This window comes from Tauraco erythrolophus, chromosome 5, assembly GCF_009769465.1.
Source record: "Tauraco erythrolophus isolate bTauEry1 chromosome 5, bTauEry1.pri, whole genome shotgun sequence".
Lineage (NCBI taxonomy): Eukaryota > Metazoa > Chordata > Aves > Musophagiformes > Musophagidae > Tauraco > Tauraco erythrolophus.
This window is the reverse complement of record NC_141469.1, coordinates 23,633,351-23,917,865: the sequence shown is the minus strand read 5'-3', so window position 1 is coordinate 23,917,865 and position 284,515 is coordinate 23,633,351. Positions and strand designations below refer to the sequence as shown.

At 49.3% G+C, this 284,515-nt stretch overlaps 4 protein-coding genes across 7 annotated transcripts; 2 read left to right on the top strand and 2 right to left on the bottom strand.

Moving 5' to 3' along the window:
• Nucleotides 1-75,866: 75,866 nt before the first annotated feature.
• On the top strand, nucleotides 75,867-105,911 carry RNF24 (ring finger protein 24). Of its 3 annotated transcripts, none has more exons than XM_086611900.1 (7): nucleotides 75,868-75,886; nucleotides 83,011-83,092; nucleotides 93,761-93,910; nucleotides 100,209-100,251; nucleotides 101,906-101,947; nucleotides 104,721-104,800; nucleotides 105,773-105,911. In XM_086611900.1, exons 3-7 carry the CDS (start codon nucleotides 93,768-93,770, stop codon nucleotides 105,909-105,911), a joined length of 447 nt encoding a protein of 148 aa, XP_086468026.1. In that variant the 5' UTR covers nucleotides 75,868-75,886; nucleotides 83,011-83,092; nucleotides 93,761-93,767. The 3 variants fall into 3 exon arrangements, with proteins under 3 accessions (XP_086468024.1, XP_086468026.1, XP_086468025.1); XM_086611899.1 differs by lacking the exon at nucleotides 75,868-75,886 and adding an exon at nucleotides 80,540-80,659; XM_086611898.1 differs by lacking the exon at nucleotides 83,011-83,092 and having other exon boundaries at nucleotides 75,867-75,886.
• Nucleotides 105,912-108,394: 2,483 nt separating this feature from the next.
• PANK2 (pantothenate kinase 2) lies at nucleotides 108,395-127,740 on the bottom strand. Its single transcript, XM_086611847.1, has 7 exons — nucleotides 127,551-127,740; nucleotides 117,658-118,010; nucleotides 116,074-116,327; nucleotides 114,901-115,077; nucleotides 114,628-114,751; nucleotides 112,042-112,167; nucleotides 108,395-111,602 (listed from the first exon to the last, which is right to left on the bottom strand). The coding sequence occupies exons 1-7, from the start codon at nucleotides 127,738-127,740 to the stop codon at nucleotides 111,552-111,554; spliced, it is 1,275 nt and encodes a 424-aa protein (XP_086467973.1). The 3' UTR covers nucleotides 108,395-111,551.
• Nucleotides 127,741-131,297: 3,557 nt separating this feature from the next.
• Nucleotides 131,298-138,733, bottom strand: MAVS (mitochondrial antiviral signaling protein). 2 transcript variants are annotated; one of them, XM_086612575.1, is made up of 7 exons: nucleotides 138,692-138,733; nucleotides 137,360-137,492; nucleotides 137,065-137,239; nucleotides 136,435-136,667; nucleotides 135,440-136,028; nucleotides 134,664-134,818; nucleotides 131,298-134,169 (listed from the first exon to the last, which is right to left on the bottom strand). In XM_086612575.1, exons 2-7 carry the CDS (start codon nucleotides 137,474-137,476, stop codon nucleotides 133,483-133,485), a joined length of 1,956 nt encoding a protein of 651 aa, XP_086468701.1. In that variant the 5' UTR covers nucleotides 137,477-137,492; nucleotides 138,692-138,733; the 3' UTR covers nucleotides 131,298-133,482. The 2 variants fall into 2 exon arrangements, with proteins under 2 accessions (XP_086468701.1, XP_086468700.1); XM_086612574.1 differs by having other exon boundaries at nucleotides 137,360-137,489; nucleotides 138,692-138,715.
• Nucleotides 138,734-139,349: 616 nt separating this feature from the next.
• On the top strand, nucleotides 139,350-280,620 carry PTPRA (protein tyrosine phosphatase receptor type A). The gene is made up of 24 exons (XM_086612573.1): nucleotides 139,350-139,388; nucleotides 169,492-169,628; nucleotides 204,197-204,268; nucleotides 250,705-250,783; nucleotides 251,216-251,578; nucleotides 254,365-254,382; nucleotides 261,049-261,133; nucleotides 262,471-262,544; nucleotides 265,488-265,624; nucleotides 267,315-267,405; nucleotides 267,830-267,906; nucleotides 269,039-269,075; nucleotides 270,343-270,440; nucleotides 270,586-270,705; nucleotides 271,827-271,993; nucleotides 273,183-273,318; nucleotides 274,085-274,234; nucleotides 274,354-274,447; nucleotides 275,861-275,937; nucleotides 277,477-277,611; nucleotides 278,288-278,413; nucleotides 278,904-279,055; nucleotides 279,367-279,502; nucleotides 280,196-280,620. The coding sequence occupies exons 2-24, from the start codon at nucleotides 169,611-169,613 to the stop codon at nucleotides 280,268-280,270; spliced, it is 2,517 nt and encodes an 838-aa protein (XP_086468699.1). The 5' UTR covers nucleotides 139,350-139,388; nucleotides 169,492-169,610; the 3' UTR covers nucleotides 280,271-280,620.
• Nucleotides 280,621-284,515: the final 3,895 nt, after the last annotated feature.

The following is a 284,515-nucleotide window of genomic DNA, read 5'->3' as shown; positions in this document are numbered from 1 at the left end:
TTCCAGGCCAGGTTGGATGAGGCTTTGGGCAACCTGGTTTGGTGGAGGGTTTCCCTGCCCATGGCAGGGGGGTTGGAACTAGATGATCTTGAAGGTCCCTTCCAACCTAAACCATTCTATGATTCCATGATTCTAAAATAATCAAAATTGGGGAGAATGGAGAAATACGGCTTTGCAAAGTTCAGCTCAAAGGCTGTAATATTGAAGCAGCCTTTAAGTGCTGTTCCCAGGAACAGAGTGCGTAGGAAACAGGTAAGGCCTGCATCTGGCCCCATGGAATGTGCGATATCCCTGAGATGGGGAGTAGAGTGGTGCGGAGGTACCACGGCTCGTCCCGATTATCAGAGATAAAGAGTCATAGCTGCTGGCAAGAAAGATGGATTGCAACTGCTGCCTCAGCAATAGTGGTAAAATCTTGTCCTTTAGTTGAACTTTACTCCTTATAAAGTCATTATCATACCAAAACACACCTCCACCTCAAAAGCTACCTGCCTCCGGGCTGCGAGCACCCCTCACTGAGCATGCACCCTGAATTTCTTCTAGCCTGTACCTTTAAATCGAAGCGAGGAAAATTTACATCAATCCTAACAAAGGTATGTTTGACTAGAGTCATTCAAGCTCCACCTGAAAGTAAAGAAATAATATAAAATGGCTAAAGAGAAGGGGGGGTGTTGAGGGAAGCCCTCCATCAAAACATCTGGGATCAGTCGACGGGCTGGACCTCTCTTGCCCCCCGCACAGGGATGCCTATTGGGTAAGAGCTCTGTGTTATGCGCATTTACTTACTAACATCTCGCCAGCTATTATCACTGAACAGTAATAGTTTTATATAATTCTAAATCAAATCTGCTTTCGCACTCAGTCCCTATCACCGGCTATCTTCGAATCTGTATCCTGTCACGAGTATATGTAATAAAACTTGTTATATATAAATTAAGTTTCTGGAAACTTCAATAATTGACACAGAGGATATAAGGGATTTGTGCCGGTGCCACTGCCTGTGCTTCCTTGGGAAAGGGTCAGACTGGTCAAATTGGGAAAGGCTCGAGGTAGCTCCTGTTCTGTCCTCTATTGACACAATATCGTGTCTTAACATGACAGCAAGTCACCAAAATCTCACTCAAAGTGCTAGGCTGGCTCCCCAGTGGTGTTGGGACACGTTGAGAGCATAAAAACAGCCACAGTGCTCTGGCCCAGGGTCTATCCGACTTGGGAAGTGGCTTTGATGAGTACAGATAAAGGTGGGAAGGGACTTGGAAAAGAAAATGGAAGACAAACCTGAGCATCCTCATAAGGTGCTCTCTGGTAGCATTCAGGGCATCTCAAAACCTGAAATTACCTACATCGGGACCTGTGGAGAACACATTCCTGCTGCATGTGACCAAGGATGCTGTTCCCAGCTCTGATCACACACCACGAGGTGCTGCAGCTTTGGTGGCTAAGCTCGTTTTGCTTCCTGCTGTTTCAAGTGAACAAGATGAAAAAAATAGATAAAACCAGTGGCCATGAGCAGGCACACGAGGGTGGGTTGAACACAGACGATACTTCTCCCTGAAACTCTCCCTGCCTCCTTTATATTCAGCTCAAGGGATCCCTTGAGCGTGATGGGATTTGTCTGCTTAGCAAATCCCAGCAGATCTCTCTTCCACTTGCCCATTCACCTCTTGAACCTTCTTGTATCCACAATATCCTTCAGCAAGAAGTTTAGAGCTTAGCTACCCATTGCATGAAGACCCATCTCCATGGGTTGGCTTGGAGCCCACATCCCACTAACTTAATTTGCTGGCCACTAGTTCTTGTACTGGCCGAGACCCTGGCAGCTGTTCCCTCGCCACCCTGTCCCTGGCACACAGGATTTTCCAGACCTTCTTCATGTGCTCCTTCGATATTGAGGGCCATGTTCTGCTTTCACTTATCTCCTCTGAGCCAATGTTCAAGCAGTTTTTAAGTGAGCAGGTGATAATTTGGCCTTGGGATAGTTTCTGTTCCTCCTCGCACAATTTGCTTTTTTGTTAAAATGAAAATAAAAAAAAAAAAACAACCACTTTTTCTTTCATTTTCTTCTTGCTCAGTTGCTTTAGGATTCAGAATAAAAGAAAAAAAAAAAAAAGATAATGAAATACAAGTTTTGCGTGCCAAAGTTTCCAGGTGCCCAATGTCCTGTTACCGGGACACTGAACAAACAGCCTGCAAACATGATTCTGTGCCTTTGTTCTGCCAGCTGGAAACTGCGGGTCACTCTGCACCCGGACACCACCACGGACCAGATCCTCAGAAGGAGGTGATATCTGACTGAGCAAAATGCTCCTTTCATCAGACAAAGGATACCGAAAAGGAACCTGGAATTTTTTACTGAATTAGTGGGTTTTTTTCTTTCACCAGGGAACATTTTCTGTGGAAAGGTCTCTGTCCATGCAAGTGACTCAGCTCAACAAACAGCATTGGTGATTCATTGCAGCGGCTGGTGACCTGTGTGGTGCTGAGTCTCTTCCTCACCAGGAAACAGCCTTAAATTACTCCAGCAGCGTGATTCAGTCGGTAGGACCACGGGCTGCAAGTCTGTCACTCGAGAGCTCACTCCAGATTTCCCTTCCCCAGCCAGTTTTTTCTGTCCTGTTTCCTTCAGCTTTTAGCTCCACATGTAAGGACTGGCTCTTGCTGCTCATCTAAATGGTGCCCAGCACGATGGAAACTCTACACTGGGCATGCAAACACCAAAGTGACTGTACGGTGAATTCACTCAGAGTCACGACAAAATTTGAACCATTTCCCTGAACTTTCCATGAACATAAGAGAAAAAAAGAAAAAGTTACCAAAAGGAAATGAAACAGGCCAAACATTGAAGGTAGAAGATGATCCTTCATGGAATTTGCTTGCTCAGATACACATCCCCGGTCATACGTCCCAGTCCAGCTCCAACTGGAAACTTCTTATCAGGTCATTAAAACAAGTCCAAATAGGAGATGAGGTAGATTTCTAATGAGGTCTGAGAAACGTTGAGAGTGCATTAAAAAAGTCACTCCTCTTTTCTACATGCAAGCCAAATACCCAAATAACCAGCAGTTCCTCAAGTCCTGATGTTTCAGGTTTCTCTGAACGTTGCAGATAATTTCCGCACAAATGCAGAAAAGTTGTCCCAGATAAAATAACTGCGATCCTACGCAACTTAAACAAGTCTTCAAAAAGAAGAACACCTCTGTGATGGAACAAGCACAGTAAGCCCAGTTGTCTTCCTAAACATGACGTGTCTTTTTCACCTTCTGCGATTGCCACTGTCCTTCAAGGCTGCTGTGACATTCTTGCTCCCCAGGCGTTGTACAAACCACAGAACAGACCCAATGTGGAAAAGCGCTTAATTCATGCGCAATTTTTTCCTATTCCTGTCCAGATAATGAAATTAATCCCATTAGAGTCCATCTCACGATGAAAGACCAGCCTGTGAACCAGAAGACCACAGCCTACTACAATCCTACCCAAACACCATTAGGTTTTCTTATCTCCCAGCATCCGTTTTCCCCCCTCTGCTGCTCAGTCATATCAGTGTTTATGCAGTTGCACAAGGCAATGTGATATACAGAAGAAAAAACGCTATATAAACGCAAAAATAGGCGTCACTTTAAACTTTTTTTCAGCTTGAAGACCCCTGAAAGCTACTGGAGGATCAGCCCCGTCTTGTACATAGTTCAGCCTACAGACCACGATCCTACTTGTCTTAGTTACCTTCTGCTGAAACTTGCAGGTCGTGTTGGTGGATCGAAGCGGGTCCCTTTAAATCCTTTGTTGTGCTTGCACAAGTGGAAAACAGCTCCTATTTTAAAAAAAAAAAAAAAAGAATCCCCTCTGTTTGCCAAGCCGTGTGTAGCGATTATGAATCACTAAATGGCAGCCACGTGTCAGCAAAAGCAGCAGGAAGTGTCTTACGTTTGCCCTTTATTTATAGCAGCAAGAGCGCTTCGCAGTGTATGGTTACAACGATCGGGTTATCCTTGCTCACCAAGAAATGCCGGATCAATCGCCTGCATAATATGGTTTTTCCATTAAAAAAAAAAAAAAAAAAAAGAGTAATAGCTAGCCAATAGTTATGGGTCTGGAGGAAGTCTGAGAAAGCTCTTTCCGTCTGTTGCCTGTGTGCTTTTGGAAGCCGGAGGACTTCTCTGGAGGTTTTCCTCTGGGATCCTAATGGAATGGGGGACCCGAAACCAACACCACTTGACCGGCCTGCTGCTCGGCACACCTCTCTCGTTCGATACACGCCCTCGTTGCACAGAATCGAGCGGTGAGGTGTGAAGCAACAACGTGCCGAACCCTTTCTGCGCTGTGCGCAGGTGATTTGAAACAGATGCTTGTTTTTGAGCACACCCCACACATCAGAGAGCGTTACGGCATCAAGACAAAGCACCTCTGGGCTGCTGTCCAGCGGGGAGCCTGGAGATGTGTTTGAATCATGCAAGGGGGTTAGTGGCACGCCTGGTTCTCCCTCATATGCAAGAGAGCATTTTGGTACCTTTTCAGATTAAGGGCCAAGTCTAGAAGATGTGGTGAGTTAAATTAATGGCTCCTTGCCATTAGAAGGGGGTTCTTTATTACCCTCTGTCCTCTTGGCCCCTGGACAGTGGGATAGAGTTCTGCCAGACTAGGGAGTTAAATCTGCTCTCAGAAGGGTCTGCTGCAGTGGGGGGAGGAGACCTGCATGGCCATGGGTAAGGGTGAAGGTGAGAAACAAGGTTGAGATGAACCCGAGCAATGGCCATTTTTTATAGCATGGGCATCTGAGAGCCCCGCACTGGGTCACACCATGAGGTAGGTGAGAGGTGCGTGTTGGGACACATTAGGAGCATCCCAGCATGTCCAGCCATGTGACAGAAAAGGGATCTGTTGCCTAGAAGAGATCCTATGAGCATAAATCCCTGCTAATAATCCCAGTACCACTGCCTCATTCCCACTTTGGGTCGAGCAATCAAGGCAACCTCCTGTGTCTGGCATACGGGAAGAGAGCAGGAAGGCAACCAGGGTGATGTATGGGAAAAGAATGTGAGATGAGGGCCTGAAGCATAAAGATTAGTCCCTTGCGCTTCCCAGGCTCCTGCCCTGACGAGGAAGGGCAGTGATCACTCTCGTACCACTAGCTTGAGCCAACACAGAGCCAAGACTGAGCCGGGCTTTGTCCTGTATGACCAGCTGAGCCCTGCAACTAGGTGTCCACAGGTCCCAGCTAGCAGCACTTAGAAGAACCAAAACCATGCCAACCGGCCGTTGTAAGCTCTGTCAGCCACGGCAATACAACACACTACCTTTCTGCAGACCTGTCACTGGGGAATCTCAAGGAGATCATAGCGGATGGTCTAAGCACACTGTCAATCATCACCATGTGCTGATTTCCCCATGCTCACCACGCTCCACACCTGGAAGTTCAAGCCTGCTAGGAGAAGAGAGCACTGGTCTCTGCTGCTCCATGGTGTCTCTCTGCCCTCCCCACTGGGATCCTCTCCATTAGCTCCAAGATGAGATGAGTCAGCATCCCTCATCTGTTCAGAGCCCAGAGGCCATCCTGTGGCAAGTACTGCTGTAACCCTACTAACCAGCTCAGTGACATCATCCTGGATAACCCTACTTCTCCATCAACTTTTTTTAATTAAAGCTCTTCTAGTCAAATTGAGGTCTCCATTCTGCTTTGGACATGGGTCAGGGATGCAAGAGCAACCTTCCCTCCACCGGTCTCTCTGTCCGGTCAAACCAACTCGGCAAGAAACTGCATGCTTGGTGGTCAAATGCCACTGAAACCTGGGTTAGTTGGTGGCCACTCCCAGAGATGGCATATATCAGCAGGATCCGGCCTTTAGTCATACTGTCCTTCACAGATTCCCATTGTCCCCTTTAAATACCTCTGTGACTTGTTCCTACACTTCTCCTCCCCCTGCTTTGTCTGGTTTAAAATTGTGCTGATCCCCATGTTTCATTCTCCAGGACAAGGCTGGGCCATTGCAGAGATCCAGTCCCTACCCAGCACGCTCTACTCTTCTCTGGAAATCCTTTCCCCATGCCCACAGCCATGCGTCACAGGGATTCACCTCGATGAGTGTCTCCAAACAGCCCGAGCACCATCTGGATCTCACCCAGCTTGTCCGAGGGCTCCAGCTCTGACTCCGTGTCAGGTCTGCATCACAACCACATTCTTGGAAAGGGTGCATGCACCCTGACATTGGGCTGCTGCAGCAACCACGCTTGACATCATCACCTTTCCCCACATCCACCGCTGTCATGCAAGAGGTTGTGAAAACCTCTTTGGCGCTGTCAGGCAGCTGCGTATTTTGGTGCTGGGGAGGAGACTTCTGTTGACAAACAGGAGCATGAGGAGCAGATGTGTCGTGTCTCCAGAAGAGCAGGCTCAGAGGGCAGTACGATCTGCCCAGCAAAGGAAAACAAGCAAGCAAGCAAAAGCACAGTCCCATGGGGCCGGAGTCTCCTGCCTCCAGCAGCAACAAGGAGCAGGTGCAGAGCTGGCTTGGCAGCACCAGGACGTTCTCCAAAGAGATCTGTCTGCACAGGGGCTTGCTACTCGGTCACAAAATCCCTCTCTCCTGCAGGACTTCAGAGACACAGCTGGGAGCAGAGCCACCGTTCAGCCAACGTACTGTCATCAGCGTGGAGCTGCTGTATGGACTCCATTCCCAAATGACTTTGGCATCTTTGTGGCAGATGAGTCCTGGAGCTTGTTCCAGACCTCCTACGCAGGTGGCTCGTAGTTCTGGTGGTAATGGTGGCCATTTTACAACCAGGGCAGAGTCTGGATGCCAGAATTCAAAGGTTTTTATCAGATGCCAGAAAACGTGTCATTTCTGTGTTGATGCCTTTTATCCACCTGAGATGCTTCTATGACAAGGGACAATGCCAGCTCACACCTTGTCATCAGGAGTGTCCTGATCTTTGGCATTCTTCCTAAAGCCCATCCTTGCAGTTGGTCAATTAGAGAAACCCAGGCTTTATGATGTCACATACACACCAGAATCCCTTGAATCTTCCAGCCTCCAGTTTGATGCTTTATGCAGAAGAGGTAGATAAGCCTAAAACTTCAGTTAAATGCCATGTTTGTGGGGAAAAGACAGAGGAAAGACTGACTTATAACTTTCCAACATGTGAGCTGGTTGCTCCTGGAGCCTCCCTGCAATCCCTTGAGGAATGGTGTATGTTTCAGCAGGAATGTTTATTGTTTCCACAGCGTGGACTTCTGGCTAGCTAAGCCAGGAGTGCTTCATTAACATGAAACATTAATATCTCCTCCTATTGTAAAGCAGCAGAATCTCAGAGGGTTTTGGAGGCCAACGCAGGATCTGGAGGGCAGATTCATGGGCATATTCATGGTCAATTATCACCAGGCCTCTGTGCTGCTCTGCTGAGCAACATCCTTTGGGGAAAGAGAAGGGACCCAGCCTGACTTCCAGTCATGGAGAGCTACTATGAACCCTACACAGGAGGCAAAGAGAGACAACTCTGCAGCTTCCTTCTTCCAGCCACGGATGAAGACTATGGACCTTTCCTAGCCCCTTCAGATTCACCCTGCAGGGACAGAAAGAGAAGGGGCGCAGGAACAAGTCGTTCAGTGTGCAACAGAGCTAATAATGCCCAATGACTCCACATGGATTTGTGCCTTGTGGTCCCCCTCTGGTGCAAGTTGACTGCAAACTTGTAAAAGCTTTGTACGTATGAGTCTTCTGCCATGAAATCTGGTTGCAGTTGATCAAACGTTTCAAGAGAAGTTGAAGTAGAGAAGGGCACAGATGAAGCCAGTCTTTTCTTCCATACATATTTAAAGTGTGCTCACAGAAGTTATGTTCCCTTAGATAAAGCTATCTCCATGGAGATCCATGGAAACAAGGTCAATAGAGACAGGGGAGCTGGGAGTAGGGACAGAAAGCCAGAGCCTTTAGCCAAGAGTGACAGGTTATTCAGGTCTGGAATGAGGTTACACCCAAGAGACAGGATGGACAGCATGACGCAGTCACGTTTCTCAACACCACCCCACTCCCAGGCCTGCTTCACACCATGCAGACCCAGTCAAGCTGCTTGGGAATTTTCTAGCCAGACATTTTTTTCCCATCAGAACAAGCAGATCTGTGGAACACTGAATATTTCATGGAAAACACATTGCGTTCGGTGAACCTCTGATGGAACAGACATAGGGAGGTGTTTCCACTGGACAAAAAAATTTCCATTGGGAACCTGATTGCCAGTTCATGTGACGGTGTGAGGAACTCCTTACAAACCAACTCGTCTGTACTTCTAGGGACCCAGACGTGTAGATTTGCAATTAGGATCCCAGGTTATCCAGGCAGAGGACTTGATGAGCTCAAGGCTTCTACAGAAGTCTCTCTGATAGCTCCTAGTGAAATATTGAGATAAGCTTGGCACGTCCTGGCTCTGGGGCAGCTCAAGACAGGTGGAATCCCAATTTTCATTATCTCCAGGCTGTTGGACTGTTCTTTGAGGAGCTTCACTGCCCCATAGGCCAGGCAGACACAAGGAACCATCCAACCTAATGGCCTGGGTAGACATAAATCTGGTTGGACTGCCTGAGGTCATTTCTCTCTCTTTTACCCCTGGAAATCCCTACAGCCCCTGTCTGAAACCAGCACAGTCCTTGTCAGCTTGGAATAGCAGCTTTAAAACTGGCAAGAATCACACCAGGTCCAGTCCTCAGTGCTGGGTCCCAGTGTCTATGTTTGAGTCTGGAAGCACTCAGATTTGGCACAGCCTCAGACAAAAATGTTATGAAATTTCCATTTGAAAGGAAAAATACATATTTCTATAGCCAGCAAGGACATAAATGAAATTTATGCTTCTAAGAAGTTTCTAGTGCTGACTACACTTACGCCATGACAGCCCAGAACCCTTCAAACTCATCTGCTAGCCATGCCTTTCTATGAGATATATGGTCCTACCAAGCTACATTTCTAACACGGTAGGAGACATCCACTTTTTCCTGGTCTCAGACCCAAGGATTAGCAAGTCCAGCCAGCAATTTCATGGATACAGATGAAGCAGAGGTGAGAGGACAGTGACCCACAACCATCAACGGAGCCTGGGAAGTAACACATTCAAGGTGGTCCATGCACAGAGCCTTTCTCTCCTGTAGAACTCTTGCACCATTAATAAATGGCCTTCATAGCCCGAATGTGCAGAATGGAAACAATTTAATTTAAATCCTCACCTCATTTGTTGCCGGTGTTGGCAGATATAGTGACCAAGGCAGAAAAAGATATTAGAAGTCTTGAATGACGTTATCAGTGATATAATAACAGTGACATTCCTGAAAAGTCTGCAGTCTCAGCTTGCCATTTTTCTTATGCTTATCATTTCCTTTGCACTGGGGAAAGTGTTCAACAGCACTGTCCTGCAGCGTTTTGACTGCAGATCCCACAAGGAAACTGAGTCAGGCGTGTCAAGAAAACGAACAGAACAATTATGGATGGACACCTCAGTCATGTCTGATAACCCCATGAACCATCCCACAGCTGGAGCCAGGCTCTGGCAAAGGAGTGGGGCAGGAGGCCAGGAAAGCCAGGCTTGCTCCTCCTGCTGCTGCTTCTGGAGAGGACAGAGGAGCTGAGGGAGATGGTGGTCCCTTCTCCTCCCACCCCACCTCCAAATCCCTTGGCCATGATGCCAGATAAGAACTCATGCTTGAATAGGCTGGTGACCCAATTAAAGGGGCCCAGGAGGGACATGACAACATTTCAGAATTTAGGTTAGTCAGAACAAGAGAATAATGAAAAACTATAAAGGAGCATTAAGGGAGCAGTGGGACAAGGAGTGAAATTCACTCTTCGTTTTAGGATGCTATGCCAGAAGCTGTGACTACAGTGAGTTACTCACTCATACTCTGCATTTGCTAATGGATCAGGGAACAATCCGCAGTGGTGGTGTTATGGATAACTCCAGGAGGCATCTCACATCACACAGTAATCTCTTCTGAGGTGTGATTCTACACATACTGTCTATATACACATATTTTCACATGTCTTAGAATCATTGAACCTTTTAGGTTGGAAGGTACCTCTGGAGGTCTCTGGTCCAACCTTCTGCTCAAAGTAGGGCTAATTAGCTCAGGTTGTTCAGGGTCTTCTCCAGTTGAGTTTTGAATAGCTCCAAGGGCAGAGATTCCCCCACCTCTTGGTGCTCTTGTTCCATGTTTGACCATCTTCATGGGGAAGAATTTTGTCCTTGTATGTGATTGGAATTTTCCATGTCAGAGATTCTGCCCACTGCATGTTGCCCTCCCACTGTCCACCTCCAAGACAAATCTTCTCTATCTTCTCTACACCCTCCCGTTAGGTAGCTCTACACAGCAATAAGTTACCATCTTGCCCAACCTTTCTGCTGGCTGAACAAGCCCTGCTCTCTCAGCCTCTCCTTGTGTCTCATGCACACCAGCCCCCTGAGACCATTTCAATAGCTTCCACTGGTCTTGCTCCAGTACATCAATATCTGTCTTTCGCCAGGGAAACCAAAACAGGACACAGTAGCTGGACGTGTCTCACAAGTGTTGAACAGAAGGAAATAATCACTTCCCTCAACCTGCACTCTTCCTATTACAGTGTTATTTGTGGCTCATCACTGCAAGAGCACGCTGCTGGCTGATGTCCGACTTGCTGTCCACCAATATCTCCAGGACATTTTGTGCAAGGCTTGATGTTTTGTTTTGGGTTTTGTTTTTTTTTTTATCCAGGAGACTCATAGCCAGCTGTACATTTATAGCCACATATACTGTCTATATTCACCTCTAAATAAAAAAAAACAAAACAATGTGAGTGTGGCTGCTCTCTGGAGAGGGTGTCAGGGACCCTTCCCATTCTCCTGCTGGGAAATGCCCTTCCCACTGTCACTGCTCCCACTTCTCCCATTGCAAGACAACACACAGAAACCCCCTAATGAAGAAAGGCCAGGCCAGCCAATTACCCTGTTTGTTTGTTTTTTTTTTTTTCAGTTCAAAGACCTTGAGAGGGCTGTGTTGCAACCCACCAGAGTGGTGTCCAGGGTATGTGTTGAGTGACCTTGGACAAAACCGTGGGCATATGGGTATGGCAGATGGTGCAAAACATACTGAGATAGTGCTGGAGACCATGTAGGTTGGCAAGCGCCAATATACAACTTGAGTGTTTTAAGCCGTGGTGCCCTAATGAAGCAGCAAAGTATATGAAATGAAGCCACAGGCTGTGTGCAGCCCCCAACCACAGGTTCCTCAGCCCCAGCATGAGCCCAGCACTGACAAACATGGGCCAGGACAGCACTTCCCCATGATCAGGTTATTCTGTCAGTGCCCATTACAAGCTGCAGCTCACAGTTGGTGCTATGTTCAGTGGGTTGCTGATCTTACTCCAGGGACCAGTTTCCTACTCCCAGGACAACGTCAGTAGCTACATTTACTGTTGAGAGATCAACCCTGATCTCTCAACAGCAGCCTGTCTGTCCTAGAGGTCCTGGCAATGCACACATGGGGCACATACATGCTCTGCAAGGCACCTATATGCCATTACTTGTCCTGTCATCATGTGGAGTGGAGATACACCTGGTCTTCTAGGCAGTTGGCCATCTGCTTGTCACCTCTTCTGCAAGCCAAGCTGTTCCTTCCCACAAATGCCTCCAAACATGGCATTTACCTTTCTCGTGAAGTTGGCAAGCCCATGTTACTCACGTTCAGGCTATTTAAACACCAGCTGCAGTGTTTGTCTTGGGTTTTTTTTTGTCAAGGAGACAGTTTCAGCATGTACAGCACTTTCTCTTCTGAGACGTTTGAGGACTGAGACCATGACCTTTGGCTGCTGTTTGGGTTCAGCAGCACAGACAGCAATCCCAGGGGTGGGTGAGTTGAAAGAGAAAAGCCCTCTTCCCCCCACTCCATCTCTTTATGGACAAACTCAGACCAAAGCAAGGAGCCAGCTGTGGGTGAAACACGTAGCTTGGACACCGCAAGGAAGACCTTCTCCATGAAGTCCATGGCTCAAGCAGTAAAGTGGCCCGGCATTGGCTCAAGCTCAAGGGTGAAGCCTCAGCCCATCCTCTGAGCCTGGGCAACATTTACATTCCATATCTGACTTTTGGATGGCTAAAAGTAAGGGAAATTAATCCCAATGGAAAGTCTTTGCATGTAAATATGAAATAGTACCTACCACAAAGTACCATTTCTACCAAAGATTTTACGTGTATTCATCTGTTGCTGAAGTCTTTCTGCTGCCTTCTATAGTAGGCATTATTCAGCTTCATATCAGAGCAGCATAAGCCCAAAGGTTAAGGAAAAGGCTGGAAAGATCAGGAGGGAAAGTCCTATGTTTGGACTGGCTTTGGCTAGCTGGATCAGTAGCTGGGGAGGCTGAACGCTCCCAAAGACCTTCTGGATGAGCAGAAGGAGCAGGATACACAGCCTGACAGAGTCATCCCCTTCCTGCAGCAGAGTCCACCATGGGCAAGAGAGCAGTCACATAACGTAGGACTGTCTCCAGCAGGCTTTTCCTGGCAAGTATCAGAATATGAAGCAAGGTTATGTCCTTTTGCCCAAAGACGTTTGTAAAGCTGCTGACGAAAATGGAAGTGACTGCAGAAGGCCAAATAGCACCAGCTGCCTTGGCAGAAGAGCCTAGCAGGACTTGAGCTGGTACAGTCTGGCTTCTGGCTAAAATGTGAGAGTAAATCCTCCTCTGATCTTTTGAAAGAAAACAAGAGGAAACGACCATCTTGAGAGGCATGACTATCCTTCAACTCCACCTCAGTTCAACCAAATTTGGGAGGACTCAGCATTTTGCGACCCTGGCCAGACGTACATGTACACACACACAATCACACACAGCTGCCTACATGTCCAAAGAGTTCAGATCTCACTTAGGCACCAAAGCAGAGCACAGATTTTGAGCACAGTATGTAGTAAAGGTGAGAACTGCAAATCGTGACAGCCTTTGGACCGCAGCTTCAGAGCATATCAGCATCCTTCCCGCCCTCCATAGACCTCTCTTGTCAATCTGGCTACTTATTTTGATACCTAACAAGAAAATGTGGCCCCAGCAGGGGAAGTGGAATTTTTTCAAACATTCAGGCCAAGATGTCCTGCCTGAGCATTGACCAAGCAGCACATCTAAAATGAAGTGAACTCAAGGGATGGTTTAACTCATTATAAGCAAACCCATTAAAACAGCTTCAGGTGCCTCCTTAGTACAACTTGACAGCATGTGTTATATATACTCAAGAGAAGAGAAATCAAGAAACTTGGACTTGGGAGTCCAGGATCTAGCACTCTGGTCATAACTTGGCTTCTGGACTCCCAAGTCCACTGTTCACGGTGTCCCTCTCCTGTGAAAGCAGAAAAACCTCCATTGTAAGAGTATTTTAAGCTACTTGGTGAAACTCTCACTTGGGCACATAGAAGTGTTCAAGGCCAGGTTGGATGAGGCTTTGAGCAGCCTGATCTAGGGGAAAGTGTTCCTGCCCATGGCAGGGGGGTTAGAACTAGATGATCTTTATGGTCCCTTCCAACCCAAACCATTTTACGATTTTATGAAATCCACAGCTCTGCCCACTGGGTCAGCCCTCCTCCTATCAAGGCTCCTGGTATCTCAACTTTAAAATACATTACATGCAGCCCTGTTTGTTGTAGTCTGCAGCTATTCCAAATTTCCATCTGTTATTAGACAGCTCAGTATGTGGCCTGTGAACTTCACGCCTCCGAATCCCAGTAATGTCCTTGAGCTCGTAACAGGCTAATAGATGTCGCATTCGCAGCGAGCAGCTCCTTCACTAGCCCTGCCTCAAAGGTTAATGGGTTGGAAACTTGCAGGGATTTCTGATCTGAGCAGTGGAAGAGAGATCTTAAGAGTTTTGGGTAGAAATGTTTCCTTTTAGCTGATGGGAAGGTAACCACTGAATCAAAGTGTTTCATTGTCAGCCCAAGGGACAGGAGGTCTCCACTGGTCTGCAGCATACCCTCCAGCTGCAAATCCACAAGAGCTATAACAAGGACAACTAACCAGCCTCATGTCTTACCTTGTGGACAAAGTCACCTCTCACTTTTGGCTCTCAATGGGGCAGCTGTCAGCCAGGTGCACGCCTCAGCTTGTCCCGGGCTACCTCTGGCACAAAATGTCCTCCTTGGCCCTGCAGAGGGAAGCCGGACGGGGAAGCTGATGTTAATTTGCAGCTGCAGCAAAGCAGAGACTCTTCGCCGTCCGTCAAAACAGAGAGTGACAGCATCGTGACTTCCCTCTCCCCTTGTGATCTGTGGGAAATGGGAAGAGAGCCAGGCTTTGCATGGGGAGACTCGACAGCCTGGAGCTTCCTACGCACAGGCACCTCTTTCTTTGCCTTGATAGGTCACCCATCCACTGTAGCCAAAGGGAATGTGCTAAGCCTTTGAAGGTCACCAGGTTGAACTGGGCTAGCATGGAACAGAGACAGCACAGTTCATGGCCCAGCTTGCTTTAGTCACGTCCTGAAATTAGGGGACAATTTCCATCCCTGCTGATTCCCCTGTGTTCCTCCCTGGGAAGCCAGTTTTACAAGGAAATGAAACCCTACCTCAAGCCTCCATTCTTCTTGACCGAAGCACAATGCCTATTAAAGATACTTGACACCAGACATCACAACAACTTGCCATAAAAACCCGCATGTTTGCTAACGATGTTGTGCCAGCGCCAATGTGCGTTGAGTCTGTGGCTTCACAGTGTCAAGTCTTTTCAGAAAAATCTGCTGAAGGTGTTGCTGCCTGCTCCATCCTTTGCCACCCATCATTGCGCACTGCAACAGCCTTGTCCTCTCAGTTGCAACCAGCACAGCTTTCAAAACAACCACATTTGCTGTTGTTGTTGTTGTCTGCCTATTTTTCAGGTGGATCAGCTCCCATAACTGCAGAGAGGAGGTCATGTGGACACAACTGGGGATGGGCACCGGGAAGAGGGTGCATATTTATGTTTTACTAGTACTGTGGCACTCAGGCTAAGCAGACACAAGGGCAGCCAAGTGCCTACAGGCCCAAAGGTGCTGCATGATCTGCCTGATACTTCTGGTCCACACAAGGCTGGGGAAGAAGGCAACAAAAGCTTCTCTTATGTGCTTCAGCTATAAAACAAGTACTTGCTCGAAACTGCAAATAGTTCTCTATCCTTGCTCTTGTGGATTAGGATCAGGAAAACAATGAAATGTTCATCACAACTAGCTTTGTTGCAGGTGACCAAACTCTAATACAGATACAGTTAGACTTGTCCACACTGTAATGGTTTCCATTGAATCCAGAGAGTCTCACTGTAAAGGATCCCCAGCAGAGCCTCAGATGCAGGCTAAAGAAGCACTTTGAATTGGTATTAGAAGTTTTGGAGAGCATGGTGAGCATGGAATGTTAAACACACAGGGATGACACAAACAGTTGCTAAGCCATTTTATGTATGGTCTCTGTGGAGGTGACCTACCCCCTACCTGCACAAAGCTTCTGGCTAGTAATTAATCTTAGCGTCATATCCACCAGAAGAGAGGAGAAGCTGCTACAGCCTGCCACCAAAACTCCTGCAGCATCCTCACAAGTCCTGAGACCTAAAAAGTAACAGGGGCCCTCACCTACCATCAGGTATTCAGGTAGAGCAATGTGGGACCATCAGAACAGCCATCAAGGTCCGTTCATCCTGGTGACTTGTCTTTGGCCACTACCAAGAGTGGATGTCTAGAGAAGAGTGTCAGAATACAGCAAATAGTTTGAGATACTTCCTCAAAATATCCAGTCAGCTTCCAACAATTTGTGGCTTCCTGTGTCATAGAGAGTGTTTTCATATTTAATTACCCGTAGTGAATTTTTCTTCCATGAATTTCTCTAGCTGCTTCATGAGCCTTCATTGATTTCCAACATCCGCAACATCCTGTTGCAAGGAGTTCCACAGCTTAATTACACACTAGGAGAAGAACCACCTCCTCTTGTTTGTTTTGCACTTAAAATTTCTGGTTTCATCTAATGTCCTGCAATTCTTGTACAGATAGAGATGGTGAACATACTGTCCTCCCTTCCCGTACCACTCTGTGATTTATAGTCCTCTGTCGTAGCCTTTCTTGTACGTCTCCCATCCAGATTGATGAGTCCTCATCTACCCAGTGATATGGCAGCCACCGCAGGGTTTTGAGCACCTTGGTGTCCTGAGTCTTTTCCAACTTCACTTTGCATTCACTTGCCTTTTGAGGACAGGGAATCATCTTTCAGATGCTCCCTAAAAGCATCTCTTTCTGATGCTCCCTAAAAGAGGGCTGGAGTACCTCTCTTATGAAGACAGGCTGAGAGAGTTGGGGCTGTTCAGCCTGGAGAAGAGAAGGCTCTGGGGAGACCTTCTAGCAGGTCTTAAAAGGTACTTAAAAGGGGCCTGCAAAAAAGCTGGAGAGGGACTTTTTACAAGGGCATATAGTGACAGGACAAGGGTCAATGGCTTTAAACTGAAAGAGGGGAGATTTAGATTAGACATAAGGAAGAAATTTTTCACTCTGAGGGTGGTGAGGCACTGGCACAGGTTGCCCAGAGAATCTGTAGATGCCCCATCCCTGAAAGTGTTCAAGACCAGGTTGGATGAGGCTTTGGGCAACCTGGTGTAGTGGAGGGTGTCCCTGCCCATGGCAGGGGGGTTGGAACTAGATGATCTTTGAGGTCCCTTCCAACCCAAACCCTTCTGTGATTCTATGATTCTAAAAGAGACCAAGAGTTGCTGAGGCCCCTTCCCGTGAGGGTGTGTGTATCTCATATGGGCTCAAAACAAAGGGGCTGCCAAACACCTGAACACAGAAGCCCATCAGGCCAAAGCAGTTCTAACAACTTGAGTAACTCATTCGTTCTTGCTTCACCGGGGAGACAGGGGTCAGCACGCAGCGTTTGCAAATGGTCTCGGAGAGCTGCGTTTTTCAAAAGGGGAGAAAGATGCCAATATTTTTATATTAGATTCTTAGAATACTGGAGGGGAGAAAAATAGCAGAGGAGATTTGAGTTTCTCCAGGTGACTTCCCTGAATGAAAGCCCAGAGGGTGCCTGACGTGACAGTGCAGAGGTATCTGACCAGCAGCATTCTCCATGAACCTCTCCCTATTCCCTTTCTACCTGTGTCCGCTCAGGTGCTGGGTGAACCATCTCCAGCACCCCTGTTGCTGAGGAAGCAATGTCTTCACTGCTAGGAGCAGGGCAGAGCAGATCTCACACGTGGTCTGCTGGGCATTCATGTCTGCCTGATGTTTGCAAAGTCAGCAGAGGCAGGAACCAGCCTGAGAGCCAGGTTCATTTTACAAACACTGACACAAGAGGAACCTCCTACAGCCAAGGCAGGAGGGCCCTGGGAAGCTCTGATGAGCACATTGATCCCAATCCATAGCCTGGAAAGGTAGGAAGTGTAAGAGGATTTGTCAAGCATTTTCTGCCCCTGATCACAGAAATCACAAACTTGCAGAGCTGGTGTGAGACCTTTTCACCCCTCTCCCTGCTGCTTTGTTACTATCAAAGCATCTAAAGAGGCTACCAGAGCACAAGACTGCAACGTGTTGAGGGGTGTACAAACACGGGCAGCCCTTCCTGTGAACACAGCTAAGCCTTTAAGAGGCTCAAAGTGAACTACAGACTCACCAACAGATCCTGTTTGAGACCAGCTGGTGTTGGCTGGCAATAACAGCCTGCCTGCCACGCAAACATCCATCTGTTTCCCCAGCACCTACATGTCCTTTCTAGGCAGCGTCCTACAGCTTTGCCTGTCTGGGACATCCCCGGGAACCAGACTCAACGTCTGTTGATGTCATAACTCCAGTAAAAGGAATGCTTCAATTAGAGACCTTTCATAATTCCACTTTCATTCAAATTCCTGTCCATTCAAAACCTGTAAGCCCAAGACTCAAGTACATATGGTCAGAGACCATCAGTAGACACCAACACAAACAAAAGTGAGTACAAAGAAGAAAAAAAGACAATACAGGGTCTTCCCAAACCTTCCATTTTGTAGCCATCACAGCACTGTGGTGTTTGAAGAAGATACTTGAAGGAGAACAAGGATGTTTAAAAGACATTCTCCCCACCTGTGCCTGAAGGGGCAGTGCAGGGGAGAGCACTAAGGCACATGTCTGAAAACGGAGTAAGAAGGCTGCAGACACCATGGGCTGAACAGAAGCAAGAGTCGACCATTCAGTACAGAAAGGCAGTTGTCAGCAAGAGAGCATCTATGTAGTGATGAGGGTACCAGATGGCAAGGGCCATGGATGAGACTCGCAGCCGTGCAGAGCGGTAGGAAGGACACAGCACAGAAAGCATCGGCAGGATTTTGACACAGCACAATTTTCAGGGGCTGGGCTGAGATGTGTGTAACCAGGAGGGGACAAATTCACTGTGTCAGCAGAAACAGTGGTGTCCTCAGGCTTCAAGAAAAGACATCGAGACAGCACAGGAGGAATGAATTAGCTATGCTGGGCACAACCCAACATCCATGAGGTCTTGTCAGACACAGGCCAAGGTTTTAGTGAAGACATGAGCTGGGTCTTGGCATAGCGTGCGCACAGAAGTGGCAATCAGATTGAGCTGGAGAGGAAATCAGAGCTGAGGGAGAGTTATTTCAGATGGGAAAGATTAAAACATGTTTGGGCTGTGAGAAGGAGAACCAGAAGCCAGTGCAAGGGTAAGCAAAGAGAGAGCCAAAGCAGAAGGGAGCATCAGGTGACGGAGTGAGGAGAACAGCGGGGACAGGTCAGGGGCAGGAAAGGGGCTGCTAAAGGGAAAGGAAGAAATCTGCTCATTTGCCAAAGTCTCCTTGGAAGAGAACAGAGAGCTCCTGTGCAGAGCCAAAATGGGGGGGAGGATGAACAAGGAAATCAACTTTATCACGAGTTATCCTCAGCAGGAGAGCAGAGGAGGGGAAGTGGATGCTGGAAGGAGGCCAAGGCTAGTGGGATGGCCTGGGGGACCTGCGGTGAGCTGCAGAGAGCTAAGCACTGAGCAGAGAACTTAGTTTGCCCCTTTTCAGCAACAGTCCATACCATGCCTTAGCCTAGGGCCACTTCCAGCCAAGGAACTCTGTCCTTCAGGTTATGCAATGTATTCGCAGGTAGCAGTACACGTCCTGCCACCGGTACCTGCGATAACGTGAGGGGTGGAGGACTCATTATGTTCTCTGACAGCATCGTGGCTTTCAAGCAATAACCCAGAAAGCAGTGTTTGCGTTGGCTTGGATGTGAAGTCAGGTCATGAAGCAAGCAGATAACAACAGGAGCTCAGAAAACTGGCACTGCAGTTCTGAGCGATGGAAATGTTGCATTGGTACCTCCAACTTGAGAGGATCAGGAAACTCATGGCAAGTGGCCATGACATTACTCATTGCCTTGCCTAGACAACTACTCAACTCTCACACTTTTCCTTTTTTCCTTCCTAGATGTCCAAACACCTCTACTTCTTCTCAGACACATCACATGAAAACTACTTGCCTGTCCATCAGCCATCAGAGCTTATAAAACCTCATTCAGATCAGAAATGTTGTACCTGGGTAGGTCACACACCCAAAGCCAGAAGTCAGTTTACCCTGATGAGATTCCTGACACAGAGAGCTATCCCAGGAAGGCATTGTCCCCAGGGCCAGCACCAGCTGTGACATGGCCACCCTCTAGTGGCCACCACTCCTCTCTCAGAGACTTCCCATCTTCCACATGAACATCCATTGCTTGCTCCTCCTCAGCAAGAGGTTAACTCAGGCACACAAAGAAATCACTGAGGAAGATCTTGCCTCCCCCCTCCCCCCCCAACCGTCTGCACCGTGTAGGCTGACTGTGCACGAGTTCACTGACTGTGCATTAAAAATGTAGAAGAAACCATCACATCAGTTCCTCCTGATTGCCATCCAGCAGAATATTGACCCTGGTCAGCCCATACAGCACCAGCACGAAAAAGAGACCAGGTAAATTAAAAATGCTATTAGGAAGGTGTCGTGGTTTTTGGACTGAGGGTCGAGACAAGAACCGAGAGGGAGCACCCACCAACCATGGTCCCGGGCAAAACATGACTCAGGCTTTCTTCTTAAAACAAAACAATTTATTAACAGTTACTTAACAGGAGACAAAGGAACGAAACCGGTTACTTGAGAGGAGAAAAGAGAAAACAAGGCCAGATCTTAAAACAACACCTCCCCACCCCCTATTTCCTTTCGTTCCTGGCTCTGCCTTCCCCCCAGCGGCGCAGGGGGACAGGGAATGGGGGAGTGCAGGTCAGTTCATCCATGTTGTTAACTGCCGCTCCTTCCTTAAAGGAGGAGGAGTCTTTACACCATTTTTCCCTTGCTTCGGTGGATCCCCTACTCACGAGCAAAAAGTCCCCAAACTTTTCCAACGTGAGTCCTGCCCGCAGGATTGCAATCCTTCCCCATGGATTGCACCAGTTCGGGCTTTACCAGTCTCGGCCCCTTAGGGAGCTGCTGCCACTCGCGTCGGCGTGGGTCGTCCCACGGACTCCAGATGCCTCCACGACCTCGTCGTGCATCCCATGCCCCATTATTAACAGTACCTGATCGCGCATCCCCTGCTCCACGACCTCTCCTGGGCTCAGGCATCTCTTCCCCAACGTGGGTTTCTCCACAGGCCGTGAGTGGGTCTCTGCTCTGCCGAGTACACCCTGGCTGCAGGGGGGGCCGCCTGCCATCTTCACACCGATTGCAAGGGAAACCTCAGCTCCAGTACACCTCCTCCTGCTCCATCTTGGCTGACCCGGTCGTTGTGGTTGTTTTCTCTTAGATCTTAATCCTCTCTAGGGGAGCTCGGCCCGGCGGGCACCCCGGGAGCGAGGCGCTTCCCGAGTCCCCCATGCGGCTCCCCCGGCGCCATCTTGAGCACATGGCGCCGGCCCGGGCCCGGGCCAAGCGGCCGCCCGGCCGGGAGCCGGGAGCGAGGGCAGCACCCTCCTGCTCTCTCCTCGCTCCTGAGCAAAACGACCCTTTCCCGCCCCTTTGTCCCAACTTAAATAGGGCAATTCGCAGAGGTGCCAATTTGGCTCAACCCCCCCCCCGGGGGGATGGGACTCAGATCTGGTGGCACAGGGAGCAAATCCCCTCCCCTGCCACCAGAACACCCCCACACACATCAAACTATCACAGAAGGAAAAAAAATAAAAGTTTTGTTTGAGAGTACTTTCTTTCTGTTTGTTTGAATTTTTTAAACCAGAATATTCCTATCCTGCAACCTTTTTTTTCTGTTCTCCCAGAGAACTCCCCATATCTATCTATCTATCTATATAACCCATCTATATCTATACAGGTAGGCATAAACGTCCAGGGGAGAGTTTGCTGGGGTGGAAGACACAATGCAGCTACTCAGGGACAAGATCTCATGTCCTTCACTTCCACAGGATAATGACCAGAAGAAATATTACCCTTCTGAGAACAACATTTCTCCCCTGGGGTCTGTGAGGGCATCTTGGGCAGCCCATGAAACCATAGCTCCTATGCCCACTTAAAAGCTTCCCCCCACGATGCATGTTGGTCCCCAGGACACTGTGAAGGTTGCCCAGTGGGGTGCAGTTTGGGACCAAAACTAAAGCTGTATCAGGTCAAACAGGAGAAGAAGTGTAAATGTTTTTAAACAAAATACCCTGCGGCGATGCTAAAAAACAAACACGTGCTGCTTCTGTGCGAGCAGGCAAAGGAGAACTGGAACCAAACCGGAACACAGAAAGGAAGTCAGCAACCCAACGGGTGACAAGTAACTCAGATTTCTCGCATCACGCAGGATCCAGTCCTGTTGCAAAACCCTGTGGGGTTTGATCCTTCCCTCACCAACAGTCTTATCAGCTGTGAGTCACGGCAGAGGGCGAGGAGAGCCTCTGGACTCACTGAGCCCTTCTCCGAACCCATACTGGGGGATGTGACTGAGGAGGAATGGCTGATGGCAGTGTGTGCAATGACAATGGAGTCCTCTGCAGCCATCCTTGAGGACAGCATTAAAGCTACATTTGCCACTTCCACTCCAGGTGGGTGTTGTAGGAGATGCCTGTCAACCGCCTGACTCTGATAGCTAACAAGTAATTGAAACACAACCAAAGCAAGCAAGGTGAAGAAATCATCTCTGGGATTTCCTGAGATTGAAACCATTTGTCCTACCAGCTTCATTTGGTGACCTCTAGCTCTTGAGCTGTATGAGTCAGAGACTAGCTAGTCTTTGTCCATGCTCTCCAGAACACCCCTGAGTTTCTAGACCTCTCTTGTGTCCTCCCACAGTCACCTCCTTTCCAAGTCAAGAAGTGCCTTAAAACACCTACCTGGCTATTCCTCACGTGAGTATCACTCCATGCTTCTGCCCACCTCACTGCTCTCCTCTGGACCATTCCCAGCTCTAGCTGCTCTGGTTACAGGGACACCGTAATCACGGTGCAGCACAGAACTCTGTGTTCTTAATTCCTGCATGAGAGTTCCTGGCACCTTACCTGCGCTGGAGACAGCTTCACCCAAGAGCAGGAAAGGCATGGAGAAGGGGACTCGGCAGCTGGGAATATGCCTCTGATAAGGGTGGGGATGGAGAGGCTTGAACCATCCTCCCTCCTGCCTCCAAAACCTGCATGGGAAGGAGTCAATGAGCACAGTTACATCTCTGTTGCAATGAGACAGGCCTAAAGCAAGATCTCAAGGACACAAGTCAGGAGCTTAGAGAGCTACTGGCAGTGCTGGGGAGGGCAGGAAAGTGCTTGGGTTTACACAGACGTGCTCGGGGACACCTATATGACCCCCCCTGGTGCTCTCCCCACTACATGAGCTGTGGTGAGCATCCAGAGTGAGCTTACAGCAATGGGCAGAGGTGGCTTACTTATCCAAGAGGAAGAGAAAAGCAAGAGAGGTCAATTCCTATGTTATTCTTCCTCAGGAAAACCCCTAGGGATATCAGCTAGCTCTGCGCTGACGTTGTGCCCCTGGCTTTTGCAGTCTGTCTGTCTCTCTCCCCTGGCCAACACCACATCCATGGAGGCTCACAGGCCAGAGATGATAACAGCAGAGCTCAAGCCAGAGAGGGGAACAGGGGCTGGCACTGCCCATGGCAGAGGATTGCTTGGTACTGGTCAGTGTGGAGGCCACCCTGCACTTCTCCATGATGCTGTACTGTACCAGTCCTTGGCTCTGCTCTTGCTCCCTCAATGGGGGCACAGGGATGGGCTTGTCCCCAGCGTGACTGGGGCTGTTTCTGTCCTCCATCCCCTTACCAGGTGTTTTCTGCTGATCTTCACTGCTCAGATCCCCAGGGCTGAGCTGATGAAGCTGATTTGGGATCACGTGTTGCTTAGCAACATTTATTATCCCTGACAACATCCCAGTTTACTCCAGCTGCCACAGGGAACCAGAATGAAACAAGCCTCCCTCACCTCTGGCATTGAGAGCTTCTAACTAAATTTGCATTTATGGCCACCCTCTCTGCCTGCACACGTTACAAGGGCACCCTCCATCGCTGTCCAAAGCCCTTTTGTGGGAGCATGTGTCTACCAGGGCGAGTCCTAAGTCTCTATTCTGGTTCAGCAAAGCTAACAGAGATGTAACCAACACCAGGCTCACCCCATGGGTGAAAAGAAGCCTTGGGCCAGAGAGCAGCATCTCTCTTCTGGGCTGTTTCCGTCTTACACGTGACTTTGGAATGTTTACAGCCACTGATTCCAGCAACACATCATACACAAGCCCATCCCACAGGGAGGATGCTACCTGACACACCTTCTGTTGCCAGTTGTCGCACCACAGCAAGCCGAAATTGCATTCAGGTATTGGCATCTCCTGGGACGACAGAGGTTACCAAAGGGATGCAGCTTGTGAATGAGCTGGAAGATCATCTAAAGGCAATGACAGTATGGATGTGTCACCCACACCACGACAGGGCCTCTCTTTAAGGGCTTGGAATGGTCAATGTCCTTTTGAGTCAGCAGGAAGAGGGTCCAGTTCACAGATCAAAACCCCACCAGCATTAGGGGTCTACCTGGAATCTAGGGACAGGACTCACCTACCTAGCTGTAGGCATACGTTTCCACTGGGGACATCCTTGGGTATCCCACCTACCTCTCTGGACATGCATGGGTGTCCTGTGCATCCTGTGCCACACCTGCCAACCCTTGCAGTTGTCCTGGGCATAGTACGGCATCTCTCAGAAGGCTTGAAGCGTCTGCATTGAGGCAACAGAATTTAGCCAGAGGTGTCCAAGGACCTGTTACTGTTCACAGAGATTTAAACAAGGGACCTAGAGAGCTATTCACCTCTTCAGAAAAAGCCTGCATGTGGTCAGATGAGTTATCCTCCAGACTTTATTGCCTGTACCAGCAAGAGACTCGATGTGATTGCCAAAACATAGACATCTAGTGTCATCTGTGTTATCTGAGACCTGCTGTGGTGTCTGGGACATCCTCCTGGGGATGTGGTGCAGGGTCTCCAAGGGTGGAGATATGGCCACTGAACCAGCGGGTGAAGGGAGAGATGTGCCAGTCTCCTAAGTATCTAAAACAGCACTGGAAACCTGTATTTAGGCAACTGAATCATTGCCCAAGTGTCTCTGTGAGTCCAGAGGTGCGTCCATCCCATAGAGAGCACGAAATAAGTGGACGATGAGAAGCCTGGGCTGTGCTAGCTCTGGACCGAGAGAGTGTTGGCATCCAGGATGCCAATTCAGCAGGTTTCTGAAAATGCCAGCTTCCCTTTCGAAATAACAAGCTTCACCCACGAAGGAAAGGAACGATGATAGCTCTGTTCTCCGGCAGCTGCAACAAACAAAAGCTGTGTCAGAGCCCGTTCCAGCAAGGAGGCACTGAGTAACAAATTGCCCAAGAAAATGCAAGGAATTTCCTGGCATCGCCAGCCCTCCTGGCATGGTCTGTGCTCACGAGCTAGAAATTCGAATCCCTGCATTGTTAGCTAAGACGGGATTTTAAATCACATAGAAGTGAGACTGGTGCCAATTAGCCATCGTAAGAAGCAGTGCTCTAAGGTGGTGATGTCTGGAAGAGGCAGCAGATCAAAGAGAAATGTATTCAGAGGGCAAGAGGGGTTTTCTGAAGGGAATTTCCTTGGGACGAGCCAGGGCGATGGAGAAGGGAAGATACTAAAGTGGTGACTGTGGGCTACAAGGAGCTTGCTTTGTAGTAGGGAACAGAGCAAAAGCCACAGTGCTGGAGAAACGCTGCTTTGGATGATGGCATTTCTGTGTGTAAACACACCTCTGAGACCATCACAGGCTTTCAGGAAGGTGGAATGATTGCTGTAACCTCCACTCCGTAACAGAAGGGAAAGCACAGAGACTTCAGGGACAAGCGAGAGGAGGAGCGCAGATTACGACCTGATGCTTTCTCCTTGACCTAGCCATGAGGACAAGCTGTTTCTCTTGCTGATGTTCTTTGGGCTAAAAATCAAAGCATTCAAGGAGGATTTCTTGGAGGTGCATCCAGGACTTCCTGATGGTGACTGCAAAACATGGAGAAGGGCCAAAATCTTATGAGCAGAAAAGAAAACGCAGGCAATGCGTAAAACCCCTTTCCTTTGTCTCTTGTGGCCTCAGATGATCCAGGGGACATCATTCCATGGCTTTGTCCCTGCAGGGGACCTGGACAGCACAGACTCCCCAGGGCATGGAGGTGAGCTGAAAACCTTATGTGGTTTTGGAGCACACCAGCACAGGGCTGGTGAGCCTTCGCCATCCTTCCAGCCTCTTGGAGCTGCTGTGTCCTGCATCCGAGCTACACCAGCTAACATCTGCCTCCTGGTCCTAATGGCTTGCTGACCTGATTTTACTGTTGGTTGCAGTCTGGCACAGATAAGCAGCCTGGGGTGGGTTTGCTGGATGCACTTAAGGAAGGGCTGGTTGCACAGGGTCTCCTGGGTGCACTGAGCTCCTCAGCACTCAGCACTTCTCAGGAGCAATATTTGGATCAGGGCATCAGCTGCATCATGGAGACGGAAAGGACCTAATTTTAGGATTTCATTCACTGGATCTGTTCATGAAATATGCAGCACCCCAGTGAGGCAGCAATAGGGTTGAAAGGAAACTGAGGCACAGCTAAGCAATGCACCGCAAAGTGAGGATCCCAGCTCCATGCCTTCCTCCAAAGCAGCCATGGCAAAGACAGCACATATAGCGGTGGGCAGTTTCCAAAGCAACGGCTGGGCTCTGCAGCCACTTTGGCCCATGCCCGACGGCTCAGATGAAAAGTGTCTGTGCTGCCCCTGCCCTTGCTGGAACTGCATGAGGATGACCACCTTGGCTTCGACTTGCAAACTGAGCCAAAGCCCTAATAGAAATTCCAGGAGGAAGCTGAGCAGACTCCAGGATGTCCTCTCATCCATTTCTCCTCATCTGCTGCAGGAAAAAAAAAAAAAAAAAAGAAGGAATGAGAGGGTTGAGACGTGCCCTGATTACTCTGCTCTGGGAAACCCTTTGCTCCGCCGCTGTCGTTTCCTGCCCACCTACAACCAGTGGCTTTAGTATTTGAGCTCTTGGCACAGCCCGATGAACCCGGGAGCTAAGAAAACATCCAGAGGGCTTGAATGAGTAGCAGCCCTGTGTTGGGGCTGAATAGCAAAAGGAGCTTGTGTGGGTTTCCCTTTCAAAGGCATCTGAGAAAAGGTTTTGTTGCGACTCTCTGTCAGGCCAGAAGCGCCGGGGAGTCTTCAATTCTGATCTCTGTGCTTGTTTGTGCCTTTTTAATTTCATTATTTACTCTTTAACTGCTAGAAGGGCTGAAGCAGCTCAGAGCTCTTGCAGAGAAAACTCCCATTGGTCCCAGCCAGGAGAGGTTGGGGTCTGTCGTTTGGCTTGGAGACCCAAGGAGCGCCCTCCGAGACCCAAACACCTTCCCACGCAGGACATCATTGCTATGGGAATGAGCCTGTGACGCAGCCTCTGTCCTGGCCCAGACCCTCCACTTGGCAGGGTGCTGAGAGGGTCCTCTTGCACTCAAGGTTTTTTTTCCAGCCAAACACAGCAAGAGAAAAAGAGGCAGAGACAAGAGTGGATGGAGCTGTAGCCACTGGAGATCTTCCCCTTGTCCAAGACCTCTGTCCTCAGACCACTGCGTCATCCTACAGCTTCTGTGTCCTCTTCAGTTCCCCCAAGCATCCCAGCAGCCGTGATGGGAAAGATATGCTCCCTCCCAGCTAGCCCTGACCTTAATCTGGCACCTCATCATCTCATCCTTGGACCTGGCTGCAGTTTCCCACAGATCAGATCTCCAGGCTCAATAGTTGTAACTCGCTCTGCCTTGGAAGGAAGACACAGCACATTGCCTGGAAACACTCTCATACCATCAAAATTCATCTCCTCAGGAGACCAGCACCATCAGCACCATGGCAAGCCATGGTTGCAGCAGCCTGGTGCTGGCTCTGCCAGATGTCCCTTGGTGCCTTCTGGGTGCAGGTCAGTGGCCACCACTCAATGGCATGAGGCACACATGAAAGTGGGACTACCCTCAACCATGCATGGTCTTCTACAACCCTAAGGTATCAACCATAAGCAGAACCTGCAAAGTGGCCATCCTGGCTTGGAAACTGCAGTAGTCATGGTCCCCATGGAAAGCACATGATTTTAGCCGAGCCACCTCTGAGCCCGTTCTTGGTACTCATGCTCCAAACTACACGTTCCTCCCCGCTTCCAGAAACCAACTGTAAGAGCATCTTGATTTCTACTAAAGCATATCAGATGCTTTGAAATATAGACATTGACTTATTCCAGGTAAGCTGCAAAGCAGGGAGCTCCACAAAGGTTCTGGGTAATGCTGATGGGATGGCCTCGAGTTACTGAAGAAGGAACAGCATAAAGGAAGGGGAGAGTGGAATGGAAGAGGATAAGGATAAATATTACTTAATGAGTATTAGTATTCAGTAAACAGAACCTGTCCTTGGTTAGTCTGTGAATTTAGATATGAAGCTCCTGGAAAGGCTTGGAGAGATTTTTGTGCTTCATATTCTCCTCGGTGCCAATTAATTAGACAAACCAGCCTGAGATGCAAGACACTTGAGATGAAGCGGGATAACCAAAACAATTCTGTATGAAAAAAAAGATTATTTATGAATAATTCAGAATGAACACAGAAGTCCCAATCAAGGCCAAAGCTCACAGAGGGAAATGTGGATCTAAGAAATTTTTTTTGACTGAATTTGGAGTTTAAGTTCAACTGTTGGAGTTGCTAGGCGTCCTTCCTCGCTGCCTTGTGCCTGTCGCATGTGCTGCGTCCAAGTGCTGTGTTTTATAGACAGAGAAGCATTGATCCAGCAAACCATCCGTCCATCGGCCGCCGTCACTGCACACACAGTGCATCAGATGATGTCTCTGGGGACCTTATTCTTCCTGCCCCTGGACATCCGACCTCGGCCAGGCAAGGCTCCAGCCGAGGGAACATCCTGGTCCTCGCTCCGCGATCACCCGGGTTGACATCAGGATAACCCCGATCGTGTCCAGGGAGCGTCTCCTGCTTTGCACGTGCATAACCAGAAGGGAGATGACCCCGCCGTGCTCTTGGCCCTGGAAGTCTCCTTGGAGAAGGCTCGGTGTCTCGCAGCACTGCGCTGACGATGTGCTCCCTGTGATGCCTCACGTCGGCTCGTCTTGCTGAGCCGTGTCCCCCTCCACCACCCGAAAGACGTGGAGGAAGATGTTCCTTCCATGGCAGCAAGAAGGGGCCTTTTCTGCACGTAGACCACTTAACACTTTGCATTCCGTCATCTACTGAGCCCCATTCAACACAGCACTTCAGCCAACACCTTTAAGCCCAGATGTCCCACCAAGTCGTTTCTCTGCAGCATAAAAAGCTCCCTCCTTCACTGTCTCTTGCAGACCACTCAGGAGTTCTCCAGCTGGAGGATGTCTCACCCATCAAGAGAGATCTTCTCCCACTCTCAAGCCAAGGTCTGGTGTTACCCCAAGGGATGTCTCTGACTGGGCTTGGGCTCTCCCAGCTCTCTTTGGAGCTCACATACCCCCTTCAATGAAGCACAGGTGCTTCAGACAACATGGATGAAAGGATGGGGACCACCAGGCTCATTGCAGGAAGCCCCATTTCCCAGCCCACCCCTCCCCTTGCAGTGCAGTACACCTCTCCTCAGGATGCTGAGCATCCTCCTTTCCAGGGAAAGGGGAACTTGGCATTGCCGGGGAAGGCTTAGCGACCTGGATGAAACCCAGAGTGGGGAATTTTTCACAGTGCCTCGGAGAGGTCCCTCTTCCATCCACCCTATAATCGCAATCTGCAACGATAACCAGTGTCAAGTACCAATTGAAGGCCAAGGGCTTCAAAAAGAGCCATCGCTACAGCAAGGGGAGGATGCCCCTGCCTCCCTCTCCCCTCCACCAAGCCCTCATCAGGAAAAATCTCCAGCTTCCTGGAGCCTTCTACTCGCTGCCTTAAGAAACAAGGAGAAGGGGGAAGGGAAGCAAATCTCAACCCCAGGCTCATGCATTTTCACCCATCAGAAAGCAATTTTACATGATTACAGAGCTTTCTATTCTGGTCTGCAATTGCAAGTTTATTAGTTAAGAGCACACCAGTAACTTTGAATTGTGACTGCATTAGGAGAAGCACTCAAGCCTCATCATCTTCTGGATAAGACACTTAAGGAAACATCCACAGCAGTTATAACCTTTGATGAATCTCTGCCTGTGGCATGACTTAATGTGCTCATGGTGGGAATAAGGAGAGGGGGAAGCTTCCAGCACACAAAGCCACAGTGTAGCAGCAAATCACGCCCATCTTTACGGAGGAGGTTCATGAGATATTGATCTGGTTTCGCTGTTTAAAGCCCAAAAAGGGAATCGAGTTTAAGCAAATGAAAAGCCCTCTCTGAAATTGCGAAGAAATTGTGAAGGAAGATGTGCAGGAAATACAGGACGGGCAGGAGCTGCCTGAGATTTCCATAAGCCTTCACAGCAAAGCAAAATCCATCCTGGGAATATCTTTGCCAAACCACACATCTCCTCTCCTAGGAGATGGGGCAGCTGGGGTACATAGAATCACAGAATGGTTTGGGTTGGGAAGGACCTTCAAGATCATCCAGTTCCAACCCCCCTGACATGGGCAGGGACACCTTCCACTACACCAGGTTGCCCAAAGCCTCATCCAACCTGGCCTTGAACACTTCCAGGGATGGGGCAGACACAACTTCTCTGGGCAACCTGTTCCAGTGCCTCAACACCCTCATTGTAAAAAATTTCTTCCTTATATCCAATCTAAATCTCCCCTCTTTCAGTTTAAAGCCATTGACTCTTGTCCTGTCACTACACACTCTTGTCAAAAGTCCCTCTCCAGCTTTCTTGTAGGCCCTTTAGGTACTGGAAGGCTGCTAGAAGGTCTCCCCAGAGCCTTCTCTTCTCCAGCCTGAACAGCCCCAACTCTCTCAGCCTGTCTCCATAGCAGAGGGGCTCCAGCCCTCGGATCATCTTTGTGGCCTTCCTCTGGACCTGCTCCAACAGCTCCATGTCCTTCTTGTGTTGGGGTCCCCAGAGCTGAACGTGGCACTGCAGGGGGGGGGTCTCAGGAGAGCAGAGCAGAGGGGCAGAATCCCCTCCCTCGACCTGCTGCCCATGCTGCTTTGGATGCAGCCCAGGACACGGTTGGCTTTCTGGGCTGCCAGCGCACATTGGTCAGGGTATCATGGGATGAGGGCATAACAGCCACATCAGGGGATGATGACCAAGGGGGCGCCCTTCACACATGGTCTTGCTGCCTAAGAGGGAGCTCCAGTGACCCCTGAGCATCTCCAGCAGACATAGACAAATCCTCCCAAGAGCCCACTGGGAGATGGAGTAATCCTCATTTCACAGCAACAGGGAATTACTACAAGCAAAGGCAAAGCAAGGACAGATGTAGACCCAAATCGTAAAGTACCTGAAGTCCCTTGACCCAATGTCTATTCGTTCACAAGGGTGTAAACTTTAATAGATTATTAATAATTGATGTGTTAAAAATTTATCAAGATCCCTCAGATTTACAGCAGAATCAGGGAACTGAATTTTCTGTATTTGCTGAGCCACAAACATCTGCCTAAACTGTGGAGCAATCCTTCCACTCTGTAATTTAAAATAAGTGATTAAAAAAAACCCAAAACAAGCAGAATAAAAATAAAATCAAACCAAATTTCAACGATGTGAAATTAAGATTATCACCAACATCTGCTTTCTGAAAAGGAGAGAGAGAATCTTGAAAAGATTTCGTTTGCAAAAGAGAGAGGCATCTTTAGCTTGAATGCTTTTGCAAATGAAGTAGGAGAATGGCCAGTCCAGAGAAGCTTAAACAACCTTGTCCTTCAGCAGAAACAAAATGCCACTTTCTGGGAAACCCAGCACATTTGGACTCGTGTTCCCAGAGGATTCCCTCTCTGCAGGATCGCACCTCTTCCAGGGGAATCCGAAATGTTACTTCACCCAGAACTGCGAAGCTAAATCAGACAGAAATAAAGTCACCTGCCATGCCAGACGTGCCTTTACCTCCAACAGACCCCGTGAGATGTAGCCCTAATGCTGGCAGCGTAGCTCCAAGGTTGCCCCTCAGTGGTTCCGAAGTGGGATGGGGTTTATTTACCAAGTACAGGCTGTGCTGATGGACTTCTTGTACTCGTAGAGAAGATCTCATTTGTCCTTCAGGCAGCTCCCGGGTCAGACTCTGCAATCCCACTGCTGCCTCCGGGATTTATTTGCAAGGACAGAAGGTCATTTTCACGGTGAAAATTGCAAGGACCCAGCCTCATGACAGTGGCAGGGTGCAATATTTCCAGGCCAACTCTTGCTCAGCCGCTGACGTGCTGCTCAGTGAAACAAGAACACCTTTTAAGCCATAATTTTCCACCATTCACTGGCCAACCAGCTCCCTCTGCTGCTGCTTCTTCCAACTTGACCCAAACCACATTTTCAGAGATGAGAAGCCACCAGAAGCAGCTGATGAATTTAGCACAGCGGTTGGGTGGTAGAGCACAATCTTTGGGTCTGAGGGGTCATCTGGCTCCCTGCAAGATGCCTGGTGACGTACAAAATGCTGTATGATACCTTAAACATGTGCACGTGTCCCAGACCCTGTGGGAGACCCACTGCAGCTGGAGGCCAGCAAATCCCAGGGCATCTCCAACAGCCTATGGCTGCTGAACTGGACTGAGCCCCACTATCCATGTGAACAGACTTCACACTGACTTCAAGGATCTTGGTTTATTTTCCACTCTTAGTTGTTGGGTTTTTCTTTCATAAAAAAGGCCAGGGTTGTACCAAGACCAAACAAATGCCTTCACTGTGTCACCAAGTGCAGGACGATCATCTGGCGTCTCCCTCACTGATGCTCCCTTGCTATCTCTATGTTCACATCCCTCAGTGGGACCATACCCAGATCTGATGAGCAAAAATTCTGGACCGGGGGTATCACAGCAGCCTTTTCCTGGTACATTGTGAAGATGTTGCTCTAACCACCGCAGGCTGTGCCTTCAATCTCAGTTGGAGTGTAAATCTCAATGACCTCTCTTGAACCAAGATGTTCTATAAGCCCAACATTTGCATCGTTGGCCCTTGGAGATGTGGGCATGCCAGACACCTTCTGAGCTGGCAAAGATGGGAATTGGAAGCAAAAAGGTAAGAAAAACAATCTGCTGGCTTGCTGAACAACATCACCTGTGCCCATTGCAGGAGGAGCTGCCATCTGCCAGAGTGATGACGATTTGACAGCCACCACTTGTTCCCAGGAGACCTGAGCCCCCCAGAGATGCTCAGCAGTGTGTGTGACATAGCAAGAGACAGTCCATCTTGGGTAGATGTGAAACGGCGTCCACCTCCAATTCACAGTTGGAGGGGTGGGAGGGTGACTGGGTTTAGTACATATTTAGAAGTGAGAGAGGTGATGCCAGGAGGTTCCAGCTGCAGCAGAGACATCCTGGAGGGAAGGCACAGGAGTCATGGAAGCTGCTACCAAGTCAGCCCTTAATTCTTCCGCAGGGACTGGCAGCACTGACACCAACTTGGCGGTGGTCCTGTCAATAGGGTAGAGATGCAAGAGGGGTGTCCATCCACCAGGCACGTCAAGGAACTACTAATCCACTTCACCCCACCCACCCAACAGCTGCCAGACGTGACCACATTCAGCTCCTCTCCCACCCTGTGGACCTGGTAACCTCAAGCTGTTTGAAGTGGTGACCTAGGGTGAACAGCAGCAAGGTTTATCTGGGAGGGTTTATTTTGACAAGGCTGTCCACCCTGAAAGGAAAATAGCCAGCATCCTGTTTTAGAGCTGTATGGTGCCACCACAGTCCCTGGTGGGACTGGAACAGCAAAGCCTTTGCTAACAGGCAGTGGAGAAGTGTTGTACTCAACACAACCAGGAATCCATTACCCCAAGCCTCTGCATGGGCCTCAACATCTTGCTTCAGCATCCTCTCCTACCTGCAGCTTGTGACTACTAAGGAGCAGGGAGCAGGTAGGACCCCCCAGAAAAGGAGGAATGGTTGATCTGGAAGCACAGGGGCTGCTCTGGTTGAAGATGCCGGCTCAGGGCAAAGCCACAGCTCGTTTGCTGTGGGCTGATAAGGATACGGCACGTTCAAAGGGAGCAGGATGAAGCCAGGAGACTGGGCTGTGGGAAGGAGGGTGCAGTGGTGGAGGAATGTAAACCCTCCTTACATACGGGCTGCAGAGGTGGGAGAAGGATGTGTGCCCACAGCTGCAGAGGTGGCTTTGGCCCATGACGTGTTCCATCAGTGCAGGACTCCAATGGAGCACCTCAGGAGGTGGCACCACCCACAGCCATCTCCAGGACCTGTCTGGTCTGTCTCCTCCAGACAAAGTTTTCCCATTCTGCTCTGAGGGCAAAGGCTACATTTTGGGCTATATTTGAAGACACTTCTGTTTGGGTGAGAGAAGAGTGAGGGGAGATGGGTAAAGCCACAAGGCGGCAGCGGCTCTGCAACTGCCCTGAATGAGGAGTGAAGAACTGCGGGACAGCAGCCTGGAGAAGGAAGGAGGTTGCTCCTCCTTCACAGAGCAATGTCCTCCTGCTTGCTTTTCCTCTTGACAAGCCCAGCAAACACGCAGTGATGATGGGGCCGTATTCCTCTGCTGGCACCCCAAACAGCTGAACATTTGCTCTGCAGCTCACAGAGCAATGAGAACCTCAGACCCTGCCTGTCTAGGTCTGTCAGACCTGGCCCCCACCCATCTAATGACCAGAAGGAGGATTCATATGGCAAATGCAGGTGACTCCACCAGCTGCATGCTGCAGGCACTGCAAACATTTTGCTTTGTATGGATGAGCTTCCAGCTCAACCATGACTTCTTCCCACCAGGACACAGAAGGGAGGAGATCTGCAGAAGGGAGAGGAGAAGGAGAGCCAGAAGAGAGGGAAATGAGATGCAATGACCAGATGGATATTTCCAAGGACTCATCCAGCCCTGGTCCTGCCAGGGACCTTCTGCAGCCCCCATCTTCTCATCCTCTCTGGAGAGCCATGAAGATCAATGACAGTGGCACAGAGACTTGCTTCAGAGGGTACTCAAGCTCCAGGAGGAGCAGAGGACACCAAATGGGAAAGGAAGAATGCTTGGAGCAAGAGCAAAACCACCAGAGACCTGCCTATATGATAGCTTCATGGTCCTGGATGAGGCAGAAGACCCAGAGGAGCATGGATATTAAGGATGATGAAAGAAAAGCAATGGCAGTTCCTCACTCATCCACAGTTGCAGCTGGGAAAATTCATGCCAGGACTCAGATCACAGCGTTTCCTTGGAAGGCTTGCAATGCCTAACGTGAATTAAGATGAATCGTGCAAAAATTTAGCCTAGCACAGGTCTATCAGCCATCCCATCGAGTTGCATTTTACGGGATATTGAAACAGCGTTGCCACCAGCTGGGAGCGCAAACCCTCCTAGGGCGTGCCAAGAGCTGCTAAGGAGAGTCCATCTGTGCCTCGGGCAAGGAGATCTGCTCTGCACAGCAACTACAGAGGCCCCTTTCCAGGGATGCAAGGAGGAGCCAATTTGAGGATGCTCCCCTTCTCACTCATAGCCAGAGGGCTGTCAGCAGCTGGATGCAGCTAATCTTACTGGCAGCATGTAGCTCCTGGCTCCTTGTCTTTACCTTTGCTTCCACTGGAAACCACTGATGGAGCTTCATGAATGTGAAGCACAAGTTCATGCTCCAACACCAGAGCTTGGATCGTTCACCGCAGGAAGAGGAAGGCACGGGTGAGGAAACTCAACCTCTGCATTTCACGCCGCTGACGTTTCAGCAAATCCTGCCTGGAACAGTAGGAACAAGTCAGGATTGCTTATCTGCTGGCTCTGCCTGCTCTTAAGTGAAGCAATTTGGTGATGTCAGTCCAATAACTCTGGCAATAGCTTAAAAGGAGGCATAAATCATTGACAATAAGTTAATCACTTGAGCTAATGGCTAAGACAAGGAATACATTGTTCCGAAACGAAGCAAAATTTGCCAGTGACAAAAAACCTATATTCCTCCTCGTTGCTTTCTGCTGTTGCTGTTGACAGGAGAGCGATCCTAAAAGAGATTTGCTATGAAATCATCTTTTCCCTCCCAGTTGGGCAGGAGGAAGACGAAAGCAGCTTTTAATGCAATTCCAAATTTAAGATCTTACATCACCAGGTCATTCAGGAGGAAGACTTTGCACAAGAAAAGAAAAAAGGTCCTCCTCCTTTGTTACATCACTTGGCAGCCTTGCGTCAACTTTCACCCAAGGATGTGAAAACGTCGTAAATGCAGAAGGATGATGAACCTCCTGCTGCCCCTTCTCTCCTGGAGGAGAGTGGAGTTACCCTTCTTTCGAAGGAACACAATAGGATGCTTCTTTTCCAAGTACATAGTCGTACCAAAAAAAAAATCGTTGGATTAGCCGTTCCTTCCTCCTTCCACTTTGAAGCTTGACTGGGCTGATAAAGAGTTTACTGCCTGGAAATGTTTTTGAGGGGTGTTTTTGGAAATCACCAGATTGCATGATGGAAAGCTGAACCAGAGGATTGCTTTGCTATTGCACCAGCACATGTAATCCTCTCCAGCATTGCAAAATGCAGTCACAGCTCTGATGTAGGTGCTCAAGAAGACCCCAAAACTTTGGCCAGAAATGCCTCCGAGAAATCGCTGCTCAATGAACAAGTTATTCCCTCCCACCCCTCCATGTCACACTGGATTTGATGGACCTGCTGTGTTCCCCCTCTTCTTTCCCAAGCTAAGAACTCCTGGCCTGCCTAACCACTCCTCTCACAGAAGTCCTGCCAGACCTTTGCCATCTTCACAGGGCCATGGGGATGTGAGATGTCTGAATGAGAACCTTCAAGAGACCCATATCCTTCTGGGCCAGCAACCAGAAGACAGAGAGGATATGCCAGGTGACATCAAACAGCACTTGGAACTTATGCTTTGGCAGCTGAAATGAGCTGGGTGGGATGGGGATCATCAAGAGAAACCAGAGGGCCGAGGGAGGAGGGGAGCATTGGTGGGGCATCCAGTTGTCTTACAGATGATGTGACTTTTCTCCATAGGAGCACAGAGATTATTTCCTTATGGATTTGTTCCAAAATCTAGATTTATTCCTCACCATAGTTTGCATCCTCTCCTGCAAATAACCATTTTTTTTCCAAGCAAAATAAAATCAAAGACCACCACCTAACTTGGTATATCAGGACAACTTTACCTCTCTGAAGCCAGCAAGCTTGTAAATAGGATATCAGAAGGAAGGAAGACAGACCAAGAGGACCCTCTCTCTCTCACATGACTCCATAGCTGTTTGGACAATGACCAAACACCAGGTTGCATAAAGCCAAAGAAACTCCATCACCAGGAGGGGTGAGAGGACGTTTCTCCTCACCCTGAGCTGTTTGTGAGTTTTTTCCATGTTTTTTCACTGTGGAGCCATAATTAACGACAGACGCACGGACCTTCCGGGCTAAGCGTGACTGAAGTCAATACAGGAGAGGGACCAGAATTCCCTGTTCCCAGCCCTCGTCCGGAACCACGGTCAAGGAGGCCAGTCTAAAATAAAAGGTTTCACGGTGTGAACTTTCCAGAGGAAGCAAGTTTTCTCCTGGAAAGAACAGAAAGTGTATGTAGCAAGAGCAAGCAGTTCCTTGGGGGCTGCCTGAGCAGGAAGGAAGATGTTTTGATTTATTCTAGGTGTGAAACTTGGCCAGGGAAGCTTGCCAGGTGTTTGTGTTGGCTCCCCTTCGTAACCAGGCTGTGCTTCCAGCAGGAACTTTGCTGCTCAAAGCTAGCTTCTTAATACCCATAATCAGGAGAAGAGGAGGGGACAACAAGCAACAAGGTCTGGCTTACTCAGGGGCAGGGTTGGTGGAATCATAGACTCACAGAATGGTTTGGGTTGGAAGGGACCTTCAAGATCATCTAGTTCCAACCCGCCTGCCATGGGCAGGGGCACCTGCCACTACACCAGGTTGCCCAAAGCCTCATCCAACCTGGCCTTGAACACTTCCAGGGATGGGGCAGACACAACTTCTCTGGGCAACCTGCTCCAGTGTTTCACCACCCTCATTGTAAAAAATTTATTCCGTAGATCTCATCTAAATCTCCCTTCTTTCAGTTTAAAGCCATTGCCCCTTGTCCTATCACTACATGCCCTTGTCAAAAGCCCCTCTCCAGCTTTCTTGTAGGCTCTTTAAGTACTGGAAGGCTGCTGGAAGGTCTCCCAAGAGCCTTCTCTTCTCCAGGCTGAACAATCCCAACTCTCTCAGCCTGTCTTCATAGGAGGTGCTCCAGCCCTCAGATTCTCAGGTTAGACTGAACTCAGCCTCCACCAGCATCTGGCAGGGATCACAGATGCACATGGGCTTCCCCCAGGGTCAACTTCACCACCATCTCCATCCCTGTCACCTCCTTGGTGCTGCAGAGAAAACCAAAACCCATCTTACCATGTGTGCCCTGGGGCAATTTTCCCAGCGAAGCAGATCAAAGCACAAACCAAGGCGTGAGAAGCCAGATCTGCGGCAGCTCGAGGCATCGGGGTGGCCGGCCTTTGGTCAGCCACAATGCAACAACTTCCTGAAGACGGGGCCAATGTCAGATCAAGCCTTTGTGCTTCTGGACGCCATGACACTGGGCCAGGGGACAGCTGACAGCCCTCCCAGTCTGCAGGAACTGGGAGGTCCTGAGATAGCCTGGCAGCAGGCTTAAAGCAAACAAAAGGAAGCGCTATTTCACAGCACTCGCAGAGGTGGTGCAACTCATTGCCAACAAATCCAGTCACGTTACATCCACTGTAGGTGATGGGAATCCAAGCAGATTGTGTTCTGGCCCCCATTCTGGCTCAATGCTCTTTCTTCCCTGAGTGCAAGGAGTTTCCTTCCCCTCCCAGGGTGCCAAGGCACAACTTCTGCTCTTTTAACTCTTGCCTTTCCTGTATCTTTTTGCACAGGTCTCACAGAGGTGGGTGAACCACTAGCATCACCTCCTCCCTCCACTGGTGTTTTCTCCTCATGTCTTCTCCTATGTGGGATAAAGGAAAGGGTAGAGAGAGTTGCTCCTCCTCTGCTTTCCTCTAACCCCTCTAATCTTCTTGGCACCCCATTTCTTTCCTTTTGACTCTTTCTCCCCTCCAATTTTTTCCCCTTCCTAGTGCTCATATCTATTCTGCTGAAGGCAACCACGCTGGAGAGTGAGAATTGACCCCAAGTCCCTGTAGTGCAGAGGGGTTCATGTCTTCACGGTTAGACCACACTGGTGCACATCCCCACTGCGTCTCCCGTGGCTTTCCTGAGGCTACAGTCCTTTCTTATGTTTCTGTCCTATTCCCAGAGCCTGGAGTCACGTCCCTGTGGTGTCACAGCCAAGGAAGGTGTTTGCAGCACTGTAGCATGTTGCAAAGGGACATGTGTCTGGGTGGGGAATCTAAGTGTGCAACCTGGGATTTGGAGGGCTAGAGGACTGCTTAGGTGCAAAGGGCCAGGTCTAGACCAGTTTCATTCATGCAACCTAAAATGGATGAGAGCGCAGTGGGTGTTCTAGTATAAATTATGCCCAGAATCATGCTCAGGTTCCTCTCAGAGGGGACGTTAATTTACTCCAAAAGCAATACAAGCTTCTGCATGTCCCCAGCTGCTTGTCCTCCTGTCACTCTAGCATCTCCTTCACCAGGGATTCCCTTCACCATGAAGGTAGGGACCAAGAACAACCCCCCACTAGACCCACTTCTATCCATTCAAGGTGTTCAAGCTCTCCTTCTTGCCTCCCTTGTCACTATAGGCACAGTCACCCTCTGGATATAGCTTAGCTTTCATATCTCTTCACAGCTACAAGAGGTGACCCAAGTACACGGAGCAAACAGCTCTTGACTTTGCTCCAGACCAATTACGCCCCTTTCCTCGGGATGGGAATGAGTGTGCTGAGAGTACATAAAACATCCTGCATTTCCCTGACACCTGCATCTAACGAGGCCCTCGAGAGGCATTTTAAGGACAGTCTTTAGCTATGAATGTTCTCGGTTTCATCGCTCAAAGACAGACCTTTGTTGTCATGAAAAGGATATTGGGGTGAGCGCTGTCACTTCCACTCACTGTTGGGAAAGGGACCTTGCCGTGAACTAGCTCTCACATTCCCTGCAGTATTAACCCAAGTATTGCTTTTAGGACATTTATGAACAGTCTTGCCTCTACGTCACTACTTAACGGAGCACTAGGAAGACAGATCTGCTTGTAAGAGACCTGAGCCACCAAATTCACCTGCTTGCATCCTGATGCCTCCTTCCAAGGCATATGCAAAAAATTGCATGAGCAAAATAAACTCCATGGCTGAGATCCACGTGCAGCTGAGCTAATGTAGCTACAGAGGGGAAGAGTATCAGATATTCGTCCTTCCCTCTTTCTCCCCAGCTCCATGCTCCTACCCTTTCCCAGCACCACTCAGGCCCTGACACAGCACCGAGCACAAAGACAAGCTGGTTCTCATCTGTGCTGGTACAGATCCCACCTCTCAAGGATATGGGAGGATGCTTTATAAGGGCATGTGATACTATGGCTTATGGCAGAAAGTCTTTCCCTTCACAGGGAGCTCATGTGCTGAAGCATTTGGCCGCGTTGCCACAGACCCCAGCACAATTCCCTCGTGTGCTTGTGTAACACCTGCCAAATGCCAGGATTGCTGCTTCTTCTCAGAGGACACGATCCCAGGTTTCATCCTGTTGAACATCCTTCTTGTGCAAACAGGCTGCTTTGCATTTCTGCAGAGCTTTTCTTGGTTTTCTAATTCTAGAAAAAAAATATTTCTAATTTCTAACCCAATTCCTGGACCCTCCTGAGTTCATGGTGGCTTCAGCATTCTTGAATGAGACCTACCTACAGCCTGAGTCCAGGCATTGCTCACTGCTGTATGCCAGGGGACTCCCAGCAGTGCAGGGCAAACCGCGCAGGAGAAGAGCTGCTGAAGAACCCATCCCAAAGGGCTCGTCATCGGGACAGGCAGCGACAAAGCCCCAGCTCAACAGGAAAGCACCTGGCAGCCCTTTCCCTGGATAGTGGGGAGATGAAAGCACCCAGGTGCATAAGCAGGCAGCTGCAAGGGGCCCTGGATCCCATCCTCACACACTGTGCCATGTTCCCAGAGGCGGGTCAAGGTGATGTGACCCACTCCGAAAGCACCCAGGTAATTGCACACCTGCTTGGCTCATCGGTTATGTCATCTCTTAGATGTCTGCTGGACTCCTGTGAATCCTCACCACTCTGATCTGTAGAAATGAGTATCTACACCAAGAAAGGGAGAGAGGTTTTGGAAAGTCCTCAGGTGGTACCTCCTCCCTTCAAATCGAGAGGCTATGTTTTCCTGAGGAGCTCTCATCACTATGATTTTGCAATGTGGTGTTCCCTAGCAGATGTCCTTATGGGGGCCCCATTGGTGAAGGATGGACCTGCCCCATCCACCTCATCGCCAGCGCTGCTCCATCGCCACTGGGTACATCTCCAGGTCAGGAGCTGTCTGTCCACCCAGCTCCGCGTCCCACCTCATCCCCAAACCCGAGCTCATGACCGAGTGCTTGAGCATCGCTTCCAATGGGACCTGCCCGAGCACGCGTTAGATGTGGCTCGGGGTGATGGCTGGTGTTTTGTAGGAATTAGTCTCAAACGCAAGCACAACTTTCAAAAGAAAATAAAGTGAAATATTAAATATCAAAGATAAACCTGTTAAAACAGAACCCTGAAGTCTCAAAGCAGCTTACACATGTCAAGATCCTGGTGGTTTTTTGACCAACCTTAGCTCAGTCCTGCCCAGCTTTCCTCCTAGACACAGTGTTTCCAAACACACACATTGCTTCCTCACTGTGAAAGCCTTGCTCCCACCCTGCTAATCCTTTGCTTTCCCACTGCACCCCGCCAGATCTACCAAACATGCTTTTTCCCCAAAGAACACCTTCCCCAACAGCCCCCCTCTAACTACATCCCCATGGTGTATCTCCACCATCTTCCCTGTTGCTGGTCCCAAATGGTCTGAACCCCTCAGGATCTCCCCTGTCTGAAAGATCCATCCCACCCTAGATCCAGTGGACTTCCCCTTCAGCTGCCCAAAGCCCTGGGACCATCACCAGCTCACCTAAGCATCTCCAGGAACACCAGCCCCAAGGGGTCCAAAAATAATCACTCCTTATCCAGCCCATGCACAAATCTAGACAAAAATGAGACACCTCTGTTCATTTCTCCAGCTCACCACACATAGTGTGTCTTGTGGTTTTAGGGCAGAGCTTCCCATAAGGTCTCCAGGACCCTCCTTCTCTACACACAGCTCCTCCGCCCTGATGTGGGCTGGGTGAGCCTTGCTCTCCCCTCGGGCTCTGGACTCTGCATTTCCCATCTTGCAATCTCCTTATCAGAGGTAGGATTCAGATGGCAGATTAAGACATCCAAACATGAGCATGAATGGGAGGCAATGGAGGTGTCTCAAATGCCACCAGGTGCCTCTTTCCAGGCCACCAAAGCAAGCCTGGGTGCCAACTTTTGGAGGAGCATCTCCATTCACACCTAGCAGTTTCTCCACCAGATCTGCTGCTCCAATACAGGTCTTGTGCCAGTGCTGTGTACAAGCCACATTTTCTGTTTACCCAAACTGTCTGGATAACCACTGATTCAAGATAAACAGTCCCTGTAAACAGATCCTGCACCAGGTGCAGGAACATCTCCTGTCCCATCCAGGTGACTTCCCCATGTTGGCTTTGCAGAGGAAGCAAAGACCCCGTGTTTAAAATGCAGTTTACAGACTGATGAGGGTTGGACAATGAATCTCCAGTGCAGGACAGGTCTCAGATGTCATACACAGATCTTGCAGATCATGCCAGGGTTCAGACAGTCAATGGAGAGACCACCACGTGGAAGCCATTCCTGTCTCTACTCCCTTTAGACTTTACCATGGCATGATCCATATTTCCTCTGCAAAGAGGAGTTCCTATCCCAAACACATCTGTCAAGGGAGAATAGGGGCTGTTTACCCTACAAGATGGGTTTTTTTCAAACTGATGTGCACTACCTTACCCAAACAGCCCGTTTCAGTCCCCTGCTACAATGCTGCCATGGGTACCTGAGAAAACAGCCACATCCCTTGGAAAAGGGGTCAAAAATTATTTCAACTGGAAAAACAGAGGACAGGGAACATGCACAGAAGAGCACAGATTGAGGACACTGAGCTTTTCTTCCTGGGATCCCTCGCTCAGGACACACAGGGACAGATCCAGACCCAACACTCAGTACCAAAATCTGCTGTGACCTGTAATGATTTTACAGCCCCTCTCCATCATGGCTCAGAAGAAACCCATAGCCAGGAGAGAAAAGTTAAAACTACCAAATGCCTCCACTTGCCTAAAAAAGGAGTCAGGTAAAGATAGAAGAGATGTTGGTGTAGCATCCTCTGGCTTTCTACCCCACTTCCAGTGTAGGTGAGGAGCCCATCCAGCAGTGAAATCCAAGTCTGTATCCCTGAGAAAGGTGATTTTTGCAGTGTCTGCTCAGGCCAGAAGGATGCTCTGGAATTAAAGCCCCACATGCAGGTGTGGGCACCGTTCATCACAGACTTGCTCCATACCCAGTACAGAACATCTGTGCGAGTGCTGCCAGCACACCTCGTCCAGAGGAAGTTATTTGGGATTAAGCAGACACATTTGTAGCTCTGATAGTTTGATGTGGGGGGGTGTTCTGGTGGCAGGGGAGGGGATTTGCTCCCTGTGCCACCAGATCTGAGTCCCATCCCCCCCGGGGGAGGTTGAGCCAAATTGGCGCCTCTGCGAATTGCCCTATTTAAGTTGGGACAAAGGGGCGGGAAAGGGCTTTTTGCTCAGGAGCGAGGAGAGGGGAGGAGGGCGCTGCCCTCGCTCCTGGCTCCCGGCCGGGCGGCCGCTCGGGCCCGGGCCGGCGCCACGTGCTCAAGATGGCGCCGGGAGAGCTGCATGGGGGACTCGGGAAGCGCCCCACTCCCGGGGTGCCCACCGGGCCGAGCTTCCCCAGAGAGGATTAAGATCTAAGAGAAAACAACCACAACGACCGGGTCAGCCAAGATGGAGCAGGAGGAGGTGTACTGGAGCTGAGGTTTCCCTTACAATCGGTGTGAGATGGCAGGCGGCCCCCCTGCAGCCAGGGTGTACTCGGCAGAGCAGAGACCCACTCGTGGCCTGTGGAGAAACCCACGTCGGGGAAGAGATGCCTGAGCCCAGGAGAGGTCGTGGAGCAGGGGATGCGCAACCAGGTACTGTTAATAATGGGGCATGGAATGCACGACGAGGTCGTGGAGGCATCTGGAGTCCGTGGGACGACCCACGCCGACGCCAGTGGCAGCAGCTCCCTAAGGGGCCGAGACTGGTAAAGCCCGAACTGGTGCAATCCATGGGGAAGGATTGCAATCCTGCGGGCAGGACTCACGTTGGAAAAGTTTGGGGACTTTTTTCTTCATGAGTAGGGGATCCACCGAAGCAAGGGAAAAATGGTGTAAAGACTCCTCCTCCTTTGAGAAAGGAGCGGTAGTTAACAACATGGATGAACTGACCTGCACTCCCCATTCCTCGTCCCCTTGCGCCGCCGGGGGGGAGGTTGTGCCAGGAACGAAAGGAAATAGGGGGTGGGGAGGTGTTGTTTTAAGATCTGGCCTTGTTTTCTCTTTTCTCCTCTCAAGTAACCGGTTTCGTTCCTTGTGTCTCTTGTTCAGTAACTGTTAATAAATTGTTTTGTTTTATGAAGAAAGCCTGAGTCATGTTTTGCCCGGGACCATGGTTGGTGGGTGCTCCCTCTCGGTTCTTGTCTCGACCCTCAGTCCAAATCCCACGACAGTAGCAGAGAGACACGATCAAGCAAGCACAGGAAAAGCCACCGCCAGCAAGGAGAGCCCTGCAGACTCCTCCAGCCTCGGAATGAAATACAAAGTTCACACGAAGGGAATCAATAAGTGTGTGTGTGTGTGTGGAATCTATTGTATTTTAGGAGCCCTAAAGTAAAAATCCCAGCAGGAGAATTTGTAAGTCACATTCCAAAATCTGACATTGCTTTTGGTGGCCCGTGGGAGCAAAGAGCCAGTTTCTCTACCACGGGGTACCAGCACGGCTCTGCCGGAAACAGAAGAGCTGCCGTGAGAAAGACGGTGGCCCCTGACTTCCACCTGGTGACTTTCTTTTTACAGTACAGGGAATTTCCAGAGATTAAAAGATCTCTATGCTTTGTTTGCTAATTATCCTCTGCTAGCAACTTCCCTTCATCTCTGGTTTTATTTTGACAAGCTCATTGTGCTCTTTTGATCTCCACCTTCACAACGACACCGCGGATAATAATTTCCAACAACAGATTAAATATTTTGATGTCTCCACAAGCAGCATCTGCTGTCACTCTGGCTTGGAGGCAGCTGCAGCACCTCACAGCCCTTATGCTTCGGGGCAGAGAAAGCTGATCACTGGCTGAGATCATGAAGACATTTCCTCCTGCAGCAAATGGCACATGCAGCTATGCAACGAGAATTTAGATCCTGTCCTTTGAAGCTCCTGGACCCTTCAAATCCTCATCATGGCACTCTCCCTGCTCCTCGCAAGCTGAACATGTGCGCGATGGGTTTTTCCCTCCGGACACCCAGCCTGCAAGACCAGGATGAATCTCCTTCACCTCATGTGGTCCATGAGGAAGGGGAGGAAAGGACAGCGTGCCACCAAGCAAAGCCCCAGAGGGATGCTGGCAGCATCACCTTTGTGGCTACAGTGAGCAAGATAACAGCAACACAGTGAAGGACAGCAGTTGTTAGGAGAAAGTGAAAGAAAAGATGCTGAGGATGAGCTGGGCTGGAGGACACTTCTCCCTTCATCCCACCGGGAACAGTTTGAAGTTACAGCTGGAAGCAGTCTTAGCTGTCTGGAACATCATTGCTCAGACATCTAGCACCCTTGGAGATGCTTTAGGCCTACCTCCCCACTTTGCTGGTCGAGAAGAGAGAAGGTCTACCTTGTCCCAGCCAGCACCATGGGGCAGCTTGGGATATTCTCAGGCATCTCAAACAGCAACACCTACCTTGGGACATTCAAACTCAGCATGCTGATACCTCTACCCATAGGCATCTCAGTCCATGAGCCAAATCCCACATTTGGTTTCTGGTTCCTGCACACATACGCTCAGAGATACACTAGCACAGAGCTAGCTATAGCCCCTAAACAAGGACCAGGAGATACCACAGGCTCTTATGATTCAGTCAAGGCTTACATACATTCAAGAGACATGAAAACTGAGTCTTGGCATAGCTAACAAGAAACTGATAGCCAAGCTACAGACCACCACTCTTTCAAAAGACCTCAAACAGGGACTGAATACTCCAGGTTGAGCTTAAATAGATTTCCAGGGCCTGTGGCTGGGGGTGGAGGCCACAGGTGAGTCTGGTCATGGCCATTAAGGCTTATTAGTGCCCTCAGAGCCCTGACATCAAGGGCATCACTGATGGCAGAAGACACCTGTGCATGGACAGCTGAATGGAGTCTCATTTCTGGGGGATTACAACTATCCAAGCAGCTGCGCTTCACCTCAGAAAGGCTCAAATATCTTGTTTTCACATATTGTAAACACCTTCCTTCATTCCTCCTGATGACCTCACTTATTTTAGGGATGGTTCACTTCAGCATTGCTTCTTTCCAACTCCAGGACTTGCATAGTGTCCGCTCAGTGAAGCATTCAAGACCCTTGAGCAAGTGGTATCGCGTTAGCCCAGAAGACATCTGCAGACCACAAGCCTGTGATATCTTTCTATCACCCTTTGAAGTGTGGAAATCATCTAATTAGTGGGTAATGCAACTGGAGGTTAAGGAGCTTAGAAATCCTGACATTTTATGTTCAAAAATACCTGTTTTTATTGCAGCCCAACAGGGAAACTATTCTGCTCTGATGCCAACCAATGGCTTTGGGGATATTATCTCTTGTGAACATTAATACCCATCAGCAAACAAAAGCACGCGGCTGAAGGGGAAGGAGTCCCACCCAAGGAAGGAAGACAGTCTTCTTTTATGCATTTACACTAAAAATTGATTCTAAATTCAGCTTTAGGAAAGGTCAGTTCCCATGCAAGCATCAACGTGAAGCATCTGCGTCTGCAGGAAGGTTCATGGGTTGTGACATTGCTGCCAAGGGGTAGGTCAATCCTTCAGAAGACCTTGGCCGTACAAGACAGTGATGGAGACCTTACAGTGAGCAAAAATTTTGCGGATTCACAGAGCAAATGCTATGGCAGTGTGAGCTGTCCCAGAAGTCTTTGAGGCATCAGGATGAGTTGTGACTTCACACTCCAAGGACACAAGCACCAGGAAGGGGCAGAACCTAGCCCCAGCTCCCTGTCACCTAACCCAAGCCCTCTTTTGACTCATAAGATGGCAAACAAATATCTTACAGACCCCATGAGGCTTTGAAAACCAGTGAAAGACTTTGCAAGGAAAAAAGCAGCGTGTGAACTCACCTCTGGCCAGGATGACTTCTACACTTCACTGATAAGATGAGGTCATTTAAGAATCACCATGATACAAGCAGTAGGCTACTCTCCTTGCATGGAGCAACTCCTCATCCTTGTAGACCTGCATAAAGTCATTGCTAGATGTGCAGACCTGGTCTGAAACCCACTGGAGCACATCGTGCCTCTGGTTTCCATGGACAATGGATGGGATATAGAGGGAAGGAGGAACCAAATCCCTTTTGAAGATCTTGGTGGACAAGATGGTACTCCAAGTCTTGTCTACCAGCACGTGAGGAGGGTGGGAGTGGTGCCCAACCTAGACATAAACAGCCCACCTGAGCCAGCCTGTAGGCATCTCCCACTATCCTGCAGACTGCACCCATCCACCTGGCAGTGACACAAACGAACCCTCCCTTCCCCTTGGCTGTAGCTAACAGTAACCTGAACAGAGAATCCCTCTCCTTTCAGTTCTCCTGCACACCATTGCAAGCCCTGCGTGAAGCAGGCTCATTGCAGGTTGCAGAGTGTCTGCCAGTAGCCAAAGCAAACAGAAACACCAGCCCCAAGGACCCCAGCAGTCGGAGTTACCCTTGGCAAGGGCAGGCTCCCCATATTAGGCTGTAGCTGTAAGCCCTGGCTCATGCAGGACCTGCTGAAGAAGAGCAGGCAGGTGGAGCTGCAGGGCACTCCTCCTTTAGGGCTTTACTTGTGGTGTGGGTGTGGGACTGACCTGGCTGTCCATCACTCTCCAAAACCCCAAATCTCTGCTTTGCCCAAGCCAAAGATTCGCAACACCCAAAAGATAGCGAGAAATCCTCTGCCCCAGGATCCCCCTTTCTCCATGAGGTTCTCCAGACCTAGGGACTGCCTCCTACTCCTCCAAACTAGTGAAGCCTAAATAGAATCACTGATGTGGTAGACATTGCCAGACCTCACAGACGCTGGCAAAGAGGATGCATGTCCACTCTTACCCAACTCCAGCTAGCTCTCTCAATACGATGTGTTAAACCAACTTCATCATCAACTTAGGGGATGTCACTGGGCTTTGCTCTCAAGTGGATGAGAAGCAGGAACTTGTCTTCTCCATACCCCTTGAGTAAGAGGCAGCTATGGAGAGGCAATGACTGCTGGGAGTGGGATTCATCTTAAATGGCCTCAGCAAGACTCAACAATACATGGAGGTACCTTCTGGATGGGGATGGTCTGGAGATGATGTACACAGGGCTCTTCAAGGGAACTTGTGTATACCCATCAGCACCCATACTGTACCTCAGCACTGGTCTGGCCTGCAAGAAGCAAACACTTGTGTGGCCCCCGTGCTTTAGGAAGACAAAGGAATGAGTTCAAATTATAGTGATCATAGAATCATAGAATGGCATAGGCTGGAAGGGACCTCAGAGATCATCTAATCCAACCTCCCTGTCATGGGCAGGGAGGCCTCTCAACTAGATCAGGTTACTCAAGGCTCTGTCCAACCTGGCCTTGAACACCTCCAGAGAGGGGGCATCCACCACTTCTCTGGGCAATTTATTCCAAAGTCTTACCACCCTCGTACTGAAGAATTTCTTCCTAAGATCTAATCTAAATCTGTTCTCCTTCAACTTAAACCCATTTCCCCTTGTCCTATCAGTGGGCACTCTTGTAAAAAGTCCCTCCCCAGCCTTCCTGTAAGTTCCCTTCAGGTATTGGAAGGCAGCTATTAGGTCCCCCCGAAGTCTTCTCTTTTCAAGGCTGAACAATCCCAGCTCCCACAACCTGTCCTCGTAGCAGAGGTGCTCCAGCCCCTGGATCATCTTTGTGGCCCTCCTCTGAACACGCTCCAACACATCTATGTCTCTCTTATGGTGGGGACACCAGAACTGGACACAGTATTCGAGGTGGGGTCTCACAAGAGCAGAGTAGAGGGGGAGAATCACCTCTCTTGACCTGCTGACCACGTTTCTCTTGATACATCCCAGGATGCAGTTGGTCTTCTGGGCCGCATGAGCGCACTGCCGGCTCATTTTGAGCTTCTCATCTATAAACACGCCCAAATCCTGATGTCTGGGCTCAGCCCTGCCCATCTGCTGGGGATAAATGAACTCAGCTCTCAGGTGCTGAAAGGAAGAAGACAAGCAAAACTGAAGTAAATCAGGTCATGTTGGGCACCTTGCAGTATGAACTGCTCCTGGTCCTGCTAATGATTGCATCTTGGCCAGCAGCAATGTCTTGGCTTTTCTGTCTCCACAGCAGACAGACTCTGGACTTGGTCTCCTGCTGACAGGAGACTCCATAGACTCCTCTTCTCTTCTTGCTTGAGTTGCAAAGCAGGGTGAAAGCCACTGCCTCAGATTAGAGTCACCACCCCACTGAGACCTACATATTTGGCCCAGACTTTTGCATTTTATCACAGTCACAAGCTTCCTTCCACCTGCCTCCCCTTTTTCACAGGTGTCATTTTGAGCTGAGACCATTCACCCCGCTCTCCAGGTGCAGCCACCAGTGATGTGGGCCTTGGCACATACGGGAATGGTGCAAGATGCTCGCCCATCAAATACATAAGGAATTTGGCCATGAGGAGATAACTACCCAAAGTGGACTGCACCCAGTAACACCTCTCTGGTTTTCAGAAGGACACATTGATGATGGCAAGACACCAGATTTTACCTGAAGCAGCTCAGGACATGGTTGTAGCTGGTGTTTCCCTGGGAGATTTTCACCCTGAGAGGGGCAGAAGACCCACCAGGATACAAACTTCTGCCGGCAATGCAGGAGTGGGAAGATCGCGTTTATCTATAGCTACATGCAGCTGGGTCACCCTATGCAGTTATCCCCAGCCTCTCTGCACACCCTCCTTCAGAGACCTCCTGGTCAACTCAGCCTGAACCTCCAAAAATTTGGCTGCTGTTTCTTCCCCACAGCTCCTGAGCCCAGCTCAAGTTTCTTGGCTGGCCATCTGGGAGACAATGGGTGGTTGCTGGGTCCTGGATGCCTTTTTAGTGCCAGTGGCTCCAGCTGGTCTGTCTGTGCTGGGAAGAGTTGGTAGGGGAGGGAGTAGGAAAATAACGTAGGAAAAAGATGTGACCATGACTCTGTTTTGTAATCCAAGGGCGCTCTGGTTTTAATCTAGCTTGGGAAAACCCTGAGGGATGTCTCTGCAAGGAAAATAAAGAGAGCACTGAGTTGTCAGGGTCAACCAGCTCCTTGTGTTTCAAGAAAGGGCAGGATTTGCGGCAGAGCTGAGCCACAGACAAGGCTCTGCCCGAGCTGCAAGGCAAAAGCAAGCCCAAGACGGACTCCTGCGGACCAAAAGCACAACCCACACTATTTCCATCGTGCTGTGGGTGAACTGAGGCCAGGACAGCCTCTATGGACAGGCCACATCGGTCATGCACCTCGGCTTCAACCTCTGTCCTATAGCCTGGTTAAGCAAGAGCTTGGACACCATTAATGCACCGAAGTCTGGAGGAGACAGCGCTTGGCTGAAGTTTGGCCCACCAGCACAATTACATGCCAGCAATGGGGAAGATGGCAGAGCATGGGCTTGAGCAAGACCCTCTTTAACTATCGGCATAGGGAGGCTGAGAGTTGCATCAATTTAGCACTATGGTTCTCCTCATGAAGATGTCGCTGCCCGGGAAGAAATGTGCACCCCAGTGCAGCACATCCCTACCCAGGCAGGACACATCACCATGCTTATAGCAACATGATCCTCCCACAGGGAGAAGTCACGTGAGAAGCAGGTTGGAGGGCAGTAAATCCTTTGAAACTCAATCTCCGTAGAGAAATTGAGGGATCTCAGAGTCCACTCAAGGTCTCAGCCTCCCCTCTCCACATCCAGGCAAGATCCTGGCTTGCATCAGCTCCTTCCCCACCATGCTGTTCTTGCTGGGCCAGTAAATCCCTACGGGGCTTAAAACCAACCAGCCTCCACTCGGTCTTTGTGTCATTTCCTGACCCAAATAGAGTTTTCGGGCCACTCAGGAGCTTTCATCCTGCTTGTTTTTGTCCTTTCCCCACCCCAGTCTACTCACAAGCCAAGGGCACAACTGGGAAGCCGTGCGCACGTACCCACGCCTCTGCAGCCCTTCCCAGCACAGGGCTCTGCCCACTGCCTCCAGTCTTCAGCCAGCCAGGAACATTTGGATAGACTTGTCTTCCTTCCCCAAAAACTTACAGAATGTATAAATACGTACCTCAGCAGGAGACACCCAATTTCATTGCCTTTCCCAGTGCAGGGATGTTGGGGATGGTTTGACGTTCTGCAAACATCCCGTTTTGTGTCCTCCTAAAACGCAACATAGTGTGGGGGAGGATGTTTGTAGGTTCAGTTTTTCCAGTTTATTTCAGATTTAAATGACTCTTGTTGCATTTGCAGTAGTCATCATACCAACACTTTGGAGTGTTTTACCTCCCTGGGAGAAGGATTGAAAGCTCAACTTTTCCTTTAGGACACACAGACTGTTTCCTTCCCAGATCAGGGGTGTCTGCAGGGCCCCTTGTTCCCACCATTCCTGTATCCCCATATAAATGCTTGGCAATGGGTAGGCAGATAGAGACTCCTCTGTCCCATAAGCATCCACCTCCTCTCCAGCAACAGCAGAGGCTGGAGGCAGCTCATCACATGGCAGAGATGCTCTCCATAGCATCCTACCCTCTCAGAAATCATGTCCCAAGCCATTTTTTTTCACCTGTGCCAAGCTCCAAGTGTTTTTTCTCCCACCTCATGAGTTCAAATGAAGATGGAGAGGAAGGCAAAGTGTTAGAAAGGTGAAGCAGGAGACCTCTAGGACCTCCCACCTGCAGCCTGGAAGGAGGAAGAATGAGAGGGCTGAAATCAGACACTGGATCTTTCCATAATGACATGGCTCAACGCTGCCAAGAGGTTTTTTTTTTCCACTCTACAGCTACTGTAGGGTTGATGGCAGGAAAGCTACTTATATCAACATCCTGTTTACGCAGCAGTGTGGAACAGGAGCCCAGATATATTTGGGCTGTGAGGGCATGCTCTGATCCGGTTGCATAAAAGAAAAATCTCGGCCATGTGTCTGGGTCATTTTCTTCAGCAGGTGAAATGCTACCTGCTCCCACTGCCCCAAACCTTTGTTGGTTTGCCCAAATAGAGATCCTGGAAAGCAAATCATGTAACATCTGCCTTGTGCAGTTGGAAAACACGGAGTTTATTTAAATCCCTGTGGGTTCCTGCTAAGCCCTGCAGCAAGCCCCAGCCCAAAGCCTGGGAGAGACCTTTCCCTGGGAACACCCTGGTCGAGGAATATGTTACAGAAGAAGCAAAAACTCAACAAAAAACATCCAGCAAGTCAGGGTTCCTTGCCTCAGTTTCCCTCTCTGTCAGAGCTATGTCCAACAGACCGGTGCCTTTTTCCTATCCCTTCCTTGCCCCACACCTTACATTTTGGCTGGCAGGCAGCTCAGTGTGCTGGCAGGGTCCTCTCCAGGTGTGGTTTTGGTTTCAGACTTCTCTTTCCACCAGACTGCTTCATATCAACCACGGCCCCTCTGCTCATCTGCTGCTGTCCTACCCTTTTTTGATGTTTCCCATCACTTCACTTTTCCTGTTAATTCTGAAACATCATGGGACATCCCAGGGACAGCAGGGCTGGAGGAAGGAGGAGGCCGCAGCCTTCTCCATCTCCCTCCACTCCCTGGCATGTTGTCACCATACCCTGCACCTAAAGACCTTGAGCTTGTTACAGGTTATGGGTTATGGAGACCACTGACTGGCAGCAGAGCGAGTGCCATTCTGTTGGCTTTTGCCCCTTCAACATCAGCGCTTCAGAGCACCTGTTAAATGCAAACCCAGAGAACTCAAATAATTTGTATGAGCCTGCAGAAACCATCCAGGACTAGAAAGTGTCCGTTTATTCTGTCTCTTCTGCTGGCTCATAAAACAGCTGGAGAAAGCATCTCCTACCCTTTCCTGGGCAACAGAGCCAGTGGTGTAACATGGTGTAGAGAAGGAGCTGAAAGGTACAAATTTCAGAGGTAGGGCTAGAGCTGTCAGCAGGCAGGGGATTTAGCACCTGAATGTGGTCCAAGGAAAGTGCTCAGACCTGCCTCCAGATGTCATAAGCTGCCAGCATGTTTCTACCTGAGTATCAGAAATTAATAGAACAGAATATTTCTGTTGGAAGGGACCTACAATGATCATCTAGCCCAACTGCCATATTGTATTGATGAAGCAAAGAGAGAAAAAGATGGAGATCCACATCTGGATCTGAATTTACACAAAGGTCCAGAGGGCTCAGAAGAGTCTGGGGTTGGGCTCATCCTGATGAGAGCCCATAGGATGAGCAATGGTCTTTGTAGCTACCCTTTAATGCCTTAAGCCTTACCTTACAGTTGATGTGCTCTGGACCCTGATCATCTTGGAGTAGCAAAATGAAGTTGCTAGACTGCTGGAGGTCCTGCCTTCCACGACAGATCAAGCCAAGGTCCCATCACCTCTTTGTTATTAATGATCCTCCAGCATTTTGGTGAGGGCCATGTTATTAACCATGAGCCCCTGGAACCTTTCCAAAGTACAGTTACCTCCAGTCTCTTTCAGATTCTGCTACAATTTCCAAGGGTTGTGCCTTTCAGCTGCCAGGGTGCAATAATCACTTTTGCATTGACATCTAGATATTCTGAAGCTTAATGATTCAGGTCTCACAAAGTGCTCTGAAAAGAGACGGCGAAGAAGGACAGATGGGCAAAGAACGAGGAGAACCTAAAGGACCAGCATCAGAAATAATGTGGCCAGCAGGACTAGGGAACTGGTTGTCTCCCTGTACTAGGCACTGCTGAGGCCACACCTTGAATACTGTCCTAGTTTTGGCTAGGGTAGAGTTAATTTTCTTCATAGTAGCTGGTACAAGGCTACGTTTTGGGTTTGTGCTGGAAACAGTGTTGGTAACACAGGGATGTTTTTGTTACTGCTGAGCAGTGCTCGCACAGAGTCAAGGCCTTTTCTGCTTCTCACCCCACCCCACCAGCAAGCAGGCTGGGGGTGCACTAGGAGCTGGGGGAGGACACAGCTGGGAGAGCTGACCCCAACTGACGAAAGGGATATTCCAGACCATACGGTGTCATGCTCAGCATATAAAGCTGGGGAACAAGCTGCCAATCATATCCTGGGCTGTGCCAACCATATCCTGGGCTGCAGCCAAAGCAGTGTGGGCAGCAGGTCAAGGGAGGGGATTCTGCCCCTCTGCTCTGCTCTCGTGAGACCCCATCTGCAGTGCTGTGTTCAGTTCTGGGGATCCCAATATCCGAAGGACATGGAGCTGCTGGAGAGGGTCCAGAGGAGGACCATGAAGATGATCCGGGGGCTGGAGCACCTCTGCTATGGAGACAGGCTGAGAGAGTTGGGGTTGCTCAGCCTGGAGAAGAGAAGGCTCTGGGGAGACCTTCCAGCAGCCTTCCAGTACCTAAAGAGCCTACAAGAAAGCTGGAGAGGGGCTTTTGACAAGGGCGTGCAGTGACAGGACACAGGGCAATGGCTTTAAACTGAAAGAGGGGAAATTTAGAGTAGATCCAAGGAAGAAATTTTTTACAATGAGGGTGTTGAGGCACTGGAACAGGTTGCCCAGAGAAGTTATGGCTGCCTCATCCCTGGATGTGTTCAAGGCCAGGTTGGATGAGGCTTTGGGCAACCTGGTATAGTGTCAGGTGTCCCCGCCTGTGGCAGGGGGGTTGGAACTAGATGGTCTTTACGGTCCCTTCCAATCCAAACCATTCTATGATTCTATGATGATTCTATGAAGAAGGAAGCGGGGAACATTCAGGGTGATGGCGCTTGTCTTCCCAAGTCACCATTATGTGTGATGGAGCCTTGATTTCCTGGAGATGGCTGAACACCTGTCTGCCAATGGAAAGCAGTGGATGAATTCCTTGCTTTGCTTTGCTTGCATGCATGGCTTTTGCTTTACCTATTAAACTGTCTTTATCTGAACCCATTATTTTTCTCACTTTTACTCTTCTGATTCTCTCTCCCATCCCACTGAGCAGGAGTGAGCGAGCGGCTGGGTAGGGCTTAGTTGTCGGCTGAGGTTAAACCACGACAGACCCTCGCTACAAGAAAGACACAAAGGTGCTGGAGTGTGTCCAACCAAGGACAACGAAGCTGGTGAAGGGTCTGGAGCACAACTCTTATGAGGAGCAGCTGAGGGAACTGGGGTTGTTTAGCCTGGAGAAAAGGAGGCTGAGGAGAGACCTTATCGCTCTGTTCAACTACCTGAAAGGAGGTTGTAGGGTCGGTCTCTTCTCCCAAGTAACAAGTGATAGGACAAGAGGAAACGTCCTCAAGTTGCTCCAGGGGAGGTTTAGATTGAATATGAGGAAAAATCTCTACACCAAAAGGTTGTCAAGCATTGAAACAGGCTGCCCAGGGAAGCAGTGGAGTCACCATCCCTGGAGGTATTTAAAAGATGTGTAGATGTGGCACTGAGGGACATGGTTTAGTGGTGGACTTGGCAGTGCTGGGTTTACAGTTGGACTTGATGATCATAAAGGTCCTTTCTAATCTAAATGATTCCATGATACTATGACCCTCACAATCATTCATTTAAATAAAAAAAACAAGACCCAAGATGCACATCTCAGCCAAGTCTGAGTTAAGTCCGTTTTAAGGATTTTGTTCCTCTTGACAAAGAAAGACCCAGTCCTAATTAATGTTAGGACAAATGCCATGATCAAGACTTCATAAGACCACTCTTGTTGCCAAATCCTCTTCCTTCCTTCCTTCATGTCAGGTGCAAAATTGAAATGACTCTGTTTTTTTCCAGACCTTGTTAGAAACTAGCGAAACTACCCAAGTGTATTTATCATCCTGCAACACTGGATGTTTTACAGAGATGTCACTGTAAAACACCATGGCCCACTATTTCAACCTTCTCTCGAGTCCTCTTTCATCAAGTCATCTGGAGAGAAGGGGGAGGTGGCTCCTCAGGCCCTGTGACGTGTCATCTCATGGCGAACCAAAATAAGTTGAATCAAGAATATAAATTGCAAAGCCTGGCAGTCCCAGCAGGCTTTGAGGTGGGATGCAGCTGCCCACCGGGGACACCTGGGCCATGCAGAAGCCCAGGTCACCATCTGAAAAGGGCTGGCTGATATGACAGAGGACCAAAGGGACATGCACATCCTTCCAGAGCAGCATCTGGAGGCCAAGAGTTAAGATAGAGCTAGGAGTCTGTGCCTGCACCAGTGTCCTACATGAGCCACTGAATGCAAGGTAATGGGGTTTAGCTCAGACTGCCTTTTCCACCGAAAAGTGTGGATTTAAGTGGCAAGAAGAACTCATAAATTTGGCAAATTGCTCTGGCCAGATGAAAAGAACAAAAGAAAATACACAAAAGTGGGGGGATGTTCAGAAAAGTCAACATCTGCCACAGCTCATTCACACCAGCAGTACTAAAGCAAAACAGAGTTAGGGCCAGAAACAAAACCAAAACAACTCTTTTGTTTTGGATCTGATTTCCCTTTCTTTTTTCCAATCTCTGTTTTCAGTGGAGGGGGGGGGTTCTGTTTATTTGCTTCGTTTGACTCAGCCTCAAAAGTCCCTTTGATTTTTCAGTGCAAGCTGAAGGTGAAACTCGTTTATTTGCACAGCTGCCTGCACGCCCCACTGCAAAGCACGAGCCCCTTGTGTTGGAGGGTGTAGGGATGGTTACTTAGGGTCAATCTGAAAGTGCTCCATGAAAGATCCTGTGCCAGAGAGCAGGAAGGACGCCACAGCATGTCCCAGCCTTTCCCTTGTCCTCCCGCATACCCGTGCAATCCGCAGTGCCATGCAAAGACAGGAGTGTGGTGAATTCATAGAATCATAGAATCACGGCACGGATTGGGTTGGAAGGGACCTTTAAAGGTCATCTAGTCCAATCCCCCTGCGATGATCAGGGACATCTTCAACTACGTAGGTTGCTCAAGGCCACGTCCAATCTGACCTTGAATGTTTCCAGGAATGGGGCATCTATCACCTCTCTGGGCAACCTTTTCCAATGTTCTGTACACCGTCTCCTATGCACCACAAAAGCCACCAGAAACAGCTGTTCAGCTAAAACGAAAGGTGAAGCTCATGTCTGCAGAAATAAAAAATCAAGCAAAATTAATTAAAAGTTTTGTGAGCAATGTAGTAGTAGGATCCTGGTTCCCTCTGGCCGAGGTCTGGGAAGGAACAAGCCCCATCTAGACACATGCGTAAAGAATTAGCATGGACAGCCCCAAACCTCACATCCGAGAGTGGAGAGGCTGGAACAAGTGCAGCTTTTCCTCTTCCAACTCTCCATATAAATGCGGTCCCATCCTGTGGGAGAGAGCATGGTAAGGAAGAGCCATCCTCCTATGGCAAAGCAATGTCAAAGTCAAGTTTAACACAGACCCACTGTCTTTAGGATTCCCACTTGTGTCTCAATTCAGGGCAAAGGAAGAGAAGGGGATGGTTTCTCCATGCCATCACTGGTTTGCAGCCTCTGTCCCATCTCCATGAAGGCAGTGGCAGGGGATTTTGAGGGTTCGTGTTTTGGGGGTCAGTTCCAGCAAAGGAAGATCATGCATCGTTAATATTTTAAAATGTGCTGGATGAGTTGATGCATCTCTTGGGAAAAGCGAGCTAGGCAATCACATCGAGACTTTCCATATGTACCAGAGGTGTAAGCACATAGCTGAGCTGTCCCACCATAAGAAGCAAAATACTTTTATATGATAAAAGAGGAGATAAAATGAAGAACCTGATTCTCTAGTGAGGCTCACAGGCTCTGCACTCAACCTGGCACAGCATGACAGTCCCATCTTACCACTACAGGAGACGGATGAGGACTCCAGGACCTGGTTGAATTGTGTAGGGGTCTGATTGTGCAGGATTGGGATATCCCATCTGCCTCCAGCTGCTGTTCCAGAAGAGCCCCAGTCTCTTGAAGGTGCTCTGCTAAATCTACTAGCCCCATGGGGATGCCCCAGGTGCCCCAGGGCATTGCTCCAGAGAGCAACGTGGCCTCTACTGGATTGAACTTTAGAGAGGAAAGGAGCCCTAGGTCCACAGAATGCACATATTACAAACTCTGGGACTGAAAAGGAATTTCAGAAAGATGGAAAGAGCTTCAGGGCAGCTGCATATAACCCTTTCTCCCTTTTCCCTGATGGAGAACTGCAGAAAGGAGCAGCCTTGCTATTCCAGGAGGAGGTTGCAACAGGCACGCAGCCAAAGGAGGCGAGTCTGCTGCCAGCCAAGGACGAGATCTGCTCAAGGACAGAACCCCATCCTTGGCAAGAACTGCTGGTACAGTGAATGCAAGGACCTTCCCCCTCTCCGACTTTCAGGGTCCCCTCTGATGCACGAGGAATGACATGGCTGCAGAAACCAGCTGGAAGCTTCCAGCTTCCAGCTTTCCACCCAACGGAGGCAACATATTTTTTTTTTTCCTCCTAATCTCAGTCTTGCAAAATGTTGAGCTATTTTAGCTGAAACTTTCCAAAAACATTTCAGCCTTGCGGCAGCCAGCCAGCCTGGAGAAAAAGTAGAGTCTGGCAGAGTTATCAGTAATTAAAGGCAAGTTTTGTAATAGGAAACAAGCAGCATGCTAATGATAGATACCAGCTCTCCCTTTAGACAGGCAGCACCTCACCAGCCACTGAAACTCCCTGGGGCACCAGAAAGGAGTGAGGGAGGGAGGGAGGAAGGGAGGGATGGATGGATGGATGGATGGATGGATGGATGGATGGATGGATGGATGGATGGAGTAAAGTGGTGAAAAAACAGAGAAGCCCATTCCCTGTTCAGGACAAAGGGCAGGGTACTCTTCACGTCCTCTAGATAAAGCCCTATGAGCACAACCACAGTCGGAGGAGGTCCTCTCAGCCCCTTCTCCGCAGGCATCAGGCGCACTTCCAAGCTGCTCTTCACAGCTGCTCCGTGGCCTGTGGTACTGGTGTCATCGGTTGTCACCTCACTGGGAGAAGGGGTAGAGATGTAAGCTAATCCATTTCAGAGTTTTCCACCAATATCTGCAGGAGCCCTCGGTCTTCTCCAGACCATGAGTAGCTCCTGGAGCACCAGTCTTCCCAGAGGTGATGCTTTCTCTGAGCTGCACATAGAATCACAGGGAAATCATGCATAGCCTTTCAACGCTTGGACCATGGAAGATGGCATGTTCAGCAGAAGACAAACCTCTTCCTGAGAGGAGAGAGATGCTTTGGGACCTAGCAAGGAGAGAGGACTGCAAAATTAATTCAGCGCTGCACAAAGCTCTGCATGGGTAACTTGCACCAAAGGCACAAAGCAGTCCTCTTTGCCCTGGGAAAAGCAAGCTCATGACCCACAAGCCCCCAATATGTGTTGAGATCAGCCAAAGCCTCACCAGGATGCAGCCCCAAATTGCACAGACCAACCCGGGGTTTCCAGCCAGCTCAGACATTGAACACATGTAAAAACATCATTGCAGAGCTCTGGGCTTGCTCACACCAGAGCTGGTGCTCCAGTGAGAAACGCAGCTACAGACTGTAATCCAGCAACAGACAGCTGGAGGGTAGCAGATATCCATCGAAACCACAAAATATCAGAATTGCAGCTACAGCGAAAGCTGTGAACAATCTGAAAATCTACTTTGGCCAAGAACATTTGCATCTCATTTGGAATCAGGAGGACGGACAGACTGACACGTTCAAACCTCAAGGACATTGACTCAGGAATTCTTGGATTGTTAAAGTATCTCATTTGGGCTTTTTTTGGTCTGTCTTCTTGAACAATTTAGGTCCTATCTTTTCAGCCTCCTCTGTACAGCTGAACAGACCAGACAATTTTCTTGCATGAAGACCTATTCACGCAATATTCCTGTGAACACTCACACAAGTCAGAAGAAAAAGCACCGGAGATCCCAGTCAGCAGCCAACATCATCTGTATCCTTGGTGCATTTTTCTTAACTAATTTCTATAATAATTCTTCTATTAATTGACGTTATTGCTTTGGTTCCTAAGCTATCCTTTCACAGACCAGGATCTCTTTGTGCAAGATGCAATGCAACAACAACAACAACTGCAACAACAACAACAGCAACAACAACAAAAAGTTTGTGGTGCGAAGAGAGAGGATTTCCACTACACTTTCAAGCTGCATTTTAAGTCTGCATCAAACTTCAAGAATCATGTGAGTTTTCAAACCTTTGTACTCTTGGGCAGGGGTTGGTAGAGAAGTAGGATCAGCATCCCAAAAGGCACACCTGAAGCATATCCAGCAATATGCATGTCCCACCAAGGAGCCAGAAGTTGCAGCAACAGCACTGGGCAGCAGCATCACCTGCAGGATGACATGGTCAATCCCCAGTCCCTTCTTCCCTTGATTCCCGTATCCTTCTCCATCGGTGCCCAAGCGGACGGGAGCTCTGTTGTAGCTGGAACAGCTGCGTCCATCATTGCCGGAAATCCTGCGGCGAGAAGGGACCGCATGTGGGAGAGGAAAGAAGGCAGGGGAAATGGGGCCGTCAGCATTCCAAGCAGATATCCTGTGCCAGCCACGTTGTGGGCCCTGTGACGCTCGTGTCCCTGCCAGGGTTTGATGAGATTTGGCTTGGGGCCGAGCCCCATTTTGGGACCTTTTTAAAAAAAAAATTAAAAAAAAGATTTGTTTGCTTTAAAGCTCCCTTCAGCGGAAATCTCTCTTCCGTCCCCTCGCTCTTGCCCCCCTCTCTCCCATCACTGCACTGAGTTGCCCAGTCTCCTGTGCAGAGCACGGCTCTGACTGCTGAATGCCAACAGACACCGGCTCCGCTCCCCCCAGATGTGGCCCTCCAGAGATGCCTCCCATCGCGTGCACCCTCTGTGTCACAGCAGTGCCTCCGGCCTGGCACAAGGCATGGGAAGGGGGCAAGACCCAGTGCTTTGATGGATCTGGGAGATATGGTAAAACCTTGGCTTTGCCAAAGAAACAAAGCTGGACTTCATTTTGCAATGGTCCATCAATCCCGCTGTCTCTGGGGTTTCCCCAGCTTGGCCATCATCTGTTTCTGCAGCAGAAGGGGACTCAGGAATGTGGTCCTTCCAGAGCCAGACGCTGGCTTTGCAGCCCTCCAACTGGTTTTTCAGGGTACCTGGTCAACAGAGGCAGTGGAGTATCCTTCCACCATCCCTGAAGGTGCAACAAGAGGCCCCTTAAGCATGACAGATGGAATGACAAAGGGATGCTGAAGTCACCCTTTTACCTCCTTATCTCCCCTTCCTCCATCTCCCTCTGCCTTGGTCAGATGCTGACTTTGCCCACTGCTCAGACAGCATCATGGGTACATCCCTCCTGCAGTGACCTTGTCTCCTGGTCCACAGGATCTCCAGCCTGCAACCTCCTCTCTGGTCCTATACCCCTCACTAAGCAACTCCTTGTCCCTGGAGCAGCTCCCAACACACTTTCTCCCACTGAGAAGGAGGAAACGAAGGTGTTTTCTGTCCTCCCCAACACTACACAACCTGCACACTGTTATAGGTCCAAGTAGTAGGTTCAAGTCAAGGACACTTTGAAGATGGGGCTGAAGTAAGGGGAGGAAGCACCAAGACCACAATGTAGAAATGGCAAAAATTTCCCAAAGACAGTGATCTCACGTTCATATCTAGCACAGATCCTCATTGCAGATAGTCCACAGGAATTTATCTGGATGAATAGAGTTAGTAGCTGGCCCCCAAATCCATCCTTCCTTGGAAAGCCAGACCCAAGACATGTAGCCCATGCAGCAGCTCGCTGTCAGCTGCAGACATCAATCTGGACATGAGGACTTGTACATGGACCAGCCCGCAGTGAAGCCTGAGTTTGAGTCTCCCTCTAGAGTCTGCACAGATGATGATGGAGTAAACATACTAAAAAACTCAGCAGGGCAGTGCTGTTGTCTCCACACTTAGCAGGTAATGCAACAACCCCGTTTGTCCTATTGGCACAGACCAGGGCGAAGCGCTGGTCTCTGAGTAAAGCATCGCTGGCAAAGTAGATTTAGGTTTCCAAAGCCTAATGGCAATGCCATGGACATCGAGCCATTTGCTGGCAAGAAAAGCTGCCCCCGACCTTCGCTGCCGATGGAGGAAGGGGAAAGGGGAGCATTCTTGATGGTCCTCCCAACCTTACACACCCACCTTCCTGGAAAAGAGCCCACATGTCCTGCCTGGCATTTGTGGCTCCGGCGGCGTCTCCGCCGCACCAGCACTGCTGTGCTACTGGATATAGCCACTAGAGGATGACAATGTCTTAGGCCACCAGCCGTACGCTGGAAATCACCCAGACCCAGCTTTGGAAATCGGCTGCACGGGGGATCCCATCAACACTCAGGCCACCAAAAACACCCATCCCACGTCACTCAAGTCCAAATCACAACGTGAAAATCCCCAGCCCTCAGCTCCGCTTCACATCCCAAGCAAAGGCAGCCCCTTCGGAGATCGGTAATTCAGATTTTACAGGGTATCAGCCCACACCTGCTCCCTGGTCCCCTCGGGACACAGCTGGGTGGGTGTTTTGCTGAGTTACCTGTTGCATTTCCAGATGTTATTGTCATCCCCCCGCTATTTTCTGTGACCACAGGATGGTCAAAGCCCCACCATCAGAGAGTTCCTGCCACCTCCATGCAGGTTTTCTTGCATCCACCATCAGATGGTTTGACCAGAGCAGACAATGTCCCTCCCGGCTCTTTGTGACTTCCAGCAGAAAGTAGGGAGCCTGGTGAGTCAAGGACGTGGAGGCAGCCCATCCTCCCAGCATGTTTTGCAGGGACTTTCAAGGCAAATAAATGTCTAGGAATGATGAATGCCAAAGTAAAAGCACACTTCTGCCAAAAATGTCCTGTCTTAGCCACAGCTCTAAGAAATAGTCCTCCTCACGAGGAAGCATAAAAGCCAAGCTGAGGTGCAGAATTAGATGAGCTGTATCACCTTTGGACAAGGACTCATTGGGGAATAACACATCATCAGTTCTTTCAAAATGAGATCGTGGTTATGAGTGTGACCAGACTTGAGGCTGTACGTGCCTTATTTATGGGTGTGCATCGCTCTGCTGCGGCCATGGAGCAGGTGATCCGGAACGATGCACCAGGAACAAACCTCTCTTCTCCCCTGGGGTTGAATTGTGTCCAGCCTTGCAGGTGTTTTTCTCCAAGCAGAGAAGAAAATGTTCCGTTCCTGATGGCTCTGAGCAAAGCAACCAGGATAGCCCTCTTAAGACATTGGGAAGAATTCATTATCTCAATATGCAAATAGATCTCAGTATGCAAATAGATAGAATTTGCTCATGCCTGCCTTAAAGTGAACATTGGCAGCGATGATGACCTCTTCTCCCAGTTGAGGTTTGCTGTGGCTTTCCCCTTCCCTCCCACCGAGAAGATAGACCCAGCTATGCTGAGCCCATCCCAGCCAGCGTGGTGGATCTGCTGGGCTGGCCCCAGTACACCAAGGTCTGTCTTGGACTGGGGAGCCCAAAATGGGACATGGTCTCCAGACATGGTCTTGCGGTGGTGCCAGGTCCTGCTCTGCAGGTGTCCAGCCTGTCCTGCGATGTGATGTTTGTCTTTGCTGAATTTCATGAGGGTCTTGTTGGCCTCATTCTCCAACCTGCTGAATGGCAGCCTCGCTCCTCAACTTGGTGTTGCCTGAGAAATGCAAAAACCTACCGTTGGCTCTCAGAATCCCCAAGACAAACCTGAGAAGGCCACTAAAAAAAAAAACAAACCCAAACAGGAATAAAGCTCCTCGAGTCCCTGAGGGCACCCCACACATGTCAGGGACACGTTGCTTTGGCCATTTGCACCATCCGTTGGGTGCTTTCGGGGCCAGAGGGGCACAGCGATACCTCACCCTTCCCAGGCTATATCCCAGCCCTGGGGAGGGGGACCTGCTGGCACAGCATCCACCTGCAGTGTCCCCAAAACACCTTCCTGCTGCTAATTAAAGCCTCTGATGTCGGCATTTTGATGCCAAGCAGTTGCATAACACCTGGGGGTGTCCAGGGCTCCATGTTGCGTCAAGGGCAGAGATGGAAATAGATCCCCCTAATCCTAGCATCCCGCTCTCCTCCTCCCTCCTCATGGCCGTGCCAGTGGCCTCCAGCCTGGCACAGGAGAGACAGAGGGAGCTGCTGGCCCTGAGGAAGAGGTTGTTCCCCTCCAAAACAAGAGGCAGGTGGTAGCAGAACCACTGGTGGTATCCCACCTTGTGGTGCCTTCAGAGGGGGACCTCAGCTCAGCGTCCCCTGCCAGCCTCATACTGACCATTTAATGGAGCATCTGGACCCCTTTGCTCTCCAGTGGGGATTTTCACGTGGTGTCTCAGCTTTCTCCACCCAAACAGAGTTATAAAAAGATACAGTGAGACCTGAGGTTCATCCAGCAAATTCCTTCCAGCAAGAAGAGTAGCTATTTGAAAGGGTCAGGGCTGAAGTTTCACAGCCGGAGCCAAGTCCAGCTGAGTCAAAGGTCCCTACCAGCTTGCCAGCTGGACGTGATGCACCTCAGTTTTACGGGAAAGGCAGCCAGCCAAGAGGTGTATGAAGCTTTGCCCAGATCAAGTACTCCTTACCCACACACAAAACAGCATCGGCCACATGAATGGAGGCAGGTGCCTCCTCCATGGGACCAGCGTTCTCCATCGACTGTAAATAATCCCAAAGATGCTCAGTTTAAGAACTGCTACCCCACGGGAAGGCTGGAAGAGCGCTATGAGCTCTCCTGGCTCTCCCTGGGGCTGATGGGACAGCTGGTGAAAAGCATCTTCTGGAGCCTCCCATGGTGGCTCTTCTGTAGCCGCCAGGTTCAGGATGGACGTTGGCCAAATGCTGAGCGAGGGTACCCAACATGACTGCCCACTGCCGGCCTCCAAAATCTGAAGACACATCCCAAATTTTCCAGGTCAACCCAGTGAGACTGGCCTCTCACAAGGCTTTGGGACAACTTTGCATTGAGCTGCAGGTCTCCCAGCCCTGCTCTGCAGAGGTAATATTGCTCTCCAGTTCAAGCCAAAGCTTTTACCTTGAGTTCTTCAATTTCTGGGGAGCTGCAATATGTTTCCCAGGGCCTCCTGCTCCTTCCTTTCCATGTGATGGTGTCCCACACAATTCCCATGGGAGCTGCTGATCTTTTCCTCCTCTATTCCCAAAAGCAATGTGAAAGACCATCACCGGGTGCCCTGAGAAGGACAACATTACGAAGCCGGATGTCTCTGGAGAGAACAGCTCACACCAGTGGGCCGTGCCTCAGTTTCCCTGGCTATCAAAAGAGGATTAATTCATTTCCAGGATGTCATGAAGCTCAGAAATAAACACCACTGGGGCAAGACTGAGCATCACACAAGTGGCAGCTTATCTGGGCTGCTCCCAGTACCGCCCAGGAAGACGAGATCCGGTGAAGCCTTGCCTCCCCAATTAGCCTGGTGACGGGCAGGGACATCATGGGGGTGGACATGTGGTGAGCTGGGTTTCCTTACGCCCAGAAATGACTCCAATTTCTAAGCTGTGGTTCCGCTAGTCTCCTCATTTATCTGGAGGGTAAGTGCAGAGAGGGTTTATGGGGAGAGTTTCAGTGTCACACCTGCCCTACGAGACTGGCCACCCGCACGTTGGAGTGGGTGAAGCCCTCTCCTGGCACGACTGCCACTTTGCAAAGGTGCTTCTGGGCTGGGATTTCTCCTGCTGGAGAGGTGTTTCCAGGAGAATTTCACAGCAGAGCGAAGAAAACCACCTTGTGCATTCCTCCAGCACTCTGTCTGTGAAGCCCCAAGCCCACCCAAGAGCAAGGAAATTCCCCTCAAGGGGTTTCACCCACATTTTACACCTGGGGAAACTGAGGCACAGGGCTCCCAGCTGACATTTCTCTGCGAGTGTTGGAGGAAGCTGAGAGAGTTGGGGTTGTTCAGCCTGGAGAAAAGAAGGCTCTGGGGAGACCTTCCAGCAGCCTTCCAGTACCTAAAGGGGCTACAAGAAAGCTGGAGAGGGGCTTTTGACAAGGGCGTGCAGTGATAGGACAATGAGCAATGGCTTTAAACTGAAAGAGAGGAGATTTAGATTAGATATAAGGAAGAAATTTTTTACGCTGAGGGTGGTGAGGCACTGGAACAGGTTGCCCAGAGAAGTTATGGCTGCCTCATCCCTGGAAGTGTTCAAGGCCAGGTTGGATGAGGCTTTGAGCAACCTGATCTAGTGGCAGGTGTCCCTGCCCATGGCAGGGGAATTGGAACTGGATGGTCTTGAAGGTCCCTTCCAACCCAAACCATTCTATGATTCTATGATTTCAGGGTGCAGTTGGGCTCTTGCATTTTTTCCCATTTTCTTGGACCAGCTGGTGCAGAGCAAAGGATGTCAACCTCCCTGTCTACTGCCTCCTTGCACAACTGTCTTAATTAGAGCTTTGGCGGAGGATCCCACCTCTCCCTTCTCACCCACTGCTGTTTCTAGCTGGGTCATTGCACGTTGGTTTACTGCCGCGTGAGCAGCTTTAATCCCTGGCGAGGAGATAACCTTCTCCCGTTACAGGGCCTCGGGGGAGATCGCTTGGGATCATTTCCCATGGCACGGGGTAATGAGACGTCTGGGTTTCTCTCACCAGGCTCACGTTGCAAACCCAGCTCTGTCGCTTCCCACCGGCATCCCTCACTTGATCCTTAAAAATTTCCAAATCCCTATGTGACACTGATGCCAACCTCCTCCAGAAAAAAACCCAGTTCCCCCCACGGCTGGCCAGGGCCAAGGAGGCTTTGCAGGAGCATCATAGCTGTTGTGCATAGGTGGCATAGGAAGACCCTTGTGACCCTGTTTTGGTGCAAGGGCGTGATGATGGCTCTGGGAGCTGCAAAATCCCATGAGAGTGTAAAGGCAGACCCAGAAGCTCAGCTCGTATGGTCGAGGTGACCATCTCATCAAGCTGCTGCCAGCACACTGTGTTTGCAGGGTGCTTCGGTGCCAAGGTCCAACGAGGAGGTGCAGGAAGAGAAAAACTGGTTGGAAATGACCCATGGGCAGGAATCACTGAACCAGCAAGTCCTCAGCTCCCTCCTTGCATGTCAGGTAGGGGAGCAGCCGGAAGTGGAAGATGCTCAGGGCAGGGACTGCACCTTCCTACAAACAGGGGCCATATTTCCTATAACCACAAGGCAAGCAGTCCCTGAGAAAGGGCAAGACCCACAATCCCCAAAAAACCCCTTTGGAAGGGCAAGCGTTGGAGGAAGGACTAGAGGAGAGCCGTTTCGGGTGGCTTTTGATGATGATGGGTTTAGCGTTTCTTTCTCCGTGCTCTCTCAACCAGGCTCGGCCGGCTTCACGGGAAGGCTTTGCCGGTTCCGTGTTTACTGACGGGCGATGCTATCAGGAGTCACAGCTCTGCCCATACTTGCAGGAGGTAAATCAACATTCGCTATGAAGGGTGGGGACTTTCCTTGCTCCCGACTTAAAGGCAACTTCAGAGGAGCACCATCTGCCTCTCATCAGCACACAACAAGAGCAGGCGTTTGATGACCACTTCCCCAGATTTTTGCAGAAGTGGCAAAGGCAAGTGAATTGGCCCCTCCAGCTTGGGGCCAGTGGTAGCCATGAGAACAGTGCTGGAGATGTCATTTCGTGCAGAGGCTCCAGGGAATTTATTTTCCTTTTTTAAAAAAAAAAAAATAATTCAGGATAGAAATTATTTGCTCTGCACACACGTTTGCTACCTAAAGCTTGCTCTGTGCAGGACCCGCTTTTCACATGGGGGGGCAGGAGGGTCACCAAAAGAGCGTGCTGGTTCCCAAATACTGTGTTCTCAGCTACAAAACCATCAAGCAATCAGAAGAGCTCTGGTCATTCCATCTGCTAGACGTTGCAGTGGTGGCCCTGCACTCTCAGAGATCATTGACGTTGTCCATCGCACAAGCTCCCCTCTGATTCCTCCCAAACGCTGTCATCCCTCGTGCATGACATCATCCTCATCTTCTATTGACCTGCCATGGGGCAGGGGACATCCCGCGCCCCTGCCCACCTGCGTCCTGACTTATTTCCAAATGCTACAAGCCAGGTAGCACCCCATCACCTCCACGCACAAGTGGATCTTCTCCAATTTCCACCCGCTGGGAAATTTTCCCCCACGCAAAGTTGTCCCTGGATTTACTTGCTGCTGCAAGGCTTTTCCCAGCCTAATTTTAAGCCAATCCTGGCTGATGAAGTGTGGTCCCAAATTGAAGCATCACTGCAAGGATCTGAGGAAGGAATGCTATTTAACAAAAACACTCTGGGCTCTCTGAGGCTGCTCCGGGTAAGCTGGGAATTACCTTCTCTTTCCAACAAAGCTGCTTGGAGGGGGGTAACATCCCTGAAAACACCGAGTCTCAGGGAGATGCTGGTGAGACAGAGCAGGTGGCAGATCACAGGAGTTGCAAACTCCAGTTCTCGCATAGACTCATGACTGAGCACGTCCCAAAAACCTGCCTGGGATGGATCCCTTCTGCAAAACCCAAACACTCCTGGATGAGATGCACCTAACCGCAAAATCCCGACCGAAGCCCCGGCAGAGCTTCGGGGTGTGACTGCGTGTGTGTGTGCGTGTGGGACCGTCTGGGTCTGCGAAGGGCAGTTTGGACCCCTTCCTAGTTTCGAGCATTCCTGTCTCTTTACGGCTGATGTTCTCCAGATGTTTTATATTGCAGCCTCATGTGGAAACCCACCGGCCCTGGGGCTGAATCCAGCTCAGCCCTCCACGTTACACCCGGCAAAGAGGAGGAGGAGGAGGAGGGTAATTACATCACTGTACATGCGGTATTTATTATATTTAAAGCAACCCTGGGCCTGAACCATGGCTGCACAAAACTGTCTGCTCCAGTGCTCGCTCTTACTTTTCAACTCTCTTTCCCAAGAAAATACTGTGCATGCGATCACCCCCCCTCCACGAGTCCATCAAGTGCTGTTAAACAGAAAGATATGGATACAACCTCTGGCTCGGGAAGTCCCGAAGCAGCAAATTGCCGGAAACCGAGAGAATATAATGTGGAAAGCATTACCCTGGCTTGGCCCTTGCCTTGCATTCCTCCCGAGCAGCTCCTCTTGGTCTGGGCCAGCAGACGGATACTAGCAGAGACGGACCGTGGCTTGGAGCCAGGAGGAGCTCTTGTCCTGCCTTGCGTGCGTGTCCCTTGCCCATATTGTCCAGTTTCGGTGGATTTTGTTTTATGAGCAGAGGTTGCAACCAAAGACCCGGCCAGTTTCACTCTCTGCCTGTGCTTGGGTGCATTCCTATGAGATAAGGGGAAATTTGGTTCCCCTCCTTCAGCTCCCAGCTCTGGTGCCCCATCCCCAACAGGGACGTGGCAGATCACCAGCCATGGGACAAGGCTGTGGTGGCCCCAGCAGCACCTACGCAGTGCAGCCGGGCATCACATTCTCTGTGCATTACTCACCATGCAGCTGATGCACGCGCTGTCTTGGACAAACCAGTTCGACCTCCATTTAGGGAACTTCCTCATTTACTATTTATAGTTTCTTTTTTTTTCTTTCCAAAGACATCTCTCACTTCATCATTCCCCCTCCTCATCCCTCTGCGGTCCGTACATCACCGAGGGTGAGGAGCAGTCCTGTCCTCTCTCCTCTGCAGATCTGCCCGTCACTGGGGCCGCATCCACCTGCCCTGAGCCCACTTCTCCATTTGCCATGCATCCTCTGCTCCTCCCTGCCTGTCCATCTTGTGCCGGTGCCGGATCCTGCACAGGACAAGGGCACTCAGACTCCATGAGGGTCTGTTTACCGGAGCAAGAGGAAACCGCCTGCATCCACCAACAAACAGTCCCTGCTCCAGAAGACAGCACTTGAAAAGTTATCCTGAACTCAGTGGTAGGAAAACACCCGTGGCAATCGTCTCTCCATCCTGACTGGGCTGGAACAAGCTCCGGGCCGAGCCAGACACCCTAAAATGCCAGGGGCTGGGCACTCCCAGTAGGATCAGTCCCTGCCTGTAGCTCTGAGCCCTACAGCCATATCTCCCCCAGCTAAAGCTTTCAGCATTGCCCAGCAATATCCAGGTTGTTTATTTTTCCCTGGCACATTCTCGGCATGGTTTGGGGCAGAGCAGGAGGATGAGGATGCAGATACAGGCTGTGCCGTGCCACCTCCAAGCACCTGAAAACAGGCACCAACCCATTTTCTTCCCAGCATGGATGCGAGCAGTGATTACTTGAATTCCCCTTTGCTATTTGGACTGGTAGGATCCTGCTCCACAGCTGAGCCCCGCGGCACGTCGACAGAGAGGAAGGGCCGCGGGGTTTGGGTTGCCACCCAGGAGCAATACCTGCTCCGCTCGTTCAGCTGGACGTGATGCTCAGAGCACGATCGCCCTGGGTGGGTGCGAGGAGCGAGGAGGTGGGTCACCCTTGGGCAAGCCCTGCAAAAGCAGCGTTGCTCCTTGACTCACAAAGTCATTCATGAGTCAAAGCTCCCGGATAATCACACCCTACTACAAAGAAGAGGAAGAGTCTGCCCTGCTCCACCTCACTCCACAGCAGCCTGGCAAAGGGCAAAATCAAAGTCCTGCTGACGCCATGGAAGAGGTAAAGAGGTCTGAGAAAGCAATCCTGCACCCCAAGCGTGGAGCAACGCCTGTGCTACTGGCTGGACAATGCTGCTGCAGCAGGGGTGGAGGGAGGTTCTCCACATCCCACTTCGGAGGCAGAGATGGGATGGGCACACTCTGCACATGCCTGATTTTCACCAACAAGTGTCCTCTGCTGGCCACGGTCCCTCTCAGATCGGCCAGCAAGGCCACCCCATAGACCTCGAGCGAAAGGAGAGAGAAGGGGAAGCAAGGCATGGGGAGAACAGTCATGATGGATGAAGAAGGAAAAAAGGGGCAGAAAGAGGGAGACTGTTTCCAGAAAAGGCGCTGGACTTGGACTGAGAAGGTGTCCAGCTGTCCTGACAGCAATATGCCATGGGTGCTGGGACTGGTGAAGGGGATGGTCTGCAGGAGCCCATCTCTTCCTCTGCCCAGCAGGTCTCCCATCCACAACACCTGTATGATTGGCTTGGCCAGACTGGTGAGGATGAAAGTCTCCTTGACCAGGCAGAGACAAGAGATGGGGATAGATGGTCCAGGTAGGCTGTTTTTATGTCCTCTCTACCACTGACACATGCTAAGATAACTGAAGTTAATTTCTGCTGTCAGAGTTGAGCCCCCACCACATCTTCTGCTGCTGGCAGATGGGCTGAGGGCTGAGATTTTGGCAGCATAGACCTCACCCAGTAACATGGCTCAGGGAAAAGCCTGAGGGAAACAGCCAGAGGGTCAACCTCAGTGACGAGAAGGGAAGGTCCAGCAGGAGTCCTGCTGTGAGACCCACTCACACCTTCTTCTGCCTTGTTTCGTCGGGGGCCTCAGCCAAGGATCAGCCCTTGAAATCCCTGTGAAACCCCTGCTGCGGCCGGGGAGGGCTCTGCGGGGGCACGTGTCACCAGGCAGCAGTAACACTACGCGTCTACACCTCCCACCGTCTCCTCCGTGTTGGCAATGAGAGGACATCTCTCTCCACAGCCATCTCATCAGTTTTCATCCCAATCGGGAAAATTACACCCAAGCCCTGCTGAGGTCGGTGTTACCCTGCCTGCTGGACAAATTTGGGGTTTTCCGCTCTAATGAAGAGCTTTGGGCCATGACAAGGTGGGTATCAGCATTTGCTTTCAGAGAGCTTCAGAGCACCAAAAGTGCAGGTACCTCATGGGGTTCACCCAGCTCACTTCTTTGTTGAGACCACACTGGGTCCACCATGCCCGTGGAGCAGGCCATGGCTTTCCTTGAGCTGCATGGATGGATGTAGGTCTAACTCACCATGGGGAATCCAAAACTCTGCCATTACCCTCAAGCAAGGCTGAAATGCCACCAGAAAAGAGCTTGTCCCTGTCCCAAAGCCCAGTCATGATCCACCCAAGGCAACCTCAGAGGAGCAGGAGGTCCTCACAGGCTGCAGAAGGTGGCAAGTCGGGGAGGCTCCCCGGCTGTTGCCATCACTTCAGCCTCCACTCGCTTCACTAGGACACACAGGTCACATCCCTGGCCATGTCACACCATTTGTCTTGGGATGACAACAGATCTGAGGTGGCATTTGTGGTCCAGCACCACCTGAACTCAGGATTGGGCTAGGAGGAGAGCTTTGCAGCTGGCTTGGTTTATGTGTCAAGAGAAGAGCTTCTCAAAGATGAGCTGCTACTTTAGTAAGTTCTTAACCTCCCCTGCTTCCTCCCCAAAATCAGAATAAAGACTTTGAGGTATCTCTACAGGCTGGACCAGCGCAGAGGAGCATCACGTGCATTATGTGAGGAGCAGGAGATCCCTTGCACAGAAGAGCCTCTGTTCCATCTGCTCTATGCATTTTGCCAGGGGGGTCTATGCTTATGCAGCACAGAAGAAGCTTTGCAATGGGATGGAAGGAAGCGATGGAGATCAACCTTGCCTGCAAGTCCTCCTACGACTAAGGATAGGTGATTACCACGAAGCAAAAACATCTTGGAGAGGAATGAGAGGAGAAAGGAGACATCTTCCACCTTCCCAACGACACAGACCCACCCTCCCTTATCACCCCATCTCCCTGCCGTAAGGTCTGGGCATGCAGCCGTGCTGGATCTCAGCTGCCTTCACTCATCGAGTAGGAAAAACTGGATCTTCTCATACATGGAGCAGGGTGTTATTAGCAGGATCACATGGAGCAGGGGAAAGTGAACAGTGTGGTTTCCTCCACAGTCAGGGCACTGAATCAGAGCTCAGAGATGCGTCCCCGCTCCCCCAACCAAGCCGGTTTTGGATGCCTCCGTCCCGCAAGCCTCACATCACCAAGCCGCAGGCAGGACACCACTCATCCCATACTTCCTCTCCCACCAAAGAGACTTTCTCGGCCACAGCCCCACAGAGGCAGCAGCATTTCCCAAAGGGGAAACTGAGGCAGGGAGGACAGTACATCACAGGGAGCCGTTTGCTACGAATGGCAGCAGAGCCTGCGTGTAGGGCTGTGACCAGGAGCCCTGTGCTGGCCCTGGGAGTCCCAACGGCTACCCCACCATCCTGGCCATCCTCCCTCGCAGAGAGCTGATGCCCAGAGGCAGAAGGACCCTGCCTGCAGGGCCAGCTTGTTGTTTGGGTTTTTTTTGTCTTCCAGGCAATTTCTCCCTCTGGTGAAATGTCACAGCCCCATTCCCACCTGCACCCTGAACTCCTTTATCCCTGTCTTTGTCACCTCTCGGGGGTGGATGTCATCTCCTCTCAGGTCCCAGCAGCTCAGGAGAGCCAGAAGTGGTGTTTAAGGAGCCACGCACCGAGCATGCCAGTTCTCAGCTCCCTCTGGTCCCTGACGGTCGGTCAAACTGAGCCGAAGTCCTACTCTCTCACACGTAGACCCCCTCTCCAGCGCAGCCCAATCCCTCAGCCATCAATCCCTGCAGAGCTCCCAGAGGAGCCACCTGCAGGGACACCCTGACCTGTGTGTCCCTGGACTGCAGTGACAGTGAGCAGGGCTGTGCCATGAGACCGGTCCGGATCCGTGGAAAGCCTGTGCTCACGCACCATCCAGCTGGCAGCATCCTCTGCCCAAACCATGCCAGCAAATTTGGGCTGGACCATTTTTCCGTCTCCAGCCTGGCAAGGCTCTGGAGCCAGTATACAGCCCCGCAGCTCTGTGCTGGCTCCACTGACCAGCTCAAGAATAACGATTTATTCTTCAGGGCCAAACTCGCTCTTCCTTGAATACGGATCGCAGAGGAGGCGGTGTGATGAGAGGCCGCGCATCGCTCGCCTTCATGCATCACCGCAGCCTGCCGTGTCCTAACTCCACCCCAGCCACCGCCCGGGCTAGGAAACAGAGACGTTTCCATCCATTTCTGTGCCCTACAAGAAAGATGAGTTTCTTTCCAGGATGTGCCAAGGACGAAGGCTGCGTGTGGGGCCAGCAGCTCTCCTCTCCACCGGCTGCGGCTCCAGGCTTCGCCCTGGTGTGCCGAGGGCTGGTTGCATGGGAAGAGCGAAAAACCTGATCTCCTAGTGCGTTTGCTTCCCAAATTCATCCTGTCAGCTGCTGACTGTGGGTCCCCGCAGGGCCCTGGCTCCGCAGTCTCTCTGTCGACACCAGGAGTCCCAGCTAAAGTCAGCTCCAGCATGTTCAGGCAAATCCCTCCCATGCAGAGCGGGGATTCCCACAGCGGGAATAAGGCTTCGCTCGGTGAAAACATCCAGCGAACTGGCTGCCTGTCTCATTGCTCAGGCATGCCAAGGTCAGGGCCAGTGTCGTGTTCAAGGATGCTGCAAGTCCTCCCACAACACCCGTCATCGGGGCATCCTGCTGCCTTTCCCCGCTGACAGGGGGCCGAGGTGGCAGCTGGGGTTAGTCCATGCTCTCCCAGTGCCTGGGGGTCCCCCACTCCTCAGCTCTCTGCAGACCCGGGAGAGAGGGGCGGCAGGAAAGCAGCGTCAGTCCCCAGCTGTAGGAGGAATTTCCCACCGTCACGTCACTGGGAGGCCATCAGATTTCACTGGGACGCAGCTGCTGCCACGGCACAACCCGGTGCGTGGGGCTGAGAGATGGAAACACCACAGATGAACTGTATTCATGGGTTTCTCGTTACAGGCTCGCAGCTAATTACAGCCCTGCTGCCTCTCCTCGGCTTGCCCACTGTCGGATCTGGCCTTGCCTTCCCTTCTCCTGGGAAAGGAGAATCACAGAATCATAGAATGGTTTGGGTTGGAAGGGACTTTGAAGATCATCTAGTTCCAACCCCCCTGCCATGGGCCGGGACACCCTCCACTACACCAGATTGCTCAAATCCAACCTGACCTTGAACATTTCCAGGGATGGGGCAGCCACAACTTCTCTGCGCAACCTGTGCCAGTGCCTCACCACCCTCGCAATGAAGAATTTCTTCCTTAGATCCAATCTAAATCTCCCCTCTTTCAGTTTAAAGCCATTGCCCCTTGTCCTGTCACTACCTGCCCTTGTCAAAAGCCCCTCTCCAGCTTTCTTGTAGCCCCTTCAGGTACTGGAAGGTCTCCCCGGAGCCTTCTCTTCTCCAGCCTGAACAGCCCCAACTCTCTCAGCCTGTCTCCATAGCAGAGGTGCTCCAGTGCTCGGATAAGAAGGAAGATAAGACTTTCCTTGCATGTTAGTATCACCCTCCAGACGAGCTCGAGTGCCTCAAGCCTTGTGAGGAGCTCTGACAAGGTTGAGATGAATAACTGATGTACCCGAGATTCTGAGCTCCGCCACCGTAGCAGCAGACGTCCCTCAGCTCCCGCTGCACGGGGGGCAGAGCCCCCGCTGCGCAGGTATGAGCCAGTGTCTCTCCTCCAGCCTGCCCAGATCGTCTTCCAAGGGTGGGAAGAGACAATGTGCTGTCCTCAGGATAACGACAGCTCGTCCCAATGAAGTGACGTCAGCCAGCTGGCATCCCGGCACTGGGGAGTGATGTCATTTCTCTCGCAAGTGACGTCGAGTCCCTGGGGATGGGGACAGGGATGGGGACAGGAAATGGTCCGTCTCCCCCGCGCAGCCGGCCGGGTGTGGCTGCTGGCGAAGGTGACCCGAGCAGGAGGGTGCCCGCGCACACACCTCCCCGGTGCCACCTCCTGTCCCGTCTGCGCCACCTCTCGTGGCCACATTGCCACCACCCCCCGGACCATCTTCCTCCCCACCACCACCCGCTCCCCACCACCACCTCACGTCTGCGATGTCACCTCATGTCCCCACTGCACCTCTCCCTGTCACCTCTCCGCTGCCACCCCTTCCCCGTGTCCCCCCGGTCCCCAGTCCCCCCTCGTCCCGGTGCCCTCTCCCGTCCCCGTGTCCCCCGCCGTCCCCACATCCCCCCCCGTCCGCAGACGCCCCCACAGCTCGCCCCCCCGCCGTGGCGTCACCCCGCCGCCCCGCCCCGGGGCGCGGCGTGGCGCAGGCGCAGTGCGGCCGGTGAAGCGGCGGGGCGGGGCCCGCCGCCGGGCGAGGGCGGGGCGGGGCGGGGCGGGGCCGCCTCCATCCGGGTCCGTCCCCGCCGCCGGGCAGTGCGGGCGGCGCGAGCCTCGGCGGGACAGCGGCGGGTGAGTGCGGGGTGGCGGCGGGGCGGGAGGACCGGGTACCCCCTCTCCGTGCACCGCTGTGTGGGGCAGGGTCCCTCCTTCAGGTCTCGCCTGGGGCGGGGACACCCCCTCCTCAGCACCTCAGGCCGCTGTGGGGCCGCAGGGAAAGGGGGGTCTCCTCAGGGTGACCGGGCCGTGCCTTTGGGGCGGCCGGCAGCCCCATGGAGGTGTCATAAGGTCTCCACTTGAGACCCATGAGGTGAGGCAGAGGGGATGGCCCAGAGGAGGGGGCGGCGGCGGATGGACCGTGGCCTGGGGCTGCATCGCCCGAAAGTGACAGAGGAGAGGGGTGGGGTGGCGCGAAGGGACGGGGGACGTGTCCCCGCCCAGCGCCTGTCCCACCTGGACCCCCTTTAGGAGGGGGAGCTCCTGGGGGGGTCCCACCCCGGGGACACCCTGTTCCCAGGAGCTGCCGGTTTGGGTGCAGGCACGTCCCCTCTGGCTGTCCTGGAGCCAAGACGGGACGTTGTGGATTTCTTCAGCTTAAAAAAACCCACCCAGAGGTGGGAGAAGCTGCTTCTCGGAGCTGTGCAGGGCCGCTGTTCCTGCCGTGCGGGCACGTACGGAGCCCTCCCAGCAGCTGCCGCTTCGCCCGCGTTGGCAGGGGACGTACGTGGGTCCCATGGGACTGAAAACCGACGGGTAAAAATGCACCTCCTGGGGTTTTTGGTTTTTTGTGGTTTTTTTTTTTTTGTTTGTTTAGTTTAGCCTGTCTTTGTTTTAGCCTGGACGTGCGGAGGAGAGCATCTCTGTGGGTCTGGTCACCCTGTGCGCCAACGAGGGGTGCTGGATCCTTTGGATGTGCCAGTGTGTGTGTCTGGGGGTTATTTCCCTCCTCCCTTGCGCACCTTTGGCAGGAGGTTTGGATGACATCTTGCTCTGGCACGCTCCTCTCCTTTGATCTCGAGTTTCCTGCCATGTATAACGTGTTCGGCAACACGCGAACCCGGCTCCGTGGCTGCTGGGAAGGGCGATGCGGGTGCCTCCTCGCCCCGCTTTTCCCTGGCTGGCTCCTGCCGACAGCTCCTGGCTTTCCTTTGTCTCGGCTGCTGCCAGGACAGGCTCTCGAAGCCTGAGGATGCTCTGAACGGAGCAAAGCAAGCACAAAACCCACCCCTGTCCCTTTGTTTCCAGCCGTTCGCGGGCTCAGCTGATTTTGTGCGGCATTTCATGTGCCCAGGCAGATAAACCGACTACTCACATTTCGTGGTTTTTTTTTTCCCACTTTTTCTGGGTTACTTTGGGTGATGTGGTTTGCAGAGAACATATCCCAGCTGCAGGCTGTGCCGGAGGGATGCGACAGCTTCCTAGAAACAGGGTGAATTAGCCAGAAGCATAACTGGAGCATCTCGTGGTTGTCCTCTTGTGTCCTCCTCGCGTCTCCTCCGGTGAGCAGGGCCATCAGCTCTCAGCAGCACCTGCTAAAATCCGGGTTCACCATCCCTCCTCCTTGCTTGTAGGAGAAGTTCGACCCCGGTTTGCATGACCTGGTGTTGACAGTGGCCTTGGGGCCAGTGAGGACAGAGGAAGGTGAACAAAACCCAGGTCCAGGCTCAGACCTGACTGTCTTGATGGCTGAAATAAACCTTTTTTATTGATGTTTGACTTCTGAGAAAGTAAATTACGAGTTCTAATATTGTTATTATTTTTAGATGCCTATTGTTGTTTCAGTTCCCATGAGTGTTTGGTTTGATAGCGAGACCGTAGCCTGAATTCATATTAATGCTTCTTTTTTATGACAAGTGTAAACAGACCTACCTCGAGCATGTCAAACAGCCCCTGAGTAAATCAGGTTATTTGCTCTATTACTTTATTCATACAGGTTAGATGCTCCAGCCGATGCGTCTAGAGTGCTTTGCCATCTGGAGCAAAAATTAAATACAAATTTGGCCCTTGGCCTGGAAAAATAACAAGCCTTTGCTTTCAATAACTGACGGCAGAATATGGCCCCTGACAGAAGAAATACTCGGGGGCAGTCTGAGAGGAACCCAAAAATGCACTACTTGAGGTATTTAAAAATGAGGGGGAAAAAAAAAAAAAAAAAGGAGGAGAAATCCTTCTAGCCCTGATGCTGAAAACAGCCAGGAAGGATGGAGGTCCTGGTCCTGAGCAGGTTGGTGGAGCTGCTGCTGGAGATGAGGGTAAGGATGACCTTCTGGGTCTCCTGATCTTGTTGTTGAACGAAATCCCCTCCACAGCCTCCCAAAGCTCCATCTGATGACATCTGACCACCAGCTCAGCTCAGGTTTTCTTATTTTGTCCTCTGCTCAGCCTGGTAAACGTTTGTGCCAAGCCTTGCCTGCTGGCCAGGACTTTCCTTCTCATCTCTAGCTGGGTTTGGATGCTCTAGATCTGCTCATTGGGTCACTGGTGATGTTGTTTAGTCCGAGGCCGTCTCAGATCTGGGGGACAAGCCATGGACGTGGGTAAGCCCTGGTAGCACTTCTTGCTTGTACAGCCTGGTCTCTGGTCTGCTTGCCTCCAAATTTAACTGGAGATACCTGTTGTGATGGGCCAGCTGTGAAGGACACCTTGGTCAACCTGCTGTGGGTGTTGTGGGATCTGTTTGACCTTCAAATAAGCAAGAGCGTATGTGCAAGTGGGAAATGATCGCTAGTTGCTAATGTTGTTGGCCGGAAGATGGTCCTGGCTATGTCCTGAGGGAGGAGTAGGTGATAAGAAGGTTGAGGGTTATGTGGTGAGGAAGCTGCAGAGCTGCTTGTGGGCTGTCTCCAGATAGCAAGATTGACCTGAGTCTGGAGGTTTTACCCAAGAAGGACTGATGTTTCCAGCTGATCTCCTGGACTAAATGATATGTTGGATGATATGAGGACACCTGGCTTTTTCTGGGAGGGCTTTCGTGCTCACGGACCGCCTCTCCACATGTTCCCTCTTAGGTCATCCCTCCCAACAGCCTGGCCGTTGCCTCCACGTTGGCCATATGGCAGAAGATATGTTGCAAGTGATTCGCTCGTAGCAGTGAAACAGCACCTGGATGTTGAACAGGTGGAGAGAGGCACGGCTGGGCACGCTCAACAAATCCTCCTCCCACCACTGTGACCTGAAACACTTCGGCAATGGCTGAGACAAGGTCCTCTCCCCCTGGGATAAACTCTTGTTCTTTCACCCAGCTGCACAGAAAACTCAAGCAACCCCATCCCTCAGGCAGGGGTGGGAGGCACAGATGCTTCTGGTGGTCTTCAACCACCTTGGAACCATCGACGTCAAAGCCTAGAGGGTGATTTTGGGGGTTTGAAGCTTCTCGTGGTCTTCCGGTGTCTCAGTCTCGGCTGTGGTTGGTGTTGCTGAGCTGCGATTCTGTTTATTTTTGTTTCCTGAGATCATTCATCATAAAGCTGAGTGCTGTTGACATAAGATAACATCTACTTTGTGTAGACTTCCCTCCCTCTGTCCCTTCATAGCATTGTTTCCCCAAAGCCGCTCAGACGTTGTGTCGGGAGTGTTGCGTTGGGAGTGGCCGTCCTGCCCGCGTCCCCAGCCTGACTCACTGACAGCACTTCAAAATTACATCACCGATGATGCGATACGGGGCTTATCTGGGGCTTATCTGCGAGAGAGCTCAGCCGTGTCTGACCCCAGTGCGTGCCTCTTGCTTGGTTGAGAAATTGCAGGTGACTCCATCGAAAACATGCTCAAGGAGAGGATGCAAAACCCAGGTCATTTTGTGATAGAGATGGACAGAGATAAACTGCATCGTTTACAGATGTTTTTCCCTCCCCGAGCGATGACACAGGCCATCCAATGTTTCATTTTTTTACCTGTCTGGCACATTTAATCTCCATCAAAGAAAAAAAAGTAAACTGAAACAGTTCCAACCATGAGTCAAGGGCTCCTGTGTCCTGTTAATGAGCTGATTGCTGATTACGATGCCAGAGGAGAAGAAAGAGGAGCCATCCAAGGCACCTCGAAAGGATGCCAGCAATAGCATTGGCGGTGAGGATGGAGCGGCTGCGAAGCCTCCAAGGTAGGGATGGGCAGTGGCAGGAGAGGAGAAGACACACTTGGGGAGGATGGACAACCTCGCTGCTCTGAGAGAAGCAAAAAGTCTTAATGCTGATGCGTGGATGGGTGGCAGGAGCCGGATGCCATAGCCCACGGACCAAATTAGCTGTGAGCAGCTGCCTTGGCGTAGCCGAAGGCTGTGAGGTCTCGGGTTGCTCCGACGCTGGAGCTAAAACTGGATCGGCCTTCGGAAAAAGCGGTTGAGACGCTGAGAAGCAGGAGGAGGAGCGAGGGCTGGGCTGCGGGAAGCCCAGGCAGGGAAGTCCTTCAGCCAGTCGCTTTTTCAGCTCCAGGACTGTGACTGTAGGAAGCAAGCAGGAGTAACTTCTCCTGGTTTATTTATTTTTTTATCCCCGTGGAGGATTAATCGTGCTGCTAATACAGCTTTTGCCTCGCAAAGTGCCTTAGAGGAAACCACGCCAGGAGTACGTTTGCAATAGAGAAACTGAAAGTGCCGAGCGTGGAGAGCAGCCGCCCTCCTGATTTGAGCCATCAGCCGCCTCTGGGCTCTTATCGCTCTCCCTGCCTGGAAGTAGTGGGGGCGGGGTGGGGTGGGAATTTCCCAGCTTCTTGACTTGGAGGAGTATTTAGAGGAAAACATAAGAGCTCCAGAGCCGTGCAGATTCCTGTCCTGCGAATCCGCAAGCGTGGAAGCAGGAGGTTTTGGCTCTTCAGTCGGTCCGTTTGAAGCCAGGAGGAGCAGCCCAGCAGGTAAGAAAATGGTTGAAGTCAAATTGCCCATCAAAACGGGGTGGGAGGGAGCACAGTCTCCCACCCGATGGCTTCCGACTAAACCAAATCCATCCGTCGTGCCTGCCCCCCGCCCAGGCTCTTTGTGCTTTGCAGCCTGCATGGAATTAAACTGCCGGCGTACCGTCAGGATTGAATTAAACTTCTCTCCACGCAGAGCTTTGTCGCGAGCAGGCAGATATTTCCACGGTGCTTTAAAGATTCATTTTTCTATTGTTCTGCGTAACAACCCGTTGCCAGGCTGGGCTTCCCCTGGGGCGATTTCCTGGCTCGTTGGTTATTAACGCAGCTTCGAGGTTGTTTTTTTTGTTTTGTTTTGTTTTCTTTCGCTTTTTAGCTGAGAAGTGCTGGATTAAGACCCAGCATCTCACTCTCTTGGCATCTGAAATAAAAGATGAGGCTTTTGGAGACCACATGACGGCCGTGGCCATCCAAGGCGGGTCGGGATTGTGCAGCGTTGGGTGGTTTTGTGGCTGAATAAATTGTGATAATCTTGCCCGAGAGTTGGCTGGAGCCTGTCCACTGGTGCTGGTCGGCTGTCTGTCAGCTGAGCCCTCCACCCCAGCCTCGCTTCGCATCCGCACCGGAAAAAACCCACAACATCCCCACATCGTGCGCTGAGCATCTTTTGGGGGCGGTGCTTCTGGAGTAAAAGCAGAAAAAATGGATCGTTTCCTCAGCTGTGGCTTTGCCTGGGAGAGTTGTCATGTGTTCCCGACCACCCTCGAGGCTTTCCCCTTCCGTCTTCCCCCCTCGCAGCTCCTGCAGCGCCTTCCCACCCTACATCTACCGTGGATGCGGCAGGAGGAGTGGGTCAGAGTGGTGATGGCAAACGGGTGGGATGCGTTGGAGCCGGGTGAGAGGGATGGGATTGGAGCCTGACGTTGGGTGGTTTACTCCAGTCTGGAGGAGCCTTGGGTGCTAAAGCTGGGAGCAGGAGCATTGCAGGGAGTTGGGAGTTGAGCTGCGCGGGGATGGCGAGTGTTTTCCTAAAGCCGAGAGAATGTTTTTCTCTGCCTAAGGAGGAAAAAAAAAGTATCGTACCCCATTAAAATGGGCTGGAGAAAAGGGATTCTGCTGCTCTCCCATCAACCATTTCTGAAAGGAGTGTTTTTAAGACAAGCACCGATGAGTTTGAGTCCTGGTTTAAACTGAGGTTGAAACTTAAATCTCTTTTGGTTTCTTTTTTGGACAGAATTTAAACGAGGGAAGAAGCAAGCACCAACAAAAGTTTACTTTCTTTGTTAGAAAACTTTTCTTTTTCTAGCAAGAGTGTCTTTTCCTCACTAAAAGATCACCTGAATCCTTTTGGCCCGAAGCCTCCTTTAGGTTTTGATTTATTTCAGCTATTAATGTTTCTTGTAAGAGCCAGAACATCAAACTTAGAAGCGACCTGTGGTTGGTATCAAAACCCAGGTTGCACGTTGCCTGCTTCATCTTCTAAATCAACTAATTTCTTCTTTAATATTAGAAATTATTCGTTGCCAGCATAGCAGCAGGTGCCACACGAGAATTATTTTTCCACCTTCACAACGCAAAGCTGTGCAGACGAAGGTTGCTGCGAGGCCGCGCAAAACTCGGCTTTCCTGTGAATTACCCGATTGGCTGCTTAGAAATTTGCCCTTTTTTTTCCTCACTATTAAAATAATGTTTTCCTCAGCCAATGCAGAACAAGTCGGAGGTTTTGGGATGGTATTTTTTTTTTTAGCTGGTGCATCATTCCCATAAGAGTGGGACCCCAAAAATGAGTTGTGATGCTCCAGTGGGATGCTTGTCCGGGATGGGATCCCACCTTTCGGCTGCAGCTGGACAAGCTGACTGGGCTCGCCTTGGACACTGACATTGCTCCAGATGATCCTTCACAGCACTGGGATAGAAATTCCCCCTTTTCCACCCCAAAACCAGCCCTGATGAGGATTTCTCGTCAAGGACTCGCTGTGTGGCAGCTGCCTCTGCAGGCTGCGCTCCGCTTTTGTTTACATCTGGTCGAAAACTTCTTAAATTTACTGGTGAGGGAGTAATTCTAATCCTTTTCGATGAGATCAACGGATTAGTGTCTCAGATGCTTATAAAATTGCAAGGATTAGCTGAGCCTGGTTTTTTTTCTTCCCCCCTCTCTTTTAAACTCTCTAGGCTGCATAACGTCATCGCTGTGTTTTAAAAGGGGATCTCTGTGCTATTCCTAAGACCTGAACCGATACATAGGAGTCTTTGCAAATCAAAGCATTTAAAAACAATATCTTTATCCTCTCCCTCGCTCTCTGTCTGACTCTTTGTGCAATATTAGGGTGTATTTTTTTTCTTTTTTCCAGCATCTCTGGCAGCAAACCACAGTAACCGTTCGGCAGATACGTTGGGTTTGCGTGGCTTGGCTGCGTTGCGGCACCCGTGCGGGTAAGTAGGGAGCTGACCCGAAAGCTTTCCTTGATGGAGACTTGCAAAATCACACACCGAGATGAGCAGATCCTGAAAACGATGTTATTTCACAAGGTCGCCCCTTGTTGCAAAGGATTCGGGCTTTCATGGTCCATCCCCAGAGGGGAACGGTGCTTTCGGGTCGATGGGATGCTCTCGCCTTGGCTGTTGGGAGTGGGATGAAACTCCACGCATCCCACATTCCTGCATCCTCTCAATTATAACCTGTGCTTTCATTAGGCCAGCTCATGAGGAAAACCACGCACAGAGCTAACGTGGAGGAAGGTTTAGTTCAGACCCCGTTACTCTGCCTCCTCTTGCAACGCAGCCTTGTGCCTTTCGCTGCAGGGTTTTTTTTTAAATGCTTTTCCTCCCGGGTCGATGGCTGCGCAGTCAGTTGGTTGACCTGTGTGAGCCAGGCAATCCCAAACTGCCGAGCAGTAGGAGCTCCAAGCCAGGAATTTCTGGCCCTGACCCAATATACTTTCAGAGGCAAGCTTTTAGATATATACAAAGAGAAGCTCATAATTTCCACTATACTAATGAGGCCGTGGCGTTTTCATTGAACTGTGCCAATAGCCGCCGCGGTGGTATTTTAGCAGCCTTGTACTGTGAATCCAAATGTGATTTAACATGGCAGCCCCCGCGGAGCAGAGGAAAACCGACTTCTGCTGAATTTCAACGATACTTCTCAGCGGCGCTACCTGAAAATCCCCCACGGCAGCAGGAGCTTTCCTGGCGTTTCCTCTCGGTGCAGGTTTTCCCCTGGAATGCCACCGTTTCGGTGAAGATGGGGAAGGGTAGGAGTGGGTTGAAAGAAGGATCATGATATTTGAGAGGGAGGGAAGTCTTGGGTTTAAAACAAAAGATGCACAAAGGCTACCCGGTGCCAGGCGGTGATTTAATAACCAGACTTGCTGGAAGTATCTTTAACTCATAGTAAAAATTCGGATGCGAAGGCTCCCAGGCATCATGTGCCACCTTGACCTTTAAAGAGACATTCAAGGCAGCCTGCCTGCTTGTTGCTAAGCCAACTCGTTAGTGCCACTCATATATTTTGCCTTCTAGTGAGCAGTTCAGCACCCGGGAATTCGTAAAGATCCGACGGCAAACTACTACATGACTGAAAGTTGCGCTCATGTGTTTTAGCTTCGCTGCCCGCAGAGGCTGCAGTAGCCTTGAAGCGGTCGGAAAATATTTAGCAGATTTTGTGCGGTCGGCTGCAAAAAACCTACAAACTCTAAGTAACTCTCTCAAAAGTCTCTTTTTTGTTTGTTTTTTTTTTTTTTTTTTTAAGTGAGTCCTGCATCAGCAGCACACCCGTAACTTGGCTTTTTACTTATTTAGGGCTCTATTTGTGAGAAACCCGTGGAAGAAGAAACATCCTTGGGCAAAGGCGGGGTATGTGTAGGTAATGCTGAAAATTCACGCAAAATATCCATCACCTCCTGGTTACAGACACCCAGGCTGCGGGGAGCGCTGAATTTTAAGGTCCCTTGGCTTTTTCAATCCCACTAAGGTCAGGCCACGACGCCAGGGAGAAGGACGGTATCACCTGTCATTGCCTTTGACATGGAGACTCTGTGCGACAGAGGAGGAGATATGTATGTTGGGTTTATGCATGTTTATCTCCATCAGTCACCTCGCTTGGCTATGCGAGTCCAGGAGTGGAAAAGTTCAATTTTCCATTTCCAGCTAAATTTTCAGGGTTTTGCAATCCTCGCAGCCATCTTTGCTTGTGCTGATCCCGTGGGAGTGAAGCGATTTGTGTCCCGTGTTTGTGTGTCTCCAGGGAGGGTATTTTTTGCTGGACTTTAAAGCATTGCAAAATCCCTCCCGGTCTCTGTTAGCAGAGCAGGGGATAATGAAAAAAAAAAAAATACTCCCCCAAAAATCAGTACTTTTGTTAAAACCAGCTGAAGGGCAGGCTGACGTTCTTCTGTAAGTATTAGGGAAAAATAGCAAACAGCAGTGACGTGGTGTTAGTGTAAATTCCCAGCAGGCTGAGGTTTGAGTTTGTTTGGGTTTTCCTGAAGGCTTTTTAATGCCGTCAGCATCTTAAAATACAAACCTTGCAGAATCAACGTGGGTTTTGGGGGCCGGCTCCTCTGTAGGATTTGTTTTAGTGACTTTTTTCCGGTATCCAGACACCAGCTTTTTCACTCTTCTGCATCCAGCTACCTCTTCTCCTTAATTTTTATCACAAATATAAATGGTGCAATTAAAAAGGTCTGCAGGGAGCATTCCTGAGGACTGAAATCCAGGATCTGGGAGCAGACGGCAACAGCATAAAGAGGAATTCTTCCCTCTCTGGCCTCATGCTGCTTTTCCACCACGAGGCTTTACAGCCATCTGGATCCCCTTTCAGATTATGTCCACCCCCCGCCCCCCCCCCCCCCAAAAAAAAAAAAAATTCATAACCTAGCAACCTTATTTAGTGTAAACGAGAGCATTATGCCTTCCTGCATCCCAAATTGTGCTTGGCTCCTCTTACTTCTTTTATAGAATGGCTGCTGGCAGCTGTGATTCCCATTGCCGGCACAGGGCGCCTACCTCCAGGAGGATTTTGTAGGTATTATTGATCCCTGGATGTTGCCCTGATTTTTTTTCTTTTTTTTCTTTTTTTCTTTTTTTTTGTCCCCATTAAAGGAGCTTAGGAAACAGAGGGGAAAAAGGTTTCAGGAGGTCATTTAGTCCATCTGCTTCTCAGTATAAAAGAGTGGAGAAGGCTGATGGCTCTTCTGCTCTGCAGAAAGCAATCTGCTTTTGTTCAGCCTGAAGATGACTTGATCAAACCAAGATTTTCTCCCAAATGTGATATTTTGGGAGCCCCCATTGCTTCCCTCAGCGTCATCACCCAGGAATTTGCAAATTCCCTGGAGCATTTAACACCAACTTCTCTTGTTCTGTCCCTTCAGCGGTGCAGGCTGAGTGTTTCTCACGGGGTTTCTGATCCCCTTTCCCCCAAGGAACCCATTAATTGGGGAAAACTCCACATATGACTGGAGTTCACTGCTGTGGGTGTGAACGGGGCCGGGGGCAGGAGGAGGCAGCGGCACATCCTTTCCCATTGCGCTCTCGGGAGGAAGAGTGAGCTCAGCAGGTTGTGACGTTGGATCTGGGATGGAGCTGCCTGCCAGGAAAAAGCAGGGGGAAAATGTAGAAAAAAATCCCCAGGGCAAATGGGAAAAAATTCCTCAAGTGTTATTTCATTGCTGAGAAACAAATTGAACTGTACTTGGGCAGCTCGTGTCCGCCTTTCAAGCCGGCTCCGCTTCAAACCTCCTTGATACGTGATTTCCATTTCTCGTTTCTGCGATCCGATGGGAGAGGAGAAACTCTGAGAGAAACTCTGCTCCAAGCAGAGCTCTCCTCCGAACTCTGCTTCCCCGTTCCTGCAGGCCGGATTAAAAAGCACTATTGATTTTAATTTTTTTTTTCTGTTTATTTTTGCTTTTTTCCCTGGAACTTGCAAAATCAGCCCTGAGCAAACCTCTGGTTTGCTTTCCCGACAGCAATGGGCGAAAGCCCTTGACTTTAAACTCGGTGATGGGAGCTGCAGCTGACCTATTTTCTGCACGTTTCTCCGCCAACGGTAGCAAAAACATTTTCACATTTAAAAGGTGCTCTTCGATATTGAGGTCTTGGGATCATTCGTCTGTTAAACCATCCGGAATCAAAAGCACTGGCTGAAAATCGCCGTGGTGCTGATTTAGTTCGTTATAAAGACTCTTCTGTTTGTTTTCCAGAGGCCAATTGCTTCATCGCGTTGTCACATCGCTCCGTCCGCGTCTCGCTGCCCGAAGGCGGTGGAGAGGGTTAAGGTTTTGTGCTCAGTGTCAGCCAGCCAGGGAACGCAGCCAGGAAATTTCCTGATTCCAGTTCAAAAAAAACGTTGGATTCGCTCTCAGGGAGAAGAGATCAAAGGTTGGAAGCGGTGCTCGGTTGGAGGTCAGTTTGGTTTTTTGGTTGTCTGGGCACACGATAAAAATCCACTGCTGTTCCTTAAACCTCCACACACCTGAAATGGGTAAAACAAACTGGTTTTGTTCTGTCTGACACCCAGGAGTTGTGGTGCAGCATTGCCCTGGAACAGCTTTGCTGGATCTCGGTTTGACTCTGCCCCGTAGTGTCACAGATCATGAGGGACCTTCTGGGATGCCACACGTGAAACCATCCCGGGCTCTCCTTTCCTGCCGCGCTCTGCCGCACAGTCGTTAATCCCGCTAATCAATACCAGCACAGAGCCGCGCACTGTCGCTCACGCTCCTCCTCTGCTCGCTGCTGCCTTTCTGCGGGGAAGGAGGTGGGTCCGCTTGGATGCTCAGAGCCGGCGCTGGATGCGGCCTGACACCGTCCCCGTAGCGGCATCGTAGCTCTACTAAAATCACAGCATGCCGAGATTTTTATTTCCCCCCCCACTCTCAATCCTGTTGTCCCCTGGTTTTGGACAGCAAAGGACATCGCTCCTGGCCAGAGCAGCGTTGAGATTTTTCCCCAGCTCCTTCCCAGGCGAAGGTGACGTGGCCGCGTGGCATCTCGGCATCTCTTGGGAGACAGTAGAGCTGGTGTCCGGGGCTGGCTCTGCAGTTGCTTGTGATTTTTCCCACCGTCGCACTGCGGATCCTCGGGCTGGACCAGCTCCAGAGGTGGAGCTGAAGGGAATTCCTTCCAGCTGCTGGAGGTCAGGGCTTCGCTTTTCGTTTGGGGTTCACGAGGGGAGATTTTTTTTTGCCTACGAGTTAAAAGCGGGCATCTTCTGCTGCTGCTTTTAGTACACCTGGAAAAACCTTTTTTTTAAAAAAAAATATTATCCGATTAGGCATACCTGTTAAATAACCTCAATGTTATGGATTTATTGCGTGGAAGAGTACCCCGCTTCGCAATACATCTTGAGGTGTTTTGGAAAGGTCTTGTCAGCTGCTCACAGTTTAACTTTCGACCGAGTTAATAACCATTTTGGTTAAACCTGGATAAAACTCTTTGGGGGTTTGCGTAACACCTTTGAAACTCGAGACGCCGTTCGTGCCTGCTTGAAATCTTTCCCATCGCTAAAATATTCCACCAGCTTGGAGTTTCGCCATGGCTTAGCATTTTCTTTTCCCTGAGATTCGTGGTTTCGATGGGGCGATGGGACCTGAGTGTGTCTGGCTTTGTTGAGCTTTTAAAGCTCAGTATTTCCTGGACATGGATTGGCTTCACCGGCTTGGCCAGTGGGATGCTGTGGGTGCTCAGACCACTGGCTCCATCCAGTTTCCCCAGTTAATGGTTCGGGAAATTCGCACCAGTCTGCGTTTACTTTGAATCCCCATGGAGGAAGTTGTTCGGCTCGAAAACGTAAGGTAAATAAATCCCTCTGAAAATGGGTTTTATTTGTGACAGAAGAGGCAGAAACTACCCCTCTGCCCAGTGTACGGTATGGTATGGTATATTTAGGTGTGACACACAGCGCTCCCATGGCCCCTTCATATGCTGGGGTTATATGTAAATGATAATAATAATAATAATAAAATAAATAACAAAGCACAAGCAGCTCCTTGTAACAAGCAAAGCCCAGAGACGGAGCGCAGAGTTGGAATCCATGCGGCAAAGCAGGAAGAAGGAAAAAATTTGCAGCTTTCAGCCTGTGACCGATGCTTGTGGCATCACCCGCGGTGGCCAGTGGCATCCCCGGTGTCACCCCCCGGCCTCAGGGACCGCAGCTCTCCCGTCTCGCTCCCCACCTCCTTGCCTCAGTTTCTCTGCCTGTGAGAAGATAATCGCCTCCTTTATTAATCCCTTTGAAATCTCCTGAGGAAAGCTCTGGGTAAGAGGTTGGCCCCGCTTATTAAGAGCATTAATTAAGTGCTTGCTCTGATGATAATAGGGATTAACTTGGCTCGGTGGCTTATTTAGGTTTGCCTTTAACAGCCCAACGGGTAATCAGAGCGCTGCGAAGCTGGCGAGTTAACGCTGACCCGACTTCTCGATACGCCGTTAACCGTAACTTGGCTGTTAATTAAAGCTCGTTTCCGTAGTCGCCGGAGAAACCGGGACGCTCTCAGTCTGGCACGACTCCTTCGCTGGAGGGTGTAACGAGGGAGCAGGCGCGGAGCTCGGGTTGTTCTCCGGCTGGAGTTGCCGGCCCCGGCGCTCTCTGTGTCTGGCCCTGTTGCGAGGACACCGCCGGGCCGTTTCGTTTTTGCAAGTTGTTGTGCCGTTAAATAAATACCCTCTGGTTCCCCCTGTGCTGCAGCCTGGGAAAATCAGATTTTCTCTCCTTTGCTTTAGTCGACAGTGTTTGCAAGAGAGAGAGAGAGAGAGAGTGCGCGTGTGTATGTGTATTTTTTTATATATATGTATATATAAAAATATAGGCCCCCTTTAAGGGGACCTACAGGAAAGCTGGAGAGGGACTTTTTCCAAGGGAGTGTAGTGACAGGACAAGGGGCAATGGCTTTAAACTAAAAGAGGAGAGATTTCTGTTAGATCTAAGGAAGAAATTCTTCCCTCTGAGGGTGGTGAGGCACTGGAGCAGGTTGCCCAGAGAAGCTGTGGCTGCCCCATCCCTGGAAGTGTTCAAGGCCAGGTTCGATGAGGCTTTGAGCAACCTGGTGTAGTGGAAGGTGTCCCGGCCCATGGCAGGGATGTTGCAACTAGATGATCTTTGAGGTCCCTTCCAACCCAAACCATTCTATATATGTATGTATGCATACATATATATTCTATATATGTATGTATGCAAATACATGTATGCATATGTATATATTGCAATATATTGTTTGCAATGTAATGTCTTCTATATATTGCAAGATATATGTGTATATATATATATTGCAAAGAAATACGCATGCCTATATATATATTTACTGGTTTTTTCATGTGTACTTCACAGATTTTCCTCTGGCTAGCCTTTGGGACTCCCATAGGGCTTCCCTGGTTCAGGGCTTTTTCTTCCCACTCTTTCCCCAGGTTTATCTTTTCTCAGCAAACTTATTTCTTCAGTCCTGAGCAGTGCTGGCTGGCAGGCCCCCTTCCCAGCCCTCGGTGTTTCACGGTCCCCTCCCTGTGATTCACGCTCTGCGAGGATGCGCAGACCCGATGGACCCAGTCGCAGTTGGAGACCTCAGGGAAATGGGGCATCGGGCAGGCGCCTCCCCAAATTCCCCACTGCTTCATCTCTGCTGTCACAGTGGGTTCGTTTTTTTTAGACGAAGAGCAAGTCGGCATCTTCCCCCCACCGCTAACCTCACACCACAGAGAGGGTCTCATCCAGCCCTGGGGAAATCCTTCCCTCTGTAAGGTTTCTGCCATACTGATCCGCTTTCCTCCAGGCAGCTCGTGGACCCCCATCCCGGGGGCTGCGGGAACCTGCTAGGGGTGGTGGGTGCCTCAGGAGAGGCATGTCCTTCACTGAAACATCTCGGTCAAAGAGAGAACAACAGGGAGGCTTTTGTTCTGCACCAGAAACTTTTCATCCTTCTTTATGGCTCTTTTTTTATTTCTTTTGGCTGCACTCTCACAAATCTGAAGCAGATTAAAATACAGTTCCTCCCCCCCCCCCCCCCGCCAAAAAAAAAAAAAACAACCCCAAAGCTTGGCTGCTTAAAATCATCAGATTTCAGTGAAGTCTTTTAAAGTTAACAGTTTCCTGGATCCTGTGCAGGCTAGCTTAGTTTTTCCCCTCTAACCTCTGTGTTTCTTGCCATAACGTTCCTCAGCTGTTACAGCAGGAAGGAGGGAGGCCCAGGGTAGCTCCAAGGTGGAGAAGGTTATTTTGTGCTGGGGTTGGATGAGTCTAGTGCAGGACTCGCTAGACTTACACTGTAGGGGACCAAAGCCCCTGCGGTATGGTCGGCAGGTAGGTCACAGCTGCGTCGGTGACGTCCTTTTGGGCCAAAGTATTAGGGAAATGGTACCATTGGAAGAAGAGAGTAGGGTGCTGTGGGTGGGATGGGGCTCCGTTTCTACTGACTGTTTGTTTGCCGGGGGCTGTGATGGTTTGTAGCTGCGGCCGTGGTCACAAGGACAGGTGGAAGAGCTGCGCGGCTTGGCTGGACACAACTATAAGGAGTTTTTCTGGCTCAGTGAGATTTGCCACCCTAAATCCCGTCCGGATCTTCCTTATCTGCTGTCTCTGCTCTCGTGCTCAGTCCACTGTGACACCTCCTGGTGGGAGAGCTGAACCGAAGCCCCTGGCTCTGGGAAGAGGAGCATCACAAGTTAAAGGAGTCATAAAGTAAAGGAAAATTATAGTCCGGTGCTGGCTGGTTTCATTGCCTCTTCCCCAAGAGTGGTCTCTCCTTCCTTGGAAAAAATCACCTGAAGCTTTCCCGGATGGAGGACAATTGACTTTCTCTTGGGTGGTTGAGGAGCTGGAGCCAGCCAGCCTTGGCCATCACCAGTGATTATCAACACAAGCCCGAGGGGGAGCAGGGACAGCCGGAGCCTCGTCCTCCAGCTGAAACATCTACGTCACATGAGTGTGACCTATGGGAGAGCCCCTGAACCATCTAAAATTCCTTTGACCCAGCAAACAGCATAGAGACAAAAACCAAACCCAACCCGACGCGGCGACGCTGAGCTATGCGCTAACTCTGCTGGAGCCAGGAGCGAAGGTTTAGGGGCTGCTTTGGGCTAATTTTTAATTTATTTGCAAAGCAAAACAGCTCGGCTGAGCGGAACAAGCGTTGGTGGAGGAGCGTGAGCTGCCGGGTGGTTGCTGTGCTATAAAATCCCATCCCCACCAGTGCTCGCAGCGGGGTGTGCCAGGTCCCCCAGCTCTCCGTAGTGTTTCCACGTTGTCCGGGAGAGTTTCTGAACATGCGTGTTGGTCTCTGGAGACTTTAATCAAATCCAGGCTTTACCAGAAATCGCCTCGAAACTTCCAGCGAGCCGAGGAAACCAAAAGCGGCCGGAGCGAGGAGGCTCTCGGGCGAGAGTTCGGCACCAGCGGAGATGCTGCCTTTGGCGAGGAGTGCGAGGAGGGTGTGGGCGAGGGGCTAATGCCGGTGGCGAAAGAGCCGGGATGAAAGGTGGGTCTGCTCCTTGCATAGCAGCTGGGGAGCATGCGACGTATATGTGAGGAATGTGCATATGATGGGAGCATGGAGGAAAGCCCGGCGTGAGAGCAGAGGGTTCGGCAAAAAAGGGCTCTCATGGGGGGAAGGAGATGCAGGAGCAAGGATGCTGCTTGGAGAAGGAGCAGGACATTCAGAAGATGCTTTGATTTTTGGAGCATCGCTCCCCGGCACGTTTGGGTTTGGATCCGACCGTTTCCCTGCGGTCCTCTCATCCCGTGAGCTGTGCAATTAATGCGCCGTTGAAAACTCCCTGCTCCGGGGGAGGGTTTTTTTATCCCTTGGTAGTTTTATTTGGGAAACAGGGTTCAGACTTCAGGTACTTTCCCTGCTTGTTGTGAAATTTAATTGCACGTCCAGCCCTCTGCCGTGGGCAGAAAGGAAAACAAGGCATATTTTTTAACTTCCTTTTTTAAGCTGGGGGTGGGTGAACTTTATGCCTGGCCAGAGACGGTTGTGATCATTCCAGGGTGGATGGCTCAGAGAATGACTGCGATAGAAAGGAAGAATAAGAATAAATAGCAAATATGTGCTTTGCATTTAGGGGTTTTGAGTATTAACGTGACGTTATGGCAGTAAGGGGCTTTTTATGGCGATACAAAGACGGGCTGGTTTTTGCCTGACTCCTGAAAAATGCACCATGAGGGTTATTGGAAAATATCAGCGTCCCGTGCAATAAAACTCCAGTCACGGGAGAGATCGTACGCTGAAGTCGTTATCCCAGGCGGCTGCTCGTGGTTTAATTGGGTCTCTCTGAGGGGAGGGAGGTTTTGGTCATGCGTCCGAGACGTGGTTGCATCGACAGCCAGAGTGGTTGCATCTTCCTCTTGGCCGCCGCTCGCGGGTCCTTTGGGGTTTTGCTGGGGGGAAGCAGTGGAGTTATACCGAGGAATAAAACTGAAACCTGCAAAAATGCCCTTAAACCGCCCGAGCCAGATTTCATGTGGGAAAAAAAACAAATGAAGATTTTTATAGCGTCTATAATTTCTCAGTGGCGCTGCTGAATGGCCTGGGAATGTTCTTGTCCTCCCTGCCAGGATGTGCTGGGAGTGTCTTGAACCCGCGCTGGCTCACGTGCATGCACAATGGTTTTGGAGGAGGATTTCTGAGGAATGAAGAATCGGTCTCTGAAACTGCAAGAGAGGAAGGGAAGGAAAACCTGCCTTGCTAGAAGGCTTTCTGGCTGCTTTCAGTATTTTAGCCAAATTAATGAGGGTTTTGGGGGACACTGGCTTCAGCCAGGGCTGCTCAGATGCAAATCCCTGCCGTCCATCTGATGCAGAGTTTAACTTAAAGGATGACATGTGTAAGGAAGAGGGGAAAATAGCTGGAGGAGGAGCTCACAGCGGGAGAAGAAAAATGCCAGCCCGGGCTGATCCAGCCTCACTTTGTTTTCAGGGTTACGGAGCTGGGGGCTCGGTTTCAGACAAGGATGCCTTCACCCCGGGGGGGCGAGGAGCGAGAAGGCTGCTGGCTGCCCTCTCCTTCCCCCCTGCTTGCCTTTGCATGGACCATTGGTCTCTTCCGAAGGGCATCCCATGCTGCCAAAGGAGCCTCACGTCCGTGTGTTCTCTCCCTGTCTCCGCAGCCTACCCATGAGCTCGGACTTCCAGCATTACAGTTTCAGGATGCCGAACATTGGGTTCCAGAACCTGCCTCTCAACATATACATCGTGGTTTTCGGCACAGCCATCTTCGTCTTCATCCTCAGTTTGCTCTTCTGTTGCTACTTGATCAGGTAAGGGAATTTGCTTTCAAGAGCTGCCCCGGTTCAGACTGAGCCCGTCACCAATCCCTCCATCCCAAACAAGGATGGCGTCACTTTGTCTTTCCGCGATGCATCTCGTGCCAACCTGAGGTGACCCTTGAAGTGGTTTAACTTTCCCGCCTCGTCAAAGAATTTGCACAGCCCAGTGTTCACCCCTAATAGAGCCGTTAGACCCAGTGAGTACGCAGGGAATACCGAGTGCCGCCTGCCCAACATGTCTTGGAGCTGCCAGCCCCGCAAGGCAATTACGTTATCCACCTTAAAACCAGGGGATACGTTTACATGTATGCTCAAACAGGCATGAAAACATGGTTGGCCTCTCAAAAAGACTAGAAATGGATGTTTTATGGTTCCTGCTTTCTGCTTAATGCTTCAACACGTTTTCCTCTTTAATGAGTAACTTGTGCACTGTGTGCTTAAGAAATGTTTAATACCCGCTCCGTTCGTTATTGTACACAAATTGCTCATTCAACAGCGCAGTTTAGAGATTAATGATGCAGAGTTGATTTGTTAATCTGAACAATGGGGAGCAGGGCAGGAGGGTTAAAGGTTGTTCCAGTTTGGAGCTTGTTTTAATTATTTTATGGGCCATTGGGGAGGTAGTTGGTCCACTGATTGAGAGGAGAAACTCTTCATGCCGGAAGAAAAGTGAAAGTCAGGCAGGGAAGAACACGGTGCTTGGGAATTGAGGTGGCAATGGGGGCAAGTTGTGCTGATAACCCGGGAGAGGCACAGCCAGCTCAGCATCCCCGTGGCTGGGAGCAGAGGGCATCACTCTGCCAGCAGCTGCTGAAATCCTGCATATCCAGAGCTCTCCTGCCAAATTGCAGAAGAGCTCTTACATCCCCTTTCTCTCCCTTCTGGCTTTTTGGATGGCCCTAGCTCCCTGCTAGCGGTACATCCATGACATGCTCTCCCTCCATCCCTGTAAGACATGCTCCTGGTCTCTTCTTGCAGCACAGAGGCTGCGTCTGGCTGGTTCACAGCAGCCAGTCCCGCTGGGCTTTCTATCCAGAGGAGGCCAAAAATGTTTTATCCTGCTTTTGTAGACCAGGGAAGCAAAATTTCAGTGCTATCTTCTAAAGATTTGATAATTTCCACCTATTTTTCGACTCTGTATGAAGCAAAGCCTAGTTAAACTTGCAGGTGAGCCCAAACCTAGGCTTACCCAGGAGTGATTTGCACTTCCTGGGCATCAGATCTTCAATTTTGCGTGCAATTATGCACAAGGAAAAGTTGTTTGAAGTTGCAACTCATCTGTCCAGCCCAGCAGACACGGTAGAAACAGATCAAGGGGTCGTCCCCAACCAGGCGATTTGTATCTGGGTGCTCAATGTTAACAGGGTCTGTGCTGGGATATTGCGTCTGCGTCCAGTGTTCGCATTTTAACTGGGACGCCAGTGGGAGGGGATGCAAAAAAAAAAAAATAGACAAATGGTGTTCAGAAGGCTCAAGGACGTGTTTTGCTCGGATTGAGCTTGAATCTACATGGCTCGCTTGCAAAATGAAGAGGTGTTTGGGCTTTCAGAGTATTTTCCTGGGCACCGTGTCTTGCTGGGTGTGTTCTGCCCCAAAGAAGAAATAACAAGTAGTAATGTCTGGAGGATCCAGCCAGAAAATCTGTAAATTTAGAAGTTGGAGGCGTGTTGTAAGAGAGAGGGTGAGTAACTGGCGAAACAAGGCAGCAAGGGAAGTGGCAAGTCCTCCATCTCTTCAGGTCTCTAAATCAAGACAGAGGGCCTTTCTGGTGACATGTTTTGGCTCTCATTCTCAGGAGTAACAAAGTGCTATTTAACGACTTATGATAGATGGGAGGTTGGATTAGATCATGTAATGATCCCTTTATAGCTCTAAACTCTATAGAGACTCCATGAATCGTTCTTCAAACTGTCGCCCTCGGCTCTATTATTGGCAAAACAGAGCCAAACAAGAATCCTCCAGCCCCCGTTTTGGAAGGTTTCGCTGTGCCGTGGGTTTTGCCTGTGCCAACGTGCCCCAGGAGCATCCACCTCCTTTTTATCTGTTGTGTAATCTCATCTTGCGTGGGATTTAAAAGCTTGAGCATCAGCGTGGTGTGGAAAGCCTTGTAGATGGCCAGTGGGACCAGGACGACGTGCCTGCAAGCACAGAGCATCCCAAAGGATTGTTGCGGGAAGGATTTACCAGGTCGCTCCCCTTCAGTGCCGTTTAACAGCGAAGCATTGCCGGTGCTTGGCTACGTAGCCCTGCGGCAGGAGGATTTGATATACAAAGTAAGATATTGAATTTAAATTGAGTTTTTCCCCCCTCCTGAACCAGCTGCTAAAGCCTCCTGGATTACCCCACGCATTCCTGACCCCTTCTGCAATGAGGTGCATAGCTCTACTACAGAATTACATCCGGAGGCTGTGGAAAAGAGAAGTGTTAATTTAACAAGCAGATGCCCCGTGGATCGCACTGTGTCGTCACGGAGAAACCGACCCAGGGCAGAGGGGAGCGGGCAAGGGTGGTCCCAGTGGGAGCTCCAGGGCTCCGCTTGTACGTGCAGGTAACAGCAGCTCGTGGCTTTCCCCAGGCCCTGCTTAGGTGCAGAGGCAGCGCAGCCCATCCTCTCCCTCCCCTCTCGTGACTCGCACATCTGCAAATATTTGGCAAATAAGGAGCAGAGCTCCGGACACCGTCCTCTGGGCCCTAGTTCTTATTGCTTGCTCCGGATCAGAGCATCCCATGCAGCCCTCCTCCACATCCCCGGTGGGGGAGGCATCCAGAGAGTGGAAGAGTCAATATCTGGTGTATTTACTCCTAATCGCGGAGCCGACGGCATTAAATAAAGGATGTGCCGTGGGAGGAGGGCACATGGGCTGTGCTTCACAACTGCGTCAATACAGAGCACGCTGCCTGCTCCGACGGGAGGAAGACGTGACATTTTTGATCGGGTTGGCTCAAACTGGAGTCCGATAGGAATTTCAGCCAAAAGCAAAGTAAAGATCATCGCTGTCTGCGCGTGGTCCAGGCGAATCTCGAGCTCTTCTGCTGCTGCAAACCGCTCCAGTACAAAACACGGGTCCCACCCTCACAAAAAAAAAAAAGAAAGGAAGAAAAAGGAAATGAAATTTTGCAGGCAGCTGTTTGTGTCTGATCTCTGCTGAATTAATGACAGGAATAACCTTGTGTTGCCTTGGATCCTGTAAAACCCGATTCAGAAGGATGCTGAGCGAATGATCCTGTGCTTTCCAAGCATTTGAATGGCCTGGGCGCTCCCTCTGGGTAAACACTGCACCATCCTCTCTCTGGCTTAAAGTCTTCGGGAGGCGCAGGGTACGTAGCCCTTAAAAAGCCCTTTTTTGTAGGGCTGTTTCCTTCTGCATTCACACCTGCCTGGATCAGCGCAGCGATTGGGTCTGGAGAGCCCAAGGAGCCCGGCCAGGTTGGGGAGAGCGGTGCAGTGGTGGGGCAAAGAGCTGGCGCTGGGCACCTTTCCGCTCTTTAAAGTATCAAATGAGCACGTCTTGGAGGTAAACCTGCAAAAAGTTGTTTCCTCTGCTTTTTATTCCCGTAGTCGTTCGCTTGCTGCAGGTGATTCAGAGTCACCTGAGGAAACGGGGGTGCTCCCTTTCCTTTGGGAGGCACGGGAAGCTTGGGAAGAGATCACAAAATCCTTGGGAGACGATTATTAAACTCAGAGATGGGTGACGGCATGTGCGCGCGCATGGGCTCCAGCCACGCGCTGGCTTTCAAGACGCTGTGTGGTCCCTTATCTAAATCAACCATCTGCCAGAAATTCCTCCGGAGTCGAAGCTCTTGACACGAGATGGGTCTCGTTAACGACAGCAGCTGCATGAGGTCCAACTGGAATCTGTCTGGCCCAGGATCCTGGCTTTGAAAGGAGAGCGTGGAGGAGCGGGCTGAGCTCGCACACTTCGGGACCAGATGTGCTCGTGCCGTTCCCCATAACCTTCAGGGAGGGTTGCGGGTTTATTTTGGCAAACTCTCCCATATAGCTCAGCACCAACCCATGCTGTTGAGCATCCGTGCTCCTCCAGCAGCATGGAGCTGCAGGGATCTGTGGCCAAGTGGTCACTTCTTTCCCCCATTGGTGGTCCAGATGCCACCACCGCGTCCGCAGATGCTTGGGCTTCTACGTGGCACCTTCCCTTTGGCTCTTTGGGGCAGATACCTCGGCGGCCGCTCGGTGCTCTGGAAGGCAGATGCTTTCTCCCCTTGTATGCGGACTCCAGCCGCGCATCTTGCTTTGCCCCATCTGTGTTTCATAACTGGTTTCTCAGCCACCAAGATCCCTGCGGATCGGGCCGGTTTCAGCCTGTTTTCTCTATTGTTCCTGCGTCTTCTGCTCGTGTTGCTGCTCGGGGTCATTGGCGGAGGGATGCGACCCCGGCCGCCTTCCTGCCTGCTGGCAGGTTCCCTGCCGGGCAGCATCGTTAGAGGAGGGATGGCTCCCTGCTAAACTCGGGGCTCGTGAGCTGCCTTCCTGCAACTCCAAGCTCTCTCTGCAGCATTGAATTGCATTTTTACCCATTCCTCCACTTCTAGAGGCCCACAACATTTCGCAGGGAGGTTGTTTTCAAGCAAAAAGAACAGGGATATACTTTTACGTCTTGTTTTTATAACTCACCCACTGCAGCCTTGTGGGACCAGAAAGCTTCCGAGAGCTCGGGGTGAAACAGCCAGAGTTTGAGACAGCCCCTAGAATATTTTTGGAGAAGTTACAGGCCAAGGGGGTTCCCCATCTCGAGACTGGCTGGGGAAAATATTCCTACGGCTGCCCAAGTCCTGCAGACACACACTGACATCTGATTAAAAGTCCTCGGCCAGCTCTTTAGATTTGATGACTTCCCTCTGGAGTTTTCAGAGCACTTCACTAAATGCTGCCTCTTGTAATGAGAGGCAATATTGGCTTGTTTTTTTTTTTTTTAAAAAAAAAAGTATTTATTTTAGGAGTATAACCTGCTTCTCTAGCCAGATGTTGCCCAGGTGTGGCAAACGGGCTGCTGATTGCTCTGCCATGGAAAGATGTTTTGTTAATAATAGTATGAACTGCAAACGATGGAGGGATATGATGTTTCCTTGTGTTTGCTGTTTCGCTCGCTCCCCAGAAACAGGGACAAACGCTCACACCCATAGCTCCTGGAGAGAGAGGGGACAGGCCCAATTCTTTGCTTGTGGTCTCAAATTTCTGCTGCCACCGGCTGGACTTCCCACAGTGGCAGGTTTTTTTTGAATAGATTCATCCTCTCCATCTCCATCCTTTCATTTGCTCCAGGAATGGAGGCTATTGGGGGAAAAAAAAATGCACCCAAAAACCAATAATTGTGCTTTGAAAGGTAAGTGGTGGAGAAACAGCTTGTAATCCTGATTTTGCTCCACCAGCACATCAGCTATGGCCCTGGCTCCTTCCCTGGGGCAGGGAGCGCCCTGGGTCGTCGCGTGGCCTTGTCACCCCGTGCTTGAACATGGCACACCCCCACCTCCACTCCTGAGAAAAAAAAAACCTAAATCCCAAGATACAGGTTCATTCTCTTGTGTTTTTTGGCAGCTCATATCTCTGGTTATTAAATTGCCCCCTGTGATAGGAGGCAAGAGATGGAAGACTTTCCATTGCTTCTCTTCCAAAGCTTTCTGCTCTGGTGTTGTCTTTGGATAAACAGCCATCCTCTGCTTGCTCAACCAGATGGATGACCTCTTGTTGAATGCTTTTTCTTGAGAGTTTGGGAGGCAGAAGCAGCACGATTGATACTGTAACGGCAGGTAAAGCCGTGTTTGAGGAACCCAGCATTGCCCAAGCCATGGGGGCGTTGGTGGGAAACCTCTTGAGCAGGGAGGTCTCCTTCCGCCGTCCTTGCTTGAGCGGGAGCGGAGCTTTCCCTGGGTCTGAATGCCCATTGCTTGGAAAAAGGTGCTGCGTCCAGTCTAGAAATTGTTGGCTGCAGAAGCGGTTGGAAACTGGGGGTGTTGATGGCAGCTCCTGATTTACTCAACAGCTTTTGCTGGTCTGAACAGCGCAGGTGACGCCTGCGTGAAAAATTAGGGAGGTCAGAAGAGGAAAGCGGGAGGAGGTTGTGTGCTGCTGGATGGAGATGTTACCTCCCCAGATACAGGGGAAGCTGCCTGTTGCTTAAATGCTTTGTTTTGCGTGGCTGTTTTGTTTCTGAAATTAAAAATTAAAAAAATATATGTGTTAATCTGGAAAGGAGGGAAATTAAATGATTGACTGTTACAGTAATGCTGATTTTTTTGCCTATCTTCATGTTTTTCCCTGTTTTGATTGCAGGCTCAGGCATCAAGCACACAAAGAGCTTTACGCCTACAAACAGGTGAGATAATACACAGTAAGTTGTCTTCTTCCGTTCTGCTTAGCGCCAAATCCGTGTTGGAGTAGCCACTCCTGCAGGTTTCCTTGTGCTGTTCTTCTCCTTGGGAGGCTTTTGGTCTTCAAAGAGACGTCGTAATGCCCAGCTGGGCATCCCAGGAGCATCTCTCATCCGTTAGTCTGCAGGTCTCTGCATTTTCAGACAAGGTCCCTGAGCGGTGGGGACATCACCACCCCTGGAACACCTCAACTGGGCAACCTCTCTAAACCCTCACCTCATTTCCTGCTGATGAGCAGGAATGCCATCGCTTCCCCAGCAATCAAACAATGTTTCATGGGATCTGAATCAGCTCCCTGGGTTGGACCCGGCTGTGCTGGACCACCTGCAGCCATGGGCTCTAGTAGGGACCTCTTGTAGGGAACGTGAGGAAGCTCAGCATGAGCCGGCAATGTGCGCTGGCAGCCCAGAAAGCCAACCGTGTCCTGGCTGCATCCAAAGCAGCGTGGGCAGCAGGTTGAGGGAGGGGATTCTGCCCCTCTGCTCTGCTTTCCTGAGACCCTCCCCTGCAGTGCTGCGTTCAGCTCTGGGGTCCCCAGCACAAGAAGGACATGGAGCTGTTGGAGTGGGTCTAGAGGAAGGCCACGAAGATGATCCCAGGGCTGGAGCCCCTCTGCTATGGAGACAGGCTGAGAGAGTTGGGGCTGTTCAGCCTGGAGAAGAGAAGGCTCTGGGGAGACCTTCCAGCAGCCTTCCAGTACCTAAAGGGCCTACAAGAAAGCTGGAGAGGGGCTTTGGAGAAGGGTGTGTAGTGACAGGACAAGGGGCAATGGCTTTAGACTGAAAGAGGGGAGATTTTGGTTAGATCTAAGGAAGAAATTCTTCCTTCTGAGGGTGGTGAGGCACTGGAGCAGGCTGCCCAGAGAAGTTGTGGCTGCCCCATCCCTGGAAGTGTTCAAGGCCAGGTTGGATGAGGCTTTGAGCAACCTGGTGTAGTGGAGGGTGTCCCTGCCCATGGCAGGGGGATTGGAACTGGATGATCTTGAAGGTCCCTTCCAACCCAAACCATTCTGTGATTCCATGAACTCCGCTATGTTACCTTGGCAAACCCGGCTGTTTTCTGTGTGTGCTCACGTGTGCCAGCGCCCTTGTTAAGATAAACACTGCCAAGAGACAAGTGTCAGGTTGCTGCTACAACGTCCTGTTTTCTCCAGGGCTTGTGTAAATTTTCTGCCTTGGATCTGCCGTTCGAGCAGGAGGCTGGGTGGAGTTGGGCTGAAATGATATGACAAGACACAGAACGCACGGACGTCCTGGCTTTGTAGCCCTCTCCAGGTGTTCAGCCTGGATGGAGTAAAAACAAAGTGGCAGATGTCCACGCACGAGCTTGTTGCAGAATGTAGGAGCGCAGGAGGTTTAAATTTGGGAGGAGACTGCCTGGATTTGGTCCTTGTGTTAGTGGTTATAGCTGTGCCTGTGCTGCCTTCCACCTCTTCCCACTGAAATCCTGATGTGTTCCCTGTCTGTGGCGGGTTTACTGGGAGTTCCCAGTTCATTTAGTGTTCCCAGACACTAAATGGGGTCTCTCTCTTTACGGAGATTTTTTTTTTCAACACTTATGGCAGAAGCTGTGCCCTGACCCTGGTGCTCTGTTTTACAGGTGATCCTCAAGGAAAAGGTGAAGGAGCTGAACCTACACGAGGTGAGTACATCTCTGGGGCCGTAACGTAGCAGCAAAAACCTCCCTCACCCACCGCTTCCTTGTGCTGGGGAGAGGATGGGGACAGGCAAAGGCTGGCCCAGGTAGGAAGGTGCAAAAACTAAAATGTAACTCTTTCAAGAGCAAAACGCACAGGTAGGATGCTGGAATCAGTGCCAGCTTGCTGCCAGCAGCCGGGATTGCTCTGCAGCCTCTTACCCCGTTACAGGGAACGCGGTGGGGGCAGCTTAACGGCTGCACCAGCAGCTCCATCGCTCCCGCCGCTGCTTTTCTCTTTCAGAAAGTCTAATTTCTTGTCAACGCAGCTGGTAGAAGCACATCTGCAAAGGGGGTTGGGATTAAACCGGCTTCGTCCTCCTCCTGAGTCCGCCTGAGCTTTTCCTGCCTTGTGGTTATTGATCGCCTTGTGGTTATTATTATTTTTATTATTTACTGCACTATTATTATCACTACGCTAAAAAGCTGTGGCTAAAAGAGGAGGCAGATGCAGGCACGGCTGTGCATAACCAGTGTCCCTGGACACTTCCGCCCCTCCAGCCCCGCTCAGCCTCGCCGCCGTCGGAGCGTGCCGATATCCAGCCCATCTCTGCCGGCCGCGTTGCTCGGGCAGAGTAAACTCTGCTGGGATGTGATTGAAATCAAAGATAAACGCGCTCCCCGGCTTTCTGCCCCTCGCGCTCCTCATTTGCAGCTTTGCAGGGAAGAGCCGGCTGGAAGAGGCAGGCAAAGGGGTGTCTGCTTGGATGTGTTAAGGATTAAACCCGTTTTTTCCAGCCCCAAAAAGATGTGGGGGGATTCTTCTCAGACTGGGGAGGAGGGCAGAGCCCGTGGCAGCCGTAAAGCACTAATCCACTCCTACCTACCTGCTCCTTGAGGTTTAAAACCCATTAGTTCTCCGCAGGTTTCCAGGCTGTTACTGGGGCTGAGTGTCCCTATTTACAGACCATTTTTTCCTGCTGAAGTTCAGCGGGAATCCGCTTGGACCCTGCTTCAAACACGGGCTGGGTTTATTTCCCCCAATGACAACAAAAGTGCCCACCCGCTTCCCGGACCTGAGTCCGCTTGTCTGTTCAATACCAGCTCCCTTTGTTCATAAGCTGCTTTTTTTTTTTTTTTTTTTTTCCCTTTTGAATTCCCCAAGCAGAGCAACAAGAGCCTGTCCCACGTTTCATCCTCACGCCTAAATCCCAAGAGCAGGAGGGTGGCAGAGGGACAGAGCGGTCCCTGCTTGAGGCCCCTATTTCTGATCCACTCGCATTGAATTGACCTGGGACTGTTTTTTGGGTTTTTTTGCTGGCACACGGACTTAAAAGCACTTCCCAGGGTGAGAAGCTCATCGCAGGAGGGATTTCGGAGCGTGCTGAAGCCAGGAACGGCAGTGATAACCCTTCGTCCTCCTCCTCTATCACCTCTGTTCTCAGCTCTCCCAGCCCAGATGCTTTCAGGGAAGACCAGGAGTCCATGGGGAAGGGGCTGGAGCAGCTTGAGCTCTTCCCTGGGATTTGGGAAAGGCTGGAAGGGTTTTGTTCCAGCTCTCTCCAAAATATCCCTTTTTGGGCATTTTGATTTTTGGTATTTACAGTAAGCAGTTCTGGAAAGTGGAGCAGGAGGGATTTTGTAACATCGTGGGGTGGCTGCCAGGGCTCACCCGGAGCCTTGTGGAGGGGAAAGTCCCCGCTGAGCTCTTCAGCTCCATATTTATGGGTTTATTTTCCCCCTTTTTTCCATCACGCTGCCCCTCCCTGGCTTTCACGGGTCTCCAGATGTGTCTGTTCCTCAGGGACCGACCCAAGCAGCTCTGCCAGCCTTTGCTCGCTCAATAAAATAAAGTCTCCAATGAACTTTCGGGTGGCTGGAAACTATCAACAGGGGCCGTGTTCCCGGGAAAGCCAGGAGCTTCCCGCAGCGCTTGCCAGCCGCCTGCCTCATCCCAAGGGCTTTTGGCAGCAGGGCTGGCCCTTTTTTCAGACTGCTGGAGTCTCCTAGGCCGGAGGGGAACAGGGAAAAACAGCCGGGAATATCCAGAATCCCTGGGAATATCCAAAAATATCCAGATGGGTTGGGGAAAAGCCAGTGGTGTGGGGGAAGATTTCGGCCGAGTCTCTTGCCTGCCAGGAAAACAGCCACCAACCTTCCCAGCCCTGGGATAGAGATACACCCTTTGCCTTTTCTCCTTCCCAGAGTTATCCTTGTGGATGCAGCTCATTTCCAGGGACCAAGCAGCAGCGTGGATCCAGCCCCCCGCACCCTAAAGCCTCCTGGCATGTCAAAACACATCCCAGCCTTATGGCTGCTGCTTCAGGGAGGAATCCAGGGTCCCCTCCACCAGGAAAGGGAGACCCAAGGCTCAGCCTTGCAGCCCCAAAGCCCAGGCAGCAAAGTCTGGAAAGGCTTTAGGGGGAATTCAACCCTTCTGGGATGCAGCAGCTCTTCTGCAGCACAGGGGGGGAAAAAAAAAAAAAAAAAAAAAAAAGCAGCTGCTTGGTCAAAACGGTCGGATTACAGCAAAAGAGGAGTTTGCTTTCCCTGTGGTACAGGGACGTATTTCTCTCCCCACTCCCAGCGTATCCTCACTGGCATTAGAAGCCAAATTCCCTTTTTTGCCCCAACCAAAGGCAGGGGCAAGGCGAGCGCTGGGGAGGAGATGGAAACCAGCTGAGGGCATCGCGTAGGGGGAAGTTTCTGGAATTTGGGGGGTTTTCTTTTGCTTCCCAGCAGCTGACTGCTTTCTCTGTGTGCCTCTCGTGTCTTCCAGATCTGCGCCGTTTGCTTGGAGGAGTTCAAGCCCAAGGACGAGCTGGGGATCTGTCCCTGTAAACATGCCTTCCACAGAAAGTAAGCGTGGGCAGCGGGAGCCCGGAGCCGGGCTGCCTGGAATCAGGCTCAGCAGCCCTGGGGGGAGGGCTCTGGGCACAAGGTCTGCTGGTGCCGCTGCTCCTGGCCCGGGGTTTCTTCCCACCTCAGTTCCAGGGAAAGGAGGAGAATAGCAGTGAAAGCTCCTTATCACCGAAATAGTCCAAAATGCCAATGTTATTTGTGTGTGTGTGTATATTTACATCCATATTATTTCTATATATTTATAAAAGCCATATGCAGAACCACTGGACCAAGCTCCCCAGGGAAGCAGTCACAGCCGCAAGGCTGTGGCCGTTGGACAATGCTCTTGGAGACGGGGTTTGACTTGTAGGTTGCCCTGTGGCGAGTCAGGAGTTGGCCTCGGTGGTCCTCATGGGTCCCTTCCAGCTCAGTCTGTGATGCTATAGAAAACGTGTATATATATATACATTTTTATTTATATATATATATATTTTAAATCTGTAAAGCACTGTGAATTTTATGTGCATTATAGATACACGTCATACCTATATAATGTATATATGATATAGACACATTTTATAGATTTCATAGATTTTATAGATTTATATATTTATAAAATGCATGTATTCATATATATACCTTTTGGTATATATATGTATTTACTGTATTTCAGGGTATGTGTATACGTTTTACTACCTACTTTATAAAAATATATATAATATATACAATATATGGACACAAAAATCCTTGTATATATACACACCCCCCCAAAAAATGTCCTAATAAGATGGAAAGGCACCTAAACGGTGGCTCCAGGGCAGGTGACAACGGATCAGACCTGGCAAGTAGCCCCCGGACCATGGCCCGTCACCCACTGTGGAGGGACAGGGGTGGCTGCCACCCCAGAGGGGTGCCCGAGCCACGCAGTTTGGGGGGTCAGGGGGTTTGCCGCACCCTCCTAATGACCCCCCCGTGTCTGTGACCCCCCAGGTGCCTCATCAAGTGGCTGGAGGTGCGGAAGGTGTGCCCGCTCTGCAACATGCCCGTGCTGCAGCTGGCCCAGCTCCACAGCAAGCAGGACCCTGGCCCCCCGCAGGGCCCCCTGCCCGGCGCCGAGAACATCGTATAGCTCGGCCACCCCAGAGACTGCCCCGCTGCCGGCCCCGGGGACTCGGTGACAACCAAAGCACTACGGCACCAACGTGGAGGGACAGGAGAGGTTGTGGGCGGCCAGGCGCGGAGCCCGGAGCACTTTAGGGGAGGGCACATCCCCACAGGCTGAAGCGGAAGAGCCCCGCACCCCAAAAACCTGCCTCCGCCCCGTGGTGTCGGGATGCGGCGCCCCGCCCTCGAGCCCGGGCTCGGTTCCTCTCCTGGGGTGAGGAGGGGGCTCGGGGACCTGCGTGCCATCCTTCTTCCAGCACATCCCTTCTCCAGCACGACGTCCACCGGGAAGCAGCGTGGGGCACGACGGAGCAGCGCCGAGCCACCCAATGGCACCTCCCGCGACGGCCCAGTACGCTTCCCAGCCCTGTTGCCCCCCAGCCCTCCGCTGCCACTGAAAATGATGCCCAAAATGCCAAGGGCAGGCCTTGGAGCATCAAGGCTGGTTCCTGCCCTCTTCTCGTTGCTGTTATTTTAATGGGGTTATCTTTGCCTTTGCGATCCCTACCTGGAAAACGGGGTCTTGGCACCCCGGGTGCAGCGATGCCGGGGTTCGTGCCATGGTCAGGGGCCTCCTTGGCACCGCTGCTCCTCCGAAAGGGCTAACCGGGGCAGGGAAGCCACCGTTGCCCTCAGGAGAGGGCAGGGGGTGGCTGCGGGGGGGTCTCATGGGCTTTGGTGACCCCCACCGCCACACTCCCCGGGGGTGGCTGCCCCCCTCCTTGGCACGATGGGCTACCTCAGCCAGGCCCTTGGCCCCTCCGACAGGCACGATCCTGGTGTAAACTGGCAGCGGTGAGAGCTGGCAGCTGCCACCACCTTGAAACCATGGCACAGCCTTGCTGGGGCTGGCAGGGGGCAGGCAAAAATCCTGTCCTTTGGGTTCATCCCATCACCCGGAGGGTTTCAGGGTGAGGGACACGTGAGCCGGCCGCATTTTCCTGTGCCAAAACCCCCCAAACCCAACCACTGTGGAGAGCAAAAGCTGCTGGTGGGGGGCGGCTGTGCCACCCCCTCCCCTCTCTGACCACCTCACCGGGCGAATTCGGGCACCGTAGCAAACGCCCCGCTCTCCATCTCTGCAACTCTTACTCCCTTTTTTTTTTCGGGGTGGGTTGGAGGGGTGTCAGTATTACATGGTGGTGGCTTTCCCGACCCCTCCCCAGGTGTGGGATGGGGCATGGGGGCGGGAGGGCTCCAGGTGTCGTTCCCTCCCTCCTGTAAATACTGGGCAATTCCCCAGACTGTTTATGGAGCGTGGAGCCTCATAGACGTGTTTGTACACTACGAATTCTGCAGCAGAATATTTTTTACGACATTTTGCTCTTTGGTTTGGTTTTTTTTTTTCAGTTTTTTTTTTTTGTAAGCTATATTTTTGTATATTTAATTGCTATTTTAAAAATCTAATAACGCGTCTTTTTTGCTAATCACACTATTCTTAAGGAAAAACGAGGAAAGGAAAAAAAAAAACCCCAACGGTTTGCATGTGATTTGACTTGAAATGTAAATAAAAACAGGTTTTGGAAGCTGGGGGTGTGTTTGCAGGGGGTGGTTTGCAGCTGGGAGCCGCTGGCCATGGGGAAGAGAGGAGCGTCGTGGCACCCTGGGGACACTCCCAGTGCCGCTCTGGCCCCAGCCCTTTCTTGAGGATGGGGGGAGCCCGGAAAATGGGCTGGTTTGGGGCCGGGGATGCTGTTGTCCGTGTCTGCCTGCAGTAGCAGCATCCCCTGGCCCCAAGCGGGAGCTTTGCTCCTGGATGGTGCTGGATCAGGGAACTCACCCTGGCAGGAAATCCCCTGGAAAGCCCTGGCCGAGGGCCGCCACCTTCTTGCTGCGCTCCTCATCATCTTCAGGAAGCTCCAACATGATCATGGAGAGCTCGCTGGGTGAAGACTCCCGCTGGTGGGACAAAGCCAGAACCTCCCCGTCGCTGGATGTGCCAGTGCCGGGCGCCTGCTGCTGCTGACGAAGCCCCGCGACAGCCCTCAGAAAGCCCCCGGGCTCTGAAGTCACCCTGCAAGAACATGCCCAGACCCACCCCCAGCCGCGCACAAACCCACCTTCTGGGCAGCACGGACCCGTGCCAGCGCTCGGGTTCTCCTCAAACCTGGTTTAGAAACCTGGTTTTAAGGCACCTGGTTGAACACATGACAAGCCCGGGCAGACCGAGCATCCAGAAGGGATCCTCGCTACCAGCAACAAGACAAATACTGGGATTTAATTATTTTTTTTCCCTCCGTTAACATGCTCTGAAATGCAGCCGATTTCCAGAGAACAGAACCCATGCAGGGATTGCCGAGTTATTTTTAATAAGCTTCTAAAATAACGGGAAGGACTTGTTTACACCTATTTCACCAGCATGTTCTTGATGTCTGTTCAGATCAACCTTCATCCCTTCGCTCTGGAGCAAGGAGACAAGAAGCAAATACGAGAAGGGTTCCAAGTATATAAAAAGAACTGTAACATTTTATTACAAGAAGAAAAACAAAAAAAAACAGAGTTACAAAAAAAATACACAGGCTACATCAGGGACTTTGGCATTGGACATCAGACCACCCAGGATCTACTCAAAATCCAGAGAAAAAGGAGTTACACACATAAGCAGAACACCGGAAAGCTGGCAGGATGCTGCTGCCCGGGACACCAGCCTGGCACCGACTCCAGCGTCTCAGGACAGGGACTCCTTGGAGACCAGGCTGCGGGGCTGCTCCTCAGCTCTCCAGCACTTCCCTCTGTGCACCAACACCATTTCAAGGCAGCTTCTGCCTTCCATCAAGCCTTGGCTCCCAGAGGCTACTGCTTCTGTGTAGCACAAGGACTCGGGAAGCACAAGGACTCAGGAAGTCTGTATGTGGTCTGTGCAAACCCCCCCGCAACTAGTGACATCTGATAAGCCCACAGCAGCCCAGCCCAGCACTGCAGTATTGCACCCAGGAGCTAAGCAGGACCTGGGCACACGGACCTTCCAAAAAGCCAAAATATTTTTCTGTTTCATTTCCACGAGTCAAACCAGGCCCTGAGTTTTGGCTGTGAGGGTGGGTGACCTGGCTGAAACGGCAGCTGGTTCTGAGTCACGTACTACATTTTATATGGCAGGGAAGGGGTTAAGTCAAGTCTAGAAAACCTACGATCAGCAATTCGAACGTGGAGTTGTTGCTAATACACCTACTTGGGGTATCTTTTGTGTGATTTCACAAGAAACGAAGAACAAATGAGGTCTCGGATGCAACAGATGCCAAACGGGTTGCCCAGAGAGGTGGTAGACGCCCCATCCCTGGAAACAGCCAAGGTCAGGTGGGATGGGGCTCTGAGCAACCTGGTCTAATTGAAGACGCCCCTGCCCATGGCAGGGGGTTGGACTAGGTGATGTTTGAAGGTCCCCTCCAACCCACACCACGCTATTATTCCGTATTATCCTGCTCAAACCCCTTAACCTCTATAAAAGTACCGTGTTATACTGAATGCAGAGTGGGATACAGCTGAAACCTGCACTACGCTGCAGGAAAAGCACCAAAATTTTCTTCCGCAGACAGCACGCAGCAAAGATTACCTTTCAGGTGAACACTGCTCTCTTTTTCCACCCCATTTTATTGTTCTTGTCAAATTACTGGATGTATTCAGGAAGCTCCAGGCCCACAGTCAACTGAGGTTTAGAAAACATCCTGCTTTACACCGTGTCGGCTGTCTGGAACGCCTGGCAGCCGAGCTGACAGGACAGGCTGTAGGAGAAACATCACACAGGATCTCATCTAGCAAAGAGCACGTCTTCTGAATTCGTCGATTCTTCCCTTTTCAGGCCCAAAAGAGAGGCAGGTACCACGCAGCGACCTCGCGAGCGCCTGGCTCTCGGGCTGCAGCAATGGGTAGAGTCAGATGCAGTTTGCTGTGCTGCTGCTGCAGCCAACCGGCAGGACACCGACCGGCACGGGCTGTCTGGCGCTGCCATTGGTCACCAAAACATGCACCAGGACCAGGGAGTGGAAAAATCAACTTATCCGAAAGGAAACCATGACTTTAAGAGACGCATTCGAGCCAAGATGAGAGTCATTCCCACGTTCTGGGATAAACCCCAACACGTATGGACTGAAGTGATCCACACCTGCATTTTACAGGAGATTGCTTCACCCCGCTCACGGAAGCACGGCTTCTACGCAGAGCTGAGCTGCTCAGCTGCGAAGCCAGAACACCCTAGCATCTCCATTGAGCTTACATCATCAAGGAAGGTGCAGATGGCTCTTTGGAAAAGCAGCTCTTCCACGTTCCCTGGCTTGGGCGCAGTTACACTGAAATACTTGATGCTGGTGGCACAGCAAAGAGAACACCAACACCCTCCTCCTCGCTACAGATCCAAGTGTGGGAAGAGTTTCTGCGAAGGGCAGGGCAAGGTGGAGACCCGAGGGAGGAAGGACGGATCACAACCTCTACGCATGCTGCCTTGCTTTTGGAACAGCTGTCCATTATCAGCATCTCTTTTGTTTTGAGGGATCATTTATTCAGGGAGCACTAAGCCATTCCTAAATCCACGTCCTGAGATCTTCAGGGGTCCCAAAGTGCAGCCACCCAGTGTGCGGGCCGTATGCAGAATGGCACGCAGAGAGAAACCAGGAAAGAGTACAGCATGTGTATGGGACGGACAGGTTCCCCCCGGAAACTCCATTAGTTTAGCAATTAATAAACATAAAATGGAACATTACAAAGAAGATCCCAAGACTGAAAGAAAAAAGTCATCTCTTTGGTATCATTATATGCAGCCAAGTTTTACAACAGGGAAAAAAACCCAACCACAACCAACCAAACAAGAAACCAAAGCTATTTTGGCTCCGAATTCACTTTTAGCAGATCTCAAGGTCGGAGGCTGACAGACACTCCCAACACCGCGCCAGCCCCATGGCACACACCAAAAGCTGCTGTGGTCCGCGCGGAGGCGTTACAGGCTGCAGCCACAACCAGCCCGCGCCGACTCAGGCTACCTGAGACGCAGGATTTGGGCATCACCTTCCGTCTCTAACGAGCTGTACACACGGATAAGGAACTGCAGTGACAAACAGAGCCTTGCTGAGAGCACAGCGGTGCTGGAGAGGCCACTGCGCAGGTCGGGGAGGCGGAAGCGGTCCGCACGGTTTTACACGCCAGGGCTGCGCGGATGTGGCTCCCCCCTTCCCGACGATTTACAGCACACTGCCAACGCGACACCTTTCATTGGTGGAACATAAAACGCTGTGGCTGAACTCTGTCACAAACTGTGAACTGGGCAGACATTCAGCTCTCCCAGGAATCCTGACGGAGGGAAGAGAGCGCGCGTCTTCCATTACATCACTACCATTGAACGCGCAGACAGCTACACACAAAGGGCTGTTTGATGTCAGCGACTAACACCCTCCAAACGTTCCAGATACCACCGCCACCTTCAGCCAGTATCTAGCTGCACATACGCTTCTTCTGAACGAACCTGCATTGCAGCTGAAGGCTGGTTTCAGGAATGCAAAAGTCCTCTCCCACAGTCAGTTTGGCAGTTGGCGAAGGGATGCTCTGAAGCGAAACGCGGACGTAGCGACACAGGAAGTGCCCTGACTTCGTAGGTCCAACGCACAGAACCTGCATGGAGTCAGGCGGAATCCAGGAGTTCCAGAAGAGCACCAACTGCTCCAAAATAACCCTGAAGAGCAGACAGGAATATCCAATAAAAATTCAAGCACAGTCCCACAAGTGGTGCAAGAACAAGAAGGTCACACATATGGTGTAATTCTAACAACCTATAAAAGATGGCAGGAAGAAATAACTATAGGTTGGTACGTTACAAAATAGATTCCAACACGGGAATAATTGCTACACGGGAATGCAGAGTGCACAGAATCCCCTACACTATCAACAGCCTGAAAAGAAAGCTCACAAGCAAGATGAGTAAACAATTCTTTCATTAGTTACTGGAACAACATCCATGTTTTTTGTGACCCTGGACACTGCAGTAACCGTGGCTGTAGTAACACAGTGGGAACCTGCTGCTCAGTGTGTATCAGCAGCAGCTACAGACCCCACACAGCTCTTTCAAAAAGGATTTGAATTTGACACGAGACAAAACAAATGTAAAATTTCACCTCATGTTCCAAGAAAAGTGCTTTTAACTGTCCCTTCGACCAGTAGTCCAAAGCATATGCCAGAAGCCTCATCGAAATTGTATTGATCCGAAGGAAATTGCCAACAAACACCACTCGATTGATGTTCTGCAAGTAGGAAGGAAAAAAAAACCAAGGGAACGTTAAGGCTGAATTCCATTTTCCATTTGCAATAACGAATACCCCACCTTAGAGTAAGAAGAAAAAAGTTACACTTATAATGCCTCTTCAAAACACATACGCAGCTTTCCAAATACATTTTCCCGTGAGACCTGATGAAAAACAACCAGCTGAAAGCAGAGGGAAATCACCAGTTGACACTAAAGCAACCGGATCCAGAGAAACTGCATCGCCCCGAAGAGCTGTTCCTGGCAGCTAAGGAGCGTAACTGCCTCGGTGAGCAGGGATGGGAGCTGCAGAGAGGAGTTACGACACATTTGCAGCTTTCTGAACTGAAGAGTTTTGAAACTGGAGCCAAAGAGCCGATCTGCAAGGGAGAGACGACACCGAGTCGGCTTGGGGTTTGGCAGCTGCAAAAGATGGTTCCAAAGAGCGAGGTGAGATGAAAAGGGGTGCGCTGAGATAGATGGTCAGGAACCGCACCAGGAGGGGCCAGAGACTACACCGAAAGACAAAAAAAAAAAAAGAGCTGTATTCAGCACTGGTGAGGCTGCACCTCAGATACTGTGTTCAGTTTTGGGCCCCCCTGGACAAGAAAGACATGGAGGTGCTGGAGCGTGTCCAGAGAAGGGCAGCAAAGCCAGTGAAGGGTCTGGAGAACAAGTGTTACAGGGAGCGGCTGAGGGAACTGGGGTTGTTCAGCCTGGAGAAAAGGAGGCTGAGGGGAGGCCTTCTCGCTCTCTACAACTACCTGGAAGGAGGTTGTAGTGAGGTGGGGGTCAGTCTCTTCTCCCAAGTAACAGACGAAAAGACAAGAGGAAACAACCTCCAGTTGTGCCAGGGAGGTTTAGATTGGATATGAGGAAAAATGTCTTCACTGAAAGGGTTGTGAAGCATTGAAACAGGCTGTCCAGGGAAGTGGTGGAGTCACTATCCCTGGGGGTATTTAAAAGTCATGCAGATGTGGTGCTGAGGGACGTGGTTTAGTGGTGGACTTGGCAGTGCTGGGTTAATGGCTGGACTCAATCTTAGTGGTCTCCTCCTACCTAAACGATTCAATGATTCCATTAATTAAGTGACTGCTGATAGTGTCAAGCAGGATCTGCAGAATGTTATAAACATCCATCATTCTTTCAGAAAGCAGCACCAGACAGGTCATATGAAGACAAGTTCTTTTTCAGACTCTTCCACACTACCTGGATATCCACCGGTGTAACCACAGCCTTTCTAGCTTAGGAATTTGAATAGAATGGTTGATTTTTGGCTACGAGATCCTTATACTGGCTAGAGACACTGATCGTCAAGTGCCATCTCCTCTCTCTCCCCCCAACTCTGGCCTTTGACTCATCATTAAAAAGCTGAATGGCTCTCTACTGTTCATCTGGGGAGGAAAAAAAAAAAATTTGGAAACTTTTAACTAACACAATTCTGAAAGAAAGGAAAAGACAAACCAAGTAGTGCTATTTTGGATTTAAATCAGACTTCCAGTCAAACTTTTCAATGCCAAAATAGTTCTCCTGAGCCAAGTGATGAACTCTGAAGCTTTCTTGTTCTCCAAAAAGAAGATAAAAAATTTTCAGTTCCTCTTCTTACCGAGGAATCAGGATCAAGTCATGTCTGCTCCTTCACTCACACCCTTCTATGGATTTTCCTTCCATCTCCACCTTCATTAACGTTTTCCTCTAACTGTTCAGCATCCTCTTTGCACTCAGCTGTGTGCTCCACTGTGAGGACTCAGCAGATGTATCATGGGCAAGACCGTTTATCATGTCTTGCCTAGTTTCAGCAGTAAATGAAGGTAAATCGTGAGCACCCGCCAACAGCAACAGGAGTCAGGAGTATGCCTCACCCCGTTAGCTCATCCCATAGGAACAGGCGCAGGACGGAGCGGAGAGCACGTCTCTGTTCTTTCATAGCCCTGTACAATGCTGCTTGACATGAATGCAACAAGGCAGCACTGTAAAGAAGCTGAAAGCCCAAAGATACAGGAACGGTCGTGGAAGTGGTAGGGCCTGACCCAAGAAATTGAAAGCAACTTGTAAAAACAACATAGGAAAGGCATCCAGCCTCTACATCCCTCTACTCCGCCTTTCCTTCTCTCTCAGAGGTCCCAAGAGTTGTAGTTTATCGCACACCAACAGTTCCCAAACTGCTGCAGAGGAGCTGTTTAACTCCTGACCTCAGGAGACCAAGAGCCAGCCCCCAATTCATTCACAGCTCTTCACTTCACAACGATCTGGCTCCAACTATGCAGACGAGCAAGGATAAAATTCACCCAAGAATCCAAGATGAGCAGATTACAACTTACTGAACATCCCAAAAAGACAAGTATGAACACGCATCTTCAGATGCGTGAAGATGCTCTCTTCTCTCTCCCTGAAGAGAGACTCAGTAGCACACAAGTGATGCTTCAGACAGGAAGCAGTGAAACGGATTTCCCCTTCATACCTCATTAAGCGCGCACATCCGTGCTATGGAGCCAATGTTATTAGTGATGGTGATTAAAGTGGCCTTTGCGAGGTCCTCTTTGCTGACAGATTCCCGCTTCTCCTTGCTCATCATGTTTCCAAAGCTGTAAAGACAGTTTTCGGTAATTTAGTTCTGTTAAAACAAAACAGCAGAGGGAATGGTCGCTCTCCTAAGACACATAAATCCAGTTTTTCATCCTTGCAGAACCTCCAGTAAAAATAAAACAAAAATAAAAGTCAGTCAAGTCATTACCTGGATGCTACAGCCCAGCCTGGCAATCCGAATCGCTCGTAGTCTCCTCCGTAAATGTCCCGCACTAGTTTGTCCACTTTGGTGCTGTCTCCACGGGATGCCATCTCTAGGGCTTCTTCAAAGGTGGAGCAACCAGTAAGAAGGCAGCAGAGACCAAAAAAGGTTCCCCCTCCAAGGCTGCAACATCAAGCAAAATGAAAGTCACTTTGCTTCCAAAGAGTCAGAGAAGGAAAAGGGCTCCTTCCACTCAGGAAGTTAGCTCAGACTGCCTCATTCCTTCCACTTCCTCCCTTTTCAGTGACAGCAATCTTGGAAGAGCAGCATTCTTCTTTAAATCTGTTACTTTCAAATAACTTAGAGCCCGTAAGGAATGCCACAGCCTTCTGCAGAGGGCATGTTTCTAAACGAGAAATTAATTTTCTTATTTTACAATATCCACCTTCTTCCCAGCACTCAGAGAAGTCAATTTTTAAATATTAGTCCTGAGGGATAACTGGAGTATTAGGGCACAGCTCCTCAAAACTTAGGGGAAAAAAACATGTCCTGTTCACTTTACTATGCACATATGCCAATAATGATGTATAATAAGAGTAAGATCTGTAGTGTGGGATGATGATGATGATTATTATTATTACTATTACTGCTAACTTTCAGGAAAGCTTAAAGCCCCAGAGTTCTTCGGCTTTGCCTGGCAACAAGAGCCACATCTTCAAGGATAGCTGCAGCAGTCCAGCAACTGTCTGGGGAATTACTGCCGTGCCAGCATCCCTTCCACCAAAATAAGGTAACTATCGGAAGTCAGGATGCAAATCTCTACTGTTAGAATCAAAGCTAACAGCTGTTACCATGATCGTTATATTTGGGATAATCCCAAACTATGGGATCTCTCTGATGGCAAACAAAACAGTTCAGAAGCTGTTTTTTCTGTTGCCCTGCTGTAGGAATTACAGAGACCAGTTGCAGTGAGGAAAGCAAAACACGAAATTCAGATTCTCTCTTCCAGGAGGGATCTTTGTCTGCAGAAAGTAGGGACTGCAGTAAAAGCAGGAGCTCAGCCATTCAACTCCCCACCTTTAATGCAGCTTGTCCCTGAAAATGTCATCTACAATGCAGAAATGCATTCCAGACTCTACAAGAAAACTCAAAATAAACTGACCCCCTCATGGCACTCACCTGGTGCCCGTTACCCGTTTATAGTTTTCTTTTGAGTACACAGCCAAAATGCTGACCCCTGAGCCAATGTTCACCAAAAGGAGAGGATACGGATTCTCCAAGTTGAATGGGAGCTTCTGACATCTTTCAGCATCCGTCGGGTTTTCAAAATAGTAGCACTCTGAATGTCCATTGAATCCAACCGAATCAATGTACAAAACTCCTTTAATAAGGCAATCGAGTTCATCAAGCTTACAAAGCTGAAGGTCACCCATCTGGCAGGGAAAAAGAGAAAAAACAAAAAAAGAATATTCAAGAAGTAGCTAGGGGTCTGAAGTGTTTATGCTCAGGGCTAGAAAAATGCATTCACTTCCAGCTAAATTCAGTGATCTCCATTACTCCCTGTGGTGGCTGAGAGAGAAGTACTGATCACAGGAAAGTTCCGTCTTTCTCCCTGCACACGGACTGCTAACTATCCTGGCCCTGAAGTGTGCAGACATGAAAGAGGGGGGAATGAACAACTGCATCCACAGATGGATGCCAAGAGAATCCCATCAATTTCCATGGGCCTGATTTAGGCCCTGACTCTGAGACACTGGCATGAAAAACAAAGAAAAACAAGAAGGGACTCATCTGTTGTTGGACCAAAGAAAAACCACCCAGAAAACCACCCAGAAAACAGAGGAAGTTGTGAAATTGTTTTCCCTTCATGTCACTGCCTCAACTGCACAACTGTATTTGGTGCGCTTTTCCAAGCCCTGGTTAAACAAAGTATTTATCACACATGTTTTTCACCTATGAACAAGAATCAAACTTACAATGAAGCTGCATGATGATGTCAAATTCCAGCTACTAACCTCCCTACCAGTTAATTCACCAGCAAATTTGACTGAACCTCAACCAGCTCACTCACACTTGTTTTAGAATCATAGAATGGTTTGGGTCAGAAGGGACCTCAAAGATCATCCAGTTCCAACCCCCCTGCTATGGCCAGGGACACCCTCCACTACACCAGGTTGCCCAAAGCCTCATCCAACCTGGCCTTGAACACTTCCAGGGATGGGGCAGCCACAACTTCTCTGGGCAACCTGTTCCAGTGCCTCACCACCCTCAGAGTGAAGAATTTCTTCCTTAGATCCAATCTAAATCTCCCCTCTTTCAGTTTAAATCCATTGGCCCTTGTCCTATCACTACACGCCCTTGTATGTAAGAAATGAAACCACATGAGCAAAGGAACAATAAAACAAATATCAAGCATGTGAAAGACAGCAATGAGAAAAAAAACCCACAAGACTGAGATCAGCATAATGAGAGATTAATAATACAGAGACAGTCTTGTAAGAGCACATGCCATGGAAGTTAGTTAAAAATTTTAGAGTTACAGGAACGTTACATGCACTTTCAGGAAAGAAAGTATCCTAATTTGGAGATGCGAACTTGACTCCACATGCTGTTTCCTGAACCAAGTTTAACTGGAGTTAAGCACGCTCTTCCAAATCTAAGATTTAGAGAAGTTTTTGAGTCTGCAGAGAAAGTTTTCTAGTTTAAAGCTTTAAAAAAACTTGGCTACCAGATCTGAATCGTATAGAAGCCAAAAATGCATACTGTGCGAAAGTCCTGCTCAAATTTGTACGCTCCACCTCCCGTGGCACATAAGGTAGTATGGAGGCTTGAGAAGTGTTTTTCGCTTCCCATTTGGATAAAAGCAGGCATGTCATGAGTAGGAAAGCGTATAAAGTGCAGATTGCCTTTACGTCCACACAGGGTAAGGTCCTTTAGTTCAAGGTGCACATCCCGAATGCCTGTAGATCCATAGGCTACATTTGATGTCAGGTATTTGCGGATACTTTTGAGGTTTTCCACTTCTTCCTCCTCCTCTTCAGCGGTGATGTCCTTTGGTTCAAAATAAACAAGTTTGACCAAGGTCCCTCCGATATCCAAGCCAAACCAAGGGAAGACTAAAGCCAGGAGAAAAAAAAAAAAGAAGAAAAAGAAACAGGTTGTGATACTGTCATCCCATCAGCAAAACAGTTATAAACTGAATTAATCCCTGCAATTCTCTAGAGACTCCGCAACGTAGGCCTGTTTGATCTCCTCATTTCCGAAGTGGAGAACAAAGGAAAAACATTAGCAGACTGGTCTGCCTTTGACAAACGTGGCTGAGACTCCTCTGACCACGTCCTCCGCTCCTGTTTTGAGACACCACGTGTTCAGGAGCTTCCAACATCTGATAGGCAACACTCAAAATACTTACACCACCACCACCACGCAGCACTGGAGACGCACCCAGCACAGGCCTGACAGTCCTGCACAGCCACTAGATACTGCTGCAATTTTAATCCCCAGCTATTTCTTTTATAAAAGTTCTGATCCAGAGCCAGAGCCAAGGATAATACCGGTGCTTTTACATCAAAGGGATGCACAAACGTTAACTAATTAGAACACATAACTGAGGTAGACGAGTAATCTAAGATGCCCCAGGGAGACAAAAACAAATGTCTAATTGGATTATTTTATTAGTCAAATTCCCCCATGGTACAAAATATGCATTAGCGTCAGGCCCAGCAACATTTACAGCTGTATTAGATAATGAGCTTCTTGGAAAAGATCAAGAGAAAACCCTGATCAGATGGAATCTGCGATTAGAGTTGAGAACTGGAACAGATTAATATTACTATTAATGAGCTAAAGGATAGGCTTGAGCTAACAAGATACACGGGCTCCAGAGCAAAGAGAAAAATGTAGCCACATGTTCCGGCTTATGGTAGCAGGATTAAACCCTTATGCTTTTTCCAAAAGGAAAACAGGAATGTTTAGAAAATAAATCTGAATGTTAGATGTTACTAACGTTCATCTGGAAAGAAGGATCTCAGGTTTTAGCAAAATTCTTACACGTCAGAGACAGGCACGATAACATTCTACTGTTATTTTTGCAAAATATGTTTTCTTATCTGCAGACGGATAAGCGTGCAACACGAAGAAGCCCTCATTCCTGCCACCGTTCGAAAGCGCGTATCGCTCCGGTTAAGCCCTGGGAAGCAGCAGCCACCCCAGAACGCAGGACTGCCCAAACAAAAGCATGTTCCGTGTTCAACGTGCGCACCGAGGCCCCGCCACTCGAGCTGCAGGAGCACCACGCAGTCAGAGAGCAATTCCCACCTACCTAGAGGCAGCACTTAAGAAAGCCGAACAGCAAAGAAAATGACCCAGAGGCAGGAGAGAAACTCAATCCCAAAGAAAAGGATCTCTGAAAAGCCCCAAACCCGACAGGCAAGCACGTGTTTGAAGACGACGCATCCCCTCCTCGGTGGGTTAACTTGGTTGCTGTGCAGAGCGGTGGTAAAACGGGCCCTTCTAGAGCATCACAGCTCCCCAGGAGCTGCCAGAGCCATCGGTTACCCACATCATTTTTCAATCACTGAGCTATTTTTATGTATTTACATAGAGGCCACCCCCAACCATCACCAAAAAAAAAATCCTGAAAGAAGTCGCAAGCTCTATTTTAGGAGGCACATCCAGATCCCAATCAACGTCTATTTCTAATCCATTGGCTTCAAAACAAGAACGGACATAAAAATAACTGTTCATGAATGAGAGAAAGAGAAATCTGAATCATGGCCCGAGAGAGAGAGGAAGCAGGAGCAATTCAAGAACTTTGGACAATTTTTCATTCCGTACTTCTGAAATGGATTTCAGGATTGCAAACTCCATCAGTATTTCAGGATAGAAAGTCTACCAAATGCTTTAGAATAAAATAGAACTATTTAGTTTGGAGAGGACCTTTAAAATCATCGAGTCCAAGTAAACCTAACACTGCCAAGTCCACCACTAAACCATGCCCCTCAGCTCCACATCTACACGTCTTTTAAATATGTGCAGGGATGGTGTCTCTGGGACACCAGACCAGGAGGAGCATCCTCATGGGAAGAAGGGTCCAAGACCTTGGACCAGTATAAGTGGAGGGAAAGGCAAAAAGGACAAACTCCAGGATTTCTGTACCCCCAGAGAAATGGCCTTGTCGTGGAGGTGTGCGGCAACAGCAGCTGAGCTGGCAAACAGCAGTCACAGAGACCAAGGCCACTCTGACCAGGAGATGGAGACTCCGTTTCCACACGGCAGGCATCAAGGCAGCAAACAAAACCCACCAAGCGGCCACTTGCTTCACTCACCTGCTCTTCCTGACACCTTGAACCTAAAAACCTGTATGCAGGCCCTCCTAATGCCACAGTAAAGCCATCTCCAATACGGCATATACACCTGTAAGTCAGCAGTCCCCACATTAATGGCAGAATGGGACCCCTCCCAAAGTGGAATGAAGTCCTAGATGTTGGATTGAAGTCCCAGATTTCTCAACTAACTACCGCAGAAGAACACTCTGAACAAGCATCATGCCCTGCTATTGAGAGAGGAAGCAATAAGAACGCCATCAACGTCACACAGGTAAAAACAGGGCACTGGCAGCCAAACCAGAGCCTCCTGCTGCTGTTCCAGTCCCTCCAGTGACTGTAACTGGCAAACACCGCTCTATTTAAATACCCAGTTCATGTATATGATCACTAAAAACAGGTTCCCCACATTCACTGTGCTTTTCAATACTGCTTAAGCTCTGCTGAAAAACGAACAAGCTCTACGCAAGGAAAGGAACAGGAGGAGGCTCTGGCTTTACTCAGCCAAGTCTCCTCCCGTCTGCCATGGTCACTGACATCCCGGACTCCCTTTCCACAAATCTCCCGCTCTTAAAAGTGCTCATCTGCTTCGCCATCTCTGATCTGACGAAGGGATTGGTTCCAGAAAGCTCCTGTCCTGGTGCCAGGAAACCTCTTCCGATTTCTTGGAATATTTTTGTTTCTGTCAGGACATGCAATTTATTTCTGCATCATGAAGCCTGCGCTTTCTTCTTTTTAAGGCACCCCCAGCCTCGTATTTAGAGACAACAGTCCTTCCTGTTGTGGGTTAGGCCAACCTCGCTTTGCCAGGCTGCGCAGGGGCTGAAACGGGGAGAGAGCATGGGGTGGGGTCTGGGAGATGCCCTCATTGGGGTGCAGCAGAAAAGCATCCAAAAACTAAGGCACAGTGCCCTGCTGAAGCCACGTAACTGCCAATGTCGTATGGGCTGCTTCGTCACGAGCTAACAGGCTTCCACTTTGGAGCACACATTCAGCTGGTAGTGCACGTGTTGGTTCAGCAGAGCAACACTAGTTCATTTTAAAGTTGGTTGTGAAGTTCACGCACCAAGCTCCTACGTTCAGGGACACAAACCTTCCAGATTTTAAGGCGTGAGAATCACCAGCTCGGTCCATCAGTTCAAGAAGCTTTCCTTGTCACCAAAAAAATAGCAGCTCCTTCAAAACTTCATCACAGCTCATTCTCAGTGTCCTCAAGACCTTTGATTTTTTAATATCTACAAACTTTACTTTTTATTCAGGTGTTGTTATAGCTGCCATTGAACTAGCAGAACATCAAGCGTGGGGCTGAACCATGCCAGTTATCCACTGTCTGGCGCGCCAGAAGACACGGCTAACGGGGAAACAGGAATGATGCCTATAGAGCTGGGTGTCAAGTGCAGTCAGGTTGGACTCAGGGCTTCCTAGTCTTCCCCCGGCACTGGCCCTGTTAAACCCCAGCTGGCCCCAAAAAAGGGATACAACCCCCCCCAAGCAGGGACGCAGTCTCAGATCAGAGCTGGCTTCACACATCCGTGTGGCACCAGCTGCGGAAAGCTTCTGCACGGAGCAGCTGGTGTTTTCCATCTGCCAACAGCTCAGCTATACCTTCTGTAAGTCACCAGGGATAAATTCTGAAAGATAGCCTATTAAGGTAATTAAGTTAAACCAAACGATTCTTAATTATGGATCTATCATTATATACATCCCAGCCACAGGTTAAGAATCCAAGGAAGAAGCTGGCTAGCTCAAAATTAAGTACTTCTTTAGCATGCTGTAAAGGATTTTATATGGAGTTAAAACCTGCACAGAGCACTCAATCTGGAGCATGGACAAAACTTTCCCTATAAACCCATTTTTCTAGGAAAGGGGTGCAGCATACAAACAAGAGGAGAAAATTATTTCGACGACATGGGCAACTGGGTTTTTTTTCTTACACTTACAGGAAGTCAGCCAACATGAACACGAAGGGCAGCGACAGCTCTTCCATATCTGAGAGCTAGAAAAATCCGTGCCTTCAAAAGGGAGGAAGAAGGAAGCTCTCTTGGATGAATGCCACCACCATCTGCTACCGAGACTGCTCTTAAAACACCAATTTTTCCCAGCACCTACAATGCAATGGAACGCCATCCGAAGATCTCTCCCTTCTAAGCCTCTACAGGGTTTTTTTTCCAACAGAGCTGCTGCAGAAGACGGCAGATCTAGAGCAGTGTGGTGGCACCCAGGAGCCTTTGGGCTGCCCGGAGGCTGATTTTTCTCAGTCAGAAGGTTCTGCTGAAACAACCAGCGCAAGAAGACGCCAGCTTTAACGACCAAGGCAGAAAATGCAAACACTGCCTCTCTTCACCACCTCCCTGCTGCTACATGGAGCCCTCCGAGAGCTCACCAGCCACAGAAGGACAGGGAGGGTGAGAAAAACATAGGCAGAGCATAGGAAGAGCATCGCGGTGTGAACCTCTGGACTCTCCTCCTGCCCAGCACCTTCTGGGAAGTGTTTAGTCTCTCACTGGATGTTTGGACATTTACAAGAAAGGCAGGAAATCCTCTTCTGAAAGCCAGAACTGCTCTCCATTCAAAACCTTCTACAGCCTTTTTCCTTAAAGAAACGCTATATATTAATTTTGTTAGCACGACGACAGCCACTAACCCCACTCTCAAATTTGTAAGACAAAAAAACAAACGCAATAGTATTCAGTGTGAAAAGCAGCAGAGGTACAAGGAAGGTGACTTCAGGAACTGACAAGATTGTGGCATCACTCAGCAGATCAGTCACCCAACGATAAGCCTTATTTTCGTTTGCTTCCCGAACGCAACACATTGCAACAGCAGTTATAAAGCATCTTTAAAGCAAATTTTTCTCCAAGAAGAAAATCCTTCATTTTTTGGCCTGACAAAGCATTGTTTTCCTTTAGTGCAGATGCTTTTCAAAATGAGCTCTGTACATACACACAACGTACATGAAGCTCTTTGTCTTAAAAATAAACTTTCTTCTAATGGGCAGATCTGTGGATACACAACAACAAACAAAAGATCAGTCTGCAAACAAAGTTAAGGGCTTTTTTTTTAGCTGGTACTAAATAACCTCATAAATAGAAGAGCTCAAAGATACTAGAGGAAGAGCCGCCACCCTCCCTTCATCTTCAAATCCCTTTTAGAGTTCCACTGTAAGCTCTTTGGGGCAAGGAAAATACAATGCATTTGTTATGTAAATTACTTTATAAAACTAGACACTATATAAACGAAAAAAAAAACAAACCCTCAACAGACTTATTTTGAAAGCTGCAGAAGTGTCAAGGTGAAAGAGGTGATACAATTAAAAGATCTCCATGGTGGATTTTCTTCATACGACAAGCAGCTCAAGCTGTATTTCAGACTGATCCTTAAGTTATGAGCCAATTACACCAGAAGCTAAAAAGATTAGCCTGCAGAGCAACGAAGACCGACGATTTAGTTGAGCGTATGGCAGAGTCTCTACATTTACTCTAAAATATTCAACGTTATATTTTAATAATGTTATACCATGATGGAAATTTTACAGATGGGGAAAAAAAAAAATTATTCATCAGCATTTAATACAAAGTCACTCTAAGTCTACATATCCTCCCACCTCTAAAAACAGGCTCTGCTAGGAATTCACATTTCATACACAATTCCAAAACATAAAAAGGTACTTAAAAATCAAAGCTTTTTTTTTTTACTGCAAAGAAGCTACCAAAACAGTCTTTTATTTGTACCTCTACTTAGATACTATGTATATTGAGAATTTAAAGCAATGTGAACATTACGCCTTTGCATAATTCTGATATAAGGTACTAAAACTTTAAAAAAAAAAAAAAAGGTAGTAGTTGAAAGGACTAAAGAATGGATGAGGACAGGCTTTTTGTTGTTGGTTTTCTTTTAAAACCACACATACATACATTTTTCGAAACTATCTGCAGGATGTTCTGGAGATTTTAAGTATAGGCTTTCTTTTGGAATTCATGAATACCCTACAATACAAATACACTTTATGCCGCCTACTTCTCCTCTCCTTTTGTCAAACAGTAAAACATTATGGGTAATGCCTGGCAAAAGCATCAAAATAAGCTTTTTTTTTTTTTTTTTCAGAGAACTAACAAACATGCTATAGAAAGGAGCAGCATACTTTGTTACCCAGAGAAATAACTTAAACTCATCTGTGTCATGGAAACCAGGTTTTCAGGAAGGAGCAGAAGGGCGGTGCGGCAGCACAGAAGAGTTAGGAGAGAGTGGGAGGAGGAGAAAAGGGGGGAAGTGATAAACCGAACCGCTGACCTATTTCTCTTATCGCAAGGAAGATTCCTTACCATAAAATATTCTCCTGCTCACTATGATCCGGTCATCATCGGTTTTAAACCTACCCACAGCAAGTAATTTGGTATCCCACAGCTGCGCTACAGTAAACATCACGTGAATATCCTCTTTACTCATCTGGGGTATTTCCAGACCGGTTTGCGAGTGTAGATTTCAGTAACGGTACTGATAATTCATTACCAGAAAGGAATTGTTCCGAATTGCCTCTGGAGCTGATACAGCTTTTTCTATATTATCATTTCTGCCTGTACTAACAATCCTGTTGAGATCCCCTTCTCGCCTCACCAACATAACACTCCAAAGCACCCAGGAACTTCCACAAATCTCTGCTTCACAACATTTTCAGGGACGCTTTTCACTCCCTTCTGAGAGCAAGGGCGCCCTTGACTTCTCCTCCTTTTGCCTGCGGCATACTGAAAACCACGACGTCCGCGATAAAGCTCTTCAGCTCCTACAAAGCACACCAAGAAACACGTAACAGCGCGAGATGGACGACGGCACACAGCTCGGACATCGCTTGTACTGCTGCTGGTCGGGTTGTTTCAGATATATCCAGCGTAATTCCCCCCAGTCCCACACCTCCTCCTCATCTCTGCGGCGAAACAGTCCTCGCTACACATTCCTGCTACGGACAGACAACCAGGGAGGAAGAAAGATCACGAGTTTGAACCGCAGCCTGCTGAAATCCTTTCATTCCTGGGGAAGCAGGGCTCATCTGCCAGGGCATCTGCCAGTGCAGGCAGCAAGACAAGCCTCAAGGTCACTGAGCCTGTTTGCCACCTACCAGCAGCAGACAAGTGGGAGCTAAAGTAGGACATTTTTGATCAGACGCTCATTAAGCCGTTTGCTTTTCATTTAGGCTCGCCTGAATCTTCCTTAAGGTGGGATCGAGGATTTTAACTTCAAAACGTAATTTACTTTGACATCAGACATTGTCCCTATTAAGGGATGTACTCGCTCAAGCACTTTTCTTTTCCAATTAGTGCAGAAATCATTTAGGAAAGACAGGCTACGTTGTAATCCCGAATCGCACTACGGATCCAAATCTCGTCTTGGAAGCTGCCAGAACACCCATTTTCCTAAAAGTATCCCACGCCAGTCTCTGCATTGAACTTTACTGCAGGAAACCAGAATCTCAACATCCAACTTCAATCTCTGTTTTCCACAGAAGACACAGAAACTGCCCTCGAGCGAGGCAGGAAAGTGCAGCTCCATCTACGTCCACCCTAACTTTCATACCAGAGATCTCCTTCATCTCCCTACAGCTGCCTGCAACCTAATAACGAACATGTCTCTAATTAACAACCCCGCAGCTCCCACTGGTAGGTTTTGCTGTGATTTCCTCACAGCAACAGCCACACAAGCGAGCTTTCACATACAAAGTTGGTTTTGCTGCATTTAAATCACCACGATGCTCACAACCCTCTACTAAATTTCTCTTTCATCCCATTAAACCTCGAGTAAGCAGAAAAAAGCCCACAATTACCTCAGTTACTTAACATTAACTTTACAATCATTTCCCGACGCAGGATCACTCCTGTAACCTAGCTGACGCTCCATTAGCATTCCTGAGCTGCACTTGCCTGCAACCAGTAAGGCAAGCAGCATCCAGTTCAGCAAGCATCTCTGAAAGTCTTCGGGGATAGAATTCCTATTTTTCACGCAAAGGCAGGGCAAAAAGAGAAGCTTCCTTTTTTTCCAGCAATCAAAAAAAAAGAGAAAGGACACTATTTAAAACTTTACATTGATATGGCGACAATAATGTCTCAGCGTTGCCAGCCAACAGGCCGAGCCTTGCTACGAGATGCAGGACAATTTTGATTCCCGTTTTCAGCCTGGACTCATTTGCTGACGTCCTTTTAATAGCTGCGGAGGTAAGAGGGAACTACGCTGACATTATTTCATTTTCAGGGTATGGCAATCTCCTTCCAAGAGGAAGGACTCCAGCGCAAGTAAAGAAATAATCCCTCAGTTCCACCTCAAACATGGCTGAAGTCCACCACCAGCCACAGCCACCTGAGCGGCAGCTCCTGCCGCTGCCAAAATGAAGGCTGACATCCATTTTGCACCGTTTATGACACGGCGTTTAAAAACGTGGTTCAGGGGACGCTTTTTTTTCCTTCCGAAGCCTGGTTCGGTCTGTGCCCAGCCCCTGCCACACCTGCGGGGCCCTCCCCTCCCAAAATTTACACCATTCTCTTTGCTCTCCATTACTTTGCTTCCACCAGCTACTAGTCCAGCCGCACAGCCTTCACCCCCTGGCTCGTCCATCTGTCTTTCTGTCTCTTTTTCCTCCCCAGTGACCTTCCCTCAGCCCCTCTGGTCCCAGGTCCCCCACCCACCCACCACAGCCCCCACCTCCGCACCCTGCCCCACCAAGCCGGGCACTGTTTTGCCCTCAGTCTCCCAGAGCCGCTGTAGCTCAGCTCATCCCATCCTCCGCCCCAACCTGCTGAGCCCATGTCACTGTCCCGCCACATCCCCACCGTGCTGTCCCCAAACTGGCCACACTGGGCCCAGTCATCACCCAGCTGTGCTGTCCCCAAACTGGCCACATTGGGCCCAGTCACCACCCCACCGTGCTGTCCCCAAACTGGCCACACTGGGCCCAGTCACCACCCCGCCGTGCTGTCCCCAAACTGGCCGCAGTGTGCCCAGTCATCACCCCGCCGTGCTGTCCCCAAACTGGTCGCAGTGGGCCCAGTCATCACCCCGCCGTGCTGTCCCAGTGTCCCCACATCCCCCCTACTCCGCCCCGCCCCCCCCATTAAGGAGCCCCCTTCCCCCGCCCCGCCCCCTCCTGACCCCGCCCACCCAAGCCCCACCCACTCCAGCTCATTACCATAACCCCGCCCCAGACCCCGCCCCCTCACCACAGCATCCCCCAAACCCCTCCCGCAGCCCCGCCCCCGTGCCCCGCCCCCCTAAGCCCCGCCCCCGCAGCAGACCCCCCGCTGGCCGCCCCCCCCGCGCCCCCCTCCCCCCCCCGCCCGCCGCACTCACGCGGGCGGTTCTTGCGAACCGAGTCCCGGCGCTGGCGGCTGACGGAGCCGCCCCGTTCGCGGGGCTGCGGCCCCGCCGCGCTGTCAACGCCCGCCGCGCCGCTGCTCCGCCGCCGCGGGGGTCCGCCGTCGGCCCCCCCGCGCCGCCGCGGCTTCTCCTCCGCGCCGCCGCCGTTGCGCAGCGGCTCCATCCGCAGCGCGGCCCGGCCCCATGGGCCGCCCGCCCCGCCGTGCCGCGCCGCGCCGCGCCGCGCTCCTCACAGCCGCCACCGCCGCAGCCACCGCCTCCAGCGCGCCTGCGCCACACGGCCCCCCGCGCCGCGCGCGCGCCCCCGGCCCCGGGGGGGAGGGGGCGGGACAGGCCGAGACGTGGCCCCCAATCCGCGCTCTCCTCCGCACGGAGCGACAGGCGGCCTCGCCAATGGGAGGTAGGGATTGGACAGCAGCGGGGCGCTGGACCCTCCTTCCGCTCTCGGCCGCGGATAGTGACAGGCGCGGCTACCCAATCGAACGCGCGAGCTCGGTACGGGGCGGGGATTAAGGCGCCGGCGAGGGCGGGCCCATATGCGGCACGGCTGGCCTATGGTGTTCCTTTCCGAAGAGACTGACAACACAACAGCCCAATGATGTGAGGCGGCTGCCTGGTCGGGGCGGGAGAAGGCAGGCTGATTGACAGACCGGGTAACTATGGCAACGCAGAAGGGGGGCTGGAAGGAAGACCGCAGTAGGCCCGGTCGGACTGGCCCGCGCGGGGGGGCTGCTTTGCATACGGTTTGCATGTGCAGATAGCGAGGTGTCCTTCGTCCTCTCACTGCGGGGCGGCTCCCCGGCCCCCCACCGTGTCGGACCGGTGTCCCTCCGCCCCCGCCACGGCCCTGCCGGCCTGGGGCCTAAACCTCCTCTGCCCTACCTACAACTCGCCCCTTCTGCAGCTCCTCCATCACGACTCTGTCAGGATGTACATGTGAGGATGCTCTGTCCCAAAGGAGCGCTTGAAAACCTCGTCCTCAGGGGCTGCTCTCTGGGCCACGTGAATGTCACTAACGTAAGGTGAAACAGAATCTGACATTTCTGAGCTTGACACATCCTGGAGAACAACTAGTAAGGCTCCGGCCTTGTTGGGGAGAGCAAAGGTTTCCTTCCTACAGAGGAAGAGACAGCCGGACAGCAGGAGGTCTTGGAGATCAAGCTGGATCCAAACTCCCTCTTCAGTGAGGGAAGATGGAAACACAGAAACACTCAAGTTCTTCAAACATCTTGCAAGCTCAGTAGAAAGGATTGACAAAACAAAATGGGAACCAAGACACGAGATTTAGGAAGAGTCAAGGATTTGGGAAACATTCTGACCCAATCCTCAGCTCCGTTATAAATCCCAACGTAACTTAAGTGCTGATGCATCCCATTCTTTAAGCTCTGACCCTACATTTATCAATACTGAGCTACCAACTACAGCAGTAGCCATCCAAGCAGCAGAAAAATTGAGGCGAGTATAAAGCATGGCACAAGCGACGATCAACAGGATGACGTTCAAGAGGAAAACACATTCCCAGACTATATTATGCTGTAACAGCTTCCGTTGTAACACGATGGTGGTTCCTGGCTGGAATGCTAATTGATGTCTAACAACCCTAGCGCACAGCCCAGCATGTAACTGCAACCCAGTGACCCACGGTGCTCTTCACCTGCACCATGTTAATCTCAGCTCGCCGCAATCCTCAGGCATTAATTCGATACCAAAGGGATAAGCGACTGACATTCCAAAAAGGTGTAATAATTTCACTAAGAATTTGCTGAATTCTGGCTGATGTGGTGAAAACAGAACAAAGATATTGGTCAAATTTAGTTCGTATGATTTTAATATCCTGCTGGGCAAGTGCAGGAAGCATATGAATGGGGATGGCACCGATATGAGAGAAAGCGTAACCTCTCTGAATAAAATAACCTTTCTTCATAAACGCATCGCCTTCATTTTGTTAAAAAACGAACTCACTGAGCTCCGCTGCCTGAAGTTCAGAGTACTGTTAATACCAAGCCCTGAACGTTGTTTCACATATCTGGGTTGTAAGTCAAGAGCTTTAGCTGAGAAAGCAGAAAGCGAGCAGAGCTAGTGGGGTGTTTCAGCTGTGAATACACAGCAAAGCCCTTGGGAGCCTTTTCCATAAAAGGCAGCGTGGAGAAGGCACGTAACGCTACTGAAAGGGGCTGTTTCCATCATGCTGCTCAAAAGCTTCCTACTTGTCCGCAAAAGGCATACGCCACAGGCCGGCTTACCCCTAGGGCTCCCTTGCCAGCAAGGGGGTGAGCTGGAGCTGGGCACAGTGGTGATTTTGGTGATGTTGGTATCTCTTTTCTGCAGGTCAGGCCAAGCCCTAAGCTGTTCAGCAGACGAGGAGCGGAACCTGAGGAGGAACCACTGCTGGTGCCTGCACACCAGAGCTGAACCCAGGGTGGCAAAGATGGCCCAGCTCTGTTTTCTGTGCAGGATCCTGGGATCTGATTCGACCAGAGAATTTCGTTGAATCTGGATCATGGAGAAGAAGCGCGAGCAGTGTGCAGGGCTTGGTGCATACGGTCCACCTCAGCAAACATCTGCTCATGGTGCCCACGTCGTTACATCCAGTCCCTTCCCTTCCAGCCTGCCCACTCAGCCAAAGCTAAGTATGGCCCTGTTTCTCTCAAACACTCTTCTAGCTTCCAACAGTTTGCAACTCGGACCTCTGCTTACAAACATTTGGGGCATTTTTCATCCCAGAACTTGTCCACTTCCTCTTCAGTAACCACAACATCCTGTGGCAAGGACTTCTGCAGCTCAGCTATATGCTGCCTTGAGAACCACCCTCCCCGTCTTCATCCTCAACCTGCCGTCTCAGCTTCCTGTGACCTGCCATGGTGGGCATCCACTAGACCAGGACCTGGGCTTGCTCCAAAATGAAGCCTTGAAAGTGTCCCGAAATCCTTTCCACCTCTTCCTGATGTGGACTGATGGCATCAGACTCTGTGTGAAGCCAGTAGAGGCCTTGAATCTCTTAAATCTCCTGCTCCTCAGGACCCTGGACACAGATCCAGACATCACTGTGAGCAGCAGAAAGGGGTTTACCTGCCCCTTTCACCAGAGGACTTTAAATTCGGTGGTTCTTGGCACTGTCTGAACCTACCCCCAGACCCTGGGAGGTCACCTCTGGTCTCTGGGATGCTGGAACAGAAGGTGTCACCTTGACGTGTCCAACACGCATCCCCGAAGATCAAAGCAAGGGTCCTACCAGAACTGGCTGCTCAGAGATGGGACGAGGAGGAGGAAGAGGCAAGGAAACTGAATGCCTGGCAGGTATTCCTCGATAAGCAGGCAAGGGTTCTCCAAGAAATCCAAACGCAGCTCCACAGCAAGGGCAACGGTCCAACTCCCATGGACGGAGTCGTTTGAAATTGTATACGGCAAAAGTCGTACCAACAGCTGTCTCTAATTAAAAGCACCTGTCATCTTAAATGGGAAAACCGAGGTGGGTGAACGGCTGCTGTCCTCCCCCAAAAATGCAGAGGAGGGTTGTTTGGATCCTTCTTTGTGGCCTCCACAGCTCGGCAGCCTTATAAACCCACTGCCCGAACAGGTAAGTTGGGCGATTTAATTCTCCAGCCAACTTCTACATGAAAAGTTTCTCTGCTCCACAGAGGCCTCAAAAGCTGAGATCCATCCCCCTCCTCTTACAGACACACAAGGCAGCCTCACAAGTTGAGTGTGAAGTAGCAAACGATTTTATTTTAGTCGGTAAAAGGCTTTTTTTCTTTTTTTTCAAAAAGATGTGCAGGGACACAGCTCTCTCCCGCAGATTCACCTGCTGGTGATGCTTTTAAAGTGCTAATTACAACTGTGAAATTATGGGTGTTTCACAGCAGAAAACCAAACGTGTGCTTTTATGGAGTCGGAAGCGACAAGCCAGGTGTCTCACAAGAGCGATTCGGTGCGAGAAGGCAAAGCGTACAAGCCACTGCTAAAAAGTCGCGGGAAAACGTGAAGAGTTTTGCAGGCAAGTAAAGCACCAGAGAAGAGGGCCTTGGTACGGATGCTGCTGGTTTGGGATCTCATGGACGTCCTCCGAAATCACTCAGGAAGCATGTGAAGAAGGCACGTGCCCCCTCTTTTTAACGAATTTTTGGGTGGATTCTGCAGTGTGGTTATGCAGGCTCGCGGACTCTGCTTTACGATACGTGTTTTGCTTTATTTAGGTGAAATATTCAGTGGTAAGCACAAGCCTTTTAACAAGGTGAAAGGATTCGGAGAGATTTCCTTACCCACTGCAAATAAAGAGCAATTCTCTGTGCTGAAAACCGCAGCTTCCATGGGGAGGTGACAGGTCTCTACAGAGCCCTCGCTGACAAAATTACAACAGCGGAAGCAAAAAACCCAGCTTACTGCGGACTGCTGATGGGGAATCCTGCGTTCTTCTCCCTGCTTGTGGGGATGTTTTGGGCAAGCTCATCTCCGTCCTGCTCCTCATCTGACAGGAAGGTTGTATTTTGGGAAGCTGTGCTGAACGGCAGGAATCCAGCAGCAGTAAGAAAAAGAAATCCTCTACTATAAAAATGTTTTGTTACTTTTGTGTTCCTGGGCTTTTGGCAGGGAGTAGCTGAGATGGTGAACAACCGGCAGCCACAGTGGTTTGGGTTTGAGGATTTTATCTTGGAAATCTTGCAGCCCAATCTTCTCACTTTCCAAGCTGACCCCTGGGATAGCATGGAAATTATGGGCTGCAATTTTAAACAAGACTTTCAGGATAACCCAGAGCATCTTGACCACTGGGTATGGCCTCCCTGTGGCACGCAGAGTCAATCCTATTTGTGTCCCAGCCTGGACACAAGCTTCCTATATTCCTATCCCATAGTACCAGGTAAGGTGAGAATTACATCCACCCTCCTAGCCAGGCTCAAAAAATACAGCCTAAAGATCAAAGATGCCCAACAATCCTGTATGGAACCAAGTCTGCTTAACGCTGGCATTGCATGAAACGTTATTCTTAAAGCATAACCCCCTTTTCTTGCCTGGAGCGGGGTGAAATGAGGTTGATCCTGAAGAAAACTGGTTAGATGTGGCTCTTTCCTGAGCCTCAGCTTCATCCCCAGGGGGTCAGTGCTGCATGAAGTGATCTCAGAGCCCATCCCTGATCCTCAGAACCAGGTAAGGAGTCTCCAAAGCAAAGTACCAAAGCAGAACGAGAGCTCCCAGGAGAGGGGACAGCTCGCACGCAGTCTGGCCTGGCGTGTTCTCATCATGGGGGCGTCTCTCGTCATGAATGAGCGGAAGGCAGCGTGACCTGGTGCACTGGGGTCCTGCCAGCACACCCAGCACCAGGGAAAGGAGCAGCAGAGACTAGCCAAGGTCCCAGCAGCAGAGGCGGAGACACCAAGTAAGGCAAATTCAACATGAGGCGTGCCTGGTGAAGGCTGCTGCACGGACCCTTGGGCACGTTTTCAAGCCTAGATGAGCAGAGCCAACAAAATCAGCTCCACTTTTACAAGATGTCTGCAAAACCTTTCCTTGCTGCACTGCCTGGAGGGACCTGGGCGGGGGGAGGGGTCACCCTTTGGACCAGCAAGACATGTTTCCCTGGGGCCTCCTGAGACCACAGAAGGAAGACGTGGAGAATCACCATGAGGACTTTCTTTTTTGACTCACTCCCTGAACAAGACCCTCTCTATGGCTGTAAAAGGAGAAGGCAACAGACAAGAAGATGGTTGGGAAATGGAGGGGAACACACCCAAACCCAACAGCATCTCACAACCAAGGCCTCTTCCAGCAAAACCTTCCAGAAAGAGATTTAACATGGCCCCTACAATCCCCCCCGCTGCTCCTCAGGCTTCAAACGCGTTGGCCAAATTCCTGCTACGAAGAGGAATCGCCCAGGCTGAGTGATGGTCGTGGCACCCCATCCATTCCAGCGCTATTTCTGCAATCGAGCGTACACCAGGAATGCCACAGCTGAAATCACAGCGATGCCCACAGCTGGAATGATGTATGGCAGGGATGGTCCGTCGCTGTCCCCTGGGGGGCCTCTGGCCTGAGACGAGCTGGTCACAATGCCACGGTCCCTGCTTGAGTCAAAAACCGGAGAGTTTCCACGGGAACCGGCTCCGTCTTGGAGGCTGCTGCCTGCCTCCAGCTGGGTGCTGGGGTAATGGTCCACACGGACCTCATGGGTGCCCAGGGAGGTGCTGTCCCAGCTTGGAAGCGGACGGGAGTCTCTGCTTGCTCCAGCTACCTCCTCTTCTCTGGGGTCTGCATGAGCCGCTGGAGCCGGACATCCCAAGGAGACTCTGGAGACCGTTTCTCCTGAGCTTGAGCTATCCGTGCTCACCATGAGTGGGTCACTGCGGAAGGTGAGGCTATCGGATGCCCCGGAATAGGGGCTGCTGGGCCCCCGAGAGCTCGGGCATCTGCCAGCCGCCTCTGGGCTCTCCTCATCCATGGAGTGGAGGACGCCTGGCTTGCTGAGCTCCACATCCCTCTCCACGTTGCTGCAAGGCACCCAGATGCTTGTGGCAGACCTCACCTGAGAGGCTGTCCTCCCATATGTGTCTTCAAAGCTTCCTGCAGCAGTTTGGAGAGGGTCCACCGAGGCCAGGATCACCTTTGTGAGACAAGAAGAGGGGCTGGGTGCCATGGGGACCACCCATCTGGCTTGGTTTCGAGCACTCATGTCATGTGACGAGCCCACTTCAGCACTCAACCACCGCATCTCCAGCCACCAACAGCAAGGTTGGGTCACAGGTAACTCCCAGGGCTGGGAGAGTGAGCAGGGCAGGGAGGTAGAGGCTCCGAGGGAGATATGGGAAAGAAAGAGAGGGAGACAAGCAGAGAGGAGAGGGGCACCTGGAAGCCAGGAGACTGACTGGAAAGTCAAGGTGGGGGAAATAAGGAGTCAAAGCCCAACAAACCTTGGCTTCCTTCTCCCATGCTCCAAAATACAGTGTCTGGACAGGGACATGAACACAGTGGGGAAAAAAGCCCTGAATAAACTCGCTGCCAGCTCGAAACCTTACACTGCAATGGCAAATCTCCCGACCAGGGGGAGTTTGCAAAGACCTGAATGAAATGCAAGCGGCAACAGGAAAGGTCACCTACTTTCTCCTTTGCTGGCAAGGAGCGGGTGCTGCTGGCCGTCTGCCCCGCCGGCAGCTTTTCCTCTGGTACAGGAGGCTTCAGGGAGGTGTTGCAGGACAAGGAAGCATCTCTGGGCACAGGGGTAGCAACTGGCATGGTCGTTTCCATCTGAGTGTCTGTCGGGGAGAAAACAAAACGTATGGCGTTAATCAGGAGACCTAAAAGGTGAGCTCTCCCCATAGGTGCAGGTAAAGCAGATGGCACCAGCCAAGCCAGCTCCCCCAGTCTGTTCCTCCCTTTGAGAGCAGGGTGGCCCCAGGCTGCTGAAACAGGGGTGCAGACATTCAACTGGGGCATTTTACATCAGAAATGAAGCAAGTGCTTCTGCCAAGTCCTGGTCAGGATGTCATGCAACAACTGGAGGGAAAAGCAGTAGAAAACAAGCAGCCAGGCTGGATTTCTGCACAACCCAACCTTGCTCCCTTCCTGGAGGAGGTCACTGCAGCCCAGGAGATAGGAGATAGGAGACAACAGCAGAGAGCTGCTCCCTACACCTCCATGAGTGCTCATGGGCCACCAAGGCTGACGCAACCTTGGGCTGTCCTGTACCAACAGCCACAGCTACCACTGCGCTTTGGGAGGGTCTCCATGGCCACCTGGTGGGGCCCTACCCCACAGCTGCACCTTCTCTGCCACTCTCCATCCTCACCATCAAGCAGGACGGCATCTGGCAGCACCTTCAACCCTGCTCCCCATCAGCACGGTGGCTACATGGCTCTGCTGGGTAGGAAACCCACCTCCATCTCCTCCGTGCTCTCGCAGCATCCCAACCAGCTTCTGCTCCGCATCGAACTGCTGCTGTATGAGGAGGGGGCTGCGCACATCCACGAAGCTGCCCGGGGCCTCGCCATGCCCGGAGCTCAGCACAGCCTGTTTTTTTGGCAGTGAGTCTGGGGGCTGTGGCCCCCCGCTGCGTGTGGCCTCCTCCAACCTCGGGGCTGACTCAGTGGAGACGTAGAAGTCCTCTTCGGGCTCATTCCTGGGCTGCTGAGGGCTGCGAGCAGCACCCACACCCCTCGGTGGGAGAGATGTGCGCAGACCCAAGCCTGGTGCGCCGCGGTGCAGGTGGTTGGCGTTCCCGAAACACCCGTTGTCCACACAGACCGGGTGCTGCTGGCGGCTCAGCCAGTCCTGGCCCCACCCAGGGGGGGCAGCGGGTGGCACAGCCACGCTGCCTGCCCCGGGGGTCCCCACTGCAGCCTGCACAGCCTTGATGGGGCGTGGGAGATGCCCCTCTTCGCTGCACCCGTCGCTCACTCCATCATGGACTGTGCACCCAGGTGGAGGTGGCCGGGGACTCTCTTCCTCCAGGAACTTTTTGGGGAGCTGGAAGGAAATGAGCTGTGTTAGGCTGAGGGGGTCTGGGACCAACTGGGGTGCGCCAAACTTTGACCCCATGACCCACGTGAGCCTGGAAATGAGGGGGTCTCTCTCTGGCACCCACCACACAGCTCACAGGAGGTCTGCACAGCATGTGGGAGCTCAGACTAACAGAGCAGACCCTGTGCTCCCATCTGTGGAGGGGAAGCAGGAGAGGGGAGCAGTTTTAGGGCCATACGTAGGCTGTAAGATACCAGACACAGCCAGCATGCAGCAGAGCTCAGCAATAAGAGGCTGTCTGGGGTGTCCTTCAACAAGCCCAGTCCTACCACGGGCTCCTCATGCCCCACAGCACCAACACTCTGGTCCAAAAGGGACCTTTGTGTCCCTGTCTGATGTGTGACCCACTCACCGATTCCTGCACCGGGGCCCTGGCGTCGAGGTCTGCGCTGGTAGTGGTGGCAGCACTGGGCAGGAGAAGTGCATGGTCACCCACAGGCAGGTCTTGGCACGGTCGCTCAGCCAACGGTGCACCCGGAGCACGGTTTGGCTCTGGGGACGGTGTCTGGGCACCAACGGAGGTGACGGTGGGACGGGCATCGCTGGCCACAGGAGGGAAGGAGGCAGCAGCAGGAGCTGGGGGACCTGGAGAAGCCAAGGTGGTTCATGAGTGGGGACATCAGGGGAAATTCCAAGGAGGCAGAGGATGAGCACAGGGCTGAGGCAGCCCCTCACATGCCCCTGCTCTGTCCCCACGTTGGCCAAGCGCACAGCACCCCGTCGTTTATCTTTCCATCTCCCCTCCACGTGAGAAACCCAGCCTGCCGCCAACCCAAGCACCTACGAACGAGGACCCTGCCACCTCCAGGCACAGCACCGGGGTGAAGGACATCCCTTCGGACAGTCACAGACACCCCCAGGCCCCTGGGACGCCAGGGCAGGGAGAGAGGCCAGCTGCTCTGCGGACATCAGGAGACATGGTTTGGGTCTCCGTCTCCACCAGGCCCCTGGGGCAGCACCTAGAGATGATGAGGCTACATACGGACTTGCGAGGAGTCGTAAACGTGCTGCAGCTCATCAGCCAGGTGCCCCGCGTTGTTCTGGCGCAGCGCGTCGATGAGATCCAGCACCCAGCCCTGCCGGCACTTCAGGTGCTGGTAAAACCGATAGACGGTCGCCTGGCTCCCCCGTGTTTCCTCCCGGGAGTGAAGTTCATCCTAAACAAAACACACAGCGGACCTAAGAGAGGATCTGGCTTAGAGGTAAGGCAGCTATATGTTGCCTGAGCTATACATTGGGGAAGGAGCCCGGCAGGACTCGGGAAAGCAGGAAATTACTCTGTCGGCGTCGGTCAGGCAGCTCAGGGAATCAGCCAGTGACGCCACGCGGATGTTCTTGAAATTCTTGAGGTTTTTCAAAATGTAGTCGTAAACTTTGTCTTCGGCAAAACCCATCCTGGCTCAGCACCTGCTGGGAGAGAGAGAGAGACTCGACGTGAGCAGAGGGCTGCTGGTAACGCTCGGATTTTCTATAGGAGCTCAGGCTTTTCTATAGGAGCTCAGATTTTCTATAGGAGCTCAGGATTTTCTATAGGAGCTTGGATTTTCTATAGGAGCTTGGACTTTTCTATAGGAGCTTGGACTTTTCTGTAGGAGCTCGGATTTTCTATAGGAGCTCGGACTTTTCTATAGGAGCTTGGATTTTCTATAGGAGCTTGGATTTTCTATAGGAGCTCGGATTTTCTATAGGAGCTCGGGCTTTTCTATAGGAGCTTGGATTTTCTATAGGAGCTCGGGCTTTTCTATAGGAGCTCGGATTTTCTATAGGAGCTCGGACTTTTCTATAGGAGCTCGGATTTTCTATAGGAGCTCAGGCTTTTCTATAGGAGCTCGGATTTTCTATAGGAACTTGGATTTTCTATAGGAGCTTGGACTTTTCTATAGGAGCTCGGATTTTCTATAGGAGCTCGGGCTTTTCTATAGGAGCTTGGATTTTCTATAGGAGCTCGGGCTTTTCTATAGGAGCTCGGATTTTCTATAGGAGCTCGGACTTTTCTATAGGAGCTCGGATTTTCTATAGGAGCTCAGGCTTTTCTATAGGAGCTCGGATTTTCTATAGGAGCTCGGATTTTCTATAGGAGCTCGGGCTTTTCTATAGGAGCTTGGATTTTCTATAGGAGCTCGGGCTTTTCTATAGGAGCTCGGATTTTCTATAGGAGCTCGGACTTTATAGGAGCTCGGATTTTCTATAGGAGGAGCTCGGGCTTTTCTACAGGAGCTCAGATTTTCTATAGGAGCCCGGGCCCTCGGCACAGACGCTCAACCTCGGATCGGCGCCGGGGGAAATCCTGGGTGGAAAACACGCAAAGAAAACAAACCCAAACCGGTTAAAGTTTAACTCTCGACTCTGCTTTCGCAAACCCGACTCCTTTCTGCGATCGCTCAACTTTTATCGGGTTTGCGACCGGGCGGATCCCAGCCGCGGGGTTTCCGTCGCAGTTATCGCGACACGGGCGGCGCAGGGTCACGCCAGGCGGCGGGGGCCAAGACTGGCGATCCTTCATCCTGGGAGACTTCGTGCTCACAAATAAACTTGGAAGAAACACCCCCCCCCGCCCCGGTCCCCCTGTGTCCCCCCCTCCCCCCCCGCCACAACCGCCCGCCCCGTACCTGCGCTCGCCGCCGCGCGCTCCGCTCACCACTGAGCCCGCCCACTCCGCGCGTCGCCGCCGCTGATTGGCCAGCGCGTACGCCCGTCGCGGTGATAGACAGGCGCTGTGAGGTGAAAAGGAGGAAGTGCCCGCCCCTCTCCTCTCCGGGGTCCGACCCCATGGCGGCGGGACGGGAAAGGGGGGGGCCTCCCCTCCGCCCCGGAAGGGGCGGAGGGGAGGCCCCCCCCTTTCCCGTCCCGCCCCGCGGGACCGGGCCGCCTTCCGCACCGACAGGTGGCAGCACCGTAACGGGAACGTCCCACCCCTCTCGCCCCGCCCATCTCTCCGCCCCCACTGGCCCCGCCTCGGCCCTGTCAGCCGAGCGCGCCCTGCGCGGAGCCGCACCATGGCGGCAACGGCGGCGGCAGGAGCGGGCGGGCGGCTGCGGGGGCGCCGCTGAGGGCCGGCAGCCCCGCGGCGGGGCGCTGAGGGGCGGCGGCGCCTTCCCCTTCCCCCCCCCACCCCTTCCTTTTTCCCCCCTCCCCTCCTTTTCCCTCCTCCCCCTCCCCTCTTTCTCCCCCAGACCCCCGCGCCCTCCCCCGGCGCGGCGTCCATGGTCGCGGCCGCCCGCCGCGGAGTCGTACCGGAGCCTTTGGGCGGCGGCGAGAGCCAGCGAGGGAGAAGGAGCGGGCCCGGCGCCGCCCGCCGCGCCGCAGGTGAGCGACCGGGCGAGGGGAGGCGACGGGGACGGGCCCGGGGTTGTTATGGCGACGCGGGGTCTGGGGGGGGGGGCTCTTCGGGCGGCCCCCACGCGTGTCCGCGGCCTCTGCGTGGCTCGGTCTGGTGTGGGGTCCTGCCTCGTCCCTCGCCTCCTCCCGCCGTGGGTTTGATTTTTGAACAATCGTCTTAAAAAGCGAAGCGCGCGGATCGGGCGTGTGAACTTCCACGCGTGGGGCCGCAGTGGCCCACGGCCCCCTCTCGCCCGCCAAAGGGGGGCCGAGGTGGGGACCCCTCTCCGATACCCGGTAGACAAGGCGCATCTCCGGGCCGCAGGCAGACCCCACGGTCTCCAGCCGCCTCCTCCCTGCCACGGCTTCCTTCTTCCTGCCCGCAGTCACCGGGCTCTGTGGACTCCGGCATACAGGACACCGGGAGTCCGGCACCGGGCCCGCCGTGAGCGATCCACCCTCCTCGGTGGCTCCTGGCCTGTGCCAGGGACCTAAGTCTTCTTTTCGGGAGGGGTACGCCAGCCTTGTAGGCTCATGGCCTGACTCCCGCCCTGCACTGTCCCTCTGGGAGATGTTCCAAGCTGGAGCGTTGCATTGGACACCCCTCCTCGCCACGGAGTCCGAGGGCTGTGTCCCCTCCTCGCCGGTGTCTCCGCGCATCCCAAATGGGAACGTACGGGCTGCCACGCTCCGGGCTCTCCCACGCTCGGGTAGATGCGTCCTCCCTCCTCGACCGGCACTTGCTTATTTCTGATCTTGGATGTCATCAAGGGTGGAAAATGTGACAGGAAGGAAGGGAGGCTTTTTTTTCCTCCTGCTAAATATGGACTGACATTAAAATCCAAATACTGTCGTGAAAGGAATCCCAGCCCCTGTTTGTCGGAGGAGGGGAAAAAACGATGTTTTCTGGCTTTTCGGCTGCGAAGGTTCCAGCTGGGAAGTTTCACAAGGAGTGGTGGGGTCCTTGCTGAGAGCCTCAGGAATTTACTTTGCTTGTTCACAGGACGTTCTCCGCAGCGTATTACACTAAAAAAAATTAGTCATCCCTTCTCTGCCTGTCCATTGCTCAGGGGGTTTTGCTGTGAGCATGCAGGATGCTCTGAAAATATTTAGGGATTTTTCCTCTCCTGTACAAAGACTTTTAAAAATGAAAGGATTGTGGGCAAATAAAACTGCAGCCCCAGCAAGAGTTTTTCATCCTTTTTTATTTTAATTCCTGTTGCTGCAGCAGCTGGTGACAGGAAAGGAGGTGCACGGGCTGGCTGCAGCCGATGCAGGGAGCTGCTGGGTTTGCAGGGAGGATTTATGTTTCTGTCCGTCAAGAATCAGATGTGAACTCATGCCGTTATTCCCACGGTGACGTCGGAAAACTGGCTCGATGACAAGGAACGGGACCCCAGGGATGATCATGGCACTGCCAGGTCCTCCGATGAGGACTGGCACTGCTGTGGCCAAGGTGAAGAGCCGTGATGTCTGCGGACACATGAACCACAGCTCCCCTGGGACCTAGGGGTGCAGCACAAGAGAGACTTGGTGTCTGTGCTGGGCAGAAAATGGGAACTGCCGCCTTTCCCTTCCACGTGTTCCTCTAAATCCCTGTTGGATACCATTTCTGGGGGTTGTCTGTGGGAAGCTCCAGGGCATTTGCCTGATCTTTATAGGAACAGCTTGTTAAAGCAGTGGGGGAATACTGGGAGGTGCTGAAAATAGATGTTTCCCGTTTCCAGGGACATTGCTGTCCTGGCGTTGGTGCAGCTGTATTGTTTTCAAGCTAATAGGATACATAGCTCTGCTTTTCTGAAATGTCACTCTCAAATAACTGATGCTTTGCGCGGATCTGTGATATTGGTCCAACTCCAATATCAACATCCTTATGGAACAGTAGTTTGAGTTCCCTCTCTCCCCGTCTCCTCCAGCCGATGACCTACATCTGTTCTCCTCCAGCCCTCTGTGTTTGCAGCAGGATGGTGGATCCCGATACAGCGGGAAGGGTGCAGGTTGCGTGACCTCTGCCACGCTCGGTCTGCCGTAACCGCTTTGGGTTAAGGCGGTGCTGAGCCGCGGTCGTGGTCTGTGTGGTGCCTCGGAACGCTGGGGAGCGTGGGGTGGGTTGTTTTGGGTAGAACAGAGCACCTGTGTGCTTCTGTAGTGTCAGGAATGGTACAGCAGATGCAAAGCTGCTGGCTGGTGCTTCATTCTTGGTGTTATATGAGAAGGTTAGCCCTCGTGGCCACTTTCTGGTCTCATTCACAAGTCGTGTTTTCCTCTTGAAATAAAACAAATCCCCGGACTTTCCTGTCGAGGTTGAAATCATTTGAATGCGACCAGGTCTGTAGGCATCTCCGAAGCCTGTGGACAGGAAGAAACACTAGAGCAAAGAGGTAGGAAATGTCTGCGTTTATAGGAGCGGGCGGATTCATCTCCCTGCTCTTAACTCTTTCCCTCCTGCTTTTGGTGATATCCAGCTGTTTCGCTTCTGGGCATGGAGGCCGAGGAGAATATTGCCAGCTCTTCTCTGAATATTGCCAGCTCTTCTCTAGCTGGATAGCAAAACGCTGCTGGGTTTTGTACATTGTGTTTACGTGGTTTAGGGTGGAAAAGGAGTGGGCTGGTGGGGGTGCGCGGTTATCCGAATCAGATAACCAGAACATCTGCAGTCACATTAGGAAGGATTAATATTTAATATATGGGGTATGAACCATTGTGCTTAATCACTATCTGGAAGGGCTTAGGAAGAGATTTACCGATAAGCGAGCGATTCCTGAACTGTCCAGAATGATTTCTTCCATCTTCCTTGGGAGCAGCTGGTCCTGGATATCGCTAGAGGCTGGCCTGATCCTGTTTTTCCTGATGTCTCCAGCATTTGTAAGTGGGTAGAGTGGCTTTCATCACAAGTGCTTTCCTCTCATTAAAATGCTGGAAACCCTTCTTCTCTTATAGAACTCACGTGGCTGTGCTGTAAGTTGTAGTACCTGAAACTTCTGTTTGTAGCCAAAACTTGTGGGAAACGTGTCTCGGGCTCCATGGACACTGTCACTGCCCAGCCATGCGTCCGGAGCTGGCTTAGCCATACTTTTCTCTGGCTGATGTCTTCAGGAGACCTCAAATTTCATCCGTGCCTGCAGCATGGCTCTGAAAGCCCTTGTGGTGGTGGTGCTGCCTCACATTGACCCGTATAGATTCTTTTGGTGTAAGGTGTTTGTAGTACAGCACGGCGTGGGCTGCCCCTCGGGGTCCAGCGCTGCTGTGTTTGTGCAGAGAGGAGGTGATGGTGGGGGACACGAATAATCCATTTCTGCTGCCGCGTGTCCTGCGGGACTAAATCTAACCTCCAGGCACTGCACACCGTCAGCACGGGGCACTCGTGGGGTGCTCACCTCTTCCAAACCCTGATGTCCACCCCACCCATGGTCCTCAAGCTCACTGCCCTGTACACTCACCACTCTCCTACGTGCTGTACAACTGCAGTCAGTGGGGCTGTGCGTGTCCTGCAGGGTTGGTGTTGAGCTGGTTGAGGAGGGGAGATGGGAGGTGGGTATCTTGTTGTGACTCTGGTGGGACTACCGGGGTTCTACTGAATCTGAGGATTGTGTCTTTGTCGTGGCAAACCCTGCTTTAGGCTGCGGGAGCATGCGTGCCTGTGTCTCCTTTCCCTCCCTGCTCCGAGTCAAAACTCCCCTGACCAAAGCTGCTGGCAGTGGCCACTTAACCCCCTTTTGCTGTGGTAACACATGTGGTACCGCAGTGTTTATGGTGGCTGCAGTTCCGATGGTGGAAGTTGAAACAACTGAGTGTGGCTTGAGTTTGCACATGTTGGTGGTCATGTAGGAAATCCTGGTGGCTACTGTAACAGGTGTGGAGGTTGGAAATGTTTTTTGAAATGGCGTGGGTACTCCTTTTTCCCCCAAACATGTGTGGGAGAACACCTCTTTTGTTCCATGTGCAAACAGATCACTTGCTTAGGCAGTGAGTCCTCTTTATTCCAGAATAATTTGTTGTCCTAATTCCTTCCTGTTGAAGCAACTCCATTTTGCATGGAATAATTAGTACTAATTTGGGCCTGGGATGGAAAACAAGAGTTCTCTGACTTCAGAAGAGTAGACAAGAGGATAACCTCTGCCCCTCCTGTGTGAGTCAGACCGTACTGTGCCATCCCTCCTCTAAAGCAAAATTAGAACCTTTGCATGAAACCAAACATCCCAGGCTGGTAGGAGGGAGCAGGAGATGTAGGTGTCACCAATTTTAGGCCTTCTGCTATTGTAGGGAGCCGAGGACTTCTGTGGTGAGGTGGAACGGACCGCCACCTCCTTCCTTCTTGGCTAACACCGAGGAACAAATAAACAAAAATGTTCCCACCGCGCTGATGTGAAAAGCTGTTTCGGAGCCGGTCTGGCGTGTTGGTGTATTCCTGGTGCCCTGGCCAAGTACTTGAGACCTTTTTATTGCCGTAACAAGGACTTCCACATCCTGCCCCAGAGTCTGACTCGAGTCACAGCTATTTTTTCGTCCTTCCGGGAAGACATCCCTGTTCTCCCTTCCTTCGTGTAGTGAAGGGAAGCCAGCCAGACTCCTTTCCTCCCCCAAATCCCTGTGTGTTTGAAGACGGGGAGGTGCAGGCATCCTTCCTGGCTTCCCCGGCATTTACCTGGGAAGCATGAGATGAATTCAAGGGATGAATTCATGAGATGAATGCAAGGTCCTACATCTGGGTCGTGGCAATCCCAGGCACAAATACAGACTGGGCGGAGAATGGATCGAGAGCAGCCCTGAGGAGAAGGACTTGGGAGTACTGGTGGACGAGAAGCTCAATATGAGCCGGCAATGTGCTCTTGCGGCCCAGAAGGCCAACCGCGTCCTGGGCTGCATCAAGAGGAGCGTGGCCAGCAGGTCGAGAGAGGTGATTCTTCCCCTCTACTCTGCCCTCGTGAGACCTCACCTGGAGTACTGCGTCCAGTTCTGGAGCCCCCAACATAAGAAGGACATGGACCAGTTGGAGAGGGTCCAGAGGAGGGCCACGAAGATGATAAGAGGGCTGGAGCACCTTTCCTATGAGGACAGGCTGAAAGAGTTGGGGCTGTTCAGCCTGGAGAAGAGGAGGCTCCGGGGTGACCTTATAGCGGTCTTCCAGTACCTCAAGGGGGCCTACAGGAAAGATGGGGAGAGGCTATTCAGGAGGGACAAGGGGTAACGGTTTTAAAATAGAGGGAGGTAGATTCAGATTGGATATTAGGAAAAAATTTTTTACCATGAGAGTTGTAGAACACTGGAACAGGTTGCCCAGAGAGGTGGTGGATGCTCCATCCCTGGAGACGTTCAAGGCCAGGTTGGACGAGGCCCTGAGCAACCTGATCTAGTTGGAGATATCCCTGTTCCTTGCAGGGGGGTTGGACTAGATGACCTTTGAAGGTCCCTTCCAGCCCTAACCATTCTATGATTCTATGATTCTATGAATTATGGCATGGAGGTTCTGCAGGCAGGATCTTCCCTGCCCATCTCACAGCTGCCTTCCTCGGCTCTGGTAGGTTCACCGTTTCTGTTGGTGCGGATGGTGAGCACTGGACCATGTCCTCGTTTTCCAGAGTGCTGCATGAATGTCTCTTCAGGCTGAGCCCTGCAGGTGTTGGAAAGGGGAGATGTCTAGCCTGGAAATCCCAGCTGGCAGGAGACATGCTGTGAGTGAGACTGATACTCAACTGACCGATGGAAACCTTAGCTGATGGATGCTACCTGGCTGCAGGGTTAGACGGGGAGCTTTAAGACCTGTGTTCATAACTTGGGGGTCCAAAATGCTGTTTGGTGATCCGAGCTGGATCAATAAAAGCACCTTAGAGGCTGATCGCGGAGGTGTCGTGGCACTGCAGCAGCATACCAGCCTCAAAACCAGAGTTCGGCATGTTTGAGCTTGTAGGTTTTGTGTGTCTGAGTTAAGTAATAGGTGACAGGAAACCTTGGTTCAGGTATAAGCAGTGAATCAATCAACGCTGGATTGCTCTGGGGTTGAACTGCCCTCCCCCTTGGGATGACTGCCTTCCCATGTCACGCCTGATGTTTCGAAATAACCTCGGTGAGTTACGATTGTTCTGATGATCTAAAACCCAGGGGTTTAGCTCACTTTGGTCTCCACCCCGTTGGCCACGACCTTGCTCTGGGGCTGCAGAGAGCAGCAGATGTTTCTGGTTTAACTGCTGAAGGTAGGATGTCTCTCTGGGTCTGTGCTTAGATGTTCTCCTCTGGGACATTGGGGATCTTCTGACCAGAAGGCAACTTGCAGAGGGTTTGCCCAGAACTGATACCCAACCATCCTCGGTTACCTTCTGTGCATCCAGTGTGTCTTCTGTGTCTGTTATTTTTAGTGTACGGTCTGGTGTGCTCATGCACATTCATGTTTAACTGTGGTTGACCAGATGGTAGGAAGAGCAGTGATCTGAGATGGTGTGAATGGAATGGACAAGGCAGCTCTGGGGCTTTTCTGGAGCATCGCTGCCCTTGGGATTGCTGGTAATAGCTTTAACTAAGTGGTTCAGCTGTAGCGGTGAACTTTGTGGTACTTGCAAACCAAGAAGGAGATCCTCCTTTAGTCCCTGGGACTGTGTGGGGTCCATCCCTTGCTTTTGACCCTGCGTTTTCGGAGTTGGTGTCTCAATTCATACTTTGGGGGTTTCAAACACTTCATTCACAAATAGCGGTTGGCTGAGGGCTGATATTACTAATTTGTGTTAGTAAATTACATCATGCTTCTTGTCAGAGAGTGTTCTGCAGCCAGGAAATCTGTTCCTGGTCTCAACGTGCGTTCCAACCAGCTTGAAGTCCTTCTTGCTCCCAGTTGGGCATCTCTTACTTCACCCTTTGAATTAGCCATCTTGGCCTTGTGAGCTTTCAGGTGAGCACTAAAGTGATAACTGATGGTGTGATCTCAAGAGAGGTCTTGACAAATCTGAGGAAGGTTCTCTGTTTACTCATCTTTGTTTGGAAAAAGAAGAAAAAAAAAAAAAAGGACGGAGAGGACCTGCATTGACCCGGAGGTCAGTCTACTTAGTGTAGGAAGATATTGGTTGTAACCATGCTTACTCCGTCCACGAAAGGCTCTGCTATGTTCTGTGCAGACCCTGCCCCTGACCAGGGACAGGAGGAGAAATGGAGATGGAAGAAGCAGCGAGCTGCCTAGGCAGTGAAATAGGTTAGTGGAAGAAAAGCCAGACAACTTCCTAGGCAACTCGGGTCTGGCTGCTGGTGGCAAGGTGACCTGAGAGACTCAGCTAAACTGGGGGGCAGAAGGGACAGACATTACAGTCATGGTGCTGTTAGAGGCTTCCACAAGGCAGAATCCCTCAAGTAAGTAAATCTTACTGAGTAAGAAGAGAAATATGAAGAACAGGATTTGCTTTTTTTTTTTTTTAAAAAAAAAAAAGAAGCATTCTAGTGGTTTATAAAGATTCCAGCAGTGCTCTGGCAAAGGGCAGCCTGTTGTTCCAGGCACCGTGTGTACTGCACGGGAATATCCTGGCTCTCAACTTGAAGGTTTTGAGGTACCATAAATTTTTCTCGTGATAGCGTGTGGCAGGACAGCATGCAAAACCTTCCTGCTGCTTCACGATTTCAATAACGTTCTTATCATGCCAGCAGATAATCATCTTGCTTTTGTTCCAGAAGCGAAGCTCTTATGGATACATTTGAGAAACCTGAAAATAAATATATTCTCCTGTGTTTTCCAGTGTTGCTTAACACGTGGTGTATCTCATGAGGAGCCTCTGGATTCCACTCTCTCGCAAACTGGCCGCTCTGGAGTACGAAGGCTCAGCAGCATAACTCTCAGCTGCGCGTATGCCTATTTAGTTAGTCTCTAACTGGAGGTGCAGACTTTGTGGTCCCTCGTCCCTGCGCATTACTGGAGCCGAAGGGCTGTGCTTCTCTCTGCCTGTGGCAGCCTAAACGTGGCAGCTTCATGCCCGTCTCCTAGAAGACACTGGTGCCATCCGTGCGAGGCCTGGATGATGAGATGAACAGAGATGAGTTAGAAATTAATAATAAATTGGAAAGCGTGGATAATCCTCAAGATTGCCTCTCGGGGAGACTTTAAACCTATTTGTCTACAGAGAGAGAGAGATGTTTTTAATCCCAGTCACTGTGTGGAATTTGCGTTCGCATTCTGGTGGCAGGGTGGGAATGCCAGGCGGGATCTTTGGTTGACTCAATGGCAGCAGCTTGTTTGTAGACACTTGGCTAGCTGGAGTACTGTGACTGGGATTAAGAGGTTAAACTGTTTTCTGAAGTTATCTAGGAGTATATGGAAAAGAAATTAAAAGACCATTTTCATGGCTAGCATGGTTTTACTTTGCAGTTTTGCGAATAACTTTTTACTACTGTTTGGTTCTGCTTCACTCCATCCTTCAGAATCTTTCTACTGAGCAGTAGCCTCCAACAGCTTAATTTGTGGATCCCTAATTTTTTCCGTCATTTTAACCCTTTGAGAAATTCAGTGTATGCAGATTGCTGTGTAATGGGTGGATTTGCATTTCAGTCCTTCGCTGGGCTCTGAAAGTCTGCGTGGATTGGCAAGCTCATCCAGAGCAGGCTGCAGACGTTTCCCGTGGGGCTATGGGTGACTCTCTTATGTAGCGCTGCCTTTTATTAAAAATATTCAGCCATCTCATCTATCATCTTTTCTATCCCTGCCTTGATCCGCAGTGGTTGTGTACAAGTTATTTTTTGACTCCAATAGGGACCTGGAGGTACGATGTGTGGCCCAGCTGTTGGCCTGCGGTGCAGCGGTGGCTGTAGTTCGGCCCTCCCTGTGCTGGGCAGGCAGGTCTGGCCTCCCAGAATCCAACATCCAAACAAATTAAATGCAGAAAAGTGGTTGTGTTACAAAGGGAAACTGAGGCACTGGCTAGCTGACATACAAATGCAGCTTTGGAAGAATTAAGATGAATCTCTGCTCTCCTGGGAAGTAACGTAAATGCACAGTCATCCTTTATCATATCTTAAAACATGATTGAAGGAGGTGTGGGATGGGCAGCCTGCAGCCTTGTCTGTCCATGCAACCCATCTCACAGAATCATAGAATGGTTTGGGTTGGAAGGGACCTCAAAGATCATCTAGTTCCAACCCCCCTGCCATGGGCAGGGACACCTTCCACTACACCAGGTTGCTCAAAGCCTCATCCAACCTGGCTTTGAACACTTCCAGGGATGGGGCAGCCACAACTTCTCTGGGCAGCCTGCTCCAGTGCCTCACCACCCTCAGAGGGAAGAATTTCTTCCTTAGATCTCATCTAAATCTCTCCTCTTTCAGTTTAAAGCCATTGTCCCTTGTCCTGTCACTACACACTGTTGTCAAAAGTCCCTCTCCAGCTTTCCTGTACGCCCCCTTTAAGTACTGAAAGGCTGCTAGAAGGTCTCCCCAGAGCCTTCTCTTCTCCAGGCTGAACAACCTCAACTCTCTCAGCCAGCCCTCTCCTCCTGCTTATCTCCTCTAGCACATAGAGGAAGAGCAAATCTCCCATCCCCTCCTCAGCTGAGGCTCCAGAGAGGTTGACAAACCTGGTGACTGTGTCAGCGTTCTCCACCTTGAGTCCACCAGCATGTTAAGGTGGCTTGGAGAGTCACCAAAGTGTCTCCATCTCTCTCAGTTGCTATTGAGAGGGTCCCTGTGGGAGGTCCCATCCCTCGGTCAGGAGTACAGGGGAACCCTTAGTGATACAGGTATAAAATCAATGTTGCAGCTGCGTGTTCACAAAGGTGGTGGATCTCTTGATCCACCCAAAAGAGGTTGTGTAGACATCTAAGTATCTGATATTGCTTCTTGTGTCCATGTCTTATCCCCTATGTGACAGAGGATTTACTCTTTTCCTTCCTTGAAATTTGTTGAACTGATTTCAGTGCCTATGCAGATGTAGTTGCCTTTTTTTCCAGGATACAGCATATTTTGTGGGGGGTGTTTGAGTTTATGTAACTTCCCATATGGTGCCTTCTTTGTGTAGAAACTTGAAGATAAATTGTGAAATGCAGGGAGCTGCTTCAAAAGGATCTACCCTCAGCTGGATCTTGGCCTGTTTGTGGCAAGAAAAGAGGAACCCAGAGAGCCGTCTGGCCTTATTTTCTCTCTCGTACAGCTGAGTGAGCAGCGTGGGATGGAGCACCTGATGCTGCTCCATTGCCTAACACCGTGATGCTCCTCTGGGAAGAGGGCATGGTGAGCTGTCAGCAAGCTCGAGAGCAAGCACGTGCTGTTAGGAAGGGCGGTGGTTTCTTCATGGAGGTGCTGCAGTTCCCATATTGTTCCCCGCGAGCCCTCTCCCCCTTTTCAAAGTCACTGTGTTCCCCGCAATGCGTCTCTGCCCATCAGAGAAGTTGGTGGTTCTGGTGGAGCCTTAAGTCAGTGTTATTTGAACCAGTTGGCTGGACCTGATCTTGCTAGCTATTGCTTGGTCTCCATTCCTGTGTAGACTGAAGGGGTCTGAGGGTGCTTGATGTCTCATGGAAGAGGGTTCTTTGGCTCCTGTGGGACACAAGCCCAGCAGCTGGTAGGAGATTCATGGCTCTTGTTCGCTGCAAAGTTGAAAGAAGCCATTCACCCATCCACCCGGCTCGTTTCTGCTCGTGGCTTTTGAAAATGGTTCAGTTGCAAGTGTAAGAGCAATCGTGGGGGTGATGCTGCCAGAGTTTGCAGCCTGCCTCTACTGAATAATTACGTAGCATGTAATGAGGGTATCTGAAAACATCTGTTTCCATTCCCTCTCCAACCCCTCTGGAACTAAGCCAAGGAGCTCAGCTCCCAAACACCACCCCCTTTTGAACTTTAAGGTTGAGAAACTGAATTTTTGCTCTGAAAACTGTGCTTATTTGACTGCTGGACAGAGAATGAGGAAGTCTGTGCACAAGTGCATGGGAGAGGTGGAAAGGCCTGGGGAGAAAAAGTGCTTCAGAGATGAGCCACGCAAGTCTGATGATAGCTAGGTGGAAACTTCAGCCAGGACTCCTGGGCAGCAAGACAGCCTCAGTGGGAAAGCTGAGCTCCTCAGCATCCAAGCCCGGGAATTGACCTATTCCATGGGTTTCTTTTGAAGTTACTGCAAGATCATGACTGTTTTTAGGAAGCCAAGAACTTTGCAGTTGCTCAATACTTGCTCAGCTGCTTTCATGTGAATTATTTGGAATTATTTTATTTTTGCAGAGTGGATTTAGAGTTGTCGACATGGGATCTTTGGAGATTAGTGTATTGAGCTCCTGTGGAAAGATGTGGGGTGGCGAGCAGCAGTGCAAGCCTCTCCTGGCTGCTGCAAGAGGAGAAGGCCTAGTCCTAATGAGGTGGTGCCTGGCTTGGTGATCGTCTTCATTCAAGGTGACCGATCCCTGGACGTGCTAGCAGCCGTCGGTCAGCGTGGTGATCTAGAAGACCAAACTTGTAGTTTAATCTGCTTAAGATGGCTTTGCTGCCCGCAACGAGTTCCTGCCTGTTGCTGCCCGTGGCGCCCGGTGCAGAGGGAGGAGATCTCACCCATGGACAGTTTGGGAGAGAATCTTTAAATTTGTCGTTTGCAGCGTTTAAGGATTCTGCCTCTAATGGGACTCACAGTGCAGCTTCTTGCACAGCCGTTAGCGCAGGGAGGGTGTTGCAGTGTATGTATGAGGGGTTTCATTTTGGGCCCTTCAGTGCCTTATGGGCAGAGAAACGTGATGCGGATTTAAGGGAATTGAGTTTCATGGAGCCCTGCCTGCCAAAGTGCCATCTGAGAAGGTATTTCTGGCCGGCCGAGATTGCCTCTTTATATTTGACGTTGAATTTTTCTTCCCCTGCTGCTTCGTTAAGGCGATGTAGTTACAGAAACGCGAGTAATTAACTAATGAAGGACAGGAGCGGTAGTGCAGCAGCCAGCTTGTGTGGGTGCATGGCCATTTTTCCCCAGTCCGACCCAGAAAGGTCGTCTCGGGATACTTCTGCCACGCTCGTCGCGGCTGTGACTGCTCCCGTTCTATGGCCAACACTTTCTCTGTCACTTCAGCTGTTTCCAGCCCCCCAGATGGTCACAGCAGCGTGTGCGGTGTCCCCCCTCCAACCTCAGAGTGCAGGCTGGCTCCCAGCCCTGCCAGAAACCCTGCTGGCAGCAGATCCCAAGCCTGGGGGAAGGAAAAAGGCTGCTGCTTCCACTTTTTTTTTTCTCCGTGTTTTGCCTGTTACAGTAGTAGTTCCAGATCTTTTAAAGCATTGCTTGAGCTTTGTCTTCGCTAACAGGACTGGCCTGTTGGTGCAGGGCATTTGCAAGAGGATTATTTTGCTATTTAGGTGAGAAATTGCAGCTCAGCTCCTTTGGGATGCTTTAACATGCTGCTTGAAGAGGTTAGCTTCCTGAGTGAGTGCCTGGCATCCAGAGCTCAGTCCTTTGTGTCCCTCCTGCAGTTTGAGACCAGGCTAGGGCAGCATAAAAGGTTTTTTTTTTTTAAAAAAGCCTCTTTTCAGTTCTGATCTTCCTGCAGCCTGAGATGTTCCTGCTTATCCATCTCCTGGCACCAGCATCTCTGATGGCGAGAATCTGCAGCGTGGCAAAGCCTCCAGTACAGGGGAGATGGGATTCAGGTTGCAGCAGTGTAAGCGGGTTTTTCTCCTGTCCTTTGAACCAAAGGACTGGCAGCAGTTTGCCCCTGGCGTCTAGGTGCCAGTCTCCAGCAGGAGAAGCAGGCTGCAGGACTGTTTCATGTGGGCAGGGGCTGTGTATCCCCTGAGATCTTGTTTGAGCGGTGCCATCGGCAGCCTGTTCCCAACGGCTGAGGGCCTGCCCTGCTCCCTGTCCTGGCCCTGGATGTCCAAGGGTTGGGGACTGGAGCAGGTGCTGAGCTGTGCTCATGGGTTTACTTTCACCTGTGATTCTTCATCATGCCTTTCTGTGCAGCATGGCAAGGAATTGGAGAATTTTTATTATATTTTTTTGAGATGAAAGTGCCAAACGTGGCTGTAGGGTCGAAGGCTTGTTTCAGAGGCTGAGCAGAGGCACCATGAGCAGCAGGGACATAGACTTCCCTTTTGCTGTCCTCCAGAGGTGCTATAGCTTCTGATCTGGGGAGAATCAAAGTTCAACCACTGGGTTCATTCAGTTTTGGTGGGGTTTTTGGAAGCTTTTGGAGAGCTAATGCCGCATCAAGCCTTGGGAGGCAGCGTGGCCTCTTTCACCTGCTGTGATACAAACCCGTCGCTTGGACTTGGGCTGCCAATTTCCATCTTTGATGGACCAGCTCTCAGATAACAGTGACTTTTGTCAAAGATATGGAACTATTTTATGTTCCTCTCAAACGAGGCTCTTCCAGTGATCCTGTTGTAGCTCTTCAGTGTTCTTCAGCCCATTCTCAAGCATCTCTGACTGCCCCAGTTTATCTGTGGTCACTTGATGTGCAGTTATAAATGACCCTGTCAAACTGGAGTGTTGAATGTTACGTTAGAATCAATTTTTCTCATTACTAATGGGTTTACTTCATATATTTTTGGAAGCTGGGACCTAATTTTACTTTGAAGCAGTCAAAACATTGAATAAAACGTTCCAAAGCTTTCAAAGCATTTGAACTACGTTCTCCCTTCAGACATTCTCAAAGTCCCTTCCTGGATCTGACCCCAAATACTTGCTCTAAACTGTGCCCAGGTGGCAGAGGCAAATGGATCTACCTCTGGGGAGAAGTGAGAGGCCTGGGGAACATTAGGAAGCGATGATATGGGGGAGAGAAACTGAATATGTCTGTGGTGCTTAAATCTGTTTTAGGTGGCTAATAAGAGCCACTTAAATTTATTTCTGGAAGCAAGTTTGGTCCATCCTAGTCTAGACCTAAATTCATGGATTTTGTTGTTTCTTGGGGTTTTTGGGGGGCTTGTCTCTCCTCCTTCCCTCCTGGCCCCCAGCTGCCAAACCTCACCTTTCTTCACTGTGCCCTGGCATACAGCATCCCACTGTCTTGAATTCCAGGACTGCAGATGTGCCAGCTGGAGACACTGAGCTTGTACAGGTATAAATTTTGGAAGCAACAAAAAATGGTTACTTCAAAAAAACCTTGTCTGCTAGAATTTCGCTTTGCTCAGAGCCCAGCGATGTTGAACAGGTGCCTCCGAAGCTTGGCTTAGTTCTGGCTTTGTGCAGCGTTTGGCTTTGTGCAGGATCGCTCCCAGGTTCTGCTGCTGTTCTTCCCACAGATATCCTCGCATGCTCGCTCCTCTGACCGGCCCAGGCTGGAGCAATCCAACGTGTGTGTGGTTGCGGTGCTGTGGAAGCAGACCCCGGCGCAGGCAGCGGTTGGGGCGGGGGGGGGGGGGTGTCGACCTCACCTTCTGCCCTGCCCACAGCAAGCAGGCAGGGCTGCTGAGACTGGTGGTTCTGGGTCATGCTGAAATCTCGCTGTAGATCCCTCCTGCAGTACAGGAGTGAGACACTAAGAAGCCGTTTTCATCTCCTTGCTGTGAGCTGTTCTTGGATCCTGCCCCTCCATCACCACAGCCAAGAGCTGAAAGATGATCTTGGGATAAGTACCTAGAGAGGCCTACAAGAAAGCTGGAGAGGGACTTCTGACAAGGGGGTGTAGGGCAAGGGGCAATGGCTTTAAGCTGAAAGAGAGGAGATTTCGATTAGGGATAAGGAAGAAATTTTTCACAATGAGGGTGGTGAGGCACTGGAACAGGCTGCCCAGAGAAGTTGTGGCTGCTCCATCCCTGGAAGTGTTCAGGGCCGGGTTGGATGAGGCTTTGAGCAACCTGGTGTAGTGGAAGGTGTCCCTGCCCAAGGCAGGGGGGTTGGAACTAGATGATCTCTAAGGTCCCTTCCAACCCAAACCCTTGTACGATTCTATCAATAAGGTGCTTGCAAGCAGAAAACCTGGCAGTACACGCGATGCCCTTTTTTCCCCGTCCTCCTTTGCTTTTACGAACCTGTTCCATAAATTGTTGACAAAATCACACTTATGTCAAGCACTTGCCCACTTAATTCTTCCACTTGCAGATTTTCTTTCCTCTGGGCAGGGTTGTTTCTTAGCAGCTTCAAGCACAAAGATGCCTATTTGTTAAGTCTTTCCTGGCTTCAGAGTTGAAACTCTTTAATATTCCTGTCTTCCGTGAGCTCTCTTCCATGAACTTTTCTTCACTCACCATCCTGTTCCCATGTGTCGATGCTTGCCTTGCTCACAGATTTTGTCCCCACTGGGACATTCCTGTTGTGTCATGCCAGGCTGCCTGCTGTCCCCAGGGAAAAGAGGAGAAGTGTGAAAGAAAAGGAGGAGTTGGTGCTTCCATGCTTATTGGGAAGTGCCAGCTTTTGAAATACTCTAAGCCTGAAGTCTCCTGCTTGGAGAACAGATATGATGGTGTTGAACAATGCTGACCATTTCCCACTCGAGTTGCCCGCTGCCTGATCCAAAAGGGATTTATTTCCTCTGAAGTGGGTCTCCTTCAGCTCACTTTAGGTAATTGGCAGCTGGAAAAGCAACCCTTTTGCTTTTTCCTAGCAGAAAACATCCTGCAGAGGATCCATGATTAATAATAAGCTGCTAAACCATGTCATCTTTGATAGCCAGGCATATGCTAATAGCTGAACTCCGTGGTTTAGTCCCGTCTTATAACCTCCCTTTGACCTTGGTGCCAGCTGTGCCTATTTCACCATTAATATTTGCACTTAATATTCCCACTTACTGCTTAGTAACTGGGCTCAAGCCCTGTCTCATCAAAATTAGGTGTTCTCTCGGGCTCAGGCACCGCAGTGTTTGCTCATTAGTTAGTACTTGGTTGAGCAGGGAGGGCTGTTGCCCCAGTGTTCGAAAGGAAATTAAGGTGTGAAGAGTTTATTAGTCGTTCTGTGGCAGAGGTGAGCTGATGTAAGATGTAGGTGGTGGTGTTTTGGAGAGTTTATTTTTCTGTTCCCTCCTTTCTGCACGTGTTGGACCACATCTGAGGACCAGGTAAGGCAGCTCAGCTTGCTTACCTTGGCGTAAAACCGCTCTCTCCGGCACGGCACCCTGTCCCGGCTGACGCTTTGGCAGGTTAGCAAGGCGAGTCAACCTGCCGCGGCTGACGCAGAGCCTGGCACGGGTGGCTGTGGGCATGGAGGAGAAGGGAGCTCTCGCCTGGTGGCAGTGGCCCATGTGATCACCTGGCTTGGAGGACCCCCAGTAACCCACTGCAGAACTTCTGTCATCTCCAGCCGGTGCTCTGACCGCCTGGCTCTCGCCTTTCGGTAGGCTGCAATGAAAATGTGGAAAACAGATGTGACCCGACGATACTATCTTGTTTAACTATCTGTATCCAGATGTTTCCAGCTTGTAGTGCTGATTTCCACTTACAGTTATCCAAGAGCTAAATCCAAGATGCTCACAGCCTGCATGTCTGGGAAGAGGAGTCGAACTAACCTTGACCTTTGTCCTGTGATCCATCACTTTGCTCGATCCTACATCTCTTGCATCCAGGTAGGGCAAGACCATCCATACCCAAACTGTCACCTGCATCTAAAAATCACGTTCTTGTAGTGAAGATTTGTCTTCATTATCTGGACAAGAGGATTAAAACACAAGAGGAATAAGACTGTTTTGAAAGTAGTTCGTATTTCAGGATCAGTACTTCGGAAGGGCTTTTCATCATGTCCTTTTTTGAAGACAGCATGAATCGCTTTCTCGAAGGGATGCTCTTCCCTTGAGACTGCACATGCCTTTCATAAATTTCATTGGCACATGACCGCCAAGCACCGAAGGACTCATATGGATTTTTCTAACTCCGTTTGAAAGGCAAGCTGTTCTTCCAGCCTCTTGCGGAATCAGCGTGACAGGAGACGCTGTAATCGGGCTGCAGCGATAATTGCGTTTGTAATGTGAAAGACAGAACAGAGCCGAAAATCCTCGTCCTCGACTGGCTCTGTGGGGACTGAAGGTAGTTAAACCAAAAACAAACCCAACCATTGCTTTTGGCATTTGAAATTGGTCTGGGCAAAACATTAGGAAACAACATACTCTAGGGGACAAGATGATCTAATACATCTGACTTTAAAGAAACATGCTCCTGTGGAAACTTGTTTCTGAGCCTATTCCAAAGCACTGGCTGCTGCCCCGATCTCCCCTGCCCCCACCCCGTACCATCTCAGCACAGTCAGCAAGTTCCAGTTAAAGTTCTCTTCTGCCTTTTATTTTCTGCATGTACCTGAGTTAGCTCCGTTCCTAACTAACTGCTTCCTTGTCAGAAGGAAGATTTCCAGGATGCTACCAACAACTTATTGTCTGTTTCTGGAGGAAAACTGCTTGCTTTTAAGTAATTTACCTGAGATCTTGACTATTGCAGTGCAGCTGAGGCTTCCTGCGTTGGCTGGCCGTCGATGAAGTTCCAGCCACCCACGTGCACTGTCTGCATTTAGCTTTGAGAGAGAAGCCTGGAGAACTGATCTGTGCTGTAGGATTTTGCCATCACCACTGCACTGTTCCTTTGACATCGCAGTTGTGAGGTGTGACGATCCTCAGCGTAGCAACCGTGATTTACAAACAGAAGCTCTCTGCTGTCTAATGCTGTTGAATTTTGAGGAGTGTGAAGACAGGAGCTGGGCTGGAGCAAGCTACAGTGGTCGGATGTCTCCAGCGCTGGGGGAAGTCACAACTGGAGCTCAGTGGCTTGGGCTAGGGATGCTTCTGCAATTGCAGATCCTCCTTGATCCTTCCTCTAGCCAGCCCTGACTGCAGATCAGACGTTTATAGCTCTTTACTACAAAGACAGCAAAGGGGACTTGGCATGCCAGGTGCATATCCGAGTTACTCGAGGTTTTCCTTTAATAAAGGTTTGGCATTCCCGCTTTGGTTGGCTTGAACTCCAGGCTGATTTCTTTCTAATCATAGGTGTGGCGTGAACTTTCCCAATAGGACGTTACTTGTTCCATCCCGTTCCTCTTCCTTCGTGCTGCATAAAAAATAGAATAGACTGTCTTTTCAGGGTCTGATTCTTGCTGGGTTGTTGAGGAGCAGGTGCCAACAGCCACTCTGAGCATACATGAAGTGATCCAGGAGAAGCTGGAATTAGCTGTAGCCTCCTCTCTGCCGCTGAAGGATTTAACCTCCTCGAAAGGTTTCCATCTTCATGAAATCCACTTGTAGCAATGAAACCTGAAAAAAATGAACTACCAGCTCCAGCAGACTGACTCGTGTTGGTGTCTGGGTTTTTCACGGGGGTGAATGAGTCAGCCTGTCCTCAATTGAGTGTTAGTGCAGTGAAAGCACGAGGACTATCAGTGCTGCTTTACCACCAGTTTCCTGTTGTTCTGGAGGTCTGTGTGTGGCCATTCTGCTGCCTGTTATGAAGTGAGTATTTCCAGCATGCTAAGCTACAGAGAAAAAGGAAAAAGCGGTCTGCTAGATTGCCTCAGTTTGAGAGGGGCAAGTTTTCTGCTTGTTATGCTCTCTGCTGGCTGTCTCCAGATGCCAGGTCTCAAAACTTCTCAAAGATTTAAAACCTGAGGAGAAATCCTCTTAAAAAGCAGAAATGGGATGCAACCATCTTCCCCCTCCTCCTGTTTCCCTGAGGGAGCAGGAATGGTACTTTGTGTATGTGAAGACCTGCTGCTTTTCTGAACTCATACACATTTTTCATGGCACGCTGGCTGAAATCCCTAAGTTATGCTGGCTGCACTTCCAACTGACCTCTTCTCCGTTTCATTTTAATTTGCAGAGATTGCTTCGTTGGGGTGCCACAGGCACTTGATGTGCTTCTCCGTTGCCCACATCCCATCCTTAGCTCTAGTGCTGAGCTCCTGCAGGGTGATGGAGATATTCCTGTTGATTTTGTTACTCATCTTTTCCTTGAATTGAAGCTTTTAGGACCAGGGTGCATGTTTGCAAGTGTGTCTGGATGTTTCCCGTTGTTGGGACTCTGTGGTACGTGTCTTCTCTGCTTATTGTTTCCAAAAGGAGGACCAGAAACATGCAGAGATTAAGACCTTGTCTGAACCTGATCTTCTAGTATCGTAACTCTAACTGATGACCTTAGGTACCTAGTCACTGCACAAACCAACCTTTGTAAATCGGTATTTACAGTATAAAACTTCACACAAGTTGATTGCAAAGTCACTTAAAGTGCCGCAGAATAAAAAATGTTAGCTGTTAGGAGGTTGAGGCTTTAATGGTAGGTAAGTACCTATCTCGAGGCCATGGAGGACTGGTGACTACGAAGTTATGGCAAACTCGTAACAAACTCTTGTGTTTAGTCATTGGAATACAGCCTTGGTGTCTTGGGACCATGCTTTGCGTACTGGGTGCTCGTATGTTTTGTTGTTCATCCCTTCTTCCTAAGAGAAGAACACAAGGACATGAGATAACACCATAGGAGAGCACGTGTGCCCGGGAAGGAGAGCATATGTGCCAAATATCTGTGTGGAAACTGGTGCTTGGGGAGATGGGAACCATCCCGACTAAAGTCAAAGCAGATGGGACGCACAGACTGAACCGGCCCATCTAGTTTATGCTTTATTAATTAGATGTGTTATCGGAGTCATCTGTATTTTCTTTTCTTTTCTCTTTCCAAACCAGTTCTTCTGCTTCTTTGCCCGCAGAGGTACTAAGGAGGAGCGCAGTTGGAATCTTTAAGACTTGTGTGGCAATGCTTGTTTGTCGTGGTGTGCATTAACACTGTGAAAACGTTGGGGTGAGAAACTCAGTGTTGTGAGCCGTGAGTATCGTGATTTTTGGAGTGGCTGGTACTGTCCTGGTAGCTCAGGGTGTTTGTAAACTCTTCCACCTTCTGTGTTAAGCTGTGCTGCTACTTGCTGTAGGATGCTTAAAAACTTGCATGATCAGAAAAGTGACTGGATAAACTCATGGAAGGAAAGTGCAAAGATCCGTGGGCAGAAACAGTCCGTGCTGGAGACTGGAAGTGTTCTGGGGAGAAAATCGTATGTGCTGGTGTGGGTCTGACCTTGCTACCTCCAACAGCAACCAGCAGCAGGGGTAGGAATTGAATTGAGCGGATCTTAGATGCGATCCGTCGTGCTCATTCAGACAGTCTGAAGCTGAAACTGTGCACGCTAATTTTTAAGAGTTTACTGAAGAAGGGAAAAACATTTTGGAGGTTAACACACTCAACTGAGAATTGAAATTTCCCTGGATTTCCCTTTGGACGTCTGTTCCCCAGTGGGTTAATATCTGCAACCTCAGTGGCAGAGGCTGTATGCGACGAAGTGGATTGTAAAACCTTTCAAGCGTAGTGTGCCCTCGTCTGATGTGGAAGACGGCGAAACCCCGCAAAGCCAACCTGTGCCTGGGTATCCGTCTTTCAAACACATGGGTCTGTTTCACAGCTGCCGTTTTGTGAGATAAAGGGAAGGTTTGTGGATTCGTTTTAGGTCAAATGCTTTTCCAGGGAAAAATACTCATTCACTGAATGAGCCGCACAAATAGGGGGGAAATGGCTGTTAATGATGGGTTTGTCAACTGACTTGGATATTGCACAGATCCCTTCCCTTGCGGCAGGACAAGATGATGACCGTGTCCGGGCTCTTCCCTTGCACTTATGCGCAGCATTATGTTATCCTTGAAGTCCTTTTCCCAGGCGTGGCGTGCCATTGTGCATGCACAGCGTCTACCATGTTAATAGGATGCTGGTGTCTTGAATCAGCAAGTTCATTGGGTCCCTGGGTGCAGGGATATTTCCTGCTGTGTTCTCTTTCTAAAGCTGTGTGTCTACCTCAGCTGCTGATGAAGATATGTGATGCTGAGCTATCTGCCATGGCCAAAGCGGAGGTTAAAGGGCAGATAAACCTTTGGGATCACTCTCAGGCTCGGGAGAATGCACATGCTGAGAGCGCTACTGGAATCATTTTAATTGTGGCATGTTTATCATGCTTACTGTAAACATAGCAGGAGATTGCTGTTTCTCCGCAGCCTCAAAGCCATGCATCACCCTGCGATGGTGTATGGATCCTAGAGAGAGCTATGGGGCACAGGTGTGTGCTGGTAGAGATCTCAGCCCATCTGTCTCCAACTGAGAATGAAACCTCTCCGAGCCCTGTGCGTCCTCCTCAACTCGTGTCAAACGTCGATGATTTTGAAACACAATGTTGTAGGCTGATTCCTCCTCCTGAAAGCAAGCAGCTCTGTTGCTAGGGGAGGGGGGGAAAAAAAACCTCAGGAATACTAATCTTCAGGAGTCCAACACTGTAGATAACATTGAGTCACTGCTGAAAGCCTCAAAGCAAAACAGATGTTCAGTTTCTAGTGACTAAGTATTAAAGGTACCAGATGAGCAAAGTTTTAGCTCAAGTATTTCATTTGTGGTTGGCAACTGAGACAAAGCATTGAGCAAACAAGGTGCAACGCAAAAACGGGCCTCTTTTCTGTCTTAGAATCGCCTGCATGTTTTCCTTAAAACTTTTTTCCATTTTTTTTCCCCTTTTTTTCAATAGGTCTTTCCGGCTTGACTCATTCTGACTGTAATTGTAACCTTTAGTTCTGGGTGGGAAGGCAATTATTTTGCAAGGCATGAGACCAGTGGTAGGGTGAGTGGGCTTTTGTTGCTGCCTCTGTCGTCTCGCTGTTTGACAAGTTGCTTCTCTAGGAGTGTCTTGTGTCTGTGAAGTTGGGGATAATTATACTACTTCTCAAAAATAAGGGAACTGGACTTAATGATGCATCTGTTTAGCCTTACTTTTGAATTCATGAATGAGTAGACAACTTTGAATCTGAATGTGACTGTCATACAAGAGACAATTTTTGAAGACTTACTTTCTTAAAAAAGTAATACAAGTAATAAATTAAAATAAGATCAGAACTGTGATGCCAGCAACCTGGGCTCTTTGGGCAGCCAACACTGGAAGCTCCTTGGGCTGCTTCTGGTCTGGGTGTTAGGTTCCCATTCCTTTGATTGTTAGCAGGAAACCTACAGCACCGTCTGGCTGTTTGAGGCACAAGTGCTGTGTCCCTCCTTGCCTCTCAAACCTGAGCACAAGTGCAGAGGAGCGCACAATTTATTTGTGGAACATAAAGGGAAAGAATTGAGTCCTGGTCCTTCTCAGCAGCACATGCAGTGTGAGTGCTTGTGGGTTTCCCAATGAATATCTGACGTGAAACACATAAGTCCTGAGAAAGAGGAGCATGGCCAGAACTTCCCCCCTAGGTAAGACCATTGATCACTACACTACGTACTTTCTGGTGTAGTGACTTGTCTGTTTGGCAGCTTAGCATCATAGTAGCATCAGGGAAGGACTGAAAAGACCATAGGCTGACTAGGCTGTTCTCCCTGGTCTGTGGGAAGTGGATTTGGACTGCTGAGCCCAAGTAGGAGCTGAAGCCAGGGCTCCATTTCACTGGTCTTGCAGGATTTAGCTTTTCTTACTGGCAAGTTCTAGATGGTTTCTATTAAGAAAAAGGCTTTTTGTATCCCTTCTGAGGATGAAGCCTTTGTAGGCTTTCTCAGGAGCCTGTATGCTGAGCACATGATCCTCCATCCAACTTAAGGGAAGAGGGGCAGACATCAAACCTCGTTGGCACCTCATTTCACTTAATTCTCGAATTTAATTGTTCTTGATTGGGCTTTTAAGAGAGTCTGTGCCAAAATCAAGAAGCTAAAAATTAAAATAATTATTGTGGTGATGGAAGCGATCAAAGAGGCCATCAGGTTGTCGGTCTGTATGCAGTGGAGGAAAGGAGCAAGCTGGGCTTGATCTGATCTCCTGGGACACACTGGCCTCCAGGAGTTAATTTTGCCTTCAGCTTCTCTGTCTATGCGTAATCCATTTGTCCTGGAAGTAAATTTCTTGCAGGGAGGATAGACTTCACTACTGAAGAAAATGATGTGTGTTTATTATCCATATAGCTGATGCTCTCTGTGTCTTTTTTACTTGTTGTTCATCTAAACTAAATTCTTTGGCGATAAGCTTGTCTATATGATATTACATTCCATAGTGACCTACAAGTATTTTTCTTTCTTGCAATTCTCCTTACAATTTCTATCATGCAGTATCCCTCAAGAAGACTGCATAGATAAATGTGAGATTCTCCAACTTTTTTGAGCCAAAACTATATGTACAGGTAGAAGATGGAGCAACTCATCCGGGAAAAGACTTTCAGGCACTTGATGGATGAGAAGATACCAGGAGTGGTCAGCATGTGTTCACATAGAGGAAGTCCTGCTTGGCCAACTTGAGAAACTTATACGATGAAGTGACTGGCCTGGTAGATGAGGGGAGAGAAGTGGATATTGTCTACCTGAACTTCAGTAAGGCCTTAGACCTTGTCTCCCATAAGATCCTCGTACAGAGGCTGTTGATGTATGGACTAGATGAGCAGACAGTGAGGTGGGTTGAAAACTGGCTGAATGATTTGGCCCACAGGTTGGTGACCAGTGGCACAAAGTCTGTTGGGAGGCTGGTAACTAGCAGTGTAGCCCAGAGGTCAATACTGGCTCCAGTCCTGTTTAAAATCTTCATTAATGATCTGAATGATGGGGCTGAGTGCACCCTCTGCAAGTCTGCTGATGACACCAAACTGGTGTCTGACTGAGAAGAGTGGCTGATACTCCAGAGGGTTGTGTTGCCACCCAGAGGGACTTCACCAGGGTGGAGAAATGGGCCAACAGGAACTTCATGAAGTTCAACAAGGACAAGTACAAAGTCCTGCCCCTGGGGAGAAACAACCCCAGGCACCAGTGTGTGCTGGGGGCCACCCAGCTGGAAAGCAGTTTGGCAGGGAAGGGCCTGGGGGTCCTGGTGGACACCAAGTTGACCGTGAGCTAGCAACATGCCCTTGCGGCAAAGAGGGCCGGTGGTGTCCTGAGCTGCATTACGCAGAGATTGCCAGCAGGTCGAAGGAAGTGGTCCTTCCCCTCTGCTCAGCACTGGTGAGACCCCACCTGGGGCACTGTGTCCAGTGCTGAGCTCCCCAGTGCAAGAGAGACATGGACAGACTGGAGAGAGCTCAATGGAGGGCCACAAAGATGATGAAGGAATTGGAGCATCTCTCCCATGAGGAAAGTCTGAGAGTTGGGACTGCTCAGCCTGGAGAAGGCTCAGGGGGTCTTATCAATGTCTATAAATACCTGAAGGGAGTGTGCAAATAGGATGGATCCAGGCTCTTTCCAGTGGTGCCCAGTGACAGGACAAGGGGCAATGGGCAGGCAAAAACTGAGACATAGGAGGGTCGCTCTGAACATCAGGGAACACTTGTTTTACTGTGAAGGTGGCTGGACACTAGCACAGGTTGCCCAGAGTCTTTATCCTTGGAGGTACTCAAAAAGTGTCTGAACACGGTCCTGTGCAACCAGCTGTGGGTGGCCCTGGTTGAGCAGGGGAGTTGGATCAGATGACCTCCAGACGTTCCTTCCTACCTCAACCACTCTGGGATTCTGAAACCGGGAGGTTGAGATCCTCAGGAAAACAGGGATGGGCTGAGTCCTCTGTAGGGGTATGACCGGGTATAGATTTTGAATGGTATAGCACTATATGATCACATCTTGTTTGTTGTATGCAGTGCTGTATAAATGTAAAATGGCTTAATAATTCTTCTCTTGCTGTTTTGAATTAATTTGTATCTTTATACTGCCTGTTTTCTTTCACTTGCTTCCTCCTTTCACCTTCCCAGATGTCTCCTCAGAGCAAACTTCCGTGACTCTTATTGTTCGGCTTGTTTTCATTCTCCTTCTTGGGTAAATGTATTTTTTTTTTTGAAGTGTGGTTTCCTAGAGCTCTGCAAAATGCTCTTTCCCTGCTGCATTTTGAAGTATTAGCTGCAAAAGAAAGGGGAGGGAGTTCTAATTCAGGTTCATTTCTTCCTTTATCGTTTTTTTTCTTTTAAAAAGTGACTAAAGCCACAAATAAATAATGCTAATTTCTGCTACCATTTGTGAATGCAGGACCAAGCTGTTTCAGAGTGGCATTTTTCGTGTTTTCTTTCTCTGTAAAGGGGGGAAGGAAAAAAGCTCTTTGCATTAGCAGCAATTCTGTCTCCCACAGATTGTAGTCTCTGCTCCCATCTACCACTAAAACCCAAAACAAACAAAGATTTGTGCAAAGACAGGAAGCGTTTTGGGTGTAATTGCCGGTAGACCTTTGCTTTCACGTTTTTTGGTTTCACCCGAAAAGGCACCCGAGCAGTGCTGCAGTTCACTTGGGTGGATTTATTATGAGCTATCACTGTGCTCTAATTTGACATTTTTGGCAGCTCTGTGAGTTTTAAAACATCCTCTGCAAGAATCTCCTGGCCACGCTAAATAAAAACGTCCCATGGAAGGGAGGGAAGGGGCTGGAGCACGGCAGCACAGATGAGCTACGCCCTGATGACAGCCCTGCCTCCAGGCTTCTTTTTTTTGGCCTTGAGCCTCCATTTTCGTAATCCTGCCCTGATCCCTCGCCTTCTGCATGGTTCGGAGTTAGAGGACCCTCCAGTTTGACCAGGTTGAATGGATCAAGAGCAACCCTGAGGAGAAGGACATGGGGGTGTTGGTTGATGAGAAGCTCAACATGAGCTGGCAATGTGCACTGGCAGCCCAGAAAGCCAACTGTGTCCTGGGCTGCATCCAAAGCAGCATGGGCAGCAGGTCGAGAGAGGGTGTTCTGCCCCTCTGCTCTGCTCTCGTGAGACCCCCCCCTGCAGTGCTGCGTTCAGCTCTGGGGTCCCCAACAGAAGAAGAACATGGAGCTGTTGGAGCAGGTCCAGAGGAGGCCACGTAGATGATGCGAGGGCTGGAGCACCTCTGCTATGGAGAGAGTTGGGGCTGTTCAGCCTGGAGAAGAGAAGGCTCTGGGGAGACCTTCTAGCAGCCTTCCAGTACCTAAAGGGGGCTACAAGAAAGCTGGGGAGGGGCTTTTGACGAGGGCATGTAGTGACAGGACACGGGGCAATGGCTTTAAACTGAAAGAGGGGAAACTTTGTTTAGATCTAAGGAAGAAATTTTTTACCATGAGAGTGATAAAGCACTGGACCAGGTTTCCCAGAGAAGTTGTGTCTGCCCCATCGCTGGAAGTGTTCAAGGCCAGGTTGGATAAGGCTTTGAGCAACCTGGTGTAGTGGAAGGTGTCCCTGTCTATGGTAGGGAAATTGGAACTAGATGATCTCAAAGGTCTCTTCCAACCCAAACCATTCTATGATTCAATGATCTGAGCCAAGAGGTGGTTGGTGTAGGTGGGGAAGGTCAGCCTCACCTATATCAGAAGCCCTTTCTGGTATTGGGACTGCTCTGGAGACTGAAGCAAATCAAACCTTAAATATTGTCCAGCAAACTGTGGAACAGGTCTGGCTCCTGGAGCCCGTGTGTTGAGTAGCTGGATGGTGCCACGGTGCAACACCTAAGTCATGGGTGAGGTCTCACCTATGAAGCCCTCATGGCTTTTTCTGGTCTGTTTGTCTCCTGTCCGTGTGAGTTTAGCAAACCATAATTGGGCTGTGATTTAGCATCAGCTCTTTAGGGAAGCTTGTCACAGTGGTGTGTAATAAAACCATAACTACTTGGCTTTAATGCATCAAAATTACTCATTCGAAGTACCCTATTGGAGATATGAGGGTCTAGAAGATAAGTAAGACTTACATAGAGAGGGAATGTTGAGTAATGGACCCACAGCTCTAACTGGGGGGGAAATACATCTTCCGTATCAGATCCGAGGAAGTGGTTTATCTGCCTGAAGGATTGTTTTTCTTGCCCCATGTGCTGAATCGGGTGATCTGGCAGAAGTCAGCGCTTGCCTGGGTATTTGCCCACGAAGCATTCAGCTGCTTGGCAATCCCGTGCATCGTGCAAGTTGTGCGGTTACGAAGTGCTTAAGTGTGGATCCTGTTTCCGTGATTCTTTTAAAATACAGCTTCTTTCTAAAAAGCTTCAGCTTTTCTGGTCTCATAGGCTCCTACAGCACTTCATGAAGCGTGCAGGTATTTTCCCCCTATGCTCCAGTCTCTAAGTAAATGATACTTCTCTCAACTTTCTCCATGTATTCCCTACTTGGTATGTGTAATATTCCTGTTATAAATAACTGCTTTATTGAATCCTAGAGGCGAATGCCACCTGCTTTTCCTTATTTCTGGAAGTTGATGTCCAACATGTTGGTGCATCATCCTGCCCTTCAGAGAGAAAGAAATTTAGATGGAAGCAGGGAAAACATCCTTGTCCCTGCAGCTAATCCCCCTTGTCCCTGCAGCTAACTCCCCCCTATAGCTAATCCCCCTTTCCCTATAGCTAACCCCCCCCTATAGCTAACCCCTCTTTCTTGCCGGAATGTAGAGCAGCCGCGTATGTCTCGTCTCATCCCACAGGAGGCCAGGGAAGTGGCAGACAGACATGGAAAGGATTATTATATTTGATCAGGCTTTGAAATGGGCTGTAGATAAAGCCCTTGGTGTTTACTGGACCATTAAACATTTATTAGCCTCTATCCCTGTGTGTTGGTAGCGCTGTACATAACAGCTCTGATTAAAGCGGGGAGTGGGGTCAGCAGTTGCCTTTTGCCCCGATGTTTGTGCATGGAGAAGCAGGTCATGTAATTTTAAGAGCTTGGTTGGGGGAAGCATCTGCCCAGATGCCTTGGAGAGAAGGGGCAGATGAGCTGGCAGGCTGGAGCTCCTCCTTGTCACCAGGAAATGCTGAAATCTTAGGAAGTGGGAGATTTTAAACAACAATGAGAAAAGATTAGGGCCTGAGTTAGGAGTTAATTTATCCCTGCCCTTCCCAACAAAAATACTGAATGCCCTCAGATCAGAATGGCCTTTGGATCTGGATTTAATTAGGTTGAAGGAGGGTTCTTGCCTCTCACCCTGCACTGCCCCACATAGCCCCCCGGCTGCCCCCGTGCTCAGCCACGCATGCTGGGATCACTGAGGCCATGGGTTTCGGCATTTCCATCATCAGACTTTTATTTCCCACTCCCCCTCCTCAAGCTTTAATAGGGTGAGGAGAAGTGTCACCGCAGGGCTGAGACTTGGATTGTGGGGTCTTAGCTGCAGCACCTGGTCGGGCGATAGGGAATATGAAGGGATTACTCTGTGTTGCTGGGAGGCCACAGTCTGGTGATTCATACCGGAGGCAATCCCTCTGAAGTCAATGAGATTGTAAAGCGTGTAAATCAGTATGGAATTCAGCATTTTCCTAGAAAAGGGGAGGATATTTGTTTTACTTGCATATAAATTACTTCTAATAAGACTCTATAGACATGACTGATCCTTCTGATCACACCATTGCTCCTTGCAGGCCCAAAGTTACTCTTGCTATCGTCTCATTTTAAATATTTTTTTTTTAAATCACTTGTGTGGGAAATATCTGCGGTTGCAGCCGGGTTGTGAAGCGTTGCTGGGAATGACTCAGGCGGGAGCTTGTCCTCGTGCGCTTGGGACCTGTGGTGTGAATGGAAAAAGGAGATGGTCTTGTTTTCATGCTCTCTCGTTTCGAGTCTCTGCCATATTCCTGTTCCACCGTTTAGATGTCGTCAGGCTGAGGGATAATTAGAGGGAGCCTGTTTTGCTACAAAGCTGGATCGGGAATTCATGTTGCCGTGAGCAAGCCTGTGTTATTTGTTGGGGAATGGAAAGTGGTGGAGTGGGCATCCAGGAGAGCGTTGCCACACCACGAGAGAGAAGATGCTCTGCTGCTTCTTCCCTGTGTCTGCAGAATATATCTCCTTTCTTCAACAACTTACAAATAAATAAAAATTGATCATCCCGTTTCTCAAATGCACACATAAAAGCTGGCATTGCAATACTTGGAGTTGGAGTAGGGATATTGGTTCTTTCAGTGGTGCTCTGCAGCCTGGCAGCTCCATCAGCAGTTGTTCTGGTCAAAGTTCTTTCCGTAGTCTGACTTGAGGAAAAGATTGAGGAATACTTAAAAAAAAAAAAAAAAAAAAAAAAAAAAAAAAAAAAAGAGTTAAAAATCTTACTGTAAGATTTCTTGTTCGATATTTCAAAGGAGTCATTCCAAGATGCTCAGATGCAAACTGGGAGTTGCTGTCGGAACTCCCAGGCGTCGGTTCAGCTGCCGGCTTTGCTGCCTGGGTGCTGGTGGGTGGTTTAGGTGCTGTGCACAGCAGCTTACTCTCTATGTGAGAGGGCTTTAATGCTCTGATAAAGTGTTATAATAAAGAAAATCAGCTTTTCACTTGCTGCAGTTGAGGGGACCATGAACTGTGGCCGAGATATTCTAACAGCATAGGTGGTTTTAGCTGTTGGAGACTTTTACCTTGTGAAAATGCATCTTGCCTGTTTATGCGTTGTGCGGCATGTGGAAGTGTGGCGAGCTTTGGTTGAGAATGAAATCTGAAAAGGGAAGGAGTCCTACAGAAAGTAACTGAGAAACTGAATGTATTTAACTGAATAATTGCGAACATAAGCAGGTCCCATTGAGCTGGTTGCCAAGGGAATAATTCATTCGTCTCTCCCCCAACTTGATTAAATAGTTATTGTTTTCCTCTCCTCCTTACTAACATACCCACAACTCCAGAAGAGCCACCTACTCACTCCTGCAGATGCTCTAACTGATACATGCCTAATTTCACCTTGGAGCCATTTTCGTGAGCAGAGCGTAGCTTTGAATACACCTTCCCCTGTGTCAGGCCTCCAGAAGGGTTTGTGAGGTTGAAAGGTTTGTCCCTTTTTTCCATTGACGCTGGCTGGCCTAACAAGTGCCCTGCTCCCACTACGAACCTTACCTTCTCTAGAAAAGGGAAAATAAAGTGTGTTTTCTTCAGGCAACAGTCTAGTTGTAAATGGAAAATCTGGCACAACTGGAGATCTTTCCAGCTTTAGGCCAAGTATTGTATGTTCCTCGTTGTCCTCTCTGCAAAACACAATAGTTTAAGGCTAATTTTTTTTTCTTCATTGTGTTCCTGGTGCATTAGCAGACAGCGTAGCCTTGGGTTACTCCCTAAATGGTCTGAGCCATGGTCTTCAGTCTCCTTCTGGACTATCCAGGCTGGTATACCTCCAGCTCTACTAGTAATACTTCAATAAACTTATTTTATGTGAAGACTACATTAGTGGCTGGGACAATCTCAGCTGTATGGGACAGTCCCAGTCATCCACAACAAAATTCAAGCAGTTGGGGCAGTGAAAAGGCTGTTTGCTTAATATGGCTGATCCGTGTGAAGCAACTTGCTCATCTTGGCACAAGCCATTAACTGGGTGTTTCTCTCTTACAGGGCGCATCGAGAATAATCATCAGCCTTAATAAGGATTGGTTGTGTACTGCCCATCATCGTCCCGGTTTGATATTAATCGGAAAAGCTTTGACCGTCGCGTTGGGGAGGTGAAAAGTTGAATGAACGTCCCTTTTAAGGTACAGTAGAAGCATAAATGAGATGTTTTGGGTATGAAACGAGTATTGGTGTAGCCTGAGCAGGAGAACAGCAGCCTTCGGAGGTGCTGAGTGTACAGCCTTCTCACGGATTCACATCTCTGTCTTACAACATCTACGTAGTGAAACCTGCGCTCCATCGTTCCCCTGTTTGATCTTAATGATTGTGGTCTTCTTAGACTAGGGGGTTGCCTTTGTTTTGATGCAAACTTTCATGAATCCACTATTTTCTCTGTATTTACTTGAAAGAATCTTTCTTTGAAACGTTTAGTTTGTGTTGTGAGGCATGCAGAGTTTAGGTATCAATATTTTTTTGAAGAGGACTTTTCTTAAGGCTTTTTTTATACAAACCAACTGAAATATACTGACCTCTGCTATTACCTTGGCACAGATGGGCGCATAATTCTGGCATGAGTGATTTATGAAGGGAGGGAAGAAAAACCCCAGAGTCTTTTTGAGGAGAGGAAGGTCATGGAGTAAGAAAAAAGGTTATGGAGTAAGAAGGAACGATACTCAGGGTGTTAGTGAATTAAAGAAAAACAGCATCCAGCAGGGAATTTGTGGGCAGTTGTTCTGGTTGAAGTTCTTCCCATGGTCTGACTTAAGGAGAAGATTTGGGATTGCTTTTTTTTAAAAAAAATAAAATCTTACTGTAAGATTTCTTGTTCAGTATTTCAAAGGACTCATTCCAACCAAAATGGATTTGATGCTAGGATGGAATTGCTGGAGTAGCAAATTGAGGTGTCTGTGTGAAACCTGGTGATTTTTATAAACAAGGTATTTTTTTAAAGCATTTCTTGTTGCTGTGGCTTTCATAGATTGACCCTGTCTGGAGATGAAATTTGTACGTGTGGTTTGATATTTCCTTAAAACTACACAGAGGGTCCTGCTGACACTGCGTGTTTCATAAACTCGGCCAATTTATGGTTTCATATAAAAATTCTTTGAACTCTTTGCAAACCTGGTGTGATACCTCTGTGCCAAACTGAAGACAGTTGTAACTTTCAAGCATGACTAAACACTTCCCTCTGAATTTGTGTGATACTCAGCAATGAGTTTCAGCCCCGTTAGTGTGTGTGTGTATGTACGTACTTAACCAATTTTCATGTTGCATTTTGCTACGGGTGTTTCTTCGTCTCCTTGGCTCACTGTTTAATTTGGGGAAAACTCCTATTGCGGTCAACAGCTGAATTAATCCCACTATTTTGCTAAGAAGAGGTGTCCAACTGTCCTAGAAGAAGGGCTTTGTCTTTAGTGCATGCTTTCTCCACAGCTGATTGCAGAAAAGGATTAAGTTAAATGAGACTAAAGTCAGAGATACAGAAGAAATTTGCCTACGATGCACACCATAAACATTAATAGCCTAAACTCTGTTTAATATTCTGGTCTTACTTGTATAAGAAAAGCCTTTTTAGAGAAGCAAGCGACTGAATATGTTCAAGTATCTACCAAAATAACACAGGTGCTATCATAATCCGGTGAATGTGTAGGAGAAAGATGCTACCTGTACTCAGGGAGTAGCTTCCTCAAAAAAAAACGTGGTCTGGATGTGCATATCAAGGCTTCTGAGCTGTTTGGGGTTGGAAGCCGGCAATTCAGTGGCCAGCTGCGATCCTGAAGCCACTCAGATCAACAGGATGCAGCTGACCTCATGTGAAGAGGAGGGCTGATACTTCGCTGTGGCCAGTGCTATCTGATTTGACTGGCCGGCGTAAATGGTCTGAACAAAGTTGCTTGCGTGAGAGTGGTTTGTCTTGCGTGATGAAGCCAGATGTGGATGTGACTCTTGTCAGCTGGAGTGAAATAATCCAACAGAGCTTTCCTTCCACGGCAAAATCCTTTTGGAATAAAACAGTATGGTCCGTGGATAAGGTCCTGGGACTTGTTCTGCTGTTTCGGGTAGTGTGGGCTGCTAGGTGAGATACAGAGCTGGGTGCTGGAGGTGTCCGCCATACTGTGAGCCTCTTGACTCTTGTGGGCTACTGGAAGGGCACTTTGGGCTGAGTGGTTTTTCTCTCTAAAACTGGGGTTATGAAATAGCTGATGTCAGCTAGAAGAGCTTGAGCACTCTTTTATGCTTTTATGGGTTTCTTTTTAAAGTGTTTCATTAAACATCACTTACTGATTCAGATTATAGGTCCAAAACATTCAGGTGTGGATTATATGGGAGAAAAGTAATGCATGAAGTCTACACAAAGCTCTCCGCTCATCTGTATCTCTAGATCTCTGGGCTTTGTTTTCACTGGTCACGTTAACGTGTCACAGGTTACTGTCCTCTTTTTGTCAGCCATTTCAGCAATGTCACACACGTATTCTATCTAGCTCAGGCTTAGCATGGGGCATGATGCTGGCAGACCAGGGTGTTTGCATTCGCTGAGCACAGGTAAGAAGACTTCAAAGTTTAGATCTGAAACCTCGATTATGTCCTAAAAGGTTCTGCATATGTAAATGGAAACCTTGGGATCCCAGATATCATAGTGCTCCTGGGTCTGGTGGCTCCTCTGGGTAGAAGTCACGGTGGTCTCAATTGAAAACTGGCTGAACTGAGAACACCATGTTGCTGGAGGAGGGGAAGGAGAGTGGGAGAAACAGACCCACTGACAAACACTTGCCACCTGTTCCAAAGAGCACGAGTGGGAATCCTGCCTTCCCTAGCCAGGGATGATTGCACTGGCTCATTACTGCCTGATCTTCCAGGTCTTTGGTGCCTGTCCCAGCTTACCCTACTGGATGGGACAGTTTCACCGAGCTGTGGTTGGGTTAGCCCAGGTTTTTCCACCATAATTATTTTCATGATCCCAACTGGTTTACAGGAAGGGTAGGGGGGAAGTGTCCCTGATGACCTGCAAAACTTGTAATGAGAAGAAGGGCAAGCTTGTCTTCTCCCCAAGCCTTAGGCCAACCAGGCCTGCCCTAGGCGAGCCTTAGGCTTGTGTAAACAGTTGTGTTTAGAGAAATCGAGGGCATTGTTCGAAAACGCTGTGCTGTTTCAGTGCCATGTTAGCAGTAAAGGATGTGGCAAGGGGGCGGCTTCGTAGAAAATTCAGCTTTCAAAACCTGAGGAGAAGCCCCCGCCGCACGCAGCAGCTCCGCTCCCAGCAGCGGGTCGGAAGCTGCGTTTTTGGGATTACTGCCAAGAGACATTTCTTGGAAACTCTTCCGCATGCAGTGCGAACGGCAGGATGGGAGATCTTGATTTGAACTGTAGATGATAAAACCACTGAGGTTTTGGCAGGGCCGTGTGTTTGGATGCCTTGTTCTTGGCCTTTCTCGTTTGGGTGTATAGGTGAACCCCTGACTGGGCTGGCTCAGAAGCTTCCATCTGACTTCGTAGCAAGCTGTATTTTCCACTGAACAGGAAAGTTTTTTGAGAGTGAGACAACTCTCTATATTTTTGGATGGAATTCTCCAGCCCTTTGACTACACCCAGTCTATTTTTTTGAATCAAACTGGCTCCAAGACAGACTTGTCGCTGGCCAAGGCCGAGCCAGTCAGTGACGGTGGTAGCATCTCTGTCATAACATATGTAAGAAGGGGGAAAAAAAAGTGCTGGAGAACCTGCAGTGGAGAGAAGGGGAAGACGCAGGCCTCACCCCCAGCTTCCTGCACGGGCGGCCGCTGGCCCTGGGCTAGCACCCCTCGCCTGGCAGTGGCCACAGCGGTGCAGCCGGGGTGCCTCGCAGGCAGCAGGAGCGGTTCCCTGCAGCCCAGCGTTGTCAGCCAAAGGCTTTCATCCCCCTAAAGGGAGACTCAGGAGGGCTCTGAAGCACCCCGCTCCTGAGGCACCCGCTGGCAGGGCTCGTCCTGTCGGGGCTACCAGGGCTCACTGAGCTGGTCGTGCCCAGCGTGGCGGTGGGGAGGAAGGAACAGGATGGGGGAAAAAAGACTGCAGACACCAAGGTCAGTGGAGAAGGAGGGTGAGGAGGCACGGGAGCAGAGCTTCCCCTGCAGCCCATGGAGATTAATGGTGGAGCAGAGATCCACCACAGCCTGTGGAGGACCCCATGCCAGAACAGGTGGCTACACCCAAAGCAGGTCATGACTCTGTGGGAAGCATGTGTTGGAGCCGTCTGTTCCTGAAGGTCTGCGCCCCATGGGAGGCACCCACACTGGAGCAGTTCATGAAGAACTGCAGCCCATGGGAAGGACTCATGTTGGAGAATTTCATGGAGAACTCTCTCCTGTGGGAAGGGACCCCACGCTGGAGCAGGGGAAGAGTGTGAGGAGTCCTCCTCCTGAGGAGGAAGGAGCAGCAGAAACATGTCATCAACCGACCTCAACCCCCGTTTCCTGTCCCCCTGCACTGCTGAGGGGAGGAGGTAGAGAAACCGGGAGCACAGTTGAGCCCAGCAAGAAGAGAGGCGTGGGGGAAGGTGGTTTTGAGATCTGACTTTGTTTCTCATTATCCTCTCTGAGGTGATCGGTAACAAATTAAATTGTTTTTTTTCCTCAAGTCGAGTCTGTTTCACCCATGACCATAATCGGTGGGTGATCTCTCCCTGTCCTTGTCTTGACTCACGTGGACTAAACCACAGCTGAAGGGAAGAGACATGTAATCTCTGAGTAGATCCAGCACTGATTTCTTCAGTAGGAATCCGTAAGCACTGCTGCAGTGGAGGTAGCACTGATCATTATTATTTGCCTTTAAATTCCCCCAAAATACTCTCAGTTCCCTGTCATGTAAAGATTTAGAGGCTCGCAACGTATGACAAGAAACGGAGGGAGGAGGAACTCACTTCGTGCAGTTTCTGGAAGGTGAGTTACATGTTCACATCTTGGGGCGTATGATCACACAGACAGCAGCAGCGTTTGGAGATTGGGTTTCTGCTGCCCCAGCTGCTGCTGGGGAACTTCAGAAGAATAACTGGAAGATGGACGGAGCTGTGGATGTAGCCTGGAGTGTCAGTTAGTCTTTAGCCCAGGTCAGGCTTTCCTTGGTCTCTTTTCTCTATAGGTTCTCCATCATTTTCTCTGAATCCTGCCCTTCTGTTTTTCAGGAAACTTTAAAATTTATGTGGAGAGGGAAGAAAAATCTCTTCCTTACTGCAAGGGCCAGGTCAGCATCTTTTTTTGAAATCCCTGTGAGAGCAGTTTGTCAGAAAACACTGGGGGAAGCAGAGAGCTGAGCCTAGGAGAGTCAAGCTGAGCTTGAATGCTCCTTTGATTTGAGCTCATCCATATCAGCAAGGTGCAGTGGGAGCAAAAATCTTTTTATTGATGACTGTACAGAACACGGTAGAGGATTTCTCAAAGGTTAGGCTTCCTCCCTAAGTTTTGTTCTCCGAGGAGGCCCTGAGAAAAGCTGGTACGCTGGGAAGTTGGTAACTCCAGACAAGTACGTGCACGCACGGGTGTGCATACCCACATGTACGTACACGGACTGCTTTCCCAAATAGCCTAGAACCTGAGAAAATGGAGATAAAATCAAAAGACAATTGAAGTTAATTATGTTTTCAAGGCAATTGGAGATTGGTTGAAATCTTGTGGGATTTGTGAGGCCTCCCAGTGCAATTTCAGGCTGAGTGTGGAGAAGAAGGTTTGGTCGCTGTGACTGTTAGTGTCCGAGTTGTGACTGTCACCTAGTGCTGGTGTCAGACCATGACGGCTTTTGCGCCATGGGTGATACAGGTGTCACAACTGAAACACAGTTACCTTCTCATTGCAAATTCTTCTTTATGTCACTCGGCTGCATGCTATGTGTCTCCTTTCATGGTGGAGGAAGCCTACCCTTGCTCTCTAAACTGCACAGCACAAATTTGGATTCAATATGTGTTTTGGCTTTAGATTAATAAACAATAAATAAAACATTTTGACGTATGGTTGAACTTCATTGTTGTTCTTCCAGCCACGTACTTTCCCCTTTCATTTCATCCTCACCAAAATCTGGCCTGCGTTTTGTGTTTTGGGCAATGGTGAGGTTGATATCCTGACTTTGAACTTAATGAACTTCTCCAAAGAGCTTTCAGAAGAAGCCACATTCCTAAAAGTCTTGGATATCTCTTTGGTTTACAGCAGAATTGGGATGTGACCAAACTCTTAGAAATGCCACGTGTTGGCCACTCAGGAGTTTACAGGTGAGGTGGTGTAGAGTAGCTGAATTGGAAATCCATCATGATGGTTAAACGTCTCACTTCCTGTGATGTGAGCTGGAGAAACAAAAGGAATAGCCTTGCTTTAACTTTACAAGAACCAAAGTCTTTAGGGATCTAGCAATGAGAGATCACGAAATAGGCAAAAGTGCATGGGATGGTGTTTCGTGCTGTGCCCTTCTGCGCCCGTGTGAGTTTAGCCCAAGAAGTGCTCCACTAGCTTCAGAATTTTGCCTGACGTATCCTTTTGGGTCTACAAACACTTCGTAATGAAGTACCATCAGATGCATTATTATGTGAAATTGCACTGCGCGTTTTTCGGTATGTTCACATGAGTGTTTGTTCAGAATTGTACTTCGCCAGTAGAAGCATGTGATACTGTTCGAAAGACAGCACGTACTTGGTTTTATTCCCTTGAGAGGGAACATCTTTCTTCAGAGAATCAGGAATAGAACAAGACAGTGCCTTGTAGCAGGTATTAAGGTATAATAATAATTAAAAAAACATTTGAAATGGTCTTTTCCCCCGGCATCTTCATTCAGGTTCTGCAATCAGTAATTCCAAGGAGGTTTTGTGGAAAGGAGAGGTGAGATGCAGGAGTTGATATGACTTCCCCAAGGCTGAGAACTTCTAGACCTTGGACCTGAACATTAATCTCTTTAATTCCGGCTCAACGCTTCACTATGAGATCATTATTCTATTTGATTAATCTGCGTAATGCCTCAAAAGCCATAATGCTACATGTGCATAGAAGAATCCTACTGCAAGTCCTCGTTTGAGCATCTGGGAGCCTTTTGCTATCCCTGACACCTTTTTGCTTGAACTTCGAATACAAGGAAGTATTACCTAGGCTTGGTTGGTCTTACTCTGATCTGATCATCAGGGCTGAAGAACTCTGATCTGATCATCAGGGCTGAAGAGCTCCATGTATTGCTAGTGTTCATTGGGGAATGTTGTTTTCAATAGGCATGAAGAGTTCTTAGAGCAAAAACTAGCTATAAAATGATAATATTTAGTAGGTCCGGGTGCACATATAGCGATGACAATGTCATATTTTCATATAACGATGAGTAAAGTATTGTGTTCTTAAGCTTAATTTCCTAAATATAGGAGAGTGGTAACAGGGCACGGTCTGTGTTTATCAGCCTCTCTGTCCCAAGTAACCTTTTGAACCTTTGAGCAATTTCAGCCACATTTGAGAAACTTCAGAGTCTTCAAATCTTGCAAGTTCTGTGAAAACCGAGTAGCAGGGAGGTTGAGCAGAGAGATCATAAAACTTCCCAGGCTTGATGGAAAGTCTGCAGTGAAAATTTGCTTCTTAGGTAATCCATATTTGATTTGTAGGCTGATGCCAACTCCCCAGTTGAGGTCACAATGTTACCAAAGCCTCACGTGTGATACTGGGCAGTCATTTCGCCCCTCTGCCACGTTAACCTCCGTTGTACGTGCAGGTGACTTCATCTCCGCTCACTCACAGGCACTAGCAGATTTACCAGCAGCACCTCGCGCATCTACAACGCCGTGTAAATGCCATCAGCGCCCGTGCCTGGAGACTCCCGAGTATCTAACGCGTCCCATTGCAAACTGAGAAAGTGAAGATCAGCCCCACTTTAAAGCTTCGGCGCTGTGAGCAGCAGAACTGATGTGGCTCAGCATACTAATGGGGGAGGGAGGTGTTTGTCGTGAAGTGCTGAGTCATTAGAGAGCGACTGGCCTTCAGCTTCACCCTTGCAACCCTTCTGGGAAGCTGGTCTTCCTCTTGGGCTGAGCCTTGCGGGGTCCTCAGTGAACAACCGGAATCGCGGCTAAAGCACGACTGCCAGAGGCAGGAGAAAAAGCCCAACTTGATGACTTTCAGGGAAATAGCCCAGAAAATTAAATCCTCTACATAATTTATAAAAGACCTTGAGTAAGGAAGGAGGAAGGATTGATGTGGAAATGGTTGTTCTTCCTAGGGAGAAAGTGAAGATGAAACTTAAGAGGATATGTAAGTCGGCAGGTTACCACAGGGATAAAAGTGAGACGCTAACAGCTTATGGTATATCACTTAGGGGCATCCAAAATCATAGAATCATAGAATGGTTACGGTTGGAAGGGACCTCAAAGATGTTGGTATTTTAATTCTGGAGAACCCCTTCTTCAGCACTGTTTATGTGGGTCACTGTCATCTGCTAATTTTAATTGGAAAATATCAATGAGTGAAAGCGTGGGTTTTAACTTTCTCTATGCTTGGTGGAAAAGCATTTAGAACTAAAAGCTGGTATTGGTGTTACCTGGAAGCACCGAATGGAGAAGAGAAGGCTGCATTGAGATGAAAGACCTCTTTATAATATAGACAGGACTTCAAAAACCAGCAGGTTTGTCAGGCTCACTGGAAGTGAAGTGTCATTTACACTCATCAGATTTGTGATCTGGACAGTTTAAATCTAGAAAGGGGTGGGGGAATACTTGGGAGAATTTTACTTGCAAGGATGGCTTCCACCAGGAGAGGAATATGCTGTGGACAGTGTTCCTGTCCAAGAGGGTGTGGTGGTTTCTGTGAGTTTGAGTAATTTCACACCAGCCCTGTGAGACTGTCCAGGTTTGAAATGGCAAAGATCTGAATTGTGTGGTGTAATAGCTGAATTACTTAAAACCGAAATGGTCTCCTGACTATCTGTCCTCTTGACTTGGATGGAGGGCCTCCAAGAGCGAAGAAGGTTTTAGTTTAGGTGCCCTTAGCTGTGAAATGTGCATCAAAAATCCCAAACACGTGAATTCTGTTCCAATTGCTTCACATCTCCACATCTAGCTTTTATATCCCTGGGATGATCTGGATTTGTTTCCGCTGAGAACGTGAAATTCCTGCTGAACTGCGTGATGCAGAACTCGGAGCAGCGCCTTGACGCGGTGTTCAATGGGAACCCGAAGAGTTTGAAGAGCCTGATGGGAAATTATAGCAAACAAGGGCTGTTGGCAACCAACTTCCAAATCGAAATCCTCCATGAGCACAATAGCCCACAATTATAGCAGCTTTCCCGGGTCAGGAAACAAACGCTGTGACTGCCGTATTGCTGTGTGTGATATTTATGACACACAATGTTATCTTTGTAATTGTTACGTATGCTTTTATGTAGTGTGGTGAGGGTGGGGCCGAGGTTAATGGTAACGTAAATCGTTTTCGTGTTCTTAATTTAGACTCTGAATGCCGTCCTTCAGTAGGGAGTGAGTAACAAAAATTATTCATGCTATTGTACTGCTGTCACGTCTGTGGTGTGGGGAGATGGCTACAGCACAGCCTACATCAGCCGAGACCGCCCGAGTCTTGGATTTACCCGCTGAAAAGCTCATTCCCTTAAGCTTTGGCGTTTTCTTCTGCTTCTGCCGTGTAGGAAAGTGCCGAGGGTCTGAAGGGATGGACTTGCTTTGAAACCAGACCCTGTCTTTGGAGGGCTGTCCATCTGTGTGGACTTCCACCCCGCTGAACTTCAGCTGAGGCATAGGAGCTGTTTGTGATATACTTGTTCAGAGAAACTCACCTCTGACATGATGACTTTAATTCACCCTAAATTTCTCTTTTTTTGAAACATAAATTATTCCGGAATTCCTTGGAAATGCAGTGGAAATTAATGCAGAGTCCATGGGTATGTGGTTATAGGGCTTTTTTCTTCTGTGATGACTTCTGTGAGTTGGGATGTGTCTGACTACAGACTTTGTACAAGATACCAAATGCAAAATATCAAAAAATAACAAAAAATTTTTTAAAAAACACCACAACGCCCAACCCCCCCTCAACTTGTTTTCTTTAATGACCACTCTGAAAACACTTTTGCTCCCCAAAGTTAGGGAAATAGGCACACCATGCATCCGGAGTATTGATTGAGGGGTACAGCTCAATGAAAAATGAAAAAAATATAGGAGATTGGCTTTTTTTTTTTATAAGCAGAAGGTGAGGAGAATTCCCACTATCTCCAGGATCAGGTCCTGCTCTTGCTGGTGGATCTCATGGGACCGTTGTGCTGTAGCCTTTATCGGAGGGAAAGTTAAAATGCTGGAGTCCTCAGCTTCCGAACAGGTTGAAATGCATCTTTTTGCAACAATTTAAAGTTAAAAAGACGTTAAATGCCAGTTTCTTTTTCTAGAAACTGAAATGTCGCAGCCATCTTCGGGTGGTTACAGAAGAAACACACACAACCATTTTGCCGAGGATCAAACTTCTTTGTTTGGTTTCTTTTTTTTTTTTTTTTTTTATGATGTGCTCAGTTCACAAATAAAAAGCTTATTTGCTAAAGACTATTTGCTTTTGCTGTATCCAGACCGAAGAGGCTGTGCTCAGGAAGCACCAGAGGGCTGGCTTAATTTTATAAGGAAAAAAAAAAAAAGCAACTTCTGAGAGTGCTCTTCGTGTTGTGCTTCCTCAGTGCAGGACTCCAAGTCTTTCACAAAACTGAGAAACATCCCACGGGGCCGCAACCATCCTGGGGTGGTGGATTGAATGACTTAAGTATCTTTTTTTGGTCTGATTTGTGACTGTAGCTTTAATTTATTGCCTCCTCTGTAAACCACAGATATGTTTGTTATTTGCAGTTACATGGTTAAAAAAAAAAAAAAAAAACACAAAACAAACCAAACAGCTTTATTTGGATTTTTAAGTCATTCTTTTTCTTTGCCTTGGCGTTGGTTGCAATGAAATCCTTTTATGAGGCGTGTGGAGAGAACTGGTTTGAAATAGCTTCTCAACAGGACACGTGATGGGCAGCAGTGGAGCATGCCCAAGGCAAGATAAGAACGAAGGGTTTGCACCGTCATTGAGATTGGTTAGTGCAACTTTCACCCGACTCACTTTTGTACGTTGAGTATTTTAAAATGGTAGCTTTTTTTTTTTTTTTTTATCATAGAAACCCCGCTATCTTAAATGTCAACTACCTACAGGAGTTGGACTTCAGCTTCTCTTTCAAAAAAATCTCCCCATGATGGGCACCTCATGGTGTGATGGTGATGGTCACCATATGCACATACCTCCAGTCAGCAACAAGCCTGCTTGTTTGTCACTTAACACAGCTTTGAAGTGTTTACACTGACGTTTCCTGCATGTGTAATAGTTTCTCTGTTTTACTTAAGTGAATCCGATAGATTAGATTTTCATTTTCAGAGTGCGGAGAAACAACCTCCAGGGTTGGACGAGGCCCTGAGCAACCTGATCTAGTTGACAATGTCCCTGCTCATTGCAGGGGTGTTGGCCTAGATGACCTTTAAAGGTCTTTTCCAACCCAAACCGTTCTATGATTCTCGTAGAATCCTGTTCTGAAGATGGTAGTTATCAACCGCAGCTTTCAAGCAGTGCTGATTTCAGGAAGGTTTGCTGTCTGGATATCAGACTGTGGTGGGGAAGGCATCTCACTCATGCTCTTCTCACTGGCATCCAATGATAGGGCAAGGGGAAATGGGTATAAGCTGGAACATAGGAGGTTCTGCTTAAACATGAGGAAGAACTTCCCAGTGAGGGTAACAGAACACTGGAACAGGCTGCCCAGAGAGGTTGTGGAGTCTCCTTCTCTGGAGATGTTCAAAACCCACCTGGATGCGTTCTTGTGTGATCTGATCTAGATGGTCCTGCTCTGGCAGGGGGATTGGACTAGATGATCTTTTGAGGTCCCTTCCAATCCCTGACATTCTGTGATCTCATCCACAGTGTGGTGGGGTCGTAGACTCAGTGCATATAGCAACTGGACATGAAAAAAGTGAATGAATTAGGTTTTTCATGGATATTTTACTAAATTTCAAAAATGTAGCCCAGGGATTGCTTTCCTATAATTCCTTTCTGCCTGCATGAAAATAACGTATGCCAACATGAACCCCAGTGGCAATGGGGGAAGGACCGAGGGGGAGAAAATGAAGTTCTCTCTTGATCAGTGTTACATCAGCTCAATAATAATAATTTGTTTAGGAAAAGCGTTACACTGTGCCTCCAAAGAGGCATAGGCTTCCTTGTGTTTTCTGTGTCATCTAGAGTTGTTTGAGGAAGGTCGAACATTGCACGGCTTAAACGTACCAAACTACTGAGACCTCATGAGGAAGGGATCATCTTTTAAAAACTCTGTCATCTGCTTTAAATCTGTTCTATTTCTCCAGCCCGAGTGCCTGGAAGGAAGCTGGGAACTCTTCACTATTAAGTGATATTGCTGCCTCTGGCTTGTTCTGGCCACCCTTCATGTAGGAGAGGACAACTTGTGAGCAGGGTCAAACGTATCAAAAGGCCCTTGAGTTAAAGGATTATCAGCACCAGAGATCAGAGTGGTCTCGGGGCTGCAGCGACAGCTGCTGCTGCCGTTTCAGTTTGTCCTGGGCATGGAGATGATGTGGCTCCAGTCACAGAATCACAGCATGGTTTGTGTGGGAAGAGACCTTCAAAGATCATCTAGTCCAACTCCCCTGCTATGAACAGGGACACCTTCCACTCGATCAGGTTGCTCTAAAGCCCCGTCCAGCCTGACCTTGAATGTTTCCAGGGATGGAGCAATCACAGCTTCTCTGGGCAACCTGGTCCAGTGTTTCACCACCCTCATTGTAAAAATTTTCTTCCTTAGATCTAATCAAAATCTACCCTTTTTCAATTTAAAATCATTTCCCCTTGTCCTATCACTACAGGCCCTGACAAAAAGTCTCTTTCCATCTTCCTTGTAAGCCCCCTTTAAGTACTGGAAGGCTGCTAGAAGGTCTCCCCGAAGCCTTCTCTTCTCCAGGCTGAACAACCCCAACTCTCTAAGCCTTTGTTCACAGGAGAGGCACTCCAGCCCTCAGATCATCTTCATGGCCTCCTCTGGACCTACTCCAAGAGCTCCATGTCTGTCTTCTGCTGGGGACCCTACAGCTGGTTGCAGTACTCCAGATGGGGTCTCACGGAGTGGAGTATATAAGGAGAGTCAGCTCCTTTGACCTGCTGGCTACTCTTCTTTTTAGGCACCCCAGCCTTCATTGTGTGCCCTCAGTCCTGTCTTCACCCCGGTTGGGAGCTCTGCTCAGAGCTGTGCATGGTGGAAAGTAGAGGAAAGCAGTTTTTCCCCTGTTTTTCCTCCCTGGGAGGTGGGTTGGATGGAAGCATTCAGGGGCAGCCTCTTCAGGGCTCTGTAGACCATCTCAACAAGGATGAGGACAGACCCTCTGCCCTGCTGCTACAACATGTTGCCTTCAGGGTTGTCTCTCACCCCTGCTCTCATATCAGTTTGAGTGCAGCAGCACCCAGGCCTTCAGATGGCATGGGCCCCCTGGAAATAATTTTATTTTTTTTAGCGGGAAGACTAATCACTTCTCCCGAAATGCCATTGTTTCAACACCTAGGCACAACCCTACAATTCTTGGCTTTGTGCTGACCTCAATTAATGGACTCAGCCCAGGCTGCCTTCCACTATAGAATCACAGAATGGTTAGGGTTGGAAGGGACCTCAAAGATCATCCAGTTCCAACCCCCCTGCCATGGACAGGGACACCTTCCACTACACCAGGTTGCCCAAAACCCCATCCAACCTGGCCTTGAACACTTCCAGGGATGGGGCAGCCACAACTTGTCTGGGCAACCTGTTCCAGTGCCTCACCACCCTCAGAGTGAAAAATTTATTCCTTATATATAATCTAAATCTGCCCTCTTTCATTTTAAAGCCATTGCCCCTTGTCCTATCGTGACACACCCTTGGAAAAAGTCCCTCTCCGGATTTCCTGTAGGCCCCCTTTAGGTGCTGGAAGGCTGCTATAAGATCACTCCGGAGCCTTCTCTTCTCCAGGCTGAACAGCCCCAACTCTCTCAGCCTGTCTTCATAGGAGAGGTGCTCCAGCCCTTGGATCATCTTTGTGGCCCTCCTCTGGACCCACTCCAGCAGCTCCATGTCCTTTTTGTGTTGGGGACTCCAGAGCTGAACGCGGTATTCCAGGTGGGGTAGTGATGAATAAACCGACTACATCAAAGGAGATGCGCGGTGTGTGACAGGTGGTAGGTGAGAGCTGTGGGGTGCAGGTCCTTTGTACCTCTTGGCCCTTTCCTGGCCGCACTCCACATGCTCCCTGACTGCCACAGAGAGCTGTCTTCTGGTGTCAAAGGCCTTTCTCTTCATCTCTCCATCCCGTGGCTCAGGAGGCGCTGGTACCTAATGGATACGGCACAGCGGATCGTGGTATCTTGCCACCGGCCTCACCTCAGGAAAGTCCCTCTCCTTGCTGCTGCTGTTTAAAATTGAGACTAAAAGGCAGTATCTTAAAAAAAAAAAGTAAGTTCTGAAGGTGATGCTTGCATGTAGCTCTCTTTGTTCTGGGTGGTGATGTTACATGTCTCGAAGCTGTCTGTACTTCTGATGCCCTTTGATGTTCTCAACTTCTGAAGGCTTTTGTGCCGGACTGCTTCAGGACTGCAGTGCGCGGGTCTTTTGGCTTCAGTCGTTACACAGTTAATCATCAGGCTACAGCTAAAGGAAAAGGGAAACCCTTTCCTCATGAAATGGGTGGAAAAGGAATCCAGTTTTGCATAAATCAAGAGATTTATGCAGCATCCTGGTGTCGTCACTGGAAAAATTCACGGGGACCTCAAAGATAATGGGAACAGCAGCACCGAGCAGCATTGAGTTGTATTAAAAAAAAAAGTTTACTGTTGGGTTTTTGTTAGTTTTTTTTGGATGTTAGAGAAAATTGTGTGGGTGGAAGTAGTGGTAGAGTCTATGCACCTATATCAGGGAAGCTTCTAACAGGTTTCACTGAATATTTTCATGGTGAATTGAGATCGTGGGGGAGATAAAATGATAGAGCTCACAAAATGCCCGGAGGTTCCCTTGCGAAGGGTGATAAACTGGATTTCTGGGCTTTGAGGGAGCAGCCGGGGGGGAGTTATCAGGAAGACGAAGCGATAAATCCAAGATTACTGCTCGGATGTTTGCTGATGGTAAACAGACCCATGAGATGCGCAACAGCGGCTGGAAAAGCTGTAAGCGCCAATGCTGAATACGGTGCAAATACCCACGAATCGGTTAAAAAAAAAAAACATCACTAACCCCCCAGCGCTTAAACTAGTTCTGCAGGCAGAAGGGGTAAAGATGCCAAAATTGGGAGGAGCTTTAAGACCCGGCGACGAAAAGCTGTTTCCTGAGTCGGAAGCCAGAAGGATGGATCCTGTGGGTTAGAGTAGCATGGGGACGCTGGCTTTCCTCTTGCTGACTGCGTTCCCTTTCGCTGGGCGATATTTATTATTTCACTTGGGTTATAACTTCCTCGTCGGCGCACGGGGGTGTGGGAGGGGGAAGGAAATGACACTTGCTTTTTTTGCAGGACTTTTCGAAGATCTGTAGATTAAAGGCTGGCTGTAAGGGCGAGGTGTTACTGGAGACGGTAGAAATAGCGCGCTTCAGAGAAAATTCTTGCAGGTACGTCGGGTGAAGTAACCTGAAACCTGGCATTCGGGGTGCGGCAGAGGAAGATTGCAACCCGTCCAGTTTTGCTTTGTAACGTAACACACCGTGGAAAAGGGCCTGTTGCTTTTTTTAACATTTTAAAAAAAAAAAAACAACCCAAACTTGTAGTGGCTTGGTGGTTTTCGGGCGCTCCCAAGCTCGTGCTCCTGCATGGTGGGAGTTGAAGGTGGCTGTGCTTTGTTTGCACGGTTGCCTCCAGAGCCCTGTTTCCCTTCACACAGTCGCAGTCAGGCAGGAAACGGGTTTCTTGTCCACTGAGCCAACTCGTTTTTCTCGACAGCGAAAGCTCCCTCCTTGCTTTATCCCTGGACCCTGCTGGGAAGGTCTCCAGCTCTTCTCACCCCCATGCTTGTCCATGCAATTAATCCAAAGCAATATCGAGCCAAAGCTTTCGATCACTTAGCCACACCTGGCTCTGTATGATGTTCCTTGTAGATTTTCTACCTTACACTCAAAGAAAAAATATCAAGCACCCTTCCCTGCTTCTTTTCATATCATTGTACAAAACGTGGTTGTCACACCCACCGGCTTCCTTTTAGCTTTTGCCTGGCGCTGGGCTCCGAGTGCCTTGAATAAAGCGTTCTCTGCTGGGTCGTGGCAGCGGCAGGCTTTCCTATTGGCATGACCAGACTCTCAATGTGACATTCAGAGCTGTAAAACACTCCTTGACAATAGCTGGTGTTGTTCAAAGAGCGGCATAAATAATTGAGGGTTTTTTTTCCTTGTTGTTCTTCTTTTTTGTGCGAGAAAAGTAACATCTCCCCAGGCTAACTGTTTGCGTTCACAGCATTGGGTCGAGGGGAAGTGTTGGAGCGTGGAGGGAAATCTCACAAAAGGGGTGACATCGAAACGAGGGACTTCAGGTCGTTATCTGGAAGGTTTTCAACTTCGCAGCACTGGGATGTCTCTTAAATGAGGTGTTGGGACCTCTGTTCTCTTGTATTCTCATTTTTACAGAGAATAAATTAATTCCATCGTCCCAGTTTTTGTGTTTGTAGCATGACAAGCTGACTTTGGGCCAGAAGCTTTAATTGCTGATGGGAGATCTGGGAAGACAGGCTCGTAGGGTGTTTCAGGTGGTGAGATGAGGCCTCAGAAGGTGTCAAGTCTAACCTTGTGCTCCAGGCAGGATCAGCTGTGAGGCTGGACCAGGCTGCTCAGAGCTTTATCCAGTTGGGTCTTGAAAACTTGCAAGGATGGAGATGGCACAACCTCGCCGTGCAACCTGCTTGACTGACCTCACGGTGGAAAAGCTTCTCCCTATGGTTTGAACATCTTGTTTCATCTTCTGCCCGTTGTCTTGTGTCCTCCTGCCATGTGGTCTTTTGAAGAGCCTGTCTCCCTCTTCTGCCTGACCTCCTTGGAGATGCTGGAAAGCTGCTAAGTCCCTTTTCTTGCCCGGTGCTGGCAGCTGAGTGTACCCAGAGAGAAAAAGGGCCAAATATACATGTGTTTGTGCAGCCACCTCAAGTTTTTTCTAATCTTTCCACGTGCATCTGGGTCCGTCCCACCTCCGTTGTGTTCCTAGATGAAAAGCAGGGGACAGGAACTTTTCTGTGTTCATTTAATCTTTGGCTTTCTCAATTTAGAATCAGCTAAATTCAAATAAAAATAAAAATAAAAATTTGTTGAAAAAACTACTGAAAATCTAGATTAACAATTCAGTGAAATTTGGTCCCAGGTCATTAACCCACATGACTGGTGATTTGCCTCTTCTGAAACTTCAGTAGAAAATATGTATTTTGAAGATTTTTTGCTTTCAGTCTTGACTTTCATCCATTTCAATGCACCTAATGGGTGATGTGGTACTGGCATCATTTTAGCAAATAGGTGGCTTTTCGGTGCTGTCACCTGAATATGGGGCAGAGCAGCTGCTGATTTCATCCTTTGCTCTTCAACATGATTCTTCTGTTCTTCCTTTTAATTCTTTCAAAAAATCAAGAATGTCAGCACTAGAGCAACTTCCTTCTTGGTAATTTCTCTAATACTGTGAAAATAAAGGACTGAAATAGATGTATTTTGTACATTGAATGTGCAGCGGAAAAAGCTTTTGTGCATCTTTTAGACTGAAGCTGACCCCAACCTCATCTATTAAAATCGCATCTTTGTAAAAAATGATTTAAATATGCTTATTTAAAAAAAAAAAAACAAAACACGAACATCACGTGTTCTAAAACTAAGCTTAAACTGGTGAAAAAAAATATGCAGTAGTGGTGGCCGTGTACAGACTGTGCTCCGCACGTGACGTGGGTGTGAATGAGCCGCGGCAGTGTTGTCTCCGGGCTGGATTAGGCACAGTTGCTACTGGTTACTGCGCAGCCCGGCTCGGCTCGGCTCTGCCGGCCTTTCCTCTCCAAGAGCAGTGCCGAGGCTCGGGAACCCAACGGGGTGGTGAGGACCTGCCCCGAGCAGGTGGTGTCAGGGCACGGCTGAGATCTTCCCGGCCCGCACCCATGGAGCATCTCTGAACGTCCCTTAATGTCACCCACTGAGTTTTCAGATGCTTTAATAAATAGCCCTTTGACCTTCAACAGCATCCGGAGGAGGCTTTGGCTTCTGGAATTAACTTTGGGTTGAAACGTTCTTACCTGTATTTATTTATTTTTTTTTAAAAAGCCTCTTTACAGGATTGAAATCCCGTGAAGTCTGGTTTTTAACAAAGATGCGGTTTGGTTTTCAGCCCTGCCGCTTGCGCAGCCACTTGTCACTCCTGGAGCAAGCGATGGTGGATTTGTTGGTTTTTTTGAGATGTAAAACAAAAGCTGCTCACAGTTGGTGTGTGCTGCTTTCTGCTGTCGGGAGGGAAGCAGCAGCCTTGTTCTCAGCCCGTTCCTGCCCTCGCTTTCCTGTGGGTCCATTGAACTGGCTCCTGTCAATCAACGATGCTTTTAAAACCAACGCGTGGGATAAAGCTGCAGAATTGTTCCTGTCTCGGCTCTGGAGCGGTGACTGCACCGCTCAGTCTGTTGATGTACAATCATTTTTGCACAATCATTTTTGCTTGTCTGAAGCGTGGCAGTAGATGTAGCAAAATAAAAATGCCAGCATCAGAACGGATCGTTCAGGCAGAGATAGCAAAGGGTGGGATGGCCTCAAGCTCCCCATGTCTTCGTGCTCTGATCTACACCAGAGCTCAGGTCATTTTCCTTATGAAAATAAGAAAATAATCCAAATCTAGGAGCTCCTGGATCCCATACACATTTTCTAGACTAAGTCTGATGAAACCAGCTTTAAACCACAGCCTTGCTTAGTGGAGAAGGGACCCGGTGGTATGTAGTCCCCTCCAGAAGTAGTAACTGGGAGCTCTCCTGGACAGTATGTTCGGACATTGATCCAGTTGCAGAGCTAAAGCACGTGGCGACGTCTGCCCAGAGGATGCCTTTCGCTGCGGGAGCATCTCTCCTCCCGGCGCTGACCTGCGCAAAATGCATCCAGGTTTCATTTCACCCCGGCAGCGGTTTTAAATGAGGCCAGCGGAAACAGTGAACTGGAGAAAAGAAAAGGTGTCGAAGCAGTCGTGAGTATCCAAAATGTTAGAGCAGCATGGGGGAAGTGCAAGGATGCAGAAATAATAAGAGGTGGCTTTCGGGCAGCAGTTTATTTCAGATGAGGCCCAGTGAATTGAGAATGTCTTTATTGATATTAGGCATTTGGAAGAAGCTCTCAAAGGTGAGCTGACCTCCTTGTAAGGGACTCATGGACATAAAACATGTAGACAGCTTCCCATCTCCGGGTTCACTCCTGAAACAAGTCTGACCTCACAGCTCGGAAGTACTGCCTAAAAAGGGAGAACAATGTGCCCAATAAATGAATCCTGAGTTTGGTTGTATGTACCACAAAAGCTACTTACTTTTAGTGTTTTTCTCCGATATTTGCTCGTATTTCTTTGTTGTCGAGTGACGTGCTTGAGCGAAACCACCCATGACCTTGCATTGCTAGCTGCTGGTGCTGAGGGTAGCTCTCAAGGCAGCATTGTCACCAAGGACCAGGCTTTTCTTCTTCTCTATTGCTGCTGACATTCTCAGCCCCTCCAGAGCGATGACCTCCAGATTGTGCCTATACCGCTGGAATTATTCCTCAAGCCATGTTGTGCAATAGGGAGTGTGATTCCACATGTGGTTTATAAAAGCAGAAGAGGATTTTGGGTGTTGTGTTGGAAAATCAAAGCCCTATTTGGGGGAACTCGCGGTCTGACTATCCAGTCGGACAAGCTCAGCTTTCCCTGTAATTTAAATATACTCTACTAGAATTTTAATCGTGCCAGTCTCCATAACTACATTTTAACTCTTTAGGAACGTGCAGGGTTTCCAAGCCACCGTCGCTCTCCTGTTTAAATGGCAGAGCCTCAGAGGAAAATAATAGGTTTGAATGTGTGTATTCATCGCCTTCTTATTCCTCTAGAATGCTTTTACAGAAGCAGCGTGTCATTAGGGATAACCCAGAGTATTTCTGTGCAGCTCACAGAGGTCTTTTCCTCCCCACCCGCCTTCTCGGAGCTTCCCCATCCTGCATGGAAATGGGGATCTCTCTCTGAGCACAGTTTTTACACTTATTCAGCCCAGAAGTTCCTCTGCATCTTTAAGGTTGGCTACTTGATATCTGTAACATCTTGGCACTTGAATTCTGTTTTCTTGTTCTCAGTTTTTACTGGCACTTACGTGCTTGAAAGTACATCAGTTTCCTAACTAAATTCAACCAGAATAAACAGTGTATAGAATCATAGAATCGTAGAACGATTTGGGTTGGAAGGGACCTCAAAGATCATCTAGTTCCAACCCCCCTGCCATGGGCAGGGAAATCCTCCACTACACCAGGTTGCCCAAAGCCCCATCCAACCTGGCCTTGAACACCTCCAGGGATGGGGCAGCTACAACTTCTCTGGGCAACCTGATCCAGTGCCTCACCACCCTCATTGTGAAAAATTTCTTCCTTATACATAATCTAAATCTCCCCTCTTTCAGTTTAAAGCCATTGCCCCTTGTCTTATCACTACATGCCCTTGTAAAAAGTATAGAGAGAGAGTTTCCAGTTTGTTGCATTGGAGAAACAGTTGTTCAGATCAGAGAAAAAGGCCCTGAAAAATTCTATTTCACTTATTAGAAGCAAAATGAAAGAAATAATCTGCTAATGCTTCAAGTATTGGAGCTAAAGAAGAGGTTGTCTCCATTTTATTTTGTTATGGTATTGTGGGAGCGCAAGTGCACTTAGTCCCAACCGAAGGTGCTGCAAAAGCTGTACCCTGGAAGTGCTGGAATCTTTGCTGTTGATTTGCATGTATGCAGAGTCAAACCCCGTGTGTACTCTCCCTCGTAGATTATTGTTTCACCACTGGTGAAAGTTTCTGCAGCAAAACCTTCATTTGAATAGACAAGGTTTAAGATGGTAAGGAAAACAGGAATAGATGAGGGTAAAACAATTCGGGTTTGTTAATGCTGCAGGCCAGCAGTGGAAATAGAAAAAGAAAATTTAATCTCTTTTTTTCCCAGGAGACTGTCTTACCTGGAGCACATACCTTCCCCAAGAGGTGGTAGATGGATTTCTTTCTTTTTCCTTAGGCTTATGAAAAGTCTGAGATTGGGAAAGAACAGCCATGTGTCTCGAGAGTTAGATTTAGGTGTTTCATTGCAGCCTGTCTCATTAATGCCTGTTGCAGCTGTAGCTCCTGGTAGGCTGGACCCATCAAGACACAGGGTGTCCTGACGCTGTCCTGGACCCTGCGGCAGCTGGGATAAGTTTTGCTGTTCAAGGTTCTCCATCAGACATTGTGGTGAGACTGTGCCTTGGCTATGCTTGGGCTTGGAGGCAAAGCCAAGCTCCTTCTCTTGCCCCGGTGCCTCCTACTGCCAAGCCTGGAAGATCGTCTCAGTCACCAAGTGCCTGACCATCATATGATCTGTGGAAACAGGTTTCACTTCCTTGGTGCCTAGTGCAGCCAGGGGCACGATCTGTGGGGAAAACAAAACACATTTAGCCCTGCCAGAGAAACCTCTTCCATGCAAATCAGCTATTTAATGTCACCCTCGTTCTTCCCACACGCCCTTCCTCCACGGGTTTGTCTGGAGGATGGAGCAGGAGCCTTCAAGTTGGCTTTCTAGAGGTAGGAGTTCCTTCTGGTGCCAACCACAGGGCATCCCAGCCCGGCAGGTGCGATGCCGAACGCTGAAGCCGTATCTGGTCCAGCGCTAGAAGATGTAGCTGCTGCCAGTCATCGTATTGAGGCAGTGGAACAGGTTGCCCAAAGGAGTTGTAGGTGCCCCATCCCTGGAATGTTCAAGGCCAGGTTGGATGAGGCTTTGGGCAACCTGGTGTAGTGGAGGGTGTCCCTGCCCATGGCAGGGGGGTTGGAACTACATGATCTTTGAGGTCTCTTCCAAACCAAACCATTCTATGATTCTATGTATTTACAACTCAGAGACTTTCAAAGTTGTTTGCACCGGGGTGTCAGAGTTTGCAGCACTAATGCTGAGGGTGTTGGGGGTGGTCTGAGTACTTGGCACCTTCACTGCTAATTTTTTCTTTTAAAGCTTAGGTAATGCATTGTAGCAAAGAAATCGTGGTAACTAAGGTAGGAATGTGATGTCTGGGGCGGGGGGGGGGGGGGGGAAGTCCTGGTTGGAGGTTTGCTTTTGCTTGGATGAAGGACCTGAGCACATTTCAACTGAAAATGCGTGGTTTTAAATAAAAAAACAAACCCACCCTTTTAATGCAGCATTTTGTATTTTTAAACAAAGAATACAGTGGTTGGAGAGGACTTCCAGAGAACCAAACTGCTTATTTTACTGCTGGAGCAGGGTCTCCACTAATGAAACAGGACAGAAACCCCTGAAGAAAGTCAAGCCCTCTTGCGTTCAGTTATCTGGAGACTGCAGGAGATCACCGTGATGGATTAAAGCAAAGCCCCACAGCTGCACGCAACATCTGGCACCACAACTCGGTCAAAGATTTTCCATCCATGAGGTCTCTTCCATGACTTTTGGCTCCAGTTTCCATCTGCAATATGTCCAAAGGTTACAAAATTCCCATGCTAGGACTCCTCATGCAGCGTTACGGGGATCCTGCTACCGGCGTGACGAGTCCCGCAGGTTCTGTCCTGCCATCCACTATATCCCCCCAACAAAAACATCAACAGCTTTAGCAAAACTCTTGCAGAAAAATGTTTGGGTCTGGGGTTTTTGACTGAGGGAATTTGGGTGGTACGGACCAGGAGGTGTCTCCTCTGTGACTGCGTCTCCAGAAACTTGCTCTATAGCCCCTTTATAATGTAATAACACCCTTAACAAGATGCTTCATGGTTTCAGACCTGATGCAGGTAAAGATTGTGTGCTGTAATTCCCCGGATCCTTAGGTCCTTTGAGTCCTCGTGGGCTTCAGTGGGGTTTGAGGGGGTGTGCGTCAAGACTCTGAATTTCATCCAGCCTAAAAGCTGCAACAGAGTCGGCGTTATTCCTTGGTGCAAAGTGCTGAGCAATCCACAAGAAATAAAAGCCTGGTTTTACAGAGGGCAGAGGGTCTGTCCCGTGTCTTTTTGGAGTTACTGCTGGAGTAACCCCTATTATATATGGGGGTGGTTTTGAGCGATTTATAAATAAATATAAGCAAAAAAAATTGTTGATGGTTCCTTGTTCTGTACAAAATTGAGTGGAATTATTCGCAACTTTATTTTGACAGTGAATCTAAAATCAGAGCCTGGTAATCGAGCCTGGAGGTGAAACTCTTCCGTGAACGCACTGAAGTGATGCAGTGCCAGTGCCAGATGTGAAAACCCTTTTTCCTTCAGTCTCTGCTGCTGTGGCTTAATTTTCCTCTCACTGTTGAGCTTTCGCTTGCGTTAAAAGCCTTATTGTGCAGTATCAGGTCTGTCAAAAGTTTGTTTGACGTTCAACCGGAGCAGGACCGGGTTGGGGTGTCATGGAGGTGTGTAAGAGGGTGTCCCGATAACTGAGAACGGATCTCATGGTGCAGACCACCGGCTCTCAAGGAGGGGCCAAGGCTGTTGCATTAACCCTAAGCCCCACAAAAAAGGTGCTGGGCAATACAAGAGTTAATGGCGGCCATAAAGAAGCTGTTGCTTTTTGAGCAGCACGGCTTGCTGTAGCTCTCAACTGGTGACCCGGAGGAGAAAAGCACAATATCCCGGCTACGACAATGTTGTATTTATATCCAAAGCTCAGAAGTCTGTCTGTGTGGAGGAATGAAGAACATCCTATCGCTGTCCGATGCTATAACCGTTTTTAGAAATCTGGCCGGAGCTTGTTTCTTGGGTTGTTTCCTGAAGGATCACTCGGTGTCCCTGCCCCAGCTCTGCCGCCTCCGTGCGTGGAAATCACAGCCGAAACCACCACTTGACTCCACCACGCAAGCTGGTATCGCATGGATCTGCCTTAAAACCAGCTCCTGGTTGCCTTCGAGCAGCCAAAAGCTCTGCCCGGTGCCTTGGCAGTCTTTGGGCTGAGGTTTGGTGAAACGATGGGCAGGAAAACCCAACATGTGGGTCACAAAACTGAAACCTCTCTTGGCAGGAGTGAGGAGGTTTCCATCGTGGTGATTTGCATCAGTGAGTGGAGCAGGACGTGGCAACACGGCACGTGGCTGCGATTGCCATATTGGGCTGGTGTGTGGGTAAGGAGTAACCTACATATCCCCTTGGTCGGACACAGAAATTCCTGAATTTGAGATCTGGCAAGCCAACAGCATGATGGGGGTGTGGGTTTTTTTCCCAAAACGTTAGGGGAAGCACAAATGCCAGCTCGCTGCCTTCATTCACTCCCAAAACATGTAGGATACAGCCAAACCTCCTTTAAATAAGCTGTATATCCCAACAGCCTTGTTCAATGAGCAGCTTGGATTGACACACCTTCCCAAAAATGGAGCCAGCCCTGGACCACCAGCAGAAATTACCCTTGTAGCAGCGTGCGTGGCTGTGCCACATCATCTGCCCCGTGGCAGCTCAAGTCCCCATTGTGTTACTAAAAATCTCATGTCTCATTGCCCCTTCCAAGCTCCTCCCAGCAAACCTGGGCTGCCCAGAGGATGACCAAGTCGTGCAAATGGGCTGGTTTTTTTTTTTCCCTCCTTCCTAAGTATGTTTATTCATTAAGGAAGTTAAAAGAGGAAGAGAAAGGAAAAGCTTGCAAATGTTTAGCTGGTTAGAAATGAGACCTCAGCAGCTGGGCTGCGTGTTGCGCTGCGTATGATGCACTCAGCAGTGCAAGCATCCCTGGCACGGAGCTCAGGAAGAGTGACGGTGCCCTCCCACCATGCCTTCAGGTAGGGTCACAGCTTGTTTACGTATCTCCTTATATCCATATCGCCCATATGCCAATATTTGACTATCAAATCGTCGCTGATGAATGCCTCTCGTATCCAGTCGTGCATCCACTGGCTTCCCAGGAGATGGCTCTTGGGGTCGGTGGCCACCTCTGCACGCCTGAGTTTGGTTTTTTTTTTTCCCCCACTCTCATTTCAATTTGTAAAGGATGCCTCTTTTCAGACAGTTTTGCCCCGTCTCTTTCCATCTTCCAGTATTCTTAAGAAACACTGAGACCTAAACTTTGCAAGCCCCAGGAGAAGATTGCCGGGTGCTGCTGCACCGGGACTTGGGCGTCAGCCCCACAGCCCGTCCACGGGAGCGGAGCCAGCAGGTAGCTCGGAAAATGCACGGGAGCAATTTCTACCCGTGCGCGCAGACACGGCAGGGAGGGGAAAGCAGAAGGATCAGCCAAGGGAAGTGGTCTTGTTACGCACGGCGTGTTTTGTTTGGGTGTTTGTTTTCCCCCTCCTCGGTCAGGAGGCCTGGTTGGGGTTTGAAGATTTGAAAGATTCGATCCGGTTTATCTCTGGGCGTGTCGTTGCTGCAGACTCTTATCAGGTGTGTGGCGGTGAGCGAAACCATTGGAACAAAAACCCGTTCACGTAGGTTTGTGTGCAGTGCGCTGGGTTCACGTATTTCGCCAGGGTTTGGTGCCCGCACGGTTTTAATTCAGGGTGGAATAAGTCCACAGTTAATGCAGCTACAGGAAAATGGATGGGGTTTTTTTTTTGATCTTTAATAAATTATGTTGGGAGATGGAAATCCTGGGGTGGTTTAGTACAGATGAATGACGGTTAAAAACATTAGTGAGGATGTATGGAAGCACCAACTTCACTAAAATTAAGGTGACTGCATATTAGAAGCATAGAATCGTTTAGGTTGGAAAAGACTTCTGAGATCATCGAGTCCAACTGTAAAATTAGTTACCTTGGTTAGAAGCATGGGAAAGCTTTGCCTTCTGAAGACTGCCGGCTTGTTCAGTTGTCAGGGAAGCAGCCAGATGCTTTCTTTGCTGGTGATTGCTCATTTAGCTTTGTCACGCTTTTTGCTGGGATGAAAGGAGAAACAGCAACAGGCAGACCTGCGGGAACTGCCGGCATTTGTGGCTGTCGGGCCTGCGTGGAGGTACTGCCAGTACAGCAAATAGGCAGGTAGAGTAAATAGGCAGGATTTTTTAAATTCTTATTTATAAGAAAGGAGGTAACGATTGGATCCTGTCCCATTTTCAGACAAGGAATTGTTTGCCAGACTTGAATAACAGAAATTGCCGTAGCGGGGCAGATCAGCACCTTGTGCCATTCACTTGGAGCTGGCGGGGCCGGGGCAGCTTCGCGCGCCGAGTCCCCGCGTTGTGCTCCCGGGAGAAACCATTAAAGAAACTGTTTATGATGGAAACAAAACCAAATTGGTTTTATGCTTTAAGGGGAAGTCAAACAGCAAAGAATAACTTTGTTGAACTTGTGTTTTAAATCTTGCTGTAGAATATTAATTCTTCTTAGCAGCAGAAGCTGTTCAAAGCGATGGTTGCATTCTCCGTTTTTGAACTGATTTGGTAGGGAGAGTCTTTGGACAAACCTTTTTTTATCTCTTTGGTTTAGTTGCAATCCAAAACTGATCCACTGGTGACAGACTTAAATTAATAATCGCCAAAAGGTGGAGAGAAAAGTTTTTAAAGCTGCTGCTGTGCCAAGGTATTCGGTGTTTGGAGGGGCTTGGGAATTACTGGGCACTAAGGCGCTGATGCTGGACCGTGCCAGTATCCGTATTACTTCTTAGAGGGGGAGAAATGAGTTTTCTTTCACTGCTAAACTACTCAGGGGGAGTTCTGTTGAAAGAAGGAATGGGGAAAAGCCACAACCCAGTTCAAGGTGGGTTGCAGAAGAGCAGAAGGAAGCTGGCCACGCGTTTTTTTGCTTTGTGCTTTGCTAATTCCTTTGGCCCTGCAGCTGGGACAGCTCACTTTTGCTGCCTGCTCTTGCTGCGTATGGAGCATCCCCTGATTCTCCTGTGCCCGTGCCCTTTTAGTATTTTCACCCTCCTTTTCCATTTCCTGCAATAACTCGTTTTTATCCCTGCTGCCTTTGCCTTGGGTTGAGTTTAGAGTGCTCACGGTGCCTGCTTGTAAAAAGGGTTTGTGGCTTTGATCGTCGATCCTCCAGATTGATGTTTTGGAATATTTTCGGCTGGGGAGATCTGCAGGGCATGGTGTCTCCCCATGCTGCAACCGGGCAGCTTCTGGGTGCTGCTGTAAAAACCATCTCTTGATATAATATGGTCAAAGCAGCAAAGAAATGCAAAAGGGCAGGAGCGCTGAGGTCAAAGGCATTAAAAAACTTTTACCTGGGCATCTCTTCCTGGGCTGGTTTGATATTTAAGCACTGTTATTCCCTGAAAACTGACTATTTTTGCTTCATGCCGTACAGAGCGTATTGTGTTTGCTCTCACCTGTGGCATGGTGTTACCATATGGTTTGCCCAAAGTTGATGTTTTTTTAATGCTTTTTGTGCTAGGTTAGTGCTTGGTACTCTTCTGCTGGATGTGGTTTAGCCAGGCAAAGTGCCACCATGTCTGTTGGGGGAAAAGCTCCTGGCTGGATCATGGAGAATAAACCAAGCTCAAATTCCTTTGGAAGGGAGAGACCTCGAGTCCCACATGTAGGATTTTTCATCGTAATGATCCCGTTTGGCAGCTAAATTAGTGACCAGTTTTGGTAGGAAAATTGAATGGCTTAAAGAGCATCCCCTGGTACCCATAAAGAGGAGAGAGATGTGGTGCAGAACCAGACCCACCCCCAGCCCCTGGAGCTGGAGTTCACTGTCACTGCCACGCTGTGCTCTGCATGGGGAAACCGATTGTGGCACCGCAGGCATTCGGGGCTCAGGCTGCAAAATACCTGTCGGATATCTAAAAAAATCCATATTTTGATAAAAGACCCTGAAGGTCTACCATGATAATTATCTACACTAGGTAGAACTACTTGTGTATGGCTACTTAGCTGATTCTCAAAAAGGAGAAGCTGTCACTTTGCAGTTTATTTGTTCCTCCATTATCCTTGTTCATTCAATTGGTAAGATTTAGGGTGGATTTTTTTTTCTTTTAGGGCAGGGATCATCAAGGATATTCTATGATACAGCCTCCATCCTGGTGAGCATCCTGACCTCTGTTGCAATTCAGGTGGGGATTGTAAGGGGTAAAGTACAGCAGCTCTGTTTTTTGTGAGAATGGCTTGTTTCTTTAGATTAGGTTTGGTAAAGCAAAGTGCAGGGGATTCAAGTCTCCTGCTCTTTGTTTGTCTTACAGACACCTTGGTGTCTGTATTTTTCTAGCAGCCTCTCACTGACCCCATTGTGGTTGCTGAGAGGCTCAACAGGAGCCAGCAACATGCACTAGCAGCCCAGGAAGCCAACCATATCCTGGGCTGCATCCAAAGCAGTGTGGGCAGCAGGTCGAGGGAGGGGATTCTGCCCCTCTGCTCTGCTCTCATGAGACCCCACCTGGAATACTGCGTTCAGCTCTGGGGTCCCCAACATCAGAAGGACATGGAGCTGTTGGAGCAGGTCCAGAGGAGGGCCACAAAGATGATCCAAGGGCTGGAGCACCTCTCCTATGAAGACAGGCTGGGAGAGTTGGGGCTGTTCAGCCTGGAGAAGAGAAAGCTTCAGGGACACCTTATTGCAGCCTTCGAGTACCTAAAGAGGGCCTACAAGAAAGCTGGAGAGGGACTTTTTGCAAGGGCATGTGGTGATAGGACGAGGGACAATGGCTTTAAACTGAAACAGGGGAGATTTAGATTAGATCTAAGGAAGAAATTTTTCACTCTGAGGGTGGTGAAGCACTGGACCAGGTTTCCCAGAGAAGTTGTAGCTGCCCCATCCCTGGAGGTGTTCAAGGCCAGGTTGGATGAGGCGTTGAGTAACCTGGTGTAGTGGAAGGTGTCCCTACCCATGGCGGGGATTTAGAACAGGATGATCTTGAAGATCCCTTCCAACCCAAACCATTCTGTGATTCTGTGATTCTATGATCTATATATACATCAACCTGTTTCATGCGTCACAGGGGGAGATTAGGACGCAATGTTTAGGAAGAAGAGTTATTTTGGGGGGTAGCATTATAGCTTAGAAAAGAGACCAGCATTTCCAACAAAGCGAATCCCAACAGGTCTCTTGCCCCTTCTCCTCCATTATTTAGGCTTACTTTGGGGAGATGTGTGGCCATATCTGCTGCAGTGGGGTGCCAGCGGAGCAGCAGCCTTTTGAGATGCAGCAGCTCGCTCCCGGTGCTGTCCCAGAGGATTGTGGCAGATTGCAAACATGCTCAGCACAATCATACCATCCCAATTAGCATAATGACGCTGCCTAATTTATGCGCAAATTGCCCTAATTTACATGTGTCGATACACACGACTAAACCGAGCGCAGGTGGAACAGAGTTGGGTCTCAACCCAACCGTGGAAGCGTAAAGCCGCGGCTGCCCCAAAATGTGCGAAAGGTCCAAAATTTGTTCTCCGTGTTACTAAAATACGGAGCTTTGTGTTGTTTTGCCCCCGCAGCTCTGGCAGCAGGAGGGGTGCGGGGCAGGACTAAACTCGCGGCAGGAGGTAAGAGAATGAAAGATTGTTGTGCTGAGATTTGCATGGATTAAAGGCGGCTTTCATTTGCCTTGATACACTTGGCTTTCAGGTGGATTACGCGGGCGGCGGGATTTGGGGCTGTCTAGCCAACTAATACCTGCCTTACTCTTACTTTAATTATTTTAGTAAGAGACAAAGTCCTGTAGCTGTAGGCCACCTTTGCCAACCCCAAATCTCGACCATTTCTATGTGTAACGTTTTGTACCATTAAACTCTCGACTAACGCACCCACTGATGTCTGAAGTCCTACGTAGCGCGGGCGTTCCCAAAGCCCTTTCTCAGCGGGGTTCTTCCAAAAGAGACCTCTTGGTTTGTGAGCTTGAATTCCTCGTTTTTATAAAAGAAATGGTGTTGCGCCGTAAAATTGTTCCATAGCGAGCAGGATGATCCAGGACAGAAATGTTTCAGCTTGAGTGAAGTTCTTGTTCTGGATGCCTGCTGGTCTACCAAAATATTCAATCCCATGCCGTTGGTATGCCTGTTTGCTACTGAGAGTGGGACAACCTGGCTGCAGAGGTTTAGCAGCTTTGGTGTTGTGGGTAAAACAGGGTACCAGGCTGTGAATCGGGCTTGGGCTCTCCTACCAGCATAGTCACTGACCTTCTGCTTAAGCTATTCTGGGAGAGAAGAAACACCAAGGAATGGCACCTTTCTGATGGTCCCATCCATCTTTTTGTAGATACGGTTTGTAGATCTAATTGCTTTTTCAGGGAAGGAACAGCCTACAGTTCTTTATAACTCATGATAGGGCCCTGACCTCAGCTGAGATGTCTGGACACTGCGGAATTAGTAGGAGCTGTTCACTCCCAAGCGTGTAACTCACCATCTGTAGTTTTCCAGTTCGATGATGGGAAGCCACCAGTTGAGCTGCAGTTTTGAGGCTCTCAAGCTCTGCGAGATAAGCTGCCTCTGTTATTCATTAAGGTGTAAGCTCCTGGCAGTAACTTGCGCTCTGCCTGTTGATGGACCATCCGTTGGACTAGTCTGTCTCCAGGGACTGGAGCCTGCAGGTGAGCTTGCAAATGCGCAGGTCTTGATCTTCCCTGCGTTGTTTTAAAAAACACGCTAATGCAACCAATTCACCTGACTTCTTACCAATAAAACTGCTTTGTCTTGTGAATCTAAAATCCAAGAGCACACAGTAGAATTTCTTGTTGCTTGTAGGGTTTGCAAAGGAGTCTCTGATCTTTTGGTGCAGCACTGGACTGGAAGGTGCTCGGCTGCTGAGTCCCAGCGGCTCTTTCATAACTGAAGTTACGAACTGAGTGCTTTTGTGTTACAGCATTGTCCAGAAACACCTGGATCTGGTCAGTGTTGAGTTTCTCAATGCTGCCAGTCTTGGAAACCTGAGTTTTGGCTGTAGCGAATGGAAGCTCCTTCCTGTAGGCAGCATACCTTCCTTACTGTTGATCTCTTATACCGGTTCGTGCATCTACCTGATTAAATTGCTTTCATCCAAGCATATACAATTGACGTACAGAAATAATAATCACAAATAGTAATCATATAATTCCCGAGGCCGACGGGTTGCAGCCAGGGCTTACCGCAGTCAGTTGACTGCACCAGATCCTCAGGATACCGCGTTTTTGGAGGATTATCTGGCAAGCGGATTACATTGCAGGCACGTTGGGGCACAGTAGGGTCGGGGCACAGCAGATGAGCGGAACGACTCGTGTGTGGCCGGGGCTGAATAAGCCGAACGTGGGACACGCCACCTCCTTTCAGTTCTGTCGGACGATTGCTCTTTGGCAATCGCGTTTCCTCTACGCGCAGGCCATGTGACTAATTTCTAGGAACAGATGTGGGTGAAGGATATTCTTGTAAGCGTTTATAACGTACCATGTTTCTCCTCTTATATACTCGAGCGACGGGAGTGCGTGCCTGCGCCGTGCTCCTGCGCTGTCAGAACGAACGACGTTTATGAGTCACTGCAACTCATGCATCGTGAATTACTCTCTTCTTCTGTTACTGATCTGTTTTTACAGCCATCTGAAGACACAGCCTGCTCTAAAACCCATCCAAACGTGTGACATAGACTTTTATAAGCTTTTTTAAGCTCTTTTGTTTTCATTCTGCCTTTGTATTTGCTTTTTTTTTTTTGTTACCTCTCAGTGTATGTCTTTCCTTCAGCAAGATGCTGTCCTCATCTTGCAAGGAGCCGTGAACACACACTGCATGTGTCTTGCTCCGAGCTTTGCAAGAACTCAGCTTCATTGCTGATTCCCTTTTAACTCTCAGATGATGCCAATTGAGAAGTTGTGTCTGCCCCATCCCTGGAAGTGTTCAAGGCCAGGTTGGATGAGGCTTTGGGCAACCTGGTGTAGTGGAGAGTTTCCCTGCCCATGGCAGGGGGGTCAGAACTACATGATCTTTGAGGTCCCTTCCAACTCTAATAATTCTATGATTCTATGATTTTAATAACAGCAGGGAAGGGGAGTCCCTCGTTCCATCGAGGTTTTCTGAAGCTGGAGGTGAATGCAAAGTCTTCCAACTTTTCTTGCACTCAACACTATCTGAAGCTGCGTTTAGAATCTGGCAGCTTTGTGAATGGAAGAATAAATTGACCAACCATGTCCTGGGCTGCATCCAAAGCAGCGTGGGCAGCAGGTTGAGGGGAGTGATCCTCTCCCTCTACTCTGCTCTCGTGAGACCCCACCTTCGGTACTGCGTTCAGCTCTGGGGTCCCCAACACAAGAAGGACATGGAGCTGCTGGAGCGGGTCGAGAGAAGGGCCACAAAGATGATCCGAGGGCTGGAGCACCTCTGCTATGGAGACAGACTGAGAGAGTTGAGGTTGTTCAGCCTGGAGAAGAGAAGGCCCCGGGGAGACCTTCTAGCAGCCTTCCAGTACCTAAAGGGGGCTAAAAGAAAGCTGGAGAGGGGCTTTTGACAAGGGTGTGTAGTGATAGGACAAGGGGCAATGGCTTTAAACTGAAAGAGGGCAGATTTAGATTAGATCAAATGAAGAAATTTGAGGCACTGGCACAGGTTGCCCAGAGAAATTGTGGCTGCCCCATCCCTGGCAGTGTTCAAAGCCAGGTTGAATGGGGCTTTGAGCAACCTGGTGTAGTGGAGGGTTTCCCTGCCCATGTCAGGGGGGTTGGAACTAGATGATCTTTGAAGTCCCTTCCAACCCAAACCGTTCTATGATTCTGTGATTCTATGACCTTGAAAATATTGATGACACAAGTTGCTTATGCCAGCTTCCTGGTTTGGTCCCGTTAAAATTTACCCCTTTGTTTTAAATGCATATAGCGAACTGAAGGATGGAAGGACCTCATCCCCATTGCACAGGGAGGAGAGGACAGGCTGAAGGCTGGACTACATTTCTGCAGCCCTCAGACCCCTCTGCCCCAGGACAGCAGCGTTGCTGGGAGATACTGGCAAACACTGGATCGTAAGGAAGGAAATGGCAGTGGTGCGGGAGGACCAGCAAGTTCAGCACATCTATGGGCTGCTCTCTTTAGGTCAGAGACAAGAGAAAGCAGACACCTCATGTCAACCATTCTCCAGTTGCCTTAAAAAAGAAATATCAGGAATGTAACCCAGCTCTCCTCCTTCCTGCCAGATCCAATGTCTTTTTCATGTGCTCTCTCTCAACTTCTCTTAAAATGGAAGTTTCTGGTTGCTGGTGGTCTGCTCGGGTTAAGCAGCAATTCTGGCAGACTTTAAAGCAGGCGTGATCTCCAGGTCTTGTTGCTTTGAAGCTCCTGGTTCTATCACACTTGACTATTCTATCACACAGACTTTTTGTTCTCTGGAGGTAAAAATCAGCCTCGTGCGCCCATCTGATGGAAATGCTGAGACTTGTCTAATTGAACAAGTGCTCGAGTCAACACTTGAGTAGGATGAAAAGCAGGGAGGAGATCACCCAGGGATTGTGTCTGAGCTCTGCAGCTACTTGGCACAGAGAGAGCAGATAGCTGGTCGCATCCTGCCCAAGGCTGGGGAGAAAAGATGTCGATAGGAAAAAAAATATTAATTTGGTTGAATATATTCAACTCTAACTCTAGAAGTGCCCCAGGTCTCTAATTTCATACTTTAGAGCATCAGCCGAGAAGATGGGATTAGTGAAAGGAGGGGTTGGTTCTGCAAACTCCTGCAAGGAGCCTGCTGCTGCCTCAGAGCAGGCAAAAGTAGGTAAAAAATATTTTGGGAGGGAGAACAGAGATGGAGAGAGTGGGAGCGACTTGGCTTGTCACGTAGAAGTGGGAATCAACCGGGAACAGTCTCAACTTCACGAGTAAACCACGAGCCTCTGTGGTGTGGCTTTGCGATGGAGTGAGGAACCCACGCCCGAGAGCTGGTGGGTAGGGAGGCTGGTTTGTGCAGACGCATGAAAACATTGCAAACATCACTGTGGGTCACCTGAACTGCTGGGGCAACCTTCAGCCTGTTCCTTTTAGGATCGCACTTGATCCCAACAGCCAAAGTCTGTATCGAGAGAGGTTTGGGCTTGGGGAAGTCCGTAATTCTGATGGTACATGGCCATCAGAAGTCCTGGTGACCACCATGGGGCTTTCTAGCCCCTTCCCTTGAGGTGGGAATAAATGCACATACACAGAACTGCCTTTTCAAATGCCCCAACCGCTTGTGTCTGGGTAAATACACACTCCTAGGAGCCCAAGGTGCCTCCACTGTAATAAAAATTAGCTACTTATCTAGTGGAAGGTGTCCCTGCCCATGGCAGGGGGCTTGGAACTAGATGATATTTAAGGTCCCTTCCAAGCCAAACCATTCTGTGATTCTATGATACTTCTTCTAACTCCTAAACTTTACTTTACCCCAAAGAGCAGTGCATATCAAGCGAAGCTGTGAACATCAGTCTCTTTCTCATTTATAACAGCTGCTGCTGACCTGTAATCACCTGCTGCTGCCTCTGCCCAAGAGCACTTTTAACCCTGGAAACTCCCACAGGTTTACCTTCTGTATTTAAAAGTTATTTTCATTTTTTCAAGTGTGTCTCTAGCGTGAGCAATAATGAAAAGCTGCATTTTGCCTTGCTGGTGGCAGGGAAAACACTGTTTTCCAAAGATGTTGCTGAATTGTAACTCTTTGGTTTTAAAAGCTTTTTCTCATGTATTTGTTTGCAGGGGGCACCACTGGAAGAACCTTTATGGGCTCCTAATGACATGCGGGTGGACGATTTACTTACGATAACTAAGGTAGGAAGAAGCGTTGTTGATTTTGGCATCTTGGCATTTGTCCTCTCCTTGAAATAAAATTGCGCTGGCCGGTGGCCGGCCTGTCATCGCTCTATTTTAGGGTTCAGTACACAATGATGGCAGGATGGAGCAGCACATGGCCAAGGCATCGACTTGATGTGTTAAAGTGTCCCTTTAAACACAGCAGGAAGGGAAATCTTATTTAAGAACTACCTGGGAATGTAACTAAGTGGAAAAAATCCGACTTCCTCCCCTGAAGGATAATAAGGTCTCTGTTGGTACAGAGTTGGAAGGGACATGACTCTTATTTGAGAGTACTCAGCACAGGGAATTTTTTGTTCTGCTGAAACGTAGTGGTTGAGTTGGAATTCAGGTTCTAACTCGCCTTCTGAAAAAAAAAACAACCCTAAAAATACATTTTATTAGTTTATTTTCATCATCTCGAACTTCTGTGGCAGACTGGTCTATCCTCAAGTGTGGCAAGAGAGCACTCAGTTCTTCATTAATGAAATGGAGGAAATCCCTGATATTAAAAGCACCAAACTATTGGACAGACTTGGAAAAGAAAATACAAATGTGTGAAGAGTTAAATGTATTTATACGTATTTTTTTGATACTGTAGTAGCTGGATTCTTGTCTTGCTGGATCATTTCTGCCACGACTATCATGCTCAGAAGCATCATCGGGTTGGTGCAGTGGTCGCTGTTGGTCTCTGCCTTTGCTTGTAGGGAAGAGGGTCTTCACCATAGTCGCCATATAGACACCTAAATGTGAGTCAGGCTTTCCTCTTGCAGTCAAAAACCCTCAAAAAGCCATCTTGACTTTACTCAGGCGAGAGGACCTTAGGCATTTCCAGGCTTTGCTCTACACACTCATAACATTTCAATTTACAAGCTTGAAAAGGTGGTAGAGCTGTCTCTGAGTTCCCGCCAATATGTGAAACCTCTGCAATGTGCATATACCCAAAATACAGCAAAACTGGATGCTCTGCTTTGGAACCCAGTCAGATTTTTGGCGAGACCAGCGTCACAGGCGGGATTTTGTTCTTGCATTTATTCGAGCTGTAAACGTGTAAGAAAGTACTATGAGTGAACGTGGCGTGTGGTGTGTCTGTCGTACTTTAACACAGCTTTGCTTTATGTGGCAGTTGGGTTTTACACTTCTTATTAGCACGAGTGGAATTAGTGGTTTGGTTCGTGTTCGGTGTCGGTGGATAGTTTACTGGCTGAGTAGTTGGAGGGAGAGGGAGAAATTCAAGCTGTAACAAGAGCGAATTCTTTTAATACAGGTTTACAGTTCTCAAATGTATTTGTACTTTTTGTTTGGCTTGCGATAAGATGCACTACTGTGGAATTTGCTTGGAGCAGGGATTTGCATGAGCTGTTGTTTCTTACAAAATGAACATCTGTGCAAGCCTTCTCCCTGTGCTCCACGATACCAGAGTTGGAAGGATTTGTGTGCCTGGATGCAGCGGTCAGCAAAAGCCAAGTGCTTGGGGGAAGGAAAGACAGAGCAGGAGAAACAAAGCTGCTGAAATCAAGGGGATAACTCCTCCTGGAGTGCGTGACAGCGTCTGGATGTGTGTGTTTATTTTGTATATTGACTTCTTTCCTTCATATCGCAGCGCGATTTTTTAAAAAGCAACATCCTCCTGTTAGGAAAAACTTGGGACAATTACGCTTGGCCTCTTGACGGAGTTCAGTTTTGATTTAGAAAGTATGATGCCATCAGTCTCAGGAGCTGCTGATTGAAATAGTGTGGCCCAAAAATATATAGAAGATGGGAGTAAACAGTCATTATGGATGGTCTCTTGAGTCTGCACTTAAAGCATTTTGTTTGAAGGGTTTCACGTTCTCGTAGAGACATCTTTCTGTAAGTCGCTAATTAAACAAATTAGCTACAGTGTCATCAGTCTGGCTACAAAAAGCAAGAAGCTGACATTTTGAAGAAACCTTCAAGCTGCAAACTCAAATTATCCAATGTTTAAAATTACGATGTCTCACAGGAATAGGAAGAGCAATGAAAGAATCGCTTAGAGTTTGGGTGACTTAAAACCACGATTCATGTAGAAAGGCAGGTGTTTTATTTTACTCAAAAATTCTACATGGATGCTACACCTGTCATCTTCCCTGAAAATTTGACTAAATCATAGAATCATAGAATCATGGAATGGTTAGGGTTGGAAGGGACCTCAAAGATCATCTAGTTCCAATCCCCCTGCCATGGGCAGGGACACCTTCCACTACACCAGGTTGCCCAAAGCCTCATCCAACTTGGCCTTGAACACTTCCAGGGATGGGGTAGCCACAACTTGTCTGGGCAACCTGTGCCAGTGCCTCACCACCCTCAGAGTGAAAAATTTCTTCCTATATCCAGTCTAAATCTCCCCTCTTTCAGTTTAAATCCATTGCCCCTTGTCCTGTCACTACACACCCTTGTCAAAAGCCCCTCCCCAGCTTTCTTGTAAGCCCCCTTTAAGTACTGGAAGTCTGCTAGAAGGTCTCCCTGGAGCCTTCTCTTCTCCAGGCTGAACAGCCCCAACTCTCTCAGCCTGTCTTCATAGCAGAGGTGCTCCAGCCCTTGGATCATCTTTGTGGCCTCCTCTGAACCCACTCCAGCAGCTCCATGTCCTTCTTGTGCTGGGGACTCCAGAGCTAAATGCAGTATTCCAGGTGGGGTCTCACAATACATCTTGTAGCATTAGATAATTTGCTTGTAATCCTTTATTTTCTTCATTGTAGACAGTAGAAAAGGCAAAGGTAAACACGATGGGATGTTCATCTAAAATACTTTGTGTAATGTACTTATTTTCTCAAACGTTGGTTTTGCTAAGGAAAAACCAAGAGGAGGATTTCTTCATTTACTGAAAAAAATCCCCATGACACAGAGCATCAGGTGCAGGTGTGAGCGATGACACTGGTGGGGCATTAACGGTCTCACCGTTCGTGTGAACGGTCCTGGGTCGGGAGGAGCGCCGGTGCGTGATGAAGGCAATAGGAGTGAGGTGTGTGATGTGATGGAGACACGGCCTTGCCTTGAGCCGTCTGTATTTGAGTGTGCAAAACATTGCCAGATACGCTGGTTAATAATTAACCAGCTGATGCACATCCCGTTTGGGCTGCGCGTGTGTCCTGGCACCACTGGGTTTTTTGAGCGTGTTACGGTTGTGCATGAGGTCGGAGGTAAGTACAGCCTTACAGCAAGCTACAAAGGGCAGAAAACCATCCAGGCGTGGAGGTGACAGTCATATCGATACCAGTGCAGAGCTGAACTGAGTGCTCTGTTTTGTTGAGAGAGTGAGTACTAAAACCACATATCTCGTTTCAACAAAGTCCATCCGAAGCCATCTGCTACCTCCAGACCGTCTGTATCCTTCCATGCGCCTTTTCCAGCTGCGTCGCCAACATCTTTTGGGAGGTGGGAGCCAAGCTGACGTGCCCTGTGGATTTGCAGAAGGGCTTGATGCGTGTGTTTTTCTTCTCACTGGTTCCAGCAGCGCCGATCGCTGAGCTGATGTTTTCGACGCTACCCACAATAACTGAAAGATCTTCCCTGCAAGATAAGAGTTGATAATTGTGGTTGGCACGTTCCTCTGGTGTGCATTCTCGTATTAACTTGAAATTTAATTTGTCGTCAGAGTGCGGCTGCACGGCTCCGTCCTCTCCAGCTGTTCCCTCCAGCGTACAGGCACCGGCTGCCACAGCCGTCGGACCCTGCACCTTCTCTCCAGAGCTGGTCTTAAGGATTGCTCTTCAAAAAAGTGCAGTTGTGCCACAACTTGATCTTCTCACTGAGTACATGCAGTTCTAAGCAAACTGCAGGAGAAATGGAGGTGACAGGTCAGGACCCATCCTAGTCCTGCACTGGTTCACCCTGGTGGCTTTGGCATCTAATGATGACCGAGCCAAGAAGTGCTTTTTCCTCCACTTTAAAGATTTGCTCTTTTAGCTTTGGTGGAAGCTGCCAACAGCTGTTGTCCTTCTCAAACCTTTAAAGATTACTGTCAAATTTTGGCATTTATTGAGGTGCAGGCTGACCCTTGGAGGGATTTTTGGAAATGCAGAGGTTGCCCTGAGACCAGAAATCACAAATTACTGGTGCTCCTAAGTCCCACAGGCACTTCTCCCCACCTCTTTCCTATGGAGCTCCAAACTTCTACACTGAATTTGATGTCATTGATGTGAGGTGACCTCCTGGCCTGCTGCATGCTAAAAACACCCTAGGATCTGTACGAGCTGTTTCACAAACTGACAGTACCAAACACGCACCTCCAGCCTGCTCTGCTGGAGCTCACTGCAGGCTGGGGATGTGAAGGAGACAACTGCTTACACAAACCACCCCAAGCAGCGTGTCGGGACCTGCAACCCATACCTGGAGCTGCTGTGTATAAATAAACACATCCACCCTGGCTCTTATTGCTGATAACTACCTCCCTGAATAGTAATTTATTTTTTCAGTAGCTCGTTCTGCAAACAGGTTTCCTCTTGCAGGTGTTTAGGAAGACCTCATTTTTACGTTAATTCGACATATCTGTCAGTGCACAGACATAGATTGCTCTTGGGTCCTTCTGAGACATGTGATTTTTATTGAAATTCGGTCCTGGAAAATGGATACCAGCAACCGGTGTACCTGTCACCTGAGTCAGACAGGAAATTGCACCAAATTGGTGGTTGCCTCAAAGATACGTTGTCAGCCCTTGTTCTGCAGGGTGTAGCGACCACAGCTTCGGCTTTCGGGAGGTTTGCAGCCGTGGTCTGCAGCCTGGGTGCAGTTTTTGAGTGGTGTTTGCATGCCACGTTTTGAGGGCTTCCTCAACATCATCTCTCCACTGAGGTCAAGCAGTGCTAATTTCAGCTAAGCACAGTTACTGCTAATACTTGTGGACCTGAATCTGTAGGAACAATTTTTTTTTTTCATGTTGATGGCTTCAAACACATCTCTGCTTTGATTATGTTTGTTCCCATGAAAGGGTTGAGTTGATCCCGATTTCCTTCAATAAAGTAGATCCTTCAAATCAGGCAGATGACATCTTAGTTGATTTAAATTACTCTTTTTACAGCTCAGAATGGATCTTTTTCTGAGCAACTAATGCTTACTAGCTCCAGCCAAACCTGCCTTGCTCTGGTTGATCAATATCATGTAACAGATGTGAAGGCGAGTTCCTCGCCACTGGAGAGTTTATCTACTCCTGGTCAGAACGATCAGAGGAGATGACAAGTCAAGGGAGTGAAGACACCAAAGGGACAAGTTTGGGGCTCCTTGGTCATCACTGGAAGCTGGAAGGTGCCTCTGAAGGATGGAGTGGCACGAGGTCACCTTAGTTTTCAATCAGTGGTGCCCATTCCTGCTTTTTCAGGGCATCCTTCGTGTTGATATTAGCTTTTCATCCCCCATCCTCTCCATTTCAGGAGAGTGTGCTAACAGAAAAGATCTTTACTATCTGATGGTGAAAGGCAAACATAGAAGAGCAGATGAAAGGTCTTCAGCAACCCCAACTTTGGGTGGCAGTGGCCTCCCTGTAACATAGGAGGCTTCAATCAGCGGCTGTGCAGGTTTTCAAAACCTTGGGTAGACCTGATGGCAGAAATGCCTGGTTAGGTAAGACAAGGAGAGGAAATTTAATCAGGCATACTTCGAGTTCGTTGGTAAAGACACAAATGCAACTACTTTAGTGACAATTTTTTCATGGTACCAAATATAGAGGACGCTGGAGCGGCCAGAGGAGAACTGGTCCCAGCTGTTATAAACTAAAAGCCGTGAAATCATGGAATTGCACCCAATAGATTTCTTGCCTCAAGACCTTACAGTGTGCTGTAAACCACATCCAGGTTTCGGGAATACATTTGGTGAGACGGATACAGGTCAGTGATGGGATTAGACAGGTCGGTGGTTACTAACACCATTAACTTCTCGTATCTCCTGTTCCAGAACTCAATTCTCGTGATGTTTAAGCATTTTATAGTCCAAATCCTGGAAGTTCCCTGCTGAAAGCTAAACCAAATCTATCAATCCTATCAGGTCTTTCCAAGAGCAAAGCATGGAAATCCCCTGTCATCGAGCTGGCACCATCACCGATATTTTCCTCTCTCCCTTGGCCAGTGACTTTTCCTTTAATATTGCTGCCTGAATCTTCTGTGGCTTATGCAGTGATTAAAAAGGAAAGAGAAAAAATTACATGTGCTGTGGGAATTTGGCAAGCGATGCGTGGACCTCTCTCAGTTCCAGTCGGTGGTTAGACGGATTCGTCATACTTACATTACACACGTGTGTGATCTACTTGCGGTGAGGAACCGCTGGTGCTTGAGCAGGGACCTGTTCCCTTTTCACATGGAGTCATTCTGAGGGCAAGCAGATATTTGGAGAGGTTTTTTGTGTGTGGATGTACATGGGGGGATAGGGCAGGCTGGAATAATTACTTATTCTCTGGGAGGGCAGAGTATTTCCAAGACCGTGATGGTCTAAGGTAGACATGTTTTATGGGGAGCAGTGTCTGGTGGCAGGTAAACTGCTGCAGTTGGGGAGAAGCAGACAAGCTTTTGATGCGTAAATCCTCCAGTTCTGAGATAAAATGCGGTATCGCTCTTACGAGCTCAGCCAGTTGCTCTGAGCTTCGTCCAGATATAATAATACTCTGAGTGAGAGAAAGGACAGTGGTACCTGCGGAGCTGAGGGATGTGCTCGCTGGAGAAGGAGGTAAATTATTTCTTGTGAAACGTGGAAGGGTTATCTGGGAACCAAGGAGGAGAACAGTTGTAGAGGGGAACTAGCTTTTGGTTGACTGTTGCTGAGTGACAGTGAATTTAAGTTCAAAACTTGCTTTTTGAATGCGTTTCATTGATACTCATCAAAGTTTGTGTGTCTTGCAAGACATATGTGCCTTGTCGCCCGTCCTCTCTGTTACTCAGGTGCTTCTGCCTAGTGTAGGAGTTGGCTCTGGTGTAGCGCAGGAGGAGAAGCTGGGTGAAGCATATGATATTTGGGAAAAGAAATACTGTAGTCTGTGGGGTTTTGCTGCTGCAGAGAGCATTTGTGAGGATGGGGGCTGTGAGCAAACGTTGCAGCTCAGCCACGTTCTACATCCATTTGATGTGATGCATGTGCCTTGGTGAGCAATTTAACAAGGTCAAGAAGCTCTTTGAAGAGCTGGAGGGAGGGAAAAAGCTCTTTAAAGTAAAATACTTCAAATACAGATGGAGTTTTTACTACAATAAATCTGTGTTTTACTTCTGTATGGCTCTTTCCTTTCCCCACTGCGAGGTGCCTTGCTGGTACAGCATGCTGGCTTGGCTGCACCTCGCTCAGCAGATGTTCTTGGCAACCTCAGGTCTTACCTTGGGTCGAGCTTTGAGGAAGCATAAGGTCAAGCTGCTGTAGTTCTAGAGGAAGTTTGCACGTTATAAATTCAACTAGACCTGGTCTTTAAAAAAAAAAAGAAAAAGAAAAACATTAATGTTAACTGCTTCCAGTCTTGTACAGGGGATTGGAGAAGTCAACAAGGTTATGTGAACAAGACTATACCGCTAAGGAAACCAGAGACCCAAGTGCCTTAGTTTTTGCAAAAAGCTTTGTATTTGAGGCAAACTAGTTTTGAGGATTAAATGCTGCTGTCTCCCCCGAATGAGTGGATATTATGGCATCTAAACTGACATTTGAAGCTCTGAGATACAGGTGTGACTGAGCAGGATGGTCTCCACAGCTGCAATCCATTTGGGATTAGTTATTGCATATTACTGTGTGCAGTGTTCCTCTTTGCAGAGAAAGAATTCGAGGGGATGTGAGAGCTGTGCAGGAGGACAGGGAAATGACTCTAGAGATTAGGCAGCAGAAAGATGAGTAACTGTTGAAGCTGGGTTGGATTGTTCAGGAGAGAAGTTGGTCAGGATCCATGTTGTGTTGGTGCACTTTAATCTGTGCAAGAAGACTCGGAGAGGTGTGTTCAGAGATTCATGGGAGGAAGAAGTGATGGGTGTTGAGCAGGTGCTTGGAATGTTTCCTGGGATCTCACTTCATAGAATCATAGAATGGTTTGGATTGGCAGGGACCTCATAGATCATCCAGTTCCGACGCCCCTTCCATGGGCAGGGACATCCTCCACTACACCAGGTTGCTCAAAACCTCATCCAACCTGGCCTTGAACGCTTCCAGGAATGGGGCAGCCACAACTTCTCTGGGCAACCTGTTCCAGTGCCTCACCACCCTCAGAGTGAGTTCACCCCAATGATGAACTCTTAAGTTATAGGTGTGGTAAGGCAGATGGTAGGACATCATGACCCAGAACAGTGTGAGCTTGAAGGATCTGGAGGGAAATAGTTAAATCTGAGCAAAAAGCAAATTATCTGGAAGGGCTGGAGCTCTGCCCTTCAGTGCTTCCCCAAACCAGGACGTGTAAGTCAGGAACCCAGGAATGGCTTCTGCACCTGGGAGTCTCGTGGAGGGCTGCGTCGGGAGTGGTGGCATTGCCTGGATGTTGTCTTCCAAGTCTGCATCTTCAAATGAACGTGCAGCCTTGCACCACTCGGAGAGCCCAGGGAATCTGCTTGCGCGCTCTCCTCCTGTTGCCAGACCAGGTGTTGTCTTAAAGACACCAGTTCCTGTCAAGAAACCATTCTGAAACGACAGTCACAATGGATCACCGCCTTCCGCTGCAGGGGCACTACCCGTGCGCGTCGGGCGCCTCACCGGCTTGTCGCTGCTTTTTAAAGTGCTGCTGCTGAGAAAAGGCAGAGCCCTGGTCCCGCAGCCCCCTGCGGGTGCTGGGGTACAAGAAGACCTCACCCACCACCCATGCTGCTGGGACTCCTACCAGAGCTGCCAGAGGCTCAGATCCGCTGTCTGAGAGCTCAGACGCACGTTACACATCATGAAGATTTGTTTCCTCAAACAACCGATTGCAGGAAACGAATTTTCTGCTCTTCAGCTGCCAGCCCAGCCCGTTGGGTTGCAGCGAGGCAGCCCAGCTCCCGCTGCGCCCAGCTTGGCTCAGGCGCCGTCAGCAGCATCGAAGCCACCCTCAAATATCACGGTGAGGACACTAAAAGGTATCCACAGGGGAAAAAGCAAACTGGGAAGCCCAGTACAGAATCACAGAATCACAAAATAACAGTATACCACTGGTTTTGAGCCAGCTGCACAAAGGAAGATCAGCTTCACCGGGGAAAGCTGCGACCTTCTCTTGGTGGCTCCTTCTCGTTATGCTGCTGTGCTTCAGAGGTGTATCTGTTGAGTCCTTTTACCAAGCAGCAGCCAGCGGCTCGATCGAAACCTATTTAATAGTTATTTCTTTATTTTTATGTGCTTTGAGTAGGGCTTGAAATGTATCATTTGGGAAGATGTTTTAGTGAGATGTTGGATGGCAACCCACTTTCTCCTCTGCATTAACTGCTTTAAAACATCTGCTCCCTGGTTCAGTTTTATTTGCTTTTTAATAAAAACAGATAATATCTGCTAGACGCTAGTTTTTTTGTCCATCAGGCAGGTGTTCTTAGAGTTTTCATTGTTTTTAAAGTGGCTGTTTCTGTGCTTTTTGAATGGCTGTCAGCTTGCTGAAGGGGATGATTAATCTTTATCAAGTGTTTAATTGAAAACGCTGTTAAAGTGATGTGATGCAGATCATCACCGGGACCCTCAGAATTACCTTTGGTCCACATACGGTGCTTAGAGCATTGCTGCTTCGTAAATATAACGAAAGCAGCCCTGTATTTTGAGCATTAGCAGGAGGAGAAGCTCTTCTTCAGTGGTTCAGGGTCTTGCTTGTAATTAAATTACTTTGTTTTCTTATGCAGCAATCAAGATGATTTTGATAAAGTTTTCTCAGTCACAGAAGGGAAGAACTGACAGAATCATAGAATGACAGAATGGTTTGGTTTGGAAGGTACCTTAAAGGTCATCTAGTTCCAACTCCCCCTGCCATGAGCAGGGACACCTTCCACTACACCAGGTTGCTCAAAGCCCCGTCCAACCTGGCCTTGAACACTTCTAGGGATGGGGCATCTACAACTTCTCTGGGCAACCTGCTCCAGTTCCTGACCACCCTCACAGTGAAGAATTTCTTCCTTACATCTAATTGAAGTCTGCCCTATTTCAGTTTAAATCCATTGCCCCTTGTCCTGTCACTATACGCCCTTGTCCAAAGCCCCTCTCCAGCTTTCTTGTAGCCCCTTTAGGTACTGGAAGGCTGCTGGAAGGTCTCCCTGGAGCCTTCTCTTCTCCATGCTGAACAGCCCCAACTCTCTCAGCCTGTCTTCATAGCAGAGGTGCTCCAGCCCTTGGATCATCTCTGTGGCCCTCCTCTCAACATGCTTCAGCAGCTCGATGTCCTTTTTCTGTTGAGAACCCCAGAGCTGAACGCAGCACTGCAGGTGGGGTCTCACGAGAGCAGAGCAGAGGGGCAGAATCCCCTCCCTTGGCCCACTGCCCACGCTGCTTTGGATGCAGCCCAGGATACGATTTGCTTTCTGGGCTGCCAGCGCACGTTGCCGGCTCATGTTGAGCTTCTCATCAACCAGCACCCCCAAATCCTTCTCCACAGGGCTGCTCTCAGTCCGTTTATGTCATGAACTGATTTGCTGCTTCTCTTCAACACAAGCCAAACTTTTCCTTTTAAAAGGAAAAATACCTTTTAAAACCTGCCCTCTGCCTTTCAGTAACTTCAATTGAATTGTTTAGTCCACACACCTATTTTTATTAACAGGTTGGGAAAGAAAACCAAGCACTTCTCTGTAGGCACCAATACTTTCTTCACTCAGAGCTCATCCCAAGTGCAAATTGTCTTCTGTGCAAGCTAAACAGAAAGCAAAAGTAACCAAGGCGAAAGCCTTTCTACATGATAGGAAACAAACTGACTTCTGGAAAATGGAAATGTGATGTTAGTGCTGTGTTGGAGCGAGCGCGGTGGGGATGGCTCCATCTGACTTTGATAGACGTCTCCAAAACCCGACGTCAATGTGAATTCCCCTTGGCCGCGATTCTGCGTTTAATGAAGAAGTCAGAGCTGTTAAATTGTAAAGGACTCGCTGAAGAGTTTGGGTAGATTTATGCCTAAATGTTGGTGATTACGATTTCTTTAAATCAGATTCTTCAATTCAGATTCCGAATATGCTTCAAACTGTCCAATCTTAAACTACCCAGGATTTTTTAACAATTAGATGCTCCCTTCCATCCAGCTGTTGTCCCAGCCCCTTTCCTTGATGTCAGCCAGATAGATCGTTTAGATGTTCACGGGAGGCAACAGACTACTAACACTAATTGTGTGTGTGAGGGTGATGGAGAGCCAAGGTCACCAGCTGTGTCTGTCTCCAGGGTACCAGGGACATGCATGATGTGGGACAGGGTGGTAACTGGGAAGTGCAAGGCTCATGGCAAGATGACTTTTAGACCCCTTCAACTTCTGGATTGCCATGATTTTTATTCTTGGGAGCAAAATTATGGAAGAATTTTCTGTTACAGAGGGTTTTTTTAACATATATCTGGAGGGATTCATACCACAAATTGGCTCTTTTGTTTTTTTTTCCGAATCATGCTTTAACATCTGTATTTAGTAAAATATACTACTTTTAAAGCATTTATATTGGTGACTTTTATTTTGTGACTGATCCAGTTTTGATTTGAATTGTCCAACTTCTGGTTTTGAGGAGGAACAAAGTTTTTTTTCTCACCAGCCTACATGGTATTTAATCCGACTGGAGCAGGTGACCACTGTGGTACAGAAAACACCACTCTGGTTTTGACAAATTGTTCCCTGCGTGACTTCAGTAGTTAAAGCTGGTTGAAGAGGTTGTCTCAAATCTCCTTCCCAATGCTCCCATGCTTAAGCTAAAAGTTGTTTGTGTTTAAAGATGCTACTTCTGTTTCAGTAGGAAAGTATGCATCGTTGAGAAGTGTTTCTTCCCACTAGCTGCATGCTCATCCCAGAGCACATACAGTTTCCATCTTAATGAAATAACCCATCGGGGCACAAAGCAGCCACCCCTGGTCATAGAATCATAGAATCACAGAATGGTTTGGGTTAGAAGGGACCTTTAAAGGTCATCTAGTCCAACCCCCCTGCAATGAGCAGGGACATTGTCAGCTAGATCGGGTTGCTCAAAGCTCTGTCCAACCTGACCATGAATGTTTCCAGGGATGGGACATCTCCTACCTCTCTGGGCAACCTGTGGCAGTGTTTCACCACCCTCATTGTAAAAAATTTCTGCCTTAGATCTAGTCTGAATCTACCCTGCTTTAGTTTAAAACTGTTACCCCTTGTCCTATCACAACAGGCCCTACTAAAAAATCCATCCTCATCTTTCTTACAAGCCCCCTTGAAGTACTGGAAGGCTGCTAGAAGGTCTTCCCAGAGCTTTCTCTTCTCCAGGCTGAACAACCCCAACTCACCTTGTCTTCATAGCAGAGGTGCTCCAGCCCTCAGATCATCTTTGTGGCCCTCCTCTGGATCTGCTGCAACAGCTCCATGTCCTTCTTATGTTGGGGACCCCAGAGCTGAATGCAGTGCTGCAGGTGGGGTCTCACGAGAGCGGAGTAGAGGGGCAGAATCCCCTCCCTCAACCTGCTGATGATGGGACCAAGCTAAATGCTCCCTAAAAGCAATGAGCCCAGGTATTGCGTTGCAGAGGTTGGATGCTATCGAGAGGCTAGTGACTGATCAGATGGTGTTTGAAGAATGTTGTTGGCTAAATAAAGTCTGATGTGTTACAGCAAAACATTGGATGCTGTAACTCATCAGTCAAAAAATGCCATGGGATAGATTTATTTGATTTAAATAGGCTGGGATGCAGTGAGGACCCACTTTAGCTGAAGCAGGGTGCTGGTGGTTAATTCACAGAATCACAGAAGGGTTCGGGTTGGAAGGGACCTCAAAGATCATCTAGTTCCAACCCCCCTGCCATGGACAGGGACACCTTCCACTGCATCAGGTTGCTCAAAGCCTCATCCAACCTGGCCTTGAACACTTCCAGGGATGGGGCAGCCACAACTTCTCTGGGCAACCTGTGCCAGTGCCTCACCACCCTCACAGTGAAGAATTTCTTCCTTAGGTCTAATCTTAATCTCCTCTCTTTCAGTTTAAATCCATTGCCCCTTGTCCTGTCACTACACGCCCTTGTAAAAATCAACCTGTAATTAACCTGTAATTATCATGTAATTAACCTGTTAGACACATGAGAATGTGCAAGGGATGTCTGGACACAGCCATATGACTGGGAAAGCACCAAACATGCCGCTGTTCCCCGTACACCCAAGGATGTGCTCTTGAACCAAAGTGCAGAAGTTGGCAACGCGGTGAAGAGTGAAGCAATTTCTCCTCTAAAAATTAATGTACGAGAGGGGACGTATGCAGGGACTGAAGAAACACCCCTGCAGTTATATTTCCATCACTGTCATCGCCTTCCTCGCATGAATCAAGGTGGGTCGAGGAGAAGGGGCAGAAAACTGGGTGCGTGGTTGGGGGACCTGTTGTGAAAGCCACCATCTCCACCAACTGACGGTCTTGATGATCCTGCTCCTCTTATCTAGGCATCGTCCACGGTGTCCTTACAAGTATTTCTAGAGGGATTTACAAAGCTGCTGAAGTGATTTAAGTGCTCAGAAGTATTTGAATACCCCAGTAAGTATTTATCTGCAATTAAAGTCTTGTAAAAACATTGTGAAACATGAGCCATCATCCAAGTCCTGCTTCCCTTTCTGTCAAAGTGGCAAATACCGAACTCTGATCATCTCTTGTCCCTGCAGATTAGAGCCATCTCCTTTTTTCCTTTGCACAGAGGACCCACCAAAGCATCCGGGACTGTGCACGAGCCATCGCAGCCCCAAACAAGCAGCAGCAAGGCTCGTCTGTGCAATTTTCAGGCTCACCGGTGCCTTCTGTCAGATGGTACCAGCTTCAGTACTTCAAAGAAAGGTGTCAGAAATGCAAAAATGAGCAATTAAGGATTAATCCGCTTGTGAGGATGTGTATCTGCCTCCCTCCTCCTGATTGCGCCGTAAATTAGTGGTTGACTTGAGCGCTGTAGTGTAGCTATTTATACCTCGAAGGTTTGAATTATAGCGCTGTAGATTATATCGTCCCTTTGTTTAATCCTTTTTCCTTTCTTCTGTCGTGCTTTTGACCTCAGCGATTTTCAAAGCAATCAGATTTCGCTTCCTATGGTTTTCTTGTGATGGTATTAGTAGCCAGGAAAGGGGAGGAGAATTAGATGGCTTTTTCTGTACCATTTTATTTTCCCTAATTTTTCCCTAATGCTCTCCCTTACTCATTTTCTCATTCGACAGCCCAGTCCTCTTTTTTTTAACCTTTCCGGAGGTTTTCATATCACAACCTTCATAGCCCTTTCTAGGGCTTTTTAATTCCTAGGGCTTCAAAACGGCGTGCATAGAGCTAGGGGAGAGCCTGGATGAATATCACACCTTATGGGCTTGGATGCTTAATGAAAAGCTTCGGAAAGGAGATCTTTCTGCCACGCACCTGTGTGCTTGTTGGACCTACACCTCTCCTGGGTTCCCCCCCACCAAGGAACAAGCGATGTGAGGGAGGATATTGTTGCTATTGGATTTATTGGCTGTGATTTTGCAAATAAATGCTTTATAATCACTTCCTTGCTGTGCCTCGCAGCCAAGAAAGGGAGACGTGCAGCGAAGGAAGGGCAGGCTGCCTGCTTGTGCTCCGGCTTTCCCTTCAGATTTGCATTTCCTACTTCCAAGCCTGCTTTTTTTTAGACCTCTAATAAGTGTTTGAGCATTTAGAATGCATATTTATTCTTATAGCACTCTATGAGTTGCATTTTAAACAAAACAGCCAGTCTTGGCCCCAGGCCAGTGACTGCAGTGGTTCCTGGCTCTTTGCTCAGTCGCTGTAATTTGGATGTTCACATACTTCCTGTCCGGTAGAAGCCATCAGAAAAATAAAATGTGCTGTACAAGGGTGGGAAATAAACTTTGCTGCTAGTGCAAGCAGATAGTCCCTCTGCAGTGCAAGCTTCCCTCTTGAACCTTCTGATGGGGGATTCCTACCTTGAGCAGCCCTCCCACCAAAAACTTTGGCTTTCAGACCCTTGTGTAGCAAGATTTTTTATTTGGCAAAGCACTAAAAGGACTTACACACGTGGTTCAATGTTTTAAACAAGAAGGAATGAAGATAGCTGTTGGAGCAGATCCAGAGGAGGGCCACAAAAATGATCCGAGGGCTGGAGCACCTCTGCTATGAAGACAGGCTGAGAGAATTGGGGCTGTTCAGCCTGGAGAAGAGAAGGCTCTGGGGTGATCTTCTAGCAGCCTTCCAGTACCTCAAGGAGCTGCAAGAAAGCTGGAGAGGGACTTTTGACAAGGGTGTGTAGTGATAGGACACAGGGCAACGGCTTTAAACTGAAAGAGGGGAGATTTAGATTAGATATAAGGAAGAAATTTTTCACTCAGAGAGTGGTGAGGCACTGGACCAGATTGCCCAGAAAAGTTGTGGCTGCCCCATCCCTGGAAATGTTGGCCATGGTTGGATGTGGCTTTGAGCAACCTGGTGTAGTGGAAGATGTCCCTGCCCATGGCAGAGAGGTTGGAGCTAAATGATCTTGAAGGTCCCTTTGAACCCAACCCATTCTATGATCCTAGGATTCTATGACAGACAGACAGCAAAACTCCTGAATGTGACCATAGACCTTCAAACCTTGAAGTTGAGCTGAGCTGGACACCAGCTGCAATGATAACAGAGGCAACAGGAACACTCGTGTGATGGCAACAGCCTTTAATTACTTGTAATATGGCCGGGCTGAACGCGTTAGCCTCTAAAAGAGGGGCCGTTGCCCATTAACATCCAAACATTGGCGCATCAAACCCATGTCAGGTCGTGTAGGTAAACCCAGGAGGACAGTTCTGACCATTTGCCATCATCTTTCCTCATAACTTCTTTTTTTATATGATGTCCAGTTCTGGAAATGGAGAACTTGCATTGAAGTTCAAATTGATAATGGAAAGAAACCTTAAAAGTGTCATTTATTTTCCTTTTTGTGTTAGTTGGGCAACTCAGAGATAGGGCCCTGAAGTAGCAGGAGGTCCATTAGGTCGAATGGGTAATTATTTTGTTAAAGTGTGAGAATTTCCATTATGATTGAGCTCAAAAATAACCATCTTTTTTTTGACAAATTAGAATAGCTAGTACCAACAGCAGGCAGATCTGGTTGTAAAATTCTAGATTGAAAATTGCTGGGGAAAGGCACTGGCAGACTGGAATTAAATTTTCCAATCAAGGTTTTCTTTAGGATGTCTTCAGTCAAACCCATTGCATATGTAACTCCCTGTACCGGTATATTCTGTAACCACCAGCCTGATGGATATTTGGGAGTTTATCTCTTGCAGCTGTTCCAATTTTGGTGAAAAAATAGTATTTTTTTGGAGCAGCATTTCAGACCTTGATCCTTCTTTTTCTAAGCTGCTGCCTGCAGCTTGGCCAGAAGTCAGCCTTTCTCTTCCTTGGTATTTATGTGAAGTGGAAGCTATTGCCCGCTGCAGAAAAGCCAATCATTGGACAAAACCAGATCCTGTGTCTGAAACAGAGTCAGGAATATTCATCAGGCAAAGCCGGTATCGTAACCCACATTTTCATACGCCTGGGGAGTGTTGCAAGCAATTAGACTGGTCTGATGGGATGGGTCCCTCTCCTCTCCCTCCTTATCTCACCCTTTCTCCTTTTTTTCTCTGCCTTCCTTCCCTCGTCCCCAGAAAAAAAGGAGGGGGAGAAGGAAAGCAAAAATAACTTGTATGGATAGAGGGGAGGTGTAATTATGAGCAATGGGACCAATTTAAAATGGAAGATTTCAGAGAGACTCAGACTTTCTTTGACACATTGGGCTTTTTCTTAGAGGATAAAAGGAAAATAAACTAATTTATTCCTAAATTGTAATTCCTTTTTGGTATTAATCTGTTTAATTAGGGTAGTTCATAAATGCACATATGCAGGGGAAAGAGGGGGACTGCAAAGGGAAATGAAGAGATTTCCAAAGGGAAAGTCTTGATAGGAAAAGCTTCCTGGCAGTGAGATGTTTCAGGCTGTAGGGAGAAATAATATCCCAAGAGAAGAGGTGGAAACTCCCATCGCTTCAGACTTTTGTAAGTGAGAATGGATGGAGTAATTTGGGAAGTTTCTTGTAGGGAACAGTCTTTTGTTGCGTGGTGGGTAGGACAAGATGATCTAATCGATCTCTTCCCTGTCCAGTTCATATGGTTTTCATTTCCTTCTGCTCAGAGGTGGGGAAGGGAGGTGGACTGGTGAGGAGTCTCGTGGTATTAGGGATCAGTCATTTGTTACAGGGTTAATGTTTTTCTGGGCTATGATTCTGCTTCTCCAAGATATTTTACATTAAAAAGGACTTTTTAGCCCCTGCTCTGACTACTTCTAGATGTAGGGTGGAACCATCTTAGCAATGATTGCTCTTCAGCTTTCCTGAAACCTCTGTTCAGGCATCACTCAAAACTGTCTTATGTCAGTAAGCTTAATATCTGAATACTGTTTCACTGAGATTTCAATAGCTTTTTCCTTGCTTCCACCCACAAGAAATCCTGTTTCCTATTTGCTCCTTGGTGCAGAGCTATTAGAATGAATCAGAACGTGGCTGGCCATGAACGTTTTATTTCCCCTCTCTTCTGACCTTGATCATCATGCAGGTTGGTGTTGAAAAAACCTTTTGAAACATGTTAGGATTTGACCTGGTGGTGATGCTAAATTGTATGGCTAGTAGCTCTTGATGTGTTGTGGCTGAATTATGGTTTGAAGGTCGCAAGCTGTCTACTACCAGGCTTATTTATCTACCAAGGTGATTGCTGTTTCTGTTGATGGGAAGAAAATCAAGGATATAAAGAATCACAGAATGGTTTGGTTTGGAAGGGACCTTCAAGATCATCTAGTTCCAACCCCCCTGCTATGGGCAGGAACACCTTCCACTACACCAGGCTGCTCAACACCTTATCCAACCTGGCCTTGAACACTTCCAGGGATGGGGCAGCCACAGCTTCTCTGGGCAATCTGTTCCAGTGCCTCACCACCCTCAGTGTAAAAAATTTATTCCTTAGATCTCATTGAAATCTCCCCTCTTTCAGTTCAAAGCCATTGCCCCTTGTCCTGGCACTACACGCACTTGTCAAAAGCCCCTCTCCAGCTTTCTTGTAGCCCCTTTAGGTACTGAAAGGCTGCTAGAAGGTCTCCCCGGATCCTTCTCTTCTCCGTATGACTATGTATGGATTTCCAAGGAAGGATGGAGAGATCTGAGAATGATTTCTTACCTAGGAAGGGTGACTTTGAAGCCAAGCTAGAAATTTCATGATGGAGGAAATGGTTGTAGGGCCCGGGAGGAGGGAAAAGATGGGAGAGAGGGCTGTGTGCAACATTTAGGAAGAAGATGAATTAAAGTTTGGTTTGGAGCTAAATGTGAATGTTGGAGCAGGGTAGATGAGGACTGTAGAGTGTTGGATAAAGGAGCTATAGGATGCAGGGTTTGAGCATTCAACCTAAACCCAGCAGGGCTCATGTGGAAAACCTGTGCAAGGAAGCCTTCTAATTTATCCCCACCAGCAGAAGGACTGCTCATTACATCTCTGAAGAGTACCAGTAGCTCTCTGCAGTTGCTGACTTCATGGTTATATTTGTTCTTGAAACACTGGAGCATGTAAACAGGTTACGCGTGTCTGGTTTTGACACCATGTGAACTCTAATGTCCGTCTTTCTTTGGTTCTGTGCTACAGGGCTCATAATTCCTCGTTTCAAGTGCAAGAAATTGAACCCCAGGTAGTGGGCATGTCTGTCTGTGGTGTCCTCTCCTAAGCAAAAGCCTGCAGAGACCTCCCCTGGATCCATGCTTGCAAGCAGGACGCACTCAGAGCATGTCCATCCCCTTGTACAAGTGCAAGGGCAGGTTTCCGATGGATCTGCTTTTTCTCTTGGAAGAAGAGATGGCTTTACAGAAGGAAAAGTCCCTTCTTCTTGACAGTGATTTTATTCCCCTGACAACTTTAATTTCTTCTGAATTCTCTAAATGAGAGAATTTATCCCTCACAAATGGTGAGGGACAGAAGTTGGATGTCGCATAATCTCCAATCCTCTGCCCGTTTTGCATCCCTTTTCTCAGCAGTGATTTGTAAATATAATTTTTCCACAGTATTTTACAGGATATTTTCATCTTCTCTGGCAGAAGGAGGAGTATTTTTCTGGGACTACTCTTGTATCAAATTTTACTCCTTGTTTAAGATTTATATTAAAAGTAATAACACCACCAATGGAAATGCAACTTTAGTGTTTTCCTCTTAAATTACTGTTTGTTTACAGTCTGGGAGTTGCAGCTTTGCTATTGCTAGAGACCCAAAATGTGGATATAACTGGAGATCACGTGGAAATCAACCCATCTTCTGCTGTCCTGTGTGAGGAGCGAAGGTGTACAAAGGGAAAACCATTGGCAAGTGTGCTGGAATTTAACACTTGGCTAAACTAACGAAACAATTGTCAGCTGCTCTCGTGTTGATCTCTTGGGCAAGGCAGCGTGATTTTGGTGTGATGCTTCAATTTAGCTAATTCTTAGCAGCGTAACAGTGACTTCAATGGAAGTTCTTTCGGTTAATATCAAAACTGCAACACAATGAAGACGGATTTTTTTTCCTGATAACAGTTTTGATCAAGGTTTCCTTATATCTTGCAACTTTTAAATACTTGGCCCGCTTGCTCTCTGCTTTTGTTGTACTCGGGTTATTATAAACCTAGGTTGTTTGTAAACTGCTAATTTTAGACACATCTTGATGCTTATTGTTCCCTTCATTGCGCTTTTTTAACACCTTGGCAGAACCTCTGCAGAGAAGCGGAAATCATCTGTGTCCCGAGACTTCTATGTCTAGACTGGGTGAAGGGCAAGAAAACGCAGGCGGAGCAATCACCCACCAGCCTGTTTTAAAGTCGCTTTGCCTCCCTAACCCAAAATTCACAATCAGTTCCCTTTGCTATAATATTGGGTAGCGGACATTGGACAAAAATCATAAACGTGCCGATGGCAAATGAGTGTGGAATCAGAATCAGCTTTCCAAATCAGTAAGTATCTATAATAGCCAACGTGGGCATTGTGGATACAATCGAGTTGCTACGGCAGAGCTTTCCAATAGTGCCTTGTATAGCCCTGTATCGTCTAATTATTCCGCTCCGGTGTAAGTTAACAATGAAGAGAAGATAAAAGCTTGGCAACCCGTTTGCTTAGAGGGGTCAATTTATCCCAGCTCTTTGTAGGGTGGTGTAATTTTAGGCTTTTACACGTCGGATAACGCCATCCCCCCTGCGGGAGAACATGCTGCAGCACTTCCGTAAATAGGTCAGGAGAGGACAGTGTGTCGTACAGTGTGGAGAGCGATGCCAGAAACGTACCTTGCTTAATGTGAATTATTTTTTCTCAAAGAAAATAAGATGGTTTTGTCCTTATTCACCCAGTTTGTAAAAAAAAAAATGGGTCAGTTGGACAACCGGCCGTGCCAGCAGCGTGTTTCAGTGTGCTGCGTTTGGGATGGGAATGTTCACGGAGCTTGGGATTAATGCTTTCTTCGTCAGCAGCAAGGAGTGGTGTCTTTTTTCCCCCAACAGGAGCTTCTTCTGAAATAATATATAGCAGGTGTTTCACCTTTCCGAATGTTATTCTGGTATATTGGGCTCATTTGACATGGATTATAAACCAATGGTGGGGCTATTTATCAGCTCCAGCACTTCTGGGTGACCTTGGATCTCATCTTTGGAAGCAGCTTAATCCCTGTGACACCTGAAAAGGAGGATCTCAGTTTTCTTTGATAACTTCTGTATTTTCCAATACTACAACAAACTACAGCTGTTGGGCATGGTCAAGGCCTTGGCTACAGTGGCAAAAGACACAGCAACAGTGGAGTGAAGTTTCATGTTCCTCCTCTCCCCACTGACAGGCTGCTGATTACTTGAGGAGGAAATAGGAGGACTCTGGAAGGTAGAGCGTTGGCAATCAGATGCCAAGGTAAATATAGCCTGGGCTCTGCCTTTAACCGCCTCGAGGCCGTCGTGATTACACAAGGAGTCCTGCTAGAAAACAGCTGAGATGATACGGTCCAAGGTTAGCAGACGACTTTGAATATCCATGAGCAAAGTGGTGCAAAACCCTGGGAGCATTCTGTTTTCCCTCCATACACGAGCAATCAACAGGCTGGGACCTGTCCTCCCGGAGCTGCTAAAGAGAACTTAGGGTCAGAGCACTACAAAGGATCCAGTAAAAAAAAAAGAATAGTCCACTTCTGTCTGCCTTAACGTGGATTTTACTCCAAAAACCACACAGGACATAGATGGACATGTGGGGAGGGTAAGAAGTTGCACTGGAAACCTTTAAGTCTTCTTCCACCCAAACCACAGATGGTGGTGGGCACGGGATAGCCAAATGCCGGAGATGCTTTTCATTTTGCAGTCTTGCTGGAGAAAAGGAAAGAAAAAAAGCCACTTCTGTTAGTCCATTTTGTGAGAATGCTGGGGCTTGGCTCAGCAGGGACTTAGCTCCTCGTTGTGGTTGCTTCGCTTCCTGAGTAGAGCTGCTTTCATCTAGCACAACCAAAGGACTTCCAGGGTAAGACTTTAAATCAAATTTTCCTCTTCCAGTAAAACATAAGAGTCATTTGAGGATGATCCAGTGCAATGACACTAAGTAGAAGCAGAAGAAGGAGCTCACTCTTTTATTTTGTCACCCAGTTCATAGAATCATAGAATGGTTTGGGTTGGAAGAGACCTCAAAGATCATCTAGTTCCAACCCCCCTGCCATGGGCAGGGACACCTGCCACTACACCAGGTTGCTTGGTCTTTAACACCTCCAGGGATGGGGCATCCACAACTCCTGTGGTCAACCTGTTCCAGTTCTTTCATTAATCCAAACTTAGGTCTTTTTTTCTCTTCTTCCTCTGCTTCTTGGCATCTTCTGCACCAGCTCTCAGGTTACATGGCCAGAGGCTCCAGCACGAAGGAGCAACCCCTCCACTTGCTCAGCCCCCATACCTCATAACAGGTCTCCATGCTACCACCTCTCTGGTTACTGCCCTTTCGCAACAGACGCTCGCCACTCCCGCCCAGGAGCCTCCTTTGATCCTTGCACTGGTTTCCTCTATAAAACGAGTGGAAGGAGGCTGAGTGGCAACTCCCTTGGGCTGGGAGAGGGAAGGTGGGTATGCAGCAAGACACAAAAAAAAGTGGAAACAATAGCTGGCTCCCTGAAGCCAAAGCTTCTGTGCAGCGAGGAAGGATGTAGATGATGGTAAAGACCAAACCTGCGACTAGAGACGCCTCGCTGTCTTTGACTGCTCAGCTTGTTACCTGCTTCCCAGGTGGCTCCCCGTCATGGTGAGTGAGCAGTTCCTCATACCATAGATGTGGTTCGGGGAATGCTTTACTCCAGAGACCCACTCACTGTGAACAAGAGGTGCTGGATTTCCCTTCTTCTGCCCCACCAAGTGCTCCGGTTACTACAGGGCTTGTGCAATTAAATGGCCCCATGTGCTCCTGTGCTTGTGTGACTCATCTTTTTACCTGCCAAGCTGTTAAACCCCCAGTTTTGGAGTGCTGCGTCACAGCTCTTGTAATATTTCAGGTCTTCTGAAATGGAAAAGAAGCAAAAAATGCCCCACGCAAAGATGCTTTTGAGCCATGAGGACTTTGTGGGTCTCAAAGACAAGACAAGCATGGTGCTGGACAGCAAGGACAGAGTCTACTCCAGGTGGGCTGATCCCAAGCAGTGGGGTTGCTTTGAGAGGCAGGAGATCACTGCCTGGTGGATGCCTTTGTTGAGTAGATACAGGTAGCAGGACCTCTTGACAGGTTGATGTTTTTGTAGCTGAGTGTGCCTTTATTTAGGCACATTAAATTATTATTGCACCTTCCCTGAAGTGTTCAAGGCCAGGTTGGATGGGACTGAGCAACCTGATCTAGGGGAAGGTGTCCCTGCCCATGGCAGGGGGGTTGGAACTAGATGATCTTGAAGGTCCCTTCCAACCCAAACCATTCTATGATTTGTTGAAGAAATCCAGAATACCTGGAAATGGTGCCTCAGCCCACCACCAGCCTTAGTGCCAACTTCTGCTGCTTGCTGCTGGAGCCAGTGAGAGTCATCTTGGAGAGGCTATATGCTAGAAAATCAACACAAAGGTTTTGTCATGTAAATTCACAGAATCCCAGAGTGGTTGAAGTGGGAAGGGACATTTGGTACAACATCCCTGCTCAAGCAGGGCCATTGCCCAGGACCACATCCAGATGGCTTTTGAAGATCTCCAAGGATGGACACTCATTCCATGGCTTCTGTCAACATTAAAAGGTCCCCGCCACCACAGTGAGACCTAAATGGGAAAACTAAATGAGAAGAGAGGAAACAAAGATGCTGAGGCACATGAGATGACCCTGACGGTGGGACAGTGGGTGTCCCTTTGGCGGGAGATCAGGCCAGAAGCACAGACCATGTTCCCCGCAGTTGCACTGATGATCTGAGACGCATTAGACCTGGCTGTCAAAAAAGAAATATTTAGCTCTTGTCTTCAGAGTGAGGGTGGGGACAAGTGTCAGCAAGGGGCAAAAGTCTGCTACAGCAGCAAGGGCTGGCGGAGAGCTGGGAGGGTGGTGAAAGGGCTGACGCAGAGCTCGTGTAGACTGATGGAGCCCCAGAAACCAAATCACAGGGATCCTGTCATCTCTTATGGTGAGGTCTCCTTTGAAGTACCCTGTAGGAGCAGGAATGGAGACACATGAGTGCACACACCTGCGATCTTCACGGGATAAACCAGCATCCTTTCCCAGTTTCATACTCATTTTCATACCCAAAGCATTTTGACAGAGGTGTAAAACACTGCATTCATTAAACGTGATTCGTGTTATTTGTGACACCGTGTAGAGGTCCCACAGAGCCAGGTCCCGCGTGGAGCATGTGCTGAGCAGAAGTACGGCCCCTGCCCAAAAAAAATGATATGTACAGAGTAGTCTTGTTGCATGGTGCCATGAATGTGGGAGGGAGAAGGATCAGCACATCCCTCCGTTGGTGAACATTGCTTATTTTCACTTTATAGCTGCTACTTCTCTCATACAGAGATCTACAGGTGAAAAAAAGCCATGGGGAGAGGATCTCTGTAGGACAGCAGGAGCTGGGGAGGCTCTGGTGCACGGGGAGATTTGCTGAGGGAAACCATATGTACTTTTAGCGTGGTGGAAGGACGGCCACGGCTGCCTCTGCATGATGTGTGCCGGGGCGATGGTGAGGTGTCCTGGCTGTAGTGTTGGGGTTGGGCACACTCTGATGGGAGGTCCCTGCAAGTCCTCCTTCACTGCTGAGCAGGTTCCACCCTCGTGCCTGGACCTGCCGAAGGAGCAGCATCCTCTGGTGCGATGGAGTAAATCAGATACCAAAATGTTCCCTTCTTTTCACACAATGGCAACAGAGCCGTTAACACCACAAGGACACTTGTGACTTTGGAGGATTTCTTTGCTACTTCCTTAGAGAAGTAGAGTAGCTCAAAAAATGAAATTATCTTGGACCACCAAGCTGTATCTCATTGAATGGCTTCATCTGTTTGCTCCACACCCTACTGACACACCTAAAGCCTTTGGGGTCTTTACTGGAGGTGACCTTTCTGTCTTCAGCCTTTCTGCAGACCTTCCCAATGAGGAATCCAGCTCTCTAAGGCTGAACGCATCCTTGGTTGGCAGTAAAGGTCCAGTTGGATTTGAGTGCTTTTGGCACTGTGTCTGATGTGGTTTATGGATGACGGTTGATTCCAGGGCTGGCTGCACAGGTACCTATCCCAGAAAGCTGCATGAGAGTGGAACCATCCACCTGGTCCTCAGACCTGAGATCCCAAATCGGGTTCTTCCTGGCAGCGGTGAGGCAGGATGGGAGACATCATCTATACTCTGTGTTTCTGGTAGCTTCTCTCTGATGTAATAAGAGAACACTGACCGCAGAAAATGTACTTTTTTTTCTTCTCTGCATTTCCTTGAAATCTGTTGAACCGCTTTGCCCGTAGAGGGAGAAGAAGAGAGGTGACATGGGGGATGGGGAGGAAGAAATAATGGCGTCTCTGTTCAGTGAAACTCCTCTGGCAGACAGTTTGTGTTGGTTTTTCCCCCTCCGAACACATAGATCTGATCTGAAAATCCTGAGCTTAAAAGCACAGATGTTTAATCTGACACACAAACATGGCATCTTTCCAGCAAGTGAAACGGCTTTGCCGCTGGTGGGTTCAGAGGAGCTAATCTGGGATGAGAGGAGTTAAAGCTGCTGAGCAATAGCTGCATCCTTGAACCAGGTCACCTGAAACTTTCCATCCCTTCCCCTGGGTGAAGAGGTCTTTCTCTTTGTACTAAAGCAGCTTTCAGAGATGTTACTGCTTCTTCTGTCCCTCAAAGTGCCCTCTGGAGCAGGGGTAGAAGCAGCGGTGGGCATGTAAACCGGCTGATGGCAGTGTTGGATCTTGTGAGATGGGTTTCCTGGGTCTTATCTCCATGCCCAAATAGGTCAGGAGGGAAATGGTATTGGATTAATTCTGTCTATACGTAAATCTTGTAGTCAGAGACGTGTTGGGGTGCGAGTCAGGATGACCAGCCATTTATTTCTAACTCATTAATTTTAATTCAAGTCCATGCCAGCAAGGATTACAAATCACCCCACTGCTGATGTTCCGTGCTTGACTTAATAATTATCTCAGCATCTGCCATTTATAACTGGCTCCTTTGGCTGGTTTAAGAGCATCCCACACCTGAAATACCCTTTTGCTGCTGAGAAAGGCCACCTGGAAAGAGCAGAGGCTGCTCTGCTTTTGCCTGCGCTCTCCCCTTCCAGAGCATGTCTTTTCAAATGGTGCAAAATCTGCTTTAGAGGTCGAGCTGCAGCCGTTGTCTTCTCCACCAGCGTTGGAGCTGGGAGGTGATCAAAATTGTGCTCACAAGCATGCTGGCAGCCTCTGCAAAGTGGTGGTTGAGATACAGAGGTTTTCCTTCAGCTAAGCAACCAGTGGGCGCTTCAGAGCTAAACCCTTTCTTGTGCTGCTCATGGGATGATTAATTAATTGAGAATGAAGATGCCCCCATGTTTTCCAAAGCCTCCAAATCTGCCTTTCCTGTAGCTCATGCTCTATAGTGGAGTTGAAGATGGGGACGAGTCAGCATCAAACCTTCTAACTGTACAAGCATCCATACAGTGGTGAACCAGGGATATAAAAAGGATATACAGGGATCCCATAACATCTGGAGAACTTGTTTTTTAAAGCCAGCTAATCACACCCAGAACCCATAGGACGCCTGTAAAGCTGTGGGGAGAAGAGGAGCAGAGGCTGGTTGGAGACCTGGTGCAAGTGCTCCTTTGTGCGGTTCGCATTGATGTTAAGGCACTTCTGGAAATGACGTTTAAATTACTGAAATTATTTGGAGGTGGTGCTTTTGAGAACAGTGCCCTAATATGAAGATATTATTACGGTAAAAATGACCGAAAATAGCCCTGAAATCTACGGACCACTCATAACATCCCTCTTGCTTTGTGTACATATTGGATGTTGCCCCTTTTCCACCCTTAGGACTCTGTTTTCAACACTTTCGCCCTCCCAAAAGGACATCTCCTACTCTTCTGCCTCTTGTTTGGTGCATCCTTGCGTTCAGTTACAGCAACGTTGGCGGGGCGGGGGGGATGTTTAAATGAACACTCCTCTCCTTCTCTCGCCCCACCGCTGTAGAAGCATGAGATGGCTTGGGGCACAACATCGCACGCTTGGGATAAACCCAACCCATAGATAAATCACCCAGAAATGCTGAGCGTCTGATTGCGGGCAGGGCACAACTCAGAGATAAGCGTGTGTCACTGAAGGATTGGGCTTGATTGGATTGGATTTGGTTTGGACTAAGGGAACGGAGTGGGATCTGAGCCAGGTTGGTCTCTGGTCTTCACCAGGCTGCATTTCATGGAATCAGAAATGATGACACCAAGCTAAGTGGTGCAGGTAATTTCCTAGAGGGAAGGAATGCCATCCTGAGGGACCTTGACAGGCTTGAGGAGTGAGCCCATGTGAACCTCATGAGGTTCAACAAAGCTAAGCGCAAGGTCCTGCACATGGATTGGGGCAACCCCTGGTATCAATACAGATTGGAGGATGAAAGGATTGAGAGCAGCCCTGCAGAGGAGGACTTGGGGGTGTTCGTGGACAAAAAATGAGCTGGCAATGTGCACTGGCATCCCAGAAAGCCAACCGTGTCCTGGGCTGCATCCAAAGCAGCGTGGGCAGCAGGTCAAGGGAGGGGATTCTGCCCCTCTGCTCTGCTCTCATGAGACCGCCCCTGCAGTGCTGCGTTCAGCTCTGAGGTCCCCAGCATCAGAAGGACATGGAGCTGTCGGAGCGGGTCCAGAGGAGGGCCATGAAGATGATCCGAGGGCCGGAGCACCTCTGGTATGGAGACAGGCTGAGAGAGTTGGGGTTGTTCAGCCTGGAGAAGAGAAGGCTCTGGGGAGACCTTCTAGCGGCCTTGCAGTACCTAAAGGGGCTACAAGAAAGCTGGAGAGGGGCTTTTGACAAGGGCATGTAGTGACAGGACACGGGGCAATGGCTTTAAACTGAAAGACTGAGATTGGACATAGCAAAGAAGTGTTTCACAATGAAGGTGATGGGACACTGGTTGCCCAGAAAAGCTGTGGCTGCCCCATCCCTGGAAGTGTTCAAGGCCAGGTTGGATGAAGCTTTGAGCAACCTGATGTAGTGGAGGTGTCCCTGCCCATGGCAGGGGGGTTGGAACTAGATCCCTTCCAACCCAAACTGTGCCCTGATGCTATGACAATGAGATGTGTTTGTTAGACTGGGCCACCGTGCCGCCAAATGCGGTCTTGGTCTTTAGCAACAGACTTTGTCTTGTGTTTGCGCGGCGACGAGCTGCTGCAGAAAGCGCTCTCTGTTGCTGCGGGTGAGCTCCTGTACCATTTAATGCCTGGTTAAGGGGGTCTCTTATTTAACGGCGATACTGAGGAGCTCTCTGTGCATTATGCTTCTCACCAGGGCGTGATGGAAATGGGTGTTTTTGTAGGAAAGCTGCTTTTCAAAGCCTTTTGAAAAGGCTGGGACAGCAAAGACTTTGAAAGATGGGGATGTCTCTGTCGCTACCCAGCACATCGCTTTTGAAACAGAAATCTTTAACCTGAGCGGAGTGCTCCGTCGTTCCGGATAGATTTGAAATGACTTTAATTTAATTCAATATAATTTCGGTGGTGCTTTGGCCTGGTTGCCTAATACAGGGGGATTTGAGCTCTGTCATAGCCTCTTAATGTTTATTTGAATATCACTAAAATCTAAGTGACACGAGGTGATATGTAATGCCTGCTCAGGGAGACCTTGTTTATTGGGGGGGAAAAAAAAAGAATGAGCCATAGGAACTGAATTCCAACATTACCTTGACTCTGTTCTCTCTTTCATATGTGTCCGGGCTGCTGTCATCAAAGAAATGTGAAATTCTTTCTTCGTAGTTTCTTTTTTGCATGCAAAATGGCCAAGATACATTGCTTAACCGCTGCTTACGTGCGTGCAAAAATATTTATGGTCCCAGTGCAAATAAAATCTCTGAATGTTTCAGAGGAGTCATTTCTTCTGGCCACCACCAGCTGCTGCAGTGCCCTGTTGTGCCTGATCGCAGCAGTCTTCCAGGCTTTTGAGAGGTTTTTGGGCTGAGAATTGACCTGCCAAAGGAGGGGAAAAGTATTTTGGGGGGCTCTGTACCTTGACTGCAGTTTGCCGCGAAGAGTGTTCTACTGCTGTACTACAGGAAGGGATAATTAATCTGACAATTTGTTGGTTTCCATGAAATTCGCTTTGCAAACTTGTCCTCTCTTCTAGCACCAAGCTGCAGGTCAGGAGGTGATGCTTGGAGATGATGGGATGCGTCCGCCTTTGCTTTGGGGAAAGGAGCTCAGGCTTCTCATGGAGCTCCATCTAGAAGAGAGGAAGATGGGCTGGGTGTGGAGGCTGGTGGCCTTGGCCACCATGGCTCTGGTGTCTCCTTACCCGACCGTCTACCCCGTGGCACCTTGCCAGGGCTGTCAGCTGTGGCTTTCCTGGCCCTGTGGTCCTCTTTGCCCTCGACCCACTTTGTTGCCAGAAACCGTTGCTGCAAAGCCAGCAGCTCTGTTTCATGGGGAGAACATCACGGCCAAACCCAGTTCCTTTCTATACCACCACTGGGGAAGGGGATTTCTCTACCAAACCTCAAAAGCAGGTGCTGCTCCCTTCGTTAAGGATGTACAAACCACACGGTGCTCTGCGGTTGCTTTTGGGGTTGATTTCACAAGAGAAATCGTTGTGGTTTACACTGGGGCTTTCCTTGAGAGGAGGTCCCAGCTGGACATGCCCAACGTCTGCATCATGACTGCATGGGCGAAATGGCCAGCATCTCCACGGACCAATTTGCTCTGCCAACTTCTCCAGTCTTCCTTTTGCCGTGCCCTGCGGCACGGATCACTCCCAACAGCCATCTGCTGAGCTTGTGAACATCATAGCCATCAGCTCTGCAATAACCTCGAGGTTCCACCACAGAGGTCTTCAGTCATGGTTCACCTCCCATCCTTGCTGGAGCAAGATATGAAGCGCAGGACCACAGAGGTCAGAGCAACATGGGTTTAGGTAGAACATCACTTGCTTGAAACACCGGCGTGCTCCAGGTATTGGCTTTGGTTTGAATTCCACTATGTGGTATTCTTACTTTAAGTTCCATCCTGGTGGAAAAAACACACCGGGGCTGAGTGTCAGGTTATTTTCCCCTGTCTGAGTACTAATTCTCCCCTTTTTTTCATATAGGGTGGCACCGGGATTCCCAACTACCCGGCTGTGCCTAAAAAAAAAGCTGATTTAAACCTTAGCAACAGGGTATTTTTGTTTAGATGGTATTTATTATCCTGTGAGAGTCATTGTTCTCTGCCATGCCTTGACCGTTTCGAAGGCTGATGATAAAAGCCCTCGCTGACGATAACACGGTTGAGTTCAGCCTTTTGTTGGGGAGATTAAAATAGAGAATGAATTGTGAATAACATGGGAGGGCTAAAGGTTAGTCATTCCAGGCTGTTGTTTAATCACTTTAAGGATAAGAAAATGCATTTTGATTATTTTTTTTCGGAACTACTGAGCATTAGGTTTTGTGTCGAGGGCTGCAGGGGCTTGTACCCACTCTGTTGTTTAAGACTTGGATTGTTTCAGTTTGCATAATCTTGTGTCAGTGGGAAATAGGTTTATAGCAACGATACTGGGTTTATGGTAGGTTTATAGCAATACTTACATTATAGTTTTATGATATGAAGTTTATAATAGGTTTATAGCTATATATATCTATGTAGAATCACAGAATTCTTTGGGTTGGAAGGGACCTCAAGATCATCTAGTTCCAACCCCCCTGCCATGGGCAGGGACACCTTCCACTACACCAGGTTGCTCAAAGCCCCATCCAACCTGGCCTTGAACACTTCCAGGGATGGGGCAGCCACAACTTCTCTGGGCAACCTCTGCCAGTGCCTCACCACCCTCAATGTAAAAAATTTCTTTCTTAGATCTCATCTAAACCTCCTCTCTTTCAGTTCAAAGCCATTGCCCCTTGCCCTGTCACTACACACCCTTGTCAAAAGCCCCTCTCCAGCTTTCTTGTAGCCCCTTTAGGTACTGGAAGGCCACTAGAAGGTGTCCTGGGAGCCTTCTCTTCTGAAGGCTGAATGACCCCAACTCTCTCAGCCTGTCTCCATACCAGAGGTGCTCCAGCCCTCGGATCATCTTTGTGGCCTCCTCTGGACCTGCTCCAACAGCTCCATGTCCTTCCTGTGTTGGGGACCCCAGAGCTGAACACAGTACTCATATATTTATATTTATATTTATATTTATATTTATATTTATATTTATATTTATATTTATATTTATAAAATCTATTTATAGCAGTAGTAATGATAGAAGATGCCCAGCTTGTTGGTGTGGCTCTAAGACCTGTGCCTACAGCATCGCTTTGTCTTGAACAAGGACACCCCTCTCTGGCGTGGAAGATGGAAAGGAAAATAGAAGGAAAAAAAAGATGGAAAGTGGAAATAGAGCCACTGGAGGCAGAGCTTGATCCTTTTTCAGCAATGTGGGCTGATGAGAAGAAATATTTGGGAGACTGATCTGCTCAAAATGCTGACAGCATGAATGATAACGGGGATTGCCCCAAAACTCTGCTGGCCCCATAATCCTTTCCTTCCTGAGGGTATTTCAGCCACTCTCTGGGCACATGCTCCTTTCTGCCAGGGTATTTATGTTCCCAGTGAACTTCCCATTCACATCAGCATCTTGAAAAGCTTCACATTCCTCCTCTTAGACAGCCTCTCTCCCCAGCTGCTCTTACCTGCAGTCCCCGTAATTGGCAGTAATTTCCCTAATTGCTCACAAAAGCAGATGTTCTCTCTGTGGTCGCATTGAACCGGCTCATACTGTACTATATACATGAGCAAACAGCATTAAAGGACTAATTCCTGTAAATAAGCCTATTAAAAGGTTAGAAATAATGCCTCCAACTAAACCACCGATGGCAGCTGAATCCCACTGGTTTTGTTAATTTGTTATTTGTAACGTGGCAATCCTCCTCTGCTCAGGACTGTAATGCCCTCGTGCTTGGCCAGTTGATCTTATGTTGTGGTCGGGGAATGTCTTGGCATATCAGATCAGCCCTTTGCATTGTTTCCAGCTACTAAATCACATTTGCAGGTAATTAACACTACACCTCACACGTCCCCAGTATTGTTGGTGAATGGGAGAAGAGACCAGTTCATGCAATCGTGAGCGGCAGGACTGCGCCTTTGAGACTTTAGGTGATGCTACTAAAGAAAAAACTGAATCCTGCTTATTTTCCTGCCTCAAAGGAGGGAAAAAAGTGATTCCTCAATTCTTCTCTAACCACTTTGCTTTTTGCCCTTCTTAGGGAAAGGATTATTGACAGTGGTGCAGCACCAATCCTGGTGCGGCCCTGGGAAGAGCCCTTACCTGAGTCATCAGCTTAATTGCCAACATTAATCCTCAGCACTACTCCAACCAAGAGCTGATGAGGTGTAATTAGGCTGTGGGAGGGTAATTGCTAGGAGCTCCATCAGGCAGTTGGGGTAGCATTGCCTTCTAGAAAGCCCCTCAATGCTTTTGGGCTGTTCTTTGCTGGTGGGTGCCATCAGCTCTTGCTGTGGATGTGAAATCCCCTTTACGTGGCTTCCTTGCTGCTTGTAGGGAAGAGCTCTTCTCTCTCTTTCCTGGACCAAAAGTTATATCTCGGGCCTTCGTGTGGGTTGGGGCAATCCCAAGCACAAGAGAGAGGGGTGGAGAAGGGATTAGGAGCGACCCTGAGGAGAAGGACTTGGGAGTGCTGGTTGATGAGAAGCTCAATATGAGCCGGCAACATGCGCTGGCAGCCCAGAAAGCCAACCGTGTCCTGGGCTGCATCCAAAGCAGCAGGTCAAGGGAGGTGATTCTGCCCCTCTACTCTGCTCTTGTGAGATCCCCCCTGCAGTGCTGCGTTCAGCTCTGGGGTCCCCAACACAAGAAGGACATGGAGCTGTTGGAGTGGGTCCAGAGGCCATGAAAACAATCCCAGGGCTGGAGCACCTCTGGTATGGAGACAGGCTGAGAGAGTTGGAGTTGTTCAGCCTGGAGAAGAGAAGGCTCCAGGGAGATCTTATAGCAGCCTTCCAGTGTCGGGGAAGTTTCCTGGCTGCTATATGGGAAGCACCTGTGCCTTGTTGAGACAGGTGCTGTGAGTCACGGTGGTCAGCTGGAGACCACGTGACCTATGGGAGGTTTAAAGGTGGGGCACTCCCAAGAATGAGTGGGGCATTTCCCTCCTGGAGTTTGGAGTGGTAGGAGCCCCTGGAGAGTGGAACTGCCTGGACTGCAGTGTGGTAGACAGAAGATACAGGCAGTCCGTGACATTCCAGTACCTAAAGGGACTACAAGAAAGCTGGAGAGGGGCTTTTGACAAGGGTGAGTTGTGACAGGACAAGGGGCAATGGCCTTAAACTGAAAGAGGGGAGATTTCGATTAGATCTAAGGAAGAAATTATTTACAATGAGGATAGTGAAACACTGGAAGATGTTTCCCAGAGAAGTTGTGGCTGCCCCATCCCTGGAAGTGTTCAAGGCCAGGTTGGATGAGGCTTTGAGCAACGTGATGAGTGTTCTACGATTCTATATTTCTGAAATCCCGTACGCTGACATGGAGGGATGTAAAGTGATCGGGCTGCGTTGCGGGTCTGGGTCAGGGCATCATAGCCCTGTGATGGTCTTGAACTGGAAGATGCTGACACTGCTTGAATCCTTCCCTCCCCCAGGACAAACCTGAGACCATGCGTGAGCTCAGGGCACAATTTTCACCAGTAATTTGTTTTTCATCCTCTGCATTCCCTTTGGAGGAGGTGGCTCCTGATCCTCCTCAGTGGAGCTGGCTGACGTCCAGCGGCCAGGCTGTGCATCTTGTGGTGGCCCTGGATGATGGAGAAACGCGGAGTCTGCCGTTGCAGTAATGAATATCATAAGCTATTAACTCAGTTTTGGTCTTTGGCCTTGCGTATTTATCACCATTTCATCCTCTCAGTAGATCCATCATCCAATGAGAATGGAAAAATTAAGGCGTTTTGCTGAGGTGGCTTTTTAAAGCAGCATCGCTCTGGGTTTGAGGCTCCAGAAATACCTGTCGGGCCATTTTCCTTTCACCTGGAAATATGTTCCGGTATCCTATTTGTAGGTTGTGTTAAAGAACGTTTGTGTCTGGCAGCACAACTGCTCCCAGCCAGACTTTTCAGCTTGAAGCCTTCGGCAGAAGACGCGCCTCGAAATGCTTTTGGCACCAAGTAACAGAGTCAGAGAGGAGAACGTCTGCAGCTCCGGTTCCCCTCGTTTGCAAACCTCGCTCATAGACCCTCGCAGCCACTGGTGAAACTGTGATTTTGGTTTCTTTCTCTGGCAAATTGCGACAGAAACACAGTTACTGGCAGAAGCAGGGGATGCATCCCTGGCCCCGCTCCGGCTATCGCCACTTGTACATCATCTTCGACCCTTTTTTTTTTCCATTCTAATACATGCAAATGTATGTAAAGAGTAAAGACTGTTCTGCCGAGTCTTGCACGTTTGTTTAAAGAGAAGGAAAACAAGCCAAATTCACAGGGAATTTGCAAGCTGAATCTTAAAACCCGTATATAAAAAGATCCAAAAAGCGGCTGGCGGCGGTGGCCGATGCTGACCCAGGCGATGCTTTCCGGCGTCTTTCTTTTCCCTGCGCTTGCAATCGTAATGTCATTAAGATGGAGCTTTTGGAGAGCTGGAGTATATCCTAATTAGCAGCCTGTGATTTTTATTTTTTTCCCTGGTTTCATAATCAGTGATCTCGGCTACACCAGAAGTGTTACTGTGGCAACAGGGCTGAACTGAGCGGCGGTGCAGAATTACCGCAGGTAAATCGGTGATTTTACGGCTCCGCGACACTTTCTTAGCCTGGGGGCTGCTCCGTGGGACGGGCTGGCTGCTCCCCGCACCCTACAGGTGTCCCGGGTGGATTTCAGGGTAAGCACGACCAGCGCTTAAGCTGCATGACCAAACGCATGCGTTTTAATTGGAGCTTAGCCTCTGTAATGAGATTTTGAAGGCTCTCATGCGAATGATCCCCTCCGACACCTTTGTTTCAAGTAGGATGCTCTGACCACTCACCGCCCGGACGCTCCGGCTCCTGGCTTGGCTCTCGGCTTGGAGCTCGTCCTGCAGAAGGGGCCAAGTCCAAAAGCTGGGCTTTAATTTTTTTTTTATGCGTTTTTTTGGTTGTTTCTTTTTGTTTGTTTGTTTTTTAAACGTAGTTTCTCCTCCCCACGTACCGTTCGCTCGCTCTCCAAAAGGCATCTTGTTCGGTAGGGATGTCGTTAGGTCAAATAATGGCCATGCTTCATCCTGACTCCTCAATTGAAAGCAACCGGTCCTCTTCGGAGCTGGTATGTGAACCGCACTCACGTTTTCTTTGTACACGTTACAAGCGATGCCTGGGACAAAGAAGAGGAAACCCTAAAATGGAGTATTTAAAGAAATATATGCCTGTATGACTTGACTTTTTTTTTAAATATTTATTAATTTATTATGTTGAATAATGAGACGAACCGACCTCACTCGAGCCTTTTGGGCAGTTAATCTCGCTTCCCAGTGCCACATTGCAGCTGCGATGCCCGTCCCATGGGGGAAAGCCCACTGGGAGGCCGTGGTGTTTGATCTCATTCTAACCAGGGTTTTTTACAAGCTCTGGGGATGTTGCTTTGGCAGATCCATTTTAATTACCCCAGAAGGAGGTCTCACCTCCCTCTCCCCTTTGCAACGCAGCTTCTGCCACCCCACCAACCCTCACCAACCTGGCCTGAAGTGAAATCCTTCATCTCCAGCACCTTCCTCCTGGTCGAGGCTCGAAGTCAATCCATCTTCATCCTCCCTGAGCTGACAACTCCCTTGGGCTTAGCTCACTGCTCTCCTTTTTCTTAGGACTTCACATTTTCTCGACTGTTGCCTGTCCCATCTTGATGCTCTTTGTTGCCGTGTCCTTTAGGAAACCCTCTCCAGCTGTTCATTCCCTGTTGCTACAGGTCCAAGAAGCTCTTCATCCCCTTCTGTCTCTGTCTCCCTCCACAATTTATTCCCCAACCCATCCCATTTACTTCCGTGCATGGTGAGAGGTGCAAGAGCAACCACCATGTGCTCCCTTGATCAGACACGTGTGGTGACGGCAGAAGAGAGTTGCTGAGAGTGAATTAAACCTGCTCTAATTATGAGGGTTATTAGGAAAATTGTTATTAGGTAAATAATTGGACATATTTGTAGCTCTTCTCCTCCAAGACACTCGGACAGCTTCCGGACAGTGACTCTGCTTGCTGTGCCAACGATGTGGCCGGGGTGCCCATCCGTGCAGCTTGATGGGCAAGGACTGGAGATCATCGAGTGCCTTGGTCTTGGATGTGCCACTGATCTGCCCCTGGCATAGCCGGGAATGGAACCTACATCTCCTGTCTTTTACTCCTGTATTTTTAGCATGAGACCATTGAGTCTCTAGGCTCTGTCAGTATTTGCCTGTTTTTAAACATATGGAGAGCGATTTCTTTCCTAAAAGCAGGACAATACAGAAAACTGAGAACTGGCATGACACAGCTATGGAGGACGGGTATCCACAGTCAACATTTCTGTGTCTCTTTAGGAGCCTGAACTGTTTAATGTTGGGATTATTTAAGCAGCTACGTTCATGGATGCTTTTCTCTGTTGTTTTTTTTTTTTTTGCTTAAAACCTCATCAGTTCAGCTTTCCTATCTTCTAAGATGATAACTCCTTAGTCTTGGGGCTCTTCCAGGAGACTCGCTTATCAATCTTGAGATGCTCCAGTCTCCTTTGGAGTTGTCCATCATGGATTCATTTCCTATGAACAGCTTTGTGGCTCTTCATTAGTGGCTCCTAGGAGGTGAGGGTTGTCTCATACACGGCAAAGGGCCGTCACGATGTGCAGTAACTGGTACTTGTACACTGAGCATTGATGTAGAGCTGGAGGAACAGTGGTGGGACCCCAGAGTGCGTCCTGAACAATGTAGAGGTCTACTTGTCAGTGCTGGATTTTATCTTACTCCAGTATGAGCTTAAATCCTGGCAGGTTTGCTTTCCAAAAAGTTTGCAGGACAGCAAGTTACAGAGTGATTGAGGTGGGAAGGCACCCCCAGAGGTCGTCTGGTACAACTTCCCTACTCCAGCAGGGCTGCCCAGAGCTGGTTGCCCAGGACCATGTCCAGATGGCTTTTGAAGATCTCCAAGGATGGAGACTCCACAACTGATCTGGGCAACCTGTGCCCATTTCCCCTTGTCCTGTCACTGGGCACCACAGGCTCTGTCCTCTTTGCACACTCCCTTCAGGTATTTATAGATAATAAGACCCCCTGAGCCTTCTCCAAGCTCAGCACTCCCAGCTCTCAGCCTTTCCTTATAGCAGAGATGCTCCAGTCCCTTCATCATCTTCATGGCCCTTTGCTGGACTCTCTCCAGTCTGTCCATGTCTCTCTTGCACTGGGGAGCCCAGCACTGGCCACAGTGCTCCAGGTGGGGCCTCATCAGTGCTGAGCAGAGGGAAAGGACCACTTCCCTCGACCTGCTGGCAATGCTCTGCCTAATGCAGCTCAGGACACCACCAGCCCTCTTTGTCTCAAGGGCACATTGCTGGCTCATGGTCAACTTGGTGTCCACCAGGACCCCCAGGCCCTTTCCTGCCAAGCTGCTTTACAGTTGGGTGACCCCCAGCACTCACTGGTTCCTGGGGTTGTTCTTCCCCAGGGGCAGGACTTTGTACTTGTCCTTGTTGAACTTCATGAGGTCTCAGTTGTCCCATTTTCTCCAGCCTGTCAGGGTCCCTCTGGATGGCAGCATGACCCACTGGCATATCAACCACTCTTCTCAGTTTGGTGTCATCAGCAAACTTGCTGAGAGTGCACTCAGCCCCATCATCCAGATCATTAATGAAGATGTTAAACTGGCCTGGACTCAGTTAAGTTATTCTTACTGTGGTCTCGAAGGTCCCTACAAATATTTTTGAACTAATTAAACCTGCATCATTCACTTAGGGAGTCAAAAAGCCAATTTGGGAGCCTTTTTATGGTAGGTCATTGTCATGGTTTAGGCCGATCCGGCAACTAAACTCCACACAGATGCTCTCTCACTCCAGTAAAGTGGAGAGGAGAAAAATATAATAAAAGGACTGAGGGTCGAGACAGGAACAGAGGAGCACCCACCGACCATGGTCCCGGGCAAAACAGACTCGGATTTCTTAAAGCAAAACAATTTATTAAAAGTTACTTAAAGAATAAAGACAAGCAAAGCAGTTACTCAAGAGGATAAAAAGACAACAAAGCCAGATCTTAAAACAACACCTCTCCACCCCTCTTTCCTTTTCCTTCCCGGCTCTACCTCCTCCTCCCCAGCGGCGCAGGGGGGCAGGGAATGAGGGAGTGCAGGTCTGTTCATCCCATGCTGTTACTGCCGCTCCTTTCTGAAAGGAGGAGGAGTCCTTACACCATTTTTCCCTGCTCCAGTGGATCCCCTACTCAGGAGGAAAATCCACAAACTTCTCCAGTGTGAGTCCTGCCCACAGGATGCAATCCTTCCCCATCGGATCACTCCAGTGCGGGCTTTACCACAGTCTTGGATTCTTAGGGAGTTGTTGCCACTCTCTCCAGCGCGGGTCGTCATACAGACTCTAAATGCGCAAATGTGTCTCTACCTGTGCCCATGCTTCACAACTGTCCTCAGACTCAGGCATCTTCTCTAAACAAAACACCACCCCACCGACAGGGGGTCATCTCACGGACTCTAGATGCGTACCGTCCTCAGGCTCAGGCATCTCTTCTCCGACGTGGGTTCTCCACGGGCTGCAAGTGGGTCTCTGCTCCACCAAAGACTGCCATGGCTGCAGGGGGCTGTCTGCCATCTTGCCGCCGGTTGCAGGGGAAACTCAGCTCCGGCACACCTCGTCCCGTTCCATCCTCACTGACCTGGTGTCTGTGTGGCCGTTTCTCTCAGATCTCAGTCCTCTCTGGGTGAACTCGGCCCGGTGGGCACCCCGGGAGCGGGGCTCTCCCTGAGTTCCCCAAGCGGCTCTGCTGCCACCATCCTCAGCGGGTGGGCCGGGCACTGGGAGTGGGGGCCGTGCCCCCCTCCCCTCTCCTCGCTCCTGGGCAAAGGCACACACCTTTCCGGTTCCTTTGTCCCAACGTAAATAAGGCAATTCACAGAGGCGCCAATTGGCTCAAGCCCCGAGGGGGATGCGAGTCCAATCTGGTGGGCAGCTTCTGCCGCCAGAACCTCCCCCCCCCACATCAAACCATGACAGTCATGCTGAAGCACAGAGATTTCCAGTTTTCGGTGGCAGAGGGAGGAAGTGAGCATGGGGAATCTCCTTCCAAGGTCTGGCTGGTCAACACTTGATCCCCTCTAGATCCACCCATGATGGTTTCACGCACATTGCTGCTGCCAGCACATGCTTTGAGAGCCTGCGTGGTCAGCATGGGATAGACTAGCATCTCACTAAAGATTACCTCCACAAGGAAAACTGATCCTGGTTCAGGCCATCAGTTTTTAACATCATCCTAACAGTGCCAGTAGCTATTTCTGGATGCCCAGAAAGCCAGGTGGGAGTAGGGTTGGGTTCTCTCCATGCAGGTATGATGATGTTGATCTTTGAAAGAGAACTGTGTGTTCTCCTGTTGGAGTGGTGGCCATGAAAATGGTCAGAGGGCTGGAATACCTCTGCTATGGAGAAAGGCTGAGAGAGTTGGATTTGTTCAGCCTGGAGAAGAAAAGGCTCCAGGACACCTAATTGTGGCCTTTCAGTACTTAAAGGAGACTTGTAAGAAAGACAGAGACTTTTTACCAGAGCCTGTAGTGATGGGATGAGGGGCAATGGGTTTAGACTGCAAGAAGGTAGGTTGAGGTTGGACGTAAGGAAGAAATGCTTTATGGTGAGGGTGGTGAGGCACTGGAACAGGCTGCCCAGAGAAGTTGTGGATGCTCTGTCCCTGGAAGGATTCCAGGTCAGGTTGGACAGGGCTTTGAGCCACCTGATCTAGTGAAAGATGTCCCTGCCAATGGCAGGAGGTTGGACTAGATGATCTTTGAAGGTCCCTTCCAAACCAAACCATGCCGTGAGTAAAGATTGAGGTGCAGGAAAGCGATGATTTGTTAAAGGTTGGGCAGGTGGAGAAAGCAAAGCCTCAAGCTGTTACCATGGGCTTGTCCTCCTCCTCGTGCACCGTCCGTTACAGTGGCTGTCACTCGTGTGGAAACCGCCTGCTTATTGAAAGCAAAAAAATAATAATAAGAAAATAAAGTGGATTTTCAAAAAGAATGAATGGTTGCTGTGATTCATCTTTTCTGTCCAAGAGTGGAAAAGCAGAGGGTGGGGTGGGGGAAGAATGTTCAGTGACACATCAAAGACCTCGTTTCAGCTTTAGAGACACACGCGAGGAGTTAGTCACTGCGTCTTACTGCAACAAAACCCTTTTCCCTCCCTAAACTCAACAGCTCCTCTCCCCGCGGTGGCCAGCCAGCCACAGCTGTTAGCCGGCCCAACGCGATTCCGAGCTCCTTGCATGATGTTCCAGGGGAGAGGCAATCAATGCACGGCTCAAGGAGCCCTGCTCCAAGACACTTGACCCCTGGGTGATTTCCCATCGAGGACCAGGCTTTGCTTGTGGGTGCAGGGCTCCCAGCAGTGGGACTCATCCTGCCCATTATTTTCACACCCAACATGAGAAGTTTGGGGTTACGAGTGAGGAGAAGCTGGTGCCGGCGAAATCATCCTGCCATCAAACCAGCCCATGGGCAGCTCTCCTACTGCTGCGGATTGCAGCTCCAGAGAGAGACTGGAAAACCACAAACGGGATTTAAAAGGAGGAGGGAGGGGGAGAGGGAACAGCGGGTTTGTTTTCCAGGACGGCTGAGCCATGCTGCCACCAAACAGAAAATAAAAAAAAGACCTTTTTCCCCTTTCTTTATGCTCACGCTTGATCTCGTCCTACTGTGAGCTGCTTCAAAGAGCTCACCGTGCAAACACTGACCTTGCTCCTAGTTCTGCCCGCTTCCCTGAAAAAAAAAAAAAAAAAACAACAAGAAAATGGAGTGATTTTGGATTTTTCACTGTGATTGGGGCTGGCACAAGGCAGGCGGGTGGTCTCGGTTGAGCCGCTCCGTTTTAGCGTCCTGCTGATAGCGGCAGTGGTGTCTGGGGTCCCGGAAAGCCGGATGGAATTCGGGTCGTGTCTCTTCCTTGCGCATAGAAAAAGATTGCCTCATTTTCCAGGAATTAGGAATATGTCAGAGGTGGGATAAATCCTGCCCTTGATTGTGGATGGCTGGGTCCGGGTAGGATCTGGGCAGTTCTGCAGCACTAGATCCTGATTCTTTGCTTGCTGGAAGCAGCGGGGTGGTCCCGCAGCCAACCCCCCCCCTTCCAGCAGCAGCACGCACAAGGACCATTTTTAAGCCACTTATTACTTTATAAAGAGATTATTTCCTTCCCCCCACCCCCCGCATCAATCATCTTGGCAAGAGCCGCTTTTTTAAAACATACATCCTGCAGCCTAAACTCCAGCTTTCCTATAGGAAGCCCCTGAGCAGCATACAGGAGAGTGCAATGCATATACACCCTATATATATGTGTGTGTATATATAGGGGTTTAGATAGATGTACATGTATATATGTGTCCATATATAGGGGTTTGGATATATGTACATGTATATATGTGTGTGTATATATAGGGGTTTAGAGATATGTACATATATATATGTGTCTATATATAGGAGTTTAGATGTGTGTCCACATATATATGTCTAGATATAGGGATTTAGATATATGTGCATATATATGTATGTCTCTATATACAGGAGTTTAGATATATGTACATGTATATATGTGTCTATATATAGGGGTTTAGATATATGTCCACATGTATATGTGTCTAGATATAGGGATTTAGATATGTGTACATATATATTTGTCTATATATACAGGGGTTTAGATATACGTACACATATATATGTGTGTGTATATATAGGGATTTAGATAGATGTACATATATTTATGTGTCTATATGTAGAGAGGTTCAGATATATGTACATATATATTGGGGTTTATATATGTGTACACATATATATATATAAAAAAGTATTGCTGGAAACACCGGTAGCAATTACTCAGGTTTCTAACCCTGATTTTTTTTGAAAAAGAAGGTTTAGACCAAAGGCACGATGCTGAGCACCCCAAGGCGCCGGGGCAGCGGTGCCGAAAGCGGCTCTTTTCTCCTCGGCAGAGCCGGCGCCGTGACGTCAGGGTGTTTTTCTGCAGAGCTCGCAGGATGTTGCAGCCGGCCAAGAGCTGTGTTTATGTTGATAACATTACAAGTATTTCCTCTCCGTTTCCGAAACCAGCAGGGAGGGAGCCGAGGGGGAAGGGAGACTCGGGTTTCTCCAGCTTTGGGGTAGGACTCTTGAGGCCTTTTATGTTAAGAAGCGGGTAACGCCGTACCGCTGGCATTTATTCGTGCTGCGTTTGGGAATAGGGAGTGTTTAACAGCAGGGGCTGGGAGCCGGGAGCTGGGCTGGCACAGCCCTCCCCTTGCGCAGGGCTTTTGCGCTCGCTCTCTGCTCCGGATCCGGTTTGAAGGTGATAAAGCAGCGCTGGCAGCTGATTGCCGGTCACAAGAGCCGTTCCCGGGATTTTCGGGTAATGATCTACCCAGCAAGCCGTGATGCTCTCCGGGCTGCCCGGCAGCCCGTTTCTTTTGACATTTACACTAATAAAGCCGTGAAAACTCAGGATCTGTGCAGACCACCTGCGTCCAGCTTTCTCCAGGAAAACAGAGCAAGGCTTGGGGAAATTCCGTATTCTGTCCCCGTGCCAACCCTTTCCTCCAGACGCAATCCACTCAAGGATCAATAAACTCATTAAACACAGTATCAAGGTGGGGGGGTTAAAGGCAGGCAGCTGCCTGCCCACTGATGTAATCCCAGGGCATCAGCGATGGAGGGACCTGCATCACTGGTTGGACCTGATGATCTTAAGGGTCTTTTCCAATCTAAATGATTCTATATCTCCATCCCAAAGGGGTTTTGCAGCCGGTATCTGTGGCCAGTCCAGGAATCGCCTGTAGCTCTCATCCATATAGCAGTCATGGTCATGGAAATCAAACCATGCTCTTTTATTATTGTATGTGGATTGCTTCCCCGTAACAAAGGGTGGAAAGAAGAGGTGATCCACAGCTTTGATTTTTTTCCACCCACTCTCCATGTCCTGCTTTCAATACCAAGGAAAAATATGTTGAGGATGGGGCAGAAGAGCTTCAGAGGCCAACGGGGCATTCAGCTGTTGGCCTTAGGGAGGGGGTGTGAGGTCGGTATGGTCTAACCCATCGGTCTTTCCTTCCTTAACTTTCTTGAAAGGACTCCAGGGACCACAGACAGGTGAGGAACCAGGTCCCCTGGGGTGCAGTCCCAGCTCTGCCACCCCTTTGCTGCGTGACCATGAACAAATTGTCATTCCCCTGGTAGTTGAGGTGTCCTGCAAGAGCTGGAGCGGCCAGCTCAAAAGATCCTTGAAGCCTTTAAAGAAAGGCTTGGAAGAGATTAAGATCTGTATGGTTTTCCAGTGATGCGTTAATTATGGGCCAGGTGGTGAGGAGCAAGATCTAAGTGTGAGCAGCCGGTAGGATGCCAGAGTGGTGGGAGCGTCGCCGTTAGCGACTGGTTTGTCTGCTCTTGGGGCAAACTGCTGCTGCGGAGCTAGCACTGGCATAGCTGTGGGAATCCCAAATGAACGGGATCCCAAATGAGTGGAATCCCAAATGAGCGAAATCCGAAATGAGCAGGATCTCAAATGAATGGGAATCCCAAAAGAACAGGACCCCACATGAACAGGAATTCCAAATGAACAGGACCCCAGATGAATGGGAACTCTCGTTTTGAGAAATGAGTCGGGGAAAGAGGAAAGGAGCCACATCCATCTACAAGAATAGCGTTTCCATACAAATATTCATCAAAACACAGCAAACAGTCACTTTTTTTCCTAGTAATGTTTGCAGAAAAGCCAGGTCTTTCCCTTTACTTTGTTATGTTCCCTTGTTGTGGTAGTGATGGGTTCCCAGTGAGGGAAGCGGTTGTGATGATGAGACCTTGACGCCTTCATCAGCCCCTGCGAGGTTTCAGGAGCATCTCAGTGCCACCACTACGTTCGCTGGAGATTCAGCGCAGACTTAGGGTCTTGCCTTTGCACGTGGGTCCCACTGCAATGAGCACCCTGTTTCTGTGGATTTCCAGTGGGATGCTCCGAGGATCTGTCTCCTGCAGCGAGTTGCTTTTGTTCTTGCTGGTGATGCAGCTTCGTGTGCTTCCCAGTTGCAATTAAACTTGGGGAGGACACAAGCTCTCTTTCCTACAGTTTGGGAGTGGAAAACCTCTTTGGCTTAGGACCATCTCAACTCCAGAGTGTGATTGCTTGTTGAGCGGCCTCAGCACCGCCAAGAGTGCAGCGTGCCATCAAAACCGTACCATTTGTGGGTTTTCCAGGTGTCCTAACCTGGAGCAGAGCTTCAGGGAGGCATTGCAGGACCAGTCCCACTCTCATCAGTGGCAGGAGGACTGACTTGGTTCAAATTCATCCAGACAGATATTTTAACCGGTGATGAAACCCTCTGGAAAGCTGACTGCTTGCACCAGTGGTACCCCGTGGAGAAAGCCCTCCCCCAGGACTTCCCATGGAAGGCGCTGAAGGAATCATAGAATCAGAAAGTTGGCATAAGCAACTGTGCCATCAGTATTTTCACGGTCATAGAATCATAGACTGGTTTGGGTTGGAAGGGACCTTCAAGATCATCTAGTTCCAAACCCCCTGCCATGGCCAGGGACACCTTCCGCTAGGTCAGGTTGCTCAAAGCCTCATCCAGCCTGGCCTTGAACACTTCCAGGGATGGGGCAGCCACAACTTCTCTGGGCAACCTGTGCCAGTGCCTCACCACCCTCATTGCAAAAAATTTCTTAGATCTAATCAAAGTCTACCTTCTTTCATTGCCCCGTGTCCTGTCACTACACGCCCTTGTCAAAAGCCCCTCTCCAGCTTTCTTGTAGCCCCTTTAGGTACTGCAAGGCCGCTAGAAGGTCTCCAGGAGCCTTCTCTTCTGAAGGCTGAATGACCCCAACTCTCTCAGCCTGTCTCCATAGCAGAGGTGCTCCAGCCCTTGGATCATTTTCATGGCCTTCTCTGGACCCGCACCAACAGCTCCATGTGCTTCTGATGTTGGGGACCCCAGAGCTGAACGCGGTACTGCAGGGGGGGTCTCACGAGAGCAGAGCAGAGGGGCAGAATCCCCTCCCTCAACCTGCTGGTCACGCTGCTTTGGATGCAGTCCACGATGTGGTTGCAAAGCTCTTATCTCTGGAGCTTGGTTTCTTTCTGGTTCAGGATTTGTCTGACCTTTTGGTCACTAAGTTCAATTTTTGCCAGGTTTTCTTTCGGGGGGGCAGAAAAAACATGTAAGTGGGTGGTGCTGGTGGGAGCATACTCCCGGGTGGGGAGGATCTTGTATTTCTGATACCGTTTCCAGCGTGTTGATGACTTCAGTGTTGTCCTTTTGCCCGGAGTTTGGGATGGGTCAGGACTGAAGCAAATTTAAATAAATAGAACAAGAACAAACAAGACAAGATGTATTTAAGAGGAGGAGGCTTAGACTGCGTATCGGGAATAAAACCCTTTGTTGGCAGTGTGTCGAGCTGACTTGGCGGAGAGATCTCGCAGCCTTCTCCCAGGAGATGCTGAAGATGCAACTGGACGCATGACAAAAGCCTGAAGGACAGGAGAGGAGTCATACGGCAGCTGCCGGTGTATGGCACGTAGCGGAGCTGTCTCCAAGCCCTCTCTGGGCTCGTGGCAGATGTGAGATGCTGGCCTGACCTTGGGAGGTCCCGAGCTCTGGGGCTTGGCAGCTTTGGACTCTCTTCTGGCCAGGAAGATGACGTCTCACATCTCACTGTCGTTTGCCTCAGCCTCTGGACCCGTATCTGCTTGGGACGAGATAACGATACCCATTTCTCAGGAGCTTTTTGAGGTCTACAGAGGAAAGAAATCACCGTAAAACCCTTGTATTTAAAGGGCTGGGGGAGAAAGCCTGGGGGAAACAACTTCCCTGATGTCATCGTCCTGTACTTTTGCAGAGCGTTTCCTGGGAAGAAGCGTACAGTACAACGAATGTGCAGCCTGCGCTTGCAGAGGATCTTGGATTATTGTTTATGGGTATTTGTGTCGTCCGCACGTGCAGAGAATCTGATGGGGTTTGAAGGGAGCCGAGCCTGGCCTTGTGCTGGTGTTCTGCCTGTGCCCAGCAACAGGCAGGGGCTCCAGCGCGGATCCACTGGGCACTGCCCGCAGGAGGAGCTGACCTCTCCTTCTTCCCTGGCTCTGGTTCCTGGGCCTTTTGGATCAAAGTTCCTTGCCATGGTCTTCAGTTTGCTCGAAGCACACTCATTTGCAGGCCATTATATGAACACATTATTAATTTTCTTTAAGACCAGGTACTTATCTTTGGTGCTCAGCTTCATAGCTCATTCCTCTCCTGCTCTCCCACACTGCTCTCCTGCTCTCCCACACTCATTCCCTGTTTCATCTCTGGTTGCCTTTGCTGGTCCACCAGACTGGGATCTCTCCACGTGCCCTCCAGTTGGGAACATGTGAACATATCAATACATCTTTCCCATAAGGTTGGAATCAATCTTCAAAGTCTCTTCCAGCTTACGATTCTATGATTCTAAGATGCACAGCAGCGTCCCCAGTTTGAATTATTTGGGCATGTTGTTGCATGATGGTTTAAGTAACTGTTCTTTGCTCTCTTCCCCAGGTCAACATGGATTTGTGGTTCTTTCTCCTTTTGCTTGGAAGTGGCCTGATAAGCGTAGGTGCTATCAACGTTACAACAGGTAAACTGTGCTCATTATCTCCTCTCTTTTGTCCCTAAACGATCTTTAGGATCAAAGGAGTAAGTGCTCACATGCTCAGTGACTTACTCCTTCTACCCTCCACTTAACTGGAATATTAAGTGTCAGAAAGAGGGCGATGGGCTGCAGATGCTCATAAATGGGACCTGCAGGTTCTACCTCTAGCAAATATTGATCCTCTCTTACAGGAACTCTAACCTTTTTACCTCCTCAATATCCTAGCAGCTATTCAAGTTACCTGTTTTTATAGGATGTGCATCACCATGTTGCGCAAAGAATTCTCTGTCCTGGACTCAGGATTTTTTGAGTGTTTTATCCTTGTACTTACAATCACACAAATCTCCAGCATCTAAACCCTCCGGTGTTGCAGAAAGGTATCTCATGGAGGTTCCCCTGTGCTTTCTTCTCTGACAGAGCCACCAACGACAGTGCCCACCTCCCGCAGGAGCTCCACCAAAGCTCCTACAGCAGGTCCTGAGGATGGGACTACAACAAGCGCAAACAGCCTCAACATTAGCACTCCAGTGACTGTTTCTACCATGGCATCAAAGCCACCTACAACCACAGCCACCAGGATGGCCCCCAACACCACCGCTGTTAGCCTCAACACCTCCACCCTGGGGACAACTGTGCCCATGACTCCAACCACCTCCCTGCTATCCAGTGTGACACCATCTGCTCCGCACACTGCTCTCCCCAGTACAGAAGTGGAGACGACAGAGAGGAATTTCAGTGCGACGGTCACAACACAAGAGACCTCTTCTGCAGCCCACAACGGTAGGCATCTCCTTCACCTCTTCTTCTCCAGGCCACCCTGCCTCCGAGCTTGTTTCTTTGCTCTTCTTTTTTTTATTTTCCTAAACAAAATGAAATGAACAGACACTTCGGGGCAAATTCCGCCGTGATATGAAATCATATAACTCCCTGAAGTGACCAGATCAGAAGAGATTTATCCTGCTGAAGGTTTGGGCCTCTTGCCAAGATGCTGGGGCACCAGAAACCCTCCTAGGATCTCGTTCCACTTTTGTCACAGATGAATTTCACCGCTATTTGTGGTTTCCGGAGTATGAAACAGGGCTAGTGCTGCACAGCTCCCAGGTGCTGGCTGAAAAGTCGATCCGTGTCAACGGATCTGTGTGGCCAACAGCAATAAATCACTCTGGATTGCCGCTCAGCTGCAGAGCTTGGGTGATCCAGACTGTTTCTGCATTTATTTGTATTTTTGGTAGCCACCGTGGGCTCAAGTAATGCTTTTTGGCACTGTGCAAGCACACACAACAAGGCAGTCCCTGTCCCAAAAGATTTAAGGCTTAGACTAGAGGTAGCCAACGAGGGGTGAGATCTAGCTCTTGGGGAAAGCTGGTAAGATGGCTCATTATCCAAAATTAGCCAAGCTGGGGATGAAAGATGATGTAGTAGGATGGCGCTGGCCCAACTGGTAGGGTAATCTGTATGCTCCACCTGATGGTTGCTAAACTGCTTGCAGACGCAAGCCGCACGTGATTTGGTCAACTGTCTGAAGGTGCTCTCTCTCCACCATGATGAGTACCAGGAGCAATGCAGTGAGACCTGCAGAGCAGAGTATTCCGTGTGCTGGATGTCTCACTCTTGCATTTTCTGGCACATCTGGTGATGGGGTGGATGCCTCATCCCTGGAAGTGTTCAAGGCCAGGCTGGATGGGGCTTTGAGCAACCTGGTGTAGTGAAAGATGTCCCCGCCCATGGCAGGCGGGTTGGACAAGATGATCTTTGAGGTCCCTTCCAACCCAAACCATTCTGTCATTCTATGCTTACGTTATCGGGGTTTTTTTTCCCATTACTTGGGCTCCTTTAATCTTTGAAAGGTCTAGATGAGCAAGAGTTGTCTCTATTGCCATCCTGTTCTCATTCCCGGCATCATAAAAGTGGTCCCTAAGAATGTAGTTTGGCTGCTCAATGTTAAGAGCAAAAATCAGGCAAAAAGAGGCTGAGGTGACCAGAAATCTTAGCTGATCTGTGACTCTTCAGCCATGCTTTGCCCATTGTTCCATCATTTGAGACCCAGCTTTGATACCACGTGCCTCTGAGTTGGAACAGTTACATAGCAGTGCCTGCCTTGGCGGTGTGGGATTTAATGGAAAAACAGGATGGGTAACTTGGTGGTGGATTAGAAAACACTGAAAGAAGAAGATCATGCTGGAGTTAATGCAGGGAGATGTCAAGTGTACATTCCTTAAGAGTAAATTTTTCAAGGGATATTGACTGTTAGGTATCTAAACCCCTCTCCACATCAGTGGGATATGCGTGCCCTCTTCCTCTGGGCGTCTTTGGAAACCACAGCCCGTGAAGCTCAGGTGAAGTTGTCTTTGCTACCGACATAGGAAGGGATGTGGCTGAAGGAAGTTTGCAACCCAACTTTCTTAGTGTCTTACCATCCCTGAGCTCATCCAGCTTCCTTTCAAACACAAATCCTCAAGGCTTTTTTGCAGAGTGAAGGAGTCCAGAGTAACCTTAGATACCTGCACAATGCAAGTTTGGAAGAAACATAGCCTTCAAAAGGAAGTGGTGGAGGCAAAGCCTTAAGTACTGCTAAGATCTGGGTTCTGTAATACAACAGGGGACTGAATTTATAATTTCTGTGTCTTTGCTACTTTTCTTATGATTTGGATTGCTGGTTTTGGTGAACTCCCTTGGTGTACGCTATGACACGTTGGTCATTGCACCATCAAAGCCAGATGTGGCTTCTGACTTCATGTCAATCTCTAGAACAGCCAACCAAACCTGATTCATTCTTTATTTCAAGTAATTTGTCAAGGAGCAAGATTAGTTTTAGAGCTGCCCTTGCCATTAATCTTACCAGGAAATTTGGATATTAGTCATGGAAGAATCAAGTGGTGCTCAAGAGAGGGACAGGGGCAGAAGGCGCCGCGTGAATTACATGTTGTACAGGCAGTTCCTACTTCTCCAAACCTACCAGGATTGTCCTCAACTCCGTGCTGCTGCTCTTCACACATAAAACAGAGGTGTGGGGTGCCTGTGCCTGCAGCGTTGCAGCAGGAGAACTGGGCTGTGCTCTCAGCATCACAGGTTTGTTCTGGTTTCCTCTAGGTGAGACGTCCAAAACAGCGGGTAGAGCCTTTCCTTGGATGCTTATCATCCCCATCCCTGAGCCCAGCTGCTCTTAATTGAACTCTTGGCTCAGCCACTCTTTTAAAATTATGCACGAGTGTTATCTCTTAATATTTAAGTGCTAATGAATTACACCAGTGACTCGCTGGTTATAGGGTTAAACCGACTGCGTTATCGATTAAGAGCAGGGAGTCGTGTTTAGCAATGTTATAGCTTGGCTTCAGCTCCCTGCTCTGCTGATAAAAGGCTGGGGGTTTCCTTTTTCCTTGTTACTAAGTGAGGGCTGAAATTCCCGTTAACACCCTGGCTTTTGTAGCTGGTGTGTTAAAGGAAAGAATTACAAAAAGATGCTGAGAGTTACGAAATTTGTCACTGTCTTGGTCTTTGATCCTTCCTGACTTATTAAAATGTGTATTGCTTTGTCACTAAGAGACTTTTGTTTTCTTTTTCTGCAGGTAACTCTGACAGAAGAGGTAAGAATTTTTTATTTCATTGCTCTTTCGTCAAGCCCTCAGTAGAAACATTTCCAGAAGTATTCTGCTATTAGACAGCTCTCCTTATGAACTCGCTTTTACAAAGGCCATCGAGCTCTTCGGAAGAGCTGGTGACACAGCGATACCTTATTGATACCTTAATTTTTTGTTGAGCTCTTCTTTTTGAAAATAAGCAATTCGGTACCAATTTGTACGTGTCCTATTAGATACGACGAGTTCCTGCTGAATGCTCTGAAAATACCAGCGTTACCGTCCCTAGAGTTGGATGACCAAGATCTGAGAAGCCATTCAAGCAATTTCCTTCTTTTTTTTGCTTATGAATTGTCTTTATTGACTGTGACTTACCCTATTTGATCCAGACCCATTCTGCAAATGATGGGAATAATTATCGTTCTCAATTCTGTTGGCAAGCAGTAGCACAAATCCATTTCTTGTAACGTAATAGCACTTAGGTGCATTTTTCCATCTCTTCAATTCTGAGAACTGGCGTCGCTACCAGAATATTTGCAGTTACTCATTGCTTTGGCAGTATGGGAGCGGGTAGAGCGGCGATACAGCCGGTCTGGTTGCTACCTACAGAAACACACTTCCTCTGTGTGTTTTCATCATTGCTCTGATGGGTGCTTCAGTTTTGTAAACTCCACGACAATCTGCTTTGCACTGCTTGGTGTGCCAAACCCGCACCGTCCTGCTGATGGTATGGAGGAAAAGACAGATGCTCTGCCATAGTTACTGTCAGTACACATTTGCACAGAGGAAATAAAAGGGATGCAGGTCCGAGGGAATTCGTTTAAAATAATGGCTAAGGTGGTGTAGAAATATTCTGCCTTATTGCTTTGGACCTGGCGTGGCTTAAGTGTTGTTTTGTACCATCTCTGCCATTGTTCATCCCTGCTCCTGAGAGCACAGAAACGAAAAATAGGGGAAAATCTGACTTGCTAATGATATTAATATTGCTAATATTAACATTACCGTTAATATTAATCAAGTAATTAATATAATAGAATTATAGAATCATAGAATGGTTTGGGTTGGAAAGGACCTTCAAGATCATCTAGTTCCAACCCCCCTGCCATGGGCAGGGACACCTTCCACTACACCAGGTTGCTCAAAGTCTCATCCAACCTGTCCTTGAACACCTCCAAGGATGGGGCAGCCACAACTTCTCTGGGCAACCTGTTCCACTGCCTCACCACCCTCATTGTAAAAAATTTCTTCCTTATCTCTAACTTAAATCTCCCCTCTTTCAGTCTAAAGACATTGCCCCGTGTCCTGTCACTACACGCCCTTGTCAAAAGCCCCTCTCCAGCTTTCTTGTAGCCCCTTTAGGTACTGGAAGGCTGCTAGAAGGTCTCCCTGGAGCCTTCTCTTCTCCAGGCTGAACAGTCCCAACTCTTTCAGCCTGTCTCCATAGCAGAGGTGCTCCAGCTCTTGGATCATCTTCATGGCCCTCCTCTGGACCTGCTCCAACAGCTCCATGTCCTTCTTGTGTTGAGGACTCAACAAGTAAATATTTGCCAAGTCCTGTGACTTGGAGGATTATTCTGGGGGGATATTTGCAATGATATTGCAAAATTAAAAGCTTTCCTAACAAAATGTTGTTTGAGGGTTATTTTAAAGATGAGAAGCAGAAAACTACTCTTTATCCAAATTAGTGAAAACCTTCTGCCTCTTGTTGCTGGCACTCGTGCTATCACATGAAAATACCCACTGTGGCGTATCTCAACCACTAGGTACACTTTGACAAGTGATTATTTACAACTCTTGCAGGAAAGAAGTAGCCTTTTTGTTTCCATCCCCCTCCCAAATCGGCGTTGGCAGAAGAGATCTTCCTCAGCTCTGGCGCTGTTGGGTGATGGAGCTGCCCACGCTGGAGAGTTGGTGCCGAGCAGGGCAGTGTGGAAGGATGTTTGCAGGTGTCTCTGCTCACCCTGTTCTTCTGATTTGGGGTCAGAAGGGAATTTTTCCTGATGTCAGACTGATGGAAATTAGTGGTTTGCCTTTCCCAGCAGCATCCAACTCTCGCAGCGTCTGCAAGTCCTTCCCCATCCCCTTTTAGCGATCGTGGCCTTTTCAGGCATCCGTAAGCTCTTCCTGTGCTACAGCTGCTAATGAGATGGTTTAATCCTTCGCAAGCCTGGAAGGGAGAGGCCAACTCAGGAGTCCCTGGCAGGCTCACTAAAGAGTCCAGCCTGCTTTTCCCCAGGGGGAAGAAAATAAAGCTGCACAAATATTTATGACTTTACCTGTTCAAGGAGTGCTTTCGTGCTTCAGGCTCAAGCTCCATGTCTGAGACAGCCGTGGGGATGTATCAGCAAGACAGATCCCTTCCAGGTGGGGCAGTGTGGATGAGAAGTGCTTCACCTTCCCCTGCTCTGTGCCTAGAGTTGGTACAGTGGATAAAGTGGTCATTTCAGTAAGCAGAAAACCCTGGTCATGGGCAGGAGAGACGCTAATGCCTCCTCGTGTACCACCTCCTGAAGGGATCACCCAATAGTGCACCATAGAATGTCAGAATGGTTTGGGTTGGAAGGGCCTTTTAAAGATCATCTAGTCCAACCCCCCTGCAATGAGCAGGGACACCTTCCACTAGATCAGATTGCTCAAAGCCCCGTCCAACCTGGCCTTGAATGTTTCAAGGGATGGGGCATCCAGCACCTCTCTGGGCAACATCGTCCAGTGTTTCACCACCCTCAGCGTAAAAATTTTTCTCTTTATATCCACTCTGAATCTCCCCTCTTTCACTTTAAAACTCTCACCCCTTATCCTGTCACGACAGGTCCTACTGAAAATCTGTCCTCATCTTTCTTATAAGCCCACTTTAGGTACTGGAATGCCACTAGAAGGTCTCCCCGGAGCCTTCTCTTCTCCAGGCTGGAAAACCCCAACTCTCTCAGCCTGTCTTCATAGCAGAGGTGCTCCAGCCCTCGGATCATCTTTGTGGCCTCCTCTGGACCCGCTCCAACAGCTCCATGTCCTTCTTCCACTGGGGGCACCAGAGCTGAATGCAGTACTGCAGGTGGGGTCTCACGAGAGCAGAGCAGAGGGGCAGAATTCCCTCCGTCGACCTGCTGCCCACGCTGCTTTGGATGCAGCCCAGGATATGGTTGCCTTTCTGGGCTGCAAGCACCCATTAGTGGCTCAGGTCCAATTTTTCTCCCACCAGGATCCCAAGTCTTTCTCCTCAAGGCTGCTCTTGATCCCTTCATCCCCCAGTCTGTGCTGTTACTGGGGATTCCTCCAGCCCTGGTGTAGGACCTTGCACTTGGCCTTGTTGAACTTCGTGAGGTTCACATGGACACAGAAAGAGACATACCTATCTTCCAGAAAGGCTTCCAGGCATGGTTTGAAGAAGGAAAGCAATAAACCCTCTCCTATTTCCCTGTAGATGGGTAGAAATAACGTGTCCCTATCTTGCCAGGATTGACAGAAAGCAGAGAGACCTGATGCTCAGGAGGATCCTCTGGCTCTAAAGCATGACTCTGCTTGTTGCATACTTTTCGCAACGCTCCTCACTGCCATGGTAGCACCTTGTAGGAGATGGGGCCAGAGGACCACTGTGCCGAGCAGCGTACAATGACAGTCAGGCCTTGTCATGAGCAAAGCGTGCAATGCAGTCCTGAGGGAGTAATTTAAGGTGTTTTGTGAATAAACTCTGGTTTATCCTGAGCCACGGTGTCTGGGGTGGCTTCTTCTTCCACCTCCCAAATACAACCAGGAAGGAAATACTGCAGGAAAACAAACAGAGGTTGCATCACGGATCTGCTCCTGCAGGCTCTTCGTGACGTTTGCAAGCAACGCAGCTGGTCTGTGATTTAAACTCTGCGTGGAATCTAAGAGAAAAGATTTAAACTCTTGCTTCTGCTCTGCTCTCCTTCTGCACCCACTTTGTAGGATTTGCTTTTCCAGGAGCTCCACATCTTGTGTGCTGGAGGTTTTATTTAAGAAATATTGACCCTACGTCTTTGCTTCTGTTTCTTTTACCCTCATTTTTTTTCGCTTATGATCCTGTAGTTTCTGGTCTGCTCGATTTGACTCAAGTTTTGTGGGCAGGCATTGACAGCAATGAGCGAAGAGGGCTGCTCAGCCCTGTCCCTCTCTGCCAGGCAGCTGCACCGGAGTTTGCATGATGTATATGGGACAGCCTATAGACCCCTATATAGCACCTCTACCTACAGTTGGAGACATGCTCTCCAGCATCAGAAGATGGTTTGCTGACTCCTCAGAGGTGCTAGGACAAGATTTAAGCATCCTGATACCTTCCAGCCTCTGGACCGAGGTGGGTGCTCGAGCACTGCAGGTCTATGGAAGCAGAGGATTGAGTCCTTGTCCCTTCTCCAAGCAAATTGCAAGTGTGAAATCTCCAGGGCCAAGGCTCAAGCAGGACAGGAGCTGTGGGGGGGTTGACACCGTTTACCAGGGCTGGCTGGGGAAGGAGGGACCAGCTGAGGACCTCCCAGCTTGTTTCTTGCCTGGGCTTTACTGGGTGGGCCGGGCAGCATGCCGACGGTTAGCGGCCGCGGTGGAAAAGCTCTAACTCATCCAGCCAGATGTGTTGAAAGAACGGCTGAAAAAAAAAAACACAAAAAAAAAACCCCAAACCCCCACGCTCCCTGCATCCTGCTGCCAGAGGAACCCCTGCCGAAACCCCTGCCCATAAATCACGTCTCCTGCCAACCGGTGCTGCCGCAGTGGCCCCTGCCTGGCTCAGCACCGGTTAGGCTGAGCTTAGCTCTAGCCAAGGTGGGAGAAATGGTTCAACGATCCGTGCTGGGGGCACAGCACTGCGGGCTTTGTCACCTTCTCCTCCTCCAGCCAGGATCGTGATGATGGTTATGGTCGGAAGTCTCAAGGGGAAGCATGTTAGAGGAGAGGCAAGGGCCGGCTGTGGTTGGTGGCTGTGGTTGGGCTCAGATGCTCTGTGGTTGCTTTGTCTTCCTGGCCTTGCTTTTGGAGAGCCTCGCGATGGGTAGTGCTAAGGCTCAAGCAACTACCGAGCGTGCAGGAGGCAGAAATGCCTCCCAAGAAATTCCATGTCTTTTTACTGCTGGTGGAGATGCTGACACAGGAGGACAGTAGATGGAAAGAACAAAGACGTGCAAGACTGGGAGGTTTTCATGGTTTTATTTGCAATACCGGGTCATTGCCTTCAAAAATCATCTTGTGATTGGAATAACATTTCCAGACGTCGCGACCACAGAGGGACAAATGCAGAAATATAACCAGAGTGCCCTTCGGTAGTTCGGTAGACAGAGACGGACAAAATAAATCCCGCCTAAGAAAATCTGGCTGAAGTTGCTGAGAAATGCGGAGCAGGAATCCTGCTCTGACTGGGAAATAGGTGCACAGAAGGTGGAAAGCGGGGGTCATGCCTTGCAGTCTCAGATAGCCGAGGCATGTAGACATGGTGCAGTGACCCATACAGATGGAGCGAGCTGATGGAAAATGAAAATACCCCCAGCTGGCATTGCTGGCATCCACATTTATCTGAAAAAATGCCCTCCAGGGCCATTTTCCTATCTGGTTAGCGTTGCTTGACTTCCAACCCCATCTGGGTAATTTTCTTGCGCCAACCACTGTTTCACTGACCTCCAGGACAAGTTACAAACAGCTTATTTAAAAAAAATAAAACCTGTTGTGGGTCCCAGAGGATGGGCATGTTTGAGACGTGGCTAATCTAGGCATGTTTGCAAGGGGATTGTGAGGTGCCTGCCCTTGAGAAGCGTCTGCAAGGGAACGAACAATGAAGCCAACCAAATTAGTTCAGACTTGGTGGCCTTGCGGTGCAGACGTGCGTGGTGGGTTGTCTGACATCACCCCCTCTCTAAACACAATATTTCCAGGAAGGAAAGAATGGGGTTGGACTCGATGATCTTTGGAGGTCCCTTCCAACCCAAACTATTCTATGATTCTATGAAAGAAGACCCAGCAGGAGTCACCTCTCTGTGATGAGCCAGACAGATGATAAGTAGCTCAGTAGCCCTGAACCTTTGCAGCAAACCTCAGCCTGAAGGTGTTCAAAGCCCACGTACAGTGTGAAGCATCACCCTCTTGTCCTATTTGACAAGGAACTGGAAGCAAAATCGTGACCATTTTACAAGTGTAGCATCTATGGGATCTTACAAAGGCCACAGCTTTCATCTGTTTTAATACAAGGTTCCTTATCATATTATACCAAACTCATGGACCTGTTGGAAACTTCTTGTGTGGATCCTAGTATCTCAGGCAGAAGACTTTGTGGTGACAGAGCAAACTTCTACCGGTGGCTGGTGGGCCACCATGGGCACGTTCAGTCGTGCAGAAGAAGCCCCTAAAATAGCCCCCTCACAACTTTCTCAGTTACTGTCTTCATCTGCAAGGTCACAAGTTCACAGTGAACAACTCTGAGAGGAGGTTGAGTTGCTTGGAATAGTGGTTACAGGTTTTAATCTAACCTTGGAGTATCTGAGATACCTGGTGCTCGCTCAGGTCATGTGTCTGTCTCCACTGGAGACTGGAGAAACGTAACCTTACTCAATACTTATTTTTATTATTATTATTGTCATTTTTATTTCGCAAGCAGAAATTGAAGCACTCTGCCCTGTTAAATGATGACAATGGATGTTTTCCGATGGTGATAACCACACCTTTCTTTTCCTATTGCAGATGAGACTCCAATTATAGCTGTGATGGTGGCCCTGTCTTCCCTTCTCGTCATAGTATTTATTATTATTGTGCTGTACATGTTAAGGTAAGAGATGCTTTAATGCTGACTTCCCTTGTTTGGCAGAAATTAATTGCTGAATGATCAGAAATAAGCCTTTTGTGCTGTTTCCTAAGCTAAAGGCTGACACAGCCAGTGGCTTAAAAAGAAACCTGTAAGGATAACGAAAACGGTGTTTGTGGTTATCTAGTAAATGATGCTTTTTCCTTCCTCTATAAAGCTGATCCTCATGTGGGGTAATGCCTGTTCTGCTGCTGGAAATGCTGTATTTGGTGGGACAGATTAAACTGAAGTCCTATCAGTGCAGCTAAAAAGCAGCTGAGGTTTCCTTGCAAGGCCAAGGGTGTTGGATTGGGTAACCCAGGGAAGCTGAGCACAGCCCTTGAGCCGGAAAGTCTTTTGCATGTATAACCGAGGACGTTATTCCTGGATTGCCATCTTGATATCGAACGTTATCCAGCATCCAGAGCCAAGCTCAGCCTTGGGTACCGAACCTGCACGTTGTGCCCGTGCATCTTCCACTGCAAGGTGGCACTGACTGGATCTCGTTAGGAGCATTAGGTGAAGCTGTAGCTGGAACTGTAACCTAACAGAGCCTTTTTAGGTCCATTTTTAAAAAATCCAAGCATCTAGGCTGCATTCCCAGCTCCTGAGCACAGATCTGCTCAGCTAGGAGAGGGTGTTTCTTCACCTGCAGTAAACATTTTAATTTACTCAACAATTTGGTGATTAAATAAGTACGGAAAAAAAAAAAAAAAAGAAAAAGCTCTCTCCTTAGCAGTGGAAAAATTCCCTTCATCTCCTGGCTCCAGGCCTGCCCTCGCAGCGGTGAACTTGATGAGAATTTTGCCTCGGGAATTCAGCAACAGCAGAGTTTGAGTCCTCCCCACCTGGCTTCCAGCCCTTAAAAAAAGAGTTTCTGTTCGCTGCTGCCTGCCCAGTGATTCAGCAAAACCCGTAACTTCAGGCAAACGGAGTGTAAGCATCTGCTTCAAGTTAAAAGCACATGGAGAAGGGCTTTGCTGCAGAAGGACAGATCAACCTGGGGTTTATGTGCTCTGCTGAATCAGCCTGCGGAGCAGGAACCCCTTGGGGTGTCCTTCGTCAAAGCAGCCTTAAAAAGGCTTCTCCTCTTGGCTTTCAACTTGCTCTGGTCTCCTGCAGCCTTTCCAGACATGATCAGTTAGAAGTTATGCCCGTAGGCAGGATTTTAAAGGTCCCGTAGCCTCTTGGACCCACCAGCTGGTTCATCAAGCCATAAGAAAGCGAGGAAAGCCCTTTGTGGCTGCATCTCTCATCCAGAAGGTAACCTGGGCTTCTTGGTGGGTATCTACTGATGTTCCCCACTCCCTTGTCTTCTGTAGGTTCAAGAAATACAAGCAAGCAGGGAGTCACTCCAACTCCTTTCGATTGTCCAACGGACGGACGGATGACGCAGGTGAGGCCCGCGTCGGTGCGACACGGAGAGCAAAAATGCATCTCGCAGAAGGAATAAGCTTTGTTCAGATCAAAATAGGTCAATGCAAACATTCCTCAGAGTAACAACGGAATATTTTAGGGTTGGGTTTTTTTTCTCCTCCCACTTGGAATTGCCCCAAGTTAGCTAGTGAAATAACCAGCAATTCTCCTAAAAATTGTAAAAATTACAAAAATGTTATAAAACTCTCAAAGTGGCAAAACCAGGTTTGGTTTCTGCCCGCCAGGGTGGCTTGCTGGGCAGTGCAGAGCTACCCAGGTTGGTCTGGTAGCTGTTCCACCTTTCCCGTTCCTTCCAACACAGCAGTGAGACACATGCGACTTGTTGGGCATGTGGCCAGTGTTATACCCAGTGGCATCTTTTACTGGCCATCTTGAATGGAAAAGGGAACACGCTCACCGAATACTGGTTTGCAGAGGTGGTTTGCTGGAAATGTGTAAAAAGGAAAATGAAGATTGTGTTCTCTTTAAGTATGGTCTTGGAAGGGCGTAGGAAGGCAGTCCTGAGTGTATATTTATGTTATTCCTGGTGGGAATAATATAAATATTGTACATTAGGATAAATATAAATACAGCAGAATAATATAAATATTATACACCAGCAGACAGACCTCTGTAAAAGTCCAGGAAAGCCCATGGATGCGGCACTGTCACAGCCTGAGCCCGGTGCAATGACAACACCTGGGGACTCAGTGGGCTGGATGCCATGGCTTTGTTCTCCCATCTTATATTTTTGTAGGAAAGTATTTTTTCATCTGCATTTTTATTTGTTTCTTGTTCTGAGCTTTCTCTGTTTACCATAATTTTGACAAACGTTCATAGAATGAAAAGTTGCTTCCCAGCTTTCATTCCAGAGACAAAATGTTTGCCCTCGAGTGGTTAATATTAAAATGGGTATCCATTTCCAACACTGAACTACTCAAAGTTCCCCTTGAGTTTTCACAATATCTCTTCGACTCAAATAAGAACCTTTTTTTAAAAAAAACACATCTTTGGGAAAGAATTAAATATCCTTCTACCCTTTCAAATTAGGATGACGACTGATTAAAACTCTCATGCAGATCTTCATACTAACTGTAGGCACCAAACTAACATTTCTGAGACAACGCAGGGAATACATTGTTTTCTAATTTATAAAAACCTTTTTGGACCTCTTAAAGACACATAAAGGCAATTTTAGTGTCTTGTGCAAGCCTGCTGTAATATCTAAGCTCTTCTCTCCCTGAGCTTGTCTTGCTTTCTGGCTTTGAGCTAGAGGTGCTCGTTGAGGGTCTGAAGTTGGGCATCTCCATCCATATGTAGGTACCAAAGTAAGAGCTGAAGAGGAACCACCACCTCTTAGCTCAGTTCAGATCCTTTTTCTGAGCTCTGTCCACATAAACCAAACACCTTCGGAGCAAGTGCTAACTTAAAACCAGCTCTTTTTTTTTTTATGTTGGCAGCTAAGACCTTCCCTAGCCAAGTTTTACATCGCTGTAAGTGAAGGTGTGAACTTCATAAACTGTCAGTTATGTTGATATAACCCTCACGTGGCCTTCCTTGACTTTGCTAAGGAACCACAAGCAAAAGCTACCTTTGCTGTGTCCACCTGGGAGTTATGTCATGGTGATGGTGCCAAACCTTCCACGTGAGTGAGAGTGAAGTCCAAATTCAAAGTGAGCTTGTCTTCATCCCCTAGCATTGATGACTTGGTCCTCATTGCCCCGTCCTGCCTCTACGATAGCATAAAGCATGATCCCAGGGTGTTGAAAGTTTCACATTATTACAGAATCATAGAACCATAAAATTGTTTAGTTTGGAAAAGACCCTTAAGATCATCGAGTCCAACCGTAAACCCAGCACTGCCAAGCCCACCACTAAACCATGGCCCTCAGCGCCACATCTACACATCTTTTAAATACCTCCAGGGATGGTGACTCCACCACTTCCCTGGGCAGCCTCTTCCAATGCTTCACAACCCTTTTGGGGAAGAAATTTTTCCTCATATCTGATCTGAACCTCCCATGGCACAACTTGAGGCTGTTTCCTCTTGTCCCGTTGCTTGTTGCTTGAGAGAAGAGACCGACCCCCACCTCGCTACAACCTCCTTTCAGATAGTTGTAGAGAGCGAGAAGGTCTCCTCTGAGCCTCCTTATCTCCCAGATAAACAAGCCCAGTTCCCTCAGCTGCTCCCCATAACACTTGTGCTCCAGACCCTTCACCAGCTTCGTTGCCCTTCTCTAGACACGCTCCAGCACCTCCATGTCTTTCTTGTAGTGAGGGGCCCAAAACTGAACACAGGATTTGAAGTGCTGCTTCAGCAGTGCCACGTCCCTAGTCCTGCTGGCCATGCTGTTTCTGATACAAGCCAGGATACTATTGGCCTCCTTGGCCACCTGGGCACACTGCTGGCTCATATCCAGCCGGCTGTTGACCATCACCCCAGGTCCTTTTCCACTGGGCAGCTTTCCAGCCACTCCTCCCCAAGCCTATAGTGTTGCGTGAGGTTGTTTGACTTGGTCCTCATTGCCCTGTCCTGCCTCTACAACAGCATAAAGCTCAACCACAAGGTGCTGAAAGAGTTTCACATTATCATAGCATCCCTAAATTTTCGTTCAGCCTCCTCAGGAAAAACAAAAGGCCTGAAAGTGTTCAAGGTTGGGTTGGATGAGGCTTTGAGCAACCAGGTCTAGTGGAAGATGTCCCTGCCCATGGCAGGGGGTTTGGAATTAGATGATCTTGAAGGTCCTTTCCAACCCAAACCATTCTTTGATTCTATGAAAATCCAGGGTAGTGATGATGTGAGGTGGCCCTAAAAGTGGAAAGCCCGGAGTGTGTGAGGTCCCTGTGCCTACCTGAGCACGGATGAGTGCCAGGTACAGGGAGCAGCTGGGTGGGCACCTCTGATTCATGGGTGTCATTGCAGAGCCTCAGAGCATGCCGCTGCTCGCCCGCTCCCCCAGCACCAACCGGAAATACCCACCCCTGCCTGTGGATAAGCTGGAAGAGGAGATCAACCGCCGGATGGCAGATGACAACAAGCTCTTTCGGGAGGAATTCAATGTGAGTGCCTTTGCTTCTTGCCCTGAAATCCCACAGGCTGCTCTCGGCATCGGGCTTACAACACACAGTGGGGAAAAACCAACTCGGGGTAACTGAGGCAATAAAATAATGGTACTGGTGCTGGATGCCGTGCTTCAGAAGAGCTTATCTGGGAGCTTCATGGAGGGATTGATGGTCCTCAGGGATTTCTCAAAGGGCTGAGAGGTGAGAGGACTGATTCTGGTCCTAAATCTGCTGTGATGGTGGGCAAGCTGCTGCCTCTCACGTTCACTACAGAAAGCATTGGTTTTCTAGCAAGCAGCACTACGGGGTTACATTTTTCTGGGTTCGGGAAGTGTCCTGGATGTCTTGGGGTCTTCCAGAGCTTCCCTGCCTGCTGCTTTCCTCTCAAGCTCTGCCTCCCTCCTCCCAATCCTCGTGGCTTAAATTCACAAACAGCCAAAACAAGACCTCTGACAGAGAAACAGAAATGACCCCATCTGTTTCAGTGAGCTGTTAACCCTGAAACAGAATTATGACAATTTGTGGGACAACAGTTGGCCTTCAGCAGTGAGTAATAATTCAAGTATTATGCTGGAGCATCTCTTCTGAGATGGCGACAACCTCCTCTTGACATTACTGAGCTCTGCAGCTTCTTGTGATGATAAACCCATTTCACCTTGGGAATACAAAAATAAGCAGAGCAGCACTGAGGTAGGGGACAAAGTTAAATAACGAGCTGGAGTATCGCAGCATGTAACGTGGGAGCTGCTGAACTACCTGGATTCTCCATCAGCCTAATTAATGAAAGAAAACCCCCTGTTGATCTGGTCGTCTGCACTACAAAGGTGTCGTCTGAAAATACCTAAAGCCTTAGGTCCAAGGCATGATATGGCAATATGAGGATGATGAGAAGATTAAAAAAAAGCCACTCGACTTTCTCCAGCTGTTGCACAACTTGATACCCTTCCTGGCCACACTTTGGTGAAACCAAATAGGTGCAATGAATGCCCGGGGAGGGGGATTTTTTGGGTTATAAATACTCAATTGCCTTGAAGACTTCCGTTGTGAAGCACGTCTGTCCTGTCAGCTGGGGGAAGGGATGGTGAATACCTCCAATACATTCTCATCCTCTTCGCTATCCAAAGAGGATATGGAATAACAGTGCTGGGAAAGCACCTCCTCTGCTCGACCAGAACAATATCGCCTGTGACCACAGCAGCACCCAACCCAAAGGTCCCTAGCACTGCTGGATGAAGAATAACTCCCTGTATGGGTGCTCCTTCCCATCGCTGGGTGTGCTGGGGCAATGGGGGCTTTAATCGGGTCACCATTAACATCACTGTTAACGGAGGAAATATCAGTAGGAGCCTCAGTGGGCAGAAATGAGCTCCTTGATCGCGGGGCTGCTGGGTTTGGTGTTGGAGGCTTTGCTGCCACCTCGTGTTCATGGGTCCTGAGATTCCAGATACCACATTTCAGAAAGGATTTGCTCTCTCTGGTCCAGCCCAGGCGATTTAAAAGGCCACCTTAAGCTCGATGGGGAGGAGTAAGTAGCTGGTGCTGGGCTGGAGGTGAGGAGTGTGAGTGGTGGGGACATGTCCAAAGGGGCAGGATGCTTGGATGCAGCATGCATGGACACACCAGCTGTGTTGTCGTTACTACTGTGCCATAAGAACATCATGGAAAACCTCTTTTTCTACCATTGCAGGCTCTCCCGGCGTGTCCCATACAGGCCACGTGCGAAGCTGCTTCCAAGGAGGAGAACAAGGAGAAGAACAGATACGTGAACATTTTGCCCTGTAGGTATCAGAGCTGGTTGGGCAGAGGGGGGACACAGCCAGTGCTCCTGCCAGGGCTCCCCATTCCTGGTTTTGGGATGGGCAAGGACACGGTTGAGGTCATTTCACCTCCCAGATGGGTGGCTGCATCTTACTTTAGCTTTAGATACCTATAAGGAGGAGCTCCTTGGAGCCGTCAGCAGCCGGGAGGCCGTGGAAAATGAAACACATGGGAAATGCCGAAATGGCAGAAGAAAAACTTCCTTGGGCGAGGCTTAGCACCTCTCCAGGATTAAGCGAGAAGAATTTGGGGGCATAAAGGTGTTTGTGTATGCAGGGGAGCTGGCGAGCCTGGGCTCTGCTCCAACACCAGCGTTCTCACTACGCCAGGTATCAGCTACATGGAGGGAGTTGGTTTTAATGCAGAGTTTTAATTCTCCTCCAGATGATCATTCCAGGGTTCACCTGACTCCTGTCGAAGGGGTTCCTGACTCTGACTACATCAACGCCTCCTTTATTAATGTGAGTTTTGTAATTTGAAGGGGAAATCCCCACTGGCTGCACCGTGGCCAGCGGTGCCTGGTCCCACCAGGAGCGTGGGGCTTTTATGGAGTGTGACTTGTGCCTGGGAGAGGATGGTTAAGACTACCTTCTACATTAACATCTCCCCAGCTCCTCCAGAGCAATAAATTCTGCTGGTTTTCGATCTCATAACCTTTGTGTGGCTGTGGTAGAGCTCACTGTTCTGCACTCCATGTCGTAAGCCCAGACAAAAGTGGTTGGAATAAGAGGCTGAGAGCTGGGACTCATAAATTCTGGCTGTATCTCTGCCCTTGCTCAGCTGTTATGCTGTAATCACATCTCTTCCCACCTCTCTTTTCCACACTTACACTCCTTGGGGTGCTACAAAGCCGAGCCAGCTGCTTTGGAAGGGCTTTGGGAACCATTCCTGCAGGAACTGGGGATTTCTGATTAATGGTTGATGAGCAGTGTGGCTGATTAATCATCGGTACTTCCCAGCTTGCAGGGCTGGACGTGGGAAGGGGATGAAAAAGAAATCAAGCAACTCAGCTAAAATAGAAGCAGCTCTGCTCCTAGGAGGAGATGGGTCCTATATGATTGGCACCATACAGCTCAAATAAATTGGAAGAGTAATATGAAGAAGTAGACTTGGAAAGAGACAGAGGCACATGAAGAAAAGCAGGACCGAAAAGAGCTTTTTATTTGCTTCATCAATAAATAAATATCCATGAGGAAATACACAAAATCAATCTCCATGAGTTCAACAGCCCCATCTCCCAAAGATTAATACAGATTTTCACGTGATGCTGTGGATGCAGGGTCTGATCCCAGCGGAAGGGCTGTTGGATATCACTTCGTTAGCTCTCTGTGCCAACCAGCGTGGTCATTCCCCATCTACGTGAGCATGGGGAGCGCTGCTCTGGGGCAAGGACCCTTTGCACAGGGATTTTCCATTATATCTGCCCCACTGTTGGTGCTATTTCTCCCCTCAGAGGCTGCAGCCCCTTCTCTGCACAGGGAAAAATGAGGAACAGAGCAGGCGATGGCTCTATTTATTAGTGCTGCAGATGCATTTCATGACTCTTGTGTTAGTAAAATATTCATCTTTCGTTTGTCTTCCTTTTCTCCATAGGGGTACCAAGAGAAAAACAAGTTCATTGCTGCACAAGGTAAATGCTCGCTTATTCCCATACCTCTGTCTGGTGGCATTTGGGCTGGGGTCCTTCTGTTCTGCCAGTGTAACCACAGCACAGCACCTTGCAGAGCTCCCCTGGTCAAAAGGAGGCTTGGCTGGTCCACAGTTTGTCCCCAAAATGTTTTTTTTTCCGGTCAAAGACCAGTGCTGGATGCGTTGGGGAAGGAAGAGAAGCCCTACCTGTGCAATACCGATTGCTGGAGGGTGTCAAAGCGTTTCTGCCCTGAGCCTTGTCCTTCCACTTTGGCTCACAGCTGCAGGTGGTTGATATCTCTGGCAATATTGCCAGTGAGTTGCTTAATTAAATTCCCCAAATCTGTTACTATGGAGCGCATCACACCGATCTGATTTCATTTCTGCTCCTTTTGAAACCTCAGCAGGCAATAACGTAGGCTTGTGCCCTCAGAGAGAAGTTTCACTGTGGTCTTCAGAAGGGAGGCAGGACTATTGATCTAGTGAGAGCAGCAAGCATCACAAGTCTTCTCAAGCTCAGTTATCCCCAGCCGGTGTGACACCTTCCTTAGCCCTCCAGCTCTCTTGCTTTCCTCGTACTGGTCCAAACACATCCCTGAAACCAAGATGCCCACTCGCAGAGGGGTTTATGTCAGCAAAAGGGAGTTATCTGACCATGGGAGGTTGTTTGCTTTTCCACTCTTGACTTGCAAGTGGGTTAGGACATCACCTGCCAGTTGGCCTGGCTCTTGCTGGGGAAGGAAGGCCAGATCAGATCCACCAGTGGGACTGGGCTGGGGTAAAGCTTTGGCTCTGCTTTTCTCTTGGCTTGCCCATAGCCTCAGGCTTGGCAGAGGAGGTCTAGGTTGACTCAGTTCCTTGTCTGGCAAGCAGCAGGTAGCTATTCTTGTGCTATATTGAAATGGGATCCCATGGTTGAAGCACAAGGCTGGGGGACCGGACTTCTGCAAGGCACTTGTGACAGCCACGATTTCCCTGCGTGACCTTGGGCAAGTCGTTTCCATGCTCTATTTTTCTGATTTCCCCTTCTTGGGCTACAAATGGAATTCCTCATTGTAAAACATATCCTAAAAGCCCAGCTCTCATGTGATAGGATTATTCCTTGGGTTAGATGACATTCCCAGACACCAAAACACCTCCTGTGCTGACATCTATTGGCAAAAAATGTGTTGCATCATCCACGACGTGTGACTTCACACACTGGGTTTTGGTCTCAGTGCATGAGTGGTTGATCCTAAAGACCACATCTCTGTTCACCTTCTCCTTAGGACCAAAGGAAGAAACCGTGAATGACTTTTGGAGGATGATTTGGGAGCAAAACACAGCGACAATTGTCATGGTGACCAACCTGAAAGAGAGGAAAGAGGTGGGTGCCAGAAGGCTTCATGGGCTGGTATCTAACCCAACTTCATCTGAATCCAGCAAATCTCATGCCCATGGGCATGTCTTGCAGCTGATCCCAGGCTTGCGTGGAACCAGAGCTCAACTGTGCCCGTTTTTTCTCCCCACAGTGTAAATGTGCTCAGTACTGGCCAGATCAGGGCTGCTGGACGTACGGGAACATCCGAGTGTCCGTGGAGGACGTGACCGTCCTGGTGGATTACACTGTGCGGAAGTTCTGCATCCAGCAGGTGCTCGGGTTCACCTCTCCCATCCCATCCCATCCCATCCCATCCCATCCCTTCCCTCTCTGCACTGGGCATCCAACAAATGCTGGCACGCTCCTCGACTCCTCTGAGGTGCTGGTAGAGCAGAGTTGGGATGAAATGACCCCAGCATCCGTTTTTAACGAGAGCTATTAAGAATTTGCTCACCTTAAACACCTGGGAGCTTGCTCCCAGCAGGTACCAGCATGGCTGTATTGAAAGCAGGGAAGCTGATGGATGCCAAGGCTGAAATTCAGTCCTGTAATACTCCAGCACTTGCTGTTACCAGTATCGGTTCCTGCTGTCACCCACAGATACTTAATGCCTGCAAATAGTCACACTTATCCCGTGAGCCGAGACAAAATCCAGCGCTGTATGCGTTGGTTTTGATTGCTTTCCCATCTGTCACTACGTTTTCTCATCCTCTGAGGAGGTTCTCGATGCTTTCGTCTCTCCGTTTGTTTTCCTGCTGCTCTCAGAGGCAGGCGAGGAAGAGCTGGCGATTGAAAACCTGTCTGGGCCCTGAGTGGGGTTCTCCTGAGCCTCACTCTTCACTCCAGTGGCCTGGACGTGGGTGGTTTCCTCCTCTGTCTTTAATACAAGGATGCTGTGGGCAGAGGTGTGGGAAAGGACGGAGCGGTGGCTTCTGTTTGAGCTCGCTGGGAATGAAATACAGCAGCTTCTGCCAGTTCAGAGCCACAGCTGAGGCTGGGCTGGCATCTCTCACCCCTAGGATGTGGGATGTGATGCTGGGCAATTAAAATGTCATGCAAAAGCCCCTGGAGCTTGGGTCCGTGACCTTTCAGCTGGTGGATGCTACTGCTTCTTAGAATGGTTTGGGTTGGAAGGGACCTCAAAGATCACCTAGTTCCAACCCCCCTGCCATGGGCAGGGACACCTGCCACTACACCAGATTGCTCAAAGCCTCATCCAACCTGGCCTTGAACACTTCCAGGGATGGGGCAGCCACAATACAGGTGTAACCCAAGAGTGGACTTGAGCCTTCCAGCTCAGTCTTGGAGCTGTAGCTCCCTCTCTGCCCTCACTTTTGGGGAAAGAAGGGAAATAGTATTCATCATTCGTCTCAATACATGCTTCCCCTGCAGGTCGGCGACGTCACGAACAAGAAGCCTCAGCGCCTGGTGACTCAGTTCCACTTCACCAGCTGGCCTGACTTCGGGGTCCCCTTCACCCCCATCGGGATGCTGAAGTTCCTGAAGAAGGTGAAGACGTGTAATCCCCAATACGCGGGAGCAATAGTTGTGCACTGCAGGTACGTCCTGGTCTCGGCTGACCTCTGCCTCTCCTGGGTCACTTGGAAAGTGTCTCCTATTTAATACTAAAAGGATTTTTTTTTCAGTCAGGCCTTTTTTATTATTTTTATTTAACTTTCTCATGTTGAATGGGAGCGTTCCACACGGGAACATTCAAAAAAATGCATCTGAATTGAAGGAACTTCTTGGAATCAGCAATATGATGGTGTTACAACTCGTGTTGAGGGCTCTTCGTTTGGGTTAGCTGGATGCTGGGTGAGCCAAGCTTAACACCACTGCTGACCTTTGGTGGCATCTCCCTTGGCTTTCCACTGCCCTGAACATGAGAAGGCAAGATCCCGTGTTGCAGGAAGGCAGTGCTCAGCTAATAGCCTGGGAGCTGGGACCACAGTGTTTGACCTTACGTGGAGTGGTTTCAGGCACAGCAGCAAGCCTAGGGGAGCCACGGGAAACTGTCCATGTTTCAGGAAGGGAAAGCACCACAGTTAAAGGCAGAGGTAATCATGGAATCATATACTGGTTTGGGTTGGAAGGGACCTTCAAGATCATCTAGTTCCAACCCCCCTGCCACAGGCATGGACACCTGCCACTACACCAGGTTGCTCAAAGTCTCATCCAACCTGGCCTTGAATGCTTCCAGGGATGGGGCAGCCATAACTGCTCTGGACAACCTCTTCCAGTATTGCACCATATTTGCAATCTCCCAAGTCCATCTTTCCAGCTTCCTTCTCAGGAAGTAGCTGACAAAAGAGCTTTGTCTTTCCACAGCATCTGCTGGCCTCATCTTTCTCTTCTCCTTAATGGTTGAGTTACCAGCATAGAAACAAGGCTTCCCCATGGGCTCACCTTTGCATGATGGAGGTTGACTGGAAGGAGCAACAAGTAGCTAATAGGAATAGGCAGCCCGTAAGGACTCTGGAAGCTGTAGCTGGCTTAGGTTTTGCCTTGGCTCACTCTGCTCTCTGCCTTCATAGACTCTGGTCGCGGTGACTGCTGGAGATGCGGTGTGCATCTCTCTGCAAAACCCAAGCAACACTGAGCACCAGGCTGAGGACCTTCTCTCATCTCCAAAACAGATTTTGCTATTTGCTCACTGCTTGGAAGCATCTGGCTCGCTCCTGGCTGCTCTACAAGAGACCCCAACGCCAACACTGCTGCACTGACCGCTTGTCCCTTCTGCTCTTTCAGTGCTGGCGTAGGACGCACGGGCACTTTTATCGTCATCGATGCCATGCTGGACATGATGCACGCAGAGAGGAAGGTGGACGTTTACGGCTTCGTGAGCCGGATCCGGGCTCAGCGCTGCCAGATGGTACAGACAGATGTGAGTGTGCTGCTGCAGTTTCTTTTGGGCTTTGCTCACTGGAGTTGTATTTCCTTCGGCAAAACCTACGTGACGGTTGAGCATCATCCCCCATTTTGGAAGGGTACTGCATCAAGTGAGCCTTTCGCTGGATCCTGCTCTTTTTAATCCACTTCATAGAATCGTAGAATCATTTAGGTTGGAAAAGACCCGTAAGAGCATCGAGTCCAATCGTAAATCCAACACTGTCAAGTCCACCACTAACCATGTCCCTCAGCACCACATCTACACGTATTTTAAATACCTCCAGGGATGGTGACTCCACCACTTCCCTGGGCAGCCTGTTCCAATGCTTCACAACCCTTTTGGGGAAGAAATTTTTCCTCATATCCAATCTAAACCTTCCCTGGTGCAACTTGAGGCCATTTCCTCTCGTCCTATCACTTGTTACTCGGGAGAAGGGACCGACCCCCACCTGGCTACAACCTCCTTTCAGGCAGTTGTAGAGAGCAATAAGATCTTCCCTCAGCCTCCTTTTCTCCAGCCTTGGAGAAACTTTTGTGTCGTGTCAGCTTTGTGTTGTGCAGCAAATAAGGTCCCAGCCCCCATACAGCAGCAGGAAGGTTGTTACCCACTTTTCTGGGGTCTCGGAGGGGTGCCACATGCCCAGCAAGCACGGGTGGGCAGTGGGGTGGTGGGTTTGCTGCCAGCATGTGTGGACGGGCACCAGGATGCACTCGCTGAGCATGGAGCAGAGGCTGACAATTTCTCCCTGCCACCCTTGCAGATGCAGTATGTGTTTATATACCAAGCGCTTCTGGAGCACTATCTGTATGGTGACACAGAGCTGGAGGTGACCTCATTAGAGATCCACCTTCAGAAGATCTACAACAAAGTGCCAGGGACCAGCAGCAATGGGCTGGAAGAGGAGTTCAAGGTGAGCATGGCTCTTGTCCTGCTGGATCCGCTCAGATGGTGCTGGGCTGCAGGGACTACCGTGCGCTCGCCTGGTGCTGGGTGGCTCTGAAAGCTGCCTCTGCTTTTGTTCCTTTGCAGAAGCTCACTTCAATCAAAATTCAGAACGACAAGATGAGAACGGGCAACTTGCCAGCAAACATGAAGAAGAACAGGGTGCTTCAGATAATTCCATGTAAGGCTTCCTTGTTTACCTAGAGAAAGCACACTCGGTGGGTGCGGGGACCGTTCGGGTGGTTGTGGCAGGAGTCGGGCTGGAGAGATGGGCCAGTAGGGACCTCATGAAGTCAACAAGGACAAGTGCAAAGTCCTGCCCCTGGGGAGGAGCAACCCCAGGCACCAGTGTGTGCTGGGGACCACCCAGCTGGAAAGCAGCTTGGCAGGAAAGGGCCTGGGGGTCCTGGTGGACACCAAGTTGACCGTGAGCCAGCAACGTGCCCGTGCGGCAAAGAGGGCCGGTGGTGTCCTGAGCTACCTTAGGCAGAGCATTGCCAGCAGGTCGAGGGAGGTGGTCCTTTCCCTCTGCTCAGCACTGGTGAGGCCCCACCTGGAGCGCTGTGTCCGGTGCTGGGCTCCCCAGTGCAAGAGAGACATGGACAGACTGGAGAGAGTCCAGCAAAGGGCCATGAAGATGATGAAGGGACTGGAGCATCTCTGCTATAAGGAAAGGCTGAGAGTGGTGGGACTGTTCAGCCTGGAGAAGGCTCAGGGGGTCTTATTAATGTCTATAAATACCTGCAAAGAGGACAGAGCCAGGCTCTTTTCAGTGGTGCCCAGTGACAGGACAAGGGGCAATGGACACCAACTGAGACACAGGAGGTTCCCCCTGAACATTGGGAAACACTTTTTGACTGTGAAGGTGACTGAGAACTGGCACAGTTTGCCCAGGGAGGTGTTGGAGTCTCCTTCCCTGGAGATCTTCAGAAACCATCTGGATATGGTCCTGGGTGGCTCTGGGTGGTCCTGGGTGGCTCTGGGTGGCCCTGGTTGAGCAGAGGTTGGACCAGATGATCTCCAGAGGTCCCTTCCAACTTCAACCACTCTGGGATTCTATGAGTGCTCAGGAGCTGCCAAGTTGGAGGCGTTTACACCTGCAGTGCTGGGATCACAGACTGGCTGAGTGTGGAAGGGACCTCTGGAGGTCATCTGGTCCAGCCCCTGCTCAAGCAGGGATAGCATGAAGGGACAAGGCAGAGTCAAGGGCAGGTGGGTTTTCATGGTCAAATTTAATGCTGCCTCAGGGGCTTTCTTGCTTTCGTTCTGCCCTGTCCCTGCCATGACTTTCTTCTCAGGAGGTTTACGCTGCTGAGGCTTTCTACCTCAAGGGAGAAGGGAGCCCATATTGAACAGGTCCTGCTCCTGAAGTCCTCAGCATTCCCTTCTCCCTCCCCAAACCAGGGCATGGCAGAAGGCAGAACTGAGTCTTCTTGTCCCAAATGGGTGCTGTAAACAGAGGGCTCCCCTTCCCATATCTCTGTTGTCTCACCTAGGGCTTGGTGACTTCCCAGCTAAAGGCCACACATGGTTATTAAGGAGTCGTGCTTTGAAGGTGTTCCCCAAAACTCAGATCATTTCACTTCTATTTCAGATGAGTTCAACCGAGTAATCATTCCAGTGAAGAGAGGTGAAGAGAACACAGACTATGTAAACGCTTCCTTCATTGACGTGAGTCTTCTTTAATCATCTTTCCATTTTCTCCCACTGGAAACTCTTTACCTCACGCTGCTTCCTATGGAAAGGATTTGTTCCAGAACACTCCATCTCAGGGTTTCATAAGGCTCTTTCCACTTGGCTTTCCTTCGTGTCACTGGGTGGTGCTGGTTTCTTCCTCAAGAAACCCTTCCATATATAGTGTTCCCTCGCAGCCCACAGATGGTGGGAGAGGAGAGCTGGAGCTCGAGCCTCCAAATCCTGGTTTCATTCTGCAACTCCAGGCTCTGATGATGGCTTTGGAGAAGTGGATGCACACAGCTGTGGAAATGATTGCGGTACGGCACTGTTCATTTGGTCAGAAAACATCCACTAGATTAGGTAACGAGCAGTACACAGATCTCAAAACCCTGGGGATAAACCAGGTCAATCCCATTATACCTGTCTGGGTGACGGGAGGAGGTGAGACAGAGAGGTTAAGTGCTTTCCTCACTCCGAGGAGGAGGGAAGTGATTGCACATCCATTTCTCATGAGTGATCCTGTTGACCTCAAGGGGACATCTCGTATGAGTATTTATCTTCGTGCCGTGATGCCGGCGCTGGCCAAGTGACAGAGCCCTGCTCTTTTTTAGCCCAATTTCTATTTTCATCTCCTAATGGCAGGTAGGGTTTTTTTTCCCCCAGAGGGCTATTACTGCCATGGGTTGTACCAGTAGAACCAACTTATTCCCAGTTATAACATCCCAAATTAATTGCTTCCTGAAATCTCCTTTGCTGGGTCCCTGCGGGTTGCTCCGTCTGCGTGAGCATCCGACACAACGCAGCCGGGAGCAGCCGCCTCGTTCTGCGTCGAGATCAGAAAGCTTAAACGTCACGTAAGCAATTTTCCTGGAGGATTCAATTTCCTGCCCCTGCTGAGCTTTGCTTAAACAAGCTCCAAATGACGACGCGTCCTTAGTCACAGTCTGCAGCGAGGGCACAGGGGAACGGCGGAGGTTTTTGGAAACAGAAGCACTTTGTGTTTGTGGAAGAGCCAGAGTCGCTCAGACGTACTGCTGGTTTTCATACATCATAGAACAGTTTGCGTTGGCAGGGATCTTAAAGATCATCTAGTTCCATCCAGTTTTGCTTACTTCTTCCAAAAATCCCCAGTAAAAATCGTACCTGAAGTACTTGGAGCTTAGGCAAGGCTGCTCCAGCACTCAGACTTTGCGACATCGCTTAGGAGAGCTGGAAACCCCAGTCAATCTTCACCAAATGGATAAGGCCGTGCACGTGTCTGGGATGTGATCCCCCTCCAGCTGCATTTCTTTTAAAACAAAGGTCTTACCACAGTAAAGCACCAGCTGATGGCACCTTGGTGTAGTAAATGCCCATGCGTGGGGACGTAGCCCACCATGAGAGCAGGTTTCTCTGCCCAGGCTGTGGTCGTTCACACGGACAGTCACGATGCTCCTGAGCTTGGTAACCTGACTGTGTCCAAGAGCATTCCTCCCGCTGCTCCCGCCATCCAGGCGCTGCCGATTCACCACTAACCCTGTTCTCCAATTGCAGGGTTATCGCCAGAAGGACTCGTATATCGCCAGCCAAGGACCGCTGCAGCACACAATAGAGGACTTCTGGAGGATGATCTGGGAGTGGAAATCCTGCTCCATAGTGATGCTCACGGAGCTGGAGGAGAGAGGCCAGGTAGGTGCCCGGGCATAGCTGCGTTGGAGCACCAGCAAAATAGATCTGTGTGACCCCTTAAAATCTCCCCATGGTCATGGCACTCCCTGTGCCACACGTGTTGGATGCTCTCTCACCCTTTCTCTAGCAAAGCCATGCAGGAGACGTATTTCAGCCTCTACTTCTAATGCAAAGAATCCAGATGTTGTTAGACTCAGGGTGGGGAAATGTTCAGTAAACCAACTCTGGACCCTCAGTTCTCAAAGCACCTCCGAGTGTAGTGGGCATCTTGTCTCCGAAGCGAGCCTATGAGATAGCAATAGGACAAGGGGTAACAGTTTTAAACTGAAAGAGGGGAGATTTTGATTAGATCTAAGGAAGAAATTCTTCCCTCTGAGGGTGGTGAGGCACTGGACCCGGTTGCCAGAGACGTTGTGGCTGCCCCATCCCTGGAAGTGTTCAAGGCCAGGTTGGATGAGGCTTTGGGCAACCTGTTGTAGTGGAGGGTGTCCCTGCCCATGGCAGGGGGATTGGAACTAGGTGATCTTTGAGGTCCCTTCCAACCCAAACCATTCTATGATTCTGTGAGATCCCATGTGACTTAGAGCTGCTGCCAGACACAGAAGACTCCTTCCATTCAAGCCCATGGGAAAAGTACAGGGTCTTCACCATGTCTTCTCCTGTACTGCTTTCTCAGGAGAAGTGTGCCCAGTACTGGCCGTCTGATGGCTCCGTGTCCTATGGAGACATCACTGTGGAGCTGAAAAAGGAGGAAGAGTGCGAGAGCTACACGGTGCGAGACCTGCTGGTAACAAACACCAGGGTAAGAGTCTGACCTTCCCCCTGTGGGGAGCTCTGGATGCTCTTGGGTTTGGCTGTCATTAACCCTTGCTGATGTTTATGGTGCTTTGCTGTTCCTCTTGCAAGCGCTGGACCTTCCCTCTGGCATCTTCAGCTCCATCGTCTCCCTGTCATCCCAAAGTGGCGACCATTCCCTGCAATCCCACCTTGCTCCCTACACTTACCTCCCCTGGGGATTCCTGTCCTGCTCATCACCTCTCATCCAGCCCCTCTGCCCTGCCACCACCCAGCAGCCCTCGTCCTCCTTCTGCCTTGTCCCTGTGGCCACCACCCAGCCTCCCTCCTGCTCCCCATTCCCCACGTCCTGCCCTGCTCCAGGCCGTGGGAATGCCTCCCCTCCACAGGCAGGCAGCTTTCTTCAGTAGATGGTTTTCCCAAATCCTTGAGCTGGTGAGTTTCTTGGTACAGGTCTCCCACCGACATACTGACCTCGAGCTGTGCTCTTCCACCAGGAAAACAAGAGCCGACAGATTCGGCAGTTTCATTTCCACGGCTGGCCAGAAGTTGGGATCCCTGGGGATGGGAAGGGAATGATCAACATCATTGCGGCTGTGCAGAAGCAGCAGCAACAGTCTGGCAACCACCCGATCACTGTGCACTGCAGGTAAAGCCCAGGTGGAGCAGGAGTTGGCCACCCTTCCAAGGGGACGTGCTCTGCAAGGAGCCTGGGAGATGGTCAAATGTCACTTAGAAGACTTTTGCTGAGCTGGAGCAGCCCAGGCAGACGTGGTATGGGCTGTTCCTGCTCGGCTAAGCAAAGAGGCTTCAGTCTTGTAGAGCATGTCCTAGCTAAACTAGGAGAGGCTGGGGCAGGACCTCCCGTTCTCTGGTGGTTCCCCTGTGGATCGTCCCCTGAGCAGAGCCAACACGGTCAGGACAGGTGGTTTCCTTTACCTTCTGGTTTCTCTTTGCCAGTGCCGGAGCAGGAAGAACAGGCACCTTCTGTGCGCTGAGCACTGTCCTGGAAAGGGTGAAGGCAGAAGGGATTCTCGACGTCTTTCAGACGGTGAAGAGTTTAAGACTACAGCGGCCGCATATGGTGCAGACACTGGTAAGCGCAGCTGAGCACACGTCACCGTCCTCCTGCTGCCCCAGACCTCAGCGGGAATGGGCTGAGGACTCAATGGTGGGCAAAATCTTCCTCCATTGAAGGTTTTCTCCATGAAAGAGTAAGGGGTGGAGGTGGGTCAGGAGGTATCTCCCCTTCCTTTTGTTAGGACATCTGAAAGAGTGGAGCTTGGCTGGCTGAAGGCATCAAGCCCCTTTTGAGCACTGACACAAGCTGTAGGAGCCTCCTTGAAGACATCCTCACTCACAGCCCACGTATTTATGGGCTCCAGGAGCCTGGAAACCTGTCCTGGGGCGGCTGTGGCACGGGCTTGGATGTGCAGCGTGGCAGGGAGGGGAGGAGCAGGCAGGGCTAGGTGAGGTCTTGCAAGAGGGGTTTGCAAGGATGCTCAGGGATGTAAAGAACAGTCTTTTTAGGGTCAAAATAGGACCTCAGAGAGGAAGGGGAAAGCAGAGCTTCTTTTGCTGGTGGCATCCCAGCAAGGAGTGTGGGCAGCCCCGTGGTCACAAAGAAGGTGAGACCTCCTCACGGTGGGGTTCCAGTTCCTGCCCTCCGCCTGGGCTGAAGAAATCTGACCATGCTTGGTGCCAGCTTGCAGCGGACGCTGAAGCGTCAAGTCCTGGCTCAGGTGTGAATTTTCTTGCTCTGACGCTGTGTTCTCCCCGAATCCCGCAGGAACAGTACGAATTCTGCTACAAGGTGGTGCAGGAATATATCGACGCCTTCTCAGACTACGCCAACTTCAAGTGAAGAAAAACAAAACACACAAAATATCCGCGCCCCGAAACAAATGACGGAAGAGTTGCCTTCTTTAATATTTTGTAATATTCTGTTTGTTAATATACCCTCTCCCCCCCCCAAAAAAAAAAATATGTGTATATATCTTAACTGTTTTAGAGGTTGGTACCATAAGCTTCATATTAGCTGGAGATTTTATATGTAGCAAAGTGTTAGTGCAGATACTGTTGGCTCCTTTTTTTCCAATGTTTTATTGGGGAATTAAATAGCGTGATGTTTGGATTAATATTGTCCTACCATCTCTCTTCTGGAGAGTCGATACAGGCTGTTATTTTGTTTGTAAATCATTTTGTTGTTTTTTTTTTCTTTTCTTGAGGGAGTAAAGTCTTTTTAAAAAAAAAAAAAAAGAAAAAGAAAGAAGATATTCTGGATCTCATCTGAAAAACAACAAAAAAAAAACCCAACCAAACCCACAACCCCACAAGCACAAGCTTTTCCGAACCTGCAGGGAAATGGTTTCACGTTTTTCTGCGCGTCAGCAATTTAAAAAAAAAAAAAAAGGAGGAAAAAAAAGAGAAAAAAAAAGCGTATTCTGTGTGCGTGTATATATAAATATCCTAAATTTTTTGTATAAAAAGCCAAAAAAAAATTGCCTCCTTCAGGGTCAGGCCACTACATGCTGCTGGTTTGGAAACTGTAGCGACCGTAGCAGGGACCACTGGGATTTCAACCCGAACAAAAATCCCACCCCAGAAAAAAACAAAAGGATTTTTGCTCCCTGAAGGAAACGTCTTTGGGTTCAGTGCCGGATTTTAGACCCGCTGCAGGGTCATCAACCATGGATGCTCACAGTGGCCCTGCTGTCCCCACAGGTCCTTCCCAGAGGGAGCAGTAACCGTGGGCTCCCAGCAGCAAGGGATGCTGCGGCGTGGGGTTGGGGGCTCTGGCTGGAGGAGAAAATGGCTCCACGTGGTCCAAGCTCCGTGTTCTCACCCGCTGTTGTCACTTCCCAAGGGCCACCCGGACCTTTCCCTCCTCTTGGTCTGTAACAGCAGCAAAAGGGGAATTTTGGAGCCATCTCGAAGGCATTGGGCTCTCTGGGGCTGTGTCTCTTCTCCCTCCACTCCTGCTGTGTCCTTGTGCCCAACGTCCTCGTTCCCCAGCTCTAAAGTTTAAGCTGTAAGAGTGACCTCCACCCAACCCATCAGCAGAAAGGCTTTGGAGCAGCCCAGGAGATCTCGGCTTCCGGTAGCCGTGGTCCAGAGAACAGACCATCTGGGGAAATTCTACTATTTCAGAGGACGAGTTCCTTTTATTTCACTTTATCTTCTTCTCTGTGCCCTCCCTGCTCCTTGAAAGCGTGAATGAAAGCTAGGGAGAAGAGCCCTGTGTCCCAGAGGAGACAACCAGACTTTCTCAAGCCGTAGCAGCAGGAGGAAAGGACCTCTGGGCTACACCACACACACACGCACACACACGTTTGCCAGCGCACAACCTGCTGCAGGTCTTTGCCTGCATCCTTGAACCAGAAGACCTCCATCCCTAGATGCCTGGAGGAGATCTCAGATTATTTCTCCTCACATCTCAAGAGTTGCCAAGATCTGTCCATGGACACGTTCAAAATTTGTCTGGTTGCTCCAACCAGCCTGATGTAACTTTGGTGTTGGTCCTGCTCCGTGCAGGAGGTTGGACTGGCGACCTCGGAGGTCCCTACCAACAACGTTTCTGTGTTTCTGCTTCTCAGGAAGGTTGTGCATGGTCCTAAACCTGGGAAGTGTAGGAGCAGAGCTTGAACAACATGCCCATCAGTGAGGTGAGGGGGTCTGACCTCCTGCCAGAAATTAAGCGTAATCAAGGTGACTTCTTGCTCTTGGCTGGATGAGTCTCCACCAAAAAGCTGCAAATGCAAATCGTAGAATCATGGCATGGTTTGGGTTGAAAAGGACCTTCAAAGATCATCTAGTCCACCTCCCCTGCCATGGTCAGGGACACCTTCCACTAGATCAGGTCACTCAAAGCCTCATCCAGCCTGGCCTTCAACACTTCCAGGGATGGGGCATCCACAGCTTCTCTGAACAACTTGTTCCAGTGTCTCACCACCCTCAGGGGGAAGAATTTCTTCCTTATGTCCAACCTGAACCTACCTTCTTGTGGTTTAAAACCATGAGAAGGTCTCCAGATAGTCACTGCTAAAGCACTCACAGATTTTTTAAAGCTGAGGGAGACCCTTCTCCAGCCTAGGCGATGCTCTTGCTGCCCTCCAGACAAGTTTAGGGCTTTTCCTCCTACTTTCTCATTTCAGTGGCAGCTCCATCATGGAGATGAATTTGGGTTGTCAGAGCAGGGGGCAATAAAAATGCTGATTTTTATCATTCCCCTCCCAGAAGAAGAAAAATCTAAGGAAACCCTAACGCTGGTGATGGGCCACGGCCCGAGAAGAGTCCTAAGGGCCAGGGCCCAAGAAGAGTCCTAAGGGCCGAGAAAAATCCTGAAGGCCCAGGAATGCAGGATTTCAGTATTAAAAAAAAAAAGCTTAATATGGTTGATTTAATTTTTTTTTTTTTAATATAAAGAGGTGTCTGATGAAATACGTCCCTTGTTCCTCCCGCAGTTGGGGGGACCGTGCCCTGGTTTACTGGAGGAGCTTCATCCTCTGCTGCAGGCACTGGGATAAGTGGGTTCGGAGCAGAGGTTTCACCCCAAGAATTTGGCTGGGCACCCCTGGGGGGTGATCAGGAGCACGGAGGGGAGGGGGTTGACAGGGCTCAGGGACAGCGACACCCCTGTCCAGCCAAGGCAAGACTTGGGGGACATGGGGTTGAAACCAAGGAAATGATGGAAAAAGTCACCCCAGGAGTTGAGGTATCCCCGTTTTCCAGCCAGGGAAGATTTCCCCAGGTTGGGGGGTGGCTCAGTGGGGCACACAGACAAGGGGAACCTCCCCAGTAGCACCAAACACCCCCCAAAACTGACCTGGCTCCATCACCTGGCACCCCCCCATGAACCTCAACACTGTAATTCCATGAATAAACTTTAACTCCTGAATTGGGGAGCTTTGGGCCAAAGTTCTGAGTCACACTCTGAAATAAATGTCCCGATCCCAAAAGAAATGGGGACTTTCCTGGGATGGGGGAGGTCCCTCTCACCCACTGCGGATGCCCTCCCCAAGGACATGGACTGCCCCAAATGCCCCCGTCCCTCCATGCACCAGACGCTGGCTTCTCCCCGAGGATATTAATAAGGATTTTTTCCCTTCCTTGCCGGAATTTTGGGATCTGGGGAGCTGCCCCGACCTTTTGCCGCCGTATCCGCCACAGCTCCATCCTGCCACTTCATCCAACTGCAAATAGCAGCTGCTGGAGATAATCCGGAGCCAGATCCTGCCTAAATCCCCTTCCCGAGCTCCGTCGCATTCTCCCGAGCCAGAGGGGGGAATTTGGGCTGCATGGCTGTTGCCAGAATCCGGCCCCGATTTGAGGGTGATGAACCTGAAATGGGGAGAGAACTGGTGAAATTGGGCTTGGTGCTGGGTGGGGAAACTGAGGCAGGAAGAATTTAACCCCTTCCCTTCACCAAGAGCATCCCTGGGGGCTACATGACGGCTCCTGGACATGGTGGCCATGGGGCTGGAGACCGTCTGAGCTGGATCCAGCCCTTTCCCAGCTCAGCGGCTGGGAAAGGGCCGGATCCAGCTCAGACGGTCCCCAGCCCCGGGTGACAAGCACGGGGAGGTCAACGCCATCGACGAGGTCACGGTCCCCCGTGGGAGCCGTGACGGAGCTGACGTCACCATCGCCCAGCCCTACAAATAGCGGTGCTCAGCCTGGCCGGGCCATCCATCCAGCTGGTCACCGCTGCCACCGTCATCCACCCGACCAGGTGAGACTGCCCCGGCGGTGGGGTGCTGGGTGGGTGGGTGCTGGCGGCACGTGGGGACCCTGGGGTGGGAGGTTCTGTTCGCCCTGAATCAAGCCCTGCTGGCACCCCTGGGGGGGTCTGTCCGTGCTGGACCCAAACCCCAGCAGCACCCCAAGGTGCTCAACCTCTCCGGCATCTCTGTCCCTGAAGCTGTCCCAAAGAGCATCCATAGGTGCTCAGCCCCTCCACATCTTCATCCCCAAAGAGCATCCATGGGTGCTCAGCCCCTCTGCACCTTCATTCCCATGGGTGCTCAGACCCTCTGCATCTCCATGTCTGAACCCACCCCGAGGATCACCCATTGCTGCTTGTCCCCTCCAGCATCTCCGTCCCAAACTC

Coding starts and splice junctions, on each gene's coding strand:
- PTPRA (XM_086612573.1), top strand. Junction 274,235..274,353: donor GGCTGGAAGAGGAGTTCAAG/GTGAGCATGGCT, acceptor GTTCCTTTGCAG/AAGCTCACTTCAATCAAAAT. Junction 277,612..278,287: donor AGCTGGAGGAGAGAGGCCAG/GTAGGTGCCCGG, acceptor CTGCTTTCTCAG/GAGAAGTGTGCCCAGTACTG.
- MAVS (XM_086612575.1), bottom strand. CDS start 137,476: ATGGGTTTTGCCGAAGACAAAGTTTACGACTACATTTTGAAAAACCTC. Junction 137,240..137,359: donor GCCTGACCGACGCCGACAGA/GTAATTTCCTGC, acceptor TGTTTTGTTTAG/GATGAACTTCACTCCCGGGA. Junction 134,819..135,439: donor AGAGCACGGAGGAGATGGAG/GTGGGTTTCCTA, acceptor TCTCCCCGACAG/ACACTCAGATGGAAACGACC.
- PANK2 (XM_086611847.1), bottom strand. CDS start 127,740: ATGGAGCCGCTGCGCAACGGCGGCGGCGCGGAGGAGAAGCCGCGGCGG. Junction 115,078..116,073: donor AAACGGGTAACGGGCACCAG/GTGAGTGCCATG, acceptor TTGATGTTGCAG/CCTTGGAGGGGGAACCTTTT. Junction 114,752..114,900: donor GGCTGGGCTGTAGCATCCAG/GTAATGACTTGA, acceptor CTGTCTTTACAG/CTTTGGAAACATGATGAGCA.
- RNF24 (XM_086611898.1), top strand. CDS start 93,768: ATGAGCTCGGACTTCCAGCATTACAGTTTCAGGATGCCGAACATTGGG. Junction 93,911..100,208: donor TTCTGTTGCTACTTGATCAG/GTAAGGGAATTT, acceptor TTTTGATTGCAG/GCTCAGGCATCAAGCACACA. Junction 101,948..104,720: donor AGGAGCTGAACCTACACGAG/GTGAGTACATCT, acceptor CGTGTCTTCCAG/ATCTGCGCCGTTTGCTTGGA.